General features: G+C 40.8%; 2 protein-coding genes, 1 long non-coding RNA gene and 1 pseudogene across 6 annotated transcripts; 2 read left to right on the top strand and 2 right to left on the bottom strand.

The window, feature by feature from the left end:
• The first annotated feature begins 13,505 nt into the window (after positions 1-13,505).
• LOC140706354 (uncharacterized) lies at positions 13,506-45,787 on the top strand. Of its 2 annotated transcripts, XR_013544650.1 has the most exons (4): positions 13,506-28,133; positions 34,744-34,869; positions 38,301-44,212; positions 45,687-45,787. It is a non-coding gene; the product is annotated as an uncharacterized LOC140706354 (long non-coding RNA). The 2 variants fall into 2 exon arrangements; XR_013544651.1 differs by lacking the exons at positions 13,506-28,133; positions 45,687-45,787 and adding an exon at positions 28,301-33,389 and having other exon boundaries at positions 38,301-38,903.
• Positions 45,788-83,032: 37,245 nt separating this feature from the next.
• On the bottom strand, positions 83,033-158,964 carry LMX1A (LIM homeobox transcription factor 1 alpha). 3 transcript variants are annotated; one of them, XM_078392443.1, is made up of 9 exons: positions 158,152-158,964; positions 157,634-157,755; positions 154,894-155,080; positions 97,549-97,781; positions 90,044-90,213; positions 89,321-89,398; positions 87,054-87,123; positions 86,476-86,649; positions 83,033-85,864 (listed from the first exon to the last, which is right to left on the bottom strand). In XM_078392443.1, exons 2-9 carry the CDS (start codon positions 157,716-157,718, stop codon positions 85,704-85,706), a joined length of 1,158 nt encoding a protein of 385 aa, XP_078248569.1. In that variant the 5' UTR covers positions 157,719-157,755; positions 158,152-158,964; the 3' UTR covers positions 83,033-85,703. The 3 variants fall into 3 exon arrangements, with proteins under 3 accessions (XP_078248569.1, XP_078248570.1, XP_078248568.1); XM_078392444.1 differs by lacking the exons at positions 157,634-157,755; positions 158,152-158,964 and having other exon boundaries at positions 90,089-90,213; positions 154,894-155,323; XM_078392442.1 differs by lacking the exons at positions 157,634-157,755; positions 158,152-158,964 and having other exon boundaries at positions 154,894-155,321.
• A 15,333-nt stretch (positions 158,965-174,297) lies between these two features.
• LOC110090927 (ezrin pseudogene) lies at positions 174,298-174,942 on the top strand (annotated as a pseudogene).
• Positions 174,943-175,650: 708 nt separating this feature from the next.
• Positions 175,651-222,753, bottom strand: RXRG (retinoid X receptor gamma). The gene is made up of 10 exons (XM_020814814.3): positions 222,457-222,753; positions 208,820-209,079; positions 202,010-202,154; positions 197,719-197,898; positions 195,650-195,813; positions 194,159-194,288; positions 186,244-186,376; positions 183,203-183,294; positions 182,450-182,555; positions 175,651-176,260 (listed from the first exon to the last, which is right to left on the bottom strand). Exons 1-10 carry the CDS (start codon positions 222,503-222,505, stop codon positions 176,113-176,115), a joined length of 1,407 nt encoding a protein of 468 aa, XP_020670473.3. The 5' UTR covers positions 222,506-222,753; the 3' UTR covers positions 175,651-176,112.
• Between the last annotated feature and the right edge of the window lie 14,909 nt (positions 222,754-237,662).

Here is a 237,662-nt window from a genome sequence, read left to right as displayed (position 1 = left end):
TGTTAGAGAGAGTGAGAAAGAGCCTGTCAGTGAGGGAAAAGTCTGTGTGAGCTAGTGTCTTATAAACAGTGATTGACTAATTGATTTTATACCTGTGATTCACCCTTTTTTATTTTGTGTAATCAATAAACACTTGATTTGTTTTGAAAGAAACACTTGTCCTTTTGATTTTAAGGATAGGTTGGTGGCAGCAAGTTTTGGTGAAAGGTAGTGAGCACTCTTATAGGCCTGGATTGGAAAAGGCTTGAGAGTGGCCTGCTACAATACCATTATATAATTCTTTTTTTTTTTTGAATAAGATTTTTTTTAAAGTTTTATAATATTCTGGGCCCAATCCATCTGTACCAGGTGTCTTCCCTGCTTTTAATTTGTTTATAATAGCTGCTATAACTTCTTCTGTTATTGTTCTCTCCATTAATTCCCTATCCTCTTCAGTTATTACTTTTTTTAAATTCTCTTTAAATATTTTTCAATTTTATCTAGGGAGGGATTCTTGTTTGTATACAAATCCCTATAGAATTTTTTAAAGCCTCTAATTTTTCTTTCATTTTATTACATCTGTCCCCTTTTTGGTTCCCTTCAGTTCCGTCCTCTCTTGTTTGTAAACCAGTGTTCACAGGTACATCCTATGAAAATCCAAGTTATAATGTATAATAATGTTTTCTTTTTGTATATGTCATCCCCCAGTGTGTTATGCTTATGCTCAAAAGTATTTATAGAAAATATTTTTTCTATAAATATTTACAGAATAATTACAGTATATAACTGCCTTGGGTTCTTTTTACAGAGAAAGGCAGGATAGAAATAAATAAATAAATAAATAAATAAATAAATAAATAAATAAATAAATAAATACATACATACATACATACATACATACATACATACATACATACATACATACATACATAACATTTCAGACAGTGCTGGGGTATGATTTCTGTAAAGGAAGAATAAGGGATAAGTGCAAAGTTCTACACCTAGAAAAACACACACACAGACACAAATGCATAATTACAACATGGGGGCTATGTGGCTCAGTACATATGTGGCTATATGCAGGAAGGATCTTGGAATTATTGCTTAAGAACATCAGAAAAAAGGAAAACAGCAAGAAAATGAAAGCTTTTTAGGAAGCCTCTCACATTTACAGAAGAGGAGTCATACCTTACACAATAGAGATGCCATAGAGCACATGCAGGATACATGCCCAATGTACTTAATGTGCACCTATGCAAAACAAGTAATTAAAAGAAAAAAGAAGACGTGCTAGATATGAATAATCCCTTTCCACAAATAGCTGCCTGTAACAAGGGAAATGTTACAGAAGTGCTGGCCTAGCTAAGTATGGGAGGAGGCATAAATATGATATAATCGTAAGAACTTTGGATGTAATTCTTTCTCCCTCTAGTGGCTTGGGAGCACAATTGACACTGTCCTACTGCATTCTGTCAGAAATCTCAACAAAACTAGAGGTATTCTTTATAAAACTGCAAGTACTTCTAAACAGAGTTATCTGCAGAGTTGACTCACTACTATTCCCAATCGGCCAACCAGATTAACATAAAGGACACAGCAACCATGATGCATTCTAGACAGCTAATAAAGCTATCCTGTATTCAATAAGTGCTGCTGTCCTGAAGTACCTTATGTTGTATTTCTTGTCATTATGAACAGACAGCTATCTGAAAAAGTCATGAGAAAGTGTACAGAGTTTCTATTCCTTTTCTGTTACCTAGGGAAAAAAAAATGCAAGTCTTGACTTTGACCTACTGCAACTGCCATGCCTAAACAGTTCACTGAGACAAGAGCTATATATTAGCCTTCAGCTAAGAAGCTGCAACAGATAATCATGCTGAAAGAAACTATAGGCAAGGCTGAATACTTTCCACAATCTCAAAAAGAAGCTGATTTTTTAAAGGATAAAACCCCCCATAGTCTGGACACTTGAAGATTTATAATAATTATGCACTGTCTAGTCAATTCCAACTTCTCTTAGTGATTTCTAGGTATAAATATATTCAGAAGCAGTTTAGCTGTACCTCCTTCTGGTGATGCTGTGGGACCAGGCAACTTCCATCACAAATTCCTCATTACTAGCCTTAAACTCGTTTTGAATGTTGTGGCTTGCATTAGACTTGTCCTTCTCCATTTCTCCTACTCTGAGATTCCCATTTATTCAAGTTCTATTTACTTTTTTGTGTTGAAAGATCATGTATAAACTCTGTCTTCCAGTTCATACTGATTTAGTCAGATAAGGCTGTATGAATAAATAAGTACAAAGTATGTATTTCATTTCAACCAGAATGTAAAAATTAATTGCAATTTTATGCACAGGTAACCAAGAGTAAGCACTCCAAGTCTTTCCTTTGCTTTGATGGGTTTTAGAGGTTCCCACAGCTACAGCTTAAAAAACAATGTTCACATACACTTCATATCTCCTTCATAAAAATGTAGCCATTTAAGAAGCTGCCAAACCCTTAACTCACATAGCCTGCTATTGCCCACTCTCATGAGCTGCGGTTCTTCAGGACCTTTCTGGAGATTTGGCAACTGGATCTGTAATCTTTTGCATACAAAGCACAAGCTGTACCATGAATATACGGCCACCTTCTGTGTTTTATCTAATTTGGTCTCATCATGAACTGCTGAATAGTTCAGTGGATAAAGGCATCTGGCTGTGGAGTCAGAGCTTGGGAGTGCTTCTTTCATAGGGGCTCAACTCAATGATCCTGCAGTTCTAAGATTATCAGAGAGCTGCTTGATAGCTCAGTGGTTTGGGTTTCTTGCTGTCAAGTCAGAAGTTGGCAGTTCAATTCCCTACTGTGTCTCTTTGACAGGGCTAGACTTGATGATCCATAGAGTCCCCGCCAGCTCTACAGTTATAGGATGATGGTGATTATAGATGATTACTCTGAAATATAATGCAAAAAGGAGTCCATAAACACTCCCTTCAAAAGCCAGCCCAGCTCTTCCAACTATTTTTCTTCATAACAGAGTACTTTGATGTTTTCAGATGCTTAGTTTTTCTACAGAAGCAAAGTGTATCTACTCTTCTCTGTTCTGGATCACGAGAAACTGATTGTGCTGCAGACAGAATCTCAGCTACCCGCTACAGCACTGCATGTTATCACCCTTCATAGATCATTAATTGTGCTTTTGCTCACAATATCCTTGTTGGCTACCTTTCTTATTGCTTCTTCTACAGAACCTTGTCATTATCCAAGATGACTCAGACTTCTGTCCCCTTCACCTCTTCATAAGTGGAATAACATTCACTGGCACTCTCTCAGCCACTCTTCTCACTGAGAGATGTTTTCTTTATGACATGCCACCAGTGTCAGCCCAGTCATTAAGCATAAGGTTCCTGGATATGCTCCTTAACAAGGCTGATTGAAAGTGACCACTGGCATCTTATATGAAGACAAAAGGAAGATTGAATAACAATATTTGGAGGAAGGGTAATAGCTGTGCTGACAATACTCCAAAATATACCATGATTTTTACAAGCTGAAGTCATCTTCTACCTATTGCTTAAGATGAATATGAGAGAAATATTTAATAAAGTGTTAAGAAATCTATATGCAGAAACAAAGGCCTCAATAATGCTGAATGGTATAGGTAAAGGTAAAGGTTCCCCTCAACAATTTGTCCAGTTGTGTTCGACTCTAGGGGGCGGTGCTCATCTCTGTTTCCAACCCACAGAGCTAGCGTTTATCCAAAGACAATCTTCCGTGGTCATGTGGCCAGCGCGACTAGACACGGAACGCCATTACCTTCCCACTGTGGTGGTACCTATTTATTTACTTGCATTTGCATGCTTTCGAACTGCTAGGTTGGCAGGAGCTGGGACAAGCGATGGGAGCTCACTCTGTTGTATGGATTCGATCTTACGACTGCAGGTCTTCCGACCTTGCAGCACAGAGGCTTCTGCAGTTTAACCTGCAGCGCCACCATGTCCCTTGACGTATGTGAATGGTATAGAACACTATAAATTTGAATTACATAGAAAAACAAGACAAGGAGAACCTTTATCCCCATTAATATTCACTTTGGCTATCAAACCATTCATGGCATATATTAGAGAAAATGATAATATTACTGGCATAATATTAAGAAAAATACAACATAAATTTAACTTACATGCAGACAATATGCTTTTATTTTGGAATATCCACTGAAAAGAACAGAGATATTGGAACAAGTATTGGAAAAATTTAATTAGCATACAGGATTATCTGCTGGATGGCTCAGTGGTTTAGGTCTCTGGCAGAGCTTGGGAGTTTGATTCCCCAATGTGCCTCTCTCAGATGGGCTGGACTTGATGATCCATAGGATCCCTTCCAGCTCTGCAGTTCTAAGATCATATTATATTAAACATTAATTATAAAAAATCTAAATTGTTATGTATAAATATTCCTATAGTAGAACAAAAGAAAATTAAGATAATGTCAAATTTAGATCTGTGTTATTCTAGCTTTAAGTATTTAGGCTAACAAAAAAAACCTCAACTAGTATATGGGAATTATTAAAATGTATTTATAGCTGTTAAGGGAAAAAAATAAGAAATTGGGTAAGCTAAATTTATCCTTATTAGGGAGAAATCATTAGGACAAATTTTTATTTTATTTCAAAATATACACAGTTAAATTTAGACAGGAGAATGAGATTCCTGAATGGGTTAAATGGAAGGGTAGGGGGAAGAAAATCTAATTAATCTAATATAGACATCAAAATTGTCAAGAAATAGGACACAGAAACATTTTACCAGAGATTCACTGTGAATATGGCATAGGTATATAAAAACTCTTTTCCCTCCTGTATCTATTCACAAATGTAACTCTTAGGATAAAAATCCACAATGCAAGCACTAGAAGGGAACAGGAATTTATAGATTAATAAATTATAGATTAATGTATACATTAAGAAAAACCAATTTCAATCAGTCAGTTACAAGAAAACAATTACACAAACAGTAACTAATTGGTTCAAACTAATACAGATAAGAAATTTCACAACTCAGTTGCATAGGAGATCAGGCCCTAATACTGGTCAGCTTAATTTTTGAATGTTAGATATAAAATAAGGATAATGAGTCTTGGAAAAAATTGAGGCAGTTAAAGAGATAATGTTAGTATTGTGCATACAGCATAGGAATGTACAATTCTGTATAAACAAGAAGATTGCAGTGATTGTATTATACTTTATATGGTTCTGTTATGTTATTTTTCTTGGATTGTTATAAAACATCCTATTTCTCAGCAGCTTCTCAACCAGGTAATTTAATAATATCTGGCCACAGGAGTCTTCAGAGCCAAGCCATTATGGAAAGACACTTGGACTCAGGTATTACTAAAATAACGAGCCATGAAGTAGTTAGGCTAAATAGGTGGTAACTGGAGCCATGATCTCTGCTATCTGAACTAATAGCTTCACCCACATAATTGCAGGCACTGCCCCATTTGGATGTTTTGGAAGAATTAAAACAGTTGGTAACAGCTACAGCAAAGAAAATTGAGAGATATGATGGATGCTTGAAACAATATAGAGAAAACACGCAATTTCAAAATAACCAGAATTGTTCTGTACATCACTAGGAGAAAATGCTGAGCAAAAGGAATTAGGCCCAGGTAAAGATGATGCTCTAAATTTTTGGAAAGAAATGTGGGAAAGCCCAACTAAACATAACAAAAACATCTCATGGATTAAAGACATTTGTAAAGAAAATCAAGGAAAACAAATGAATGATATTGTAATGACAACTGAAAGGATTAAGAGGCAAGTAAAACCTGTGAAAAATTGGAGTGCAGATGGTTCAGACGAGCTGCACAGATTTTGGTTAAAGCATCTAACAAGTCTCCATCAACGTATAGCAGTGCAAATTAATCACACACTTGAAAATTCTACAACTGAAGATTGAATGACAACAGGCCACAAATTCTTGATAACAAAAGATCATCAAAAGAGCAATGAACCCAGTAATTATCAACCAATTACATGCCTTCCAACAAAGTTCAAGCTCCTCACAGGAGTACTGGCAAGATCAATACTGTATATGATTACTTAACTGAAAACATCCTCTACCCAACTGAACAGAAACTGGACTCAAGAGCTACGAAAGATCAGCTGCTTATTGCTAAAATGATACTGAAGAATGCAAAAAGTTGAAAAACAAACCTTAACATGGACTGGATAGACTATAATAAGGCACTTGACTCACTGCCAGACAGCTGGATTAACACCTGCCTAAAATTTTTTGGGATTAGAAAAAAACATTCAGAGGTTTCTCAAGAAAAACATGGAAAAATGGAAAACTGTCTTAATGGCCCATGGTGAAGAAATTGGGGACGTTAGCATCAAAAGAGATATATTTCAGGGGATTCTTTGTCACCACTGCTATTTAACATCTCACTAATCACTGTGTCAATAATTTTAAATAAAACTGGATTTGGCTACCATCTTTCAGGACAAGCAGGAAAAGCCAAGGATGATTTAAAACTATATGCAAAAAGTTCTGCAGAAAAAGAATCACTGCTAAACACAGTGCAAATATTTAGTAAAGATATCCATGTGATGCCCTAGCCTCCCTAAGGAGCGCTTAGCACTCAGTCAGAGAGTTCGACAGGCCACTTACCTACCACCTTTGTGCTGAGGCAAGTCCCAATACCTCAGCAGTGCGTAGCATAAGCCATTTGAAACAAGTCTGACCATAAAAGAACATTTTACTTTTACCCTGTATTTTGCAAGTACAGACACATGGGCCTTGTGATTCCTTCGAACTCACAAAAGCTCAGTTAGGTAGGACTGTTAAAGATAGCTTGTGGCCCTCTCCAGTTCCTGGATTTAGCCAGACCCTGCTGTTCAAGAGACCAGTCCTTTGTAAGGATTTTTATAATTAATTTTTATTAGAAAATATCTCACTTTCCTTGCAAGCCCTATTAGGGCCACAATAAGCTAGTTCTGACTTGACAGCACAGAACACACAAACATATTGCAGTGTGGGTAGGTAGGGACTGGGCAGAAACGATACGCCCACCGCACAAGCGTGCGGGGCACAGAGATCTGTATCTGCAGCCCAGTTCCGGAAGCCCATGGACCAGCACCGGGCCATGGACCGGGGGTTGACGACCCCCGTATTACAACATGTTTATTGCATGTCTATTACAAACCATACACATCTGTTATAAACACAAGAATCCTGTGATGAAGAACCTTCAGTTTTAGAAGGTGAAATAGAAGCCATTCTTGGAGCAACTGGTATGTAAGCATCACCAGGAGTACAACTGTTTCAATCTACAAAACTCTTTATAAGAATGCCATATGCCAACAAATACAAAAATCAAAACAATGGTCCAGAGACTGGAAATGTTTAATATACATTCCAGTACCTGATGGTGGCATGTCTTGTCCAATGTCTCTGATATTATGTGATTTTATCTAAATAGTGCATTTTTATCCTCCTGGTCAGCCCCTAGATTACATCAAAGTTTTTTATGTGGATTGTACAAAGCTGTAAATTGTTCCAATGCATAAGCTGTACTCTAGACAAAAGATTACTGTCTCTTATCTTTTAGGACAAATTATGGAAACAACAATGTTTTTCCATTGGCACAGTCAAAAGAGTGAAATCTGTATTTTATCTCCCTATCTGTTCAGTCTTCATGTAGGCCATATTGTCTGAAATCCTGTTACTTAGTGCAGAAAGTCAAAACTAGCCCCATTGATTCAAGGAAACCTAAGGATAAATTGAATTTATTAGTTTGCTTGTTTCATTTCTAGGTTGCCTTCCTCTTAGTGAGGGGACCCAAGGAAACTACAGAAGAATTATAATCACAAAGATTAAAATGTTAGAATCATAAATCATAGAATAAAAGAATTAGAGGGGGGGTCTATAAGGCCATCAAGTCCAGTCCCCTGCTCAAGGTGGAAATCCAGATCAAAGCAGATCTGACCAATGGTTGTCCAATTTTCTCTTGAATGCCTCCAGCGCTAGCACACTCACCAGCTCCTGAGATAACTGGTTCAGTTGTTGTGCTGTTCTAATAGTAAGATTTTCCTGATATTTAGCCTAAATCTGGCTTCCTGTAGCTTGAGCCCATTATTACATATTCTGCAACCTTGGGATGACCGAGAACAGTTCCTGTCCCTCCTCAAATGCCTTTCAAGTATTCAAAAATTGCTATCGTATCTCCACTCAGTTTTCTTTTCCCAAGGCTAAACATGCCCAGTTCTTTCAATCTTTCATCATAGGGTTTGGTTTCCAGTCCATTTATCATCTTTGTTGTTCTCTTCTGAACTTGTTACAGTTCGTCTGCATCCCTCTTAAACTGTGGGTGAGATCTAACTGGTGCCAAATAGAGAGGCACTAGTACCTCATGGACTGAGCCACGTGGTATGCCACTTACTACCTGCTCCCAGTTTGAGAAGGAACCATTGATAAGCACTCAAGTTTCCACACAGCTAAAATTTCTAAAAGCTAAAATTAGATACATTTCTCCCAGTAGTATATCACACATTCCTCTACAATTATCCATTCTCTCTAGCCCCCTTTTTCATTCAGTTTGCAAAGTGACAAAATGCTGCATTGACAAGATATGGCCGCTTTTGAATTACTACTTTGTCACTTATCTAACTTAACACTAAATTAATGATTTTGAAAAACAAAATTAAAGAGTTATTAATCTTAGGGGTATGAGCATGAACTATCACTTCTCAATTCGCTCAAGACGTCACCCTCCATGAGAGCTCTGCATACGCACAATGGTGCTAAAGAACCAATATAGGTGATCACACAAGCCAGAGAGTAAGATAAAACAGTGCAAGCAGAAATGCTTACTAATACCCCTGACCCCAAAACTTAGCTCTGCCTGATGAACAAAAAGTATTGAGTAGTCATGGAAAAGGAGAGGGGACACTCATGATTAGATTTATACTGGTGCCTCGCTAGACGATTGCCTCGTGGGACGAAAACACGCGATTGATTTTTACGATCACTATTGTGCCTCACAAGACTTTTTTTCTATGACCGTGTTTCTCAAGACTTTTTTTTAGACCGATGCTTTGCAAGACTTTTTTTAAAGACCAATGCTCCGCAAGATTTTTTTTTAAAGACCAATGCTTCGCAAGACTTTTTTTGAGACCGATGCATAGAGAACTTCGCAAGATAATTTTTTCACAAGACGACGATTTTCACAGAACGAATTAAAATAGTCTTGCGAGGCACCACTGTACATCATTTAGCTGATAGAAAATATGTCAAAATTAACAATTACAACTTCAGCATAAACAGCAAGAAAAACATCTGTACAGTTACTCCATAAGGTATCCATGATGAAGTGTGAAACCTGCTGTTTGTAGAGGAGTCTTTTTCAGTCATAAAGACTTAATTCCTTAGCTTGATTCACTAGTTCACTGTTGCAGTCCATTTATATTTATTAATAATAAAGTTTTAAGCATTTTGATTTGACATTAGATGTTGGAGCTGCTGTTTTATGTGTTGGCCACAAGATGGAGGGTTTTTCATTGAAACCTGTTCCATGGTGGAAGGGAAGAGTGACTTAAGGTGACTGCTGCTAAATGTAGCCAGGCAATAGCTCTAAGACATGAAACTTACCAGCATTTTTGTCCATGCATGTCAAGAGTAACAGCACAGTTTACCAGTAATTTTCTAACAGATTCCAGTTGCCTGTCATATTTTCATAATGTTTGTAGAGAAGAAAAGAGAAGTGGAGATAATTCCTCTAATCCCAGACAGCAATCATGGAAATAACTGACCCTCAAACTCCTTCATTCATTCGCCCTGTGGGTCCTATTTCAAACACACCCAGGGCCCACCTAGGTACAAGAAATCTTAAACAAAGAAGCAGGGAACCTGAAAGTTAGCTGACAGCAGAGGGTCAGTTCACCACCCTTCCTTCAAAATCTGCTGTTTTCTGGGCAATTTAATATGGAAGGCCACCGTATGCACTGTCCTTCAGTTTGGCTTCCTCTAGCAAGTGTCTTTTGCCCCAAATACCTGTCTGTCATTGAACCTGACTTCTGCTTGATATACATGCCACAGATGGGGAAACCCCATTCTTAAATTGCACTTCCTTTTCTTACTTTGAATTTAAATACACCCATGAACATATTAAATACACCCATGAACATCCACTGCGTGACAAGACATGAGGAAGCTGCAAGTGCTGACCAGGATACTGCAGAAGCCTTCAAGGTGGAGTTTGCTGAATTCAGCAAGGAAGAAGACTACCTCCCCCAGCAAGTCTTCAATTGTGACGAGACAGGGCTGTTCTGGAAGAAGATGCCCAGGAGAACCTACATCACCCAGGAGGAAGAGAAACTGCCAGGCCACAAACCAATGAAGGACAGACTGACCCTTTTGTTCTGTGCCAACGCCACCGGCGATCTGAAGATCAAGCCTCTGCTGATCTACCATTCCCAGACTCCTCACCCATTCCACTGAGAAAAAGTCAACAAGGCCACACTGCCTGTCATGTGGAGGGTTAACTCAAGAGCATGGATGACAAGGCAGCTGTTCCTGGAATGCCTCTACAAGGTCTTTGCATCCACTGTGAAGAGGACAACTAGCTCCCTGAGAGGTGCCTTCTTCTGATGGAAAATGCCCCGGCACACACCCCCATCCTTGGTGGAGGAGATCAATGAGGATTTCATCAGGGTCAAGTTTCCCCCCCCCCCAACACAACACCTCTTCTGCAGCCCATGGACCAGCAAGTGATCAGCAACTTCAAGAAGCTGTACACAAGGCACTCTTCATCAGGTGCTTCAATGTCATCGAGGAGATGTCCTTGAGCCTGAGTGAGTTCTGGAAGACTTATTTCAATATCCTCTACAGCATCAGACTCATCGACAAGGCCTGGCAAGATGTCACAACCAGGACCTTGAACTCAGCCTGGAAGAAACTGTGCCCAGAATGTGTCACAGACAGTGGCACTGAGGGGACTGAATCATAGGTGCTGAGGGATATCATCTCCATGGGTGAAGGCATGGCCCTGGAAGTCAATGAGGACAACATAGAGGAGCTGGCTGAAGACCATGGAGAGGAGCTGACCACAGAAGAACTTGCAGAACTGCATGCTGAGCAGCAGAAGGCTTTCACAGAGATTTCCACAGAGGAAGAGGCACCACAGGTCAGCAGCGAGGAGATAAAATCCATCTGCAAGAAATGGACTGAGTACCAGGACTTCTTTGAGAGGCATCACCCAAACAGAACTGTGACAGGAAGAGTTCTGGACATGATGAATGACAACGTGGTCAGCCCCTTCAGGAAGATTGTGCAGCGCAGGATGAAGCAGGAGACCCTGGAGAGATTTTTCACCAGGACAGAGCCTGCAGTGAAGAGACAGCAGCAGGGACCCCCTGGAGAAGATGACCCAGAGGAGGGGCTCTCTACCTTGCAGCGATGAACATTTCAGCATGCTCCTGCCAGATGTTCTCCAGAAGACATCAAACGATAAGTCACCTCTCTTTTGTTTTACATTAAACGTGTTGGTGGGTGAGTTGGTTGGTTGGTTTAAAAGTTTAGCTTGGGTTTTAAAATGTTGTTAAAATGTTTAAAAGTCATCTTAGGTTAAAAGAAAAACAGAAAAATATTGTTAAAATGTTTAAAATGTTTAAAATGTTTAAAAGTCATCTTAGGTTAAAAGAAAAAAAGGTTTAAAATGTTTAAAATGATGTTTAAAAAACATGTTTTAGCCTCAAAACTCTCCCCCCAATGTCTTCTCTCTGTGTGTGTCTTCTACTTTTTGTGCTTTGTCTGAGGGATATGTGTGCCCCAGTGATTACCTTCTTTCTTTCTTTCTTTCTTTCTTTCTTTCTTTCTTTCTTTCTTTCTTTCTTTCTTTCTTTCTTTCTTTCTTTCTTTCTTTCTTTCTTTCTTTCTTTCTTTCTTTCTTTCTTTCTTTCTTTCTTCTTTTCCCCATTGTTCCTCCCTCCTGCCTTTGCTGCCCCTTTTTCCCCCCTGGTCTCCCCTTTGCCCCCCCTTTCTAGAGGGACCCCAGACCTTGTGGTTCCAGCTTTTCCTGGGAGCTGTTCCCGGCAGCTGCTGGCTTCACTGCAATTAAGCTCCACCTCCTCAAAATCCAATGATATTCTGTATGATCAAGATTGTGGATGATTAAGATTTTATATTATATTAGATTTTATATGTCATTCTTTAGAGTCATTCAACACCAATGATAATTTATACTGATTGACCATTCTATCACTAATGTATGTGTGTCTTCAGATTATTAGAACAGTGATAAAATCCTGTTGCTTAGTGTAGTAAATCACAATGGACTAGGACCATTGAATCAATAGGGATTTTTGGAGTTCATTGTTCTGTAAGTTCCATTTATTCAAAAGGTCCTCCTTTAATTGCAACTTAATTTAGCATAGTAAATTGCTGTTAGAGTAGGTCCATTTAAGGACTAGAACTTGTGGAGGAGTTGAATCATGAAATCCCTATTGATTCAATGGGCATATTCTGCTGTGATTTACTATGCTAAGTAACAGGATTTTGGCCTATATGTGCATTTCAGGGGGTTGATTCATGTAACTGTTGTCCCTTTGGATAATTTTGACTTTGTATATCTCAATAGTGTGGGCATGGTAGTTGGAGTGATGAGGGCTACCATCTGCTCACTTGATCCTTGTCCCTCATAGCTAATCAAATCTATCTGTGTCTAGATCAGGGGTCTTAAACTTGTGGCCCGTGGGCTGATTGAGGGCCTCGGGAGATAGTTTGTGGCCCCCGCCTTAATATGAAAGCTTAATGTTAGTGCAGCCCTCGAGTTTGATATGTATGGCACTTTACAGTCATGTGTGCGGAGCTGAACGAACCTACCAATCATGGTGGGGTATATGGCTCTCGGGGGCAAGAAATCAGCCGGGCTTGATGCAAGCAGAGATAAATTTCTCAATGAGTGAAAGTTACAGCAGCGTTGCCATGGAGTGCTTTCTTCCGTGCCTGGCTGGCTGCCTCATTTCTATTGGGCATGCGTGGACATTTGTCCCAGCATGCCGCGTTCACAACACTTCAAAAAAAGGTTTTTTAAGTTGCTGCCCAGCAGGACATGATATGTATATATACATATATAAATGCACACACACACACACACACACACACACACACACACACACACACACACATCAATGCAGGCACACCAATTTAAAGACACACCTCTTTAAAACTCACCTGCTCTGCACCAACAATATTCCCCTTTTCTACACAATCCAAATAAATATGAGGCTTATAGGATGAGAATTTGTTGTTTTTGTTTTGCTACCCTTCTTATATATAGGAACTACTATTTCTTTACTTGTTCCTTTTGGAATTTGGCCTGTTTTATCCCTGTGTGAGAGAAAGAATGCCAGTAGTATCTCCAACAGTAGTTATTTTCCTTAAAAATTCAGCTCATATAGAATCGAGCCCTGTGGGTGTGCCCATTTTCATCACTTTAATAAGGTTCATTACCTCTAATTGGGATACAGGGTTCTCTTTCTTTGTTTATAGCATTAAACATAGAATTAAAATGTCTCCCTACACCAAACCTTGTAGGAGGAATACCTTTATTAGCCCTTTCAGACCTTCTAGGGATTTGTGGCTCTTCTTTAACTACAGGTTGACTTTCTTCCTGACTACATTCTCCATCATCCTCTTCTTCTGAGGTGCTTGTGCTATCTTTAGCCTCTTGTTTTGACTCTATCTGTCTTTCCTGACTCATCTTTCCATAACTTTCTGTTATGGAAATGTAAACTTGGGAGTTTGCATGTACCTTATCCCAATTCTCATGTTCACAAAATTTTACTGATCTTGAGATTACTACATTTCTGTTCCGATCCAGGAAACGATATGCATTGGACCCTCTTTCATAGCCCAAGAATCTCATTGTCTTTGCTTTTGGTTTCCCTTTCCTTCTGGTTTCTTTTGGTACGTGCACCCAGGCACTACATCCAAAAACTGATCTAGCTAGTATGGCTTGTGGATGGTGACTAGATGGTGCATGGGATATCTCCATAATTTCTACTGGTATCAACAAGGAGTTAAGGCCCCAAAAGACACTTTCAACTTTAGATCTAACTTTGATTTTTTTTACTTTTCTTTCTCATGATAAGAAAAATAGAATAAAAACCCAAAGATAATGAGCACACATAAATACATAAAGCCACATTGTCAGCAGTTTTATTGGAGAGTATCATTCACATGAAATAATAAAGGAAGATCCAGAATCTGCTCCAAGTGTAATTTTCAAATTCTTCAGATAAAAAAAAATCTGCAATCCAGTAACATTATTAAGAAGATGTTCCTATGTTATATAAGTTTATTCATGTTGCATGACATGGGATGTATTTATTTTAATTTTGAACAGCAAGGCAAAAAAAAAAAGATAATTTAAGGCTGCAGTCCTACATGTGGCTTGCACTATTTCACAGAGAATGCCCCATTTGATCTTCTAGGCCTTGGTGGCAATATCTTATATCTGTATTTTGGCATAGCCCCATCCTCCTTCCATAGGAACTGTTTCGGGGACAGGGGAGGAGGTACATCTCTGAACAGCTGGTCTATGTGTCACAGCTGATTAAAGTGGCAAGAAGGAGAATGGTAAGAGATGACATTTCTCTTATTGAGCCCTGCTGTCATGGGGCAGATGTGGAGTCCAGCACATGTTCCCAAACCCTACGATGCCTCTAATTAATCACCTCAGCCACAAAGTCATGACAATTTCTCTTCTCAAGTGAGAAGCATCACAAGGCAGAGGAGCAGAAGGCAAGTCAGAGACTTGGACAAAAAAGTAGATTGGAGCTGGCTTTTGTCTCTCCCAACATGGAATATGGTTCTTCCATCTGCCTACATGAGCTGAAGTAGTTTTAGCTTCCTCAGGTCATTTCTCCTCCTCCTCCTCTTATTTGTCTGCCTAACTAACTAATCTGAGGCAGCATTCTGGATCTCCTCTGAAATTGGCTGTCTAGGCCTAAGATGATTCCAAGATAGAACAGCCTGAGATGAGTAGAAAAGCAGAGTTAGTGTCCTCAGAGTTATCAGCATGGTTAAGTCTATATAAGGACTAGGAAATTACTCATTATTCAGACAAATTCTGCAATGAGTTGGAGAAATGTTCCTGCCAGGTTTAATGCTGCTCTACACCACTGATGCAATTCCCTTATTTTTTATGCACTGTTTGCAAGCAACACTGCAAAATAAACAGTGTAGGAGTTACATAGAATTGCAGTATTTACCTAGAAACTAAGGGATAATGGGCCATTCTAAATTAGGTAAAGGTTCCCCTTGACATTTAGTCCAGTTGTGTCTGACTCTAGGTCACGGAGCTCATCCCCATTTCCAAGCCATAGAGCTAGCGTTTGTCCGAATATAGTTTCCGTGGTCATGTGGCCAGCATGACTAGACATGGAATACTGTTACCTTCCCACTGAGGTGGTACCTATGTATCTACTCACATTTTTACATGCTTTTGAAGTGCAAGATTGGCAGGAGCTAGGACAAGCTACTGGAGCTCACTCCCTCACATGGATTCAATCTTACGACTGCTGGTCTTCTGACACTGCAGCACAGAGGCTCCTGCGGTTTAACCCGCAGCACCACCACGTCCCGTCATTCTAAATTACACATCTATAAATATATAATTTCTTTGCTTAAAGATGTAACTCGAACTGCTGATGGCCTTATTCATTGGCTAAACAGACTGAAGACAGTAGCAGGATCATTTTTTACAAAATAATTGGGTCAAACACTAACAGAATGCTTTGCTCCACACCTCAACTTTTGCAAAGGTTAGAGATATTCTGTTGGAATTATTGCACCGTTGTATGTTGCCTTTAAGAGATTTTGACTGGGAGTAACCTTTCTGGACTGGGGTGAATGTTAATCAATCCAGTAACAGTCAATTGTTTCTTCTCTGCTTCATAGTTTGAAGAGAGCCACACTTCTCTACTTGAGAATTCTTTCCCCACTCTTCTTTAGTCAGGCAATTAGTGTTCACTTAGAATCAGTTATGTAGTCAGAGTCATGTATATAGCTAGTGAACTAATTAAGCTCTGTTCTGTAAACAGTTAATATTTTTCTATAGAATGCTGATATTTTAATCTATGATGAACTATGTGTAAAATGGAACCTTTTAATTCTACAGTGGTGCCTCAATTTACAACCTTAATCCATTCCAGAAGATGGACGTAACTCAAAATGGTCATACGTTGAAGCACAATTTCCCATAGAAATGTATGGGAACGGGATTAATCTGTTCCAGCATTTAAAAAAAATACCCCCAAAAAGCACACAGATAGCCCCATTGGAAGGTGCTGAGGCTTTAAAAACAACAACCAAAAATAAACAGTGAAAGCTCTGAAGGCTGCAAAAAAAAAGCACAGAAACATGACCCCCCCAGCCCAAACCCACCCAGAAGTTTTTAAAAAGGAAAAAGCAGCACCTTCTCTTCCCCAGAGGAGTCCCTCTGACCTGCGCCAGGGATGGGCAGAGGGCGTACTGGGTTCCCGCACCCGGTAGCGATCTGGAGCCATCCCCCGCCTCTCCTTCCTCCTCCTGCGCCACCGCACACCTCATCCCCAGAGGAGTCCCTCCAACTCACACCAGGGATGGGCAGAGGGTGCACCAGCTTCCTTCACCTGGCTATGATCCAGAATTTCTCACCTTTTCCCCCTGCCTTTTTCCATTCGTAAGTGGAAGCTCCGCCGCAAGTCGAAGCAAATTTCTGCGTCTGGAGCCGGACGTAACTCGAAATGGTCGTAAGTAGGGGCATACGTAAGTCGAGGCACCACTGTATTCTCTTACCAGTGTTTCTGAGTAAATCATTGAGACAGTAAGTGTCAGTTGAGGGGAACTAACCAATCGGAGTGGTCTACTGAGGAGAGACTTGAAGCTAATTCTGCTTTGTAGCTCCCTGGACATTTTCCACTGCTTTGTTAGAGGTTTTTAGGTCAATACATTTCTACACAATCTGCCAATACATTCTCCTTTTTCTTCTCTGTGATTTGATCTTTCCTGTTTTTGATAATGCCCCTACCTCATCCCCTGTCTCAGGCTGAAAACCAGCTTTTTCCTTCTCAGAGTTCAGTCCATTGATGCAGACCCTATCAATCTGAATAATTTGGAATGGCCTGCACAATGTATAATTGTCAAGATAAAGGTATGATAGAAGTGTAGTGCACTACAAGAACACTATTCTGTATTAAGTACACCATACATGGCCTACATTTTGTGCATCATCTGTCCAAGTGCAGAGTGAGATTTAAGAATGCAGAAATAACTTGACATTTCCTGTGAAGAAGTGACCAGAGTAACTCAGAGCCCAAGGTGTATCAGAAAAAGAAGAGAATGACATGAAAAAAGGTGGGGGTGGTGAAGTAGTCCATGGGCATTAATCAAAGGAGAATATGAATGAAAAATGAATACAAAGTGAAAACTGGGAGATCTGTGCCAGGATAGCATAGGAACTCCTCCTTATTCAAAAAGTTTAACTTTACAGTGGTGCCTCGCATAGCGATGTTAATCTGTGCAGCAAAAATCACTGCTAAGTGATTTCGTCGCTATGCGATTTTAAAAAGCCCATAGAAGCGCATTAAAACCTGTTTAATGCATTCCTATGGGCAAAAAACTGACCTTAAAGCAAAGATCCTCCATACGGTGGCCATTTTTGCTGCCTCTTAAGCGAGGAATCTGTCCATAAACACAACGGGCAGCCATTTTTTACCAGGCGGCCATTTTGGAACCACCGATCAGCTGTTAAAAATCATCACTTTGCGATGATCGGTAAGCGAAACAGGGAACCAATCATCGCAAAGCGAAAAAAACCCATTTAAAACATCGCAATGCGATCGCTTTTGCGATCGCAAAATCTTCATCGCTATGCAGTTTCGTTGCTAAACGGAGTGCCCGTTAAGCAAGGCACCACTGTATTTTGCCTACCTAAACCACATGTTAAACAATGAGTGGCTACAAAGATCACTTTTATAACCATTAGAACAGTGCTTAGCAGAAAATATTGATGAGAATAATGGTGCTTACAAAGAAAAATGACGCTATCTATATGGATAAGAGACAAGAACTCAACCTAATTTATTTAATATTTATTGATTATTTAAAATATTTTACCCCAAATTCTTAAAAGGACAAACTCCCACCCAGAAATACCAGTTCCTGAAATTGCTGGATTGAAATATTGCAGGTACAACAAAGCCAATGATGGAGAATTTAAGGACTATAATGGACAGTTTGATATTTTGCTACTTCAAGAAACATGGCATAAAAAGACACTTTTTATAAAAAGACAGAAGTAAATGGTTTGCAAAATTACTCGAAAGAGGCTATATCCTATCGTAGGAAAGGCAGATCAATGGCTGGATCAGCATGCTTCATAATATGTTGGCAGCCAAAGTCTTATACTTCAGAAGCCAATAGAATTAGCAGTGCTGTTAGAAATGAGGCAGATAATTTTAATAGTAAACATGTGCATGCCGCCAAAGAATATTAAGAAACACTCTATGGGTGACTGGAAAGATGGAGAAGTTTATACCCATCTGTACATGTAGTAGTAGAACACAATTTCAATACTCATACAGATGAGGGTGATTACTGCATTTTTTTTATCTAAATACTGTTCTGTAGATACAAGACAAAGAGAACTACTACAATAACCAGTGCAAAGAAATAGAGGAAGACAACAAAAGGGGAAAAAATCCAAGAAATCAAAGGGAAATTCAGGCCTGGAATAGGAATGCTGAATAACCAACAGGGAAGCACACTATCTGAACAGGAGAAAATCAAGAGAAGGTGCAAATATACTGAAGACCTATACAAAAGGGGCAAAAAGACGACAGGCTCCTTTGAAGGGGAAGCCTATGATGAAGAACCTGCAGTTCTAGAAAGTGAAGTGAAAGCTGCTTTGAAAGCATTGCTGTTGTTATGTGCTGGCAAGTCAGAATCAACTTGTAGGGACCCCAATAGGGTATTCAAGGTAAGTGAGATATTTAAGGAATGGTTTTAGCAGCTCTACTCCCCCAATGAGATTCCATGGCTGAGCGTGGATTCAAACTCTTGTCTCCAGAGTCCCAGTCCATCACTCTATCCACCTCACCACACTACACTGGAGGCATTAGGAAGAAATAAATCACTGGAGGTAAATGGATTACTGATAGAACTGTTTCAAGTCACAGACTGGATTTGTCAAAATCCTAACAATAATGTGCCAACAAATATGGAATAAAAAATAATGACTGGAAACACTCAATATACGTTTCAATCCCTAATAAAGGAGATACCAAGGAATGCAGTAACTATATGACCATTGCTTTAATTTCCCATGCAAGCAAAGTACTGCTCAAGATCTTGCAACAAAGGTTTTTAACATATATAGAGCAAGAAATGCCTGATGTTCAAGCTGGATTCTCAAAAGAAATAAAGATAATAAAACTCAAAGTGCTACAGGACTTAAAAAAAAGAGGAGGAATGGGCTTACCAAACTATACCACAAAGCCTGTGCACTGAACTGGATGAAAGAATGAAGGACCAAAGACTCTTAAAATTGGAAGGGCACGGATTGAGATTAGGATGGCATGCATATACAGTATATTGTATGGCAAGTTCAATGACGAAAAACATTTTTCTTATCACATTGTAATGAGAGCTCTATACCAGGTTTGGCAAAAATTTCAGGCACAAATATACCAAAAAATCCTGATATGGGTAGCACCTGTGGAAGCTTTCACACAACCTTCTTTGATCCTGAAAGAATTGAGATACACATATAAAGAGCTCTTAACCAAAGATCAACAACTAAAAATGTACAGGAGTTGAAGGAAATGGGTCTATCAACAGACTGGTGGGTGATAAAAAGATAAAATAATGGGCTTTTATGAAGGGAAGGTACAGGTGGATGACTTATCGAGTGATAAGTACAAAAATGTATACTTTTTTATTAGAATATGATTTAGAAGATGAAAGTGTGAACACAGTAATGATTAAATGGGCACAAAATTTTGGTTATAATATAGACATAGATGATTGGATTCGAATGTGGAATGATAACTATAAATGGATTAAGACAGTAAATCTGAGAGAAAATGTCTTAAATATGCTTTATAGATGGCATCTCACACCTGTAAAATTGGCAAAAATGATGCTGGGGGGCTGGTAACTCATGTTGGAAATGTGATAAGCAACCTGGGACTCTTTTTCACATGTGGTGGACATGTGAAAAAGTAAAAAGAATTTGGAGACAGATAAAATATATTACACATGAAATTATACAACAAAAATGTCCTTTAAACCAGAAATGTTTTTACAGAATATAATGCCAGAAATTGTTGATAAAATAAATAAATACATGCTGTTACACATATTCACAGCTACAAAGCTGATTTGGGCCCCAAAATGGAAAAATCAGGAGAATCTGAAGGTGGAGGAGCTGATTAAAAATTATTGGATATTGCAGAAATGGATAGCCTTCAGAAGCATTACATGAGAACCCGAGAATATACGTTAAAGAAAGCTGGGAAATGTTCTATGATTGGGCCCAGGAACCAGTATGAGTAGAGAATATAGCATATGTTATGGATTTTAGTGTGGTGACACAGCCATAGAGCCAAGATGATACTGTATTGTTGTAACCACTTCCCCCCCACCTCTCCCTTTGGGTTTTTCTTTTCTTTTCCCCTGTGTCTGTCTTCTTGTGGGTGTTGTTCGTCTGTTGTTCATGGATGTTGTATGATGTTATTATTTTTAAAATGAACAAAAGAGAAGAATATGATTTGGTCCCAGTTGATAAAACCTGCACGTGTTAAAGACAATAGGAGCTTATGGAGAATACAAGAGGAATCAATGACTGCTGCGTATCAGCAACAACATTGGAGAGACATTAGAGTATGTCAAATTTACCAAGAGCCCAAGAGTTTTGAGGAAGTAATGCTACTTCCAGAAATAGAGAAAAAGAAATGTTTAAGTTCGCTTAATTAAGGCATTGATGTGTTTCTATTTATATCAATGAGATCTCTTATATGTGCTTTAACTCTATTCAGATCATGCTGCCTTTCTATGTCTAAGATCCTTTGTTTGATCAGACTTTTGGCTTGGTCATAACTCACAGACATTAGATACTGATGTGAGAATCTGTAATACCCCAATTTCTTCTCCAACAGTTCCATCCACGGGGAGACAGTTGTCCTTTAATATCAAATGGGCAAGTCCAGAGTTAGTGTGGTTTAATTTTAACCAATATGACAGGATAATTATCCAAAGTCTAGCCTCTATAGTTACTAGTTCTGTTTCCAGATGAACCATAACATTTGATGCATTGGTTGGCAGCAATAGTATGGCTTTTAAAAATTTAGTTTGAAGTTTTTCCGTTGTGGATCTGTTTCCTACAATACTAAAAGGAGCACCGTAGGCCAATTGTGCCAAAGATTATGCTATAAATAGTTAGATGGCTGCTGTCACATTTCGCCCCCCTTTGGTCCAAAAGAATTTTTGTATTGCACTAGCACTTTCTTGTGCATTAGATACAACATACTTTATATGCAAGCTTTTCTTCCCATTTGCCTGAACAATAACACCCAAATATATGCATTGTTGTACCTGTTCAATGTGGATTTGATTTAGATAACAGGTATACCTCTTCGGTCTATTAGCAAAGGATATGGCCAATTAGTTTTGTTGGCAATATAAAGGATATCTCCAATTGGTTTTGTTGGCAATATTTAGAAAGTATCTATAGCATTCTCTTAAGTCCTATCAGTGTCTTTGAGAGAAGCACGGCATCATCCGCATACAATAGTATAGCAATATATATGCTTGCCAATTTAGGGGGATGATGTCCCGGAAGATTTAACTGAGTTGGTTAAATCTTATATAAGGGTTGAATAACAGGGGAGGCAATCTGCACCCTTGTTTTACCTCTTTCTCAGTCTTAACAGGAGCTGTAAGATGGCCTTGTGAGTTGGTTTTAACTCGTATGGTAGTATTTATATGTAGAACTCTAATCAAAAATAAGAGGTGTTTGTCAATAGCAGAACCTCTTAATTTAGAATATTCCTTGAGACTGAATCAAAGGCAGCTCTAAAGTCAATAAAAGTTGCTTATAGAGAAACAGGGTTCTTAGAAGAATATTTTGAGATTAAATGCTCCATAATCAAACACTGATCCAGAGTTGAATGGCCCTCTCTAAACCCTGCCTGTTCTTCAGCCAAACAGTTCTCTTAATCAATCCAGTGTTGTAATTTCCACTCCAGGTGTCTAGCATATAATTTATTTAATATATTAAGTAGGCTAATAGATCTTTGTTTCCGTTCTTATCTATAGGAACAATTATTGCCAGCCCCCAATCCTTGGGAATTCTCCCTGTATTATCAATTGCTGTAAATAAAGATGTTATAATTGGTACCCACCAGTCAGAGTTTTTATTAATTAATTCTGAAGTTATTAGATCTGATCCTGGGGCTTTACAAGGTATCAAGGTTTGAATAACATTCCTCACTTCTACCAAATTCACTGGTGGCCATTGAGGGAGATTGTCTAGTTCATCAATTTCATACTCTGCAGATTCAGAACTACTATACAGTCCTCTAAAATGTTATTGCCAAACTTCTGGTAGGATGTAATTGTTCATGGCCATGGGGAGCTAATTGGTGAGGCTGTTGTTTCCATTTGGATTACAGATACTTAACCCTAGTGAGTGCAGCTTATTTTATCCCTATATTTTACTCACATACTCTGCTTTTACTCACAATGCAGGCAGTGTTATTGATTATATTTGTATGTCAAGACATAAAAGCCATCTTTTCTCCAGAAACTCAGCAAATATCAGAGAAGACAGTGATCAGTGATCACCAACCTATATCCACACAATTAACTCTTTTTTAATATATAGGTTAGTGTGGTGATCACCCTGCTTTGGTTCATGTAGGAGGTTATTTGCCTACACCAATGAGAGCTGTTGGGAGGTGGAGCCAGAGAAAGTAGAAGGGAGGGGTGAGGCAGAGAAGGAGAGTTTAAGGAGTTAGTCAATTTCAATCGGATATAAGAGTCTGAAGTGAAAAGTGAGTTAGTCAGTGGGAGTTAGAGAGGGCGGTAAAGTTAGGAGTTAAGGGAGGCAGTTAAAAGAGTGAAACTTATGGAGAGTTAAGAAAGTTAAGAGTGAAACAAGTTATTACTAAACTACTGAATACTTTAAGGTCTTTGAAGAACCTGTTCATGTGAACTGTAACCAATAAATCTGTTTTGTTCAACCTTACACTCAACATGGACCTCAGTCTTTCTAATTAAACATTGCTGATGGAGATGAATTTGTGGCAGTGTAAAGGAGGGAATGTGCCATGGGTCTCAGGCCAGTGAAATAATCTGGGGACACGTAGGAGCATGTCACACTTCGGTGTAGGGACAAGGCACATGGGATTGAACAGAAGTTGTAAATCAACATGAACATTTTACAGTATTCATTCTTATGTATTACATTTCAAAGATACATAAGTTTCTGGTGTAACTAATTTATAATACATATTCTATTTCTAAATTAATCTTAGGCTTTCAAATATCAAATATTAATTTGCATTCTGTTTCTAAGCCAATCATAGAATTTATGCCAACAATCTTCATACTTTATCTTTCTTGTTGAGTCTAGCCATTTTGATAGTTTATCTGTTTCTGCCATATCCAGAATTTTTTATATTAACTCCTCTTGAGACGGATTCTCCGGGTCTTTCCAATGTTTAGCAAAAAGAATTCTTGCAGCTGTCAGAATATTTATAACTAAATATTTTCCCATTGAGTCTATTGAATCCAAAATTATATTTAGAAGAAAAAATTCAGGGGTTACAGTTATTGGAATTACTAAAACCTCTTGTAAAAGCATTTCAACCTTGTCCTAGGAAGTACAGTATGTTCCCCTGAGGAAAACATAAATCATGTCTTGGATGTATACCAGGCTATCTGTTCCAAAGTTAAACCTTCACTATTATCCCAGGTTACAGTAAATAGCTTTCGGAATAAAAAGTACTCCTGGTTTAACACAGAGTGTCATAGATTGAGAAAGTGTATGAAGAAACACATGAGAAACATTCATAATTCCTCTGATGACTGAACTTATACATCTATGTTCATTACTTGAAGGGAATATAAAAAATTAGTTACGGCTTAAGAAAAGCCAGTTACTCTGCTAAAAATTGGGCAGATTTGGAATTGGAGGAGGTAAACAAAAACTTAGCACAGTTTTGGCAGTAAGTAGTCAGAAAGTTGGGTGAATTCCAGCAAATTTTTGAAATACCTACTGTATATCTGCTTCAACTTGGAAAGACTTTTATTCTGATCTATTCAAGGAGCAGACAAAAGATGACAGTACATTGTGTGAGTGAAAAAACTATTGGGAACATAAATGATTTCCCTAAGTGGCCTCCTGTCACCATGCAAGAACTTAAATCTCTTATGCAGTCATTTTTGTTGTTTTTGTTGTTGTTTAGTAGTTAAATCCTATCCAACTCTTTGTGACCCCATGGACCAGAGTACACCAGGCCCTCCTGTCTTCCACTGCCTCCCGGAGTTGGGTCAAATTCATGTTGGTAGTTTCAGTGACACTGTCCATCCATCTCATCCTCTGTCGTCCCCTTCTCCTCTTGCCTTCACACTTTCCTAACATCAAGGTCTTTTCCAGGGAGTCTTCTCTTCTCATGAGATGGCCAAAGTATTGGAGCCTCAGCTTCAGGATCTGTCCTTCCAGTGAGCACTCAGGCTTGATTTCCTTCAAGATGGATAAGTTTGTTCTCTTTGCAGTCCAGGGGACTCCCAAGAGTCTCCTCCAGCACCACAATTCAAAAGCATCAATTCTTTGGTGGTCAGCCTTCTTTATGGCCCAGCTCTCACTTCCATACATCGCTACTAGAAAAACCATAGCTTTGACTATACGGACCTTTGTCGGCAAGGTGATGTCTCTACTTTTTAAAATACTGTCTAGCTTTCTCATCACTTTCCTCCCAAGAAGCAGGAATATTTTAATTTCGTGGCTGCTGTCCCCATCTGCAGTGATCATGGAGCCCAAGAAGGTAAAATCTGTCACTGCCTCCATATCTTCCCCCTCTATGTGTCAGGAGGTGATGGGACCAGTGGCCATGATCTTAGTTTATTTTATATTGATTTTCAGTCCATTTTTTTGCACATTTTTGCAGTCATTAAAGAATAACAAAGGAGAGGATTTCATGTTATCTGAACTTTTTAAGGACAGAATAGACTGGTTTTTTTGCAAGACAACGATTTTTGACAGCTGATCGGCAGCTTCGCAATATGGCTTCCCTATGGGCAATCTTCGTAAAATGGGTGTTTTTGGGATCGATGCTTCGTAAGACAGCAGTTTTTACAGCTGATTGGCGCTTCGCAAAATGGCTTCCCTATGGGCGATTTTCACTGGACAACAACTATTTTTCCCCATTGGAACACATTAAACAGGTTTCAATGCATTCCAATGGGGAAACCCTTTTTGCTAGACTATGTTTTCACAAGACAGCAATTTCAATGGAACGGATTAACATCGTCTAGCGAGGCACCACTGTATATATAAAATCTTGGTTCTTCAATTTTTTAAAGTAAATTTTTTAAGCAAAGAAATTCTGCCCGAATTAGTTAGTTTGCAAAGGCAGGTCTGGGACAACTCCCACCCCCTTCAGAATCAAGCATACAGCCTATAACTTCTGAGTGCTTGCTATGATTTCATAAATCTAACAGATGGTCAGCTATATCCAACTATGCTCTGATGTCTAATACTCTTTGTCTGAAAACATTTCTCATATTACAATTAAATGCATTTACAGCCTCAACACTAAAACCATGATTTGAAAGCTACTTAAAAAATTAGGTAGGTAGGTAGGTAGGTAGGTAGGAAGGAAGGATCTTGGTTCTTCAATTTTTTTAATTGGGCAGAATTTTTTTGCCAGAGATTTAGAAAAAGGAGCTGAACATTTAAGGGATTTTTCCCAGATATAAGAGTGCAATCTGGATTGCCAATTTTAGGGTTAATTTAATAAATCCTCTGCAAATTCAGAAGGTCTGGACTAGTTGCCCTTCACCCAAACATGTTTCATGTGCTGTGCCTTTCTATTCCAGGGGGACTATATGTTTAGACCAGAGAGGGGGTGGAGCTAGGCTTTGATCTATCTTTATTCCAAGATAATATCATTGACTTTGAAAGCTGTAAATATTTCAAAGTTGCATATGGACTCCATGTAACATAAGTTGCTTTTACATCTCTACTGGTGGAATGTAATATCACTCCAGAATGTTGCACCATGTAAAAGCAGGCAATTTATAACAATTTGGGGACTGTATTAGTTTTCACCTCATTTGGACATTGGGGAAAATGTCCAAATAAGGTGAAGCAGGGCTATTTGTATATTACTAGAGCAGATACAGAACACCTCAAGAAGACTTCATCCCCAGGTTGGTTAGGGTGTTCCTGCAAATCAAGGAAGTGTGGTGATAATTATGATATTTGAACGAAAGTACTTACTGTCAGTTTTGTAGCAAAAGAAGGACGGGCCAAAGCAAAGATTGGAAAATGACACCCCAAAGGAATCCCATATCTTTCTTGGAAACCTCAAGTGCTCAGCCCTGTAGAGGGTTCAGATCAACATTACTGGATTCCACTTATATTTACGTTCCATTCACTTGACAAAACAACTGTTTCTTTCAGATAGGGCAAGGAGAAGGTGCCGTATTGCTAATTAGACTATCTGTATTGTATAATTTTCTTGCTTTTTCTTTTACTTAGCTAAATTGTGCCTGCAATATATTTAGGACCAATGAATTTGTGATTATGGGATGGATGATTCCCATTCTTCTGTGGGCTTTATTTAGATAGGTCAAAGTAGCACTAGGGACTATCTTTCTTCCCACAAACACTGACAAACACTGAGTGCTCTCTCTCTCCTTTTTTAAAAAAAAAAACAACTTTCCTTTATTTTTTAATGCCTGCTGCTGGCCTTTGCAGAACCATTTTTGTCACTTCCAAATCAGTACCCAGTGGGTGGTGCCTGATTTGTCCTGCAAATATTGGATTGGGTGGTATTTACACACCCCTAAAAACAATGCTTATTGATAATAATTCTTGCCAAAACCATGAAGAGCTTTAAAGTTCCTTACTTTTTGGAAAAGGTTGCCATCATCCCATCTCTGCATCTGACCTAAGAAAACTGAGCAAGCAGAGGCTGATAGGGGCCATCAAACAGCAGGGCAATAATAACCTCATTATTACCTTAGAGATACCAGGGCTGCCAACACAGCAGCCCTTGTGCTGACCACACACTGCTGCTTGACAGTTTGCAATGTCTGTAATTGCAAGAGAAGCTGCTGCTTCACACCTTGCTTCTCATTAGCTCCCTACTGTTATGCCACATGGGCAGATGAGAAGGAGAGCATGCTGAGCTCTCGCCCATCCCAGCCATGCCTGCTTCTTCCCCTCATAACAAACAAATAAGCAAGTGAACTTCAATGTGAAATGCATCTTCTTCCTGTATTGCAAGAGCAACAGCTTGATCCTACTATAAAAGAAAAACAAACAAACAAAAAACAAAACCAGACATCATCTTAGGTATGAACCAAAAAGCACGGTTGATAATCCATAGGCTGTGGTCACGAGGTGAGCTGAGCAAGACATTCATTTGTACAAGTGTGAAAAAATATCTAATGAACTTCCTTTTAGCACAGCAAATTATGGACAGTCTCATTTTGAGCAAAAGTGCACAATTCCTACTTTAGCTCAGTCTTTTTCCAAAAGGCAGTCTATGACCCTCCCAGGCAAATGTGAAGTACCAAGGGAAGAGATAGGATTGCACCTTGAGATTGAAAATTGAATAGTCAAGGAATACTTTATTACTTTGACTGAGTTCAAATCCCCAAGGCCAGATGAACTGCATCCAGGGATATTGAAGGAACTCACTAAAGAGATCTCAGAACCACTGTCTACTATTTTCTTTAAATTATGGAGAATGAGTGAAGTTTCTGATGACTGGAGGAGGGCTAACATTGTTCCTATCTTCAAAAAGGAAGAAATGGGGAACTACAGACCAGTCAGCCTGACATCAATCCCATGGAAAATTCTGGAGCAGATTACAAAGCGGCCACTGTGCAGGTACCTTGAAAGTAATGCAATAGTAACTAGAAGCCAACATGGATTTATCAAGAACAAAACCTGCCAGACTAATATTATCACATTTTTTGATCATGTAACTTCCCTCATAGATGATGGGAATGCTGTGGATGTGATATATCTTAACTTAAGATTAGGACAAAGTGCCTCATTATATTTTGATTAGCAAGATAACTAATTGTGGGCTAGACAGAACAACTGTCAGGTGAGTACACAATTGGTTACAGAATTATACTCAGACTGTGTTTATCAAAGGCTCCTTCTCAAACTGGGAGGACGTAACAAGTGGGGTACCAAAAGGCTCAGTCCTGGGCCTAGTGCTCTTCAACATTTTTATTAACAAGAAAAGAAGACTGAGTGGAGGTATGATAGAACTTTTAAAATACTTGAAAGCCAATCATATAGAGGAGGTAAAGAATCTGTACTCGATCATTCTAGGACTCAGAACATGTAAATGAGCTCAAGTTACAGAAAACCAGATTTAGGCTGAACATGAGGAAAAACTTATTAACTTTTAGAGTGGCATGACAATAGAACCAATTACCTTGTTAGGTGGTGAGCGCTCCAAAGCTGGAGGCATCCAAGAGAAAATGGGACAACCATGTGCCAGATCTATTTTGATTTGGATTCCTGCTCCAAGCAGGGGTTGGACTCAATGGCCTTATAGGCACCTTTCAACTCAATTATTCTATGATTCTTTCACTGAGCTGGTAGAGTAAAGCAGGAAGGACATTACCAAGGCCACGGTTATAGTATAATAATGGGTAGCCTGTGATTTAGAGTAGACCTGAAATCATTTGAATATTTTTCCTGAAATAACAACATAAATTTTGGGATAATACAAAAACATTCTGTCTTTTATATTTATTATGAACAGGGCTGAAATACCAGTGCACATGCAGTATGAAAGGTGATAAGAAGCCCTTTTTTATTTTAAAAATTATATTAAATTAAACAAAAAAAAAACAGACAAACCCACCCCACCCCCCAAAAACCAACACACTTAAAGAAATACAACCTGAAAAACAACTTAATCCACACAACATTACCATTATAATTACACAATGTGCTCTCCTCCCACATCAGGACATTTGAAGAGCCTCAATTTTCTCTCCATTTACAAAGCCCCATTCCAAAATTACAGTACATTGATCTTTGCAAAGATACACCATTCTTCCTCTTTGTTAATATATGGGACCAGTGAGGGTCTCCTTGCTCATGAGAGTGAGCTCTCCATCTCCCCGATAGTCAGGGTGAGATTCCCAACCCACTGTTCACCTGTGGACTTGGGCATCAGCAAGAGAGATGTGGATGACACCCTTGAAGCCACAGATGTAGCCATGGCAGAACTGGGATTTAAAGAGGGGATGATACAGGAGAAGAGAACTGTTGGGCTGCTGCCATAGAGTGGGAGGCATCTGAGGCCCAGGAGTTACTGCTGTTGCCAGAGATGCTGACAGCCAGATGGGAGATGGTATGCTCCTGTGATCCTGAAACTAGACACTAGGTCAAGTTATTAACGCAGCCAGAGGAAGCTGCCGAGATCCATCAAGACCAGGTCAAGTGATGAGAAGGTCAGAGGCTTGAGAATGCAGACTTAATGTTGCACTTTGCCAGTTCTGTGCCCAAGCCACATGCACGTACCTTTTGGAGCGTTAGTGGAACCAGATGGCTTCTTGCCTCCACTCTGATCCCTGCCATTACCCTTTCCTCAGCATCCCCCAAAGCAAGTCATGAAGGAATGTGACCTTCTATGCGTAGAACATTTCAGGTCAGAATTTACAGGGTTTTCTACCACAGGTACACAGTGCACTAAATTCTGAACAGAGGAGGCAGAACTGAACTGAACTGCTGGCCTCACCAAGCTATGGGGAGTATTGTCTGGTCCTGCTTTCTACACCAACTGGCCACTATTGTACCTTTCACCCACCAATGTCCTAGCCAGCATCATAAGCTGAAGCCAGTACTTTGGCTGCTGACTGTCCCAACATAGGGTGGGATGGATGGTCTCATACAAAAAGCTTCATCAAAGTCAGCTATGTGTCCACAAAAGTCAACATAAGCACGGTGTAAAATACCAATATACGGATCAATGATAAGGCACACCAGGTTGGACCCTATTATTCCTGCATAATGAAAAAGCCAGGAGCCAGATGGCCCAAGAGTGTTTAGGTTTGCAGTGCCTGGACCATTCCTTGTCCTTATCAGCTCCCTTATCCTAGTCCTTATTATCAGATTTTCTATTAAAGAAAGTAAATGCATCTACATAATTTCCTCACAAAATCTCCTATTTGATGGAAGGATGTAGATGATCACTGAGGCAATGTCTGCTCTCACAAATGGAGGAGCCTGGAGAGGGACCAAATTGTACCCTTTAGCTGATACAGATGGATATGGCCATATTGCCAAACCTGGTGTACTACCTGCAGCCTGTCTGGGAACTGACCATTGCAGATAGGGAGCTCTCCATGGTGCCTGTCCTACCCTCTGCAACAGAGGTGCCCCCACATCTCCCCAAGGTCCTTCCAGTGGGTACTGCAATAGTCAAGGGCCAGGACACAGCTTCCCCCTTGGTGTCGAGTACAGGTGCAAGCTCACCTGATGGTGCCAGATCCAATGTCTCCTGAGTTTCTTCCTTGCTGTCGGATGGCTCCATTGACTCTACATTCACTACTTCCTGAGCATCAACCACCAGCTGTTGCCTCTGAGGTTCCATCACCAAATGGAAACATGGAATAATTTGCCACTTGCCATAGTTGGGAAGCCTGGTATACCCTAATTTCTCTCTCAGAATGCCATGGTGGGGCTGGAGGCGCAGACACCATCTTAGGTATAGCAGGATCTCTTTCTAGGACTGTAATCTGAGCAATAAGTGTCATCAAAGTATGGCCATTCTTCTTCCTCAGAGGAAAAGATGACCTAGGCACTTTGTCATTGGCTGGCTATTTGTCTTTTGTTGTGCCCTTCCCCCTTTTTAGGCCCCATTTAACAGAATATAACACAGGCAGAAGGGTGTGCGTGCCACCAGCCTCCTGCTCTTAAATGATGCTGGTAAAGAATAATGTTGTAGCCACCTCACATTGTTGGCTCCTATTCAAGTTGTGATCTACAATGACTCCAAGATCCTTCTCGCTTGTAGTATTATTGAGCCAGTTTTTCCCTCATCTTGTAATTGTGTGTTTGGTTTCTTTTTCCTAGGTGCAGTACTTTGCACTTATCCCTCTTGAATTCCACTCTGGTGTTTTCAGAAGGAGGGGTTGGGTGTGTATACCAAGGCGGGGGAATGCTACATCCCCTACTCCCACTCCTTGTACCTGCAGGTGCTTGTTAAAGCAAGAGCGGTACTCAGACTGTCCTTCCTTCCCTGCCAGAACCTGCTCAGCCCAAAGCTGGTCCCACCGCTTGCCCTGTTGGGCTGTCAATAAAAAAATGATGGGGCTAGGAACATTCCACCATTCATCCTGGAAACAAATTTTGGGCAAGCTTGGCCCAACAAACCAAGCAGCAGTGCTCCCTACATCACCATCACCCAAAACAGCATCCTTGCAGCATGCCCACATGCTCGCTGCTGATCTGGGTGCTTATCAGGTGAATCAAAAGTGGTTGCTGCCTCTCTCCATCATATCTTCCTTGTGAGACTACAGGGTGAGGGTAGGATTGCCTATATATAGGCTACTTGCCCTGTCCTCTGCCCTCAATTAAAGGAAATAAAAGTTTCATTTCCCTTTGCCTTTCACCTTGTTCCAGTGGGGGGTGTGTGCAAAGAGTCACCACAGTAGGAGCATCTACCTCCCCAGTCAAACCATTCCCAATAGGTTGGCTTGATTGATTGATTGACTGACTGACTGACTGATTGCCATTTTCATTTCATTTAATCTAATTTTTGTGCATTTCTGTACCAATTATAATTTTAGATCAGTTTACAGTAAGAATAAATAGGGAAAATAGCTAAAATAATATTATATTAACAAATAAAAAGAATAACATTAATTAAAACTACGTTGAAATAGCAGATGAAAAAAAGAGAACAGATTAAAAAGGGAAAATGTTGCGGCACCTTAAAGGCTAACTGTTATATTTCAATGTGAGTGATTTCCTACAGTATTTTTTTGGATTGTTAATTTGATCAAATATTAATATTATTAATGTAATATAATTATTATACTATCATCATAATAAAAATTGTACTGCAAATATAGCAAATCAATTAGGCGATAAATGAGAAATTAACTCTATAAAATAGTTTTCAAAAAACAAAATTTAACTGATTATGCATCTCTTGGACTGAACATAAAATTAGGCAAATCCTATAATAAGAAAGTCATGCAGTTTTAAGCATCCACTGTCTTCTGTAAAAAAAAAAAGAGAGAGAGAGAGAGAAATGATAGTATGTATGAAATTTGGAAAAGTTGTGCACATATTTCTTCAATGTACACAATGTCCTTTGATCAGTGAGATGTGCATCAATTTGAAGAATTAATACAAAAATTAAAAAAAACTTTTTGCCTTTTTAAAATAAAATCTACACGAAACTGGAATAAAACACAGAGAGAGGTGAGAAAAAGATAATATCCACGGGAACCTATGTGACAGATATGCTCACCTGAAATTATTAGGCCTATTTCTGAGTTCAGCCTAACTTCATAAATAAGCCAACTCTCCAGTGTCCCATGTATTCTGCACTTTTTATCGAAATGAGACGTGGCTGTAATTCACACTATACTTACTTCTAAGGCAACATAGAGTTGTTAGTTGGAGGTAACAGACTGAAATGATACAAATTTGATAATATATCAAGTGACAGTTTATTTTGAGATCTATTCAGAATGCAAGTTTTGACTCTTAAAGTCTTAAATAGCTGAAAGCCAGGATATTTAAACACTTGCCTCCCTCCAATATAAATCTGCATGATCATTGAAACAGCCTACTGATACCTTGATCCATCTTCCTCTACAAGCTCTGGAAGCTATATATAGGGCAGTTGAGGCTCTACTATGTAGTTTCAGGTCTGCAGGTTGTGCAATGTTGATCTACTGCCTAGCATGGAATTTGTCTTTTTTACGGCAGTCACTCGAAGATAACAGTAACTTACTGAAGAACTTGACAGGTGAGATACAAGAAAGACAGAAAGAATAATGATTTCAGGAAGAATCAACCATTTTAAAGTGAAAGCAACTGTCAACACAACTAGAAGAAATAAACTGGGAATAGGTGGGATACAAACAGAGCTACTACAAGGTACGATACAATATGACAAACCTTTATTGGCATTAAATAGTGTGGACAGGGAAATAAACAGGAAAAAAACCTCAGGACAAATAGACACAATCAACATTGATGAGGAAGTATAAAATGATGAGAAGTAATACATATTACCCAGAAAGTGGGGTAAAGGAAAGTTCAATATTATAAGGCAACAGTGAGTTTCAAAATTTCAGTTAAGTAGTTTGTCACCGCCTCAGTGAGGGGAGCACAGTGATCACTCAAGAAGATAGGGAGAAGATCAGGGAAGTGATCTGAAAAGGGAATCAGCCAGTGATCTAAAAAGAGTTTCTGATAGAAGTGGGGGGCTGGGCATCTAAACAGAATATGATCTAAGGTGTCAGATAGCAAATGACAGAAAAGGCAAAGTCTTTAGGGATTTTGGAAAAATGGCCAAATGCATGGCTGACGGGAAGATGTTAAACCGGGCTAGCATAAAAGCTCTCCGTTGTGTAGGATTAGTCAGTAGATTGAAATAATTTAAAGGATATTCTAAAGCAGGGGATAGGCCGAAAAACTTCGGAGAACATGTGGGATTGAGGAGGTCTCTTAGATGTTCAACTCCCACTGATATAACTTGACTTTAATACGAGAGAGAGTGAGAGATAATTCCAAGTCAAAGAGTGATTCTAATGGAATATCAATGGATAACAGTTTAGAATGAATAAGTTGTATCCATTTAGGGGAGTAAGAATCTCGTAACATAGCATAAAGTAACGGAATCCGGGGGGTCTAGTTAAAAACAAGTGAAGCCAATATTTAAAATATTTACAAGGTACAAGATGGAATCTACCAAATGTTAGTAAACAAACAAATACAGTAAGTGAAACAATGATCCACAGGCAAGAAATGTTCAATGTAAATTCCAGTTCTAAAGAGAGGAAGCACCAAACGTTACAGTAATTACGGGACTATTTCATCAAAGTGATTTTGGAACAAAGGATTTTAATGGTGAGAAACAGGTGTCCCATCACACTGTATTGTCTGGATGCCTATGGAAAAACAACATGGTTTCCCATGGGCAAAGGTGTCAAGCAATGGTGTTCAGTCTATAAGCATATTATACAAAAAGCTAGATTAGATTCAGAGAAAGAACTGCAAATTGATGGAAGAAGCATAAGTAATTCAATATATGCAAATGACATCATAGTACTTGCAGAAAGCAGCAACCACGTGGAATTACTACAAAGTTAAACAGGTAAGTACAAAAGGAAAATTACTGTTGAAAGTTAATTAGATAAAATCACAACTACAGAAGAATAAGATAACTTTAATATTGGCAATGAAGAACTGATATAGTTAAATATAGATTTTTTTTTTTTGTTCCTAGATACAATCATCAATCCAAATGATGATTGCAACCAAGAAACCAGAAGATGACCGGCAAAACTGAACAAGATCCTGAACTTGTAAGGATATGTCACTGGAGACCAAGACCAGGATCACCCATAGTATGGTATTCCTAGTAATTATGAATAAACAAAACATGCTAAATCAGATCATGTTCTGTTTAGGGCACTGGAGGTTTTTCATGAAAAACATCTGGAAACAAAAGCCCCATTATTAGTAACTACATTGTGAACTACTATTTTCATGGTCTCATGACTTCAAACCCCAAGATATCTTTCTAGGTTATTCACAGATTAGAATTTTTACTTACTATTCATTTTACACTTCACTTTACGCATATTTATACTGAACCCCATTTACCATTTTTTGAACACTTGCTCTGTTTGAAGGGGCAATTTTGAAGCACTTAATACTCTGGATTTCACCACTGATAAATGTAGTGTGTTCTGCAAACTTGGTCATCTCCTGACAACTCCTTCTGAATTAACAAGCACCTGTTTTGAATCCTTGAATGACTTTGCCTCCGTCCTGCTGCTGAGCAGTTCAGGCATGGTGTGTTTTCAAAGTCTATATTTCAGTTGTTGGCAGCATTCTAGCACCTTGTCTAATAATTCTTTTGTCTGGGAAACAGATGCAAGGACAGGAGGTTCATAGCAGCTCAAACCAAGGATCTTGAGTTGGTAATTAAACTATATATCTTTAGATTGCTTAAATATCATTGGCCTGGGTCTAGTTTGATAAAAGGAGTTACTGTGAAGGGGTAAATTCTGAGACTTGAGCTATTCTCTTACACTTCCTCTGTGCAGTTGTTGTTTGTACTTTAAACTCTGCTTATTAAAAGGGAATTACCAATTATCTAAAAAAAGGGGGCAGGGAATGGAGATGATACAAAATTGGGTGGAATAGCTCATACTCTGGAAGACAGAAACAACATTCATGACTTGAGCACTGGGATGAAATCAACAGAATAAAAATTAACTGGTATAAGTGCAAAGCTCTGCTCCTGGGGGTAAAAAAACAAATGCATATTTACAAGATGGGAAGATATATTACTCAGTAATACTACATGTGAGAAGAATCTTGGAAATGTTGTAGGTCACAAGCTGAATATGAACCAACAGTATGATGCAACTTCAAAACCTCATATTTTAAAACCTGCATTAATAGAAGTATAGCCTCCAAATCTCATAAGGTACTCCTCCTCCTCCTCTATTCAGCACTGTTAAGCCTCATCTTGAGTATTGTGTTGAGTACTGGACTCTACATATTTTTCCAACAATATTGTTCCAACAAACTAGAATAATATCAGAGTAATGAAACCAAGCTCTATGAGAAAAAAACTGAAAGAACTGGGCATGTTTAGCCTTGAAAAAAGAAGACTGAGGGGAGATATGATAACATTCTTCTAATACCTGAAAGTTTGTCACAGAAAGAAGGGATAGAATCTGTTCTCAATCATTCCAGAGTACAGAACCAGCATCGGTAACTGCCCTCAAGTTAAATCTGATATGATGAACCTTTGCAACATTTTCTGGGTATACAGTACTCGGATGTAGTTTACTATTATCTTCTGAGGGTACCTGGGAAATGTGCAGGTTGTCCAAGGCTACCCAAGCTGGCTATTCTCCTGGAAGGCTTAGCAAAGAATCAAACTGACAACCTCTGGCTCTGCAGCCAGATACCCAACAGGGAGCAGGCACCTGGTGAGCAGAGCTTCGGTTGTCCTCCACAACTTCCCTATCCCTTGAATCCAACTGGGCAGCAATGTAACAGCAACATAGATGGGTAGAACACAGTCTGACCCAACAAAACTGGAAAGATACCACAGGGGCAGAATCAACTAGAGCCCAACTGATGCTTCTAAGAGTCTCTGGTTAGGGGCCAGTGGAGGCAGGTGGCACAAAGTTTATCCAGGAAGAAACTAGGCAAAAGTTCTAGAAGCTTGTGGGAAGGGATATAAAGGAGGAACTGGACCTTGCTGAACACTTAGCCAGTATTTCCCCCACTCCACAACACTGTTGGGCTACAAAAAGCAGGGGGTTTTTTTGCATACACATACAAATATTATTTGACATACCATACTTCATTAAACTAACTTTCTGTCATTTAGCCCAGAGGCACACTTTATTACTTTATTACTGGGGGTTTCTGATCTACCCTTTATACAAGTAGTCCATTCTTCCAATTGAATGCCTCTTACTCCTTCTGCTATAGTGGCCTGGTATATCAAGCCTCAGGTAGGCCTGGTTTCTGCTGCGGCAGCGAGGTGCACTTTACCAGTTATCTGTCTTCTGCACAGCCTAAGGCCTACTCTCCTTTCTTTTTTTATTTGTATCAGTATTGCAGAATTTACAGTTATGGACAAATGTGAAATATAAAGTTCAAACAAATTTAAAATGTTAAAATGATTGGACTATTTTTGACCAGAAACAGGCTAATTCAATAGTGTTATCTCAGCCATTTACTACATGTGATGGGGCATAAATTGCATGCACATAAATGATACATTGATTGAATTTCTCCACACTCACAGAAAATTTGTCCTGTACCCAAACAGTCCCATTTTTCTTGATTATTTGTTGATCTTCATACTTCACTTTGAAGTCTTTTAAGTGACCTGCAGATGGTCCAGCCAGAATCATGTCCTGGCGGGAGACACTCTTTGCCATTCATCCATTTAGCACGGTGTGTTGATTTCGCTTGTTCGGCCTGTGCTGATTATTTATACCATACAGCACTAGCATATTCTGCTGTGAAGCAGCACAGGGACAAAGCTGCTGTTCATATTGTTTGCGGGTATGCACGCCCAGCCTGACCCAGCCAGTTTCCTACGTTGATTATTTATGGTGGCATCTTTCTATTTGGTGTTTAGACAATATTTTTCATAGGTCAGGATTTGATTCAGAGCAATACCCAAAGACTTTGGCGTAGGTCAATGTTCCAGAATCTTGCCTCCCCAGCTAACTCACACGTTACTCTCTACCTCTCTGTTCTTTAAGCACAAAACATGGACCTAGGTTTGGTTTAAGCTGATTTTTTTTTTTTTTTTTAAGGAAAGATCTTCTCAATGGACTCAAAGGTTTCCCCCTGGATTGTCAAGGCAAGATCATCAGCACAGATAAAACTCCTGGAGTATGGGAACATTGGTTGATCATTTGTGCACTTGTTAAAATATATTGAAGCTACCTTGTGGAAGACCATTCGTTTGATTTCTCTACTGACTCTACTTTCCTTGAAATTCAAAAAAGAATAATCAGTTTTGAAATAGATGGCAACCATTTCAGTTAATCCATGATAAGGAGATGTTTTTTGAACAGCAGTTGATGGTGGGCAGTACATATGCCACTGTAAAATTGACAAACACTGCTCCAGATTTAAGATTTGAGCCATACAGCTCTTGGCATGTCCGAAGCCTGCCTGTTCTGAAATTAGAAGAGGTTGGATTTTAGGAGCTAGACAATTTAATACCAAATCAGAATGCTGATTTGTTTGTGGAGATATGTATAAGTCATGGAGCATATTTCTGTGTTTTTCCAGATCTTCAAGGAAGGAGACATCGTTGAATTAATTAACTTGATGAATTTAGAAAGGTGTACTGCAAAAAGAGAGAGAAAGAGAGGGACTAAAAACTAGTCATAAATGAAGGTTGTCCATGTGGCAAGAAGGGGACTTCTTTAAAAAAAAAAAGGTAAAATAGCATGCAAATATATGTTCCACTATATGACTGTATGTATGCATGTCCTTTTATGTTTTTTTTTCATGTTTAGCAGTCTACAAATATGAGTTTGTATCTAAGTGTGTAGCTTTAGTAATTAAAATTGTTCATATATTAGTTGTCACATTGTGTTAAAAGAATCCTTAACAAATTCCCTTGAAAGAGCTGGACTGCCTGCCGTCCCATCATCTGTTCAAGTGCCGTGAATATACCCAGCCAGAATGTTTCATTGGCAGGTTCTGTAGAACAGCAACCTCTTTGTTATTGGGGTTGGTGGGGGAGGGGGTAAGGCATCTCCAAAACTTTATTTGGTGAGAGAAAAGAGCTGTAGACAGAGCAATAAGTTCTTGGGCCTAATGGAAACCAGCTATTGGGTATAGATTAGAAATGGCTTAACTGTGTTAGGTTGTGTGAATTTTAAAAACTGAACTGAAGGTAAAAGAAAAAATGATGTTAAAGAGTTAATGTTCTTTCAAATGCAACATAATGGATAATTGGTTTTTCTGACTCTCTGGAAAATGCTACATCTAGTCTACCTAAGTACTGCAAAAGTATACAGGTGTGGTCTAATTCTTCTAACAAACACAGTGTTAACACAGTCCTGGACCTCAGCACTTTACTTGTGCTACAATAGTAGGAAAAAAGCTTAGTCTTTTGCTCTGTCCTCCAAAAGTATATTACTTTTATACCAATTTAAGTTTCCTGAAAAGTATCTAGTAAATTGTAATTTACTCAAGATACTGAAAATTCAAAGCACACTTCTTAAACTAGCTCCCAAAGAAGAAACCACTGCAATTCACTTACATTATATCCATAACACAATCTTATTTTGGAGAATGTTGCATAATACTTCAATGAAAAATAGTTACAATGAAGTTATTGAAATCTGAAGGAAGTCCAGAATTAAGCCACAATGCAGCTTCAGAATAACCATGAGAACACTTTAGCACAGTTCTTCAGCTCTTTGCCCTCCCAACCCCGGAATAAAGACGCGAGACAGTAATATGGGTTAAATACAGGCCACACTTTATTAATATAAATTCAGGTTCAAATTTTGCCATTCTTTGGCCAAAGGAGGGGGCCTGCTGTAGTGCAGAAACAGGTAAATGGCAAGAGTATCCAAATACCCCCTGACCAACAAACGGTGGAGACCCCGGCCCCAAGTTCCAGTGGTCTAAAGACAGCAGGAACCTGGTCAGCTGCTAATAAACACCCCGAGACCTCAAGCCATCTTTAGTTGATGATTGTTGGTCTGGAAGTGGCCCAGCACATCTTCCCACCACAGGCACTGTAATCGCACCATCTGCAGTGTGCTGTTGGCTTACCTGAAATTACAGTGGGACACACCAAAAATACCTGTTTTTTCTGCACTACCCACCCACAGCATAGAGACTAGCCATGCTATGTCCCATGCCCCCACAGAGCCTTTTGACCTCAACAAGCAAGCCCCTTTGATGTCTTCTAAAAGACATCCAAACCTGAATCAGAAAGGTGGCCACCATCATTCCTGAAAAATTCAGGCTTCTCAATTGAATGTGGTGGTGACTTATCACCAATCTGAGGCCACAGCTGCAGACGCCTCTACAGACTTCTCTGTGAACGTCCCACCGGGCCTTGTTAACATCACCAATCCTCTCGGCACCTCACCAGGCTAACCGAGGAATGATCGTGGACCACCTGATGCACATTGCAGGATACCTGGCCTTCAACCATTTGGGTCACGTAGAATGTCGAAGATCAATGCCTTCCCTGACAGTTTAGGCAAATCATTGCCTCCAAAGTGAACTAGCAGCACATTTGGTGGGAACTGACTGCATGCCATCATCCTGCATAGCTGGATCCACTGTATACCGCACAGCCCTTTCCATGTAATATATACCTGGGCTCCAAGTTCCAGATCACTCCCCCATGGGAATGTGGCAGCCTAGCGCTCTGCCCAATAAATGTAGCTATGACCAACTATCACTCTGTACTTTCTTCCTCCTTCACCTGCTTCCTGTCCTCAACATTCTAAATATGCCCTCAAGGCTCTGAATGGGCATACGCGCTCTATGCTGCATTGCCCAAGGACCAACTGCCTCCCTTTACGTGTTTGATCGGCCTTGGATCGTCTAATTAACAGTTCAGTTCTTCCTTCCAGGACTTTAACGTCTTGTCATTGTATAGCTAACTTAGCTTTCTCTGCTTTGCCCCCAGCTAACTCTGAGGGCACCTAAAAAGGCTATAAGGGAAGCTGCATTGAATAAGGCTCTTTCGTACACGTCCCTGAACAGGAGCACCCACTGCTCACATATGCATTCCATAAGAGGTGGGGAAATGGGTGCTCTAGAGTCCATCACTCTCTCCCTCTCTTTGGACCATCCCTCTAACATTTTCTAATTTGCTAATCCCTTGAAAATCCTTATAACCATTTATTTTTGTGTGAAATGCTAGAGCCGACAGCTTTCCCTGGATAGTGCCTGGTGCTAACCCTTTCCTATTAAGATACACCATAAATTGCTGGAGCTGTTCAGTTGGAGCTGGCCAAGCCTGCTCCAGGTCAGCCATCTTCCTAAATTCCTGAAACTCTATGCTCACAGCAAGTAACCCTTTCTTGTCCGTGATGCCAGAGCCAAACCTATTGCTCTGGGTGCCAATCTGCCAGACCTCACGCCAATCTACCAGACCTCCGGAGGAAGAAATTCTGGCAGCTCCCTGGCTTCTGGTGCTAGCTCCCTGAACAGCTCACTCTCTTGGTGTGATAGAGCGACAGCTATCCTGTTGTCCATACCTGGAACAAGGCGGGCATGCACCAATATGCTAAACTGCAATGCCTGCAAAGTGAAGGCCTTGACCAACATTATGATCCGTTCTGGTTGCAATGCGAGGTTGTTTATAATATAAACAACTGCTTGGTTGTCGCACCCAAAGCGGACCACCAAATTCGACCATTCCTTTGCCAAAGCCATAGCGCACCCATAATTGGACAAAATTCCAAAAATGTTAGGTCCTTTGTGATGCCTTTCTAGAGTGATTCCTCTGGCCACACTCCTCGGACATAGATTCTGAATCCAAGTGCTCCCGAAGCATCCGAGTGCACTTGGAAATCTGCCCTCAAGTCTATTTCCCTTCTCCAATTGAATCCCTCCAAAAGAAACTCTGCAGTAGAATATATTTCCTCATACCATGAGTTATTCTGGTTCTGTGCTGTAATTTGTGCAGACCCTTCATGGCAGCACACAGGCGCCGGAGGAATGCTCAGCCCAGAGTCACAACTTGCAGGTCCCTCAGTCTTCTCTTCAGCTAGGGGCAGCTAACTGTGCATAATTCCAGGAGGGAAGCATGTAATTTATCAGGCAGACATGTCATTTATCAGGCGGAACTCGCCTTGGGCCTTCTTGGGAACTATACCCAGAGGGGGAAACTCTCAAGTTCTCCATGGCTGGTGTTGTAAGAGGTCCGAAGACCCTTCCTCCTTCACTTCCCTGTCAATCTTGTTTTTGACAGTGGCTCCCATGCCAGATATTGATCGGACGTTCCACAGTACAAACACTTTACATTCTCCTACTGCCAGGATTCTAAACCTGCCTCTAAAACCATCCAATAAATACCTGGCATCAGCCTTGCGGGGGTACAACCTTAACTAGTCTTCTAAGACTTTAACATTAATTGGATTGGGCCCCCTTTCCAGGGGTACCCCCGCCATCAGTAGGATTTTTGCTACCCCCGTACCTTTGGTCTGTTGTTGGGCACCCACTTTAATGCACAAATAATTCGAGTGTTGCCCACCACATGTAAGGCACTCATGCCTAAATTTACAAGGTTTCCTATGCAAAACCCCTTGGAATTATAGTCAAAGCAAGGCGTGCAAGGTTGAACCACATTCCCCACACCAGGGTGGGGAATATGGGTAGTGTCAATTTTACTATTCAGGTGCCTGGTCCAATCTGTCACCCGTGTTTGGCCTAGCAGGAGTCATGTGTTGTAACCACAGACCTGGTTGGGGGTTGGGGTGAATAGCGCTCCACCTGCAGAATGCCTGATCTCATTGTAGCCATGCCTGGCCTGCAAAATCAGTGTAAGCCCTTTATTTTATAGCAAGATATTGAAAAAGAGCTTGTGCCCTCCAAGACTGGGCCTTAACTATGAGTGCTGCATATATCAGGAACCTGGGAAGCCAGTTGGACCATGTCCTTTCTGACTTCTTCCTTCTACGCTTTTCTTTCTCTTTTTCATCTTCTTTATCTAACTCTTTCCTAACCACATTTCTGTTAACGAGGTCGAATACATCCATGTATTTTTTCTGCCATATTTTTTCTTAGTTGCGGGGGGTTAAATGATCCCCAAGGGGCATGGAATAATCCCCGTATGGCAAGGCCGCTAAAGGGACTGAATTGTAACCCGTCATAGGGACAGAAGGATATGGCCAAGCCCCTATGCTATGTGTGTTATCGGCTTGAGCCTGCATGGGAGGGGCAGCATAAGGCATTCCCCAACCACTAAATTGCATATTGGCATATGGCTATGGCATGTTATTCAACCCTGTATTTGGAGTGTTCTACGGATTGCCTATAGAGTTAATAAATGAAGTGCTGCCAACCCATGGCCAAGCGATAGGTATGTAAGTGCCAGCTGCAATAGCTGACTCACTGCGGGACGTTATAGCCCTGCAGGGGTCATCCGGAGGATGTAATGTAGTTAAACTTGTAATGATATGTGTTTTTTTAGCTATTTCTGTTTTTATTAGAATGGGTTTTGTAGTCATAAGATTGTCTTAATGGCATCCATATTGAATTTAATGTCTGTGTCTGTAATAGGGATTTCACATGCTGGTTTCAACTGCATAGCTCTCAGCCTTATCTCGTTGCTAGGATGGCTAGAGAGCTGAGGTATTTGTAGTCGTAACAAGTCCTTGCACCTGCAAGGTTCTCATGAGAAACTTAGGCGGGACAAGATACTTTTTGCTTGTTCCTAATTGGTCATCCTGTGGAGGACGAGGGAGGGGGGAGAGTTGTAAAATGGAGTTTGACTGAGAAAGACAAAAAAGAGAGAAGAGCGTCTTTCCCAAAATGGATTATAACTTTTGAATGGAGCCTATTCGCCAACATGGACTTTCGGATTACAACTGGACTCTAACCTTTCCTGTTGAACTATGGACTATGGAGTCACTGGATATGTAAGAAAGACGCCTATGCATTATTCTAGCTTAGGATGCATTTCTTGTTTTATTTTTCTTAGCTGGAGTTTGTGAGGTGGTCTATCTGACTTGGTATGGAAATGTTACTAACTGATTTACTTTGCTTTAATCTGAATTCTATTTTGAACTATATTTCCTAATAAAAGCAGTAATGTTTAAGATTGCATGCATTGGTCTCTTGTACAGAATAGCCTAACTAATTGGCCACAAATATTTTGCTACCATAGAGCCCAGATTTTACCTGAGTGTTAACTCATGTTTCTTGCCTTTTCTTGACAAAGGGGATAGACTTGATGAAAGAGAATTAGTGCAGGAACTGGCTGAGGTTTGGGCTCGTCTTAGCCACATAAGGACTGACTGAATCTCTGGAATCTCTCTATCTCCGGCTCCCCTTAATCTCCTTGGAGACGGGGGTAGCTTACAACACTAACTTCTTCAACCTCCTCCTGACTTTCTTGGTAGGCAGAAGACGGCTCTGATGCCCTGAAGTCAAAGACCTTCACTTTTCCTTGCTTTGGGCCCCCGAAATCACCGAGGCCCCATCAGCGTCACACCTAGGTATAACTTCCCGGACCTGGGTGGACTCAAGAGGGAGAAACCTGCCCATTAGGTCCTGAGCCAGTGTTTTTAATTTGGTTTTTTGATGGCTTTTTGTTTCCCCATCCAATCTGCATGGTGCCATGCAGCACTTCTGCTGCCCGACCGTTAGATTGAAAAGGAAAAGGGGTGCATGGTTAATAATACCCAAACGGACTCCCTATACTTCAACGCACAAAACAATAAGAAAAACTAAGACACAAGAAACTAGCACTAGTGAAACAGTAGTCAATCAATAAAAATGGACGTTTTTTTAAAATCAAGTTCAAACATAACAAAAGGAACCTCTGAGAGCACAACCAGAATGGGTGAGCGCTTCAACTATTAATAACTTTCTCATTTGCAGTATTCTACAGACCTTACCATATATTAATTTTCCCCTTGATTATCGTTATCACCACCTTTAAGAATATGAAAAGCCCCGCGCACCATTGTGCGGCAGGCGCAAAGCTGTACCGCCACTTTCCCTGATTCTCGGTGGGGTTAAGCCAAACCTTGCCACTGAAAAAATACTTTCAACCAAATATCAAGTAAATATAATAATGATAAGCAAATTAAAGTAACCCTGTGAGCGAGTGGATGCTACCCTCTAAACTGATGAAGCTCCTATGCAAGGTGATGCAGCCAAAAAAGTGCAGAACTGCAGCAAGGACTCTGACTCTTCCTGATGCCTGGAAAAGAAGAGGGTGGTGTTAGAGTGGAAAGCCCCTTAAGTAGCCTCGCTTTCCACTCCCTACTTACAAGTCTCGAGAGACTAATTTGTCTCACAATATCCCGGGTGGAAGGCAAAGAGCCAGCCTCACTGTTCGAGGTCCATGGACCCTCCAGCGGCTGCAGCATTGTTCATACAAACCACAGATTACTTGAAATCTAGTAGTAAGTCACAACTAGAGTAGGCTCATTGAACTTATGGAGAAGTTGACTTACAAAATTCCACTGATTCAATAGGCCTCCTCTAGTTGCAGCTTACGACTGGATTTCAGCCATTGGCCAAATCCAGTAGTAAGTTGCTTATGCTAAATCACATTATAGTAGGCCCATTGAATCAATGGGAATTTAGTCAGGCAGCTTAGTTCCATTGAGTCAAATAAGCCTTCTCTAACTGTGACTTACTCTCCTAAAATATGGTGCAATATGGAGTAGGCCCAAGGAGTTGTCTCACCAAAATCCTATTGATTCAAGTAGACTACTGTGATTTACTTACAGGATTTTGGCCACTGTTTGCTGGAATGAGTTTGTAGAATAGCAACACTCTTCCCCCCTCAAAAAAGGGGGGATGCATAAGACCATTATTATGGGATGGAAACTATTCCACCCATGCTTCACAAGTAAAAGGGAAACTCATGTATCTATTTGTACCACATTTCTGATAATAAGACTTAAGGCCTGAGTGCCTACCAAGCTCATTAATCCTTGTTTCATAATTTAATCCCAGGAGTTCAACATGAACACCTGCTGCACAGAAGAAGAAGGGAACTTGCACATGAAAGCTCACAGTAAAATATAACAGTCTGTAAGGTGCCACAAGGTTTTTGTCTTTAATTTTTTTATTATTTTCTTATATGCTTGTGCAGACTAACGTGACTACCTCTTTCTAAAACTACTGCACAGCATGAATTAATTGGTACACTGATACCCCATGTGTACTAGAAAGAAGATGAGTCATTGGGGTAGTTTTTAGAGGCAAGTCTGTTGCAGAAAAAAGCAGTAAGGAATTATTTTAATGAGGTTTGTGCAACCAATGCTAGTTATATAATGCTGCTGGTGAATGCTATATGCTACATATAGACAGGGCCACTCTGTATTTTGTGATTCTTGAAGGGCTCTCTCATTGTGCCTCCCTATCCAGATTTATCTTTGAAGCACCCACCTAGATCTCTTCCTTTATGTGCTACAGAAAAATGTGGAGCATGAATTGTTTGAGCTGCCAGTAGGCAGGAGTCCATAGCAAAGCACTTTGATTATGCATGGCATTCCCTGTCCCCTGCCAAGGCTAGGGATTCACCTGTGTGGGTCAGACAGTGCAGAATTGTTCAAAGCAAAATGCTGTGCAATCAGTGGATAACCTGGTGGGCAGGTGAAAGACAGGCTTATTTACGCTATCTATTTGTCATCTCTCTGAGGTCACAAGTTCCATTCAAAGACACACACCTGTGTAAGTGTGTGTTTAAGTTGCAGTATAATAGCAAAGATTTTCAAATGCAGTTTAACTAACCCAGCACAAACAACTTTAGGCAAGAAAGAGACTGTATGGCAGTTTCACAAGGAAGTAATTGGCTTTGTTTCCCATCTTCTCATTGTCCCTCAACCCCAGAATGAAGATGCGAGACAAATACCATAGGCATCCTTCAGTCTCGAGAGACTATGGTAACATGCTCTGAATCGAGGAGTGTCCTCTCCAGAGCATGAAGCCCGGGTAAGGTAATATAGAGGATAGGCTGTTACCCAAGCAGCAGATCCCCCCTCTCCACATTGCTGAAATGGTCCAATGGAAAGGCAAGAGCCAATACAACTGGTTCCAGCAATGTCGCAGGAGTTGGCAGAATGACACATGCTGCCTTTGGGACTCCAGCTCCGGATTTTGCCTCGAGGTTAACTCCTGAAGCCTTTTCCATGAGTGGATATAGCCACAAGGCAGTGGAGGTTTGAAATCGGAGTTTTCCTTCTCCTAGATGGGCTGCCTTCCATGGCTGACGAGCCCCACCTACCCGGCCTGCTCTTTAATAGTGCAAAAGTATGATCTCATCCTTAAAACTTTCCTGACTACCCGGCTTATGCAAATCTCATTGGCTTTCCTATTTACCATATTAAGGTCAGAGATACAATTTGAAGTCCCACCCCTAGGCCCCACCCCCAGGCCATGTGCTCAGGAGACAAAAAGAAAGCCCAGGAAAAAAAAACTCAGCAAGGCATCCATGCAAACAGACCTGGCCTTCACCCTCAGCCCAGCTTCCTAGGGGAAAGGGTCCAGGGTCCTGGGACACGCTCGGGCCACACTTTATTGATAATCAATCAAAGAAAAAAATGGTTGCCAATTAATTGGCAAAGGGGGGCCCGCTGTAGTGCGGAAACAGATAAATCAGTAATCATATGGGCGAGTTCTCATGGTCTTAAGGACAGCAGAGACCCGTCTGGCTGCTAATAAACACCCCCAGACCTCTAGCCACCTTTACTTGATGACTGTTTGTCCGGAGGTGGCCCAGCTCATCTTTCCCACCCAGGTGCTGTAATTGCATGATCCACAGCCCTGGGAGGTCCGATGTGCTGTTAGCTTACCTGATGCTAAAGTGGGACTCACCGAGAGATACCTGTTTTTTCTGCATTACCCGCCACAGCATAGGGATTAGCCATGCTATGTCCCATGCCCACCATCAAGGTGCTCGAGCTCAACACACAGACACCCCCCCCGGATGTCTTCGAGAAAGACATCCAAACCCGAATCAGACAGATGGACTCCATCGTTCTGAAAAAACTCAGGCGTATCCATTCGGATCCTTTGGTGACCAATCACCGATCCAAGGCCACTGCAGATTGCTCTGCAGACCTCACGGTTAACACTCCTCCTGGCTGGGTTAACATTGAGGAAAAACCAGGTGTCTCTCCACACCAAACATGGCACAGTTGTGGACCACATAATTCTCATCACAGGGTACCTGGTCTTCAACAACTTCAGGTCCCGCACAATGTCCAAAACCAATGCCTTACCAGGATGTCGGGCCAAATCGTTACTGCCGAGATGCACGACCAGTATATCTGGTGGCGCCTGCCCAAAGGCCTCCAACCTGCAAAGTTGGATCCATTGCATGCCTCAGATTCCTTTCCATGTGACGTGTGCTGGCCCCGAGGCCCAGATCACTCCCCCAATGGGATTCAGCGGTATAAAGCCATGCCCAGTGGACATAGCTATGTCCAATAATCACAATATGGTGATGTCTCACTGACCTAATGGGACCTGTGGAAACATAAGACCAGGCCCTGCCTATACATTAAGCAATGCTTTCACATAACTATGAAAACTAGCAGATGACCACCATCCTAATCTCTTGATTTCCTCAGAAGTGTACCCCATAGCGGTTGCTGTAGAAGCTGCTCCTATTCTAAAGGAGTGGGTTCTAAATTTCATATCTCTTACTCCTACCCTAGTTAAGGCTAAGTCTGTCAATTTCCAGAACTGATACTTTGTCATAGGCAACCCCTCAGCATGCTGGAAAAAAATATCCTGGGCCTTGCCCTCTCACTTTCATATAAGCCTGTATAGCTCTAACGAGGCAGATGTTGCGAAGGCATTTTAACTCACTCTTCTTTAGAACATTGTTTCAGTTCATTGAGATTTGTGGGTATTTGTTTATGCATAGCTCTCTTAAGATCCCACCACAGCATTTCAATCAGGCTGAAGTATGGACTTTGACTGGGACACTGCAAGACCTTGATTCTTTTCTTTTTTTTCCAGCCATTCTGTTGTAGATTTGCTGGTATGCTTGGAATCACTGTCCTGTTTCATGACCCAATTTCAGCCACACTTTAGCTGTTGGACAGATGGCCTCTCATTTAATGCTAGAATACTTTGGTATACAGAGGAATTCATGGTCGACTCAACACCTGCAAGGTGCCCAGGTCCTGTGGCTGAAAAACAAGCCCAAATCATCACGCCTCCACCACTACAGCTTGACACTAGGTATGAGGTGTTTGTGCTGATATGCTGTGTTTGATTTTCACCAAATGTAGAACAGCACATTATGGCCAAACATCTCCCCTTTGGTCTCATCTGTCCAAAGGACATTGTTCAGAACCTGCTCCTGGTTTTGTTTTGATAGAGAGAATACAACTTCTTCATCTACTACTTCTAAGTGTGTAGTCTATTTGATTTTTATATTAACCATCTGGTTATGTTCATCTGAACAGTTACTTCTGTTTGCCTAAAGAATGTGTTTGCAATAAACAGATAGTTTGCTCCACAGTTCTCCTGCTTTGTTTTTAACTCCTAGACCAAATTATCAATATTGTTCAGTTTTGCTTTGTTTCAAACAAGGAGGCAGAGCAGGGGTTACTATAGAACTGCCTATAAGTGGGCAGCAGATGGAGGAAGTGGAGAAGGGAGGTCCATGCTCCTGTCATGCTGGGTGAAATGAGCAAAGAGGATGAGGATAGGAGCACACGCCAGCTAGTGAATGGGGGAATTCGGCTGGGGTGGTGGTGGATGGGACCATGCAGCACCTGTGGTGCTGGTACAATGATCCAGAATAATCCAACAGTCCAGATTCATGCCCATCTCTAGTCATAAATCATTGACGATATTAAATGCAGCCATATGTGTCTGTCTCTTAGAGCTTGACATGAATGTTTTACCATGTGATCTCTGCCTCCTACCTCATATGTCTGAAAAAATGGACAAAAGTTCAATGAAAGCTTACAGTAAAATATAAGTCTCTAAGGAGCCACATTTTTGTCTTTTGTCTATTTTTATTTTTTTTTTTATTTTGCCTGTTATGCATGCACAGACTAATACAGCTACCTCTTCTAAAACTGCTTTGATGTGTTATCACTTTTCTCTTGGATGCTTTCATAAAATTTCTACGTTTTTTATAGAATTTAATTAAAAATTTCAAACACACCACTATAACGAAAGCAGACAGAAATAAAAGCTTTTGCTTTCTTCTTCTTCAGCATCTGTAGTGGGATGACAGTTATGCTGATAGGTTTTCTATGTAGTCTGACTGATGCTGTTCACTCAGATATTACTTTACATCCCCTAACTGCTCGCGCCACTTCTTATCCCAGGATTAGAGTCACACCATTTCTTCTGAGCTGGCATTCCCAGTGTAAAAAACTTAGTAGTTTTCTGACTGAAAATGTCCTATACCTGTCCACTTTATCTCATTCACATCAAATACTGTAAATTTCAAATGTGCAATTTCTTGTTTTATGGGCCAGATTTTAACTCGGTTCCTACACCTCACATTCTTTTACCAGCTGTATGTGTCATGCAGCATTGGACCTTCCTTTCAACTTTTATGTATATCAACTATCAGACATCCTTTGTTGCCTGCTTCATTGAATTCAGTGAGGTATACTTCTTAGTAAAGACATACAGGGAAGGGCATATCCTGAAGCTGAGGCTCCAATACTTTGGCCATCTCATGAGAAGAGAAGACTCCCTGGAAAAGACGCTGATGTTGGGAAAATGTGAAGGCAAGAGGAGAAGGGGACGACAGAGGACGAGATGGTTGGACAGCGTCATCGAAGCGACCAACATGAATTTGACCAAACTCCAGGAGGCAGTGGAAGACAGGAGGGCCTGGTGTGCTCTGGTCCATGGGGTCACAAAGAGCCGGACACGACTTAACGACTAAACAAACAACAAAAGACATACAGATCTGAGTTCTATGTCAATTTTCTAGATTATGGACTATATAGAAATATGACCTGAGAATAAGGTTGTCAAAAGAGTCCTGGTGAATCAGCGGCTAGCTAGATGCCTGTTGGACAATCCATAGCAAAATACACTGACAATGACCCTTTCCTGCTGTTATTCCCCACTGATTAGTATTCAGAGGCATAAATTTTTCTTTCACATGTTGTCAAGTCACATCTGATGGATGGCAATCCTCCTAAGGATTCTAATGTCAGGTATTCAATGAGTCATTTTACCAGTACTACACCCCCAGTGAGTTTCCATGGCCAAGCAGAGATTCAGACCCAAGTCTTCTGTGTCCTATTCTGTCTACTACACAAGCAAAGCCTGCTGCTTATATAAAACCCATAGTGCTTAAAGCATCTTCTGTGTGTTTTACAATTTAATTATTCAGGCTGAACATTGCCCTGCCCCAAGCAGGGTGGGTACTCTCAGAAGGATGGAGGGCTGAGTGAGCATTGAGCTGACTGCCTGGGATTGAACCTGGGTTGTGAGTAGAGTTCTGGCTACAATATTGCACTTTAGCCACTGCATTACGAGACTCCTCAAAAAATCTTATTTTAAGAGGCATGTATGTTCACGCCTGGGTATGGCGTGGAGCCAAAAGTTGTGATTTTGATTCCTCTCTGTGCCTCCTGGGAGAAAAGCCATATTGTAGTAGCTTTGGACAAGTTGAACAGTCCCAGGATGCCCTAAGAAGAAGGGAACTGTAGACCACCTCTGTGTGCTCTATGCTTAGGAGACCTGGATAAGTCATCATAAGTCAGAGGAACTTGATAACATGTTTTGATGATGATGATTTATTTATTTATTTTCCATATTTATTTAATTGTGCAAAATTTTGTTCCACAGAGAAACATGTTCTGTGTTTCATGCATTTGAAATGCTAGTCTGAGTAGTATAATAGGACATCTGTCTGCCTGCCTGCCTGCCTATTCGCTTGTCATTTTTTTCCCAAGCAGGTGCATGTGAACTGTGAGATGAGCAAATTGGGTGCACCTGTGTTCACTTGAGTTCAGGATGTTCTACATTTTGAAATAGTAGTCCACCAGTGATGAAAGGAGAGACGTGATTTGGCTCTGATGGGGAATTTTTCTCATTATTCTTTTTCTGTGCAACAACTTGAGTTTTATCAGCTAGTACCCACAGACACGTGTCCTGCTTATGTCTCTGTTCTCCAAATGTGAGTGGTATTATCAAGTTGGGTGGACTTTCTATAAAAACAACAACAGTAATGCACACTGGGTTGCATTAAGTATTAACTTCTTCTGCTCATATTAACAGCAGCAGTGGGCTTTGCATCCCCATCAGGAAAAAAAAACACTCAAATTCTAAAGCAGGGACTCATTTCAGAGACACTTGGACCTGTTCCAAAGTGCAGTAACTATTCTCCAAAGTGACCTGAACTCTGAAGTGAAGTGGGCTATTCCTAATCTCCTGGCTGTTTCAGAGATTGGAGGGTGGTTACTCTCAGCTTTGCTGTTTTGAAACTCCTACACGCAAGCTCTTTGTAAAATGAAAATCTCTGGCATGTGTTAGTAACTCTCAGCTCTGAGATCCAGTTATGGAATGAGTTTATCAGGGTCTTCCTGTCATAGTGCTTTGGAGGATGATGAAAGAACATACCAGAAGGATTTCTTTGAGTGGCAGGATAACCAAGTGTGGTAATTTTGCACTATGTTTAAGGAAGGAAGGAAGGAAGGAAGGAAGGAAGGAAGGAAGGAAGGAAGGAAGGAAGGAAGGAAGGAAGGACTTATTTTAACAATGTTAAACATTGTAAACAATGTAACTGACAACTGTACCCTTTTGTATTATTTTATGTCTTCAAAAAAATAAGCATATGTTTATCGTATAGCAGTCACAAGACATTAGATCCATGCAGATGGTTGTTCAGTGCTGGGACACATTATTTATGTAGCATCATCAAATAAACTGCATTATGTAAATATATTTTAAAACAGTTTGACTGCATTGTTTATTTGTATTGTATTATTATTTTTCCTGTTGAACTGGTATTTTAATTATGCTGCTGCGTGTCTTTGTTGTAAACTACCCAGAGTGGCCCTTCGCCAGATGGGTGGTATAAAAAAGAAACAAGCAAGCAAGCAAACAAAACAAGCCTTTATGTTTCACCAGAACTCTCCATCTCTTTTAAACAGGAAATGTTAAATGTCAGCCTTTATCTATGGCATTGCCTGCAAAAGGCAACATTGTCTCTTTGCCTACTTGGTGATAGAGATAATTTGAGCAAAAGGAAGCCCTCTCACTCACTGAACAGCAACCTGAAACTTCAGGCAGGTGTTTGGGGTTGTTTTGCTGGGCCCTGGCTCCTCTTTATTTAACAATTCGATGAGACCACTGGGAGAGATTGTCTGGAGAACTGGGGCTTGGTGTCACACTACGCAGATGATACCCAACTCTATCTCTCCTTGCCATATAAATCTAAGGAAGCTGATTCACCTCTAGATCAGTGTCTAGTGTCAGTAATGAACTGGATGAGGGCAAATAAACTGAAACTTAATCCAGACAAGATGAAGGTGCTCCTGGTCTGCTGAAAAGTAGATCAAGGAACAGGAATGTACTGTAGTCTGTGCCGGATGGGGTTATGCTCTTCCCATCTTCCATAAGTAGGTGAAGATCTTTCTCTTCAGGAAGGCTTTCCCTGAGTGAATGGCTATCAAGTGGGGGTTTTACAATGGATTGTTGTACCTTATTGCATTAAAATATTTTTGGTGTTGCTTATGTCTTTTAGTACTGTATTCATTAATACTTTTAGTATTGTGTACTCACTGTTATTAGCTTAAATACTGTCTTTTAATTGTTGTAAGTTGCCTTGGGTCCTTTTTAAGGAGAAAGGTGGGTTAAAATAGTGAACATAAATAAAATAAATAAATAGTGTGTTTCATCCAAGACCATTTTATGTCACCATATTCTCAAGCACCTTCTTAAAAAAAGAGAGGAACATTTGAAAGAAATTAATTCTCATATATTTTAGGGTCCAGGAAGGTCCTCATCAAAAGATGAGTCACCCACTGACATCAGAGATGTTAGGCAAGGGATGAAAATACACATAACTGGGAAGATGCAAGCATCTTGTCATTATAGCCAGGTGACAACTACTGGAACCAATTTGAAGAAACCTGACTGGATGACACCCTGGATGCCTCCATTGACATTGGTATCACACTGTCCCAAGGAAATAAGAAGGATAGCTTCCTCAAAGTGAATACCGAAATTATCAGAGCAGGGAACCAAGAGTTCCACTCCTAAGTCTTGTGAGCTCAATCTCAGCTATCCCTGCGTGTTTTTGTCCATTCAGAGCAATTCTGCTAGATGGCAGCTCTAAAATAATGGCAGAGGAGAAATGGGATTTCCCCCTCTTCCTTGTTACTGTATAGCAAACACAACACAACACAGTGCTCTCATCGTTTTCAGTAATGCCCACTTCACTAACCTATCTCTCCTGTGCTCCAGTTGTCATCCATCCTGTTTTTCTCTAAGTCACAGCATATTATAAGCCCCGTGGTGATAGAGGTTGGGCACTTGGAAACAATTGTATCAATAGAACATGGGGTCCCTTGTAGAAAATTATTTAACAAGAGAGTAAGGACAAATGAAGCAAGTGCCTTCCACACAGTTACCAGTATTCATATCCCACCTTCTCTCTAGGTTGTTCAGAACAGTGAAGCATATGTGGTCTATCCCCCTCCACTACACTTTTATCTTCACAGCTACTTTGTAAGTTGAGGTAGCCTGACAAATTGTGAATGGCTCACAATAACTCCCTGTACTTGGATGATCCCAAAACTACATGACATATGGTAAAGTATTTAGTGACACTTCTTACAAATAAGAGTGCAATCAGAAAGGCATTTGTCCCACTGTTTCGTTCCAGTTGGGGAGGGTCTGGTTTGCTGTTTGTTCTGGCAATCATACATATCCATGTGAACCAGCCTGTCCCAGTCAATGTTTACCTGCACCTTTTGGGATTCTTGTCAAGGGCTACTGTGGGTAGGATCACTGGTTTTGGTTCAGTGTGTGTGATTGTTGACATAGAATCAAAGTGGGTAGTTGGCTGTCCCTTTGTTTAAGCCATTTAACAACCTTTCAAAATGGGAATCTTCCTGGCTGCTCTCCTAGGGAGAGGAAGGTTTCCATTTCTTTTGGATTGTTGCTAATGAATCAGTGATGCTTTGAAAGGGCTTTTAAAAAAAGCTTAGACATTGCTGATGTGATGTGTTTCTTCCCTTCTGCAGGGGACCAGGAACAGTTAAAAAGGAATAGGAAGTTTAATCTCCCTTCCCCTCGGTGGGGGAGCAGCCAGAAAGATTCCCAGTCCTCCTTACTGTTAACCCTTGGCCCTGTTTAGCAGTGTCCAGATCAATCCAGGCCTGGGTAATTGGGCCGGCTAGTCATACCGAAGTAAGTATGCGTAGCCCTGACCTAGACTAGTATTATAGAAGGACAAGAGTTGAAACTTACCCCAGCTAGGTTTTCCCCTAAATAATGTGCCCACACTGTCCCACATGTGTATAAAGTAAATTTGTATTGCATGAGATTGATGAGAGCTGCAACTGAATACATGTGGATGGCACCATTTGTTACTGGGATAAGAAAATAACAGCTATTTGCACTGTCTCGTCTCAAAATATTTTCTAGATTGAAAAAAAATTAAAGTCTGGCTTATGAATTTGTTTTCACGGGCTCCACATATTCAGTAAATTATTTTGGAAAAATGAAGAGTTTTGCTATGTACTGTCTAAGCTACATTTGACCAGCAAAATAATTAAGGGTCCCAGGGTTTGCCCAGGATTAAGTTTCCTTGGCAGGAGGTCTCTAGAAATTTATAGTGTTTCTGTGAAACAAGGTTTATTTACACATAGAGATTTATGAGATTTATTTACAATTGGACATAAGATTAGGGTTCACACAGCAGTGACACTGCAGTGGACCCTTGCTCCCTATCTATCTAGTACAATAGTTCCCAACCTGGGGCCCCCAGATGATCTTGGATTAAAACTCCCAGAAGCACCACTAGCTGCACTGGCCAGGATTTCTGAGAGTTGAAGTCCAAGAACATCTAGAGGAACCAAAACCACTAGAGGATATTCTACATAGTTAACTCTTTACCTCCTTCCCAGATCCAGATTCAGCAGAGACTATTCCAAAATGATTAGGCTGCTTTTGTTGTTCTCCTGGAGCCTGAATGAAGACATCGCTGATTAAAAAAGAAGCGAGAAGTATATTAACCACCTCATCAGATACACACCAGCTGTTCAGTGTATATTGTCAGGTCCATAAGGAGTGTTGCCTCGGGCAATAATACTGATACAGTATATCTATTTAGGACTTGGCTAGATGGTTCAATTGGAAATAAATAGGGTCATTAAATATGGTTGCTTAAAGTCAGGCAAAACTCTGGTATGCCATTTGATGTACTCCATGGCAACCACATCTCAAAGTATTCTATTTGACCCACTTTTCTTAAGAAAACAATTTTTTTTAAAAAATCCCTAATTTCCTCATTCTCATCCCTTTCCCTGGGAAGAAGCTTTCAATTTTTTTAAAAAATATTATTATTATTCAGTGAGATGTAGTACATCAGCACTGCCCTGGAAGGCTTTTTAAAAAATAAAACTTTGCTTCCCCTGAAGGAGCAGAAGAAGTTTTAAATTTCCCAGTATCATGAAGTGACTAAGCTGTTTCCTTAAGCCACTTAATAATACTGGTGAATTGAAGGTCAAAAGGAAATTGAAAGTGGCAAGCTCTGCTTTGGGTCAATCCTGGCAATCACACATGTTGGAAACAAACCAAAAATTGAGCTATTCTACCTAGGCCTAAAAAACAGTCGCCCTTTGACAGGGATCCAGAAAGGTGAGGGTGGGGATGTTCTGAGGACTGACTGGTCAGCAACAGGAACAAATAAGTAAATCCCCACAGCAGGACAAAAAGTGGGACAAATGACTACATAGTCATCCCCCTTAGTGGAATCTTGGGAGAGTATGTGTGAGGTCATCTTGACTAACTCAGAATAGTACGCTAGAAAATGCCTTTTTGGCCAGTCATATTTTGGTGTGATCTGTGACTTGTTTCTAAACAAAATGTAGTACAAGCAGGAGCCCTTCAACCCCACCCTTCTCACAAACAATCAGAGAAATTTTGTCAAAACATTCTCTTCTTATCTATCTGAGTATTTGTGTCTCAGCCCTTTTCCGGTTAAGCTAAATGGCAGTGCAGTTGGTTGGATTTGTTTTAACTCTTTTGCCACCTGAAGCCAGACATCATCTAGCACATAATACTGTACCATCTTTTCAGAAAATCCAAGAACCTGTTGGGCTTAAACATCAGCAGAGTATGTTTAATGAACAGAGCTAATCACAGAGTGGTGTAGTTTTAGTAAAGGTAAAATGTATCCTTTTTTCCCACTAAGTCTCTTTTGATTTTCATATATTGTTATAACAAGAAATGGGAAAAAATTGTTAAAGGTGACCCCCTTATAATACTGTGCTGAGTTTTGTGTTGTTTTGTTGACTACATTGAATGTTATTCCTCTTTTTAATAAGGTGTACATTTAATTAAAATTAATGAATTTGTTTCTTAAAATACCACTAATGAAAATTATTTTGCTGACAACTTTGATAAATATAAAATTGATCATCTAGTGAAAGGCTAGCATTAAAAGTAATGAAGAAAGATAATCTTATATTGATATCATATCTTTAATAAATAGATGTCCTTAAGTATATTATATTATATTATTTTAATTTAATTTAATTTAATTTGTATATCACCCATCTCACCAAGGGCCACTCTGGGTGGTTCACAACAGAATATAACAATAGAAGATAATTCTAATAAAACAACCTTAAATTGTATCGACATAGATTTCAAAGTAATAAAAATAACATAGACATTCTAATTTAAATGCAGTACAATAAAACATTTAAAACATTAATTAAATATTCAGATGGCAGTAATCAGTTAACATAGCAGCTATTAGATTCCCTGTGTTCTGTAGATGAAGTGGTTTGGAAGGCCTGTCCAAATAACCAGGTTTTAAAAAGTTTTTCAAAGGTTTTCAGTGAAGGGGCCAGAACATCAGGTGGAAGTTGGTTCCAGAGATGGGGTGTGAGTGCTGAGAAGGCCCCGTTCCTTGTCTTCTGGCCTCCCTCAGGGTCAACACTCTTACCTGCCAGGACTGGGATGTATGGGTAGGATGGGCAGATCCCATTGGAAGAAGGCATTCTGCCAGATATCGAGCTCCCAAACTGTTTAGTGTTTTGTATGTTAGCATCATCTCCTTGAAGCTGGCATGGAAATGGACAGGCAGCCAGTGTAAGGTGGCCAGAATGGGGCAGATGTGTTGATATCTATTTACTCCACTCAGTAATCTGGCCACCATGTTCTGGACCTGCTGAAGTTTCTGTAATCAGCCCCACATAGAGAGCATTACAATAATCTGTTCTCAAGACTACCAGTGCATGGACAAATGTGGTGAGGGAGCCAGTGTCAAGGTAGAGATGCAGCCGAGCTATCCATCTGAGGTGGAAATAAGCGGACAGAGTATCCATTGACAGCACTGAGTACATCCAGACTGCACTCCTCATCCTTAGTGGAGAGAGTAGCACCCCCAAAGGAAAGGGAGGCAACCCAATCCACAAACATCATGAGCCCCCACTCGAAGTTTAATAATAATAAAGTAAATCTTAAATAAAGCACTGAAACTAATCCTATGACTTGCTTGAGTCCTACTCCATGGAATACCCAGCCTAATGTTCATTTTTCCACACCTGCCCTGCACCTAATATGCCCAAATATTAAGAGCAGACACTTAAGAAAAATAAATTTTACATAATTCTTAGTGATTACCTTATGCAGTCAGAGTTCTCAAGCCACCCAGGAAGGTGGGCACCAGGAGGATGATTAGATATTGGGTACAAGGATTGGGAATCATCTTTAGGGCTCATGATGAAAGAGATATATAGAATTGCAAGCCCATTTTCTTTTAATGCCGTCTTTATTTGCCCAGTCATTCTTGCAATTTTGCACTCTGCCTTTACTGGTCTTTTCCCAAGAAACAGGATCCTTGTGGTATACAATGCTTCCTCTGTATTTGGGAAGATATTATCAAAGCAAGCTTGGCCTAGAGCACACAGATCTCAGCTAAGCTAGGGTGGCCAATAGTGCCAGACAGAAACAAGACTCCTCCTGATCCCCAGTCTAAACACACACTGGGCTTTGTGAGGCCATTTGGGACCCAAACATATATTTTTTTCATTCTGAGTTGCTGGTATTTAGAATTGCCAACTCTGCTGGATAGGGAAGACAAGTGTGTATTTGTTTTTATGGGCATGTGTTTGTTTGTAAGAGAAAGAAAGAGATTGAGAGAGGGCGTTAGCCACTGTCCAACTAAGTGCCTTTTTGGTAAAACTATTGGTTATATAAAATCAAATTGATCCCACAAATAAATACACCCTGATAAAACAGGGTTCCTACCTGCCCAGAGGTTTGCACTTGCATTTTAAGCAAACACATATAGTAGTATACTTTATTACGGTCAAAGACCAGTAAAACCAAATCAATATAAAATAGATACATATAATTATTGTTTCATAAAGTTGGGCAGGGAATAAAATTCCATTAAAACATGATAAAACAACCTCTATTTTTCATATAGAAACAGTTTTCATATCTTCCCGCACAAACCTCGATGTACTGTATGTGCACACAGTGATGGGCCTTGCAAGTGGATGTTTTAGTACTCCCTCCACAGACACACCACCTGCACTTGTCAGTTTCTCATCTCATCACAAATGAAAGAGTGGGTGATACCTTTTATTGGAGCACTAAAAAATTAAGCAAATGGCAAGCTTTCATGGATAAAATCCACTTCCTCGGGCTAAGCATACCTCCTTCCTCGACAGTGCAGAAAAATAGTAAAGTAAAGGTAAAATTTCCCCTTGACAAATTGTCCAGTTGTGTCCAACTCTAGGGTGCAATACTCATCCCCATCTCCAAGCCATAGAGCCAGCATTTGTCCATAGAAAGTTTCCGTGGTCACATGGCCAGTGCAACTAGACACAGAATACCATTACCTTCCCACTGTGGTGGTACCTATTTATCTACTCACATTTACATGCTTTCAAATTGCTAGGTTGGCAGAAGCTGGGACAAGTGACGGGAACTCACTCTGTCACTTGAATTTGAACTGCTGACCTTTCTACCTTGCAACCCAAAGGCTTTGTGGTTTAACTCACAGTCCACCAGAAAAATGGTAGATGGGTCCAAAAATTGGTGTAACATGTCTGTGAAAGATGATCAGGTCTACAGGCTGGGCCTCTGATGTCTCTTCAGCTTTGTTTGAAACATTTATACCCTGGCTCTTCAAACCCAAAGATTGCTAATTATCCTGTGACTACTCTCCACATATACGCACACTCACATTGCTTGCTTGAAACATAAAGTTTCTTGTTAGCTGTGGAGAAGACTTAGCAGCTTCTAGCACTAGTTTGGAGATATAATTTGCTTCATTCACCAGGTAGAAGCAGCCATTTATGCCAAATTAGAAGTCAGATTGTTTGGGGAAATATTCTATATTTTAGTGTCACTGTTTTCTATGTAGTATAGAGTTGGATGTGATGGTCGTGGTGGTTCAAACCTGTTATATGACCTAAGAGTGTAGGAATACCGAAAGGAGTCAATCTGTGTTTGACCTCTGGATCTGTAAAGACTGGAAGATGAGAAATTAGCACAAACATACCATTTCCTGAGTTTTGCTTTTTGTAAACACTACAGTTCCTGGGTTTTATTGTATGTAAAATAGAACTGTCAAACCCTACTGTTTGTAAGATGTGTTGTTTGTAAGGTGTGTACTGTGGAGATGACTAAAACTGAAGAGATCTATCTGCCATAAATTTCACATTAAAAAGTAATCAATAAGCAAATGGTTGGCTGAGTGGAGGAGGGACTATAAAACTGAATCTTCTTTGTGTATTTTCTTGAGACACATTGTTGTTTCTGAGGGTGTGAGTCTTGTGTGTCTCCTACTCTGCAGAATAAATATTTTTCAAAATATATTATAGGAATCAGTTTGTATGCTCTCTATCTTAGTTGTGAAATTGGCTACATGCACCTAGGAAAATCCGAGCCCAATTTTGGTAAGAATATTAATAATGCTTTTACCTGGTGAGCATAAGAAGATGTTTCTTTGTTTTGTTGTCACATCTGGTTGATGTGAAGCATTCATATGAATGGTGTTGAGAGTCCACAATGCCTTGTAGGTGATGTTGTGTGCAGCCTTAATGTTATCTTCTACAGTCCAAAAAGATCAAGGAAAAGGCTGCATGGTTCCCCAAGACTGCACAGATTTAAGAGTGGGTGGGAGCTTTTATTTTATCTTATCACAGTTAGTTACAAATCAGAAACAAACCAAAGCAGCTTGAGTAAGTGTGATTTGAACAAATCACATATTTCTTATATGTAAACATAATGGGAAAGTTTCATTCTAAATGGAAGTTTCAAACTTCTTATCCATAGTTGTGACTGAGGATAGAAAGGGAAAGTGAAGCACTTATCTTGAGACTGACTGCGGCATGTTCTCTTAAAAGGAAAGTGCCACTTTCAGTACAAATAACACAGAATTTTCTAGAACTAGATTCAGGTGTTCATAACCTGGGCAACCAGCTAGGTTGATGGATGCCAGAAGAGAGTTGTGCTGCAGGTCAACTATCCAACAGCTGAAACAAATAATGTGAATGGGTAGTCTTCCCAGCTAAAATGGATAGTACTTATCTGTATGACTATTTTTTAATTACAAAAATTATTTTAAACATATATGTAACTTTTACATTCAGCCATTCACCCTGCATTAATCAGGCCCTAGAATAAGCATTTGTTTATTTTCTTTTGTGTTACTGGCTTGAGATGATTTGTACTATGGGGTAGCTGGCTTTCAAGAACAGAAACCCAAAGAAATGGATGCAAAACTGCAGAAACAATTAATTAAATGAGAGCTCTGCCTTCTTTAGTAAGCCTGTTTGTACAGTGGTGCCTCGCTTGATGAGGATAATCCATTCCAGCGAAATCGCTGTAGAGCGAAATCCTCATCAAGCAAAATAAAAAAGCCCATTGAAATGCATTGAAAACCAGTTCAATGCATTCCAATGGGCTAATAACTCACAGTCCAGCGAAGATCCTCCATAGGGCAGCCATTTTCCATGCCTGTGCAGCAAAAAATTCCTTCCTGAACACAGCGGGGAGCCATTTTGAGCAGCCAGCAGCCATTTTGAAAACCTGACGATCAGCTGTTTTGATCATCGTAATGCGAGGAATCAGTTCCCGAAGCAAGGAACAGATCCTCATAAAGTGGTTTTTGACCATTAAAACATTGCAAAAGCAATCGCAAAAACTTCATTGTGAAGTGGATTCATCGTCAAGCAGGGTAAGTGTTAAGCGGGGCATCACTGTATTGAGAACCTTTCTGAAATAAATGGTTGGTGGCAAATTCCTAAGCAACTGAAGGCTAGGATGTGGAATTGAAAAGAATAAATCAGCTAAGAAGCTTATTTTGCAGTCTCCCTGAAAAAAATTAAGTGAGATTTTGTGAAATATTGTGCTGTGAATCTCTGGACAGTAAATTTTAACAAAATGAAGATCGCAATATTTTTCATATGATATATCTCTGACAAGGTTATGGTAGAATCCTAGAATAATTAGCTGGAAAGGGTCTATAAGGCCATCGGGTCCAACCCCCTGTTCAATGCAGGAATCCAAATCAAAGTAAATATGACAAATGGTTGTCAAATTTTACTGAGCCAAGTATCCCACATCTTGTAAATGTGCATTTGGTGTTTTACACCCTAGGTATAGAACTTTGCACTTATTCCTATTAAATTTCATTCTGTTGTTCTCAGCCCAGTGCTCAAGTCTATAACTATCTTATTGAATTGTATTCTTTTCTTTCAAGGTATTATCCATTCCACCTGATATTGCATCATCTGCAAATTTGTTAAGTATTCCCTGCATTCCCTTATCCAAGTCATTAATAAAAAATGTTGAAGAGCACAAGGCCAAGGACTGAGCCTTTTGTTACTCCACTTGCTATCTCCTCCAAGTTTGAAAAGGGGGCATTAATAAGCACTCTATGAGTAAAATTCTGTAGCCAACTGTGTATCCACCTCACACTTTTGTTATCCAGCCCTCATCCACTTAACTTGCTAATCAGAATATAATAAGACATTTTGTTGAAGTAACTTTCTTGAATAGACCTTGTCTAGAGGGGCGGGGTAGAAATTGAATAAATAAATAAATAAATAAATAAAATGAATATCATGGAGCTTTGCTGAAGTCAAGACATATTACATCTACAGAATTCCCATCATCTACCAGTGAGCTTACCTGATCAAAAATGAAATAAGATTAGCCTGGCATGTTGCCTTCTAGCTATCATTGTTTTCAAGGTGCTTGCAAGGTGCTTTATAATCTGTGCCAGAATGTTCCCTGGGATTGATATCCATCTGACTGGTCTGTAGTTCCCTGGTTCCTCCCTTTTGCCCTTTTTGATGATAGGGACTTCAATCCAGAACTTCACCCATCCTCCATGATTTCAAGAACATAATTGACAGTGGTTCTGTGATCTCTGCAGCCTATGTCTTCCATATTCTTGGATGCAGTTCCACCAGCACTGGAGATTTGAATTCATTCAAAATAATAAGATATTCCTTGACTAATTTTTGAAATCATTTTCTAGTTGCAATCCTGTCCCCTCCCTCTGTATTTTACATTACTGCTCAGAGTAAAGGAAAGTGGAGACAACTCAAATACTTAGGCACTACCTTTCATTCTTCATTATCATTAGCACCCACATAACTTCTGTAGTACAATCTGTATCAAATTGTGCCAAATCCTGGTGTGCAACTTAGGTTGTGTAAAGTTGGTGATGTCATCAGCTACAATGATTTTCTGGCAATTAATCATTTCTGAGTAACACCCAACAATTCTGGGTTCTTTTTCAGTATGGAGAAGTCATTGGAGACTGTGGAATGGGGTGGAGGAGTTATTAATTTCTGAAAATCAGCAGCAGCGCAATGATTTTGCTGGCAGCTACCCTGGACAGCTCCCATTCAGCTGCAGAAGAAGGACACTTAAGTGGCCATGCCCTAACAGTGCCTGCTCATGGACTGTTTCTGAACAGAGAAAATGGGAACCATCTTGATTGGTTATGTGGGAATGCAGGACAATTTTATGCTAAAGGATTTACTTGTTTGCTTGCATATGATTAAGAAAAAGTTTGGTGTTCAAGCATTCTGGTGTGGACTGAAATTTTACTCTGATGGCATTCATGAGGGCTTTTGATTTCCATCTGCAGATGGAAGGGTTGAAGACGCACAAAAGTGGTTCAATTAATTATATTGATGTGGACATTATATTTTGTTTATGCAGATTAGATTTGCAGCAGCTTTTTTGCTGTTGCATTATATTGTAGACATATATTTAGCTTGTGATATACTAAGGGTCCAGATCCTTTTCATACATGGCACTGCCAAATCACCTGTCACCCTGCCGATATTTATGTATCAGTTTTTTCTTGCCTAAATATTGGAATTGGCATTTTCCTATGCTGGAACTCTCTTTATATCTTTGAACTCCCTTCTTCAATCTGTTAAGATCATTACGAATCCTGATGATATCTTTTGGAGATAGGTATTAGCTATCCCTCCCAATTTGGTGTCATCCACAAATTTGGTGGGCATCATATCTGCTTATTCACACAGATGATTTGTAAAGACATAGAACAACACTGGATCCAGAACAGAATCCTGCAGCACAGTACTTGTCACTTTTCTCTAGGATGATGAGGAACCATTGATGGAACACTCATTCAAGAAGACTTGACAACTACCTACAAATCCACCTACAGGAGAATTCTAAAGCCCATGCATTACCAGACTGTACACAGGGAAACTTTATTGAAAATCTTGTTGAAGTGATGATATGGTAAATTCACAACATTTTCTTCACTGACCAACTTTGTAACTCTATTTTAAAAAGAGATAAGATTAGTCTGACATGGTTCTTGAGAAACCAATTTTAGATCTTACCAACCTCTACATTCTTTTGTAAGTATTCACAGAAAATTTAGTTATATCTTGCCTGAGAAGTTTATGTAATCAGCAGAGATGGACCTTGTAGCGAACACCCTATCTTCCTATATATATATATATATATATAATGGCACTGGCCTGCACCAATGGGAGCTGTTAGGAGGCAGAGCCAGAGAAACCAGGAGGGAGGGGGAGTCAGAGAAAAGGAGTGGAGTCAGAGTCCAGTCTGTTCAGTCAGGAAGAGCTAGACAAGAGAAAAGAGTTTGGGGTTTGAGGCAGAGAGAGTGTTTAAGGAGTGATTAGTCAGAGTTTGATCTATATTAATTAAGATAGAAGAGGTTAAAGTAAAATACAGAAGCTCTGTGCAACTTTAAGAATGTGCTTAAGAATTATTCCTGAATCAACTTGTAATCAATAAGCCTTTTTTCTGTTTAAAAGTTCAGTACTGAATGGACCTCATTCTTTCATAGGAAATATAAGTTGATAAATAGATCAACTGGTGTCAGCATGTTAAAGGGTGTGTTGAGATACCTTTGTGAGCTCTGTGTTTGGTGAAATGAGTAGGGGTCATGGGGTAAGCACCACAATTGGTGTCCAGCAGCAGGATACAAAATAATCCAGTAAAGCCAATGTTTAAAAAGTGAATTTTCTGGAGTCCTGGGTACCTTTTAGACAGATGTCTGTGGTGAAGAAGTGGGTGACCTACTAAAGCTTTTGTGGAAAAGCTTAGTGGCGGGGCTTCTGAACCCAGATCTGGGGGAACTGACTCTACAGGGAAAAAATATTTTTTTTTGTTTACCTCAGGATTTGAGAGACCCAGTGGGCTAGCTTGAAATCCAAGGCTCTGAGAGATAAGGGAGCAGTGTTGGATAAGAAGCCAGGGTCAGAGCAGATTTGAGGTAATAGGAAAATAAAAGGAGAGGCTTGAAAATAAAATTATTTTGGTGTCTGAGAGGACGAGTAGCTCAGACATACACAGTAACTAAAAGGTTGTGAGCTAGAGAACTGCTGAGTGAAGTGTAACAACATAGTTACTGGAATAAACAACAGAAAGACAGGTCCTTTTTTAAAGCAATACAGACATTAATGACTAATTCACTCAGACTTAAACATGCCACCCAAACGTAGGGTTGCCAGATACATGGGTACCAAAAGGAGGACATAGAAAGACAAAAAAGAGGACAGAGGAGGACATATTGGATGTTTCATTTGAATCGTTCTGGATTAAACCCGCAATCAATACAATTTTATTACAATTGCTGCCAATAAACATCTCTTAGTGAACTGACCAAGAAACAGTCATGATGAAAAATAAAAATAAATTCAGTGGAGGCTTTTTTCACAATACAAAAAAATTATTTAAACAGGTAATTGTACAATTATTACTTTATAATCTTTATTAATTACATGACATATTTCTTGGAGGAGCCAACTTTTTGCAGATCTTTATTAGCAACCACATATGCATAAAACTGTTCACAGGTAATATACTTCAATTTATATTATTTATTTATTTATTTGTACTTTGTGAGAACGATGCCTTTTAGAGAGTCAGTTAAGAGTCTGTTCCTTTCCTTTGTCCATTGAGCATTAATCAAGGAGAACACTCTTTCTACATTGCCATTGTGTCCAGGAATACAGAAGTATAATTCACAAATTTTAAGTAGCTCTGAAAAGTAATTTGCATTTGGGCAACTTTGGAAAAATAAACTCCACTGTTTATGCGTCTTTCAAAAAACTGTTCATTCTTGTCTTGCACAAATGATTTAAGATTGCAGTATTGGTCAAACAATCGCATATCATCCACAATAATACCCTTCTCTTTCAGGTACAATATGCATGTCCAAAGGTCATTAAATGTTTTGTCTTTGATTTTACTTAAGTACATCCAACCAATGCACTGAAAGTCCTCAAAAGGTTTCATCCACTTTTCTAGGTAAATAATGCATGCTTCATACACCAACCCAACAGCTGCCATAAAACTATTACACTCTCCTTCTCGACCATTTTCCTTAAGACTTCTCAACATCTCCCTGAATGTTAGTGGTATAAGTGTCTCCTTTAGTCTGTCTTTCAAAACTTCCAAGGTTGAGTGAAGAAGGCTCATAGCCTCTAACACTGATGTTTCTTCCCTTTCAGTGACCGCAATATTGACTTGGAAGACAGACATCAAGGAATACAGAAACCAAAGGTAGACTTCTGAAAAATCATTCTTAAATTTTTTTTCCATTAGCAGCTGGTTGATTTACAGAAAGAAAATATTCTTTCAAAGCAGTAAATAGCCTCAAAAGCCTCTCAACAGCTGGAAACAAACTGGGCTACCTAGTTTTAGAGTGATAAAGTAGTTGCTGATAGCTAATGTCAACATAGTCACAAAAATCTTTTAAAGTGTCTGTTCTTATAGTGTAGATAGAAAAGTAATTGAATATCTTCAAGACAACAGTTTCAATGTCAATCTGTATTAAATCTGTGCCATATTGGATTCAGTTGTGCAGAACGTGAGCAGGACACCCAACACCTACTAATGGCTTGCTCAAGGCCTCCTTCAAATGCGAGAACACATTTTTACCATCTCTTCTGTTAATGCCTCCAAAATATATATTAGCATTGTCACCAGCAAAAGCAACACATTGTGAGGACAAATCATATATTTGGAGTGTTCTGGAGTGTACTGAGATATAGTTTCTGAGATTTCATTTGGTGTGTTATCTAATGCAAGAATCTTAGTTTGGATTCCACCTGCCTTCCAGTCAAAGTATTGAACAACGATCAGAAATATTTTCTGAGAACTGTGATTGTTAGCATCTGTCGAAAAACCAAAACATGAAATGCCACATAACAATTTCACCAGTTGATCAACAGTGTGTGGGCCAATTACCTGGTTTATTATTGCCTCAGTTTTTATTTTTGCACATGCAATATTTTTAGTGATTTCTGAATCTTCAAATAATGTATGCATCAAACCAGCTGTGCAGGTCATCAAGTTGTAAGACTGATGATGACAAACTATATGAAATGCCAAAGTTGCTTTAGCCATACGTGCTCCGTGGCTTTCCTGCTTTAGCTCTCAACCCCGCTTGGGGTTTCTGAACAACCTGGGGGTGTTGAGGAGTTGACAAAGGAGCCCCATCTGAGGTGTCGGTGTGGCTCTCATCTCAGGAGGAGTCTGAGGATTTGGTTTCTGCAGGAATCTCCCCCCCCCCCAATCCAGGAGAACTCTTTTCCAGCATATGAGATGGATTGATTCAATAAACAAAGCCAGTATTTTGTTTGTAAGACCTTTTGTTTGGTGTTGCAGTCAAAGCAGGACCGGGAGCAAAGAGACTGAGATTCAGATTTGGGGAATAGACTATGATACTTTTGCTGCTTTGGGCAAACAGCGAAACATGATTGCTACACACTTCAGAAATCTAGTCCTATGTGTGTCGGTTGTCTTTTAATAGGAGTTTGCTGCTAGTGAGACTCTGCTAAATATTCCAGTTCTGCCCAGTTCAATTTAGAGTCTAAACAGAATCTTGAAATACTTGCTGTACTCAGCAGAAACTGCAGAGCTAAATACAGTGTAGATGAACTTTGGAAGGTTCCTTTTTTCATGGTTTTATTTATATTTAATTATACAGTGGTGCCTCAACGTACGAACTTAATTTGTTCCGGAATTGTGTTCTTAGATCGAAATGCTCGTAAGTTGAAGCACCATTTCCCATCGAAATGCATGGGAATGGGATTAAGCCATTCCAGCCCTTCAAAAAAACAATACCAAAAAAGCACACAGAAAGCCCCATTGGAAGGCACTGGGGCTTTTAAAAAACAACCAAAAATAAACAGAGCAAGCTCCGAAGGCTGCAAAAAACCCACCAAAAACAAACAACAACACGGCACAGAAACATAACCCCCCCTCAGCTGAAAACCACCCTGCAAAACCCACCCAGAAGTTTCTAAAAAGCAAAAAGTAGCACCTTACCAGGCAGACTGAAGCCTCCTCCGATGGCACTCACTCCCCAGTGGATAGCGGTGGGCAACACGTCCTGGCCAGCAGCAAAGGGCAGCCAAGGTGGCGGCAGGGCCCTTACTCATGAATAGACCCACACATTTTGTGGGCCTTACTCATGAATAGACCCACAACAGGAATGGGAAGGGAGCACACTGGCTTCCCGTGCCCGGTGGCGAACCGGAGCAGCCCCGCTTCTCCTTCCTCCTCCTGTGCCACCACCACATGCCCCATGCACACAGGCCCTCTGACCCACGCACCCCAGCCCAGTGCCTTCAGCAGCCCTTACTCATGAGTAGACCCACACCACAGATGGGCAGGGAGCACACCGGCTTCCTGCACCCAGCAGCAATCCAGAGCCCACCCGCTTCTCCTTCCTTCTCCTGCACTGCAGGAGTAAAAATGTTCCCTGAACCCCTGCTCTAACCGTTGGGGCAAAAGAGCTACAAAGAAGCAGCCTCTTCACCACCAATGGTTTGAATTTCTCGCCTTTTCTCCCTGCCTTTTTCTGTTCTTAAGTCGAAGCTCCGCTTGCAAGTTGAAGCAAAATTTTGTGCGTGGAGCTGTTTGTAAGTTGAAATATTCGTAGGTAGGGGTGTTCCTAAGTTGAGGCACCACTTTATTTAATTTATATGCCACCCCACTAGTCCCAAGGCACTATTCTGGTTGGCTTACAGACAATTACAAATCAGGACAAGCAAACTATGGACACTAAAATGTAACAGAAACAGCAATGACAAATCAAAACCATAAAAGCCAATGGCACCAACAAATCTTCACAATAAAGAGGACCAGATGGGAGGTGCTCAGGCAGAGTTGGACTGAAAAGCCTCCCTGAAAAGCCTTTGTTGTATGCTTTTCTTCAAAAAGCTACTTTTGTTTTCACTTCACCAGTTTGTCTGCCAGAGTATCCCGTGACTGGGATCTATCATTGCAGCATTTCTCAATGTTCCCAGTTTGGGGACCTTGGGAATCAAAAACAGAGTCTGAGGACTTTGCTGAAGCCTCAGATGATCCGGATCTAAACAGTTGCTTAACAAAGGTCACCCAAGAAACCTGATAAATGGCATAACTGAATTCAATTAAAGATAGGTGGAGGCATTCTGAATGTTATACTTAACCAATGAATGGATTAAGTACTCATACTGTTACTTTGTCCTTTAAAATCCAGAAAGATTAATGAATAATCATTTATCAAGCCTGTCTTCCTATAAACACCCTGGGAATAAGCACCATTGACTATAAGGGGATTTACGCTTGTATAAACATGGATAGCATTGCATTTTAGAAGTGTTACATCACAGGATTGCAGAGCTCCATCCCATAACATATGGTGAAGCTCTAATGATATATTTCTGATATATTTCTATAGCATTATAATTTTTCAAACCTTGACCTATTGCTCCCAAGTTAAAAGTTTTCCTCCCTGCCTTAAAATTACTTCCACCTTCCACTCCCATTCTGTCAAACAGAAAGCAATTTGTAAGGCTGGCCAGAAAAAAAATCAAGTGTGTACCATAATACAATCTTACCAAAATCGTTCACTGGGTACCTTTGAATGCAATGCAAACCACCAATTGTGAATAGCTTTTGATGCCTTTTTAATTCTGGTTTTATGAGTCAAATCTCTCTGTCTCTCTCTCTCACACACACATACACACACACAAACACTTTCGAAGGTTCCTTTTTTCATGGTTTCATCAAATAGTCAGATTCTCACACATACAACATCCCTCCCTCCCTAAATTTTCAGCAGTCATTTGCATCAGTTCAGTATAGCCCTGTTTCCTCTCATTACATTTAAACAAGCTGATAAATCCACCCGTCCCTCTCTTGCTTTCCACCTTAATTGGAGCTTTCCCTCCTGCTTGCAGTCACCTCTGGTGGAAGTAGTAATTCACAAGGAGGATTGACTGCCCCAGGCTGTTCTACAGCAGTAAACAATAAAGCAGCCTTCTTTCCAATCTCTAAAAAAACTGATTTACAAGTACCGCAACCAAGGAAGGTAGCAGGGATAGGTGGCTTACAATTGTGCAGTTTGAGGTTTGGATGCTGGGGGGGGATAGCGCATGCCCAGGAAGAGGTCTCCGCGTGCCAGCTGTGGCACGCGTACCATAGGTTTGCCATCACTTCTATAGTGTGGGGGGGAGGGGTAAAATTACATTTTAAAGGTTTTTAGCTTTGCCTGCTGGATGGAGGACATTAGGTTAAAAAGGAGGGCATGTCCTCCTTTTGCAGGATGTCTGGCAACACTACCCAAACATAGCCAAAAAGGGAGTAAGGAGGCAGAAAGTTTCAGGAAGTGGAGGGAAATGGAGATTCTATAGCTCCAGTGGAACAGGAGGAGACAGATGAAGGTACCTCAGAAAAACAAGGTGTTCTAAGCTCCCAAGATTTTGAAAAATGGAAGTTGGAACAGGAATTCAGGCTTAAAGAATTGGAGATGAGAGAGAAATCTAAGGAATTAGAAATTAAAGCCAGGGCTGAAGAGAAAGCTCAGGAACTACAGCTCAAAGCTGAGCAAGAGGCCAGACAAATGGAATTTGAGCAAGAAAACAGGCAAAGGGAAATTGAATTTCAAATACAGATAAAAAATGCTTTTAGCTGCTAATAACAACAATAATAACAACAACTCTAGTGAGGGAAATCTCTCAAAATCGATCTAAATAAATTTCCCCAATATAGGAAAGGAGATTGCCCTGAACCTTTCCTGGTTTCATTTGAGAGAGCGTGCTGTGACTTTGAGATTAAGGATGATGAAAGGATGATAGTTTTGATATCACAAATAAGTGGAGATTTAGCTGAGCTTTATTCTCAGATGCCTCTGGAGCAAGCTAGAGATTTTGAGGCATATAGAAAAATTGTCTATTCTAGATTTGGCATAAATGCAGAACACCTTAGAAGAAAATTTTGTTCCTTTACCAAAAAGCTTGAAGAATCTTATGCCCAAGTGGGGGCTAAATTGAGTCAATGTTTGGACAAATGGATGGAATGTGAAAATGTCACTTCTCTAGACCAAATGAAAAATGTGGTTGGTTTAGAACAATTTTATTCCATTTTGCCAGGGGAAATGCGTAATTTGGTCAAAGACAAAAGTCCTAAAAATGTATTACAGGTGTCTGCATATGCTGATTCCATTAGTGAGATAAGGGATCCTAAGTTTTCTGAGGTAAAACTTTACAGGTAAAACTGGGACAAAAGTACAAAAAACTTCAATAAAAATTAAGGATTTATTGCCTTGTCATAGTGAAGGGGCTTGAGTAATTCAGAGAAGCTATGGGCTATACCATGCAGGGACACCCAAGATGGACAGGTCATAGTGGAGAGTTCTGACTAAACGCAATCCACTTGGAGTAGGAATTGGCAATGTCACACCACTATCTTTGCCAAGAATTCCCCCTTGAACAGAAACAAAAGGCTAAAATATATGACGCTGGAAGATGGGACCCTCAGGTCGGAAGGCGTCCAACATGCTACTGAGGAAGAGCAGAGGACAACTACAAGTAGCTCCAGAGCTAATGAAGTGGCTGGGCCAAAGCCAAAAGGATGCTCAGCTGTGGATGCACCTGGAAGTGAAAGGAAAGTCTGATGCTGCAAAGAAAAATACTGCATAGAAACCTGGAATGTCAGATCTATGAACCTTGGAAAGCTGGATGTAGTCAAACAGGAGATGGCAAGAATAAACATTGACATCCTGGGCGTCAGTGAACTAAAATGGACAGGAATGGGCGAATTCAGTTCAGATGATTATCATATCTACTATTGTGGGCAAGAATCCCATAGAAGGAATGGAGTAGTCCTCATAGTCAACAAAAGAGTGGGAAAAGCTGTGATGGGAAATAATCTCAAAAATGATAGAATGATTTCAATACGAATCCAAGGCAGACCTTTCAACATCACAATAATCCAAGTTTATGGACTTCTGGCTTGACGCTGCGACGAGGCAGCAGCAGGAGGACAGAGCTCTGTCCCCTTGGCTGAAATTCTGACCTGCTTGGGACACCATCCGGTGTCGGAACCACCCCGGAGAGGTGGTGAAGTGGGGGGGAAGCCTGTTGATCATGGGGGAGACGGCGGTCACCCCTGTTCGATCCAGGAAACTCCCTAATCAGCCAACGGGCAGAAACAAGCAAACCTTTGCTTGCAAGTCGTCGGCAGCTGACTAATAAGAAACAACAATCAAGTGATACAACATCAACGTTACTACGGGTGAGATAACTAATTGCTTGTGATTACCCCTGGACAATACAATTCCTATATATAGGAAAAAGAACCTTCTATCACTCTCATGAATTATTAGTGGCAGTTAATCTGGAGAGAGGATAGTTGATATGAAAAAATAATATGAAGATTAATTGGATTTAACTACTGTACTCATTCAAATACATTTAAAAATACTTTAAGAAGATTATAATTTGGCGTTATAGACCTTAAAGAATTTTCTCATAAGTTATTACTGGACAAGTTTCGACTCATGTTTTGTCTACTTGAACTCTTTTGGCATAAGGCCTAGAAACACTGACCTTGAACATTCCACAGCTGTTTAAGGCTTGCATTTCTCTTTGACTTTTTTTTATGCCTGGCTGGAGAAATTAACCCTAAAGATGGATTTTTCTTTAAACGGTACCTTGGCCCAAAGTGAACCTTTTGGAACTATCCCCAGAGACTTGGAATTTCAGTTTTGGCCGATGCAGAAATGTGGGAATTAGGCTACCAGGACATGGCTACAAACACAGAATTGAACTGTAAGACTTGATGCTTCTGAATCTTGGTCCCGGCCTATTTAGCCAAACTAGATTTTCTGAAACAGCCCCGGGAGCTGGAAGTACTTGTGTTTGACTAGCTGGCGTAAACCCGTGGAAATTAGGCCATCAGGCCGCGGATACAACCATTGCATCCTACATCGAACTGGACTGTGAGACTTGGGGGCCTTGAACTTTGGCTTAAGCTTGTGGGCATCTGGAACAGAATGGCACAAGGACAATTTTGGGAGGAAACAAAATCTACCCTTCAAACAATACTAGAAATAGTGAGATCCCACTACCAAGAGGCAAAACTATCCAATCAACATCTGGAAAATTATAGTCAACAAGCAACTGCAAACAACAAAGAAGGAAATGAGAGTGTGCCAGATGATGTATGCCAATCAAAAGAGGAGCTGGAGGAAATTAACCTAAAAGAAATCTCAATTTTGGACCAGAGGAGAGTATTAAGGGAAGACAAGGGGACAAAAATAGTAAAATTAACCAAAAAAAGCCTGGAAGATCCATCAAAGATAGACCAAGTGCTTAAAGAGCTAGTGGACATAAACCAGATGCACAAAATAGTTTCAGAGGGCATGAAAGATGGCATAATGCTTAGAGACACAAAAACAAAAAGTGAAAATAGGGAAATGAGAGAGGGAATTACTTTGAAAGATGAAAAAGGGAAAAACGAGAAGGGGCCCCTTAATGTTGGAAAACATGTATATATTTAACATGGAGAATTGTAAAAGGGTATACTGTATTCTTTATATTAAAAAATAGAATTAAATAGAAATAAGGGAGCCCTAATCAGGATAAAGATGTAATATGGTGGTTTTTCATTTTAGGTAAACTAAACTAGATATAAAGCTGCAGTATGGATCTGGAACTACCTTTAATAAGAATGCTATTAGAAGACTTGAGAATATTGTATATTATGAAAGTAGTGTTATGATAATAGCCATATTATATATCAAAATATGTATATGAATGGTTTCAATGTTTGAAAGATGTTTGGAATTTGGGGGATAACTGGGAAGACACTGAGATGTAAAAAACAAATAATTGTAAGCAAAACATGTAACACGATGTTTGACAACACAAACTAATGTAGATAGATTGAAAAACTAATAAAATGTTTATAAAAAATAATAATCCAAGTTTATGCACCAACCACCAGTGCTGAGGAGACTAGAATTGACCAATTCTATGAAGACTTACAGCACCTTCTAGATCTGACACCAAAGAAAGATGTTCTTCTCATAATAGGGGATTGGAATGCCAAAGTAGGGAGTCAAGAGATAAAAGGAACAACAGGTAAGTTTGGCCTTGGAGTTCAAACCGAAGCAGGGCAAAGGCTAATAGAGTTTTGTCAAGAGAACAAGCTGGTCATCACAAACACTCTTTTCCAACAACACAAGAGGCAGTAGATGGGCAATACCATAATCAGATTGACTATATTCTTTGCAGCCAAAGATGGAGGAGCTCTATACAGTCAGCAAAAACAAGACCTGGAGCTGATTGTGGCTCTGATCATCAGCTTTTCATAGCAAAATTCAAGCTTAAACTGAAGAGAGTAGGAAAAACCACTGGACTAGTGAGGTATAACCTAAAGCAAATCCCTTACGAATACACAGTGGAAGTGAAGAATAGATTTAAGGAACTAGATTTGGTGGACAGAGTGCGTGAAGAACTTTGGATAGAGGCTTGTAACATCTTAAAAAGCAGAGACATCACCTTGCCAACAAAAGTCTGCATAGTCAAAGCTATGGTTTTTCCTATTGTGATGTAAGGAAGTGAGAGTTGGACCATAAAGAAGGCTGACCACCAAAGAATTGATGCTTTTGAACTGTGGTGCTGGAGGAGACTCTTGAGAGTCCCCTGAACTGCAAGGATAACAAACCTATCCATTCTAAAGGAAATCAACCCTGAGTGCTCACTGGAAGGACAGATCCTGAAGCTGAGGCTCCAATACTTTGGCCATCTCATGAGAAGAGAAGACTCCCTGGAAAAGACCCTGATGTTGGGAAAATGTGAAGGCAAGAGGAGAAGGGGACAATAGAGGACGAGATGGTTGGACAGTGTCACTGAAACTACCAACATGAATTTGACCCAACTCCGGGAGGCAGTGGAAGACAGGAGGGCCTGGCATGCTCTGGTCCATGGGGTCACAAAGAGCCGGACATGACTAAACAACAACAAAATAGTGGGCAAGCTTTATGCTAGATATCTTAATAATAGATTAATCACATGGATTGAGGAGGAGGATATCTTAGGGAATGAACAGGCTGGTTTTAGGAAGAACTATCCACTTTTGACCACTGTATAGCACTGAATCAACTTTCAGAGAAGTATATGGGCTGTCATGGGAATGGCCTGTTTGCAGCTTTTATTTAAGTCTTTCAACTCAATATCCAGAGGAAATTTATGGGAAAAACTCTACACTTCCTCAATTAATAAAAGGCTATTATATCTTATCAGAAGCTTCTATCAACAGACCACAATTATGGTAAGATGTGGAGTCGATGGGAATCTACCAAACCCCATTCAAGCAGAGAGAGGGGTTCACGAAGGTTGTATTCTGGCACCTATATTATTTAATCTGTACCTAAATGACCTCCCTAAAAGCTGCATATCACCTGAATTTCACCCCCCAAAACTGGCTAAAATCAATGTGCCTCTTCTACTATACGGAGATGATGCAGTTATGTCACTATCGGAAGTTGGTCTTCAATGAATTCTATGTGCATTTGTGAGTTGCTGCAGGAACAAACTATTAACAATTAACTTTGAGAAAGCCAAAAATAATGGTTTTCTCTATGCATAGTAAAGTTTTAAAAGGGGTTATTGAGGGCCAGCATGTAGAGCAAGTTAAAACATTTAAATACTTAGGAATTTTCTTCTCACATACCCTCTCCTGGTCTCATCATAGACAAGCAGCAGTGCAGGTGGCTTATAATACAAGCAAAGTTCTTAGACGATACCACTATGTCCAGGGTGAGCAGTTCATCCCTGCTGCTCTACAGATAGTTAAGTACAGCTCTTGCACAGCTCCTGTATGGTATTGTGATTTGGATAAATGGTTTCATTCCTTCAGTTGAAAGTGTTCTGTCAAACTCACTGTGACTCCTATTTGCTATGCCAAAATGCTTCTCTTCAGCTGCCTTGCATTTGGAGGCTGGCCTTCAATCGGTGGAATATCAAGCTTGGTTGTATCCATTCCGATTCTGGTTGAAGGTAGTATATGCTCCTACAACCAGTGGGTATTTATGCTATTTACAAAAAGGTGTCTTTGCCAGCTCATGGCATAAGGGATTTACTGACAAATTACATATTTTAGGCTTCTCTGTGGACTCCTTTCTGAGTCAGCTTTATGATAATACCAAGTCAATGCTTGTACAACGCATTAAAGACATAGATATCCAGTATTCACTAGCATGTGCAGACAGGACCTGCTCACCAATGCACTTTGGTTTAAATTTTAACTTTCCCAAGTTAGCAAATAATCTATATCAAATCACAGCACCAAGATATCATTTTGTCTTCTCAAGGGCTTGTTAAAAGGGCGCTTTAATAACATTTGTTAAGGAAAAAGGATATGCCCCTGTGGGAAACAAACAGTTAAGTCCTTGGCACACACCATTCTAGAATGTAGCTTATATAGGTCTGAACATATCCATTAAGTCTACCCAATAATGTGTAAATAGAATAGTATATCTCCCACAGACTACCTGAAGTTTCTGCTGTCCGGAGAGAACCAATTAATAACACAGTTGGTGGCTAAGTTTTTATTCTCAGTTTTAAGAATTCATAAAATGTCATATTAAGATAGTTATATGACTCAAGTTTTATACTGCTGATATGTTCTAACAACTTACTTATTCTGTATATCTTATATAATGTTTTTATCTTTGTATGTTCAGGTCTATGACCGTATAATAATAAAACAAGCTTTTGTGTGCCTGGGGGGAATTTTCCCTTCTTGTGGCTATATAACTCTAGTTGCCAACTCTAGTGGCTACATAATTCTCTAGTTGCCTGGTGGCCTGTTATATACTATTTTAAAGTGAAGATGGATGATGAATTGTTTCGTCAAGTTGTCCAAAAATATCAGTAAATTTGTATTTGTCAATTTGTCAACCTTGACAAATTACAAATCATGATGAATTGCCATTTTTTATTCATCCCTATTTCTAGTCTTTACTTTTCAAAAATGTAATACCCTTCAATAACTGCATTCCAGTGATGAGTCGGATCCCACTAGGTTTCAATGATATTAATAACAGTGTGCTGTCCAGCCAATTCTGACTTGTGACAAGTCTTTTCAAGGTTTTCTAAGTATAAAATATTCAGAAGTGACTTGCCATTCCCTTCTTCTGGGGCATCCTGGGACTGTGCAGCTTGCCCAAGGCCATGCAGGCTGGTTTTTTGGGATGCATAGTGGCAGACTGAACTTCCAGCCTCTGGCTCCACAGCCAGTTATCTAACTCACTGGTTCTTAACCTTGGGTTACTCAGGAGTTTTGGACTGCAACTTCCAGAAGCCTTCACCACCAGCTGTCCTGACTGGGGTTTCTGGGAGTTGCAGTTCAAAAGCATCTGAGTAACAAAGGTTAAGAACCACTGATCTAACTCACTGAGCAATTCCATTTCTATTGAATTGTATTTTTTTTATGTTAAGAGTTTATACTTATCTTGCTTGCTTCCCATACACTGTGTATTAGCAGCAATATTTGAAATTGTGGTTTGTGGTGAGTTCTCACCTGTCTATTGTTATTGGCTATTTATTTTTTCAATGAATGTGTAAATTGGAAGAAGAGTGTTGGATGAGTGCTAGGTAAAACTGCTATGCATATTGGAAGGGGGAGGAATATGCCTCTATGTAACTTTTCAATGGCTATTTTTCCCAGTTCCAAGAAGTGGTCGTAGATACGGTGAAAGAGAAGGTGACTGTTTACGAAGGAGTGATAGGTAGGGAAATAGAGTTAGGCTCAAATGGATTTGAGTCTAGATTGAGTCATTAGGATTAGGATAGATAAAAGAACACATGAATCATGGTTAGGATATTTAGGATAAAGATGATAGTAATTGTATGCTAAATGGATAGCTTCAGATGAACATTATATAGTGAAGGAATGAGTTGGTGTGTGATGTAAGAGAATGCAAAAGGCCTTACACATTTCCCCCCTTGTACAGTTTTAATCACCTTTATCCTAGACTTTTTAAATTACCATTGCAGCCCTTTTCAATTTAATATTTTATAAAAGCAAAATTTCATATTAAATATCTATGTTGTTGCATATAAGCTATCACATGAACATCCACACTGGTTGTCTCAGGTCAAAAGAAGAGAAAGCAAAAGGAAACAGGGGGAAAAAGAGCATCTTTAAAAAGGTTTCCAATTTAAGAACTCGTGATGGCAGTGTTACCTAAGATTTTAAGTTTCAACAAAAAGCTTCAATAAAGACCTTCCTCAGAATGAGGTGGAAGTTATCCCACAAAAGCTCAGTAGCTTAACGGCCACTAATATTTTCACAACAGAGTAATACAGCTGATAGGTTATACACTAAGGGAGGCTGACACAAGCGGCTTTTACAAGTAGGTTTTCCAACTGCACAAGTGCCCTATTAAACCCCTAGTTCAAAAATCCAGAAACAAATTTCCAGGCTGAGTAATCAGCCTTCATCTCTTACACTGCAGTGTCTCTTACTTTGCAGTCCACAGGGTCTGCATATATTCAGTACTGATGAAAATAAACAAGAGGAGGATCCAGACAAAAGAAGTTGGTTGTTTTAATATGGTTTGAAGAGTTTGATAAAAGTATGGAACCAAGCACTTCCTAAACCTTATATAGTGTTACATGACACTGCTTGTTATTTAAGTTCCTAATAAAGATATATGCATAGCTTGTCTAATTTCTTTCTGCTTTTCCACCTTTATATCTACCCATTTCCAATTGTACCACTTTTTTCCAACTTCACATTATGTGTCCAAATTCAGACCAAAAAGCTCTGAAGGCTCCATGCAGATAAGAACCCCAAATATTGCTGTTCCCAACTAGATAGTAGACGTATTCAGTCAATTGCTCAATGATGTATTTTATGAAAACCCCACTGATTCAATTAGATTGTAGTTGTGACTAGTCCATTTAGACCAGTCCATATCTTTTACATTTTAGAAATGTAAAAGCTCACAGGAGTCATGTTCTTCTAAAGCAAAATACAGTACAAGAGTAATAAAATACAAGACATCCATTTACAAGCAAGACTGAGGGAAAAGGCTGCTCTTCTGCGCATAGACTTATAAGACCTTCACAGGATAGTGAATGCCTCATAGAACAGTAGTGGAGGAGGGGCACAATTCAGTTGGAAGATTGTTTCAAAGTTGAGGAGTCACCACTGGGCCCATCTGCTTGAAAATATAACCGAGCTGGACTTACGGCTTGATGGTGCAACGAGACAGCAGTGGGGGGACTGGGCTCCATCCCCTGGGCTGCATTCTGACCTGTTTGGGACCTCCCAGGGGGTTAAAACCACCCCAAAGAGGTGGTGAAATAGAGGAGAAGCCTGTTGATCATGGGGGAATGACAGTTACACACGTTTGATCCAGGAAACTCCCCAATTGACCAGCAGGCAGAAACAAGCAGCTGAACTTGCTTGCTTGCAGGTTGTCGCAGCCGAGTAAAAGAAGCAATAAATCAGCCTAATTAACATTGTGCTACAAATGGGTGAGAAACATCTTTAAAAACTGTTTCTATTTACTATCCCTGGATAAGACAATTCCTACGGCAGAAATAGTGTCTTATAGCTCTCCATCATCATTAATTAAGCTGCAGAGAAGCTGGAGAGAGGAGCAGACGGAGGGAGAAATAAAGGAAATAAATTGGACATTAATTAGACACTTAATTATACTTGAAGGAAGGAAGTTCGGTATTAATTTTTATTTATTTATTTATTTATTTCATTTATACCCTGCCTATCTGGTCAATTGTGGCCACTCTAGGCGGCTTAAAACTTAAGAATCCTTTTCCTGAAAACACTACTGACAACTTTGCAAAATGAAACCTGTTTATGTTATGTCAAACAGCTAAGGCACTGGCAAAATGCCTAGAGTCAAAGGCCTTGAATGTTCTATAGACTGTTTGGAATTCCCTTTCTCTTTGAAGACAGAACTGAAATACAAAGCAAAAAAGTAAAGCGTGCTGCTTATATACAGCCCCATAGTGCTACAGACAAGTTAACCCTAGAAAGCCTAATTTAGCCAAAATAGAACTTATAAACTGTACCCTGGATGTTGAACTGGATGGGATCTTGAGCCTTCAGGCCATGAAAACTCTCTATGTTGGAGATTGGATTCAAGCTTAATGGAACTGGATTGATTAAGCATATGGACAACTTTAACTTAGAATACATTTTTTGACAATTGGAACATAATGACACAATAAGGACAATTTTGGGAAGAAACAAAATCTACCCTTCAGGCAATCTTAGAAATATTGAGATTCCACAATGAAGAGACAGGAAATAATGAACAAGGAAATGAGAGGTGGTATATGGTGTATGCCAACCTAAAGAAGGTTGGAGTAAATTAATGGGGGAAAAGTAGTGAAATTGAGGAGAGTTTTAAGAGAAGATAAGGGGAGAAAATCAGCAGAATCAATTAAAAATAGCCTGGAAGATCTATTGGAGATAGACCAAGTGTATAAAGATCTATTGGAGGTAAACCAAATGCATAAAATGGCCTCAGAGGACACGAAACATGGCAGAATGCTTAGAAAGACAGAAACAAAAACTGAAAAAAGATTTAAGAGAAGGAATTACTTAGAAAGATAAAAAAGGGGGGAAAGGTGGCTCTCAATGTTGGAAAGCATGCATATATCTAACTTCTGAAATTGCAAAGGGGCATATCTTATATGTTAAAAATTAAATTGAAATAAGGGAGCACTAATCAGGGTAAAGGCATAATGTGGTGGTGGTGGGGCTTTAAAAAGGTAAATTGAAGCTAGATATAAGATTGGGGTAAACAAATAGTACATAATGAACATGCATTAGATATGATATTGTTATAGACAGGATAGAAAATGTGGAGATAGAAATGGCTAAACAATTATACAAAGAAAATGTGTATAAAATGCTCTAGATAATATCTATTATGTGTTAAGAGCTTACAGTTTTCAATGGTATAAATTACAAAGTTTGTCAGTTAAATCACCTCAAATTATATAAATTTGGAACTGGAATGACTTTTATTAAGTATATTGTTAGAAGATTTTGAAAACATTGTATACTATGAGAGTACTATTATGATAATAGCCAATATTGTATACTAAAATACATACATGAATGGTTTCGAAAAGAGTTATACAAAGGCAGTCCTGCTACCAACAAGTTAAGTCTCTGAATGTTAATAATAGCACATTGATTGCGCTTGAAAATCTGTAAGCATATAACTACTGGTTTTTCATATGGATATGTAGTTTTTCATATGTGTATGCATGTAGCTCCTATGCCCTAAGGGAAGCCAATGTCGACATCTTTACAAAGGGCAACAGCGGCTTCCCTTAGGGCCAGCTCTGATGCCCTAAGGGGAGCTGCAGTCACCCTTTCCAAAGATGGTGGTGGCAGTGGCTTCCCTTCCGGCATCACAGCTGGGCCTACAGGAAGCTGAAGCTGCCATATTTGCAAAGATTGCGGCAGCAGCAATAGTCACAGTGGCAGAGACTGTGGCAGTGGTAAAAGTAAGAAAGCAAAGGGGCAGTGGGAAGGGGATGGGGCGGGGCTGGCTGTGGGGGCAGGGGGCTCAAGACTCAGCTTTTCTCTCTCTTTTTAGACAGCCACAGGCTGACTGATTTTGTGTTTCGTCGGTTCATGGGGGAAACTTGTGGTTCATGGTTTGTGAACCTTGATGAAACATAAACCAAGATGAATCAACATTTTGGTGGTTCAATACCAACTGTATCCTGGGGGGCATTTGTGAGCTGTTTGCATCGATCCCTCTAGTTGGATCAGGGTGAATTTGGCTGGATTGCCCTCCTCAGAAGTCATCATTCCAGGCTGCTTTTTGCAATATCAATTTTGTGTCCAGAACAGGTACTGGCAACTTGTTCCTGGGGGTGTTTGGGGGATGACTGCTTTGGTCCCCTTTAGTTGGATGGGATGGGTGAATTTGATTGGGTTGCCCTACTCAGATGTCACCATACTGGGCTACTTTTCACAATATCAATTTTTTGCCTAGAATGGCTACTGTAATGTTGTTCCTAAGGATGATTTATGACTTGCTGCATCTTTGTCATCTAGTCATACATGTCATGAATTTGGTTTGATTATCTTACTCAAAAGTTGCTCTTCTGGGTCCACTGAGTTTTGAGGCAATAAAGGTTTAATGAAAGAGTAATATTTTTACTGTGGTTTCCAACTTCCTCCTTTTTGCCCTTCACCCATCTTCCACTTCACCCATCTTCCATGAATTCAAGAAAATAACAGACAATGGTTCTTACAAGTTCTTCAGCCAGTTCTTTCAATACTTTTGGATGCAGTTCACATGGCCCTCAGGATTTGAACTTGTTCAAAGTAATATAAAATTCCTTGACTATACATTTATCAATCTCAAGTTGTAATCCTGTCCTTTCCCTTTGTACTTTAAATAGGGTCATAGACTTTCTCTTAAGAAAAGACCAATTTAAAGTAGGAACTGAGCACTTTTGCTTTCTTCCTTGTCATTTTATCATTTTTCCACCCCCATCAGTTTTCTCCCCATATTGTACATAAGTCTTCATCTAACTTTACCTCTGAACTTCCTTCCCCCTTTCAATTCAGTTTGAAGTCCATCTGATAAAGGTCTTCATGATGTGGCCAAACACATTCTTCCCAGTTCTTGTTAGCTGCAACCCATCACTTTCCAGCAGTCCATCTTCCAGGAAGCATGGCCCACTGTCCCAAAACCCAAATCTCTCTCATCAGTATAACCTTTGTAGTCAGTCATTCACCTGAAGTATTTTTCCTTTCCTTTTCTATTCCTCTTTTGGGTACTGGTAGAATGGATGAGAAGACTATCAAGGTCCCAAAGTCCTTGAGTTTTCTTTGAAGAGCTTCAAAGTCTGATTTGACATCTTCAGAGTTCCTCATGGCTGTATCATTTGTTCCCATATGGATGAGAGGCAAGGGATATGCAATTTTATGAGTGACGGCAATCCTTGTCTTACATTCCTAACCCATCCTCCAGGAAGACAGCACACCTATCCCACATCATCTGGACACTTTTATCTGAGGTCGATGCAAACTGTTAACACAAACCATGTAGCTACCTGTCATTAATGTAATATAAACAGAAATGTCATGCTGGCTCACCCAAGATCTAACTATCCCAACCTTTTGTTCATTCTGCTGATCATCTGGGGGAGATGGAACAGATCATAAGACATTCACAGAAGTGGGCTATAACATTAATGGTGATTTCACATAACCCAACATCCGCTGGAATGCTACCTCTGCTAAAAATAGAACAAGCAATATATTTTTTTTTTATTTCCCTTGATAGTAGTTCTGTCTCTCAGAAAATGAAAAAGGAATGAGGGGACCTGATGTTCTGGATTTACTCTTGGTCAACATGGGATATGGGAAAGTGGGCATGTCGTCTTTGAATCTGTGATAGAAAAATCTGTAACAATAATTCTGATCTATTGCTGGATTTGTAAGCATTCTAGTACTGCGTCCATTTTCTAGGTACCACATTTTAAGAAGAATGTTCAACAAAGTGGAGTGCAACTGGGATGACAGTGGAGCTGGAAACCTTTAACTGAATGAACTGGGAGCACCAAGAACAGTCGATCATTATACATGATCTTGTTTTTCAGATAGTTGGAAGCCAGTAACACAGATGACAGAACAGACCTGTTCTTTGTTTAATGCTAAAACCAATGGATAGCAGTTATAGGAAAGGAGATTTCATCTCAACTAGGAAAAAACCCTAGTGGTGAGAGCTGAGAGGAACAGACTGCCTCAAGAGCTGGCAGGTTGGAGATATTTAAGAAGAGGCTGGACAGTAGGATCATACACAGCTCTTCTAATCTGATTTGGGGGCCACTTTGGGCCTTTGGCATATATTCTGTTCCATTCCAAGCAAATTCCTATTGCTTGCATTGGGAAACCAAACCTGGTCGTTGATTTTTTTTTTATTTTAGTACTGATGTAAATAAAATTTGAAGACATGATAAACCATAAAGTGGTTAGTAAACATGCCACATTTCAGACACCTAGCTTCAGTGGTTTATGTACTTGGCACCTGTAAAGCTTGCTTTTAAAATAAGAAAAAAAGCTGAAAGAAATATAGGCCTTATCCAATTTAGTTTGTGCTCCAGAGACAAGCATATTCGTAAATTCACTTTTTTCACCCCAGATATGAATCTGACTATTCCTCTTCGATCTAAACCATATAAAAATCCATCCCAATCAGACCCATTTGGCTATCAATTTGGGATGTGTGCACAGTCTCTTAAAAATGAAGTTCTTTCCATAACTTAACAGCACCAAACTAGTGCTTAAACATGATTCACACAGAAAATAATGTTGGTTTCCCTGCATGGTATTTTTGTTCCATTAGGCATAAATGTGACGCAATGTTGCATATATTTGTGCTTCATTTCTACAAGCACACATTCACTCACCGTCATGCCAGAAAAACATCCTTGCTTTCAGATAGGGATGTCACCTCCGAGCATAGTTAAAGAGCTCCTGGTTTTCTATTTCTGCAGGAACTATGCCATCTGTATGGTTCTAGTCTTCTCTTTTGACAAAACAAAATGATTTAAATAAAACCACAACTCTTGTTTTCTATTATTTTGTTATTGGACACAATGCTCATGTTTTATTTCTTTCCACATGTTCATGGTGATGTCATTTTTGCAACCAAATTGAATTTCATAATACTCCGATGCCATCCTTGTCATTTGATTTATTATATTATAGTAACGATTATCTTATCCCTGACTGAATAAGTATTGCTAATTCAGGAATATGAAAAAAGCAGCAACCAAAAGAAAACAAAACTGTATCAGCAACAGCTGGAAGAAACTACTATGCCAAAAAAAAAAAAAACCGATTGTAAAAAAGATAAATATTTCAAAAGTGCAAATATTTTGGCGGGAGACATTTCTACCTTACCAAACTATGTTTTAATCTGAAAATGAAATTAGAATTAGGGACTCAAATGCCTCATGATGTGAAGTAAGAGTTCTGCATTGAGTACAGGTGGTCAATGGGGTTTCCCCCTCTTGACTGTAGGAACCCAGATTCTCTCGTTGTTATGAAACAGTCACCCACATTGCTGAGAGAGGTGTCTTCACTATCCAGCTCACAGAAAAGAGGCTCAGAACCTGCAGGGCAGATGAAGAAAAAGGTTTCGTTCAGTTGAGGCACAGCTTTTTAGAAGATTCAAATGCAGACACCGGTGAAATGAATGGAAGCCGTTCAAGGGAACAGCAGCACTCTTGAGCCACTTTCATTCTTTTCAGTGAGGTTTGTCCATGAGAACATACCTCTGAGCTGTGCAATCGGAACTCTCCTGGGACCCCAAAATGGACAAACATAAAATCTGTATCAGTGAAATGGATAAAACATTAAAGGCTCCCATTTTTATGCCTAACTACCAAAAACTTGCACAAAAATTATCTTTAAAAGTTCTATAAAAATTCTTTTCAATTCTGAAAATTCTGAACTTCTGGTAACCCATATGCTTGGCCAAAGGGAATTCCAAGATGTTTAGGACATTTTAGGCATCTTCTCTATAGCTATTCATGATCCTAAATTGCTGTTATTCAGATACAGCCTCAAACCCTTTGGGATTTACATTAAAAAAAAGCAGAGGGACACAGAAAAAAAGCAATTGGACATTCAGGGCTATTTGTGATGGAGAAATCCAGATTTGAATTCTGAATCAGTTTTGGATCTCTCAGAACTGTGAGACGCAGAGCTTTTTGATCCTCACCATAAGGGTGCATGTGGTCACCTGGCATCTGTGGTGGAGTAAGCCCTTGCCGGAAGGATTCAGAGCTGCAGACACTTTGATCAATTATCAGTATTTGTTGTGAGGGTGGTTGCAAAGTAGTGTATGAGTTCAAGATTCCTTCAAGGCCATTGTTGTTGCTGTTGTTTGTTTGAGCTAGAAGACAGAGAATCAAAGCCGTGAGCTCATTTAATCTGCCATCATACTTTCCCATCCCAACTACTTCGAGAACTGGTTCTTTAAGGACACACAAAAAAGCTTTGCAAATTGTAGAGCTGTATGACACTGACCACCCGCGGTCAGTGTTGCTTTCTTGGCTCCTGCTCTACCATCCCATATTCTCAGGTGGGCTTCCTACTTCCCATGTTGTGAGCTAATAAAGGATGTATAGAATATAAGTTGAAAGCAAGGCATTCAATCCTCCTGCTTAGAAATTCCTGATGCCTCCATAAGATGGGAATCTACCTCCCACTTTTGGCATCTCAGATGCAGATGGTGGTTTTATAGGAAGAGATAACAGATGGTCCCCATGCCAGATGAGGGTTAGAGGTAGACCATACCAGATGTGAGCCTCTGTGTACTTTGCTGATCTTGCTGCTGTTGCTGCTGTCGTCTTGCTAGTTTCTTCATCTGTTATCAAAAGGGAAAGATAGATTAGAGAAAACCAATTTCTCTATTATATCAGAGAAGATTAGAAATCATAATATACCAAACTTGTCATGGTGTTGTTGTTGCACTCTAAAGTCCTTGACAGTTCTGTTCAGGAAAAAAAAAATACTGGCAGCTCACAGACATGTGAAAATATATCCAGCTGTTCTGTAGATAGTGCTTCAGTCCTGCCTTCTGTGTTGTCCTCAGAAAACATATATGCCCTGTGATTTCTCTTCTAGCCTTATCCCTAACAGCAGTTTAACCCTGTCTTCCTCCACTGTCTTCTTTTGCTTAGTAACATTTTACACAACATTCAGCCTCCCCACTTACTTTGCAATGTTTTTTCCAAGGAACCAATGCAAATATAAGGCTTGTGTGTTCATACAGTCAATCTCACACAGAAACGCTAATATTGCTTGAAGAGTAATGCATTTTTAGCTTGAAGAACACAGGAAACTAACCTGCTTCTGGCAGAAATCTCTTGTGCTGTTGATTTTCATGTGTCAGTTTAAACATCACATTTGACAATATGACTTTTCATACTGATTTTAAACCTTAGAATTTCCTTCAATATTTATTACGTTGGTGATTAAGTTGTGCCCAAATCATCTACGCCTCTTTGTTCTTCATCAAGACTTCATAATGGTATTTTCAAGAATTATTAGAGGTTTTATGAGTAGGCAAACATATTTCAGGAACAATATTTACTTTCCTTTAAATCTGAGTAATCTAACCATACTTTGAAGGTAGGCATATACATATGCTTACGTATACTGTATCCTGACCATTCTTTCAGAATTTTAAAATGAAATATTTAGGCAAACCTTTTAGATCTTCTTGAGTGTCAATATTTTAGCCTGAACTCTGTTCTGAGTGGAAGGGCAATCACATAAGAAACCTACACACTCCAGCAACCTCCCATTGCACAAGCTATCATGCAACTTGACATGTAAATGAGTTTCCAACCAATTCAAGACTGGGCATGCAAAGGAGAACCTGACAGCGAGGATGGAATACTTAGGCAATTGCCTTTCCACTCTGCATTTCCTGAATAGGTTGCTGACTTTTTTCCCTAAAGATGTAGCTATCCATGTGTTGCACATTTAGATTTTCAAGGCTAGACTGGTATTTTACTTCCTTCCATATAGTATAGATTTTGCCTACTCACAACTGCCTTTAATGCTATATTCACAGTTATCCATAATTTTCAGGAACTTGTGAGCATTTCTATTCCAAATATATCTCTTTTCTTTGCTGCTTTTCTTCCAGTAATTTGCAAAAATCAAAATATGCTATTTTTGTATAAGAAGACACCATTCTGCCCAGTGCTTTCCAGTTGTATTACCATCTGGAATAGTATAAGAGATGGTTTCCCTGTGGTTAGATCCTATACTATACCCATAACATTTGTTAAACAGAACCACAGTTGCATCCAGATGAGTGTCTCCTGGAGCTAGTAAACTGGCACTATTTTGGAGTAAGCATGAACAACTGATTTATCAAACTGTTCAGGGGTTACTTCAGACTTCTCATAAAATGTGAATGAACATTACACTGCAATTCTACACCAAATGCCTAATATGGAAGCTGGCATGGTTCCTTCCCTATGAATGATGACAGACACTGCTTTATGCCTATGCATTCTCATTCCCAATTATCTTTTGAGAATGTCTTTATTTAATTGTTCGCTTCTTTGTTATATGTATATCCTAACATACTATACGTGGTTATCCTTCCCAATTTATCATCACAACTCTCTTCTGAATTAGATCAGGTTGGAAGATTGTGACTGGCCCAAGGTCACTTAGTACATTTTATGGCGAAGTGGATGTTGAACCCAAGTCTCCTGAGTTCTAGCTCAACATTCTAATTGCTACACTATATTGGCTTTCAAAGCATTAAACATCGAGACAGCCGGGAGATGGGTGATCCTCAAATCTTGTGTGCTCCTTGGGAAGGTTAAGTGCTCTCCTTGATATGGTGGCTGGACTGAGTTCACAGAAAATAGATCGAAATTTCTACCAGTCTACCTATATGTATGACAATTTAGACATAAACTGTCTTTTTAGATCTTTTAAAGAATAAATTGTCTCTTTAGATCTGTATTCTCCCTATCTAACAATGAGAAAAGTTCCCCATGCCATAATGTAGTGCACTGTATAAGAAAGAAGATTACCTTAGCTCTTTGATTCTGGAACCAGACCTGTACAACTCGGACACTTAATCCTGTCTCTGCTGCCAGTGTTTCTCTCACCTTCACGTAATGTGAGAACAGACATAATATTATTTTAAACAAAGTCAAAGCAATCAACAAGATACCAAATGTACAAGACATTCTATACAGAAATAGATTTCAAGACTGTCATTTTTAAAACTGTCACAAAATTTCGGAATTTGCAACGGATCTCAAAAAGTCACACTAAAATTAATAATCTTAAGAAATCGATTTTATTTCATTTTTGGGGTTCAATAGTCGCATTTTAAAACTCTCAAAATGTATGAGGCAAAAGGCACCTTTTTAACTTAGTTGTTTCCCCCCCCCAAATTAAAAGTACACAATGCCTTTACTTGCCGCTGAGACACCAAACTAAAGCAGATCTGCATAATCAGTCTCTACTCACTAACTTAGTCTAGCAATGACCACAATGTACCACTAGAGGCTCAGTAAATCCCTCTTGTGGTCTATTCAGGACTCACGGCCAAATATCAAGCTATGGCTATTGGGTGCCGTTCTTTATTTTAAAAATGGTGGAGGCCTGAATTTAAAGTATTACCTTCTGCTCACAATGTCCACAAATTATGTAAAAAAGAAGTTCCTATGTGGTCATGGCTTACAACGAGATCTTGGCTGGTAGTCAGCAAAGATGATTCCATTCTCTTCTGACTGTTAAAACTGTACCTTCCTACATGGCTTAGAAGACACTTCAAATGATGCCTTGAATACCCGTCGCTGTTGTGTTGTTAGAATTGTCCGGGGCCTCTTGGGCCTCTTGAGGTCTTTGGTTCCCTCAGGCCCTTTTCTGCTGCTGCCTCCTGTTTTACAGAGGATCTCTTCATCATCACTTTTCCCTGAAACGATAAAAAGAATCCAAAATAGCATGATTCACAAAGCAAATTTTCCTTAAAATGAGTCTGCCACAGTTGGAAGAACTGCCCACAAAAGCTACTCCAATGAAGCTACCATGGATCTTCTTCTTAGATCATACAAATGATTCAGGCTATAGCGAGACAGAAGGGGGGGGGAGCAGCTTACAATTGAGACATCAACATAGACATAAAATAAAATTCAATAACTGGCATAAATTAAAATATCAAACAGAAAAAAAAACTCTTCCAAGGCTAACTATATAAGAAAATCTAGATTAAAACAGAGTGAGTTGTCAAAAATTTACAGAGAACAAGATTAAGCAGGAGTAAGACTGTGAAAAGCCAGAGTAAAAAGTCAAGTCTTTACTTATTTCATAAAGTCAAGGAGGGAAGGGGCCTCTTGCATCTCCACTAGGAGGGACTTCCGCAATGAGGCAGCCACCACTGAGAAGGCCATGGTTCTTTGTTGCAGATTCCCAGTCCTCCCGTGGGGTGGCCACGCATAACATAATGATTTAGGAGTTACAGGTTGGGCAGGAAGTCTTTCTGAGGGACAGGTGTTCTTACAAGCAGCAAGGTCCTAAATCATTTAGGGCTTTGAATGTCAACATCAGGACCTTGAACTTGGATCAGAAGCATACTGACAGCCAGTGCAAACAGGACAGGATAGGAGCAATAGGATCATATTTCAATGTTCCTGATAGCAACTGGGCAGCTGTGTTTTGCACCTGCTGAAGCTTCCAAATCACCTTCAAGGGCAGTTCCATGTAGACAGCATTGCAAAAACCTATCTTCAAGATTTCCAGTACATGAACTAATGTTGTGAACTTCCCATTGAGACAGGGGTGAAGGTATGCAATCTGCCTAATTCGGAAAAAGGCAGACCTGGCTACAGCTGAGGTCTGATTCTCCATGGAGAAGGCCAGGTCCAGAAGCACATCAAGATTACCAACCTGATCCTTCAGGGGGAGTGTGACCTGATTTAGACCAGATTAAAAGCCTCCTAATCAATCAGGGTCTCCTCTCAACAACAGGATCTCCATCTTGTCAGGATTCAATTTTAGCCTATTAGCCCTCAATCAGTCCATAACCATAGCCAGGCAGAGTTCCAGGATGCATTGGGCATAGAGTTCACCAGAGCTTTGCAGGTTACCACTGGATTCCTCTTCCACTCCTCCATGACAACATCAAAGAGCTGGTAGATGTTAGAGGCCTTGCACACCTCCACCTTCCATTTCAGGATGCCCCACAGATGCTCAATAAGGTTCAGGTCTGGAGACATGCTTGGCCAGTCCATCACCTTTACCCTCAGCTTCTTTAGCAAGGCAGTGGTCATTTTGGAGTTGTGCTTGGAGTCGTTATCATGTTGGAATACTGCCCTGCGGCTCAGTCTCTAAAGGGAGGGGATCATGCTCTGCTTCAGTATGTCACAGTACATGTTGGCATTCATGGTTCCCTCAATGAACTGTAGCTCCCCAGTGCCCACAGCACTCATGCAGCCCCAGACCATTACACTCCCACCACCATGCTTGACTGTAGGCATGACACAGTTGTCTTTGTACTGATCAACTGGTTTCCGCCACACACACTTGACACCACCTGAACCAAATAAGTTTATCTTGGTCTCATCGACCAAGCACCTTAACAATCTTTTAAGATTTTAAATAGTTCAACTGAAATGCCATCACCTCCACTGGCCTTGTTGTTAGCAGTGCTTTCTAAGGCCCACTTGACTTCACTCTCCAGGATGTCTGGCTCAAAGTCAGCAACCACATTATTTGGGTTGTCTGGGACATCCAGATCTTTCTGGTATAATTCCTCTGTGTATTCTTGCCACCTCTTCTTGATGTTTTCTGCTTCTGTTAGGCCCCTCACATTTTTGTTCTTTGTCATGTTTATCTTTGCATGAAATGTTCCTTTAATATCTTCACATTTTCTTGAACAGATTTCTGGTTTTTCCCTTTCTAGTATTTTCCTCTATTTCTTTGCATTGTTCATTTAAGAAGGCCCTCTTGTCTCTCCTTGCTATTCTTTGGATGTCAGCATTCAATTTTCTGTCACTTTCCCTATCTCCCTTGCATTTTGTTTCCTTTTCTCTGCTATTTCTAAGGCCTCGTTGGACAGCCACTTTGCTTTCTTGCATTTTCTTTTCTTTGGGATGGTTTTTGTTGCTGCCTCCTGTACAATGTTACGAGCATCTATCCAAAGTTCTTCAGGCACTCTGTCCACCAAATCTAGTTCCTTAAATCTGTTCTTCACTTCCACTGTGTATTCATAAGGGATTTGGTTTAGATTATACCTGACTAGCCCAGTAGTTTTTCCTACTTTCTTCAGTTTAAGCTTGAATTTTGCTATAAGAAGCTGATGATTAGAGCCACAGTCAGCTCCAGGTCTTGTTTTTGCAGACCAAATAGAGTTTCTCCAATTTTGGCTGCAGAGAACATAATCAATCTGATTTTGGTATTGCCCATCTGGTGATATCCATGTGTAGAGTCATCTCTTGTGTTGTTGGAAAAGAGTGTTTGTGATGACCAGCTTGTTCTCTTGACAAAACTCCCCTGCTTCATTTTGAACTTCAAGGCCATACGTACCTGTTGTTCCTTTTATCTCTTGACTCCCTATTTTAGCATTCCAATCCCCTATACTGAGAAGAACATCTTTCTTTGGTGTCAGTTCTAGAAGGTGTTGTAAGTCTTCATAGAATTGGTCAGTTTCAACCTCTTCAGCATCGGTGGTTGGTGCATAAACTTGGATTACTGTGATATTGAAAGGTCTGCCTTGGATTCATATTTAAATAATTCTATCATTTTTGAGATTGTAGCCCAGTACAGCTTTTCCCACACTCTTTTTTAACTATGAGGGCTACTCTGTTTCTTCTATGGGGTTCTTGCTCACAATAGTAGGTATCGTAATTGTCTGAATTGAATATGCCCATTCTCGTCCATTTTAGTTCACTGACACCCAGGATGTCAATGTTTATTCTTGCCATCTCCTGTTTGACCACATCCAGCTTCCCAAGGTTCATAGATCTTACATTCCAGGTTCCAATGCAGTATTTTTCTTTGCACCATCGGACTTTCCTTTCACTTCCAGGCACATCCACAGCTGAGCGTCCTTTCGGCTTTGGCCCAGCCATTTCATTAGCTCTGGAGCTACTTGTCCTTGTCCTCTGCTCTTCCTCAGTAGCATGTTGGATGCCTTCCAACCTGAGGGGCTCATCTTCCAGTGTCATATCTTTTAACCTTTTGTTTCTGTCCATGGGGTTTTCTTGTCAAAGATACTGGAGTGGCTTGCCACTTCCTGCTACCAGTGGATCACGTTTAGTCTGAACTCTCCGCTATGAGCTGTCTGTCTTGGGTGTCCCAGTACGGCATAGCCAATAGCTTATCTGAATTACTCAAGCCCCTTCACCACAACAAGGCAGCAATCTGTGAAGCAACATACTAAACATCCTCTTTGTAAAAGAAGTTATCTGACTTTTTTCTGCTTTAATTTCCTAGCTATTTACCCATCCTTTCACTTTCTTCCCATTGCTATGCATTTCCTTGTAGATCAGTTTGTCCCATGCTTTCATTTTTAAAAAAAGGCAGTAACCTATTGCTAGACTCAGATAGAGAGTAGACACACTGAACTAATTCCTAAATGGTAAGTCAGCACTTAACGTAAATCTTATTAGGTCTGTGATTCTGTACTAGTCAGGATGAGCAGCAGGATAGTGATTTACGTTTAAAGTTTTTTTTTTAATGTGTAAGCTTGTTAATGCAACTGATATAGTTTGGGGGCTTCAGGTAAAAAAACCCAAATGCTTAGAAGTAATAATCACATTCAAATTATGATAGATGTTGTCATTGTTATGTGTCATTACTGCTAGGAGTTCCTGTTCCATTTTCACAGGATGACTATTCAGAGAATAAGATATAAAATATTTCCCACCTCTGATTAGATGGAAGAATGAAATAGGAAAAGCTTTGAAATGGTTAAAGGGGGGGAAGAGAGAAACAATGTAGAGACTGGTGAGGGAATCCTATCCTGTGAAAGAAAAGTGGCACAGTGCCCCCACCACCTCAAACACCTGCTCACCAAATCCCTCCAAACGATGGAAAGTTTATTCTGCTTTAATGTGGCACTGCTTTTAATTAACTGTGCTTTCCAGGCCTCAATGAACAGGGTAGAAATTAATTAATCTTTAAGATTTCCCTTGATGTCACATGGTAAAAAACTACAGGCGGTGTACATTGTCTGTAGTGACCTCTGTGCAACCCCAAGGCTTTACAGGGGGAAATGATGAAGAATTGGTTTAGTGCATGAAGATGAAGAAATTCTTTGGTTTGAGGGAATTAGAGAAAGGAGAAACGTTAGTACACTTTTAATTGGAAAGCAGGTTCTTCTTTCATGAGCCCCTGTTTACTTAGGCTTGACACTGGGGCTCAGGGGAGGGAATAATTAAACTAAGGGTACTGCAGATTATGGATGACATATGGCTTCAAATGCTTTGCTCTTTAGAGTCAATTTCTCATATAGTGCCCCTAACTTTGTATTGCATTCCCTGCTCTATCATATTTCTGATGAGGGCCTGAGAGATAAACACTCTGACTGATATGAAAATTCATTGACTGGTAAAACAGATTAAGTGTAATCGACAAGGTATTTTTTCCCTTCCACATTTTGCTTGAAGAACATATCTTCCATCGTTCAGCCAAGTGGGCTCTCAAAAGAGCTTTTAATAAGTTGGGCCAATGCTATGCAATGACAGGACCTACACTGTAGTCGGGACAAGCAGTGATATTTTTAGTTTGGAATTGTGGGTCACTGGTATGTGAGAGCTTAACAGCCCAGTTTTGTGCAAGTGTATGAATGAGTGAACGCCATCAATGCAGGGAGCTTATTTCTGAGTAAAGATGGCATAGGGCGGGAATGTGTGACTTTAAAATAAATGCAGAAAAATCTAATCCAAAAACAGAGACGTTACACCCTGCAGAATCAAACAAGAGGTCCATCTGGTCCAGTGACCGGAGGCCCTATGGATACAGACAGCCATTCTCTGTTGTTTGTCTCTTACTTCTGCTTAGAATAGTTATGCTTCCTGTGAACATTGTGGTTTCATGTCTAGCTATTAGAGGCCACTAATTCTGAGTATCAGGATAGTTAGATCTTAGTGCATTCTATACAGAACAGGAGATATGGGGAAACTGACCAAACTGTGGGATCTGTCAGAGTCAGACATAAATTAGCAATGCAATGCTGGAGAACTGTGGCAATACCACATGGCAACATCATGCCTCACAAACAGGAAACCACTGCATTGATGTTGGTGTGGCATCATGTTTGAGGCATGGTGTTCAGATTTTAAATAGGGTTTCTTTGGCTGTGATTATGCTATCCAAAAAAGATCAATAGAAGAGCCATGGCAGTAGAAAAGGTCTCCAGAGAGAACTTGGCAAATTAAATCTGTGTCATCTCCGTTTCTGCTTTAATGTGATCACAACTTGGTTTTATTCACCAAGAAAATGATGCTGCCCTGATTTCTGATTTCTGAAAAATCTGGCAAAGTAACTGTGTTACACATTATCAAGCATTGTTCTTTCTCCTTCTAGATTATTTCATTCTATAATCACTCACTGATCTGATTGCCAGTAGATGGCAGCATTTTGCTAATTTTGCTCTATATTTCCTGATATCATACCTCTGTCAAAACTGACATTGTCAAAGATGGCATGCTTCTATAACACAACAGAAAAGTAACAACAAAAATAAAACCAAGAGTAATCTGGGACCTTAAGGCTGACAAACTTACTTCGGTGTGATGAGGTCACATTCTATGTCTTCATATAAACGGAGCACAGTATCTGCTCATGCCAGATATTGTGCTCTTTGTGTCTGAAGAAGTGGGCCATAATTTGTAAAAGCTCACAATGAAATACATTTATTAGTCTTTAAAATGCTATTGTTTTTGTTTTTCCATTTAGCAGACTAGCATGGCTATCTCTCTGAAAGCGGAAGAGAGAGGCTCCAGTTCTTCCTACTTTTTCTATTGCCTTGATACGGCGTCAGCTTTGCTAGATTTCATCTCTAGTGAACTGTAAATATAATTCTTTAATTTGTAGCTGGCGAGAGGGGGGGGGCTGCTCTGTACATTCATGTTTGTTTGTTCTGTCTTCCTTCTCTCATAGAGCACTGTCATGGAGGGGGGCAGCAAAATGAAGAAAAGCAGTCAGGAGTGCTGCTGAATTGCTGGATTCAGCTGGCCCCTAGACTGGACTCTGACAGCCAAATCTCACTCCTGCAAGAGCACCCCTAACTAGAAACCCCAGAGAAACAGCACCCGCAAGCCAGATTCTCCCAAGGGGCTTGTTACCATCAACATAGAAGACATCTGAACATATACCCTACAAGTGCAAAACATGTATCAAGTAGGACTTAAGAGGCTTCAGAAAGGAAGACATTTTGCTATGTATCTCCAGGGAATTAGCATATACTTCAAAGTTGTTGGTTGCGTGTTGGTGTTTTTTGTTTTGTTTTTTTACAGAGGATGTCTAAAGAATCAAGTCAAATAGAGGTGACAGAGGTATAAACTGTAAATTTTGACAAACTGCATCTTCAAACAAAAACATGCAAAATCATGTTTGGAAGGTGGGAAGGGGCTCTCCAAAATTCTATCAATCTTTCCCTTAAATAAGCTTTGTCTGTTCAGGTTACTCCACAGAAATTACACGTTCAGCATAGCCCTGTGCAGAACAGAAGTATATGACCAAGAGCAGAAAAAATATGGCTAACTGTTTAGGTACAAGTTTAGTAATACTCAACTGTGAGTTCTCTAATATAGATAAAAGTCAGTCCATTCAGAACGTCCCCTGCAGGAGTCACCACTTGTACTGTTCATGCTTCATCAAAACATCAGTTATCAACCTGATTCAGGTCAGAGAGATCATGTGATGACTCTGCTTTCAAAGGAACTATGAGAGTGCAGCACAAATGTGCACTTAAAACACCCATTAACTTACCTGTTATTGTCTAGAGAAAAAACGGAAAGAATTAGACGTGGAAGAGAACCAATATCTTTGTCACCCTTTTAAGATGGGACGAAGCAGAGATGTGGAGATAATGGGTGCATCCTTTTTCCATGGCTGCCAAGCTAATAACAAATTGGGGGGGGGAGAGTATATGGGTAGCTCCACTTTTGGAGATTACTTAGACTGCACCACTTTATTGGGGCAGGGCAACATCCAGATTTTTGAACTTTATGATAGTAGCACAAGTTCCCCCCACCCCTGCCTCCTCAATGGCACACAATGACAAAAATCCTTTGTACTATCTTACCCGAATCAGATGCAGCTGGGCTCACTAGGCTAAGTAGTTCACACTCCTTCTCATAGTCACTCTTGCACAGCAGCTGGCCCTCCTTCAGGACAAATTCATCTCCCTTCCGAAGCTGCTTCTCACAGATACAACAGGAGAAGCAGCCCATATGGTACACATTTTTCTGGGCTCGCATGACAAACTCACTGGGAGCAATTGCTTCAAAGCAGTTGCTGCACTTCACAGCAAACAGCCTGTCAGGTGAAAAACCCAAAGCAGAAGTGTTACATTCAGACCTCAGTTATGGTATTCAGTTATGCAAGAGGTTATATCATGCTAATATTTAGTCTTCCAACTGTTTTTGTTGTATTGTGGCATGGTGGATACCTTGTGTTGACAGTGAAAGAAAAGAAAGAACTTATTTTCCATTTCCATGGATCAGGGATTCAGACATTATCTCAACTTTTTGCTATCACAATTCCCACGTCTTGTCTCTTTTTCTTCCTTGTTCTTTGACTTTGTACTTGAAGGAAATAGAAGACCATATAGAAAATAGTCCCACGAAAGCCCAATCTATAATAACAGGGTATTCAATTATTAGAAGCTTTACTTTATTCTGATAATTAGCAGTGAAGAACTCGAAATTTTCCTGCTCTTGATTTCATGGAATCATTTGTCTCCAGCTTTTCAGAAATTTTGGAAATGCCTTAATGAATTACAATGATTAGTGGGGGAGGCTTATCTTTACTAATAGATTATCAAGATTTCCTATGTTTTTTCTTACTTTTTAACATAATGCCCCAGTGTGAATATTACCTTATGACATTTTCATGGGGGGGGGGGGAGGAATTGAAACCATCAACTGCCTCATTACTAACAGTTTGTCACCAGATTCTCCTGAAAAGTATTGGAAATTGGCAAAGTTCTGAAGATCTAGTTTTCTAAAGATGCTAGATGTTGTCTGCTATTTTCACCCCAATCCAGAAAACCATTAAAAAGCCTTGCCTTAACGACTAAACAACAACAACAACAACAAAGTACTTTGGTTCAGTGCACTAATATCTACATTTCCAAATGGACAGCATATCCTTTTCTAAACATGCTAGTTTTTTCCTATTCTTTAATTACTATTATTTGTTCTTCAAATAAGCAAGAAACTAATAAATCATTGATTAAAACTGAATATGAGCCAGCAGTGTGATACGGATGCAAAAAAGGCTAATGCTGTTCAAGGCTGCATTAACAGAAGCATTGTCTCCAAATCCCCTGAAGTACTAGGTAAAGGTCAAGGTTCCCCTTGACATTTAGTCCAGTCATGTCCAACACTAGGGTATGGTGTTCATCCCTGTTTCCAAGCCGTAGAGCCAGCGTTTGTCTGTAGACAATTTCCGTGGTCATGTGGCCAGCACAACTAGATACAGAAGGCTGTTACCTTCCCACCAAGGTGTTACCTATTTATCTACTTGCATTTGCATGCTTTCGAACTGCTAGGTTGGCAGGAGCTGGGACAAGCGACGGGAGCGCACTCCGTCATGTGGATTCGATCTTACAACTGCTGGTCTTCTGACCTTGCAGCACAGAGGCTTCTGCGGTTTAACCCACAATGTCACCATGTCCCTGAAGTACTAGTCTCCCTCTATTTCACACTCGTTAGGTCTCAACTAGTTCAGGACATTACACTTTAAGAAGGATGCCAACAAACTGGAGAAATTTCAGAGGAGGGCAACAAGAATGATCAGGAGACAGGAAACCAAGTCTCACAAGGAAAGACTGAAAGAACTGGATATGTTTAGTATTAAGAAAAGAAGACTGAGAGGAGACATAATAGCATTTTTCAAATATTTCAAAGGTAGTCATACAAAGGAGGGGCAGGATCTGTCCTTGATCATCCCAGAGTACAGGACATGTAATAATGGGCTCAAGTTACAGGAAGCCAGATTAAGCTAAATATTAGGAAAAACATCTTAATTGTTAGAGCAGTACAACAATGGAACCAATTGCTTTGGGAAGTAGGGAGAGCTCCAGCACTGGAGGCATTCAAGAGAAAACTGGACAACCATCTGTCAGATCTACTTGAATTTGGATCCCTGCACTTAACAGAGGATTGGATTTGATGGGCTTATAGCCCACTTCAAACTCAATTATTTTATGATTCTGTGATTCCAACAGCAGGAGCCAAATTGATAAAAAGAAAGATTTTTAACTTTGAGAAGTGGCTCACCTATGATTATTTCAGAAAAGGAACAATGAATAAGCAGACAGCCCCAAGGCTCAGTACCACATCATAGCCAAAAGGTAGGAAAGGAGGAAAAAATACAATTCTGTAGTGTTTGGTAGGGATAACAGGAGGAGGTCAAACTCCGGGTAAGTACTGTACTGAGCAGCCGATTAACAGGAGACATTAGAATGATCTGGACCTCTTGATTGATGGAAGATTCCTTTGCTGACTCTTCTGAATCACTGCTTACATCTGACAAGCCTGTGGTTGCGATAAAATGAGCTAACACCACACTGCATATCTGTTATGCCAGATATTTGGCTCTTACCCTGCTTAGAAAACACAGAAGAAAAAAGTCCACCATATGGTAAAGCTAATTGCAAACACTCGCTGCTGTTACCAAGACCTCAATCCTTCAAAGGTCTGTGGAGAACTAGCAAAAGGCCATTAGAAAATCAAGCCAAACAATATTTTTTTCTGAAATTCCTGAAGAGGAGAAAGTTTGACTGACAGGACTGTTTCTATGACAGTGACATTCATGTGCACAGCATTTGAATAATGACTGTCAGATTTTTCCATGATAAATACTGGGTGGACAAAAACGAAAACGTAATTCCCTCCATTGCTGTAACTTGAGCAGCAACAAGGATGTATAATGCATGTTCTGAATCTAAAGGTGTGGAGGAAACAGAAGGAGAACAAACAAAGGAGGGACCATCAGAATGCTTGAAAAGGAGTTTTGCAGAAAAGGCCTGCAAAGTGTGACAGTCCAGGGACCACTGGAGGGTAATCCTACCTAATACTATTGCAAGAATACCCTCTGCTTGAATATCCTTGGAAGCGCATATTAAGTGTATTAATAAAGAAGGGGAAACAAAAATAATAAATTATATCCACTTCTTAATATTTCTCATTGCTATCCATCCTCAAGATCAATCTTTTTGACAGCTGTTTTTGCTTTTTATGTGATTTTTAAGGATTTACATGCAGCCTAAAAACAGAAAGAAAAACTAAAAATTAAAAAAGAAAGAGGAAGTGCATTGAGCACGATTGTAGCTGCTAGACATCGGGAAGAACAAAAAATGAATCGCAATATTCGTAAGAAATTGCTGATTCGTTGAATAGTCATCGTTTCGTATTCATAAATTCCAAAGATTCCAATGAATAGAAGGGGACAAATATTTACCTGTTTTTTTTTAAAAAAAAAATCATCTCCATAGGCAGAAAGGGAAGTCTAGACTGCTGTAACAGAGGATTCAGTTTCGGTAGCCTACCCTTCTTTCCCTGCCTATGTGCCCACTGAACAGCTGATTGGTGGGTCTACAGACAGAGGGGGAAGGCTAGACTAACATTTCCTCTCTGCCTATGGGCCTGCCAAACAGCTGATTGGCAGGCCTACAGGCAGACAGGGCAGGCTCTGCTGCCCTAAGGGAAGCCACAGCTACCATCTTTACAAAGGGTGGCCAAGTTTCCCTTAGGGCAGTGGAGCCTGCCCTGTCTGTGTATGGCCCCACAGATCAGGTGACTGGTGGGTCATAGGCAGACAGGGCAGGCTCTGCTGCCCTAAGGAAGCCATCGCCACCATCTTTGCAAATATGGTGGTGCGGCAATGGCAGTGACAGGTAGCAGAGGCTGCAATGGAAGCTGCAGCAGTACAGGTGGTGGTGGTGGAGGCAGACAAGGTCGGGAGGTGAAGAGGGCAGTGGGAAGGGGAGCAGGCTGTGGAAGCAGGGGGCTCAGTTTAAAAAAATGGCCACAGACTGTCTAAAAAAGAGAGATCCAACTAACTGGCGAACCGGTTCGTGATATGTCTGAAACCCAATGGAAATCTGTGGCTCATGGTTTGCGGTTCATCAACCTTGACAAATGGCAGTTCATCCCTGTCTCTAGTAGTGACACAAATACATTAATATAATCTGATCTTGTAAAACATGTATTTCAAGTTTATCTCTATAGAACACACATTTGCACCTATCTCAGGTGGTAGGTGATGGAGAGTGAGCATTTGTCTTTCCAGCCTTGGAGTAGTAACCTTTTAAATACAACAAGATCACTGTAGATAGACAAAAAGCAAATTAAAATAATTCATTCTATTACTTCATTGTTCTGTGCTTATGACAACCTCCTAAAGCTCCTATCATTTACAGTCCTGTTCAAGATTTACAAATTAAAGCCCATGGCTTTTCTTTTTTAAGTCAATTGACAGAAATCTGACAGGAAGATTCCACACCAAGTCTCCACCTTTCTCATTGTCTCCAGCTTTTCTTAGTATTATTGGTTTTTTCCAATGAGTCTTGCCTTCTCATGACGTGCCCAGAGTACAGCAGTCTCAGTTCAGTCACAAGAATCCTTGCTTGATTTGCTATGTTTATTCATCTTTCTGATGGTCCATGGTATCTACAAAACTCTCCTCCAAAAGCATATTTCAAATGAGTAAATTTTCAGTTGTCAGTTTTCTTCCTGGTCCAGCTTTTCACATCCATGCATAGTAAATGAGAATACTAGTGTGGGTGAGCTTGGCCTTTGTCTCTGGGATTACATCCTTGCACTCCAGGATGTGCTCTTTCTTAGCTCCCCTTGCAGGTCTCAATATTCTTCTGATTTCTTGGCTGCAGTCTCCATTTGGGCTGATGACTGAACCAAAGTACAGAAAATCTCTAGGAATTTTGATTTATTTACTGCCAGCCTACATTATTCTTTTGTAGTCATGATTTTTGCCTTGTTGGTCTTCTGATTCACATGAGAGCAAACAGATGAAATACATTAAGCCCTTTCAGTTTGCTAACTCCTAACAGAGTTTGTCATTGCTTTCCTCCTTGGGAGGAAGGCAATGCCAAACCTTGACAGCATTGGGAGGAAAGCAATGACAATGACAAGCAATGACAAACCTTGACAGCATGTTAAAAAGCAGAGACATCCCCTTGCTGACAAAAGACCGAATAGTCAAAGCTATGGTTTTTCCTGTAGTGCAGTATGGAAGTGAGAGCTGGACCATAAGGAAGGCTGACCGCCGAAGAATTGATGCTTTTGAATTGTGGTGCTGGAGGAGACTCTTGAGAGTCCCCTGGACTGCAAGGAGAACAAACCTATCCATTCTAAAGGAAATCAATCCTGAGTGCTCACTGGAAGGACAGATCCTGAAGCTGAGGCTCCAGTACTTTGGCCATCTCATGAGAAGACTCCCCAGAGAAGACCCTGATGTTGGGAAAGTGTGAGGGCAAGAGGAGAAGGGGACGACCGAGGATGAGATGGTTGGACAGTGTCATCGAAGCTACCAACATGAATCTGACCAAACTCCGGGAGGCAGTGGAAGACAGGAGGGCCTGGTGTGCTCTAGTCCATGGGGTCACGAAGAGTCGGACACAACTAAACTACTAAACAACAACAACAGAACACAGCAGAGGAAGAAAGCTTAGACTCCAGGGAGCAAGTGACCAAAGAGTGCAAACAGGAGTTTGACAGGTGAGTTTGGCAGGGAGGGTTAGGGAGAAGCCCTAAGATTTTTTGTTTGTTTGTTTCTGGATATAGTCATATATTAGTGGACTTTCCCAGCATCCTTCAAAGCAGATGAGACAAATAAAGGTCACTCATATACAAAGAGAAGAAATTAAAAATTAAAAAGAACTATGGAGAGAAGAGATACTTCTGTCATGATGACCTGCAGAGTGTGTGCAAACTGTGCCTGAGAACAACAGTTCTCAAGAAGTGCAAACTAGTTGCAATATTAGAATAAAAAATTGAGAGAAATGGAGCAATAAGTAGCTATACTTAAGGTTATATGTAAGAGAAGATGAAGGGTACATAGACAGTACTTTTGAGCAGCAGCAGTCAGAGGCGGCACTGGAGGTGGAAGAACAGCAGGACAAAGCAGAATGTTGAGGAGAGAACAAACACAGTGCAGCAAGCACCATAGAAAAGTGTCTCTGTTAGGAACAAAAGAAGAAGACAGTCTTAACCATAAAACTGCAAAACTGTATTCAGAATCTTGAAGAGGAGCCTGGCAGACAGCATGTAGAACCAGACCCCACAGGATTACATGAGAGAGGCTGAAGTTCAGCAAAACGCAGTCAGTGAACCCACACAAAAAGAAGAGGAGAAGAGTAGTTGTAATAGGTGACTCCCTACTGTGTGGGATAGAAACTGAAATATTCTGGGAAGATCCATGGGCTTTCCCAGGTATGCTGGGAATACCCTTAACAACAGATTAGGGATAAAACCCACAGATGCATGTCCCTTTCTTTCATCCACATGTGAAAAAATGACCCAGCCAAAAGGAACTATGAAGAAATCATGTCAGACTTTGAAGCTCTGAAAAGGGAGCCCTGGAAGACAGAAATAAAAAATCAAAATGATGTAGATAGGCTTGAGAAATGAGCTGAAAATGACAGAACTAAATTCAATAGGAATAAGTGCAAAGTTCTGCATCGGGATGGGGAAAAACAAAAGCATAGTTACAAGATGGGATATATTTGATTCAGTAATACTGAGTAATAATCAGTAGGATCTTGGAATTGTCGTAGATCAAAAGCTCAATACAGTCGACCCTCGACTTACAGACGGCTCGACTTACAGACTTTTCGAGTTACAGACTTCTCTGGCTGCAAAATTTAGATTTGACCTGCAGCTGGAGAATCGACCTACAGACCAGAAAAAAACCAAAATGGAACAAAAATAGAATAAAAACTGCCAGTTGTGGGATTAATCAGTTTTCAATGCATTGTAGGTCAATGGAGATTCGACCTACAGACTTTTCGACTTACAGCCACCATTCCAATACGGATTAATTCCTTAAGTAGAGGGTCCACTGTACAAACCAACAGTGTGATGTGGCTGCAAAAGAGGCAATAGACAGTGTTTCTGAGAGCTCTTCAGCCAGTTCCTTTAATATTCTTAAAGAGGCAACTCATCTGGCCCTATACATTTGCATTAACAGAAGTACAGTCTTCAAATCCCATGAGGTAAGAGTCCCCCTCTATTAGACATAGGTTAGGCCTCTTCTAGAGTACTGTGTCCACTTCTGGACACCACATTTCAAGAAAGATGCTGACAGATCGGAACATGTTCAGAGGGGGGCAACAAAGATGATTAGGAAACCAAGCCCTATGAAGAAAGACTGAGAGAAATGGGCATGGTTCTTGTGGGTTTTTCATGCTCTCTGGCCATGTTCTGAAGGTTGTTCTTCCTAACGTTTCACCAGTCTCTGTGGCTGGCATCTTCAGAGGACAGCACTTCAGAGGACAGCACAGAAATGGGCATGTTTAGCCTTGAGAAAAGAAGACTGAGGGGAGATATGATAGCATTTTTCAGATATTTGAAATGTATTTATTTATTTATTTATTGGACTTATATACCGCCCCATAGCGCTACAAGCATTCTCCGGGTGGTTTACAATTTTTAATTATACAGGCTACACATTGCCCCCCCAGCAAGCTGGGTACTCATTTTACCGACAGAGAAAGATCTGTTCGCCATCATCCCAGAGTACAGAACATGTAATAATGAGTTACAAGAAGCCAGGTTTAGGCTGAATATCAGGGAAAACATCTTAACTGTTACAGCAGTATGACAATGGAACCAATTACCTCAGGAGGTGGTAAGCGCTCCAGTGCTGGAGCCATTCAAAAGAACATTGGACAACCATCTGTTAGATCTACTTAGATTTAGATTCCTGCATTGAGCAGAGGGATATGACTTCATGGCCTTGAAGGCCCCTTCCAACTCAATTATTTTATGATTCTATGAAGTGAAAACAATGAACTTTTGGACTTTCACTTCAACGCCTATTGACCCATTGGGGCAAGGGAAGAAACTTGCTAAAAGTGATCCTGTATGATATTGATTTATTTATATAATAATTTATCTGTGACCTAAAAGGATTACGCTCTTATTATGAATTTTTTAACAAATCACCAAATAAGTGGCATACTATAGTCAAATACTAATTATTCTGAAATACAGAAGAGCCTTTTTAAATTTATGATTTAATGCCCTGCCTTCAAGATTGCTCAAGGGTTATTTTTGAATGATTTCATTACAAAATTGTGGATGCCCATGTGCAGACAGTATTAAAACCACTTGTCTTTGTATTGCAATTTTGTTTCTTTTATAGAGATACGAGTATACAGAAAGAATTAATTTGTCCTTTTTCAGTTAATATTCCACGCCCCTCATCTGATGCTTATATATCTTCTCTTTGTGCAGACTGAGAAAAACAGGTGATAGTACAGTCTACAAAATATTTAGCAGCAGCATTTAAAATAAGGTCCATTGTGGTTTCTAAATTGTAATCCTCTGCAGATTTAACTAGACAGTCTTGCAGACTATGTTTATGTATTGAACGTACTAAGTACTCTTCTCTCTTTAAAAAACAATTTTTTAAAAAAATATATTTATTTTCTCTAAAAGAAATGAGGGTGCAGAAGGGGAACAGGGGAAAGAGAGAAATTAAGTTTTGGAAAAAAATTCCAGATATCAATGATAGTAACATACAACAGAAACAACCAGAAATATTTATAAACATATATTTTTCAGGGGTAACAACATATTATACAGTATCATAATCATAAAATTCAAAAGTACTTTCTATACATCTTAATTATTTCCAAGATATGAATACTTTCCAGTTTGATTAAATTACTTCTACTTATATTATTTGAAACAATCAATTTTGAATAAAAACCTATACTATCTGTTATTATGGACTGTAATTATTATAATTATGCCTATGTTTAAAAGAGTAGTCAAAATGTTTCAGGATGTTTTTAAAAAATCTAATAAAAATACAAAATATTACATATCTTATAATCAAATTGTATGTCACATGAATTTTGATCCTTCATTTCTATCTATCTATCTGCACATAACCTTAACCAAATTTATTAATTAAACAGTTATTGAATGAAAAAGTTTGAAATATACTGAATAATCACCCCAACCATTTTCTAATAATACAAATACATTTTAAAAATCTCCACATATTATATGAGAGATCTTAATAATTTCCAAGGTATGAATAGCAGGCTTGTCACTTTTGTGAATACTCTTTAAGAGCTTTTTTTCTTCACATGGCTCATTAGCTTTGCCATTATTGCATACTCAGTTTTTCTTTCTAGTTCTCTATAGCTGGACATTTTTCTCTCTTCCATTTCATTACAAATGTTACTATTGTGGCTGTTAACATATATCTGAATAAGTCTTGTGAAGTTCTTTCTACATTTTCTGGGAAGATTCCTAATAACATAATCTCTGGATACCTCAGAAATTCATTTTTTAAAAAGCATGTCTGCATATATAGTTATCCAATATTTCTGCCCTTGTGCACATCTATCACATATGATAAAAGATGCCGTCTGTCATTTTACACTTCCAACAAACCCCCTTTGTAGTTTTTACCCATCTTTTCAATATCTTTTGAAGTAGTTTACCATAAAAATATATATTGTACCAGTTTTCTCTAAATGCTTGACAAGTTGTAAATTTGATGTCCATTGCCAATAGATTTTTCCCAACTCTGAAGCAATATTTCTTCATTAAAAATTTCCATCCATTTACCTATGCATATTTTACTCATTCTTCCTCAGTATCAAATTGGAGCAATAATTTATAGATTCATCCTAGTAGATGGTTTTTATGTTGTAAAACAGTATTCCCAAATTATTTTCAAAGATAAACCACTTCTGAGTACTCTTTGTGTAGAAAACCATGAAAAAGGTTGCCATAAGTCATAACTGACTTGACAGCACATAAGCATTATTATAGTAGTCAACTGTAATCTTACTTTAGCACTTTCTTCTTTAATTTTCAGCATTCATTACAAGTTTTGCTATTTTCTCCCAATAATATGGTAATATTTGCATACCTTAAATTATTGGTGTTTCTTCCAGAAATTTCCCTGTTTCATTTCCCTGCTTCATCTAAATCTAACCCAGCTTTCCAATATGCTATTCTCTGCATATAAATTGATTAGATAGGGAGATAAAAAGCATCATTTTCTGAAACCTTTGCCAATGGATAACCATTCTCTTTCTCTGCGGTCTGTCTTAAAATAGGCTCTTGTCCATTCTCTGTCAGAGCACACCCACTTCTTTTAGACTGATCCATAGCTTTTCATGATTTTCACAGATTCTGTAATCTATACAGAATAACCTGATTTTCTTCTGTAATTGTTTTGTGCACTGTGGTAGTCAATGAATATTTGCAATATGACCTCTAGTACATCTTATTTTCAGTACAGTTCATACATCTAGCATTTCTGATTCCACACATCATTTTGCTTACATGAGAAATTAATTCAGTGGCCCTCTCATTATTGACCTCTTGCATATCTCCTTTCTTTGAGATTGGAATGTGTACAAACAATTCTTTCTAATGAAATAATTATATGAAACATGTTTTTAAAATGGAAATGTATTAGTGTATTTGTAGAGTGCAGAACACTCAATGAATGACTGCAAACCTGACAGCATATATTATTAAATCAGCCATACAGTGCCTACAAATGCAAAAGGGGTATGTGCATCGAGTCTGTGCAAAAGATCTAGGGGTAATTCAAATGGGAACAGTTTATTACAGCCATCCTGCCTTTGCTACACACATGATCACAGAACAGACACTGAACATTTGAGGAGACTCTTCATCTAAATGCATTTTTGAAAGACAAATGGCAAAGTAGAAATAACCCATTTTAACATCTTCTAACCAGTTCATGGGACATATAATTTGAAGTTTGATCCATTTTCCAACAGAAAATGTTGAGATTTAGATTTCTGAAGCTTACCATGGTCAATCCTTTTAATCTTTGTGAGGTTTTCTTTCTGTAAATAAAATATCACCATTGTCAAGCAAGCAGTTTGAAAATGTCCCTTTGGGTCATTGTTAGCGCAACCATTTCCTCCTTCTACCTCTCCCATTCCTGCCCTGCCCTCCCCACCCCCCACATGGTGGACAAGTGCCTGCTTTACTGCCTGGCAACAGGTCTGGGATAAAGCCTCCTAAAATATGAGTAGTTTTAGCTGGAGTATCAGAGGGCCTGCAGTCCTACTGAGAAAGAAAAATTAAACACCACATGCCATGGCTCCAGAAAGGGTAAGGATTAGGTTTAATACCGTGCAAGCTGGACCATGGCATTCTTTAGCTAATGCTTAACAAACCCGCAAACAAAAGGAGCCAACTTAGCTGCATGTTTGTAAAATGTATTCTCAGCAGAATCAGCTTTACTGGAGAATTCTGTGGCTTTGGGACCCTCCCTAATTTTTTTCCCTGTGCATCCTTCTCTTGACTACATTCCTTCTTATATCTGCCAACGCAGTGTAACGTTTTATACTCTGAAAGGTCAAGCTACTAGTGCATTTTTTTTTTAAAAAAGCTTTCTTAATTACAGCCATAACCCGAATGGCCTATGAAACTGTCATGGACACAGTGCAAAAAAGACAACTGGCAATATCACCATAAAAATTAAGTAAGTCATTCACCCAGACAACTGAGATAATGACCAATATTGGGGCACATTCTACTGAGACCTATTGCACAACAAGACACTCAAGTTTTTTGTAGAGATAGTTCTTTCCAATGTTTGAATGCTTGGAGGTGAAAGTAAGTGGGTGCTATGGATTTGGCAATCCATGCAAGCCCCATCCCCAAACACCTCACAACCAGCAGCACCCTAGGTCTGAACTGAATACAAAAGATGAAAAGAGAGCTTTGTAGCTATATTACTGGGAACCTGACCTTATCAGGGCATGAAGGGATATTAAATTACTCTTTTTCCCTCCCTCCCTCCCTATATCCTTCACATAACAGAAATTTGCATAAATACCCTTAGAGACAATTTCTTCACAAAGACTCTTGTGTTGGCTTTCTTTTCATAGAGTCATAGAATCAAAATAATTGAGTTGGAAGGGGCCTAAAAGGCCATTGGATCCAAATCAATGCAGATCGGACAGATGGTTGTCTAATTTTCTCTTGCATGCCTCCAGCATTGTAACACTCGCCACCTCTCGAAGTAGCTTCCATTGTCGTACTGCTATAACAGTTAAGAAATTTTTCCTGATATTCAGCCTAAATCTGGCTTCCTGTAGCTTGAGCCCATTATTATATGTCCTGCACTCTGGGACGATCGAGAATGGATCCTGCCTCTCTTCTGTCTATCTTTCTTTCAAGAATTTCAAAAGTACTGTCATATCTCTCCTAAGTCTTCTTTTCTCATGGTTAAGCATGCCCAACTCTTTCAATTGTTCCTTATAGGGCTTGGTTTGCAATTTCCTGATGATCCTTGTTGCCCTCCTCTGAACATGCTCCAGTTTGCTGACATCCAGAACTAGACAAAGTACTCAATATGAGGGCAAACCAGTTCCAAATAGAGGGAGATTCGTACCTCACAAGATTTGGAGACTATTCTTCTGTTAATGCATTCTAAAATAGCACTTGAGTTTTTTGCAGCCACATTGCCCTGTTGGATCATATTCAGCTTTTGACCTACAGCAGTTCCAAGGTCCTTCTCACTCATAGTATTACTGAGCCGGGTATCCCCTATTTGCAATTGTACATTCGTTTTTTTCCCTTTACTGTAGGCGTAGAACTTTGCACTTATCCCCATTAAATTTATTTCTGTTGTTGTCAGCCCAGTGCTTGTCTATCAAGATCTTCCTGAATTTTGTTCTTGTCTTCCAAGCTATTCCACCTAATTTTGTGTCACCCAGAAATCTGATCAGTCATTAATAAAAATGTTGAATCGAACCTGGCCCAGCACTGAGCCTTGTGATAACCCATTTGATACCTCCTCCAAGTTTGAGAAGGAGCCATTGATAAGCATTCTATGAGTTTGATTCTGTAACTAACTGTGTATCTACCTGACAGTTCTTCTAACTAGCCCACTCCTAGTTAGCTTGCTCAACAAAATATCATGGGGCACTTTTTCAAAACCTATACAGTATTCCCATTACGGTGATGGTGATTTACAAAATTTAACACTAAACAAAGCAAAGCAAAATAAACTATACATGAAAGGTAATTGTGCCATTTGATATTGCAGCAAATAGTAGCATTGCAAGTCTCATAAGCATATGGCTTCTAAAAATTCTGATATGTTCTACACTTGGTACTCTGTCCTGCCATAGCTCAAATGCTGCCATTGATTGGCAATCTGTTCTGGAGATATGTTGTTGGCATGATTGTATCTCCCCAAAATTTGTTGGGCAACTTTGATTCACAAGCAAGCATCCTGTCAACTCCAAAAGAGATCTCAGCTTTCTTTCAGCAATTCCTTTCCTCTCCTCCCTTAGAAGTTCATGAAAAATATTCTGGAGTAGCATAAAATAACATATTTAGATACCATAAGGCAGTTCAATTATCAGTAATTTGATGCTTCTCTTTGGTAACTAAACAAAATTCACCATTTTTTCCATGTATAAGATGCTACTTTTTCCTAAAATCATTACACTAAAAATTGAGGGGCATCTTATATACAGAAGTAAGCTGAGAACACCGAGAGAACAAAACTGCCAGTACCTTGCCTCTGTAAACAGGCTTCCTTCAATCACAAGGCTTAGCTTCCTACAGTCAGGAGACTTAGCTTCCTCCAATCACAAGCCTTATGAAACCGATGTCAGCTGATGCTAAACAAACCAATTGGAACACACTCATTGGAGGTGGAGCATGTAGGCAGTGATCAGATACAACAGGGACTCGTAATGTCCAAGCTGAATACTCAAAGTTACATTTTCTTAATTTTTGGGTTAGAAAAGGGGGGCGTCTTATAAATGGGGCTGTCTTATAAATCGAAAAATACAGTAATTCTTCAGTACATGCCATTAGACTCTTTCATGCTTTCACAATAACATTTCTCTGTTTTTGCATCTCCTTGTTTTAATATTTTAAAATAGAAATGCATGTAAAATAATTCACAGTAGAAATAGTAACATGGTAGATGACAGTGCTGGAGACCTTGGTTCAAATCCATACCCAGATGTGAATTCCAGTGATTGACTCTGGTCCAGTCATATCTCTCAGCTTAATCAGCTACCTTTCATTCTGAGGAAGACTGAACACAGACAACCTGCAACTTAATCAATGTGGTTGCTTTGTGAAGTTGTTTGAGATAAAATGTAAAGAAATACAGCAGAACCACCACCCTGGTATCTGCCTACTCTTGCATTTCTGTAATGACCACATAGCTCCCTTTTATTTCAATGGAATTATGAAGATACCAAGAGACCAACAAGAAGACACATGAACTTTCAACATCAGCAGAGCAGGATAGCAACCACTAGGTAATATTTTCACTTTAACCTGACTCCAATTGGCTAAACCTAGTGAGCTTACTAAATTATCACCCCAATTCCCAGATGGAAGACTTGGGTTTTCTGAGTCACCCCCCATTCCTAGCCAAGCAGAAATATGTCCATTTCAAAGAAAGGCCAAATGGGAATGTGTGTGTGTGCGTGTGTGCATGCATGGCTTGTGGCTCTTTGTCTGAAGAACCAGAGTGTGATGTCCAATCCACAGCTGCCTCAGCTGTAACTTTAAAACAACAGCTCTAATGCAGCCTACATCTCTCCTGACATACATCTAAGAAAGATGTGCCTGGCAAAATCCATCTTGCCAAAAACCTTTGGACTTTGCATCTAAGAGTACTTTGCCTGGTTAAAATCTATCTTGCCATGAATTTTTGAAGTTTAAGTTCTTTGCGCACACCTGACGAAGTAGACGATCCTGATCCATGAAAGCTTGCAGATTGTATGATGGAGTGCTGGGGGGGGGGGGGTTTGGTGGCCTATGAAGGTGTTGCCTACACTTGCATTTGTATTTTGTAATGACCACACAGCTCCCCCTTTTTTCTTTTTCTTTCTTTCTTTTTTCTTTCTTTCTTTCTTTCTTTCTTTTCTTTTTTTCTTTTTCTTTCTTTTTTTTGGTATATGGGCATGTATTTTAGAGGGTTAAACCGAGATTTCATGATAAAGTGGCTAGAAGGAAATAAGTGTATTGGAGCACATGTCCTTGATCCTCTCAGTCTGCAAAGAGATAAGCTCAAACTTTTCTTTGTCTCCTCAACTGCAATCAAGGTCCAACAGATCTAGGAAAACAGTTATTAGGAAGCATAATTATAACAAGAAGCCAATATCCTGGAACAGAAAAAGAAAAGGTATCCATATGTTTACACAGATGTTTGTAGATGCTCAGTCTTTTCTAGGTGTGCAAATCAATGCACAAGTGTTTAAATTTAAAAGTTTCAAGCTTATACTCTCATCATTGATAATCCAAAGGAGATCAAATATATTGTTTGTAGAACTGGCCATCATAACATTAGTAATTAGTAACTAGACTATAAATAATGCATTAGAATAAGCAATAAGGTCAATGTGCAAACCAGCTGTTTAAAGTAATTATAACAAACACACTAGAACTGCAGGAGTACACCTGGAATTTCCAAATAAAGTTATCGTCAATTTCTATTTTGATTCTTGACTACATGATCTAATATTTTATCTTTTAATTTATCAGTTCATCCCCTTGTGGCAGGTGGGGATTTTTTTTCCCAATCCTTTCAATAAAGGAAAAACCACAATAGCTGAAACGTGCAGTCTACCATGTTTCCATTCCCTTTCATAAAATGAAAAACAGCTGTTATGATATCAGTTACAAACCAAATGAAAATCTTCAGAATCCAAGCTGGACAATGAGTGTCAGTGCCTCAAGACAAACAAAGTGGAGCTTGAGTAGAAATGTGCTGGAAAAATGAAAGGAAAGAAGAACAGCAAAGGAAAGAAACTGACCATAATCCTGATAGCCACACTTGCTGGGAAGCAAGTCCTACTGGACTTCATCCTGATTAAGCATCCTTTTCTAAACCCATGCAGTGTATACTTTGCTACCTGTGTTACTTCTGTATACATATTATTTTAAGCAAACCCCCTGGTTAATTATCTATTCAAGAACCTTTCCTGATATTGATGTAAAATTGACTGGCTGTTAGTTGCTCAGATGCTCTTTCAAGCATCAAAGGATAGGAAGACAAGAATCAAAGGATTGCTGTAGCCAAAAGAACCTCTGCTTACCAAGATATTCTGTAAGTATTCCAAGCAAATATTCTCAAAGAGGGGGTACATTTAGGCAAGAAGAACCAAACAGACAAATATAAGATGACTGACAGCTGGCTTGACAGCAGTACATGTGGAAACAATCTAGAGATCTTGGTTTACCACAAGCCTAAGATGAGTCGAGTGTGATGTGGTGGCAAAAAAAAGCAAACACAATACAGTACTTGGGTACATCAACAAAAGAAGTCTCCAAATCAAGGGAAGTAATGATACCTCTCTGTTCTGCTTTGGCCAAGTGTCATCTTTCAAATACTTGAAAAGTAGTCATACAGAAGAGGACAGGAGCTGTTCTTGATCATCCCAGAGTGCAAAACACATAATAAAGGACTCAGGCTACAGGAAATCAGATTTAGGATGAATATCAGGAAAGGCTGAATATCAGCTGAGAGGCAGGTACATTCCCAGAGGTAGCCAGCCTGTAGGAGCCAGCCGAGTTGCCTCTCAAGCTGACGGGGGGGGGGGGGAGGCAGTGGCAGCAAAAGGTAGGGCAGTAGGAGGAGGGCAGAGAACATTGGGGAGGCAATTTTGGTGTCTCTGGGTGTCTATGAAGCCATTTTCAGATATGCAGATGATACCACTCTGATGGCAGAAAGTGAGGAGGAATTAAAGAACCTCTTCATGAGGGTGAAAGAGGAGAGTGCAAAAAATGGTCCGAAACTCAACATCAAAAAAGACTTAAGATCATGGCCACTGGTCCCATCACCTCCTGGCAAACAGAAGGAAAAGATATAGAGGCATTGACAGATTTTACTTTCTTGGGCTCCGTGATCACTGCAGATGGTGACAGCAGCCAGGAAATTAAAAGACGCCTGCTTCTTGGGAGGAAAGCGATGACAACCTAGATAGCATCTTAAAAAGCAGAGACATCACCTTGCCGACAAAGGTCCACATTGTCAAAGCTATGGTTTTTCCAGTATTGATGTATGGAAGTGAGAGGTGGACCATATAAAAGGCTGACCGCCGAAGAATTGATGCCTTTGAATTGTGGTGCTGGAGGAGGCTCTTGGGAGTCCCCTGGACTGCAAAAAGAACAAACCTATCCATTTTGAAGGAAATCAACCCCGAGTGCTCATTGGAAGGACAGATCCTGAAGCTGAGGCTCCAATACTTTGGTCATCTGATGAGAAGAGAAGACTCCCTGGAAAAGACCCTGATGTTGGGAAAGTGTGAAGGCAAGAGGAGAAGGGGACATCAGAGGCTGAGATGGTTGGACAGTATCATCGAAGTGACCAACATGAATTTGACCAAACTCCGGGAGGCAGTGGAAGACAGGAGAGCCTGGCATGCTCTGGTCCATGGGGCCATTAATGACTAAACAACAAGAAGATCCTTGCAAGCCATTCCTGACCAGAAGGGCTCTTGAAGGTTCATGGGGATGACATTGCCAGCCTTATGCGGGTTACTCCGGGCTTTGTTGCAGATGCATTGGTCAGCTCACAAGGCAATGATGTTTCAAACAGCTTTCACATTAATCTTATTTGCGGGACTAACGGTGAGAGTCATAGTAAGGCTTCAGCTGGAGAATGCTCCAGGAAGGCATTGGAAGTAGGAGATGTCACTCTTGCAGGGAACAGGATTCAAATAGGGCTTAGACAGTCCAAGATGTACCAGAAAGGGATAGGCACATGTATAATCCTTCACCAGAAGGTTTCCTAGGTTCCTACCTGGGCAGTTCACAATTAGTTTATATTTGTCTTTTTAGCTTCAGCTGCCAGACAGGCAGTGTGGATACCTGGGCACAGCATCATGCATGGGCCTGAAAAATATGCTACAGCTATTGGATGGTCAGCTGACTACTGCATGGAAGGCTATTGTCGGGTAACTTAGAGGGGCAGGTGTGGAATGTTTTAGGACACTTTGCTACCTATTGCTGTGGGAAATACCTGGATGCTCACATAAAAGTGTGCAATTTCCTCTTCAGAATCTCTAGTTGGAGCATAGACTTGAATGATGGCTGTGTTGGTGAGTTTTCCAAGAAATCTGATTGGTATTATTCAGTTAGACTTCACATTATGCCCCCCAAATGCTTTTCCCTCAGTATGAGAGCCACTCCATTTCTCTGGAGTTCGTCATTTCCAGAGTGAAACACTTTGTTGTTGTCTGAATGAAAATGTTCCAGTTCAGCCCACTTTTGTTCATTGACACCTAGCCCTGCAATGTTTAAGCATTCCATTTCTTGTTTTATGGCTTTCCAGTTTGTCTTGATTCATACTTCTCGCATTCTATGCTCATATTGTACGTGTTGTGCAGCATCACACTCTCCTTTCACCTCTGAGTACATTGGCCACCAGACATCCTTTCGATTTTCTTCTAGTTGCATCATGAGTGACGGTATTATTTGTACTTGTCTTTCACTTTTCCCCAACAGCTGACTGAGTGCTTTACAACCTTCTGGGACTATCGCTTGTTTCATTTTTGACTGTTTCATCATAGGGTGCTCAAAGTGAAAAAGATTTAGCAGTAATTTACCATTGCTTTCTTCTGTGCAATACTAACAAAAGTTAGCTTGAGTGTCATGGCCATTGCCTATGAAAGACCAACAAGGCTCAACAATGGAAGAAAACTTTTTTCCACAAATTAAGCAGAATTTTATTGTTATATTGTAGCAAATGAGAAACCTGAAGTCATGTCACACCAATAAGCCTAAATAGTTTATATTTTTCATAAAATGAACTCATACTACAAACTAAGAGGGTAAGTATACAGGCATTTAGCCAGCAGGTTGATCCATTGCAGGGACAGGGTGGTTTGCTACTAAAGATAGTGATCTGATGATGTCGGAGCAAACCAGCCCACCCCCAGAGCATTACTATCTTCATCTTTCTGGTCCCTGCCAGGTCCTTCTAAATTTTTTTTGGTGTGGATGGGATTCCTCCACTTTGTTCATTTCCAGAACATGTGATTGTTGGAAATGAATCAAAAGTGAGCCTTCCTCTGTCAATTTGTCATATCGTGCAGCAGGACAGGCCCTCGCCCAAATGTTCATGAGAAAATCAAGGGAAAAAAACCTCATTGCCCTCTTATCCCCTTCGACATCTAGGATAATGTTTTTCATCATCCTATATGTCCTCAGACACTTACAACATTTTTCCACTTCTACAGTCCCTCTATGGAGCCAAGGAAGTGCTTATTTTGCCAGCATCCTGAAGTAGCTGTCTTCTTGAATCACTTCATTAGATCAGCAAGTAGCCTGTGGGCTCCTGTGGACCAAATAGGGTTTCTTGAAGTCCATGTGCTATTTGAATGCAAGAATCACACCAAATAGCAAACTGGACCTCCTAGCAACCCTATTTAGCAACCCTACCTGCCTGCTCCAGCCAAGCTGTGTGGCCAAGCCCTAACAGGGCTAACATGTAGATTGTTTTGTGAAAAGACAGTCTGCACATACTGCAAAGATTTTGATTTTTTTTTAAAAAAAGAATGTTGTGTCTCTCTCATCTAGAGGAAAGAAATCAGAGCAGGAAATTTGATTATTCATCAAGGTGTTTTCACTGATCTCTCTCTCTGTGTGTGTGTGTGTGTGTGTGTGTGTGTGTGTGTGTGTACACACACAGAATGGATGGAAATACACTGTATAGAACTCTGTCTGGTTTAGAAGTTGTAAGTATATGTCAAGTATCTCCTGAAAAAGAAAATCTTTTAAAAGCCCTTCGCAGTCTCCACACATTTATGTAAATATTCACACTTCCTTGTGATCTGATAGACTGTTATCCAGTCCAGTCTCCTTTGCTGCATCTCTTCTACTTTCTACTAGCCTAGAATGTGGAGCAAGCCAATGGCTTTCTGAGAGATCTATGTCCCATTCTCACAGGTAATAAAGTTACATCTCATAAATACCACTTCAAACTCTTTGTGACAACTCATATGACAGTGTTCTTCTCTGCCCATTTCCCCAGAGTGTACAAAGAAAACAGATGTGATCCTGGTCTTATCCTTGACATTATATTTGATTCCATGTATACCCTGTTTTCCATGACATACCAACAAAAAGTCACTGAAAACTCCTTTGTAAACCAAGTAGTCAGAGAATTGCTGATATTCCTTTTTGGAGCATGAAGATCAAGCAAATTGTGGCTAGCCATCTTCAAGCATAGTTGGAGGAGCAGGACTGCTTTCATCCCTTCCAGTCTGGATTATAGGCCACAATGGGGTACTGATACAACACTGGTCACACTGCACAATGACATATTAAGGGAGGTGGACACGGGCATTAATACCCTACTGGTCTTCCTTGATCTCTCAGTTGCTTTTGATACCGTCGACCGAGGTATCCTCCTGGGCAGGCTTTCTGAGATTGGGATCAGGGGCTGGCATTGAGTGGGCTCTGGTCCTTTCTTGAGGGCCATGTCCAGAGAGTTCAGCTTGGGGCCGCCCTTGGACACTCAATGGTGGGGTGCCCCAGGGGCCATCAATAAACCCTATGCTATTTAACATCTATGTTTAGACACTGAGGGAGGTCATCAGGAGATTTGGACACAACTCTTCCTTTTCCACCTCTGCAGTGAATGCTGTCTAGATCAGGCTTGTCCAACCTGTGGCCCGAGGGCCGCATGCGGCCCAGGTCAGCTCGTAATGCGGCCCAGTGCAAGTTTTTATTTTTAAATAAATACCAAAGTTTCAAGTTACACTGCTGGCGCTTGCAGCCGGAATATGGCCAGGTCATGTCACAACAGTAGAGGGGAAGAGAGGGAAAGTAGGAAGGAGTGGGAGAGGAGGGGACAGGGGGGCTGCGTGACTGCATTGCGCCGTCCCTGTCAATAGGTGGACCCTCTCCCGGCCCCATAAAGCCACCAGAGTTCAAGCTGGCAGCCTCTGCTGTCTGAAATCGCAGCTGCTGGTAAGCGTGCTTGGAGCAGGGCTGTGGAGGACGGCTAGGGCTGCCCCCCCATGCGGCCCAAACCAACTGTAGGTACGGCCCAAACCAAATTTTCATCTTCTAATGTGGCCCAAGGAAGGTGAAAGGTTGGACACCCCTGGTCTAGATGCTTCAGCACTGCCTGGCTTCAAGAGTTTTCTCTCCCCAGGAAGCCTATCTAGACTGAAGTTTATTCCTTGTTAGTAATGCTGAGTCCTAGTGCTTTAATAAAGAAAACAAAAACCAAGTTCATGTGCAAACATCTTGGTCAGCAGAAGCACTGGACCAAGAAACAAGGACAGTTTGTTATCAAACCAAACTAGATTTTGAAGACAAACAGTGAAGATTTTGAAAACACTCTCAAGGAAATGTTGAGCATAACAATATATGGACTATTCAAATGAGTCACTTCAGGGAATGAATTTAGAACTTTGTATGAATAAATGTTCAGACTTCCCAGCAGATGATTATTTATTATAAATGAATTGTATATATTCTAAACATATGTGAGATAATCTTTTATGCATCCCTCTCGTTGTATATATGTTTAAATTAGTGCAGTTTAAATTTCAATTAAGGTGGTTTGGATAGCACAAAATTTTTTTTGTATAGATGACTGATATTTTATTTATTCATTTTATTTATTTATTTGATTTATACCCCGCCCATTTGGCCTAAAAGACCACTCTAGGCAGCTTTATAACATGCATGTATGAAAGCATATAAATGCATTCTTAATGGGTGTATGGGTTTAGTAAGATAACATGGGTCGTGTTTATATTATTTGGCTTCAGGAATGGACCAGGGCCCACAGGCTAAAACTGAACCCAGACAAGACAGATTTTGTTCCGGGGGGGGGGGGAGCTCAGACAAATTGGGCAGATTAATCCCTGGACTGGATGGGTCTGTCCTCTGGTTTATGGTTCCAATATATAATCTTAGCATTTTTCTGGACCCAGCTCTTTCTTGTCATTCCCAGATTGCAGCCGTGTCCAGATCACCCGTCAAGTAGCTCACACTTATCTCCCAACTCCACCCTTACCTTGATGAGGGCTCCCTCAGGACACTGGTGCAAGCGCTGGTCATCTCCCAGATTGACTATTGCAATGCTCTTTATGTGGGGTCCCCTTGAACCTGACCAAGAGACTACATTGGGTCCAGAATGCTGCAGCCAAACCAGTGACTAATGTGAACAAATCTGAGCATTATCACGCCAGTTCCGGCTCGTCTGCACTGGTTACCTGTTGTGTCCCGAATCTGGTTCAAAGTTTTGACTCTTGAGTATAAAGCACTCCACAGTTTGGGACCACATTACATGTGGGAGCATCTGACCCCAATGTCTTCTGCCTGGTCCACCAGATCCTCCCACACCAGGCACCTCCAGGTGGCTACCCTGAGGGAGGCCTGGAAGTCCTCTACTAGAGATAGGGCCTTCTCTCTGGTGACCCCATCTTTATGGAATCAGCTTCTAGATGAGTTAGGCCTGCCTCCCTCCCTTTTGACATTGAGAAGAAACTTAAAACTTTTCTTTTTAGAGAGGCCTTGCATATTGACCCGAATTGATTTTTTTAAATTTTTCCCCTTTTAATTTTTTTTTATTTTTTTAGTCTCCCCTCTTTCTATATTGTAAACTGTTCTTGCATCATCAGGTTTTTTACTCTCTGTGTGTTTTTAATTGACTTTGAATTTTTAAATTAAATTTTATTTTTTGGCACATAAGTACATACAAAAACAAAAAAAACCTATAAGACAATCAAAAACATGTAAGACAGACAAAACATATAGGCAGGGAGATATTTCCCATTCAGAATTATCCATTATATAATTCTGACTGCAAACAGATCTTATGCCCTTTTCCCATACTACATCATACTATATCCGTATATATCTACGCATGTTATATTTCATATCCCTATTTCAAATATCTAATTCAGTACAGTATCTAACATCCTAAATTTATAATAATTTCTATAAATTCCTTCACCTGAATTTCCATCTACCCAACTCTCATCATAAACATTCCTGATTTCATCTTTAAGATTACTTATCCACCAATAAAGTCCAAACAAGGCCAATACAATCATCAAAGATCTCCATTTCTAAAGACAAAAAGATATTATATATCTAATCTTATCTACATAGTCACTATTGTAGTTCAGACATATTTAATATCTCTATATATGTGCCTTAGAAACAAAAGCATCCAATATTATATTCATCATAAACATTTCTAAAGTTCATAATTATATGTGCTTGTCTACCATTAACATTCAAGCCTGGCCAGAATTGCTTATATTACCCATATTAATTTATATGTAAATATGTATCTCTCAAACCAATGATTTGTATTATTGTGTTCAGCAAGTAACTTTCCCCCTTTTCATTTGTGCTTATCAGCTCCAGTGTTATAAGTCCAAAATTAGCCTCTTGCCTCCTTTTTGCCAGTTTTAAAAAACCATCTATAAAATCTCCTTAAGGCATTTCCTCTCCGGAGGCATCTCCTCTCTCATGGCGACCTTCACAAGTCAGTTTCGTGTAGGAAGGGAAACTTCCAGAAAGACAGATCTCGGCGTTTCCAAGCTCCACTTGCTGCAAGACCACTCTCCTGTAGAAACTTGCCCCCCTTTCCTTGGGGAGCCCGCTGACTCAGAGTAAACCCAGGGGTTCCCAGAGCCCTGGGAATTCCCCTGTTCTCTCTGCCCGTTGCTCCGCCCCCTCTGAATTTTATTTGTTAAACTGCTGGGAATATAATTGCAGCCAAACCTAATGAATATCAGTGGCTCTGACCTTATAAGCAGTACATTTGCTGAGTTTAAGGGCTTATAAGGCTATGAAGTCCAAGGCCCTGCTAAATGCAGGAATACAAGTCAAAATGTGAGAGATAGTTGTCTAATTTTCTCTTGAATGCCTCCAGTGTTGGAACGCTCACCATCTCTCAAGGTAATTGTATCCACTGTCCTATTGCTCTAACAATTAAGAAGTTTTCTTTCTGATATTCAGCCTAAATCTGGCTTCCTGTAACTTTAGTGCATTGTTGGGTGCCCGGCACTCAGGGACAATTGAGAATAGATCCTGCCCCTCCTCTATATCAGGGGTCCCCAACCCCCAGTCCATGGCCAGGTGGCAGTCCGTGGGCTTGCCGGAACTGGGCCGCGGAGATAGATCTCCACCCCTCCGCCCAATGGGCATGTCACGCTTGCACGGGGGGGTGTCATGCTTTGGCAGTGGCATTGCGCTTGCATAGAGGGCATCACACTCACAGGGGGTGTTGCACTCATGTGTTGCACTTGCGCAGGGGTGTGTTGCACTTGCGCTAATGCCCCACCCCCCATGCTCAGAGCCCAACCCCCTGAACTGGTCCACGGTCCCAAAAAAGTTGGGGACCGCTGCTCTATATGACAACTTTTCAAATATTTGAAAAATGCTATCTCCCCTCAGTCTTCTTTTCTCATGGCTAAACATGCCCAGTTCTTTCAGTCTTTCCTCACAGGGCCTAGTTTCCAATCCCCTAATTATCCTTGTTGCCCTCCTCTGAACTTGCTCCAGTTTGGCTGGAATCTTTCTTAAAATGGACGCGGTACTCTAGTTGAGGCCTAGCCAGTGCTGAATAGAGGAGGACCAATATCTCATGGGATTTGGAGACTATACTGTACTTCTGTTAAGGCAGACTAAAATAGCATTTGCCTTTTTTTGTAGTCACATCATGCTGTTGTCTCATATTCAGCTTCCAAGCTCTGCACATTTGGCACCAAGAGAGAAACGGAGTGGGATCAGAGGTTTTCATCTCTTGAGAAATCAATTTCTTTGCGCTTCAGAGACAACCACGGTGGACAGCTAATTTCTCTAGCTATGGCTAGAATCTTTACGTAATTTACATCTCAAAGACCATTATTCATGTTAATAATGTTATTGTCATCTCAAGATTCCATATTCTATATCTCAGTTTCTCTTTAGTAGTACTCACGCTTCCCAAACATACACTTTTATATGTATCTGTAGCTAAGTATTTCACTCTGTTTATCTGAGGAAATTGACTGTAACTCATGAAATTTCGCACTAAATTTTTTTTTTTTCATTTTAAAGGTGTCATGATATTTTGCTTAATTTTTTTCCTTTGCTTTTGCTATACATCTCTATTTCTGGATATTAATATATTCCTTTTCTAAATTGCTGTTGCATTGAGTTGGTGGGGAGGAGTTCAAAGGAAAGGTCACCACCAGAAGTGTGCAGATAATCGGAGCTCAGTAAGAGTTGTTTGAACAAGACAGTGATAAAGGGAACAGCAAACTGCTGGAGTTGGTAAGCAAACACATGGTGCTTTCTATTGGCAGCAAATCTCCACACGCCAGCATCTGCTCGTTAAATAACTGTTACTGCTAGGTGTTAGAGATTGTAAGATGATAGCTAACATATATTTCAAAGACTTTGTTGTCTCACAGGTGTCAAAAAGTAACATGCAAAAATAGTTATTTCTGAAAGTCATCGAAACTCAGCTCCAGAAAGTATTAGATGTCCAATCCATTAACTTGAAGGATGCTATTTAAGCTACTCTTCCATCTTTACCCTGGCTTACAAGAAAATAACCATAAAAATATCCAAGAATATAATTCCAATCTATAGAAGTGCATTTGTTACTAAAATATGAGATAAATGTAGTTTTTTTTAAATGTTGTGCAACTAAAACATCTTTACAGTACTTCTCAATATGAAAATCATTCCCCTGGGGAATACAGTAACTGGCAAGTAGAGCATTGAATCAAATGGAACATAAGGAGTAGACTTACCAAATCCCCACTGATTCAATGGGCATACCCTACTGTGACTTACTATACTAAGCAGCAGCATTTCAGCCAATAAATGGTGACACTCAAAGCAGCACTGTGAGAGACAGGAGAGGGAACCAGGTCAAAATAGGTCAGGAAGTGGTAAAAGAGCACCTAGCTGCTTTGAATGAGTTCAAGTCTCCTGGACCAGATGTTTTACATCCCAGGGTACTAAAAGCACTAGCAGATGTGATCTCGGAACCACTGGATGAAATCTTTGAGAGGTCCTGGAGCATGGGCAAACTGCCAGAGGACTGGAAAAGAGCTGATGCGGTTCCAGTCTTCAAAAAGGGGGGAAAGGGGGGATCGAGGAAACTACAGACCAATCAGCTTAACATCAATACCTGGGAAAATCTTGGAAAAAATAATCAAGCAGCAGATTTGTGAGCACCTAGAAAACAACAAGGTGGTTACTAGAAGCCAGCATGGGTTTGTTAAGAACAGGTCATGCCAAACAAATCATATTGCGATGGTTGTTGTAGGTTTTTCGGGTTGTTTGCCCGTGTTCTGAAGGTTGTTCTTCCTAACGTTTCGCCAGTCTCTGTGACCGGCATCTTCAGAGGACAGGAGTTAGAACTCTGTCTGTGTTCTGGTGCAGTGTACTGTACTGTAGTTGAGTATTCAACTATATAATACTCAACTGCACTACTGTACATAAAGTGACTAACTTAGTGAACCAAGGAAACACAGTGGATATAGTATACTTAGACTTCAGTAAGGCATTTCATAAGGTAGATCACAACCTACTTCTGCACAAGATAGAACAAAGTGGGATAGCCAGCGCAACTATCAGATGGATTTGCAGCTGGCTGACAAACTGCACTCAACGTGTGGTCCTCAATGAAACCAGATCTACGTGGAGGGAAGTGTGCAGTGGGGTCTCTCAAGGTTCTGTCTTGGGCCCAGTGCTCTTCAACATCTTCATAAATGACCTGGATGAGGGGATTGAAGGAGCACTCATCAAATTTGCCGATGACAGAAAAGCTGGGGGCAATTGCTAATACTTTGGAAGATAGACTCAACATTCAGAAGGATCTAAGCAGACTTGAATATTGGGCCCTATCCAATAAGATGCAGTTAAGTGGAGAGAAAAGTAAGGTCATACACTTAGGCAGGAGAAACCAGATGCACAGGTACAGGATAGGTGGTACCTGGCTAGACGGTAGTACCTGTGAGAGAGATTTAGGTGTCCTGGCAGACCACTGCCTAAGGATAAGTCAGCAGTGTGCTGCAGCTGCCAAGAAAGCCAACACAGTTCTAGGCTGCATCCACAGGGGGATAGCATCAAGATCATGGGAAGTGATAGTACCACTCTATACCGTGCTGGGGAGCCCATGCTTGGAGTGCTGCGTCCAGTTCTGGTCATCACAATATGAAAAAGACACTGAGGCCCTGGAAGGGGTGCAGAGAAGAGCAACAAAGATGATAAGAGGACTGGAGGCTAAATCCTATGCAGAACAACTAAAAGAACTAGGTATGTTTAGCTTAATGAACAGAAGACTGAGGGGAGGCATGATAGCATTCTTCCAATATCTGAAGGGTTGCCACAGGGAAGAGGGCATAAATTTATTCTCCATTGCACCTGAGGGTAGGACAAGAACCAATGGGTGGAAACCAGTCAGAGGGAGATCCAACCTGGAAATAAGGAGCAATTTCCTGACAATGAGAACCATTAAGCAGTAGAACAGCTTGCCTCCCAATGTTGTGGGTGCCCCATCCCTGGAGGTTTTCAAGAAAAGATTGGACAGCCATCTGTCTGGGATGGTATGAGGTCTCCTGCCCTGGGCAGGGGGTAGAAGACCTCCAAGTCTCTTCCAATTCTACAATGATTCTATGGTTCTATGATATGGTCTGGTTACCACATCATTATTTGAAAAGCCCTCCTTGAATCCCACTTCACTAGGCCAGTCTCAAATACTCTTATTTCTGAGTAGGGTTCTGGAGTGTGTAGTGCTTTTTTTTTAGCCCCACAGATTCCTGGGTGAAGCAGATTTTCTTGACAAATACTTCCTAACCCTGGGTAACCCAGGTGTTCTGGGGCTGCATTTCCCAGAAGCCTTCATCATCAGCTGTGCTGGGTTTAATTTCTGGACATTAGAGTCCAAGAACACCCGGGTTACCCAAGATTGGGAACTACTGATCGAGATCTCTTTAAATCTAGTTTCAGGCCCAGCTATGGGATAGAAACAGCTTTGGTCACCTAGGTGGATGACCTACCCCAGGCTGGACAATGAGAGTACAGTGGTGCCTCGCAAGACGATTTTAATTTGTTCCACGAAAATTTTCATCTTGTGAAAAAATTGTCCTGCGAGGTTCCCTATGCATCAGTCTTTAAAAAAAAAAACATTTTGCAAAGCATTGGTCTTAAAAAAAACATCTTGCGAAGCACGGTCATAAAAAAAAGTCTTGCAAGGCACCATAGTGACCGCAAAAACCAATCGTCTTGCGGTTTTTTTGTCCCACGAGGCAATTGTCTAGCAAGACACCACTGTATGTTGTTCATGGTTCTGCTGGGCCATCTCCATGAGATGGAAGTTGGAGGCACTGTTTTATAGGACTCATACTTGTGCCATCCTTCATGGTTCTGCTTTGTCCTCCATGCTAGTTCAAATTGCTGCAGCCAGACTACTGACAGGAAAGTTACAGGGAGAATATAATGCCTCTCCATTGGCTACCAGTCTGCTTCCAGACTCAATTCAAAGTTCTGCTTCTCATCAATAAAGCTGTATACAGTTTGGGTCCAGGTTGTATGAAGGACCATATTTTCCCTTATGAGCCTTCCCAGCCCTTAGGATCTGCAGAGGAGGCCATTTTTTGGTCCCTTTGCCATCACAGGCATGTTTGATGAGGACACAAGAGAGGATCTTCTCTGTGGCTGCTTCCAGATTGTGGAATGCTCTCTTCTTTTTAATCCTTACACTGACAGCTGAAGATTTGATTCTTGTGTTCCGGATCAGGTTACTTACTGGAGGGAATAAAAACTTATCCAATAAAGAGTTGGTCAAAATCCTCATTTGTTGTTGTTCAGTCATTAAGTTGTGTCCGACTCTTCGTGACCCCATGGACCAGAGCACGCCAGGCCCTCCTGTCTTCCACTGCCTCCCAGATTTGGGTCAAATTCATGTTGGTAGCTTCAATGGCACTGTCCAACCATTTCATCCTCTGTTGTCCTCTTCTCCTTTTGCCTTCACACTTTCCCAACATCAGGGTCTTTTCCAGGGAGTCTTCTCTTATCATGAGATGGCCAAAGTATTGAAGCCTCAGCTTCAGGGTCTGTCCTTCCAGTGAACACTCAGGGTTCATTTCCTTCAAAATTGAAAGGTTTGTTCTCTTTGCAGTCCAGGGGACTCTCAAGAGCCTCCTCCAGCACTACAAATCAAAAGCATCAATTCTTCAGCGGTCAGCCTTCCTTATGGTCCAGCTCTCACTTCCATACATAACTACAGGAAAAACCATAGCTTTGACTATGCGGACCGTTGTCGGCAAGGTGATGTCTCTGCTTGTTAAGATGCTGTCAAGGTTTGTCATCACTTTCCTCCCAAGAAGCAGGCGTCTTTGAATTTCGTGGCTGCTGTCACCATCTGCAGTGATCACAGAGCCCAAGAAAGTAAAATCTGTCACTGCCTCCATATCTTCCCCATTGATTTGCCAGGTTGTGATAGGACCAGTGGCCATGATCTTAGTTTTTTTGATGTTGAGCTTCAGACCATTTTTTGTGCACTCCTCTTTCACCCTCATTAAGAGGTTCTTTTATTCCTCCTCACTTTCTGCCATCCGAGTGGTATCATCTGCATATTGGAGGTTGTTGATATTTCTTCCGGCAATCTTAATTCTGGCTTGGGATTCCTCCAGTCCAGCCTTTTGTGTGATGTATTCTGCATATAAGTTAAATAAGCCGGGGGACAATATACAGCCTTGTTGTACTCCTTTCCCAATTTTGAACCAATCAGTTGTTCCATATCCAGTTCTAACTGTTGCTTCCTGTCCCACAAATAGATTTCTCAGGAGATAGATAAGGTGATCAGACACTCCCATTTCTTTAAGAACTTGACATAGTACAGTATGCTGTGGTCCACACAGTCAAAGGCTTTTGCATAGTCAATGAAGCAGAGGTAGATATTTTTCTGGAACTCTCTGGCTTTCTCCATAATCCAGCACATGTTAGCAATTTAGTCTCTAGTTCCTCTGCCCCTTCAAAATCCAGCTTGTACTTCTGGGAGTTCTCGGTCCACATACTGCTAAAGCCTACCTTGTAGGATTTTGAGCATAAATGATAAACTGACATGTGATGTGAAAATAAGTAGAGGCCAAATGAAAAATAATGATTTTAAGAAAATATGGAATGTATTTTTGGAACATGTATTTCGGAGAGGGAGGGGGTTTACACCGAGGGAAGAAACAATGAAATTTTGGAGTGAAAATGGATGGAACAAAGTGTAATTTTAGTCCTGAAGGTGATGGGAGTGTGACAAACCCAGACCTACTGGGATCTGCCACACGTTAACTAAGCTGCCACCAACCATTCCCTATAAGAAGTCACACAGACCAGGGATGGATTTTCAACAAATAAAAGAATAAGGTTTATTTAAAACAACACACAGGCAAAATAAAATAATCAGGTGAATAAGATATAGTAACGTGGCTTAGTCTCATTCATACATGCATACAGTTTGGTTCACACAGAACACTTAACTTGAAGCACAGACCCTGAACCTATCAGTTCTGGCTAACCATACAGACACCTGAACCTATCAGGTTGGTACTCTGACACACAGTAGTACCCTGTCTGACACACAGACTCCCACACCAGCTTCTTCTTCCCAGCTGCTGCTTCGTCACATCCCAGCGTCTGAACTTCTCCACACACGCTTCACATATATATACAGTACAGCCCCCTCCTCCTGATGTCCCGCCTTCCACTCCCCATAGGATGGAACTTTCCCTCCAAACCCATGACAGACAGGTAACATCAGTGCTGTATGTAACACCTCCCCTCTTTATAAGTTGTTTTGTAGGGGGAAAGCTAAGGTGCTTTTTCCCAAAAAACAACCTGGATAAAACACACAAAACAGTTATACATACAATATCATACTTACTTATACTTACATTCTAAGTTAACCATAGCAATTAGGCATTTAAACATTTCCCATATACATTACATCAATTTACCTTTATTCATACAAACCAAGTTCAAGAAAAACCAGGTACATTTAACTTTTTGTCACCAACATATATACATAGTCCATGTTTCTTTCGCCGTCTTCATTCTTCAGGTCTTCTTGACAAGGCGTCAGCAACACAGTTCACTGACCCTCTGACCACCTTCACTTCAAAGTCATAGTCCTGTAGGTTTAAAGCCCACCTCATAAGTTTGCTATTGTGGGTTTTCATTGTCTTTAACCATTGCAATGGTGAATGGTCAGTGCACAGAACAAAATGTCTTCCCCAGATGTAAGGCTTGGCCTTCTGGATCGCGTAGACTATGGCCAAACACTCCTTCTCCATGGTTGCCAAATGTCTCTCACCTTTTTGAAGTTTCCTACTCAGGTAGGACACTGGATGCTGGTCACCATTCTCATCCTCCTGGCACAGAACTGCTCCTACCCCGCTGTTAGACGCATCGGTGTAGATGATGAACTCCCGGTCGAAGTCTGGAGCACACAGCACTGGATACTGGACGAGCGCCTCCTTCAACCTCTGGAACGCCGCCTCACAGTCGCTGGTCCACGGGATGCGGTCATCAGTCTTCTTCCTCGTCAGATCGGTCAGCGGAGCCGCAATCTCGCCAAACCTCGGGATGAACTTTCTGTAGTAGCCCACCAACCCAAGAAATGATTTGACTTTTTTCTTGGTGTTGGGTCTGGGCCAATCACGAACAGCTTCTATTCTGGCCTCCAGGGGTTTTATCACTCCTCCCCCTGCTATGTGACCCAAGCACTTTACTTCTGGGCTACCCAGCTGCAGTTTGTTCCCTCTGCAAGGCCTAGGCCAAAGCACTTCCTCCCCTGGGTTAAAGTGCCTCTCCCCGGCTTTCTGGTCATCCCAAACTTTCTTTCTGACCTTTTGAGCTTGCAGGGTCTCTGCTGCTAGCTCTAGGTTTCTCTTTAGGTCCTTCCTTAAAGAGTCTATATATGTCACAACGTCTTGTGGGTCATCCTGGGTGATCTGCTCCCAATTTTGTTTGATCAAATCAAGGGGCCCTTTCACCCTTCTCCCAAATAAAAGTTCAAATGGACTGAACCCGGTACTGGCTTGTGGCACTGATCGATAAGCAAACAAAAGGGATTGCAGCTTCTGGTCCCAATTGTTTGGATTCTCTGCCAAGTAAGCCCTAATCATGCGCATTAGAGTCCCATTGAACTTCTCAGTTAACCCATTACTTTCAGGATGATAGGCAGTGGTTTCCTTGTGCTTAATTCCACAGATTTGCCATAAGCGTTTCATGAGCTTTGATGGGAACGATGCGCCCAAATCTGTGATTATTTCTGAGGCAAATCCCATCCTGGACATATACCCCACCAAGGCATCTGCCACTGTGTTAGTTTCAATGTTAGTCAAGGGTATGGCTTCAGGGTACCTTGTGGCATGGTCCACAATGGTGAGAATGAACCTGTTCCCCCTCTTTGTGGCCTTAGGCAAAGGTCCCACCATATCCACCCCTATGCATTTGAACGGAGTGTCAATCACAGGCAAAGGGCACAACTTTGCTTTGGTCCTGTCGCGGCTATTCCCCTGCCTTTGACACACATCACATTGTTTACAGAACTCCCTGATCTGCTTCCCTATGTCAGGCCAGTAAAAATTCTGTGTGATTCTCTGCTGTGTTTTGTTCACCCCTAAGTGTGCAGCAAACATGTCAGAGTGCCCCCTTTGTAAGATCATGGGGCGATACTTTCCAGGTACCACCAGCTGACTTCTGATTCCATCTCCCCCTTTTGAGATATTCCTCAGGGTCTCTCTATATAAAATCCCCTTTTTCTCTAGAAATCTCACTGGGGTTTCAGGTGTTAGCTGGGCGTCAGTCACCTGTTCAAAACACTTTTGGAGAGTGGCGTCTGCCTTTTGCTCTTGTCCAAATCTGCTGTCTGTGGTTAAGGTTTCCACCACAGCTTCTGAACTCCCCTCTGCTTCCGTCTCTGGCTCATCATTACCCCCCTGAACTGTCCCCGTGGTGGCTTGTGAACGTGTAATCACTAGCACCCGTTTCACATGTTCAGCCAGGTCATTTCCCACGAGCACGGCTGCTGGCAGAGTCGATGAAATCGCTAGCCGCCAAACTCCCCTCCAGCCTTGAAAGTTGACAGGTACCTCCGCGACTGGCAGTGAGATTACCTGCCCCTCAATCCCTGCCACCTTCATGCTCTCATTTGGGATTACATACTCCCTAGGAATAATATCTGGATGGCACAGGGTCACCTGGGAACAAGTGTCCCGCAGCCCCCGATACTGATGGCCAAGTATTCCTACGTCCACCCCTGCTGTTTCAAACAACTGGGAATCTGTTCTCACCAGTAGGCAGCGCCTGACCTCTACAAGAGGACCATTTTCCTCAGCCTGATCAGCAGATGTAGCTGTTCCAGATTGAGTAGCCATGGCAACAGGCTCCCTCAGTGACAATGAGCCTTGCTCTTTCTGGACACAGAACACAGCTTTTGGCTTGGTCCCACTCGAATTCTGAGGCACAATTCCTTTTAGCTGCTTTAATTTCTCACACTCTGAGATTAGATGGCCCTTTCCCTGACAGAAATAACATTTTCTGGTGTATTTTGAATCTCTCTCATCTTGTTTTGGTTTTCCCTCCAAAATCTGAGGTCTTGGTTTCATGTCTGAGGGCTTCCCTTCACCATGGGCCCCTCCCCCTTGCTGGCTTTTCCCTGGTCCCTGAGAGTACTTGCTGTAGGTTTCTTTGGGTTTATCTACAGATTTCCACTCAGCACCTAAGGGTTTTCTTATTTGATAAATAATATCTGCAATCTCGGCGGCTTCTGCCACAGATTTCGGTTTCCTTTCCCTCACCTGGAATTTCAGTTCCCCATGCAGGACTGAATAGAACTGTTCCAGCGCTATCAAATCTTTAAGCTGCTGAAAGGTCTCTGTCCCCTCCTGAGATAGCCATTTCTCAAGCAGCCTCACCAATTGGGCCCCCACTTGGGTAAAAGTCTGCTCTGGTTTCTTTGTGAGGGACCTGAATCTTTGCCTCAGCTGTTCCGCATTTATCCCATGTCTTGCAAACACCAGTTTTTTAAACTCTGCAAAATCTCTCATCAGTTCCTCAGGCATCTCGGCATAGACTTCAGCCAGGCTACCACTGATTAAAGATCGCATGATGGTCATCTTCTCAGTTTCCCTCACTGAGAAGTCCACAAACGCTCTTTCCACTAAGGAAAAGAACACCTCAGGACAATCTCCCTTGTGGTACACAGGGAATTTCTTCAGGTCAGCTTTAGACAATTGGCCTCCCTCAGAATCCCTATTGTTATTATTGTTCTGGTTCATCATTTCCAATTTTCTTAATTCAAACGCCATCCTTTCTTTTTCCAGAGCAATTTTCTCTCTCTCCCTCTCTAATTCAAATTGTCTTTGCCTCTCCCTTTCCTCCCTTCTTTCTCTCTCTAACCTTTCCTCCATTTCCCTCACCCTCAGTTCATGCTGTTGGGCTAGGAGCAATTTTCTGAGTTCTGGGTTCTGCTCTCCTGTGCTGTCACCCTGCACTGAGCCAAATTCATCCTCAGAACCTTGGTCAACCTGGGGGTCTTTCACTTCACCCATTTCTGCCATTTGGCTTCGAGTCAAGGGCATAATGCCCCCCTCAGAACAGGCTGCTTTAAAAAGTCAAGCCTCAAAATAAAACGACCACTTTTTTTTTTCTTTTGCCTCAGAACCAGCTTTCTATAGATTACTGCTGTTCTTCAGCACTACTTGCAACTGTAGTGAGTTAGAGTCTACCCCCCTCTGCTGGGCCTCTCAGCTGGCAAGCTAGCTCACTTCTATTTCACAGTTTTGCCTCAGCTTTTTTTCCCGCCAAAAACAGGCTGCCTCAGAGCACCCTAATCTAGTCTCCCCAGTTGGCACGTTCTTCCACTAGCGCACCTCCCCCTGAGGTACACCTAGAAGATTACCTACGCGCCTCAGATTGTCCCTGACTAGACCCCCCTTGCTGTGGGCACACTTGCCAAGGCTTTGCTGGACCACTGGACAACTGGACCAGTCGTATCCCACCGCTGCCACCAATCAATGTGACAAACCCAGACCTACTGGGATCTGCCACACGTTAACTAAGCTGCCACCAACCATTCCCTATAAGAAGTCACACAGACCAGGGATGGATTTTCAACAAATAAAAGAATAAGGTTTATTTAAAACAACACACAGGCAAAATAAAATAATCAGGTGAATAAGATATAGTAACGTGGCTTAGTCTCATTCATACATGCATACAGTTTGGTTCACACAGAACACTTAACTTGAAGCACAGACCCTGAACCTATCAGTTCTGGCTAACCATACAGACACCTGAACCTATCAGGTTGGTACTCTGACACACAGTAGTACCCTGTCTGACACACAGACTCCCACACCAGCTTCTTCTTCCCAGCTGCTGCTTCGTCACATCCCAGCGTCTGAACTTCTCCACACACGCTTCACATATATATACAGTACAGCCCCCTCCTCCTGATGTCCCGCCTTCCACTCCCCATAGGATGGAACTTTCCCTCCAAACCCATGACAGACAGGTAACATCAGTGCTGTATGTAACAGGGAGCACATGGGTAATTGTTTTTTTGTTGTATTGTATTGTTTTGTATTTTATATAGGGTTTTTTGTGTAGGAGTAGGTTTTAATTAAAATAAAATAAAAACAATTTTGAAAAAAGGATTTTGAGCATAACCTTGCTAGCGTGTGAAATGAGTGCAAATGTTACAGTAGTTGGAGCATTCTTTGGCGCTGCCCTTCTTTGGGATTGGGATGTAGACTGATCTTTTTCAATCCTCTGGCCACTGCTGAGTTTTCCATACTTGCTGGCATATTGAGTGTAGCACCTTAACAGCATCATCTTTTAAGATTTTGAGTAGTTCAACTGGAATGCCATCACCTCCACTGGCCTTGTTGTTAGCCATGCTTTGTAAGTCCCACTTTGTAAGTGATTTCGCTGGAACGAATTAACGTCATAATGCGAGGCACCAGTGTCGTTTTCAGTCATTCATTTATCTAACTATCTAATTGGATATAATTATACCATGATAATTTATTAGTTTGAAGTTTAACTATCATCTGATCCTTCAATATCATTTTAATCATCCAATCCTTCAATCTGGCAACTTTTTTGTCCTTAAACAAATCAGCTAAACCCTTCAAGTTTGCTGGGAAATTTTCTATTTCAGTCACTACTTTTAATGGTGGAGTAAAGGGACATAGGTTCTTTTTATATCTATTCCAGACATTTAACATGTTTCTTTAAAAAGGGTTATTCACCTGATGTGTTTTATTTCTTTTTACTACATTAAACAAATATTTTTCAACATTCCCATTTATTTCTGTAGATTCTATATCCCACCAAATTAACTTTCCTTTGTTGTATATAATATCTCCAATAAATCTTAACTGATTCGCTGTATAGTAATTTTTTATATTAGGAATCCTAAACCTCCATTTTTTGAGCCTTATATCAATACAGTGATGCCTTGATTTAGGACCATAATCTGTTCTAGAAGATGGACATAACTCGAAATGGTCATAAGTTGAAGCACCATTTCTCATAGGAATGCATTGGGGCATGATTAATCCATTCCAGCCAAAGGAAAAAATCATTTTAAAAAATCACTGTAAGACTCATTGGAAATGTGATTAATCCCTTCCAGCCGAAGGGGGTGGGAAAAAAGAAAAGCAATCGACATGCAAGACCCATTGGAAATGCATAGAACACAAACGGAGCAGATCAGAAATGCACAGAGAACAAAGGGTACAGGTCAGAAACGAAAAGAAAACAAAGGAGAAAAACAAGGGAAGCATGCAGGACCCATCGGAAATGGGCCATAAAACCCCCAAAAGCAACCAAACCCCCCAAGACCCATTGGAAATGGGGGAAAAACCCAAAAAACAAACCCCCAAGACACATCGGAAATGGGAAAAAACACTCCAAAAAGCAACAACCCCCCAGACACATCGGAAATGGGGGGAACCCAAAAAACAAACAAACCCTCCAAGACCCATCACAGCACAGAAACATACTCCCCAGCTCAAAACCACGCTACAAAAACACCCAGAGTTTTTTAAAAGCAGAAAACAGCACATTACCTTACAAGGCAGCCCAAAGCCTCCCTGCAAACACACACACACACACACACACACACACACACTCAGAAGCAGAAGGAGACAGTCCCAAGCCTCCTCTGAGGCACGCTCTCTAACAGCTGGGGCGAAAGAGCTATAAAGAAGCAGCTTCGTCACCACCTACAGTTAGAAATTTGAATTTCCCACTGTGGCATTCATCCTTATTACGCTGAATAGGTTATGCATTATTCATGTTCTATGCTGATGTTGTTGAGAGGTGGGGCCACCAGAGATGTTAAAAAGGTGGATCCTGAGAGGAGAAGGGGGAGTAGAGTTCAGTGATATTTGGGGAGAGAAAGAGAGAGAGAGAGAGTTGGGAGAGCTGAGGTGTGATTAGTCTGAGGAGTGAATAGTAACCTGTGAGATTTAAATAGAAGACTGATGCTTGATGAACCTGAAGTAAATACTTATGAGTTATTAAAGAAACATCTGTAATTAATAAGCCTGTTTTAAGAAAAAGTGAAAACTGAATGGACCGTCATCTTTCCTAAGTAAAGTACCTTGATTTAGTGATCAACTGGTGGCAGCGTTTGAAAAGGTGTTTGGTTTGCCTTTGCTCTGTGTTTGGAAGACAAACAGGGGCCACAGGATACGAAGCAATCCAGTAAAGCCTGAGTTTAAAGTGAATTATAAAACCACATTAATCCTTTTTAATATAATTTGCTATGAATCTGTTTAGTCTATTTGCTAGTATAGCAGTAAAAATCTTGGCATCTTGATTTATTAGAGATATAGGCCTATAAGATCCCGGATCTGTTAGATCCTTGTTGGGTTTTGGGATAAGAATTGTTAATGAATGTTTCCAAAAAGGTGGCATTATCTCTCCTTTCAATATTTTATTATAAAACATTTTTAGCTTAGGTATCAAAATGGAATTAAAATGTTTATAATATTCTGAACCCAATCCATCAGGGCCTGGATTGGGTCCAGAATATTACCATTTCTCAGTTTATTAATAATTTCAGCAATTTCTTCTTCTTTAATCTCTTCTTCTAATATTCTTTTATCACATTCCAATAATTAAATTTTAAAATTCTCATTTATATAATTATCTGTATTCTCTTTCAGTACGTTTTTTTCATTTATATAATTCCTGATAAAATTCTTGAAAAATCTTCCATTTCTCTTTCATTATATTACAGCTCTTACCTGTTCTATCTTTAATTACCCCAATTGTGTTTTTTTATCTTCTATTTTTACACATTCTAGCTAATAATTTTGATTTTTTTGTTGCTAAATTCAAAAAAATGCCTCTTTATATACATCAAATCCCTCTGGACTTTCTCTATTTCTAAGTTTTCTAATCCCTTTCTCTTAGCCTGAATTTTTACCAATAACCTTCTATCTCTTTCTAAAAAAAACTTGCTTTCCAAATTTTTCAAGTCTTCTTTCTCTTTTTTTTCACATTTTTCTCCTTAATTTTTTTCAGTTTACAGGATTCCATTATTGTTATTCCTCTTGAAATGGCTTTCGTCATGTCCCACAACAGGCCAACTTTTGTACCTCCTGCTTCATTTATTGTTCATAATTCTAACCATTCTTTCATTATCTTTTCTATTACCTCTGGGTATTGTAAAATATTATTATGCATTCTCCACCTTTTAGAATCTTTATAATCTTTTTTAATTTCAATCTCGAACATGATCTGTTATTTTTATGTAGTTAATTTCAGTATTAACTATCTTAGAAATTAAATTTTTGAGATTGTATCACAATACAGCTTTTCTTACTCTTTTGTTGACTTTGAGGGCTACTCCATTTCTTCTACAAGATTCTTGCCCACAATAGTAGATATGGTAATCATCTGAACTGAATTCGCCCATTCCCGCCCATTTTACTTCACTGATCCCCAGGATGTCAATGTCTATTCTTGCCATCTCCTGTTTGACCACATCCAGCTCACCAAGGTTCATAGATCTTACATTCCAGGTTCCTATGCAGTACTTTTCTTTGCACCATCAGACTTTCCTTTCACTTACAGGTGCGTCCACAGCTGAGTGTCCTTTCGGCTTTGGCCCAACCACTTCATTTACTCCGAAGCTACTTGTACTTGTCCTTCCTCAGTAGCATGTTGAACGCCTTCCGACCTGAGGGTCCCATCTTCCATACATCTCCTGTCTGATCACATCCAGCTTACCAAGGTTCATAGATCTTATATTCTAGGTTCCTATGTAGTATTTTTCTTTGCAGCATCGGACTTTCACTTCCAGGCACCTTTCGGCTTTGTCCTCTGCTCTTCCTCAGTAGCATGTTGGATGCCTTCTGACCTGAGGGGCTCATCTTCCAGCGTCATATCTTTTAGCCTTTTGTTTCTGTTCATGGAGTTTTCTTGACAAAGATACTGGACTGGCTTGCCATTTCCTGCTCCAGCTGGATAGCATTTAGTCAGAACTCTCCACTATGACCTGTCCATCTTGGGTGTCCCTGCACGGCATAGCCCATAGCTTCTCTGAATTACTCAAGCCCCTTCACTATGACAAGGCAGCAATCCGTAAAGGGGCAAAATACTCATAGCAGCAGTGAAAACTGAAATTGCTTGCACTTGGTTTCAGACCCTGAATCACATAGTGAGAATACTCTGGGAATTAGCTAGACTACTGGTCTCCTGTCCTTTAAACTGGACACAAATTTTATGTAATGGACTATGGGAAAGGTCTGAAATATTGATAAAAGTAAGCTTATTGAAGTGTGTAAGATTAAATGATATGTGATTTGCAAGTGTTAGGCTATAAGTTTTGTATACAAATTATATTGTTTTGTATTGTTATCTTTAAGGATTATCATTTAAAAAATTAAAAAGAAAAAGAAAAGAAAGAAACAAATGGTATTGGAAAATTTGACCTATGAGACAGGAATAAGCCAGGAGAATGTTCTGAGATGCTAAAAACCTATATATGTGAAAAGCATACTTCAAGTGCATAGAAACAGAGAACAAAAGGAGAAAAACAAGAGATCTCTTCCAGAAGATCCAAGAAATTAAAGGGAAATTTAAGCCTGGATTAGGAACACTAAAAGGCCAACAGGGAAGTACACTATATGAAACAGGAGGGGAAAAAAGAGAAAACAGAAACACTGTACTAACGTCCTAGACAGAAAAGATAAAAGGATTTAAATTTTCTTTTTAGAAGAATCCTATGATAAAGCATCTGCAGTTCTAGAAAGTGAAGTAAATGCTGCCCTGAAAGCACTGGAAAGAAATAAATCACAAGGGGGAAATACCAATAGAACTATTTCAAGCCACAAAAACCAAATCTGTTAAAATCCTAACAAGAATATTCCAACAAATATGGAAAACAAAACAATGAGACACAGGATGGAAATATTCAATATATATCCCGATCCCCAAGAAAGGAGATGTCAAGGAGCGCAGTAACTATAGCACCATTGCTCTAATTTCCCATGCAAGCAAAGTCCTGCCTGCCATATATGGAGTGAGAAATGCTTGATGTTCAAGCTGGATTCAGGAAAGGAAAAGACACTCAAGATTATATTGCAAATACCCACCTCAAACTGGAGCATACCAAAGAATTTCAGAACGACATCAGTCTGTGCTTTCTAAATTACAGCAAAGCTGTGGATCATGAGCTATGGATTGTTCTGCAAGAAATGGGTGTGCCTCATCACTTGACTGTCCTCATGCATAATCTGTATTATGGATAAAAAGCTACCATTTGACAGAATACGGAGAGACAGAATGGTTTCTTTTAGGCAAAGGTGTCAGACAACATTGCATTTTATCTCCTACTCTCTTCAATCTGTATGCAGAACATATAAAGCAGGGGTCAGGGAACTTTTTTACCTTTTAACCCCTAAAAATGTATATACGCTGACATTATCCCATTGATTTGAAAGGAAGGATCTTGGCCACATGTGGCCAGTCGAGCGCCGCCGCTGAAGCCTCACTACCTAGGCTGCCGCTGACACCTCCTTTGCTGCTGCCTGGGGGGGCGCACTCGGTCCTTTGCCCCTCGAGGGTGGTTCCCTTTCTCCGCCGGTGGGCAGCTCCTGGGTGGCCATCAAAGAGCAGCAGGTGGCTCGCCCCCAGTCTGGCACCGGCTCCAGCGGCTGCTCGCCGTGGTGGCTGTGTGCCTCGTTGTCGAAGTGCCACGACAGCTGCCGCATGGAGGGCAAGACGCTCCTCCAGGCCTGGCTGGCTAGTGTGCAGGTGCCGCTGAAGGAAGCCAGTGGTTTGATTGCAGCTGGACCGGAGAAGGGGGTGGGAAGGGGGCGAGCGGGCTGCCGGGGACCCCCCTCTGGGCAGACGAGGAGGAGGAGGAGGGAAGGGGGTTAGGGTCACGTCCTCATTACCCCCAGGATTTTCATTTTTACCCCATTTGGGGTAATTTACCCCTGTTCCCTGACCACTGATATAAAGAAAGTTGGAAAAGATTCAGATGAAGGAGGAGAGAAAATTGGTGGAAGATACTTCAATAATTTAAGATATGCAGAGGACACTCTCTTGCTCAAGCATAAAAGCATAACGATGTATCACTGGAGACCAAGACCAAGTCAGGAAGACTAGATTTAAATCATTGTTTTCTACATAAAGATTAATTCTTGTTGGTGTAATCTTAATATTTACAACTTTTCAGATTAGTTTTACAGTTATATCAAAAAAAAAATACTGATTTTGTTATACTATTAGAAACACCTCACAGACAGATAATTATGAATTGTTGTGAGGTGAGCTATCTCCAGTTTAACAGGCTAATCAATATTTGGACATTTGTTTCTGCTATACTTTATCAGAAGGAGAAAAATAATAATTACCTTAACAATAATTTATTTTTTTAAATGTTATTTAACAAAAACACTAACATTATAGCATATATACTCATACTTTTTAAAACATCCATGTTATAGTTGCCACTACAGACGGATGATTTCTGGGTCCCCATGTCGTAGGTAATGAGCTGGAAATGGTGCTTGTAATTTAATTCTCTTAGTGTGTAGTTCTGTTTTTAAGTGCACTCAGTTCCTTCCAAATTTCAACATCATCAGCAATAAAACAGCTATTTTTTCTGTATTTTGTTCAAAGTTTCAGAAATGGGTTTCCAAATGCTCAGTATATATTCAGCCCTTCTCTTTGGTCTTAAGGATTTTGGCTATGATGGTGCCATCTATTTTCTTTCAATTTTGTTCACAAACTGCCATCAGAATAGGGCAGTTCTTGATACACTGCTCAAAACAGTCCATTATTCCATCTAACATCTTGTGGGAGTCTTAGTTTCGTTCCATCATTCTTTTCAGAGCTGCTGTGGGAAAATTACTGCTAAAGAAGTGTTTAGCAGTTGCAACAACATTAGCCTTTATTTCTCAAGTCTCTGGCTAGGAGGTGCAGCAAACCATATCAGTTTTGAATTGCATTCTTACTCTTCTAAATGTCTTCTCCTCTTGGATACATTTGCAGCCTGGGATCAAACTGTGCACTACACATTTGAACCTTTTGCTGCCACTTCTTGTAAGTATTCTGCTTTGTGTGCATTTCCTGATATATCAATTGTTTCTGCAAGGAAGACATCCCTTTCTTCTGTTGTCATACAAATACATACTAGAGGATCGTTGTGGACATTATTCTACCCATCAAGATTTAAATTAACAATTTATTCTCTAGAGCTCTGCACAGTGCCCCATTTCTCTGTCATACACTTTATCCAACAATTTTCCTGCAACCTCTGTTCTGCTGGGTGGACTGTATCAGTGATTGAACCATATTAATAAATTGTGGGTTTGTAAATACATGGAGAGAACAGTTTGTTACATAAACAAACTAGGCAATTTTTTTCATCAGTTAACTCTTTTTCTAGTCTCCTGGTTTTTATTGCAAACTTTTCTAAGGTAGTTCCTAGCTGGTTGGCTTTTTTTCTCTTAGGTGATTTACTGTGGATATATAATGCATGTGGTGCAACTGAGGCTGTGGTCACACCAGCAAAATGTTTCTGAATTTCAACCCTTTGGGGATGGGGGGTTCAGATGATGGAAGGCCATTATCGGTTTTGTTGTTGTTGTTGTTCCTCCATGCTATCTCCACATCACTGAGAGGCTACTAATGTATTTGATCTGCTTTTCATTGTGTAGTACAACCAACGTCCCACTGAGTGTGTACTCTAATACCTATTCACTTTCTATGCATCTGGCATGCAATCACACCTCCCTCACCTGATGTTGTTTGACGCCCTTAATTTTTTTTTATTAATTTTCAAACAGGAATCCATTGGTATATTTCTGTCTAATATGGACCATCAGTCCCCCTACCATCTTTTGACTGCCACTTCAGTGTGCTGTGGGTTCTGCTCTATAGAGGGTAATGAAGCACGGAAATACAAAGAAATGGCCCAGATCAGTACGTGGCCAGCAAGGGTGTTTTGCTGACACAGAGATGCACCCACACAAAGTATTTTCAAAAGAGGAGGAAAGGGGGCAGAGAAAGGCACAAGAAAAGGAAGGAGATATGTCTCGCTCGAGGGGTGTAGATGAATGTACCACATCTAATTCGCACCCAAAAAAAGCAGACCAGTTAAAAACCACATGAACCACTATCACAGGATATATGCCACATGACCACACTGCGCAGCTATACAGGAAGCAGAAGATGCAAGAAAAAAGGGGGGCATTTCTCTTGCGTGGCCACAGCCTGAAGCACTATCCTGGACAGAACTCTAAAACTGTAGAACAGGAGGATGATCTCAAAGGTGAATATTTTCAAGAATCCTTTATGTTGATGATGGATTGCCCTAACCAAATCAATGCTTGTTACTATTTTATTAATTATACTCTTTCTGCTTATTTAGTAGTACTCATTGTATTTACTGCCACTCAATACTGACCAAAAAAATTTTTTTGGCTTTTTTCAATTATTTATTTTTCTTAATAACAACTATATCAAAATGACAGTAACATGCAGTAATAATAACAAATATAATTTTCTTAATTATGTTTGACAGTTCAGTTCCTCAAGACAGTCTTTAAGAAATAGGATGAAATCAAAACATAAACCAGTCTGAAGATCTTGCCTGTTCAAACATGATCCTTTTGTCATCTTCATCATAGCACTTCTTATGATGATCATCAGGCCTTGCATTTCTTTGTTGCACTGTTTGTATTTTGCATGTATGCATGCCTTACTCGTAGGTAGAGGAACTTCATTAAAATATTCCCAAATAGTGTCTCTTTTGTGGTTGATGACATTTCGGTGCCAGGTCAAAACCTTCCTGTTCCAGAAGGCTTTTAATTGAAATAACATCAACTGTGGTTCCTGATGGCAATTTTAATTGTATTCTAATCATTTTATTTTGTTATTGTATTTTAATTGCATTTTAATTGTTGTAAGCCACCCAGAGACCTTTGGGTAGAGTGGGCAGCATATAAGTTAAATAAATAAATAAATAAATAAATAAATAAATAAATAAATATAATATAATATAATATAATATAATATAATATAATATAATATAATATAATATAATATAATATAATATAATATAATAAACCTCAGGAGATACACAAAAAGCTACAAAGACTTGTGTAGTTTTCTGCTCAAAAGGTTTCACTTTCATTTTCACTGCTTGCCCCTCCCTCCTCACACTTAGTTTCTTCTGCAGATCTATTCCACTCCCAACAGCCTTTTCATTGCATTTTTAAAACATAGTACTTAAGAGATAAGGGGTTGATTCTATTAAAATATATTGATTCTGTGTACACAGATTTGTATTAAAGCATTTTTTCTCAACTCTGTTTTTTATATAACTTTTTTGTGAAAAGGAGGTATGTGGTCTCTGCAGACACAAATTTAGTTTTGAGAATTGTAAAACCAAGCATTTGTGGAAAATTGCACCATAATTAGAGATGGGGGCTTCATATTCATATATAAAGTAGCCCAGCTACCACAGCCCCACCTTCCTGGCAAAGGGATGGGAGGATGAGTCTCTCTGCTCAGCTGTGGAGTGGCCAGGTGAGCAGGGAGGTGGGACTGCAACAGCTGGGCTACTGCCATGATTGGATCACAGTAGATGATGCTGGCCAAATACACTGCGCGCCATGTGGTAAGTGGTAAGCCTCATTCTACATAATTATAAAATAATTTTTACTTCACTGTGAATAAAATTTGGACTGTAATGTATATTACATCAAAAATTATCTTAAATTTAAAAATTGATTTAAATAAAAAAAAGACAGCTCAGTAATTTAGGTATCTTGGCTGTGTAGCCAGAGGCTGAGAGTTCCGTTCCCACTGTGCCTCATTGAAAAGGGCTGGACTTGATGATCTGTAGGGTCCCTTCCAGCTCTGCATTTCTAAGATGATGAAAAAATCCAATTTGAATTTTAAAGATCCAATACAGTATATTAATTTTTAAAAAATCATTGATTTTTATCTATCCTGCTTAACACCTTTTATCTGGATACATGAAGCATTAATTGCTTATAATATTTTGGTCAGCAAACTACATTATCATCCTGCTTTGGGTGCAAGTTTCCCAGAATACATTTCTGTTCTATACTAAAACACTGCTAAAACAGGATGTTTATATTTTGGTTCAAGCAAAGCTAATCTAAAGTATGAAAAAAAAATTCATGATTATAGAATTTGTGTAACTCTGACCCTGAGAAATGGTAAATGTCCATGTTAAAAATCCTGCCACAGAAGAGAAAGTGCTCCAAGATTGTTATTGCACTATTCAAGAGTAATTGTAACAGTCATCTAATACAGTCTAATCATCTGGAGGATAAAAGTTTCTTGTGAGCACTGTCTTCCAAAAGCATATTACCACATCACATTTACAGCTTCTGAAAGGTTCTCAGAAAGGATTTTCTCTCATAAGGTTTACTGCAAACTATTATCTAATCCACTTCCATTTGTCATATTACTTAATATTTAAAATGAGTAACTCTTGCCCAAGTGGCTTCTGGTAAATTTGTTTAGAGAGCTCTGCTGAATCTACAAGGTCCAAGGTCAACAATGCATTAACAGCAGCAGCAGAATATTCAGCCACCGACTAACTTGTCCCAAGTTATTTTACTCATGTGTTTTAAAATCAGGAAGCAATTAATAGCTGGCACAAAGAGAACATGTTTCTCTAGAAAGTGAAGGAGAGTGGGGACATGGAAAGAAAGCAACACATTTTGTCTTCATTTTTACTTGTAGTAAAGAGGCATGGATTTATCAACTAAAAGATCAGGGAAATTTTGTAAAGATTCAGGCATTAACAAAGTTCATTCCATTAACAAGACAGCATGGAACCAGGGCTTGGGACTCACCTGTTGTGGGATCAGGGCAGGAGTAAGCAGGTACCCCGGCACTTACCCCAGGTATCTGCACTACAGTGGATCCCTCTTCAGGTGAAGGGAGGTTAATAGTTAATGAGTTAATAAAGTTGTGTCCCTAGTTAAACCCATCACCTGTGTCTTGTCTCTCTATTTTGGGTTGGTCAGGTAAAGCTCCATGCTTTTCACTCTTTCTTGACATATTTATATTTTCCATGAGTTTTATCCAATTATCTCTTTTAGTTTCTGAGATAGATAAAAATTGATCATGCACAGCCAGTCGCATTCTAATGAGATTACCATGACCTCTGCAAATCAATTTCCCAATTTCCTTCACTCATGTGGGTACTACTCATGTGTTCTTATGTACAGTTTCAATAACTTGGGGATTCTGGGGTTTTTTCTGTAGTTTTCCACATGATAGATACATTCCATTAGCTTAATCTACACATTTGCCTGTTATGAAATGTGTGCGATATGTAGGAGGCCAAAGCAACAACTCTAAGGAGATAGCATATCAGAAACATTATTTGCTGTTTTAAAGTTTTAGTTACATATTCCACAATCAATGCAGGGTCTTGCATCAACTAAAAGACTAATCAGTTTTATGTGGCCTAACCTTTCACGGACTATGGAGGCAGCTGGATTGCTCAGTGGGATGGAGTAGCTGCATCAGGAGTCTGATTTTCTACTCTGCTTCCCAGAAGAAAGGTGAGGTTCTGAGCAAGCTGCACAGTCCAGCGCAGCACCTGAACAAGAGGCAGGGGGTTAACCCTCTGGGTACTTTATACCTAGAAAACCCTGAATCAAGCACCATAAGCTGGACTTGGCTTGAAGGCACTTCACCTCTACTGTTGGTGCTGGCAGTGCTGCTGCTGTCATTTGTGGACTGTAGTCTTTGCCATCAAATACATGGCATCTCTCCTGGGCAGACAGATACACATGATTAGTGAAACAGAGATGAAGGGGAATAGAATGACAAAAGGTACCATAAATTGGTAGATGGCAAAATCTACAATCCACAAAATCTTGTATCAAATAAAGCATCTTTTAAAGGGCCACAAGGCAAGATAATCATATTGATATTTCAGTATCAATAGTTAGATACTTTAGATCTCCACTTCAAAACAGTTGCTGGTTTTTCTCTCATATTCTCTACACTAGTGAATTCAAGATATTTGGAGTGTTGTATTTTTGCATAAGTCTAAAATTACATTACACAATCCCAATGGAGGAAGATACCAATGTTGTTGCAACTGGAGAGGATACTATGGTAATCTACCAGATTTGATGATGTTGATTTTTTTAGTGGTCAGCTAGTGGTCGCCTAAACCTTCTTTAGGTCTCCTCCAATTTATAAGTTGGGATATGTGTGTGCACTCATGCAGGCAGGACAGAGGGGGAGAAATAGTAAACCAATTGACTTTGAATGTAAATCAAAGTACAGATGTTTGTTAACATCACATTATTTTTGGTAGGACAGACATTGTAATATACATGTGAATGCATATTCTCATCAAAAATCAGCATGGTTAATCAACATGGGTGTGCTAGTCATTAGATTAAAAACAGAGGTGCTAATATCATATAAAGAAAATGGGACAAAAAGAAACCTAACTCATAATTTCCATGCATATCTGCACAATCACATGCATATGTACACATACACAAAAACAATATAGCATTGTATAATTTGACTCCTTAAAGAAAGCATTCTTCATCATAATATCTCCTGGACTATGGTCACTAACATCTTTCCCATGGCCTCTTCCAGCTATTTATCTTTAGAATACAAAACGTAATGCAGTAAACACTTTTGATATCCTTGTAGAGTTGATGTGTGAGGGAGCAAAAGAATGAGTGAACAAGCGAGTGAGGGTAGGTGTTGGAAAGCGACAGAATGAATGCAGAGAGTAATAGAGATACAGAAAGACTTTCGTTCTGATTCACCCCTGTTGTCCAACCCAGATCTGAAAGAGCTTCAGTCCTAATAACCTGTGCTATAAAACAATTTAAGTATCATTAAATTTTTAAGCTGGTCCTTCGAGAATGTCCTGTCAAGCTCTACATAGAAAAGATGAAAGGGGCAGGGGGAGAAATCATTTATCTTAACATGTCTTAAGTAGATTTACCCTCTAATGGTCTTCATATCAATGCACCCTCTCTACACTGCTGTTAAAAGGATGCATACATTTCTTATGCCATCTCCCCCTCCCCCAAAAAAACAAACCCTCTTTTACTGTCAGCGGAAAGGCAGAAAGATATGAATAATTAAATCTTTTCTCCCTTCCTCCAAGTGATGAGTTTGTTTAAACACTGAGGCTGATTTCCATGTGGAGTTAAAGAAGGTAAGTTAGTTCTTCCTGCCCTAGGTAAATGTTGTTGTCACTTCAACACCACTAACTTGATGCATCATATTTTTCCATGTATAAAACAACACTTTTTCCTTAAATAATTTGAGAAAAAAATTAAGGTTGTTTTATACATGGAAGGCAGTTCTTTGCCACTGCCTTTTGCGAAGGCACAGGGCTTAGCAAAAAGGAAGGGGAGCTGTTTCTCCCTTCCTTTTTGTTAAGCTCCATGCTTTTCAAAAGGCAAGGGCGCGCGGGGCTTTAGCAAAAAGAAAAGGGAGGCGTTGCTCCCTTCCTTTTTGCTAAACTTCATGCCTTCTCAAAAGGTAAGGGAAAGTGGCAGTCACTTTGACAGCTGCTTTCCTTGCCTTTTGCCAAGGCACAGGGCTTAGCAAAAAGGGAGCCCTTTGATCCCTGCTTTTCCAAATTTGGGGTTAGAAGGGGGGGTTGTCTTATACATTGGGTCATCTTATAAACAGAAAAATACAGTATATGCTCAGGAATGTATTTCCTCTATACTAGAGTCCTCTCATCACAGATTCTCAAAAGAAGGGGGAGGAGGAGAAGAAAAAGCAGAAAAAGAGGATGAGGAGGAAGTTTTTGCTTTGCTTTCTTTTTGGGGAGCAGTATGTTCAAATATTGAAGTTCATACACTGATACATTACCAGATTCCTCAAATTTTCATTTGACAATATTCTCCTTAGCTTCTGTGTATGGAAACATTTACAGCTAATTTCTTGCCATTTCTTCATTAATATGAAAAAAATAATAGTCATGCTGCAAATACTATTCAGGTTTTCATATATTATATATTTCTTTGTCAAGGCAAATGAGGAGGTATTTCACTCATATTTCTGCTATTAACTGTATAGCTGATAATCTTGATCACAAGAGTATATTTCAGTCCCCTAGATCCACAGAGCAGAACTTCTGTCCAACCGCCATTTTGAAGGTGACGAAAATTAATGAGTTTCTGCTACTGAGTCTCCAAGCTTCAGATTCATGAATGATCTCACAATTCTCAAGTAGAAATTGTTTGTAATATTGTTCAGTCAAACAGATTTTGGAAACATGATCATTATTTGTTTATCTAGCTGTCCAAATACACACAAACACACCCATGACGAATTAAGCAACAAGTAATGTATTCTAATAGACACTTTAATTGTGTGACCCTACAATATTAGTTCTGTCTCAAAGTATATTTTTATTTAAATCACACATGTACTCTTTCTGTCTCTTTTGCACTAATGTAGCTGTTGTCCTCTGTTCCCTTTGCATAGTTTATGTGGGAGGAAGAGAAGGGCAAATTACTACCACCTCATAGCCACAGCCTTGAAAAGACACTTCCCTGGACCTGCTGCTTCCAGAATCTCTCAGCTACCCTGGGAGATTCTGTAGTAAAGGACCAAAAAGAGAACACTTTCCCAAGCAACTACCATCAAAACTTGGAAATTAATTTATAAGCAGAAATTGATATAGAAATAGCTTTTCTGTGAAGATCTTTTACATGATACACCTGGGGGGGAAACTATTTGAAATCAAAAAGTCATTGGACACACTCCGTTCTCTCCATATTCTGAGTCTCAAACTATAAACAGTGTTGATCATACATAGTTCCCACCCAACTGCAATTTGTTTAATCTAAAGCAGTTGCCCAGACTGCAGTCTTCAAAGGACAACTGATGTAGAAGCAGGCACCTTAATCTCTTTAGTGACCATGCTGGTTAGGGCATTCTGGGAACTATAATTCCCCCCCAAAAAAGTATTTCCCATCTCAGTCCTCTTTACACCTACTGTTTTGATCTCCAGATTCCTCCCCTGGCCCAAGAAACATGGTTTTTGACTATCAAGGACACCCTCTGCAGAGCAGAAAGAACTGTAGGGGGTAGAACCAATTTCAGCATTGAAAACCCCTGCACCACATTCCCCTTGGAGACTACAGACACCAATAAGAAGGAAGGAAGGAAGGAAGGAAGGAAGGAAGGAAGGAAGGAAGGAAGGAAGGAAGGAAGGAAGGAAGGAAGGAAGGAAGGAAGGAAGGAAGGAAATGCATACAATTAACATTAAGCCCCAGCTATCACACAGAGATTAAAAACATAATTAACACTAAAAAAATACTTCCAGGATGCTAAGCAGAGATATCAACAACCAAATGTGCAATCTGAGACTATGCATCTTTATTCACAAGTAAGCCCTATTGAATTGGTAGAATCTTATCTAAAATTACTTGCCTGCTTGTTCAGGCAAATAAAAAATTGCATACCACCAGCTAAGCCATTTCATATTATTGGCAAAGTGGATTTTTGCCTAAGTAACCTCATGCCATAATAGTGCCGTCCTATTTTTAAGATGCCACAAAACCCTTTGTTATTTCTGTTTTAAAAGACTAATACATGTACCTCCCTGTAAATAAAATCAGTGGGGCTCATATACTTCCTGTGTGGGCTCCATATTCTGCCATGTATATATTATTATGTCTAGTAAAGCCACCACAAAATAGTATTAAAAAGTTGAAATCATAACAGAACTTTGAAAGTTTATTCTGCAGCCATACATTGTAATGTTGACAACACCAATGTGAGCAGTCAAGATGGCATACAGGATACACTCTTGTGCTTACTACAATTTCCAAATTGACACGATGCAACAGAAAATCCCAGAAGCTGATTCTTTTTTCCATCAGTTAACCAGTTCCCACCCCAAAACAACACAATTGTCAAGGCTGTGTTTCAACAAGTGTGAACAACAGTGATCAGAAAACGGTATCCGGTCAAACATCTTGACTGTTGCCATTGGTGTTGTCAACATTTAGGCTGCCCTTTGCCATGCTGGCAATGTGGGCATGATATTTTGCAGCAATATTGGGCCATTTCCTGGCTATTTGAATTGTGAGTACAGAAGCACAAGATCCCACATTCATGAACCAGAGGGGTTTTTTTTAAAGAATTGAACATTTAGAATGCTCCTGCTGATAACAAGTTTGTAAGAAAGCTAGAAAGGCAAAGGTTTTTCCCCTTTGAAATGTTTTTTAAAGTCATTATTACAGCCCCTGATGCCTGGATTCCTTTCAATTTAAAAGCAAGAAGTTGGGACTAGCCATTCTCTTTCAAGATAAGCAAGATTGGTCTTTTCAGTGTATTTGATCTGTTATAATCCTCCAAGGAGGAAGTTAAAACAATTTTACTTTTAAAAACATCACAACTCAAAAAATTATTTTGCCCAAACATCGCCACATTTGGCACCATGCAAGAGCAGACTGCCTGCTACATCTCTGCTACATTTGGTGCTGACTCGAGGTTCGGTTTCAACGTTATGGCTGTTTGTTTTGGGTATCCCAATTTTTTTAGTTGCCTTATGGAATGCTGAATGGTGCTGGCACACATTATGTATATTTCTCACTATTCAAAAATATTACACAAATGTTCAAGCCTCAGATTGGTTTTCCCAAAATAAGGAAAAAGGGGAAGAAGTGATCATTTATTCATACAAGCAAAGAAAGATTGTATCACAATCAATGTAACATTTCACCTTGCAGATAATTAAAAATAAACACAACTATTGTAGTATTGTAACAGCTCTATAAATGCTACTCATAGTGCTGTTTTTATTAATAATCGTATTACTGTTGCTGCTAATAACAATCTACTGTTAGTCCAACTATTAAGAACATTACTATTGGGTCTAAATATTTGATTTTTCTGATTATAAAAATCTGACAAGACTTCTCACTCTCTCACACACGTATTCTGCTTTAATGGCCACAGGAACAAACGCACATACTGTATCTGCCATGTGGTATCTGGAGGACACAGTATTGCCTGAGTAAAGAACTGTGCTTCTCTATGACAAAGGCGGCCGTTCAAAAACAGTGAACTCTCCCTGCACTCTTAATCCTCCCCACATCTGCCAGCACCTGCTCAGGGCCTTTTTGCAATCTGGCCCTGCAAATGATCTCGGGCTCAAACCTATAAAATGAGTTAACAGTGTAACTCTTGTGGACACAGGATCTTTTGGTCCAAGACCATTTTCACAGTTCTATGAAACTTCTTAGCAAGCCAAATGTATTTTCAGTATAGCCACTCTGTGGTGCACACAGCAAAGTGACTTAAAAATAGAAATATCCTAAATTAGCCAGGTGGGTAGATATTAGTAGCTGATTCCTAAAACATGTAGTCCTTTCTGTTCCACTTGTAGGAACACAGGGATTTATAGAATCATGCCTAATACACATTAATTTACATTAATCAGCAGGATGTAAACAGTGCCAACTATACGGCAGTTGGGCACATTAGGCACTATCCCTTCCACACATTCCATGCTAGCCAGTACTAAAATTACCCATACAAATCAGTTGCCTGATCTAATTGAAGGAACTCATATTGATTATAGCTGCCAGTCCAGTCCAGTTTGTTTCAAATCTTAAGAGTGAAAGAATGCAAAACAGGCAAGAAAATGTTTACTGGGGTTTTTTTAAAATGAAAATGTTTCAGAACTTTTGAAGTGTACATTAATTATAAATCTATGTTATAAATCTACTTTTACATTAGTTTACGTGGTCAGAACTTCCCCAAAAGAATGTGGAGAATTGTGGTTTGGTGTGGTCATTGAGATCTTTATGTTACAAATACTTATACTTCCCCAGATTCACCTGGGAGATGGCAGAACTGTTAATATTAGTTTTCAGTTTAGAAAGGGATGCGAGTAGATAAATAGGGACCACCTCGGTGGGAAGGTAAACAGCGTTCCATGACTAAATCACACTGGCCATGTGACCACGGAAAGATTGTCTTCGGACAAAACGCTGGCTCTATGGCTTGAAGAGCGGGATGAGTGCCGCCCCCTAGGGTCGGACACGACTGGACAAAAATTGTCAAGGGGAACCTTTACCTTTACTATATTTTATTGACAACTACCCTGTGTAAAGTTTCATTTTTCTAGATTATTATTTTTATGCAGAAATAATTCCTTCACAAAAATCAATTTGCATAGTACATATAAATTCCATGAGTGTTGGGCAATATCTGTTATGTATTGGGATGAGAATGTAAGAAATGGAGAATGCCTTTTTTCCTTTTTATGAATTTATTAATAATAAAGTTTAAGAAAAAAATAAAATGAACTATTTTCCTGACTCAATACTTGTTTTTTCTCCTTTTTCAAAACCAATGTTTTGTGTTCTGTAATGTTTTGTTTTTGCTCTTTGGTATTATGCATACCAGTTACGTGCCATTTTTTATGCTCAACATTACCAATACAGCTCATAATATTTTAAAGGGCAGCATACATCTCTTATTAGAGTCATTATAAACATATTATCCCCCTTATAGATTAGCTCTGTAAATTCATGGGAGTAACTCTAAGGATCAAGAGGTGTATGTGAACCCTATGAAATCTCTCAATTGTGCATCTTGTGCAGGAAGTTTGAGAAAATCTTTAAAAGAAACCAGTCAAGAAATTTTCAACAGGCTTTTCAGCTTCATGATTGCAAAACATGGTGGGAGGTCTGATGTCACTGTAATCCATCACTGTTCCAAAATACCTCTTTTATTTCCATGATAAAATCCATTTTTCTCACAACCGGAGAGGTGGAGGTACTGTGGAGATTGTCTCACCAAACCCCTTACACAAAGCAAGAGACAACAACTCAGTCCTCAAGATATGTTGATCCAGTCTCTGCCTGAATACCCACAGCCCAGCAGAGCACATTGCCTCCAAAACAGACTGATTCACTTCTGAACAGCTCGTACCATTACGAATGCTGCTCCAAATCTTCTTTCCTACCATCTTCACCAATTGGTTCTAGTTTTGTATTTGGGGATGACATCAGCAAGTTTCGGCAAATCTTTGAAACTGGGTTCTTCCATTCCCTTGCAGGGCACACCCAGTATGCGGTTTTAATGTATAGCTAGATGGGAGTTTGGGAAGTTACCTTTTGGGACGGCACCTGCCATAATTCTGTAGCCAGCATGAAGTTGTAGTCCAAAAAAAGTACATTTTTTCCAGCTTTGGGGCAGATACCCTTTCACAACAAAATAACAACACGTACAGCTAGATGGGAAGTGCTGTATATTTCCAAGCACCTTTCACAAGAAGCAATGTAACAACTAGGGAGTAAGGAAAACAACAACTGTTGGGGGAAAAAACTCTCTATGGTGTACTAAACAGAATCTCCAGAAATGTAAAACTCAATACAATGAACGTATCTAACATAAAGATTGTAATAACTCCACCATAAACGAATACAGTACAGTATATAACAAATAAGATAACAAACCTTAAAATATTGTATACAAATCAATACATATATACTCCTACATGCTAAACATAGAGAATCCAAGGTGCACATAGTGTATTCTTGTGTCAAATTTCCATGTTTGTTTCCTGATAACACTTGAAGCAAATGTGAACATTTGACATACAATATATAGGAGTATATATGTATTGATTTGTATACAACACTTTACTGTTTGTTTTATTATTTATTATATGTAACTTTACAGTTACATATTTATGGTTACGCAATTGCTTGTGCAGTTATAAATGATTACTGTGCAGTTACGTTCACTGTATACGTTCACTGTATTGAGTTTTACATTTTTGTTTTCACAAGCAGCATTCAGGAAATGTATAAGGTGTTTAAAAACCAATACTTCTCTCCTTTGCTTTCAAAGCACAATACAGTCCCATTCCACTGTATCCACTATCAAAAGTAAAGAATTAAAGTACCTTTATTCTGCAAATGATTGACTACAGTCAAGACATTATGTTTCTTGGTCATACACTGTGTCTCTGCTATGTGTTTGTTTTCGCATGGTGATGAGATTTGCTGGAGTTGGACATATTTAAATGTGCAATTCTGACAAAATGTTTGACGACCCTGTAGGTTTGAGGGATTTGGGGGGATGTGGTCTGGATTGCCAGGATTAATTTGTGTTTGATCGCCTTAGAAAAATGCTTTTTTTCCCCCTCATCTGTGATATTGCTAAATACAGCTTCTTCAGAACTCCATTCAGGACATACAAAGGCTGTTTTTAAGGACTCTGCATTCAAATTAATCCCATCTGGTCCTGAGATCTAGGTTTCTAAACTCAATGCAACAGCCCTGGGACCACAAATTCCCTATTGCAAGATGTGACAATGGTTGGTGGCTTAGATGGCTTTAAACTGAGTTCATCAAGTTCCCAGGGGAGAGATACAGCAATGTCCTTCAAGTTCAGACACAGTCTATTTCCACCGCTGTGAGAGGACATAGAACAGGTGAGTACTGTTGGTTTCCTTGTGACCTATCTGTGGTTCTCCTGGGCACATCCAACTGTTCCCTTGAGTAAAGCATCAGGCTGGATGGGATGAGGACCGAGCTAAATGTGACATATATATTCTCCACTGCATTAATATGACAATGAAAGCCACCTCTTGTAGTGAGTCAGGTTTTTCATTCACGAGAAGGGTCTGGATTTTGAAAAAGCTGGGTTTTGAAAAAGACAAAGCACTCAAGACCACATTGCAAATATCCATTGGCTACCGGAGCACACCAAAGAGTTTTGGAAGCAGTGTGCTGCTTATAAACTGCCCCATCATGCTTAAAGCGTTCTCTGAGGGGCTTACAATATAATTATGCAGGCTGCACACTGTCCTTGCCCTAGTGAGCTAGATGCACACTTTACCAACCTCAGAAAGATGGAAGGCCAAGTTAACCTTGAGCCCGCACCCTGAGCGCCCAAATGTGAGATGGACTGGCTCCCAAAAGGGACCCACAGACTCAAGAGCTGAGCAGAGCTGTGGAGGACCTGACATACTGGAGATTGTTAATTCATGGGGGTCACCATACATCCTGGAGGGCTACTTGAAGACACATAACAACAAAGCACACGACACGCGTACATGCCATGGGTGAGTTACGGGTCTCACCATGCACATTTTCAAAAGCAATGTCTTGCCGCCCCCCCCCCCAATGGATCCAGACATAAAACACACAGTTGGGGGGGGGAGAAAAGGTCAAAATCCTGGTTGCTACTTCTTAGTCAGAGAAAGCTGTTATCAAAGGATGGGAAGGAGGCTCACCAACTGTGATTGTATTCTTCTCTTATGAAACACCGTTCTGTGGTCAACACAAAACCATTTCTAGTTCCAGGGTTACAGGGAAGCGGGGAGGAATTTCCTTGCATAAGACAGTAGGTTTGAAACCAAGTTAAAGACTGTGACTAAGACTACAATCCTGTGTACAAACGTGGCGAGATCCTAAAGGCAGTTTTCCAAAAAGAATCATGAAGTGCCCTTGCCCCCCAGTCTCACCGCACAGGATCGCGCCTCTTCGCCTCGGACCCCCCCCCTTCTTCGGGCTGTTGCCGAAGGTCGGCTTGGGGCAGGAAAGCGAGGGTCCCGGGCAGGGGGAGGGTGGCCCTCGCTTCCGGCGGTCCCAGGGCGCACTTACCGCTCGTAGTCCAGGCGGCAGTAGAGCTTGGCGTCGCGGTAGAAGCAGGTGCTCTCCAGGGGCTCCCGGCAAGAGGCGCAGCACACGCACCGCTCGTGCCACAAGCCGTCGTTGAGGCGCAGCAGGAAGCGCTCCGCGATGACGCCCCGGCAGCCTTCGCACACCGAGCGCGGCCGGGCCGCTCCGCCTGCAAGAAGCCACACAGCGGCAAGGAGGGGGAGAACTGACGCAAGGAGCGAGATGTCCCGCGCAAAGGTCCATGTTGGGAAGCTCGACTGCATCCGAGGGATGACCCGCATCGGACTTAGGAGACTCCCCTCTCTGCTGCATTCACACTCAGCGGGCCTGTGGTCCAGGTGGTCTCCGAGGGAAATCCGGGGCGTCACCCGCAAAAGCCGGGCCTGCCCCGTACCCCCGAGCGCCTCAGGACCAAGAAGGCAAACCATCTAACTCTACCCTCTCCTCGAGTTGCCTTCCCTTCGCCCACATTAGAGGGGAGGTCTCGAGCGGGGGGGGGGACCGCGTCCCGGGGTGGGGGTGGGGGGGGTCCGTCAATAGCTCTGATCGCCCAGGCGGTTCCTTCCGGACACTATCCAAAAATGCTCAAGCAACTGTTGTTGCTCCTGAAAATCTAGGGAACTCTGCAGAGCGTCTTTGCGGGCACGTTTGTTGACTCGCTCGCTTGTTGAGGTGAAGGGGAAAATTGCCCGGCCGCAAAGCCACTGGCTTAGCCGAGACCATCCTCGGGACCTTTCTGGGGACCCTGCCCTCCGCGCTCCTGCCGCTCTCCAGCGCTGGCTGAGCCCGCGGGGAAGCGGAAGGCAATTGTGCCTCCTTTTCGGCACGATCTTCCGAACTTCTCCTGCTAGTTATTCATTTAGTACAAAACTAAACTCACAACTTCGGAACATGCGCCATGAAATGCTGTCTCAGATTCATATACTTATGTCCGCTACCCGCCCAACGGCATCACACCAACCAGTTCACTTGTCCGTGTGGTTTTAGGGAACTTCGTGGATTTTAAACCGTCACAGACGCGATTCCACGCATCGAGGCGGCGTTGGAGGATAAGAAAAGCCCTTTACGCCTGAGGAGGGAGGGCAGGATTCGGAAGAGGGAGGGGGAGATCTTGTGGCGCGCCCAGAAGAACGGCGACTGGGCACCAAGCGAATGGGGAAGGATCGGGTTGGGAACCCAAACGAACTCTTGTCTCTTTTTCTTATTCAAAGGATTTTTCTGTGCCCTTATTTAAACATTAAAAGAGTGTTTAAAGGTGGGTCAAAGGCATCAATTTTAAATCATGGTTATTTGGTGGCCTTCCATTAAACGGTAGAAGCCTGCCTTTCTACCAAAATGACGGAGAGGGGGGGGCCTCCACCAGTATTTTCCGTATTTAAAGGGAAAAACTTTTAATCATCGTCGTCTGAACGTTTCCTTCGATGCTTAAGAGACCTTCGGTGCCGACATTTTATGGCCCGATTCTTTTGTGCCCGGGGAGGGGGAGAACTTTCTATCATATACGGGTTGCGACTCGTTATTCTGCACCCAGTTGGTGGTCTGGATGCGAGTTCCAACGAACTTCCCAATGCTTGCCAGCGGCCTGTAACCGGGCGCATGGGGCAAGCTAATTTCTGCTTCCGACTCAGGCCTGGATTGGGACCTTCGCTTGCTTTGTAATAATTATAGTTGCAAATCTGCCCAGTCCCTAACCCTTTTTATGCATATTAATTTAGTTTAAACCATATTGATTATCTTCAATGCAATATATTTTTATTTATTTGCCTTGACGTTTACCCTGAGAAGATACTTGCTTTACAAAGTACCAAATAACTAAAGAGTACGAGAGTGTATGAAAAAAGAAATGTTTAAGCATTCTTTTAAAGCCTTGTTTTAAAGACTTTCATCAGTTTAATTTTACAGTTATATCATGTTATTGCACTAAAGTAACTAGAGTAGGACCATTTGAGTCCACAGAATTTACGGAGGAGTTGATCCCCAGTAATTCAATGGCCCTGCCCTACTACACAGGATTTCAGCCACATATATTTATATGTATTATCATATTTTAGCATCTACAAATTATGACGGTGTGTTTTTTTGTGCTTTGATAGGAATGTAAACAATTTCAGGCACGTGTTTCTTGAACTGCGCTTGGTCGTAACGACTGGAAAACGACCGCCGCCACCCATTCCCCCACCCACCCCCGGGCGCCTCGCCTCTTTTTCCTCGCCGGGCTTTTGGGACAACGATTCTCTTCGGCCACGGGAGGAGGGGAAAAGATCCTTCCTTCTCTCTGAGAAAGCGGAGGATTCTAACCCACCAAAGCACATGATGAAATAAAGCTTGTTCGCTTTATAGCCTTTAAAATGCGGCAATACTTTGGCGGTCCCCCAGGTTTCGTTCTCCGCGGTCCCCGCTCTCCGCCGCGTCGCTCGCTCTCTCCCTCCCAAGCGGAGACCTGCTCCGGGCAGGAGCTGCCCCTTGGAACCGTCCGGAATAGGGACGAGGCGGGGGAGGGGGCGGTCGGCCGGGCAGGGGGCCGGTGGGGCTCCGCGCACTCTTCTCTTCCGCGAGGGGGACTCGCCTCCTTCCTCCCTCCCCCCTCCCCCTGCAGAGCGGCGGGCGGGGTCACCGCTCCCGGCAAATCCAGCTGCCGAAGGGGCTCCCCGGCTGCCCGGCAGGCCCCAGGGGTGCGCGCCGAGGCGAGCGGCGGACGGCCCGGGCACAGGCGGACACTTACCGAGCAGGGAGGAGAAGGCGACGGAAGGCGGAGGTGGCTGCAGGACGTTCGGCGGGGTCTCCTCCATCTTCAAGCCGTCCAACATGCCCCGAGGACGGGCAGCGAGCTGCTTCACGACTCCCCTTTTGGAAAAGGGGAAAAAACGGGGGCGGGGGCGGCGTGCCGGAAGCGAGTCAGGCTGGGGGGTCCCGCATGCCTTCCCGCCGCCCCCCCTCCTTTCCCCGACGGCCGGTGACAGCTCCCGAAAAGGGGCGCCTCGGCCCTCCTGCTGCCAGGCCGAGAAAGGTGGCGACCGAAGCTGCCACGGCCAAGGAGGGGTCAGCCGAGAAAGGCAAGCGGTAGAGGGGGCGCCCGGGGGCCTCCTGGTCTGCCTCCCCCCCGACCTCGGCCCGCGGCGTTTTCTGTGAGCCGGGGGGGGGGGGGAAACCCACCCGGCGGCCGAGGGGACCCAGGCGCACTGCAGGTCCCGGTGGGCGAGTCGCCGCGTCCGAGCAAACGCGAAAGTCTTCGGCGCTTACCTGCCGGCTGGAGCGGGTGAAAAGCGGCCGTCTGGCGTCAGGACCGGCTGGCGGCTCAGAAAGCCTGGGGCGGAGGAGGAGAGGCGTCGGGTCTTCTGGCGGGAGCGCCTGAGGCGAGAGGGGCATCAGCGGGGGGCAGCGAGCGGCGCCCAGCCCGAGGAAACCGGGCAGGCCCGAGGGGGGGCGCGGGGCGGCCAAAGCCCCATCTCCGGCTCGCTCACACCGCGCCGGGCGCGGAAACGGATGAGCCCTCGGCCCGGCTCGGTGGCGCTGCTCCGCTCTCTCCCCGCCGGGCGAGCCCCTCCGCCGAAGGACCGAGCTTTCCTCCCGGCGGCGCGAAGATTCTCATCGCTGCCCCCAAACCCGCGACGCGGACACGGACAGGCGCCGCTCGGGCCCGAGGCTTCGCCGCCCGTGTGCAGGAAAGGCGCTCACGCGTCGAGGCGGGGAAGGGGTTGTCCGCTCGCCGCCCCGTCAGAGGGAAAAGGCCATCAACGGCAGCCCCCGCCTAGAGGGGAGGGGGCGGGGGTCAGGCGGGAAGGGTGCTCGGCAGCCCGCTGAGGCGGGAGGGGCCTTTCAGTTCAGCGGATGGGGAGCCCAACTCGCAGAAGTTGGGAAAGACTCGCCGCCCGGCTTCCCTGGACGGGGGTACTTTCTAACGAGGTGATTGTTAGTCCTCCTCCCCCCCCCCCACTCCGAGGCTAGAAGGCTTCCTTTTTCACCAGAGGTTGTCGTCCATTCTTCCCTTTCCGGCCGCCTTCCACACCATCACCATCACAACAGTTGATCGGCAGCAGCTCCAGATGAATGTTCATAAGGGTCGACCCTAGGACGCGTGTCGGCCAGGCCGGGCGGGGCGGGCGTGGGTGCAGCCGCCCCGGTAGCAGGAATCTCACTGAGCGAGGCGCCTCCAGCTCCGCTCTCCACCCCACGCCCGAGGCCTGCCTACCGGCGCTGTTCGACCACAGCACTGCAGACGATGCCAAGTAGCACACTCACAAACGATGTCCTGGCCCCGAGGCGCATACAGCAAAGCCAAGAAGCCTAAGGTGGCTTGAAAATTCAGGGACTTCGGAGTCCCTTAGCTGGACCGTGAGTACGCCTAATCTGAAATCCTAGACACACTTGCTGGAGAGTCATTCCCGGTAGGGTTTTTTTTTTTAATTGCTTCGGAGTGCATACAGTCAAGTGAAGGGCTTTAGAGGGGAGAGTTCCTTCCAGATAAGGTTCTTTTCCCCAACCCGTCGGGTTTTTTGTTCTTAACTGAAGGAAAGGCACTTTCCCGAGCGTACCCGCAACCGTTGCTGCAAAACGACGCGTCGTCTCCTCTGGGCGCTGGTGCAGCTCGAGGCGAAGTCCCGGCCCGGTCCCTGCAGGACGTGGGGAGGACGAGTGGCGGGACAGTCGTGGCAGAGAAGTCGGGACTCTCTCTCTCTCTCTCTCTCTCTCTCTCTGCCCCTGGGCAGAAGAGAAATATTAGGGGTGGACGCTTATAAAAGGAAGGAGGCAGGAAGGTCAAGACCATCAAACTCTGACCCCGGAATGACGGAACTTCTCAATTATCCGTTTTCCCCCGAAACTGCCACTTCCAAATACGATTAGCGTGTTTGATCTGGAAGCGAAAATGACTAAACTGAGATTTCGGTACTTCGGATTTACTGTAAAAAGAGACTTAGAATAAATAAAGCAATGCGGGGGGGGGGGGAGTTGAAGACAGGAGGAGGTCCGAAGAGGGCTCTCAATAGCAGGACCTTTGGAGATCCGTAATTCATGGGAAGTCCGAAGTTACCTGCCGACACGTGACACTATTTATTTGAGGGTCCTCTCGTCATCCCCGGGACAAACCCGGTGCGCTCGCCCTTCGCCGCCGTATTGTAGCTCGAAGCTTTGACTGGGAACGGGAAAGCTCTGAATTTCTCATCTCACGGGGAAGCTTTCAACCCCAGGAAGGCTGTGCCCACTTCTCTGGCGTTGACCTCCTCTCGAACTCCTCCGCCCGGCTCCTGAGCAGATCTGCGGAGGATTGCTGAGCGTGGTGGCTACTTCGCAGAAGGTCCCGCGGAGTTCAGTGCGGGGCTTGGCGCGCCTCCCTCGGGACGTGTCGGATCGCCGCAGCCTTCGCGACGGCCGCCGGAGAGACGGTCTTCCTGGCTTCAGAGAAAAGCGCTGCCTAGAGTCCGATTTCGAGAGAGGCGCTTTATTCACACGGTCAATTGACCTGCAGTTCTTCAACACGCATGTATGTGCGAGCCAGATTCCTGGCTGGCCATTCCTGTATATTGGAACAAATTACGTCTCAAGCACACAGGAAATTATAGTAGCCGCTCACCGACCCACCCTCCCGCCCTTGCACACAGCCTTCGCTGAGGGGTGTGTGGTGTGTGTATATACAGTATATTGGCGTCTTCCTCAGCGGCACAAACGAGGGTTTCGGACTCCTTCGTATCGTTTGGGGAAGAGGGCGAGGCGGAGAACACGGGATGCTTCTGGTCCGAGGCCTCCAACTCCGGGCGACTAAAAAGGGGGGCACTGGGCGTGTGTCCTCTTTTCCTCTTACTGGGTTTTCTGTGATAAGAACTGCCCGTGGGCTTCGGCTTGCAACCCTCCCGTGCTTCCCGCCGCCGCCGCCACCACCGCTTGAGTTGTTCGGGGATTCGCAGAATGTTTCCAGACGGGGATTTTACCCAGCAATGATACCCAGTGCAACCGCACCCCCAAATTATGTGGTGACCCCAGGCCTCTACATGGGACTTTAGGGGCCCATGGGCCTCCTTGATATATGGCAGTTCCCTTCTTGCCCTCTTGGTCCTTTTCCTCCTAATTTTTTTTCACCGGAGAAAAGCCGTTTAGGAAATCAGGCAGAGCAGCTGCAAGGGCCTAATCTCTGGAAAGCAGCTGGAGCAGCTACCCCTCTCCCAGAAGGGAAAAGAACCTTGGCAACTGCCCTGCTTTGCAACCAGTGTGTAGGGGGCATGATGCTCTCCTCCAATCCCCCTGGGGAGCCGGACCTGGTGTGCCCCTCCCTGCACAAAACAAGCAGCTTCAGAGGAAGAAAGTGGTAACTCTTAGAACAGCCCCCCCCCTGCTGCCCAAGTGTCACATGAGACTTTATCCCCCTCAGCTCTTTCCTCCAAACTGCTTATTTGTCGCTATCACCCTCAAGGCATTTTCCCTCAGACCCACACTGTTCTTCCTGCCTCGAGCAGCACCATCTAGGACTGTTTTCCTGTCCCTTTCTAACAAAAAACACAACAGCAACACCATTTCTTCTGGGCTCCAGGGTTTCTTCTGTCAGCCCACTCTTGGTCTTATCCTCCATTTTGGCCATTCCAGGTGCTTTGCTGCCAGCAGAGCTCAAGTACTTGTACCACTCAGCTTTTTCACTTCCCCCCTCTCTATGCTTTACCATGTTGAAAGCTACATGTGTGTGTAAGGAAGATAAAGCAACTGTGTGGATGGGTATAAGAAATGTCTGGGCTGTTTTTTTTTTGTTTTGTTTTGTTTTGCAGAAAAGAGAATAAAAGGTCTGGCATTTTCCCAAAAAGAATATTAAGTGTTTTATATACTAAACATTTCTAGAGGCAACAGGCTTCACCTGTCAGGGCTCCTGCAAGTGGCTTCCAAGGTTCATGGTGAGGTTGCTTCTTGAGGCAAAAGCATTTTTCCTTGTTCAACAAGAGCTGGTTGATCTGACTTTTTGCATTGCTTGCTTTTGCCTCTCTTGCCCCACCCACTCCAGTTAGTCATTGTCGTTGTCGTTGTCTTCTTCTTCTTCTTCTTCTTCTTCTTCTTCTTCTTCTTCTTCTTCTTCTTCTTCTTCTTCTTCTTCTTCTTCTTCTTCTTCACAACTTTAATTAAATTTAATTTTGTTTACATGCAAGAAAAACAAAAGTGTAAACAAAACAAAGCAAAAGTGTCAATTATTAACAGACCTTCAGTGCCGACAGATTTCATTATACCATTCCTGCAGTTGAAAAATCCAGTTCTCCTTTCAGGTTTTTTTGCTATAAGTAATCAACCATATTTACAATCTTCTTTTTTTAGGGGGGGGGTTATTTATATCATAATTATCTATTAACAATAATAATACTATTCTTGGTCATGCTTCTGTTTTGACTTCCAATATTTCTCTAATTTCTTTAAAAACATCCTTCCAAACTCTTCATATTACTTCACATTCCTACCATAAGTGCAGATATGTATCCAATTCTTTTTATTTATTATTTATTTATTTTATTTATTTTATTTATATCCCGCCTATCTGGTCAACTACATCTCCAACACATCTTAGAATATATAGAATCTATTTTATTTTATTTTATCAGTGTTAAATACTATCTCCACATTGGTTTATAATAATTTTCTTTTATTCTGACTGATATGTTTTTAAAACCCTTTTATTCCATACATTTTCCATTCTTCTTTATCTTTTTTTCCTAAATCAGCCTCCCCTCCAACTGATCTGCCTCTTCTGTCAATATTCTATAAATATTATCAATTCTCCCTTTCCCCCATGTTCATCTCATTCTCCATATTTTTATATGTTTAAACTTTGTCTATTGTCTATCCTTTAATTTATTTTTCCTTCTCCTTTCAACCACTGTTCCAGCTATGAAACTACCAAAGATATGTTAGAAGCACTTGAGAGATCCTATGATTTTTCCAGCTCTAAATCAGAGGTAATTTTTATTAGGATACATGTATAGCTCCATCTTAACAGACAAGATTGTGAAAAGCACATATCTGTTATCAGTGTTTGACAATTTAAGTTTAACTGACTTTGAACTGGGTGATAGTAAAAAAATGGGATTTCTCACAGTGTTGCTGGATAAATGATCTGATGCTTTTGTGTCCTTCTTATATAGCAAACAGCTAGGTTTCCGAGCATGTTTGTGTTGTCTGAGGGAGGACTACATACACTAAAAAGGCTCCCACAAGACCTCAACTGAAAATGACTCAAATGTCATGCTGCATAGGAAAGTCAATCACACAGCTGCTGGAAGTGTGGGAAGATCGGTCACATGGCAAAGAATTGCCCATTCCCAAGAGATTTATCAACCAAAAGAAGGTATACTAGTTTAAAATCAAAAGAATGAAGGAAACACAGCATATAAGTAGACCCTGACCCTGAGAGACAAAAAGAAAGGCTGAAAAAGGATTTAAACATAAGTTTTGCATGACCCATAATTGTGAACAGAAATCAAATTACTGGATTATTGACTCAGGTTATACCAGTCATTGTAGACATCAAAATGATTTCTTTATAAATCTAGTTGTAAGATTCAGTGGAAATATTCAAGTTGCTAATGGTGATTCCAGTACAGTATATTAGATCATGTAGTCAATCACTTTTATTCTGAATTGTTGTATGCTTTAAATCAGTATCCCTCAGCTAGTGTTTATACATTCATTCCTGCTTGTTCAATGTGTTTTGAACTTTCAAATTTCCTCTTCTAACCCCCTTAGATGTATTCCTAAACCCTAACACTCCCTCTACATCTTCTGGTCCCTGACTCTTTTTAACTCTCTCTCCTTCCAACTGTCCAAATCTCTCTCCAACTCCCTAACTGTCACTATAGCTCCGCCCCTCCTGCTTGGCTCCTCCCACTTAGCTGCTGTGATGGACAGGCAGGAATGACATCACCTTTTTGCATTCCGCTACAGGAACACTTTTAACTTTGGTATAAGAGTCTTTTTAAAATACTTTATAATATTCTGGGCCTAATCCATCTGTTCTGGGGGTCTTTGCTATCTTTACATTATTTATAACATCCTCTATTTCTTTATCAGTAATTAACTGTTTCATTATATTTTTATCTTCATCTAACAGTTTTTTATTAAAATTGTTTTTGTATATCTTGACCAGATAGGCGGGATATAAATAAAATAAATAAATAAAATAAATATAATCTTCAATTTTCATTATAGAAGGATTTTTACTGGTATATAAAGTTTTATAAAATATTTGAAATGCTTCCTATTTCTCCATTTTATTATACCTTTTCCATTCCAATCTTGAATTACTACTATATTGCCTTTATTCTTTTTATAGAGGATGCTTTAGCTAGTAACTTGGAGTTCCTATTATTAAATTTTTTAAAAAATTCTTTTTAGATAAATTAAATTTCTTTGCACCTTTTCCTGATGAATTGCTTCCAATCCCTTCCTTTTTGCTTATAATACTATTATGGCTTTCTTATCCCTAGTTCTTATAGCTACTGTATTTTTTCGTTTCCAAGACCATACTTTTTTCTTAAATAATTTGAGAAAAAAATGGGGTCATTTTATACACAGAAGGCAGCTCTTACCACTGCCTTTTGTGAAGGCACAGGGCTTTAGCAAAAAGGAAAGGGAGCCGTTGCTCCCTTTTTGCTAACCTACGTGCTTTCTCAAAAGGTGACTGTGTGCTGGATTTAGGAAAAAGGCTCCTTTTTGCTGTCCCCTGCAGGTGCTGCAGACTGAGGAGGAAGCAGAGAGGCAGGAGGAGGGCAGCGCTTGTTCTTGCATCCTCTTCAGCAGCACTCCGGTGTGTCCTTGTCTGGGTAACTGCAGGCTGCCGCCGCCGCACCCCGCATGGGTGGCTTCCCTTGCAGATCGCAGCCCCCTTGACAGTCCCAGTGTCTGGCAGACCAGTGAGCACCTCCTCCCAGTCGCCTTCAGTTAAAGGAACTGCTGCTCTTGCTTCCTTTCCCTCATTTCGCTACCCGTCGACCCTCCAGCCATGGGGGCAGGTGTATCATGTCTACGGGAGGCAATTTCAGGAACCTGCTCAGGAAATTCAAGCTGGTCTTCCCGGGTGTGGTGCCTTCTCCTCCTTCCCCTCCCCTGAAAAGTTGCAGCTACAAAGGGTGTGCGTGCCAGTGCCGCTTGGCTGGTTGCGGCAGGTGCCTGCAAATCGCGGGCCGTTTCTCACCTGCTGTGCCAGGGAGACAGGCTGCCTTGGAGCAACACCCAACCCTTCTGGGACACCTTGCAATGGGCCGGGTCTGCCTGTTTCTCTCCCTTCTCTCTCCCCCCCCCCATCCTTCCTGGCAGGGAAACCGGAGGTGAGATTTATTTTTTAAAATGATTTTTTAAAAATTAATATACTGTAATGGATCTTTAAAATTCAAATTGGATTTTTTTCATCATCTTAGAAATGCAGAGCTGGAAGGGACCCTGCAGATCATCAAGTCCAGCCCTTTTCAAGGAGGCAGAGTGGGAACTGAACTCTCAGCCTCTGGCCACACAGCCAAGATACCTAAATTACTGAGCTGTCTTTTTTTATTTAAATCAATTTTTAAATTTAAGATAGTTTTTGATGTAATAGTCCAAATTTTATTCACAGTGAAGTAAAAATTACTTAATAATTATGTAGAATGAGGCTGTATATTCATCTCTAATTATGGTGCAATTTTCCACAGATGCTTGGTTTTACAATTCTCAAAACTAAATTTGCGTCTGCAGAGACCACATACCTCCTTTTCACAAAAAAGTTATATAAAAAACAGAGTTGAGAAAAAAATACTTGAATACAAATCTATGTACACAAAATCACTATATTTTAATAGAATCAACCCCTTATCTCTTAAGTACTATGTTTAAAAATGCAATGAAAAGGCTGTTGGGAGTGGAATAGATCTGCAGAAGAAACTAAGTGTGAGGAGGGAGGGGCAAGCAGTGAAAATGAAAGTGAAACCTTTTGAGCAGAAAACTACACAAGTCTTTGTAGCTTTTTGTGTATCACCTGAGGTTTATTATATTATATTATATTATATTATATTATATTATATTATATTATATTATATTATATTATATTATATTATATTATATTATATTATATTATTTATTTATTTATTTATTTATTTATTTATTTAACTTATATGCCACCCACTCTACCCAAAGGTCTCTGGGCGGTTTACAACAATTAAAATTCAATTAAAATACAATAAAAGATAAAATGATTAAAATACAATTAAAATTGCCATCAGGACCCACAGTTGATGTTATTCCAATTAAAAGCCTTTTGGAACAGGAAGGTTTTGACCTGGCAAATGACATCAGCGTCGGCGCCAGACGAATCTCAGTCGGGAGGGCATTCCATAGTCTGGGGGCAGCTGCCAAAAAGGCCCTTTGTCTACAAGCCATCCCGTCTTACCTCCTTGAGGGATGGCTCTTTCAAAAGGGCCCCCTGGCTAGATCTTAAATGCTTGGCAGGCTCATATGAAAGGAGGCGGTCCTTCAAGTATCCAGGCCCAAGCCATTTAGGGCTTTATATGTCAAAACAAGCACTTTGAATTGGGCCTGGGCAGCAACTGGTAACCAATGTAACTTAAACAGAATCGGCTTGATGTGTTCTCTAGTGGCCCCACCACTCACCAGCCATGCAGCTTGATTCTGAACCAGTTGCAGTCGCCGGACCATCTTCAAAGGCAGCCCCATGTAGAGTGCATTGCAATAATCTATACAAGATGTTACCAGTGCATGTGTAACTGTTATGAAACTCCGCTTGTCCAGGTAGGGCCATAGCTGGTACAATTTCCACAGCTGAAGGAAGGCGCTGCTGGCCACCGAGTCCACCTGAGCTTCCAGAGTTAGACTGGGGTCCAGGAGCACCCCCAGGCTGTGGACCCTATCCCTTAGGGGGAGTGTAACCCCATTCAGAGCAGGAAAATGGCTCTCCAGCCTGTCCAGCGAAGCACACACTAACAGCACTTCTTTCTTGTCTGGATTGAGTTTCAACCCACTCCAACACTTTGCCCAAATAAGGGAGGTTCACCACTGGTTGGTAGTTAACCACCAGCCTTGGGTCCAGGTTAGGCTTTTTAAGGAGTGGTCGAATTACTACCTCTTTCAAGGTGGTAGAGACCACTCCCTCTCTCAAAGAGGTGTTCACGGCCTCCTGGACCCAAGTGCGAACCCCCCTGGCAGATCTTCCAATTAGCCAAGATGGGCAAGGGTCGAGCGGAGTGGTGGTAGAATGGACAGATCCAAGCACCCTGTCCACATCCTCAGGTCTCAACAATTGAAACTCATCCATTAATATTTAACCTAAGCACAGCACACTGGACACATCTTCCGATTTTGCAGTAACAGTGGAGTCCAGCCCACTGCAAATCTGAGCGATTTCCCCCTCAAAATGAATAGCAAACTCATCACAGCAGGCTGATGAGCAGTCCAGGACCTCCACTGGATTTCCCGGACCACCCTAAACAGCTCTGCTGGACGACATTCTGAGGAAGCAATATGGATGGAGAAATATTGCCGTTTCGCCAGCCGTATTGCCACAAAATAGGCCCAATAATGGGCTCTAAGTCGCGTTCGATCGAACTACCAGCAGGACTTCCTCCACCTGTGCTCCAGCCGTCTCCCATCTCGCTTCATCGCCCGCAGTTCAGAAGTATACCAAGGAGCTGTCTGGGCTCGGCGAGCAGGGAGAGGGCGCTTAGGCACAATCGTGTCAACCGCCCGGGTCATCTCCCTATTCCATAGGGTAACCTGAGCTTCGACAGGAGCGCCGACCATATCAGAGGGATAATCCCCCAGAGCACTGGTTCTTAACCTTGGGTTACTCAGGAGTTTTGGACTGCAACTCCCAGAAGCCTTCACCACCAACTGTGCTGGCTGAAGTTTCTGGGAGTTGCAGTTCAAAAACATCCAAGTAACAAAGGTTAAGAACCACTGCCCCAGAGCATTCAGGAAACCATCCGGATCCATTAGTCTCCGGGGGCGGATCATCTTAATAGATCCCCCACCCTTGTAGAGGGAAGAAGAAGCTAATAGACTAAACTTGACCAGGAAGTGGTCTGACCATGACAATGGGGTTGCGACCAGCCCCTCCACGTCCAAACCATCACCTTCCAGTCCCATTGAGAAAACGAGGTCCAAGGTGTGGCCCTTCTCATGTGTCGGGCCGATGACACATTGAGATAGCCCCATGGTTGTCATAGCGGCCATGAAGTCCTGAGCTGCCCCAGTCAAGGCAGCCTCGTCATGGATGTTGAGGTCCCCCAGCACCAACAGCCTGGGAGTCCTCAACACCAGATCTGAGATTACCTCTGTCAGCTCAGGTAGGGAGACTGTTGGTACGCAGCAGGGTGGGTGGTACACAGAATCCCTAATCTGTCTCACAAGCCCAACACACAGTACAGGCCCTCAAGATCTCTCAAAAGGATAGGAAGCCTGGTCAAGGAGATAGAACTCCTACAGACTATAGCAACTCCCCCTCCCTGGCCCTCCGAGTGACATTGGTGCTGGACCAAGTACCCAGGCGGACACAGCTGGGAGAGGGGAACACCACCCTCCTCTCCCACCCAGGTCTCAGTAATGCACGCCAGGTCAGCATCCTCATCCAGAATTACATCATGGATGAGGGCAGTCTTGTATTGACCTGGCATTCATCAACAACACCATGTGGCTCGAATGTTTGCTGATAAGGTCACTTGATACCATCTGGTTGGGGGTAGGACTAGAAGAGGGGATAGATGTAAGGTATCTTACCTCTCTTCTCCTACGCGGGCATGTTCTACCCCCACCGCCATTCCTTCCCCTACCCAGCACCACCTCAATGGCTGCCCCCTCCAATGCCCTCCCTCCTTCCTGTTCCATCAGGTCCACTGTGGGTCTCTATGCAATCCGATGGCAATTAATAATTGCCTGTTTTGTTGCAGCAGCTTCTGCCTGCAGGAGTTCTGCCATCACCATTTGCACTCCTCCCTCCCTCTCTCTTCCCCCACACCTCTGCCCTCTGATCTGCAATGGTGGGGAACTTTGCTTCAGGTGGGGAGGGATGCCCGGCAAAGCAAGTGGTGAAGGCAAGTCATAGGAATTAGGAGGGGGGCAGAGAGAAGAGGGCAAAGGGTGAGGCATTCAGCCGAAGAATTGCAGGTTAGGACTGCACAAGGAGAAACCGGAAAAGATCAAAGTCTGGGGGAGAGAGACCAGAAGGATCCACCAGCGAACCTGTGATCAGATAGATGGTGGGATTCGTATCAATTTTCCACCTTACAGCCTCCTTATAATCACATTTAACCATCAATTCCATATTCACTCTAACATGATCCAATATTTGAATGATTTCAATAGTTGTGTCCTTTACCCATGGCAATAAGTCTTTAGAGACAAGTATATAATCTATTCTTGAATATGTATTATGCACTTGTGAGTAGAAGAACTTTCTTTCTTCACCCTTTAGTTCTCTCCAAACAGCTTTCAAATCTGTTTTATTAATTAATCTGTTTAATATTATACATTTAATTTTCCCTTCCCCAATTTGCAATTTTGATTTATCCTTCTTCATATCCATTACCATATTAAAATCTCTTGCTACTATCACATAACCTTTCCTTAGTTTATCCAGCCTTCATCCAGAGTTCTGACTCCTATCCTCTGAAGATGCCGGCCACAGAGACTGATGGAACGTTAGGAAGAACAACCTTCGGAACATGACAAAAGAGCCCAGAAAAACCACAATAACCATTTTATTCTCTTGCTTTTCCTCTTCCTTTGCCTTCCTCTGTTGTTTTGGTTTTGCTCCTTGTTCTTCCTTGTCTTGTCACCTTCAATTGAATCTCGCTCCATCTCTTCATCCTCACCCGACTCCTGGTTTTGCCCTATGCCATCCACAATCTTCACTTGCTCCTTCCACTCGTCTTTTGTATAATTCCAGAGTCCTTTAAGAAATCCAAAGCCAATGGAACTGATGTAACTTTATGGAATTTTCCATTACAATTCACTTTTAAAAACACTGGATAGCCCCAACTATATTTGACACTCTTTTTTTGAAGGATGGAAGTAATAGCCCACGTTTGTCTTCTAAATACCATAGTCTCGTGGCAAAAATCATTGAACACTTGAATTGGATTCCCTTCAAATTTCAAATTCTCTGGGTTCTCTCTTGAATTTTTCATCAGTTCCTCTCTTTTTTGAGACTTGAAAATCTAATCAGAATATGACGGGGGCTGTCCTCTATGTCTTGGACCAACTCTATGTATTTTATCAAGATCATACATAGTCCAGTCTATTTTTGGTGCTGTCTTTTTCAACTGGGCTAAGGTTAATTCAGGAAATTCCTTCTCCTTGAAGTCCAAATCTGGAATTCCTTTCAGTCTGATGTTATTGCGATGATTATAATCCTGTGACAAGATAATCTGTTGCTGTAAATCTGTAATAATTATTTCATTGTCCATTAGTCTGGCAGAATTTTGTTTAACTTGCATTTGCAGACCTTCACAATTTTTGTTCATCTTTTTGACATATGCTATGGTAGATGGGACAAAAGAATCAATACATGGAGTGGATGAAGTTCTTGGGAATGGATGCATGATCCATAAGATGGAAAATGAAAGACAATATGATAAGAGGGGCACAAAATATTGGTTAGAATAAGGAGATAGAGCAGTGGAGATAAATGTTATTAAATTTAAGAAGGTATTTTGTGATGAAAGAATATTTATTTATTTATTTTATTTATTTATTCAATTTCTACCCCGCCCCTCTAGACAACGTCTACTCGGGGCGGCTTGTGTTTATAAAATAAACACAAGCGAATGGTTATAAGATTGATTTGGAGCAATAGATATAAACTTGGCAGAATAATATTAGACCTATAAAACTAGCAAGCTTAAAGATAAAAAGAAAGTGAAGGTCCAAGAAAATGGAAGATTAGTAATGATAGATATCTTAGGAAATTGCTACATTTTTTCTCTTTGTATGATTTCCATCTTTAAAACAATTGTATAAGTGGATGTAAGAATACTTTTCATTCTTTGGAATTTTACCCTTTCTACCCTCCCCCCTTTTACCTGCCCCCCCTATTTGTACCATAACCCCTATCCCTGTGAAAAGTAATAAAAAACAATTCAAAAAAGAAGAAAAGAATTGGTTTAATGGAGCGGGTCACAGATCAAATAAACAAAAAAGAACTAATTAGAGTTTAATAAACATAGTATGCATAGATAATATTTAAGACTACAGAGTAAGTTAAATGTTCTATTAATGTCCACCTGTCCTAATTTTAACATATCGATGCAATATTCTAGACAAGAATGTGATTAATTAACATACAAATACAGTTAAAAACTATGAGTGTGCTGTAGAATTATGGATATAAGAATTTATTTATATGATTTTGTCCCCAGAAAGTTGTAATGTTGTGATTTTAATTCTTTTTATATTATATAGCCCCTGAAGAAGGCTGATAGGCCAAAATGCATTAGGCATTTTATACTGGGGAAAAAGAGTAATATATTTTCTACATCCTGGGACTACAATTTCCCCCTTTTTTGGCCTAATATACAATACATGGAAGGGCAGCAATGAAGAAATTAGAGAAGATCATCAAATGGAAGGATGTGTCACTGGAGGCTAAAACCAAGATCATCCACACAATTATATTCCTGATCACTGTGTACAGGTATGAATGCTGGCCAGTGAAATATACTGATGGTTGGGGAGGGGGAATGAAATATGGTGCTGGAGAAGAGTTTTGTGGATGTCCTGGAGTGCTGGAAAGACAAACAAGTGTGTTCTAGAGCAAATTAAGTCTAAACTATCTCTGGAAACAAAAATGACAAAACTGAGGATTTGGGCACATAATGAGAAAGCAAGATATTCTGCAAAAAGCAATAATGCTGAGAATGGTTGAGGACAGCAAGAAAAGAGGAAAACCAAATATGAGATGGATTGATTGCGTAAAAGAAGCATAGGCTTGAGTTTACAAGAGCTGAGCTGATGTAAATGGGCTGTTGAGGACAGGACAATTTGGAGATCATTCATAAGTTGGAGGGCTTGACAACATGTAACAACAATAACAGAACAATTGGGCATTGTCTTCCTTGGATGAATGCCTACACATGGAGAGGTAAAGTTTTCCTCTGTGTACTGAGGGGAGACTCAATGGAAATATTACTTGCATGCTGGGACATCAACCAAGCTGCTTTCTGCCAGCCCCACACAGCACCATGATAGTGGCCTTTTGGCTGGATCAACAAAAGTTTCTGGACATATTTCAAAAACAGCCTCTGTAAACTCACTTATGGAAGAAGAGCCTGGAAGCTACAAAATTGTGAATGATTTTGATCATGTTGGGGTTTTTTTTTCCAGAAAAGGGTAGTGCCGGCTGAATTTTTAAAAAAAACAGAGCTTGGAAAAGTTACTATTACACTGGAATATTCTAGGAGTTGTAGTCAAAAAAACAATTTTTCAAACCTTGATTAAAAATTCCAAGGTCCAAATACCACTTAAATATCCCAAGCAGCCATGAACACAAATAAAATTCTGCATTTTTGAACCTGGTCAATTTTTAAAAGTTATATGTCTTGATTTCTATATACTTGATGAGCTGTCTTGACTTCTGATTCCTTCTTACCCATCTTACTTTCCCTGCTCTGGTATTCTTAAGCCTTTGCTGGAAACCTAAACCACCCAATTTGTCTACTTCCTGGCAACTAAACTGGAGAGAGAACAGATAGGAAATTCCATAACACTCATGTTGCAAGAGATGATCCATTCAAGGTGCAGAAAAACAAGACTGTCTCAAGGAGCATTTAGAAACCACAGAACTAGCACTTGCTGGATTGGAGGTAGAAGAAATGGAAGAAGAAAAAAAGATGGGTCTCTCTCTTGGATGCACACCTTAATGTGATGAGAGAGTTTGAGTGTGTCAGACAAGTCTCCATTACAGGTCTGGATTCCTAATAGGGACACTCAACACAGAATGGACAAAGCTGAAAAACCTCAAGGGGACAGCAGCGATAGGTGATGGTAACGCTGGTTTCACAGACAACAGTGGGATACTCAGACTAACTTTGGTTAGTACTGTGCAGAAAAGCAATGCTAAACCTTTCTTACCTTGAGAACCCAATGGTGAAATAGCCCATAATGACACAAGTGCTGGAAGATGAGTTACCCAGGTGAGAAAGGACATAATCAGCTGCTGAGGAAGATCAAAGAAGGAATATGAACACCACTCTTGCTCCTGAAGTAACTAGATTAAAGTCCAAAGAATGTCTAGTGGCAGGTGTCCACAGAGGTGAAATGAAAGTCTAAGACAACATATACAGCTAGAAAATGGAATGGGAGAAGCATTAATCAAGGTAAACAGGAAACTGTAAAGCAGGAGATAGAGTGTTTTAATAGTGGAGTACTTGGTGTGAGCAAAATAAAGTGGATCGAAATAGGAGATTTTCAGTTGGACAACTACAAAGTATTTTATACTGAAAATTACAAACTGAAAAGAATCCACATAAATAACAGATTTGCGTTAGTAAAGTGTGACCTTGAAGAACTGTGGAATGATACCAAATAAATTATTAGGGAAAATGAAAAAAGAGTATTCCTGTAATTTAAAAAAACGGGGGCAGGTGCGCCTACATGGATGACAGAGAAAACTTTTTAAATTGCAAGAGACTGGCAGGAAGTAAAAGTGACAGTGACAGAAGTAGGCTCAGAATCCTGAATGCAACTATTCAATGACAATCATTAAGAGCAAAGAGAACTACAGTATTACAATGATCAGTGCAAAGATATAAAAGAGAATGACAAAGGAGAAAAAAATGAGAGGACAATTCCAGAACATCCAAGAAATCAAATGGAAATGGAAGTGTAGATTAGGCATGCTGAAAGACCAAGGGGGAACGTAACTACCTGATCAGGATAAAATAAAGAGCAGGTGGAAGCAGTACATTGAAGAACTATACAGAAGAGATAGGATGATGGTAGATTCTGTGAAGAGAAACCCAATGGTAAAGATTCTACAATTTTAGAAAGTTCAGTGAAAGCTGCTATGAAAGCATTTGGAAGAAATAAATCACCATGGCATATGAGCAATGCCCACATGGGACCAGAGCATAGCTGGATCCACAGTTGCCCCATTGAAACCAAAGGAGTTGCCGGTGAGGTCTCTTAGAAGAAAGGAGTAACATCCTTAGGCTGCTGGATGAATATTTGCTTTTGGACTAAGAGGGAAACTTCAGATTTAAAAAAATGCAGATCCAGTCAATGTTTGAGTTATGACTATGGATGTAGGTAGAGCTGAACTTTGCCATCCATCCTGGCAAAAAATTATTTGACCAAGTGGTGAAGAATAGAGGCTTGCATGACGTCTAGTACTTTGGTCTTCACTATGTGGATAATGCAGAATTGCCAGCCTGGCTGAGACTTGACAAAATGTCTCTGCCTTTTTGGAAGACAGCTAAGGACGAACTGGAGAGGCAAGCTGCTGCCCAGATGAAGAGCCAGGAGCATCTGGGTAAAGAGCTTGCAGAATATACAGCCAAGATCGCTCTTCTCGAAGAGGCAAAGAAACTCAAATGAGGTGGAAAAGTGGCAGCACTGGGCTAAGAAAGCCTAAGAAGATCTTGTAAAAACAAAGGAAGAGGAGCTACACTTGGTGAGGGCTGTTTCACTTCCATCTGTTTAGGAGTCAGTGAATTACCATGTTCATGATAACCTTAAAGATGAAGGAATGGAGTCTTCTCAAGTGGAGGCATAATGAATGACCACAATGAAGAGAAGTGCATTACTGAAGCAGAAAAGAATGAGCATTTGCAAAGGCACTTGAACATACTGACAGAGGAACTAGCCCAGGTCGGAGTTGAGGACAAGAAGACACAAAATGACTTCATCCACACAGAGAACATGTGACAAGGATATGACAAGTGCGAAACACTGAGGCAAATCCAGCAAGGCAACGCCAAGCAGAGAATTGATGAGTTTGAGGCCATGCCAAGGCAGACAGCACATAGTTCACCTAATGGCTCTCTCTTGCCGCCCCAGTCTCTTGGCTTAATAACCTTCTCTACATTGTTCTAAAGCAGTGGTCCCCAACCTTGGGCCTCCAGAGGTTCTTGGACTACAACTCCCAGAATCCTTCACCACCACCTCTGCTGGCCAGGATTTCTGAGAGTTGAAGTCCAAGAACCTCTGGAGGCCCAAAGTTGGGGATCACTGTTCTAAAGCACACTTGACCTAATAATCCTTCTTTAAATCCAAATGATTTATTTTTATATTCATTTCGTATATGCAGATGCTGCCCTCCATGTTTATGCTAGTCAACAGATGGTGTCACAGCAGGCTTCCCAGATACACCTATCTAACTTTCATGATAAATGCAACAATATTTCCTTATGCAGTGAATCTGTGTGATGGTTATATTGCAATGCAGTCTAAAACCTAGGGGTATTTGTCCCAGTGTACATGCTACTGTACAAGTAATGAAACGAGGACCAGAATTTTGGGCACTGTATCCTGTTATATTGCACCATTTTGAAAACATGTGGATTTAGCAAACTGATTCCATGAAATCCCATTTAGCACACTACATTTCAAAGGTGTTTCTCTAATAAATACTAATATAAAAGTAGATTATGACGATACCAGCTCATACTTTACTGAACCTTTGGCTGCTGAACAACTTTCACTGAACATCCAATTAACTTTTTCTCCCCATGTCTGAGATGGCAGCAACTACTGGCACAAATTCTGTGTAGAATCAAGTCCTAGGCATGGAGCAGGGCAGTGGGAGAAGGAGGTGAAAGGGAAAGAGAAATTTTGTTTGGTATTGATGAGCTATTTCCCCTCCCTGCTTACCAGAACGTTTGGTAAAAAGAAACCCTTTAAAAAGTGTCAACAATGACTTTCACAGCAATTGTTTATATACTATTTTATTTCTCATGTTATTGAAAATGGAAAAAAATAATTTAAACTTAATTATTTATACAGATGGCACAGTTTGATACAGACAAACTACAGGATGCTCTGCCCCACCTTTCCTGCCAGTTAGGGTAACAGTAACAAGCATACCTATTTAGAAAACTCCCACCTTTTAGAAGCTAGGCACTGAACGAGGTGCCCCCCCACTCCCTATTATGCTCCATAATGAAGGGCAAGAGAGGGAGCAGGCAAAAGTGAGCAGATCCATGGAGCCTTGAACAAAAATCATGAGTACATTGTCTGTACTCCTTCCTTGGCATCTTGTGGAGATCAAGTAATCTGCAGCGGAGTCTCCAGCATCTCCATGAGGAATGTGTCAATTGGAGTATCGCCGATCAGCTTGAAGAAGAAGAGGTGCTCTAGGCATTTCAAACCAATAGATCGCAGGGCAGGCAGCCTTAGGAGAAGTTTTGCAAACCTGAAGGAACCAGAAAGGCAGAAAGTCTGCAATTAATTAATACTGACTCAGGATGAAAAGTGATCGTACTGAGAAACAAGTAAAAAGGTTAGGACTCTTCACTGTATCTCAAGTGCCAAAAACTTGACACAGAAGACCCAAAATATTAATACCTGAGCACCATTGCCTTTGTTAACTTCCCTTTGCCGGTGTGTTATCAAGAGTAATAGTAATTGAGGTTTATGATTAAATATGCAGAAATACCTGTTTCAGCATTTTAACTTCCCTTGTATTCTGCTATAATTACACTCTTTGTTAATCTGAGTAAAAATAGCTAGCATGAACCAAGATGCTATATCAGGTACAGTACATTACAGCTCAGAACAAGGTATCAGCCCTTACAGATCTGGGACTGCATAGCATGTGATCAGCGTATAGGTTATTGGCAAGTGTTACTTTTGACCACAGGAATTTTTAATGTAGTTCCTACTTAGCCCTTGGCCAAGCTGCACAGTCCCAGGGTGCCCCTAGAATGAGGGAAGGGTACTTCACTTCTGAGTATTCTCTATCTGAAAAACCCTGAGAAGCATTGCCATGAGTCAAAACTCATTTAATGGCACATGATTATTCAGCTGGCTGAATAGCTCAGTGGTTTAGGTATTGGGTTGTGGTGGAGCCAGGGGTTGGAAGTTCAATTCCCCACTATGCCTCCTGGGAGAAGAACCAGCTTGTGTGGCCTTGGGCAAGCTGCACTGTTCCAGGAAGTCTCCAGAAGAAGTGAATGGTAAACCACTTCTGAGTACTCTCTACCTGGAAAACCTTGAAAGGGGTTCCCATAAGTCTGAACTGACTTGATGTGCTATTATCATTCAAAAATATCAGGCAGAGTCAATCAAAATTATAAAAACATTGACTGATCTGATATAACAGAAACAGGTTTTACCCAGTTACTTAGGTTTTTGGTTAAAACTTGTATCTGTTGTAAAATACCAGTTAATGTTTTTATAATTTTGATTGGAATAGGCATCCTTCAGTCTTGAGAGACTATGGTAACATGCTCTGAATAGAGGACTTGGAACAGCATCTAGTGTGGCTGGAAGGCCAACTCAAAAGTGACAATCCCTTCCACACTGAAGACAAATACAATCTGTCCCTTGTCCAGCTCCCTGATTTTGCTGATTTCGTGACTGCCTCTTTGCCTCAGCCTGCTGGACAAGTGTCTCTTCAAAATGGGAGAGGCTGTGATGCACCGCCTGCCTCCAGGCTGAATGCTCAGATGTCAAGTTTTCCCATCTGTTGAGGTCTATTCCTAAGGCCTTCAGATCCTGCTTGCAGATATCCTTGTATCGCAGCTGTGGTCTCCCTATGGGGCACTTTGCCTGCACTAATTCTCCATACAGGAGATCTTTTGGAATCTGACCATCAACCATTATCATGACATGCCCAAGCCAACGTGGACGTCGCTGTTTCAGTAATGTATACTGTATTTTTTGCTCCATAAGATGCAGTTTCCCCCCCCCAAAAAAGTGGGGGGGAAGTCTGTGCGTCTCATGGAGCGAAGGTGGCGATTTCGCCCCCACTGGCCCCGTGGGGGGAGCCTCCCAAGGGTCCGAGTGAGCCTTCCCGGACCCTTGCGATGCTCCCCCACCCCCACCCCCACAGGGCCAGTGGGGGCGAAATCGCCACCTTCTAGGACTCTTTTGAGACTTGTGAAACTTCAGAAAACTCCCAAAAGGTGGCGATTTCGCCCTCTCTGACCCCCCAGGGGGGCAGGATGAGTCTCTAATGGGTCCTGGAACACACCGTAGGACCCTTTGGAGGCTCACCGTGCCCCCCCTGCCAGGCCAGAGGGGGCGAAATCGCCACCTTCTAGGACTCTTTTGAGGCTTGGGAAGCCCCTCTGGCCTCCGGGGGGGGGCTGGCTGAGCGTCCAAAGGGTCCTAGTTTGTGTTCCATAAGACGGACCTCTCCATAAGGCTCACCAAATTTTTAGGAGAAGAAAACAGATTATTTTTTTCCTGTTTTCTTCTCCTAAAAATTTGGTGCGTCTTATGGAGAGGTGCATCTTATGGAGTGAAAAATACGGTACATGCTAAAATTCCAGCTCATTTTAGGGCTACTCTATTTGGAATTTTGTCCTGCCAGGTGATACCAAAGATGTATCACCTGGCAGGTGATACATCTTTAGATTTATTGGATGTGTTGAAGACGATGCATATGGAACATGTTCAGCTTCCTCTCCTGCCATGCACAAAGGGTCCCGGACTCATTGCACTACAGAAGTGTGCTCAGGACACAGGCTGTATAGACCTGGATCTTGGTATATGTTGTCAGTTTCTTATTAAGCCATACTCTCTTTGTAAGTCTAGAGAACATGGTAGCTGCTTTGCCAATGCATTTATCCAGCTCGACATCTAGGGAGAGAGTGTCAGAGATTGTTGAGCCAGGGTACACAAAGTCATGAACAACCTCCAATACTTGTGTGGAGTCGGTAATAGAGGGAGGTGAGTGAGTATATGCCCTGGCACATGACTTGTGTTTTCTTCGGGCTGATTGTTAATCCAAAGTCTTGGCAGGCCTTGCTAAAACGACTCATTAGTTGTTGCAGGTCTTCAGCAGAATGGGCAACAACAGCTGCATCATTGGTGAAGAGGAACTCCTGCAAGCATTTCAGCTGGACTTTGGTCTTTGCTCTCAATCTAGAGAGATTAAAGAGCTTTCCATCTGATTTAGTCCAGAGATAAACACCTTCTGTTGCAGTTCCAAAGGCGTGCTTCAGCATGACAGCAAAAAAGATCCCAAACAGGGTTGGCGCAAGGACACAACCCTGTTTCACTCTGCTTCAGATGTCAAAGGGATCTGATGTTGAGCCATCAAAAACTACAGTGCCCTTCATTTCCTCATGAAAGCACCTGATGATGTTAAGGAGTCGAAGTGGACATCCAATCTTGGGAAGTATTTTTAAAAGTCCATCCCTGCTAAACAAATCAAAAGCCTTTGTAAGATCTATGAAGGCCACAAAGAGTGGCTGTTGTTGTTCTCTACATTTCTCCTGCAACTGTCTGAGGGAAAATACCATGTCGATGATGAATTATTAGCTCAAAATCCACACTGTGATTCTGGATAGACTCTGTCTGCAAGCACCTGGAGTCTCTGCCTGGTATTTTTTAATACAGTGTTGCCTTGCTTGACGATGATTATCCATTCCGTTCAAATCACGATTAAACAAAATCATCATCAAGCGAATTTTAAAAACCCATTGAAATGCATTGAAAACCCTTCAATGCATTCCAATGGGTGAAATACCTGCTCGTTTTGCGAAGATCCTCCATAGGACGGCCATTTTCCAGTGCCTGTAAAGCGAGGAATCCGTGCTAAAAACAGCGGGGAGCCATTTTGCACAGCGGACGTCCATTTTTAGAGCCGCCAATCAGCTGTTTTATAATCATTGTCTAGCGAAAAATTGGTTCCTGAAGCAGGGAACCGATCATCGTCAAGCGAATTTTCCCCATAGGAACATCATTTAGCAATTGCAATAGCGACTGCAAAAACTTCATCATAAAGTGGATTTGTTATTTAACGAGGTAATCGTTAAGCGAGGCACCACTGTACCCTCCTCTCTGTGACTATATTTCAAGTATTTGAAAAATGCTATCTTATCTTCCCTCAGTCCTCTTTTCTTAATGCTAAACATGCCCAATTTGTTCAGCCTTTCCTCATAAGACTTGGTTTCCAGCCCCCTGATCATCCTTGTTGCCCTCCTCTGAACTTGATCCAATTTGCCATCATCCTTCTTGAAGTGTGGCATCCAGAACTGGACACAATAAAGATTAGGCCTAACCATTAAAGGGTAACTAATATGTCAAGGAATTTGGAGACTATACTTCTGTTAAGACATCCCAAAATAGCATTAGCCTTATTTGAGAAAGAGAAGGTCTCTCTTGTGTCCCTACCAAATGGACCTGTGAAGAGTCGCCATGAGTCAGAAATGATGGGACAAAACAACAACAACAAGGGTAGAAGACAGTTGGGAATCCAAGAGCACACGGAACACTAAAAGTTGCTCATCCCTGCACTGGACTGTTCCTAAACAATGAACCAGAAGCTTGTGTTGAAATCCACCTCCTGACAGATCCTGAACATTCATGAACATATTTCAACAACTTTATCAACATGTGCTCTGGTTTCCAGCTTTCTGGTCTATTACGAAGTGCCTGGCTTCACTTTAAAGGCCTTTCACAGCCTGGGACCCACATACTTCATCACCTCCAAAATTTCAACTACTAAATCCTATTTCTAGTTACAGTCTGTGTATCAAACTATGTAGCGGCACCATGAAGCAAGGGCATGTGGTGATGAGCCAGCCTTCGACGTCAGGTCCTCTGACATTATGGAATGTCAAAGGACATAAAGAAAGTCCAGAGCTATCCTGCTTTAAATGGAGTTTTAGAGGAGATATAACACTCGTCCTTTCTGTGAGTTTTCTGACAAGCGCCTTATCCTCTCCTGTTGCATACTACCAGATTTTCCTCATTTTATCAGGTCCTAAGTGTTTAAAACATCTTGCGCCATCCTAGACGCAGGTTAGAACATATACTATCATCTTTAAAGTATGGCCAGCCTACTTTTTCCCTTTGCCCAATTCCTGCTCAGTTTGAACCAAGATCACCCAAATGTTGCCATTTTGAAAGGAATAGGGAGTGAAGGGGGGTAGAGGTAAATAAAGAAAATATGTCTAATTTCCATTTGGAAAATTTTGCATACTGGCCACCAGATGGCAGAAATGCACAACCTATGTGTTGGAAAAATGACCTGCAGTCTGCAGAACTGTAAAGAAAGCTGGGCAGGAGGTTTGAGGCAATCTTAGATTTTGGTTTCCCTCTGCAGAAGTCCACATCTTCAGTTCCTTGCAACACTCGGTAGCCCAGCTTCTCCATTTTCTTTTCTAGAAATGTAGCCATGGTGTCCCAGTATTTGCCAGTATGGAACATTGCATTAGGCATCCTTCATTCTCGAGAGACTATGGTAACGTGCTCTGTATGGAGGACTTGGAACAGCATCTAGTGTGGCTGAGGAGGCCAATTCGAGAGTGACAATCCCTTCCACACTGAAGACAAATACAGTCTGTCCTCTTTCCAGCTCCCTGATTTTGCTACTTTTGTGACTTCCTCTTTGCCTCAGCCTGCTGGACAAGGGTATTTTCAAATTGGGAGAGGCCATGATGCACCGCTTGCCTTCAGGCTGCATGCTCAGATGTCAGGGTTTCCCATTTGTTGAGATCCATTCCTGAGGCTTTCCGATCCCGCTTGCAGATGTCCTTGTATTGCAACTGTGGTCTCCCTCTGGGGCGATTTCTCTGCACTAATTCACCATACAGGAGATCTTTTGGAATCTGACCATCAACCATTATCATGACATGCCCAAGCCAATGTGGACGTCGCTGTTTCAGTAATGTATATGTGCTAAAAATTCCAGCTCACAAATACAATAAATAGACAAATATTATAATTTGATATTGAAGATGGATTTCTGAATGTGAAATATAAATACTGTTTGTTCATTACTCCAATAACTACCCCACATATGGCTATGTGTTCTTTTCTTTTTTGGTGATGTGTAAGTGGCCACCCTTACCTCTAGTCAATTTCCCTGTCAGAGCAGAGAAAGTGAAGGCTTTGATCGGTAAATGTATCTAATCAGCTGTCTCTCAATGTTTAGGAACCACGGTTTGGAAGCCAAGTCATTTTATAAAAATACCAATTCTCAATGAACTTCAAATGTGCGGTCAGTCCCAGGAGTGGACACTCTGAAAGCACTGTTCAGAACATTCCTCTGAACAAGACTACAGTGCCTTCTGTTTACCCACTTTCTAGATATATTTTGTTTTCAATAAGCTGGAGAAAGCACAAAGTACAGGGCATTTCAGAGAGCTCTTAAATATTTACAGTATTTGATTTATATCCTATCTTTATCTCAGTGCTGTGTCCAAAGGTGAGTCTGACTGTGATATTTGCATATATTAGTTTATATATTAGTTTACATCAGCATATGCAAATTTGCCACCAAACTTTTTTTCACATTACCTTCAGTCCTTTTTGCTTTGGAGGGACTGCTTATGTATCCATGGCAGTCGCATTATCGTCAAGGATGTTCTAGAATTCCTAACACCAATTAGACATACTAACTGAGGTTGAACCAATTTCTGTTTACCTTCCAGGTTGTTCAGGATACTTCTGTTTGGTATATGCCTCTAGAGCAGCATAAACTTTCTCACGCAGTGATTCTACCTCTGTAGGACTGGACAGGCCCTTGGCATCTGATGTGATGAAAGCAAGGGGTGGGGGGGAAGAACTTAATTTCCCAATCTCGGCTTGTGCTTGCAGAATCTTATGGACAGGATGGTGGTAATATACTTACAGATAACAGTTCTGGAGCTATTTTAGCAGAACACATATTATCAGAGGGATTGAAAGAGTACATTATTTAAATAGTCTGACAAAACAAATGACCATCCAGTCATTACAGACATGTAGCAAGCATGGTCAATACTGGACTGGATCCTAGGGCCATTTCCCTATGTACATCACAAAAGCCAATCCATCCCATTCAGCTTCATTCTTTCCTGCCAGGCCTACTGCTGTCCCATTAGCCCCTCCCAAGCATTGCCCGACTGGTCCTCCCTCTGACCCACATTGTATATGCTTACCTTTCTGCAACTGCCTTTAGTGCTAACCTGGAAATGTGCCGACAAGGGCAGACAGATAAGGGAACAGGGCTGCCAGAAGCTAGCTATCAACAGTCTACTATATAAAGGAGCAGTAAGAAGATGGCTCTTAATGAGGCCTCCTGCTACTCTACTCCAAACAAATGGCTTTATTACTAAATGGCTGTGTGGGCCTTGGACTGAGAAGTGTTAAGGATGGTTAACTGAAGATGCCAGCTTTCCAAGGCATCAATACTTACCTGGATTGAACAGCACAATGGCTCGTAGGCAGCCCAGCTCAGATTTGTCCATCTGCATGTCTTTCATTTTGGATACCAGCTCAGTGAGAACCCTGCAGCAAGGAAGAGGAGAGGAATCAGAAACTCAAGGGCTAGGTGGCAGCACTCAATAGGGTATCTGGGGTGTTTCTACACTATGTAGTTAGGATTAAATAGCTTTCTTCACTCATTTCTTAAGAGGCATTCACATGATGACATTCTCCAACAATGTCCTCATGGTTGATCCATCTTTTCTCAGACTGCAGAAAAGTCTGACTTTTCTCAGAAGAATAGAAGAGTGGTGCAATCTGCACACATACAGATGCCCATGGCGCTACCTGCTTAACTTTTTGAAGAGTGGATTTTCAGTTTGGTGAACGCATCACACCTCAGCACACATTCTCCATTCAAGGGGGAACCACTTTATTACTTAGTTTAGTTTTTCACACAAATCTAAAATGTTTGTCCAGCTGTTCTTGTTCAAATTAAAATATGAATGAAATAGTCTTCTATTGCTATAATGCTAATTGTTAAGGCATTATGGAAGAAAACAGCTAGAACAGTCTTTTGAACAATACAGTATTTATACTATAATCAAGAAAAACATCGTAAGAACATAATAAATATTGATTTAAAAAGACAGGATATTTTTGCAGTACTCACTGCAAAGTGCACTGGGCTTCCAATAGCCATACAGCTGACCTTCTTCTCCACTCAAAAACTCTGTGTCCATACCCACTGATGTGAATGCAACACAGTGCAAGGAATAGTCAGAAAAAGTGCAGTATCCCAAACAGTATTACATTCATAGCCAAAAATATTGGCACCCTTGCAATTCTGTCAGAAAATGCAACCCTTCTCTCAGAAAATTGATGCAGTTGCAAATATTTTGGTACTCACATGTTCATTTCTTTGATTTGCATTGAAACAACACCAAAAAAATAGAGAAGAAAAGTGAAATCTGATACAATCCCACACAGAAACCCCAAAAATGCACTGGCCAAAATTATTGGCACTCTTCACTTAATATTTGGTAGCACTCTCTATGGAAAAAAAATAACTGAAATCAGTCGCTTCCTATAACCATGAATGAGTTTCTTAAACCTCTCTACTGGAATTTTGGACCACTCTTCTTTTGCAAACTGCTCCAGGGCCTTCAGATTCAAAGGATGCCTTCTCCCAACTGCTCTTTTGAGATCTCTGCACAGGTGTTCTATGGCAGCAGTCCCCAAACCTTTTGGGCTGCGGACTGGCTGAAGCAAACTCCATGCTCGGGGGAGGGGGGCGTGTCATGTACTGGGGCCAGAGATCCGTATCCACAGCCCACTTCTGGCAAGCCCACGGACCAACACTGGGCGGCGGACTGAGGGCTGATGACCCCTGTTCTATGGGATTCAGATCTGGACTCATTGCTGGCCATTTCAGAACTCTCCAGCACTTTGTTTGTAACCATTTCTGAGTGCTTTTTGAACTGTGTTTCGGGTCATTGTCCTGCTGGAAGACCCATGACCTCTGGTGAAGACGCAGCTTTCTGACACTGGCCACTATGTTGTGCCCCAAAATTCTTTGCAAATCATCAGATTTCATGATATCGTTCACATAGTCAAGGCATCCAGTGCCAGAAGCAGTAAAGCAACCCCAAAACATCTTTGAACCTCCACCATGTTTGACTGTAAGGACTATGTTCTTTTCTTTGAATGCCTCGTTTCCTTTTCTATGATGACCTTGCCCAAAAAGCTCCACTTTTGTCTCATCTGTCCACAGTACATTCTCCCAGAAGGATTGTGGTTTTGTCACAAAAGTTTTGGTATATTTCAGTCATGCTTTTTTATGCCTTTGTGTCAGCAGTGGTGTCCTCCTGGGCCTCCTTCCATAGTGTCCCTTTTCATTCAGATAGTGATGGATAGTGCAAGCTGACACTGTTGTACTCTGTGACTGCAGATCAGCTTGAATTTGTTTGGAAGTTAATCTGGGTTCGGTATCCACCATTCAAACAACCCTTCGTTGTAATTCTTCAGTAATTTTGCTCTTCTGTCCATGTCCAGGGAGGTTAGCAACAGTCCCATGGGCTGCACAGTGGACACAGGAGCATTAATATCTCTGGAGATGGACTTGTAGCCTTGAGATTTTCAATGTTTTTCCATAATTTTTTCTCTTAAATCCACAGACAACTTTTTACATTTCATTCTTTTCTCCATGCTCAGTGTCACACACAACACAAAGGTTGAATCAACTTTTCTCCATCTTAACTGGTTGCAAGTGTGATTACTGTATTGCCCACATCTCTTACTTGCGACAGGTGTGTCTAAATACAAATTAAAGGAGCATCACATGCTTGAAAAGCAATTATTTCTTACAATTTAGATAGAATGCCAATAATTTTGGCCAGTGTATTTTGGGGTTTCTGTGTGGGATTGTATCAGATTTGACTTTTCTTCTCTATTTTTTGTGTTGTTCCAATGCAAACCAAAGAAATGAACATGTGAGTACCAAAAGCATTTTCTGACAGAATTGCAAGGGTGCCAATATTTTTGGCCATGACTGTAAAAGTCAACTGAAAATTTATCTGGGTCTTTCAAGTGGGAAACTAATGATTGTATAATTTTATGAATATCTTTCTTCAATAGAATAATGTGATAACATAACAAAGTGTAGTGCAGCATAATGTAACACAACGTGTATCATATCCTATCATATCATGTACAGGTTAGGAACCAACTGTTTAGTGCTAGATGTCAATCATTTTGATAAAAAGTTTGAATACATGTAGATGAACACTAATGTGTTTTTCGAAAATGGAAAGCTATCTTGAAAGGACAGATTTATGTTAGAGAAAGTCCACCCATTATTCCTCCAACAGAAACAACCTCCGGGAAAACATCACAATTTCCACAGGTTTCCTAATGTTTCCTAAATTTCCCTGTTCTAGTTGTTCATTGCAAATTCCAATATTATTCTAAAACTCAAATCATATCTGGAAAAGAATGACAATATCTAAAACAAAAATTTTAAAAACCACATGCCTGTCAAAAATGGAGCCCACCCCGGCACTGTGCGCACTGTTCCGATGCACATGTAAGCCAGTGGCCAACAAGATACCATCCTGCACTGAGACAGAGCGGTGGGAAAAAGAAGCAATCAGCAGCTCATTCCAACCTAAAAGAAAAGATGAAAGAAGGACACAGATATTTCTGAATGGAGCACTTTAAAAAAACCTGTCCAACTGTCAAGATTTGATCCCTTGTCTTTTAAAGAGTATTACAACAGTTATGGGGTGTGTAGAAACTTGCCCTAAAAACTTACCTAATAGTATTTCTAAATTTGTTGCATGAAAATATTGTTTACTACATGTGTTTTAAAACAATGAAACAATTCTAGCAGAGCAAAGTTATTGAAAGAATAGCAGTTCTTTGGCAACTGCCTGTTTTGCTTTGATATGAAAACATTAAACACATGACATCTGGAAAGAGTTGTTTTGAAAAGGGTGATGTAAGCATGTTTCCTCTTCATGGATTGCTGCCTTGTCATGATGAAGGGACTTGAGTAATTCAGAGAAGCTATGGGCTATGCCATGCAGGGACACCCAAGACAGACAGGTCATATTGGAGAGCTCTGACTAAACTTGATCCACCGGTAGCAGGAACTGGCAAGCCACTCCAGTATCTTTGCCAAGAAAACTCCATGGACAAAAACAAAAGGCTAAATAATATGACACTGGAAGATGAGCCCCTCAGGTTGGAAGGCATCCAACATACTACTGGGGAAGAGCAGAGGACAAGTAGCTCCTGAGCTAATGAAGTGGTTGGGCCAAAGCTGAAAAGACGTTCAGCTGCAGACGCACCTAAAAGTGAAAGGAAAGTCTGATGCTGCAAAGAAAAATACTGCATAGGAACCTGGAATGTGATATCTATGAACCTTGGTAAGCTGGCTGTAGTGAAACAGGAGATGGCAAGAATAAACATTGACATCCTGGGCATCAGTGAACTAAAATGGACGGGAATGGGTGAATTCAATTCAGACAATTTACCATATCTACTATTGTGGGCAAGAATCCTGTAGAAGAAATGGAGTAGCCCTCACAGTCAACAAAAGAGTCATAAAAGCTAGTGTAGCTGCTGACCTTGAGCCAGACATCCTGGAGAGTGGGCCTTAGTCAAGTGGGCCTTAGAAAGCTTGGCTAACAACAAGGCCAGTGGAGGTGATGGCATTCCGGTTGTACTATTTAAAATCTTAAAAGATGACGCTGTTAAGATGCTACACTCAATATGCCAGCAAGTTTGAAAAACTCAAGAGTGGCCAGAAGATTGGAAAAGATCAGTCTACATCCCAATCCCAAAGAAAGGCAGTGCCAAAGAATGCTCCAAATACTGTACAATTGTACTCATTACACACACTAGCAAGGTTATGCTCAAACTCCTCCAAGGTAGGCTTCAGCAGTATGTTGACAGAGAACTCCCAGAAGTACAAGCTGGATTTCGAAGGGGCAGAGGAACTAGAGACCAAATTGCTAACAGGCGCTGGATTATGGAGAAAGCCAGAAAATTCCAGAAAAACATCTGCTTCTGCTTCATTGACTATGCAAAAGCCTTTGACTATGTGGACCACAGCAAACTATGGCAAGTCCTTAAAGAAATGGGAGTGCCTGACCACCTTCTCTATCTCCTGAGAAACTTATATGTGGGACAGGAAGCAACAGTTAGAACTGGATATGGACCAACTGATTGGTTCAAAATTGGGAAAGGAGTACGACAAGGCTGTATATTCTCTCCCTGCTTATTTAACTTATATGCAGAATACATCATGCGAAAGGCCGGGCTGCAGGAATCCCAAACTGGAATTAAGATTGCCACAAGAAATATCAACAACCTCAGATGTGCAGATAATATCACTCTGATGGCAGAAAATAAGGAAGAATTAAAGAACCTCTTAATGGGGGTGAAAAAGGAGAGCGCAAAAAATGGTCTGAAACCCAACATCAAAAAAACTAAAATCATGGCCACTGGGCGCATCACCTCCTGGCACATAGAAGGGGAACATATGGAGGCAGTGACAGATTTTACCTTCTTGGGCTCGATGATCACTGCAGATGGGGACAGCAGCCACAAAATTAAAAGATTCCTGCTTCTTTGGAGAAAAGTAATGAGAAACCCAGACAGCATCTTAAAAAGCAGAGACATCACCTCGCTGACAAAAATCCACATCGTCAAAGCTGTCGTTTTTCCAGTAGTGACGTATGGGCGTGAGAGCTGGACCATAAAGAAAGCTGACCACCGAAGAATTGATGCTTTTTAATTGTGCTGCTGGAGGAGACTCTTGAGAGTCCCCTGGATTGCAAGGAGAACAAACGTATCCATTTTCAAGGAAATCAACCCTGAGTGCTCACTGGAAGGACAAATCCTGAAGCTGAGGCTCCAATACTTTGGCCATCTCATGAGAAGAGAAGACTCTTGTGAGGGCAAGAGGAGAAGGGGATGGCAGAGGACAAGATGGTTGGACAATGCCATTGAAGCTACCAACATGAATTTGACCCAACTCCGGGAGGCAGTGGAAGACAGGAGGGTCTGGCGTGCTCTGGTCCATTGGGTCATGAAGAGTCGGACACAACTTAACAACTAAACAACAACAACAAAAAAGCATGTTTACATAGATGAATTCCTAGGAAAAGTCAGTATCCCATAACCCAACCCATTCTCACAGCATCCCAATACATGCATGTATATTGCAAATATCTAACCACTGCTGAAAATGTTGATGCTCACAATACCAAGTGTGCCTCCGGGACCCATCTGATGAATGACTAGACATTCCTGAACTAAGGCCAAAAAGTAAGGGTGACACTGGAGATAAACAATTAACAAATGGTTCCAGGGATGAAACAAACACCTGCAAAGAAGGGAGTTTTCAGTGACTCAATAAAGATGCCTTGGATGTGACAATCAAAGAGGCACATGATTCGGAAGTCATTCCTTACAACCTCCTGTTCTGCACAGAACAATACTCATAAACAGGACTCTTAGCTTTACTGCTTTGTAGGTGTGGGTGTCTTTCTTTCTCTCCCTCTCTCAGATATAGATTAGACCAGATCTGCCAGAGGAAAATTAACAACGGAGTATTTTTGAAACACTTTAAATCTGTTTTGGACACTAGTAAGTGACAAAGACAAACAACAGCAAGTTAGATAAAGAAAACATAAACTATAAATAATCAATGATTTCTCACACCCTTAATCAGCAAGTAGCAGCTATGAGAAACATCTTATCCAAGGAGAAAGATAAAGTGGCTCCAGGAAAAAAAACACATTCATTTCACCTATACAGCACTGTAACAGAATGGGTGAGCTCTGTTTAGAAATATTTTTCTCTCTGTGTTAACATGCTTAGACCCAAACAATGCTTTTTGTTTTTATAATTTTATTCTTAAAACCTGATATATTCTAAAGATGTATTCTCTGCCAGTATAAGATAAGCTCCTATATGTTTAAGAATGTAATTTAAATCATTATTTTAGATATTGTATTGTATTATTGATCCTGTATTTCCTGACTTAAGTATTTGCCTAAAGTTTAAGTTCAGTTTTCATATATTTTTATGTGCCTACAGTTTTCTCAAGACATACTGTCTTCAATATATTTTGGTCGTCCTATTTTTGAAACATGAAACCTAGAAGCACTATATATAAATAAATGGCTTATAGAAAATTAACAAGCTTTGTAATTGACTAGAATTATTGAAACAAAGAAAATACTTATACTTAGATACCCAGAGGAATTTTGAAATGCTTGTCAATGATTGTCTGGTTTCATTATGGGATTAACTTTCTATAGTGATAATATACCAGCTATGACAAACTATTGCCTCTGTTCTTTGCCTAAGGGGTCTAAAAATCTCTATAGGACTCCAGAGGAAGTCAAGTGCCCTCTAGGGGTCTGACATTGTGGTGAGCCACAAAGATCAGATAATCAAATAAGATAAACGTAGAAGTGGTCAGGTGGATACACAATTGGCTACCGAATCATACTCAGAGAGTGATGATTAATGGCTCCTCCTCCAACTGGGAGTAGGTAACAATTGGGGTACCCCAAGGCTAAGTCCTGGGCCCAGTGCTCTTCAACATTTTTATTAATGACTTGGATGAGGGAGTGTAGAGAATGCTTGTCGAATTTGCAGATGACACAAAATTGGGTGGAATAGCTAATACCCAAGAAGACAGAAACAAAATTAAAAATGATCTTGATAGGCTGAAGCACTGGGCTGAAAACAACAGAATGAAATTCAGCAGGGATAAGTCTAAACTACTGCATTTTGGAAAAAGAAACTAAATGCATTCATAAGATGGGAGATACCTGGCTCAGCAATACTACAAGTGAGAAGGATCTTGGAATTGTCGTAGATCACAAGCTGAATATGAGTCAGCAATGTGATGTGGCTACAAAAAAGGGCAAATGCTATCTTAGGCTACATTAACAGAAGTATATTTTCCAAATCCCATAAGGTGCCAGTTCCCCTCTATTCAGCACTGGTTAGGCCTCACCTTGGCATACAATTTTCCCACAGTATTATGTCCAGTTCTGGACACCACACTTCAAGAAGGATGCTGACAAACTGGAACATGTTCAGAGGAGGGAAACAAGGATTATTAGGGCTCTCGAAACCAAGCTCTATGAGGAAAAACTGAAAATTGGACATGTTTAGCCTTGAGAAAAGAAGACAGAGGGGTGATATGATAACACTTTTCAAATACTTGAAAGGCTGTCATACAGAGGAGGGGCAGGATCTGTTCTCGATCATCCCAGAGTGCAGGACACGCAACAATGGGCTCAAGTTACAGGAAGCCAGATTTCGATTGAATGTCAGGAAAAAACTTCCTAACTGTTAGAGCAGTAAGACAGTGGAACCAGTTACTTTGACAGGTGGTGAGTGCTCCAACACTGGAGGCATTCAAGAGAAACTTAGCCAACCACCTGGCAGAAATTCTTTAACTTGTATTCCTGCATCGAGCAGGGGTTTGGACTCGATGGCCTGATAGACCCCTTCCAACTTCACTATTCTATGATTCTATGAAATTTCTTTTGCCAGCTCCTTCTATTTTTAATTCTCAGTCATTAGCAAGTAGCACATGTTCACCTTTATGTTATTCTATGTGCATAAAAAACCTTGAATGTTGAGCTTCAAGAACATTTAGCAGTACAGAATAAACTTAGCATATTTAGGAACAGTTCTAAAGTGCCTGATTACCTATCCAAAATAACAATCCCCAAATTTAGGAAAGCTTTTACGCTAGCTAGGTTTAATGTACCTCCATCCAGACTACTGGAAGACAGATATCAAGGGTTGCCAGTTGTTAATCGTGTATGTCCTTGCAATGAGGTGGAGATTGAAAGTGTTGATCATGTCCTCTGAAAGTGCTCTTTTTATCGAGACACTCAGAGGGATCTCCTCCAGCCAACATTCCAACAATTTCAAGGGACGTCCAGAGAACTTTATGCTGTGCTCTTACTCTCAGACAAGTAGTCTGATATAACCATAGCAGTGGCAAATTTCTGTGGAGCAGCAATGAAGTGTTGCTGTTTCCTCCTTGCACCTATCAAGGCAAAGCTAGATGTTTAGTAATGCTTTAGTAATAATGTGTACTGGCCACCCTATATTCTATATGATACACTACTTAAGACAATGAGACTGGAGGTGTTACAGAGTTTACTGAATTTATTTACTGAACTCCTCAGTGCAATGAAACTAAGGAAGATCCATCTAATTAAGTTACATTGTAACAGATTGTGTACATGTGATATCATATAGCTACCTTATGTATGTTTCATTGTATTTTTGTGTTACAGTCACATCTGGATATATCTGCTAGTCAGTGGCCATAATAAAGCTCATTAATTCATTCATTCATTCATTCATTCATTCATTCATTCATTCATTCATTCATTCATTCATTCATTCATAATTCCAAACAAATATTTAAATGCCTCTGAACTGAAATGGAAACTCTGTTATATTCCCTTGCTTCAGTGATAGAAACAAACAATTCTGGGATTTTGGAAATGATCCCAGGAAAGCTGCTTTTTTTTTTCCTGAGTATCACTTGAATTTGTCCTGTATCTACTAAGCGCTCCTGAAGTCCCAAAAATTGAACAAAGTGGGTTTGGAATGATTCTCCCTCTTTATTCTTCATGTTAAGTAGAGATTTGTCTAGTGATAGAATTTGGCCCATCTTTATTTATTTATTTATTTATTTCATTTCATTTCTATCCCGCCTATCTGGTCTTATTCGACCACTCTAGGCAGCTTACAAACCGACAACAGTAAATTCTAAAAGCATTATAAATAAACAAAGATAAAGGTCAAAAGAATATAGAAAGAAAAAGATTGTCAGGGGTTAGCTGTTGGGAAGGCCTGCCTATACAGAAGTGTTTTTAATTGGGCAAATTTTAGTACCTCCTCTTTCTATCTACTTCTCCTCACGGAAAGATATGCATCTTCTTCAGTATAGGTAGAGTTCCATCCAGTTAACTGCAGTCATGATCCACATAAAGATTATCATTGCCTTTAACTGCTCAAACAGGAAGAAATTTAGCAGAAATTTGTCACTTCCATCCCCATTCTAGGGAGAAAAAAATATCACTTTCTAAACTTATACCTAACATATGGCATTCAAAGTACACAGAACCTGTTGTGGGGAGTTAAAACCCTAAGTAATATGGGGATGGGACTTTGTTCATAGTTACCAAACATCAGAAACTGGTCTGGCTCTTGACTTAGCATATTTATTACACAAGTACTGGATAACTGGGTTTTGTTGTTGTTGATTTGTTTTTTGTAGGGCTGAAGGAAGGATTGGGAGATGGCCCAAGATGATCTCCAAAAAATTCACCAAACATTCATCTTTTTGCAACAATTTACTACTGTACTTTGTTTCTTGCAGCAGCCACTTCAGTGCCATTTTGAAGAAATGACAGAGCAAGGCACGGCTGTAAAATTTGCTTGATGCGTTCATTAGCTTGGGAACCTTGCTTGCCATGTGATCATGATAAGATCAGAATATTATGAAATTGTACGACCAAATTCAGTTAGATACATGGTCTCCTCAGGTGATTCATTAAATGCTTCATGGTGTCAGATTTTGCTATTTGATACATCACCATGCCGTGCAATCATGATGAGCCCCATAAGACTGAGGATATACCTGGTTGTGCTTTCTCTAAAGGCACCCAGTGAAACTGCACCATAGATTATCCCTAGCTCTTCCTCCTTCTTCATCTCTGAGCAGGAAAGAGGGCCTGGAATCGGTCTCCAGTCCAAGAACAATCTTTCCTATCCTGCAGAGGACAACAGAACTCTTCCTGATCTCATTGTACATTGTGGACTGGACATGCACTCTGATGGAAGACTCCATCTGCTGGGGGAGAGTCTTGTCACTATAAAATTTTGGTTGGTGTCCTTACATCAGCCAACATTAATCAATCCCTGAACAGAAGATATTTCATGGAAAAGGCAGGAAGCAATGTGCTCACACTAGTCAGGCTCTCTGATGATGCCATGTAGCAAACTGAATCTGGCTGTTAAATGACATTATAAAACCAAGACAAAGTTAAAGCAGTGCTTTTGCCTTTATTCTTAATGAGTATTTCCTTTACATTTTGCAGTCCCATCTACCAACACAAGAAGCTGTGTTTCGTGAGAGGCAAAGGTTTACAGAAACCACAATATCACCATTTGGACTGAGCCCTGTTGTTGCTGCTGCTGTTGTTTTTAAATAAGGGGATAGTTAAATATGCAGTCTTTCACCTGTAGTTTGGAATAGCAAGCTGACAGAACAGCCAGAGTTGAACTCTCTGAGTGCTCTGATCAGTGCTTTAAGCTCTTCATTTAAACTGCCCTTATGCACCTGAATAAATTAGAACAATGGTAAAGTGTGGAGACCAAAATCCATTACCTGCACGGAGGAGAATTACTTGATCTTCCAATGTCAGATCTGAAAAATGAGGAATCCGCTTAGCCCATTCCACCAATGTGAAAAGTTGCTTGTCAGCTGCATGGCATATATTGGTGACGGGATCATTGGTCTAAGAGAGAAACAGGAATACTAGCTAGTAAAAATCAACAGTCATCACCTCATATTAGCCCCTAGAGACCAAGCCACAAATCCACGTTTGGAGATTTTTTACAGTGGTTTTTAAACTGTCTACCTGTATCTGTCAAGTCATTCACCAAGAAACACAGAGACCTGGGTCATATCTTTTTTGGATGAGCATCAGAAAAAGATCTTGAAAGCAATACATGCTTAAAATAATTTTGGGTAGTGACATTAACAAGAGTTTCACTCATTAGTTTATGTAGAGGAAACATTTCCAAAGGGTAACATGTCTACTGCTGCCTTTAAAAACTTTGTTTCTATTAGGTAGACAAAGCACCATAAATACAGTGGAAATATTATGCATATAACTCTGTGCAATATATAACTTTGTATGTGATATAAATTATTATGTAATATTTCTTAAGGCTTCTGAGAATTATAGCTCAAGATCATCACGAGACAGAAACCACTGCTTCATAAAGAGCCAATTGGCCACTCTCAACTGTACTCCTTTGTCATTAAAAAAAAACAGTACCTGAAAATGCAAGCCTCATTTTAAGAAGACCTCAAGACGTAGCCAACCTGTCAGGCCCAGACAGTGACTAAGGTCACATTGCACTCAATGAAAATGAAAAACACTGTGCTGGCTTCAGTCTCCCATGAATAATGTTTGGAAAATAATGTTATACAGATTACAGCCAGAACCCTCCAGCCTCTGTGCCCATCAACCTGCCTGGTCTCTCTGTTAAAGGGCTTCTGTGCTCAGCCCAAGAAAGCCCAGCCTGCTGCTGAAGGCCGAACTGAGCTGCCCATGCCTCAGGACAGAGCCTGCAAACTGGCCTGTTTCATTTCACACAATCAGATTACATGAAAAATGAAAATAGCAAAACATGTGTTGATGTATTTTTTTTTCTGGAAATCTATAGGGTTTGTGTGTGTTTGTGTGTTTGGTCATGTTAGTTAGGGGGTCTGCAAAGAAAAAGACCCCCTTATTGCAGCAACAGAAGGTTGGGCTTATTTTCTTTTTGTGTTCAGTTCAAGGTCTTGTGAAAGCACACGAGCCCTGAGTGAGCCATGGCTGTACTCAGCAGAATCAGGATGCTGCAACCCACATGTTTGGTTAAATGGGGTTTTTCAAAAGTGTGCTTAACCTGGCCAGTTTTTTTGGATGGACAGTTCCTCTGAAGAGAAAGCAGCCACTTTGGTATTAAAATTGGGGACTGCACCAGTTTCCCAGCAAGAATACCCTCAGTTGCTGTTTGCCTCACAAGGGTGTGTGCGGGGGTGGGGGGGAGAGAAATCATTCTCATTTTCCATCACATTCCTTTTCTGTCCCAAGCAGCCACCTACCGAGTGGTCAGTGTCAGTATAAGATTCGGTTTGGGGTTCAACAGCCATTTCAGCTTCTAAAATTCTCTCCACTGGCATGTCTTCACTGGTCCTACTGTGGCTGCTAGTAGACTCTGTTTCATTCTCACTCTGCTCTCTGCTTCTCTGTCTTTCCTCTTGAACAGCTGAGAAGAAGGGAAAGAAGTAAGGCTTTGCCCATGAGCTGATATTTTGGACACTTCTCCCTTATGCCCTAGAATGCATTCCTGCCTTTACATCCCTATCCAACACATCTTCTAAGTCCAGAATACATCCCTGCACTTTCACATCCTTTCTCTCATCTCCTGTGAAATAGGGGCCATGCCATCTTCATTATGCCCTAAACAGTCTTGGTCTCTTCCTTGCAGCTTTTAAGCTGCATTTCTGGAAAGTTCTTCAACTCACAGGACAACTTGGACCATGAACTGGGCACAAAAAGAGGAAGGAAGGAAGGAAGGAAGGAAGGAAGGAAGGAAGGAAGGAAGGAAGGAAGGAAGGAAGGAAGGAAGGAAGGAAGGAAGGAAGGAAGGAAGGAAGGAAGGAAGGAAGGTAGAAAGAAAGAAAGAAAGAAAGAAAGAAAGAAAGAAAGAAAGAAAGAAAGAAAGAAAGAAAGAAAGAAAGAAAGAAAGAAAGAAAGAAGCTCTGCACTATGCAGATTTATGCAACCTGCACAGGTTATAGAAACTGAGCATATCTACAACAGCTGGCTTATTGTGTGTAAATTATTTTCATTTGCTTGTAACACAAAAGGGTCCCACTCTTACTACTGGAAGTCTGTTTAGTACAGGTCATTCCATTATATGTTCACATACACACACATACCATGTCTTTGAGATTTCAGCCCACACATTTTTGAGCCTACTGTCACAGAAAGATTTAGAAACTTTCCTTATCATGTTAAGATGAAAGCCAAACTTCTTAGGAAGATGGATTACTTGTTTATGTCATACCCTGTAAGTGCCCAAGGAACCATGGTATACCCACACAGCTGACTGTATTCCTGAACCCTCTTCATTATCCACTAACTTTTTCTTTAAAAGTCATACATCATACAAATCTACCCACTGCATTTTCTAATGCTTACACCATCTTTTGAGGTGCAGAACAATAGCTATTCTGATTCTCAGATTGCATCCTACCCTAGTAGGAGTTATTGTCATATACTGTCTAAAAATCTCAGTTTAACTATGAACTCACTGTATAGTTCTTCAGCAAACTCTCTCCCTCTTAGCCTTAGGCCCTCTTCACTGTGTAATAAGGAGATAATAATATCACACATTTTTCAAGGACCAAAACAAATGCACGAGAGGTAGTATACAGGAATCCTTTTGAACGCTACAGAAAATTGGCATAAATGCTAAGTAAGTTTATGAGAGCTTGGCAAACTTCAGGTTTCCCCTTACTAGAAAATGGCTACTGGAGGTGGAGTGAAGAAGATGCCTGTCATGGGAAGGAATAGACACACAGAGAAAAGGCCTTCCTTTCCTAGACTGCCCTTCACCTCTTCTGACTTAGCCCAACCTTCCTTCAGCCTAGCCTGACATTCTTAGGGTTGCTGATGTCACTTCCTTCTTTCTCACATTTTCATTCTTGATTCTCCCTGGGAGAATCTCTTTTGTTCTGGAGAGATGACGGGCCAACTCTTTGAATTGAGCATCTCCACCTTAGTGATCTAGAAGTACAAATACTAGAGTAAAGGAGTGTGGATGTTATTTCTTTGCCAAAGGGGAAATGTGCTCTGCTGACCATTCCAATTTTCAGGGGCTGAACCCACAAATTGAATTAGCTGCTGTTTGCTCTGATAACACAGATTACTTCCCCCCCCCCCAAGGCTATTTTTCCTTTTTGGGCTGGTCAATGCTCCTCATTCTGAGGATTTGTGTGCATTGCTGGGAATTTATTCTCAAACAGTGTGAAGTTCATCTAGTGTGGTGTTAAATCAAAAGCAGCAAGGATCCTCTTCTATGATTCTTTATAATAATAATTTTAAATCCACAAAGCTGTTCATACAAGGCCTCTCTTTTTTTGGCCTAGGCTATGCAGAGACATACCTTCTCTCTTCATGCCCATTGCCAGGCATTTCTGATAACGGCAATACTGACAACGGTTTCTCTGACGCTTGTCAATTAGACAGTCTTTGTTATCACGACAGGTGTAGAAAAGGTCCTTTCTTATCGTCCGTTTGAAGAAGCCTTTGCAGCCTTCACAACTGTATACCCCATAGTGTTTCCCTAATAATGGAAAAGCGACATATATTAATGTGTGTGCAATTTGCAGAATAGAGAAGCAGAGGGAAGCAGTACTCTTTCATTCCCCCAACAGAACCAGCAAATAAAGAGGTGAGACACAAGAGATTGGTGCAAATTGAGGCCACAACTTTATTGCCTTCTTAAATCCCTGAACTGAGCTGGGGCTTAAGGTAGTGCATCAAATCTAAGAACAGGAGCAAGTGGAACAGCTTGACTCCTCTTCAGTCCAGGAGACTACCTTATCCCCGGGTGGTGCTGTGCACAGCCAACCAGCTTTAACTGGGGAGACATCCTCAGACCCATCTCCCTCCTGATTCTCATGAACCAAGGTTGGTCATCTCCCGAACCTGTCCAGAAGGCCACCCCTGCTTGTGTACCTGAATCATATGATTCAGGGTATCTATCTAATCACCAAATAGTGCCCTGCAGGGCTTACCACTAACACCCCTTGCCCAGCACTACCTGCCATATTGTGAGCTAATTAAATATGACACTACCCCAGATGCCTCTCATGTCCTGTGAGAATCAAAATGAGATAAGGAACAACAACCTAGGGACCTTTTGTTCAGCAGGATCCAGGGCTCAGAATTCCTATCTGGCCCCAGGAGGGTAACAGCAATCACTCTGGTTCACAGGGTGGCCAGGCTGCTCAACAGTGAGAAAGAGAGTCCTGCTTTGAGGTGGGATTCACTGTAAAAGTCCAGTACCCCATCCCAATGGCTGACACAGCTGCAACACAACAGCCTCACACATTGGTCTGGCTCTCCTCAGTCACTGGAGTGGGGGAATGCACCTCCTTCCTCCCAGTTGCTCTTGATGTGGGGAGGCAGCCTTTTGAAGAACTCTTAATGTAGATACTGGTTTTTGCTGTTTTTTAAAATTGTAATATCACAAAATCATTACACTTTCAAAATGATCAGTCCTGCCAAACTAGACCAAAGCTGGTTTTAAGGAAAGTCAAGAGCAAATGTACCACCATCACCACCCACAAAATAAAACCAAAATGCTAATACAGCTCTTTGTTCCACGCTGTAGCCATGGAAAAGCCTCCAAGGAGCCCACAAACTAAACAGGCCAGGTATAGTCCTATTTCATGGCTGTTCTCTAGTACCTAGCATATAGAGGTACACTGCCTCTGACCATGAAAGTACTATTCCGGTATTACGATGGTCAAGAGCCATTATTCTAACCACCTTCTCCACACTATGCGTACTTTTCAAATCCTCCACAATGATCTCTTTTTTGTTCTTTCTACAGAAAACAGCTACAGAAAAGTATTTGACTGTGTGGACCACAGGAAATTGTGGCAAGTTCTTAAAGAAATGGGAGTGCCTGACCACCTTATCTATCCCCTGAGAAATCTATATGTGGGACAGGAAATAACAGTTAGAACAGGATATGGAACAACTGATTGCTTCAAAACTGGGAAAGGAGTACGACAAGGTTGTATATTTTCTCCCTACATATTTAACTTATATGCAGAATACATCATGCGAAAGACCGGACTGGAGGAATCCCAAGCCGGAATTAAGATTGCCGGAAGAAATATCAACAGCCTCAGATGTGCAGATAATATCACTCTGATGGCAGAAAGTGAGGAGGAATTAAAGAACCTCTTAATGAAGCTGAAGAAGTGGAGTGCAAAAAATGGGCTGAAACTCAATACCAAAAAAACTAAGGTCATGGCCATTGGCCCCATCACCTCCTGGCAAATAGAAGGGGAAGATATGGAGGCAGTGACATATTTTACTTTCTTGGGCTCCATGATCTCTGCAGATGGTGACAGCAGCCACGAAATTAAAAGACACCTGCTTCTTGGGAGGAAAGCGATGACAAATCTAGACAGCATCTTCAAAAGCAGAGACATCTCCTTGCTGACAAAGGTCCACATTGTCAAAGCTGTCATTTTTCCAGTAGTGATGTATGGAAGTGAGAGCTGGACCATAAAGAAGGCTGACCACTGAGGAATTGATGCTTTTGAATTGTGGTGCTGGAGGAGATTGCTGAGAGTCCCCTGGACTGCAAGGAGAACAGACCTATCCATCTTGAAGGAAATCAACCCTGAGTGCTCACTGGAAGTGCAGATCCTGAAACTGAGGCTCCAATACTTTGGCCATCTCATGAGAAGAAAAAACTCCCTGGAAAAGACTTTGATGTTGGGGAAGCGTGAAGGCAAGAGGAGAAGGGGATGACAGAGGTTGAGATGGCTGAACAGTGTCATTGAAGGTACCAACATGAATTTGACCCAACTCCGGGAGGCAGTGGAAGACAGGAGGGCCTGGCGTGCTGTGGTCCATGGGGTCACAAAGAGTTGGACATGACTTAACGACTCAACAATAACAACAGAAAACAACCCTCCTTGTATGGAAAGTGCTTGAAAGAGTTAAAAAGTTATTTGGAAGATGCAAAATTGCTCATGGTGGATAAATACACAGATTCTTCTTCTTTCATGGTTGCTTACCATCTACATGGTTACGTGCACTCTAACAGGTTTTGACATTGTCTCAACATTCTGCTTAACCTATTTGACTAGGGGCAAAGATGGAATACACATAAGCATATAAGCAGTGATCTTTTCTCCCAAATCACTTTAATCTCTCTTTGGGGGGGGGGGAAACCCTTGTCTGGAAAATAAAACAACATTGGGAGTATTGTTACTTTAAATGAAATGAAGTGCGAGAATGTGAAAGGCAACAATTCTGTCTAACACTCAATTCTATATCCATATTTGCTTATAATTTGAATATATGACATTTACCTCCAAATGTTTAGAGTGGTTTATTAACTTTATTAAAATGTGAGGAGAGACTCACACAGAACTACAGTTGCAGTGACTGAAAGCTTCAAATGTGAAACACCAGAAATCTGAGGTCAAAACATATTTGGATGTATTGGTTTAATTCAATACTGTAAAAAAATAATTCAACTTGTAGCATATTGTGTTCCAAGTTTATTTAAACATTGGCATGCTTAACTCCACATGAAGGGAAATGAATTGTCTGTGAACTATACAAAACATAGGTCAAAAACCAAACTATATGTGATGCCGAAACACGTGTTGCCTCTTACACTGAGTGGTTTGTGTATGTGAGAGAGTGAGCAGGAGGGAGGGAGGGAGAAATAGGAAGAATATGAGAATTTTGCTTTACTTACATGCCAATAAAAAATTGAGAAAGGGGGTTAGAAAAACAGGGGCCACTTAATTCTTTTGCCATGAGCCATTGTCCCCATTAAAATCCACCCAAATCTGCTTTCTCATAGTAGGGTGAATTTGTTTCTTTTCATCCTGGGGGGGGGGAAGAGTGTGGGAGGGCATTCTTAGTAAGTAGCAACCAGTTTGTGGACAAAGGGTTAAGCACTTCCTCTTTCCTACTGCTGTTTCAACAAAACCTGGAGCCTTCGACGGCCACGATTTCAAGAACAGACTGTTGGGAAATAACCTCTCAACAAGTCTCCAGTGTAACCTTTAATCTGGCCCGCATTCACAGAGCCTCAATCCAGAGAGCGCAACAGACTGAAGCCATCATGTTCTGTGTTTTCAAAAGGCCACAAAGAGTAGAATCCCATTAAAATGAATGGAACATGTCTGGTCAGTTGCCTCTTGGCTAGTCACCACAGCTAGATATTTCCATGAATTTCTCCACTCAAATTCTGCACTAAAAATCTCTGCTGTCACAAACCAAACAAAGCCAGCAAAGCCTATGGATAGCATGTTCCAGAGTTATTGTTCAAGACTGCAGCATTTGATCTCTGAGGAGGATACCAATAAGAAAGGCTTAAATAAGCAAGAGAAGCAGGAATTACTAATTTTAATCATGTCATGAGAGAAGTGCTTATAAAAGTTGCAGTACTCAAGAGCCTTCTTGACAGAAATCACTTATGTGTCCACAATCACATAGGAAATTCTCAAACCTTCGCATTTATAACTGATTCCAGGAAGAATGGTCATGCTAAGAATTGACTATAGATCAGAAATATGCATGAAATAGGGTTGAGGGTAGTGATATTTTACTGTAAGATATGGTGAATATTGCCTAACCAAGCATCTTTATAGACACGTTATAGTTAAGAACAAAAAAATGGGCTTCAGTACCTGATGACCGGTCCCCACAAATGGCACAGCTATGCTTAGTCATGGATCCTGGATTTGTGGAGCCATAGTTCACAGCTCCTGTCTCTTGCAGGCCTGACAGTGGCTTGATGTCTTCAGAGCTGCTGACACTGTTCATGACATTAAGCTGGAAACATATAAAGAGAAGAACAAATTAGATATGACAGTGAAAATGGGATTCATTAAGGGATAAGAATGTCTGATTGTCACAGCAGAAGCTTTTCATGCCTCCCATAGGCTGCAAATTACCATAGTTAGTCTTTATTTTGCTATTGGTCATTTGTACATAAGCATGGAGCTTGTTTCCAAGTATCACTACACAATCACAAAGGTCTGCCTGAACCATATTTTTGGAAGACTAATGGATTTCTTATTGTAATGGCTATGTGGAATGTGTAATCTTGTCCAGTGAGAGAAAACAAATTGGAGGCATGATGATATTCCTTCAGGCTGAAGTATCACTTATAATTCGAACTTAAAGTTCTGTTGGATAGTGCTCCACCTATGATTTCTGCTTACTTATATTATGGCACTTAAAGACATTTGGGGGGAAAATGAATTCCAAAGTTGATGAATTGGATAAGATGGTTAAAGCAAATGCTGGAAAATTGTACTGACAAGAAAATAAAATGAATGAATTGAAGAAAATGACTGATTTGGAAGACAAAGGAAGGACAAAAATGTGAAGCTCCTGGTTCAGGTTCAAAAAGACATAGAGAGAGTGCACCGTGATTTAAATACCAGGCTGGCATGACCCCAAGAGATGTCATGGTCAGATTTGCTAATTTTACAAGAAAGATTTGGTTTATGAAAGTGGCTGGAGAAGAATCTGGAAAGTTGTCATGTATCATTCAAACTGCATCCTTAAAGGCCTTAAAGCCAATAATGGCCATCATCTTGAAGAAGAATATAACATATAATTTGGGGTATCCAGTATAAGAGTGTTTTTTTTACACTGGAGAATATCATATAGTAACTTTGGTGGATTAAGGCTTGGACTTGCTTCATAAGTGGTGCTTGACTGGTGATAAATAATGGACAAAAGAGGTTGTTGGGAGGAAATAAAAGAAGAAAATCAATGTACCAATTCTGAGGGGGAAGAAAATCAGGAAGGAGCAATTGGTGAATCAGCAGTTGACTGAGCTTAGCCCAGGGGGAGGGGGAGAACAGGGACATGAAGTTATTTTTTTTAAATGGAAAAATTCTCAAGAAGAAATGTAGGGTGTAAATTAAGGGTTATGTTTTAATTATTGGTGGGACAGGCTATATTAAATAAATGTGAATTGTTGATTAACCTGGAAACCCAAGCGAGATTAATTAGAGATATGTATTCGTAAACCCAGAAAGGTAAAAATTAAGGAAATGGCAAATGAAGAAATGTTAACTGGTAAACTAAGGGTCTTTTAAGATATGCTCTGTGTTGAGGAGCCTTTTAGTGTAATGGTTAAACTGTAGTCGAGACTCTGTTCACAACCTGAGTTCGATCCCAACAGACTCAGGTAGCTGTCTTGAGGTTGATTCAACCTCCCATCCTTCTGAGGTTGGTAAACGGAGTACCCAGTTAACTGGGGGGTGGGAACAAAGTATAGGCTACATAATTAAATTGCAAAACTCTCAGAGAGTGTTTACAGCACTATGGGGTGGTATATAAGCAACACACTTTTTGCTTTACTTTGTTTTTAATCTACCACTGGAAAAGAAAAGGTAAAATTTAAGAGCTAAATTATAGTTAAATAGAGTTTGAGTTTTATTATTTGTAATGACAAATGTAAAGGATAAATTATGAGTGGTTAAAAGAGGATGTGGTTTTTTTTAAGTGGTAGATTATCCTAAGAGTGTTGTTAAATAGACAGTAGTTGTATATTTAGATATATTTGAATATGATGATGTTTGTGGGAATTTGAAAATAGGGGAAATGTTGTTAATTAATTATTAGTTTAGCATAAAATATGAATAAGAGGATAATATCTACCCCTCTGAAGAGTTAGATATTATTAAGTACAAAAGGTTAATAGTTGGTATAAGAGAAATAGGGTTATATAGAAATAAGAACTAGAAGATCAGGGAATGGTTAGTGGCTTTCTGCTGGGATGATGAATGGGTCCTCCTCCTGTGGGTTTTGGAACAAGCTATGATTGTGGTGTCAAAACCCTGGTGGAATGAGGAGGATAATGCTGGTATGTGTTAAAGTGGGAGATCAGGAAGATGGTGGGATAAAGGTGATAGGTATGGGGTGCTTGAGTTTTGGTCTTTATTATGGTAATTGTTTACATTAGAGAAACAGAATGGGGATGTGTTTAAAATTTTAAGAATTTCAACTTTAAATGTAAAAGGCCTGGGGGTGGTGGTTAACTGAAGATGAAACAGATATAATTTTCTTACAAGAAAGTCATCAAACAAAAGATGGGGTGAATAAACTCAAATAAGTTAAATCAAGATGGCGCCGTGAACGGCAGCCGCGGCTGTGCTCGGCTTGTGTTTTGTGTTTTGTGGTGTGTTTTATGGTTTTACAGTCTTTTTAGACTTTTACAGCCATGATTAGGGTCGTTCCTGTGGCCATAAATGGCTATTTACTATTTTTAACTGCTACTCCTTCAATGGATTTATGGTTTTATGGCTAATTTTTGCTAACTCCTGCCTTCTGCCTCCTGCCTCCTCAATATATCAAGACACCAGGACGGCGTCGCTGGTAAAGATTTACTACTCAGCTTTATTGTGCTTATGTTTTGGAGCAATTACTGCGTCTACGCCTTGGAGTAATTACGGAAAACTACTCATTGCTTTATGGCGTCCTGTGACCCCTCCCGGATTACATTTACCAGAGAAGAAATTCTGAACATTAGCAAAGCCCTTCCATGTACGTATCCTCCTGTTTTTGCGGACGAAGGAAGTAGCATAATAGCTCTGGTCAAGAGAGGTGCAGTGGCTGCGTATGATACTCGGAGAAGAATTCATCAAAGAGGACGACGTGCTGGTACGTTAAATAGGTTGCGACAGCGTGGAATGAGATCTGCACTTCCATCTATTCACCTTTCCAACCTCCGTTCACTTGTTAACAAAATGGATGAACTGCATCTCATTAATCAGGTTAACCCTGACTTTTCACGCTCAGCTGCTCTTTGTTTTACAGAAACATGGTTAAACGGTTCTGTCCAGGACAGTATAATTGAACTATCCGGGTTTCAGATTTACAGAGCAGACCGCATACTTGAATCATCTGGGAAATCGAAGGGTGGAGGCATCTGTTTTTATATAAACAAAGATTGGTGTAGAGATGGGACTGTGTCAGAGAAAATCTGCTGTGAGGACTTGGAAGCTTTGTTTATTAATTTCCATCCGTTTTATTCCCCAAGAGAGTTCTCTTCAATAATCTTAGGTGAAATTTACATTGCTCCCCAAGCTTGTACCAATCATGCAGTATGTATTCTTGCTGATTTGATAAACAGACTAGAGAGGAAATATCCTGACTCTCTGCTTATAGTCCTAGGGGATTTTAACAAGGCAAATTTATCACATGAATTGCCTAGATATAAACAGCATGTTAGTTGTTCCACCAGAGATAAGAATACGTTGGACCATTGCTACACCACAATTAAGGGTGCTTATCGTTCTGTCCCTCGTGCTGCCCTCGGTCGCTCTGACCACTGCCTGATTTTTCTTATTCCAACTTATAAACAGAAACTGAAAGCTGTTAAGCCAGTGGTTAAGACAGTTAAGCGTTGGACTGAGGATGCAAAGTTAAAGTTGCAGGCTTGTTTTGACTGCACTGATTGGAATATGTTTGAGTCTGCTTCCAACAACCTAGACGAACTTACTGAAACCATAACATCTTATATTAAGTTCTGTGAAGACTTATGTGTGCCTACTAAGACCGTGCGTATCTACAATAATAACAAAGCCTGGTTTACAGCAAGACTTAAGAAATTTCGACACGCCAAAGAGGCAGCCTATAGGAATGGAGACAGAACCCTGTATAATCAGGCTAGAAATATACTGAATAAGGAAATTCGAGCGGCAAAAAGAACGTATAGTGACAAGTTGAAGACACAAATGGAAAATCATGATTCTGCTACCCTCTGGAGGAACTTACAGAACATTACGGGTTATAAGAAAACATCTTCCCCGGTTCTGGAAAACCAGAAATTGGCAGATGACCTAAATGAGTTTTACTGCAGATTTGAAACACCATTATCTACACCTGCTGTAAACCATTTGGGTTTAGAAGTATTAAAAACCGCCTCTCCTACTGTTGTTCCCTTACTTCAGGAACCCACTTCTTTGGTGATTTGTGAAAAAGATGTGCGTGATCTTCTTCAGAGACAAAAGATCAGGAAAGCTCCAGGAGCAGATGGGGTGACTCCCTTTTGTTTGAAAGTGTGCGCTGCACAATTAGCGCCTGTCCTAACACGGATTTTCAACAGCTCGTTGGAGCTGTGTAGTGTCCCTATATGTCTTAAAACTTCCACCATTGTCCCAGTACCTAAGAAAGCTTCTATTAGCGGACTGAACGACTACAGACCCATCGCCTTAACATCTGTAGTGATGAAAGTCTTTGAGAGATTGGTGCTGACCCACTTGAAGGACATCACTGATCCTTTGTTAGACCCTCTTCAGTTTGCATATCGGCCCAACAGATCAGCAGATGATGCTGTCAATATGGCTATGCACTATATCCTACAACATCTGGATTCCTCAGGGTCTTATGCACGGGTTCTTTTTGTCGACTTCAGTTCCGCGTTTAATACAATTGTACCATCTAAATTGTATCTTAAATTCATTCAACTAAAGGTACCCATCTCTGTTTGTAAATGGATACATAGCTTTCTGATAAATAGGAAACAGCAAGTGAGACCGGGGAAAATAACATCCGATATCCACACAATTAGTATAGGAGCCCCCCAAGGGTGTGTACTTTCCCCATTGCTTTTCTCCTTATATACGAACGATTGTATTTCTACGAATCCCTCTGTTAAGATTCTAAAGTTTGCAGATGATACGACGGTCATTGGACTTATTAAGAACGGTGACGAGTCGGCATATAGACAGGAAGCTGAGCATCTTGTCGCATGGTGTAACAGTAATAGCTTAGTGCTCAACCCACAGAAAACGGTGGAGATGGTAGTGGACTTTCGTAAACACCCCCCTTGTATACTCCCACTTTCCATCTTAGGCAGCACGGTCTCTGTAGTAGAGTCGTTCAGGTTCCTGGGCTCTGTACTCTCTCGGGATCTGAAATGGTCAATTAACATCGATGGCATCATTAAAAAAGCTCACCAGCGTCTGTACTTCCTACGACAACTTCGGAAATTCAATCTGCCTCGGGAGCTGCTTGTCCAGTTTTACAGAGGCATTATCGAATCTGTCCTCTGTTCTTCCATAACTGTTTGGTTCGGTTCGGCAACCAAACTGGACAAGAACAGGCTTCAAAGGACTGTCAGAATTGCTGGAAATATAATCAGAGCTGATTTGCCATCAATGGAAGAGTTGTACATTGCACGGGTTAAAAAGAGAGCGGAAAAGATTGCAGCAGATCCACGGCATCCTGGTCACAACTTGTTTAATCTTCTCCCCTCTGGTCGGCGATACAAGACGCTATATACTAAAACATCGAGGCACAAAAATAGCTTTTTTCCCTGTGCCATCAAATTGTTGAATTTGTAACTATCTGACGCAACTGGGAGTTGAGGCAATTGGTTTTTTGTAGAAATTTGCTCTTATTGTCTTGTGTATTCACTGTTTATGGTGTGTGTGTGTGTGTAGTGTTTTTAAGTGTGGCCGTGTGTAGTGTTTTTAAGTGTGGCCGGCAGCCATATTAAATTCTGGGTATGGTTTACATACCTGGCCAGTAAATAAATAAATAAATAAATAAATAAATAAATAAATAAATAAATAAATAAAATAAAAATAAAAATAAAAATAAAAATAAAAATAAAAATAAAAATAATAATAATAATAATAATAATAATAATAATAATAATAATAATAATAATAATAATAATAATAATAATAATAATAATAATAATAATAATAATAATAATAATAATAATAATAATAATAATAATAATAATAATAATAATAATAAAAAACTTGGACTGATATTGAAAAGGCATATGCAATTCAAAGTCAAGAGAGATTGCAAGCATTATCTCTAAGAAATGTGAACTACCACTGAATAAAATGAAAAAAAGTTGATAGGGGAGATATATAATATTTCAAGGTGTAACGGGAGGGGAGGAAAACATGCTAATTAATATGCTCTGAATAAAAAATCAAGGGTTTTTTATGGATTAGAAGAAACTTGGAAGGAGTTTGTAATAACAGGAGATTTAATATAGTAATGGATTAAGAGAAAGATAAATCAAATTCTTCTAAAAAGAAGAATAAAATGAAAAGGAGAATGAATTGAAAGATTTTAGAGAGAACTAAAAGAAGAAATTAAGAATTGATAAGATGGTCCTGTTGTGCATCCCCAAGAAGCAGCCCAGATGTTGGCAGGAAGTCACCCTCTCCAGAAGAATTCTTGGGCAGGATTATAGTAGAGATGAAAGTCCTTTGAACAACCTAGTGCTAATCATTTTAGGGCTTTAGGGGTCATGATGAACTCTCTAAAGTCAACTCAGAAATGAATTGGAAACCAGTACAATTATTTATTGCAATACAGGAATCCTATGTGCTGCATATTTGTGTCCAGGCACCAGTCTGGCAGCACCATTTGAAGCAGTTGCAATATCTGAAAACATAGCCCCATGTAGAGCACAATATACAGTCAACAAATTAACTGCATGTACCTACCTGTGGATTAGGGTGTGCAGCAAAATTCATGCCTGGTTGTGCAGTTAAAGGGACAGAATGTGCTCCAATAGAGGAGGATGTGATTACTCTGTACGGGGAGCTCATTGTATTGCCGGACCCAACTGAACTCAGAGGGGAAGAGAGAGTCCTTGAACCACTGAGGGGAACCTCAAAATAACTGGAGTGACCATCTGTGGAATTCCCCGTAAGAGGGACAGGTTGCAGATTTGCTGGTGCAGAACTGGTGTGTCCTGGAGGATCTTTAAGGAAAGAAGAAAGGAGATAAGGAGAAAAATCAGAAAGCTGAGGGGAAAACAATACTCATTTCTTAATCACATGATTCCCTCTTCCTCGAAGGAGAATAAATTCAAGATTTTTTTACATCTTTCTAATGTCTAGTTACTCATAAATGTATCACTTTGGACACAAGCAGAATTTTCCAGAAAAAAAAAGCACAAATGCGAATCCTGCACCAAATTACCAGAAAGTGTCACCACAGACCCAACTGTAACTCAGAGTTGTCAACATCTAATTCACAAATCTTTCTGGAAAACTGCAAGATCAGTTGTCATTCTGTGCCTCGTTCTGATGTGTGTTAGAGAGAGAGCTCATTCCATTAAGCAACATCTAGTTTTCTTTGAACTGGCTGATTGTTGAACCTTCTTCATACCTTTTATCAAGGCAACCCAGCCCATAACAATAAACAAGGGATTACCTGTGGTCTGTGTAAGTGGAGGGCGGGTGTTTCCCTTCTACCTTCATCTCTTATACATACACCCACACACGTACACTCACATATATGCAGTTACATGCAACTTAGACATATGGAAGTAATTAGCCAACAGTCTGATAATACTATCAGTCTGATGGCATCACTTATATTCTTTTTACAATTCCTGCCTTTCCCGGGCTTTTGTGTTCCTTGTTTCTCAGTCATCTGAGTACTTAGAATGTTTAGAAACATATCATAAAACGTCAAGAAGTATAGATAGATTTGGTCATTATTAAAGAGTGTGTACTACACAGATAAGGAGGGAAGTGAGTTAGCCTTTCCTCCTCCGTTATCCTCTTCCTCGTATGGAAGTGACTTTCTGGAGACTAGAGAAGCTCTGCCTAGGTTCTCCACATAAACCAGTATCCTGGGCACAGGGGATGGGCTTGTGTGCTCCCCTCACCATGTGGGGCAACTGAATAACTGAACAAAATGAAATAAATGTACATTAAATTGAAATTATTTTTTAAAAAATCACACTCTACATTTACCCCTCTTCTGCTAAAAAAAGTGTTTTAATCAAATCATCTGCATTTCAGAATAAACTGATAACACAAATTTTCTCCACAAATCTTTAGCCCAGGATGTTCTGTACACTTCCGTTACTATTTCATTTGAAACTCCTGTTCAGCTTAGGTGTTCAAAAGGAACATCCAAACCTGCCATTGACTTTGCAAATAGACATACGGATATTGATTATGATTTCCCAAGGGTCTGACAGCCTCCCCCACAAGGGGGCAATGGGGCTTCTGTATTTCTCCTTGACCTTTTCCATCTAGACAATCAGTTTCCAAGGAAACTCCCAGTGGACAAGCTGAGCCAAGGCAGCTCTTACAGATTGCCAGAAACAGCCTGTCCCTACTGAAACACAGCAGCAGATGTTTGGTGGGACCTACTGCCACTCCAGCACACACACACAAACACACACACACACACACACACACACACACACACAGAGAGAGAGAGAGAGAGAGAGAGAGAGAGAGAGAGAGAGAGAGAGAGATATCCTCCCCTTGGAGACATTTACATTTTTCTGAGGCACCATTTACATTTTTTTTAAAAAAAAAAACACTATTAAAAATGCATGCACTCTTTCCTCCAAAGACTAAAGCATATAATCTGTTTGTCATGCCATTTTAAATACAAAGATTCTTGCAGCATCCGCCCAGAGTAGATTCATCTAGATGGGCCTGGCTAATCAAGGCAGCCAGGCCTTCAACAACGGAATGGGCCACTGTAATAATTAATGGGTCCTTGAGGGCAGATTTTCTTCTGCCCTCAAGGAGACACTCATTAGGCCCATTAGAAAGAAACCTAGTTTGGCGGCGGATGAAATTGACAATTACAGGCCTGTCGCCATTGTTTCTTTCTTAAGCAAGGTAGTCGAGAGGGTGGTGGCCGATCAGCTTCAGGCACTCCTGGATGAAACAGATGCCCTGGATCCGTTCCAGTCAGGATTCAGGCCGCGCCATGGTACAGAAATGGCATTGGTCGCCCTGTGTGATGACCTATTGAGGGAGGCCGACAGGGGCAAATTGTCTCTGCTGGTCCTCCTCGACATCTCAGCGGCCTTTGATACCATTGACCACAGTATCCTCCTGGGGAGGCTCACTGAGTTGGGAATAGGTGGCCGGGCTTTGGCCTGGCTTTGTTCCTTCTTGGAGGACCGTCCCCAGAGAGTACAGCTTGGGGAGAGCGTCTCGGCCCCGTGGAGTCTCAATTGTGGGGTTCCACAGGGGTCGATCATCTCCCCAATGCTATTTAACATCTATATGAGGCCGCTGGGTGGGGTCATCAGGGGTTGTGGAGCCTTGTGTCATCAGTATGCAGATGGCACTCAGGTCTACATCTCCTTTTCACCAACTGCAGGAGATGCCGTTCTGTCCCTTCAGCGCTGCCTGGAGGCCGTACTGGAATGGAAGCAGGAGAACGGGCTGAGGCTGAACCCGGACAAGACCTAGGTACTAAGGGTGGGCGCCCCTACAGTTGGGGACTTGGGAAACTCCCTCTCTTTCGGGGGGGGGGTGACCCTGCCCGCTAAGGATGGGGTCCGTAGCTTGGGGATCCATCTGGACCCGGCGCTCACTATGGAATCCCAGGTGGCATCTGTGGTCCGCACCGCCTTTTTTCATCTTAGGCGGATAGCCCAGCTGCGGTCCTACCTCAATAGTGGGGCGCTCACCACCTTGGTGCATGCGCTCGTAATCTCAAGATTAGACTACTGTAATGCGCTCTACGTGGGGCTACCTTTGAGGCTGCTGCAGAAACTGCAGGTGGTGCAGAATGCGGCGGCCAGATTACTTAGTGGAGTGAGAAAATACCAACATATTTCACCCACTCTGGCCGCATTGCATTGGCTGCCCATCCAATTCCGCATCGACTTCAAAGTGTTGATGCTCACGTATAAAGCCCTAAACGGTTTAGGACCTCGATACTTGGCGGAATGCCTTCTCCCACCAAGATCTACCCGTGTCACTCGTGCGAGCCAGGAGGTGAGGCTGAGGAGCCTAACGCCAAGGGAGGCCCGGAAGTAGAAGACAAGAAATCAGGCCTTCTCGGCGGTGGCTCCTTGCCTCTGGAACAACCTACCTCCTGAGATTCGCGTGGTTCCCTCGCTGGGTATTTTCAAGAATCAATTAAAAACATGGATGTTTAGGCAGGCCTTCCCATCAGATAATTCCTGACGCCCATTTTCCCCTCTCCTATAGCTTTCCCATTCTGTTTAGTATCTGTGTTATGTAAAATTGTTTTTATACGAATATTTATTGTACTATTTTTTATGTTGTTAGCCGCCTAGAGTGGTCCTGACATGACCAGATAGGCGGGATATAAATAAAATAAAATAAATAAATAAATAAATGAATAAATAAATAAATAAATAAATAAATAAATAAATAAATAAATAAATAAATAAATAAATAAATAATATAAAATCCAAATAAATAAATAAATAAATAAATAAATAAATAAATAAATAAATCTTAGAGATTAAGATGTTTTATTTGGCTGAAGCCTTCATGGGCTGTTGCAGCCCACTTGCATCTGATGATGCAGCTTATACTCTAGAAAAGATCGTGCAAAAAAAACCTTTTTAGTCTTCAAGGCACCACACCCAGTAGACATTTAAGGTTCCCCCCTCCTTACAACAAACTATCCCACTGGGAAATATTTTTTAATGAAAACATTTCCATGTGGCGGTTGTGGCCTTACCAGCTATTTGTGAAAAATAGCTCACTATGAGAATAAGATTAACTTTAGACAAAATATTTTTACAAACTTCAAAATGTTTTACAACTAGGGACATCTTGTGTGGTGTCTCCACAAAACCTTGCCCCACAGTTTTGTGGAGAAGCACCCCTTGGCCTTCTCACAGCACCCCTATTTTCAATACAATACAACATATTTTTACAAATTCACCAGTCATTAGTAAAGAGAAAAAAATAATCTAAAATTTACAAAACATAACAGCAACTGCTTTATTAAAATGCTATCTTGAATATGAAGCTTTTACCAGTTTGTTCTCCATTGTTGGAGAACTGCAGATATTTCTGGGAAGAAGGAGGCTCTACAAATCTGTAGATACAACAATGATGACAGGAACCAAATACACCTTCTGGGGACGGCATCTTGCATGCAATGCCAGATATAGGAGTTAACCCCCTTCTCCCCATGCCATGACCTTACTCTGGAGTCCCTGTTCATGGCAATAGTGCCAAGTACGGTAATACTGTATATTAAAAACTTGGCAGGTGGTTTGACTCTGATAAAACTGTGCTATTGGTAATGATGACACCACTTGGAAAAGAGACAGGCTGGGCTCAAGGCTTTTTACCACTTCCATAATTTAAAAAAATCAAATAAGGATGTGCACCATCTTCAGACAAATGTACAAAAATGGACTAAATATCTCTATTTGTGGAATTCTGCACAGCAAAGATTCTCTGGTTGTGTCTGAGTTGAAGCTATATTCATACAGATCTGTTATTTGCCATCCAGCACTTGTAAGGTTAAATGTTTAAAAAAAAAAAAACCTCACCAAATTGAACTAAAAAGTGGAGGGGGGAATGGAAAGCATACACAGTATTAGTAGGCTGAGCTGCTAGAGCCAAGAACAAGGTGAATGATAGCTGTATCTCACATTAAAATACAAGATTTTCCCTGAATACAACTACTGAGGCACTGTGTGTGTGTGTTTAGTCGTTTAGTCGTGTCCGACTCTTCGTGACCCCAGGGACCAGAGCACGGCAGGCCCTCCTGTCTTCTACTGCCTCCCGGAGTTGTGTCAGGTTCATGTTGGTTGCTTCGCAGACACTGTCCAGCCATCTCATCCTCGGTCGTCCCCTTCTCCTCTTGCCATCACACTTTCCCAACATCAGGGTCTTTTCCAGGGAGTCTTTTCTTCTCATTAGATGGCCAAAGTACTGGAGCCTCAGCTTCAGGATCTGTCCTTCCAGTGAGCACTCAGGGTTGATTTCCTTTAGAACTGATAGGTTTGTTCTCCTTGCAGTCCAGGGGATTCTCAAGAGCCTCCTCCAGCACCACAATTCAAAGGCATCAATTCTTTGGCGGTCTGCTTTCTTTATGGTCCAGCTCTCACTTCCATACATCACGACAGGAAAAACCATAGCTTTGACTATTCGGACTTTTGTTGGCAAGGTGATGTCTCTGCTTTTCAAGATGCTGTCCAGATTTGTCATCGCTTTCCTCCCAAGAAGAAGGCGCCTTTTAATTTCAGGGCTGCTGTCTCCATCTGCAGTGATCATGGAGCCCAGGAAGATAAAATTTGACACTGCCTCCATATCTTCCCCTTCTATTTCCCAGGAGGTGATGGGACCAGTGGCCATGATCTTAGTTTTTTTGATGTTGAGTTTCAGACCGTTTTTTGCACTCTCCTCTTTCACTCTCATTACAAGGTTCTTTAATTCCTCCTCACTTTCTGCCATCAGAGTCGTATCATCTGCATATCGGAGGTTGTTGATATTTCTTCCGGCAATCTTAATTCCGGCTTGGGTTTCTTCCAGTCCAGCCTTCCGCATGATGTATTCTGCATATAAGTTAAATAAGCTGGGGGACAATATACAGCCTTGCCGTACTCCTTTCCCAATTTTGAACCACTCAGTTGTTCCATGACCAGTTCTAACTGTTGCTTCCTGTCCCACATATAGGTTTCTCAGGAGACAGATAAAGTGGTCAGGCACTCCCATTTCTTTAAGAACTTGCCATAGTTTGCTGTGGTCCACACAGTCAAAGGCTTTCGCATAGTCAATGAAGCAGAAGTAGATATTTTTCTGGAACTCTCTGGCTTTCTCCATAATCCAGCGCAAGTTAGCAATTTGGTCTCGAGTTCCTCTGCCTCTTCGGAATCCAGCTTGTACTTCTGGGAGTTCTCGGTCCACATACTGCTGAAGCCTACCTTGTAGGATTTTGAGCATAACCTTGCTAGCGTGCGAAATGAGTGCAATTGTACGGTAGTTGGAGCATTCTTTGGCACTGCCTTTCTTTGGGATTGGGATGTAGACTGATCTTTTCCAATCCTCTGGCCACTGTTGAGTTTTCCAAACTTGCTGGCATATTGAATGTAGCACCTTAACAGCATCATCTTTCAAGATTTTAAATAGTTCAACTGGAATGCCATCACCTCCACTGGCCTTGTTGTTAGCCAGGCTTTCTAAGGCCCACTTGACTTCGCTCTCCAGGATGTCTGGCTCAAGGTCAGCAACTACATTGTCTGGGTTGTCCGGGATATCCACATCTTTCTGATATAATTCCTCTGTGTATTCTTGCCACCTCTTCTTGATGTCTTCTGCTTCTGTTAGGTCCCTCCCATTTTTGTCTTTTATCATGTTCATCTTTGCGCAAAATGTTCCTCTAATATCTCCAATTTTCCTGAACAGATCTCTGGTCTTTCCTTTTCTGTTATCTTCCTCTATTTCTTTGCATTGTTCATTTAAGAAGGCCCTCTTGTCTCTCCTTGCTATTCTTTGGAAGTCTGCATTCAATTTTCTGTAACTTTCCCTATCTCCCTTGCATTTTGCTTCCCTTCTCCTCTCTGCTATTTCTAAGGCCTCGTTGGACAGCCACTTTGCTTTCTTGCATTTCCTTTTCTTTGGGATGGTTTTCGTTGCTGCCTCCTGGCAGCACTAGAGAGGACTTAAACTGAGGTCAATGTGTAGTATGTATAACCTCATTCAGCTGCTTGGCCAGCCTTTTTGCACAGCTCCAGAGCAAACTAAGCGAATTCTTTTGTTATGTAGTATTACAGAATATTCTATCATTTCTTTTTTTTCCCCTTAACTTAATTTCCAAAACTTTACTTATTATATTATTTTTACTGTGGGCATGTGTGCTATTGTGGAAGAAAACTTACTGCGTGGGTTTTGAGTCACAATACATACGTATGATGGTACAGTCTGTCTTCCTGCCCTAGACATTTCCCCCTCTTCCTTTATTTGTTGAGGTGGTGCAAATACTACTGCTACCTGGCCTCTGTACCATATACTGTAGCATGTAGAAGACCAGCCTTCCTTTCTGTAGCAACCTCTTTAATCTATTGAGTTTTCTTCTAGCTTTCATGGCACATCATTTGTGGAAAGGTAGGAATGAAGGAACAGACACCCAGAGGGTAAGATTATATTGACCTTAAAGACTAGAGGTTCACCTGCATAGGATCCAGAGACTGGAGGAAGCCAGCTGGTGAAACTTGTGGGCCATTCTTGCTCTTTTCCTAGTCCAAGCATACTTTGGAGGTGAGTGGAAATATAGCACAGTACACTCAATATTCAAGATCTACTGTATCCCTCTAATTTGACAGACTGCATACCCCCCTCTGGGTTCATATGCATTTATTCCCTCATTGCTGCACTTTTTTTTCTTTAGTGAAGATCCAGAATTGCACAAATACACAGATAATGCCATGGATCTTGGTGAAGGAGTGGATCAGACTATCTCCTAAAGGGTAGAGCTTGAGGTCAGCCCTGATCTGTGTATCCTTTATTTGGGCACAGAGATTGGGGGACCTCTACACATGCCTACTTTAAAATCAGCATTGTGATTTGAGACTAGAGTTAAGGGGCATCCAATTCTGTTTGTATCAGATTTGGGTTCTAGAATCTTGATATCTCTGCATTGCCTCTATACCACAACAGATCTTGGTGGGCACAGGGAAGAGAGCATGTATCTAAAAAGGCATGAGAAAAATAAATGCACACTGACAAAATTGTGCACACTAACAAACTATTTGTCACAAAGCAGCCTTCCTAGGGGACTCATATGTCATCTACCACTACCAATCACATTGTGAAAATAAAGGTGTTTTCTAGGAAGACCATTGTGGTTTGAAACCTGATCCATTGAAAGAACAGTTAAACCTGAAGCAGGCTGCTCACAGGTGCCCCTAGACTCCACTGGCTCTGACAAATGTCTTCAGAAATAACTCAGGGAGGTGACCTTTTATCTTTTATTGTGTGCCTTCTCTTTGAATCTGCTTTGACTTTTACTTCAGGCAAAATAATACAGAAACATTTATAGAAACATTTGATGGGAGTGGAGAAAAAAGAGAGAGAGATAAAGAGTTGGTAGATTTGCAGATACAAAGACCCTGTAGATGTGGGAAGCAAGATCTGTCCTTTCTAGGGCTCATTCTTGCTTCGTGCCTCTACATTGAATTCATTGTTTTATTTAATGTATGTGGACCCTATACTCTAGTCTAGAGCGCCCTTTTCCTTTTAAGTAACTATTAGAGGTGGGGAGGATTGGGCCCATGATAACGTGAGGAGGGATTTGACCCTTTGTCCTGGTGCTGTTGTTTCAGCAAATAACTTCCATTCCAAAAACTGTCATTCACCTCAAGAAAGCAGCTACAAAAACAGTTTCATTCTTCATTAACAGGAAAAAAGATCAGATACCAAAGAGGACAGGAATCCTGCATATTTAATATCTATGTAGAGAGAGTCTTCCAACAGGTATTGCTTGACATGCAAGCTCCTCCGACTGAAACTACCGTTCTGCGGAACGATTAACAGTGAGGGACCCTGTACTCTTTGCCATTCAGCCAACCTCCTTGGGAGTCGGGGGTAATGGGGAAGGAGGAATACTGCCCTATTTAAAATACCAGTGAAAAGTGCACTGGCACACCTATTGCATCAGGAAACCTGTTGTATATGTAATGGTATTTGCACGAAGACCTAATTGAAGGGTTTCCTCAAAAGTAAACATACAGTTTTATTTAGCTGTTTAGTACATCACCTCACTAGGGACATGGTGGCGCTGTGGGCTAAACCGCAGAAGCCTGTGCTGCACGGTCAGAAGACCAAGCAGTCGTAAGATCAAATCCATGCGACGGAGTGAGGTCCCGTCGCTTGTCCCAGCTCCCGCCAACCTAGCGGTTTGAAAGCATGCAAATGCAAGTAGATAAATAGGGACCACTTCGGTGGGAAGGTAACAGCGTTCCGTGTCTAAGTCGCACTGGCCATGTGACCACGGAAGATTGTCTTTGGACAAACACTGGTCTATGGCTTGGAAACGGGGATGAGCACCACCCCCTAGAGTCAAACACGACTGGACAAAAATTATCAAGGGGAACCTTTACCTTTACCTTTACATCACCTCACTAGACCTTTTAGTCAAAGAACCCTCCCAACAAGTGTCAAATGACCATATGAAAGGGAAGCAAAACCTCAACCATCTTTTGCCTCTGATGGTGACACACCCATTGCTGCAGATGCTTGTTAGAAATCCAGCATTATTGTGAATGGGGTTATATGGAGCAAGCTTTTTCATGCTCAGAGCGCTCAGTTACAACAGATGCACATTTATGGAATGCTGCTCTCTCTGAATATGATGCATTGGGAATAAGACACAACTCTTCCCACATTTTTTCTCATTTTGGTGCCAGTCCGCCTCTGGTCTCATGACTTTGCATATTCCACCATATTTTCCTAGTATGGCAACATGGCCATGGTGCATGCCTTTCACAATCAAGACATTATGTTCTCTGCCAGTCTGAACTTTATTGGCATATACGATTGAACTGCTGTTCCTCCTCCTCACCTGACCGAACTAACAATCACCCAAGCCAAAGGGGAGGGAAAACAATTACAAACTAAAAGACAAAGAGCCATAATAATTATGGAGAAAGGTCCAAAAGCAAAACAAAAAAACCGTACAATAAGGAAAAGAAGAGTTTTTTTAAATTAAACAACACATGGCTTAAGACTACAAATCAACTATAAAATACACTAATTTAATTCCAGGGATGAAAACATAGTTTACATAAAGTACAAATTAGCTACAAAAAAGTGTAACAAAACATATAAAAAATCTGGAAGTTGAGTCATGGCAACTGGACTTCTTTCTTAGTAGGCTGAAACGTTTCGCTACATACATTAAAATAGATTCTTCAGTCTGAGGAGAGTTGGTAGGAGACCCCTGATATATCCTCCATATTGGTTTCACTTCCCCCTGGTCCGAATAGGCTCCTTAGATGGACAATGGATGGGGGGGGTGAAAATCCCAATTCTGCAGTCCTTCTCCACCCATTGTCATGGGTTGTTAACAGTCATTAACAGTGCAACATTGCAACACACCGACTACAGCACAAACTAAGGGTCATCAGGACACTAAACCACAGAGCAAGAAACATTCCCTCCTGCACAGAAGTGAAGAAGAAGGAAGACAGACATCTAAAGGCAGCCCTGAAGGTCTGTGGATATCCAGAATTAGCTTTTAACAAGGCAATGTCCATGGCCCAGCATGACAATGGAATAGACCCATCATGCACACAAAAGTTGAAGAATGGACAGAAAGAAAATATACCAAACTACTGTGGAAAATCTTAAAATCAAAGTTAAATGGGGGAAATGCAATCAAAACCATAAACACATGAGGCGTTCCAGTAATTATATACCCAGCCGGAATAATAGATTGGATTCAAAACAAACTAGAAGAATTGGATCAAAAAACACGGAAACTAATGAACATGCTGTTACATACAGCACTGATGTTACCTGTCTGTCATGGGTTTGGAGGGAAAGTTCCAGCCTATGGGGAGTGGAAGGCGGGACATCAGGAGGAGGGGCTGTACTGTATATATATGTGGAGCGTGTGTGGAGAAGCTAGCAGAGCTAGAGGGAGAAGCTGGAGAAGAGCTGAGAGAAGAAGCTTGAGTGGGAGTCTGTGTGTCAGACAGGGTACTACTGTGTGTCAGTCAGTACCAACCTGATAGGTTCAGGTGTCTGTATGGTTAGCCAGAACTGATAGGTTCAGGGTCTGTGCTTCAAGTTAAGTGTTCTGTGTGAACCAAACTGTGTGTATGTATGATTGAGACTAAACCACGTTACTGTATCTTATTCACTTGATCCTTTTATTTTTCCCTGTGTGTTATTTAATAAACCTTGTTCTTTTATTTGTTAAAAATCCATCCCTAGTCTGTGTGACTTCTTATAGGGAATGGTTGGTGGCAGCTTAGTGTAACTGTGGTATATCCCAGTAGGTCTGGGGTTGTCACACATGCATCACACACTACATCCCAAAAAGCGATGGGGACAGAATATGTTTCCCACGAAAAATCAGAGGCTGTGGATTACTGCAAATACAGGAGGGGGTAGAGGAAGAAAAAAGAAACCTAAATGATTATATCAGTGCAAGCAGAGAAACATTAATGAAAGCAGTGAAATGGAGAATATTTTGAAAACAACAGAAACAAATACTCAATATGAGAAAAAACAATTTGAAAAGAAATTAAATAGCTGGAAAAATAAACCACTACATGGACAACACCTGAGAAATATTGATGGAAAGCATGATCATAATTCAACATGGACATGGCTAAAACTGGGGACCCTTAAGAAATAAACCAAAGGCCTGATTTTTGCTGCACAAGAAGAAGCATGCCAAGCCAATGTGATGAAAGCTAAGATCCAAGGAGTTAGTGCTAATACCAAATGTCGAAAAGAAAAAGATGAAACTGTGTCACACCGCATCTGCTAATGTCCAAAGATTGCACAAACAGATTACAAAGTTAGACATGATAGAGTGGCAAAGTTAGTGCACTGGTCAATATGCAAAAAAAAAAAATAATAACTTGCCAGCCTCCAAAACCCATGGGAACATCAGGTAGAGAAGGTGTCAGAAAATGAGGAAATCAATATCTTATGGGATTTCTGGATCCAAATGGACTGACACCTTGAACACAACACACCAGACATATAGTAATAGAACAAAGAAATGTCTGGATCATTGACATTGCAATTCTGGGGGATGCCAGAGTTGAAAATAAAGAATTTGAAAAACTAAGAAAATACAGACATCCGACAATCCAAACATCTTGCTTGTGGATGAAACATACTTCAGTAGTCCCTGCAGTCATTGGGGTTTTGGGAACAATAAGAAGAAATTTCACACAGTACTATAAGCAGTTGCAAATATGGCAATATTTGGAACAGCATACATACTGTGTCAATATTTAATAGATACTTAGGTTTTTGTTTAAAACTGTATCTGTTGTATAATGCCAGTATAATAATAATAATAATAATAATAATAATAATAATAATAATAATAATAATAATAATAATAATAATAATAATAATAATAATAATAATAATAATAATAAACAACTAAGCAGAAGACAAGAACAAATTGAGAATATCAATTCTCTCCCTAGCAAGATTATCCGCATTGTTATGTGTGGCTCCAGAATTAGAGTCAAAGGAATTGAAACATTTTTTTTGCCTTCTAGAGATAATCTGGATGACACCAGTGCTTCTCTTTTTTCACCAGCTGATGACATGCTCCTTCTAGAAACAGATTTTTTTGAACATATGCTTTTGACCCTGAGATGTACATTTGCACAGCCCTTCTAACATTGAAAATGCCTTACAAACGTGATGTCATGTTACGGCCCTCTCAGGCAAGTCATTAAGCATTCCCATTTTACAGATGGTGGGCAGGAGAACAAAGTTGATGAAGTCAGCTTTAATTAGATGTTATGATGACATGGATCTGCCATTGTAATATCAATGTGCGCACACACACACACACACACACACACACACACACACACACACACACACACACACATACACACACACACACACACACACACACACACACACACACATCTCTCTTTCTCAAATTCATATCATATATTCGGCTTAACTATATGCTTCCTGAGTAGGATTACTCAGCAAATCAAAGCTAAATGTATTCAGGACATGCGCTCTTCCTTTTTCTAAACTCTCAAGTTTAGACCCCATCTGAGGTTCATTCTGTGCCTGGACTGTCCCACTTCAGGTTACCATGACTGAAATATCCTTCACAATCAAAATAGAAATGTGGGTTCAGGGACCTCTTTTCCAGTATGATAGCTTCCTTTAGTGAGATAAATGTCTTGATGCCGTGCAGTACAATATGTAGGACTTCTAGACGACTTGTTTAGGCATCAGTGAGCAATGACAGACTAGGGAATCTACAATTGAGCAAAGGAGAGGTTTTCCTAATCTTTGGTTGGGAAGACAGAAACAAAACAATGCTTTTCATCCATCTGTTTTTAACAGGAGACTATTTGGCAGGATTGCCATGGTACGTATGTTAATATTACAGTTAAATACAAGACAGCATACTAATCCTCACATTAGACTTTACAGAAAGGACACGTGCTGCATGAACTCCATTAATTCAGTACCTTGGAAGCTGCTCTACAATTAGAAAAAAGTTTTTGTTTTAAAGTTGCAAACAATGTGTTCTCTTTTACTTGATAAGGTCAGAAATACAATGAGCACCCTCCCGCACTTTTGCATGTATCTGTGCCTAGACCTTTGAAGCCCTATTTCTACTGAAAGCCAGAAACCTTTTTTGAAATACTTACTCCCGAAGCCTGTGGAAAACTTAATGAAGTGTGGATAATTCCCATACATGTTTAATCTTCAATTGCTCTTTTCATGGCACCTGCCACATTGTCTCCAGCTCCAAAGATCCGTAAAATGTTCTCTTCTGGTTAGCAAGATTGAAACAAGAAAATATGTCTCCTCAAATACAGAAGAAATTGTGTAGAAAACGAAAAAAACCATTTACTCGCTAGCTCGCGGCAGCTACAGGCTGGCTGGCTGACTGGCTGGTATCAGGGATCTTTTATCTGCTGTTGCTCCTTAGCACTGCTCTCTCAGTCAGTTCTGGGCAGGGCTTTTCTCTCTGTATCTCTCTGTGCGCTCCCTGCTGTGTGCTATATTGGTAACTTAATCCATCAGCCACAAGACCACTCAATGCATCAAGCAACCAGTACAGGTCATGAATCAAAAGCTGCAGGAATTAAATAAGAAAAAGAAGAGTAGGGTGTTGCTAGGTGCACTCCTTACTTACTTACTTACTTACTTACTTACTTACTTACTTACTTACTTACTTACTTACTTACTTACTTACTTACTTACTTACTTACTTACTTACTTACTTACTAAGTAATGTAGGTAATTAATTAATGTTAAAGGGTTTCAATTTACACATTGATTGTATAAATATTCACCCATATAACATAAAAATCCATTAAAAACTTTAAATGAGGATATTTTTGCATAATTATGTTGTAATTCTAGCATAGTTATGCTGTAAAAGTGCTCAGTTTGGCAGTATATAGGTCAAAACAATAAATAAAGAAATAAATAAAGAACAGGACTATATATGATTATATAGTAGAAGAAATAAATAATGTTGGACGAAAATCATGCTACCTCAGTTTTATTATATCTCTCCCTGATTTTATCTTCTCTGAACACTGCAGGACATAATGAACATAGATATAGAGGTTGTGTGATCGGATTTTTCTCCACATTCACATATTGTTACTTCAGCAGATAAATATGTTTCACTTTCTCTAAACTAGATTCCTTAGATCACCCAACACTATTTTATAATCTGATGAAAGACTTCTACACATCCCATCCACCTTGGCACTAGCTACTGAGCTGGTCTGAGCCATTCTGCTAGATGAGTACTTCCAGCTTTCCATAGACCTAGTCTGGTCTCCTCTTGTGGAACTGTTAGGGTTGGTCCAAAGTAATGCCTAAATATTTGGAAAGTAGCAGTGCTCTCTAGCTGTACACGGACTCTTGGCTACTTGCAATTTCTTTGCAGTTCCTCCATATATTAGGTGAAAAACACAGGCCTGAATTTTTAAAGGATTTGGTTTGCATTGATCATCCTTATAAAACCCTTTAAGAGTTTCTAATAGACATGGGGACAAAAAAATATGAATCATGATATTCGTGACATATCACTGGTTGGTGAGATATTCATCCCCTCATGTTTGTCAGATCTGGACTTCCCCCACCCCCAAAAAAAGGGATTAATATTTACCCATTTTTATTTGTCCCTTCATGCAGGCTGGCTATGTGAAGGAAACCCCCAGTTTCCCTTCCCACAGCCTGCTTGTCAATGTCCCACCAATAAGCTGATTGGTGGGACATTGACACACAGGCAGGCCGGAAGGAAAACTGAGGTTTCCCTTCCTGCTGCCAGCTTGCTTGTCAATGTCCTGCCAATCATCTGTTCAGCAGGCCATTTTGTTTGAACAATGAATCAATGAATATTCATTGATTAATTGCTAAAATTTGTTGAAACAATGAATCAATGAATATTCATTGATTAATTGCTAAAATGTGGTGCTTTGTTAAATAAAGATGTCCTGGATTCCACAGAAGATAAAAGAGGCAGAAAGGATATTGTAGAGGAATTATACCAGAAAAACCTGTATGTCCCAGACAACCCAGATAGTGTGGCTACTGACCTTGAGCCAGACATCCTGGAGAGTGAAGTCAAGTGGGCCTTGGAAAACCTGGCTAACAACAAGGCCAGTGGAGGTGATGGGATTCCAGTTGAACTATTTAAAATCTTAAAAGATGACGCTGTTAAGGTGCTACAGTCAATATGCCAGCAAGTTTGGAAAACTCAGCAGTGGCCAGAGGATTGGAAAAGATCACTCACTCTACATCCCAATCCCAAAGAAGGGCAGTGTCAAAGAATGCTCCAACTACCGTAACAATTGCATTCATTACACACGCTAGCAAGGTTATGCTCAAAATCCTACAAGACAGGCTTCAGCAGTGTGTGGACCGAGAACTCCCAGAAGTACAAGCTGGATTTCGAAGGGGCAGAGGAAATAGAGACCAAATTGCTAGCATGCTCTGGATTATGGAGAAAGCCGGAGAGTTCCAGAAAAATATCTACTTCTGCTTCATTGACTATGCAAAAGCCTTTGATTGTGTGGACCACAACAAACTATGGCAAGTCCTTAAAGAAATGGGCGTGCCTGACCACCTTATCCATCTCCTGAGAAACCTATATGTGGGACAGGAAGCAACAGTTAGAACTGAATATGGAACAACTGATTGGTTCAAAATTGGGAAAGGAGTACAAGGCTATATATTTTCCCCCTGCTTATTTAACTTATATGCAGAATGTATCATGCAAAAGGCAGGACTGGACGAATCCCAAGCCAGAATCAAGATTGCTGGAAGATTGCTGGAAGAAATATCAAATTTCCGATATGCAAATGATGCCACTCTGATGGCAGAAAGTGAGGAGGAATTAACGAACCTCTTAATGAGGGTGAAAAAGGAGAGTGCAAAAATGGTCTGAAGCTCAACATTAAAAAAAACCCCTAAGATCATGGCCACTGGCCCCATCACGTCCTGGCAAATAGAAGGGGAAGATAGGGAGGCAGTGACAGATTTTACTTTCCTGGGATCCATGATCACTGCAGATGGAGACAGCAGATGTGAAAGGACTCCTGCTTCTTGAGAGGAAAGCGATGACAAATCTTGACAGCATCTTAAAAAGCAGAGACATCATCTTGCCAACAAAAGTCCGCATAGTCAAAGGTATGGTTTTCCACTAGTGATGTATGGAAGCGAGAGCTGGACCATAAAGAAAACTGACCACTGAAGAATTGATGCTTTTGAATTGTGGTGCTGGAGGAGGCTCTTGAGAGTCCCCTGGACTGCAAGGAGAACAAATCTATCCATTCTGAAGGAAATCAACCTTGAGTGCTCACTGGAAGGACAGATCCTGAAGCTGAGGCTCCAATCCTTTGGCCATCTCATGAGAAGAGAAGACTCCCTGGAAAAGATCATGATGTTAGGAAAGTGTGAAGGCAGGAGGAGAAGGGGACAACAGAGGATGAGATGGTTGGATAGTGTCATCGAAGCTACGAACATGAATCTGACCAAACTCCGGGAGGCAGTGGAAGACAGGAGGGCCTGGTGTGCTCCGGTCCATGGGGTTACGAAGAGTTGGACATGACTAAATGACTAAACAACAACAACAAACCCCCCTACATTTAGGAACATCATCATCATCTGTAGCTGTCTTATTCATGTGCCAAAGAGGCACAAAGACAGGTCATAAATCGAATATCAGGGACAATCTGGGGTTTATGTCAGTGTTTTCATGGAGTATAACTATAGTGGAGCTTATTTCCTTCTATCTCATGTGTTTAGATCATATGTGTTAAAGAGATACTTGCTGAAACACATTAAGAAATTTAACCTCAGAACTACTAGACAGTAATTTAGTTACCAAGTGTGGGATATTCAACAGTGAAATCCCAGAGAACACCTGTAAATAGAGGGATTTGTTGTAGCCTAACTACACTTTCTTTGTTCCATCCAGTTCAGAGCAAGACTTCCACACAAAAACTATGAATACATCATTAAAATACTGTAAGATGTTACAGAGATATTGGGAAATTCTGTCTTGCAAAGTGCATTAGTGCATCAAGCTATCCCCAGAAGGCAAGAAAATTCAGAGGATATTTAAACCTCAGGATAACTTTGTTACAATGCAAGCTTCCTAATCATTCCCTGGCCACTAATGAGTGGTGTCATTGAGTCGTCTTATGTGTGCCTAAGAACCTCCAGCAGATTTGTTCCATTGTGCCTGCAGCTGCCTATTACTCTCTGGAAATTACATCCATACCAAACACAGGTGGTGATATGAGGATATTTTGAACAAGAATCAGCAGTGCGGGTGGAAAGAGTGTGCCTTGTTTTGCATGAGCAGGTCATGTTGCATATTTGTGCTAGCAGCTATTTTACCTAAGCTTTGGACGTAGTTGCCACACTTAGGAATGCTATTCCTTCTTTCCCTCCTTTTAATTGCATTATAATGTCTTACTGAATTTAAAATTGTACTATAAAATATAAAACATTATTTTTCTTTTTTAAAATATTATATTAATTTAATATTTGGTTTTTAATTGTGTTTCTTTTAATACTGTAAGCCACCCTGGATCCTCTAGGAGAAAGGCAGCATATATAGTCAGGGCCAAAAATATTGGCACCCTTGTAATTCTGTTAGAAATGCAACCCTTTGTGGAGAAGATCCAGGTTGCTCTTAGCTACAATAGCTTCATATCACTTCCATTCAGAGCAAGGTGGAAAGCATAGTTAAATTCTTTTTTTAAAAAACCCTATGGTTTATTAATGTGGGATATTGTGCTTCTGTACCCATGATTCAGAAAGACAGGAAATGGCTTGATATAGCTGCACAATATCCTGTTGCCAGCAGGAAAAAAGATGCCAAGCTTTACATAGCAAAGGGCAGTCTGAATGTTAACAACAACATTCGTGAAGTGACAACATGTAAGGGAAAATCCTAGAAGCTGGCTCCTTTTTTCATCAGTTAACCATTTCTCATGCAGCAAAAAATAAATAAATAAATAAACAGTTCTTTCAGAGCTTAAATAAGTGAACTGCTGAATATTATTGACTATATTTTTAAAATGTCTTTTTCAATATCTTCATAAGAAGAAGTTAAAATTATTTGGCCAGGAAGGAGTTAAATTTTTGCCAATCATTGAATGAGGTTCTGAGTGGCATTTTCAAAAGATCTTACCATTTAGAATGTTAGCAATTTATAAGAGAAAGCCCAGAAACTCATAGTTACCTTGCTTTAAGATCACTACTTTCAATATGTGAATTAGAACCATGAATGCCTGAATTCCTTAGAAATGAAAAAAATTTTCCAGGTCTGCAAAATTGGTCTTATCAATGTATTTAATCTGTTTTGAATTGGCTGAGCTCAAGGCTGCTTAGTTCTGCATGAAGATAGAACAGTGTTCCTTTTAAATAAATTATAACCTGAAAACGCTTTGCCCATACATCCCCAAAACTGGCACAGAGCAAGAGCAAATGTTCTGTTACATCTGTGCCAAAATTTGTGCTGATCCAAGGTCCAGTTTCATAGTTATATTTTTGTTTTGTTTTGTGGCACCACAATTTTTGAATTGGCTTGCAGAATGCCCTCATGTACACCAATAATTATAGCAATTCATGCAGCTCTGATGAACAAGGCCATAGCTATTCTGGTTACCCACAGTTTACATGTGCCTGTATCTCCTTTAATGACCACTGTTTTAGTGCTAATGCTTGGAAAAGCTGACTGGATAGTTCAGTGAGTTAAGTATCTGGATGCAGAGCCACAGGTTGGTAGTACAATTCCCTACTGTACATCCCAGAAGAGCCAGCCTTGTGTGGCTTCAGACAAGCTGCACATCCCAGGATACCCCAGAAGAAGGGAAGTGTAAACCACCTCGGATTACTCTCTCCCTAGAAAACTTTGAAAACGAGTTGCCACTTGAGGACATGGCTTGGGAAGAGCCTTAGCACTAAAATACATACATACATACATACATACATACATACATACATACATACATACATACATACATACATACATACATACATACATACATACATACATACATACATACATACACACACACACACACACACACACACACACACACACAGAGAGAGAGAGAGAGAGAGAGAGAGAGAGAGAGAGAAATGTAAAAAATAATTTTAGGAGGGACAAATTTGTAGGAAATTGTGAAAAACAAAAGGACTACAAAGTGAAATCAGAACTTTGTTTGGATGTCAAGAACATTTTAATAAAATCAGTGTATAAGCTGATTCTTAGGTGGAACAAATGTTGCATCTGGAATATACCAAAGCCCTTTGTGATATGTCTCTTGTTTGATTAATCCACTCACTGTTTCCCTCTCAATTACTGCATGTGGGACACTTGTTCTGAAAATTATCTGAAACTACATGCTCATTCAGCCAGCCCCTGTCTCTTGAGATAAAACAATGGACTTTTTTTGATAGAGTAAAAGAGGGATTTTGGGGGAAGAGGGCTACTATAATGCTGTGCTATATTCTGGAGAAGAAAACACAATCAGGGCCCATGCAGAAAATGTTGACTCAATTAGATGCTTTCTGTGCCACATGGCTGCCAACAATCCCATCTTTTGTGCAAGCAGAAGAATCAGAGCCCATTCGCTTCACTAACTCTTTTTTGCTGGAGCAGAAAGGTCATGAAAAGGCATGTAATGGAAAAGTATGTGGCAAACTTTCCCTAGAAGAAGAAAATAGCCAAACAAAAACTCTGAAAAATGGCCTCCTCTTCTCAACACTCAGAACGGATCATGGGCTGTGAGGGCCTTCTTCAGGAACATACATAAGAAGTAGCCAACAACCCAGAGTCTGGCATGACTCTTTGGTCAAATAAATACCAAGGACAGGGTCTGGAGAATGTTCAAACACAGAACTATCCTGTTTCACGCAGAAATGCATATAGAATGTTTAAAAATTATCTGACTTCCAATTGTTATAAGAAGGTGAAAGGTCTTAAATATTTTCAGGACTCAAAATGATTAGGGCAACCACTAGTTTTGGAACCATATTTTAATGGTTCATAAATATCTCCTTCTCCTCTTAGCTTAAGACAACAGTAGCTGAGGGAGAGGCTGTATACCAGGCTGCCCTGCCCAATATTTATCAACCAAATGGCAACAGGGGAAAAATGTGTGTGAGTATGTGTGTGTGAGAGACAGAAAACGAAGTAGCCCACATATTCAGCATCCGCACCATCACAGGAACCAGCGCTGTGTGTAACAAAAAAATCATTCTAGAAACATCTTAAGTAATCTTTATTCATAATTGTAATCTTCAGTTACAGTCAGAAGTAGAAAAGACAGGAAAAAAGAAAAAATAGTAGTCTCAACCATGTGAGAGGTTGAGTCCACCTTTCCCCCACATGGTTGGAAGTCAGGAGCAGAAAATTACTTGTCTTCTTTTGTCTGAGATCAGAGAACAAGCGACAAGAGCAAACAAACAATGGAAGTGAAACAAACAGGAACCAAAGAGATGAGCTAGAAGTGGGGGAAAAGAACTTTGCTATTTGGTTAGTGGTGGAAGAAAATCACTTTAGTTTATGAAAGGTCCCTCCTCCCATTGAAACCCACTGTTAGGTTGCAGGCAAGATTGGTTTTTAACTCCACTTCTGGCTTTTCTACTTTTTTTTTTAATCAAATGTCTTCACATCATTTCAAGTGGTGTGCTCACTTCAGCCAATGTGGAATGGTTTGTAAATATTGTACTTCAAGCCATTCCAGTAACAGGGAAACTGGCTACCATTTGAATCCTTTCCTCCTCACACATGGTGCCTTTCATCTGCCTTTCCTCTTCCTTTCACCTCAATGCTGGAGATGCAAAAAGGAAAATGGGACCTATATGTATATGTGGTGAATGTGTGAAATCAAAAAGAAAGAATGGGTACTGGCTTTTAAAGAAATTAGAAAAATTATTGGGTGCGATACTCAGATATCGCCAATTATTGCCCTCCTCAACATAATTATGAGTGACCATTTGAAAAAAGATCACAGTTTTTTGTTATAATGGTTACTGTAGCAAGATTGTGTACATTCACCACTGAGTTTGTATTTTAGTTTATTTTTGTTATTAGTAATTTCCCTTTTTATTAATTTTTTTAAAAGGTTAAAATCTAGTGCTGGATCAGTTAGGTGACCATATGGGGGAGTGGAGTGGAGGATGTTTTAAGGCAGCTCCATTCTAACTGTGCCTCTTGCAATTCTGGACAGTTAAAGCAAAACAGACCTGTTTTCAGTTGGAAGCAAAGCTGAAGGGGCAACTTCATTCCCTCTCTCTCCTGATCTTCTCTCCCATCTACATCTTTGATCAGTCAGCTAGCCTAAACACTAGGACAGCAAGAGGAAGGATGGAAGGAAGCAGATCCAAGTGCCAGGTGTGGATAATTGAAGATACAAAAGGTTAACAAGCTGCAAACAAGGCTTATGTCCTCCTCTCTCTCTGCCTGCTCCTGTGTAGTTAGCTGAAGGGAATTAACCCAGGGAAACCTGTTGTTCCGGGTGTTACTTTACATCTGATCCACAGGCATTTTTCCTGCTGTGTAGTTTACCCTCATTCAAGGTTGTTTTTTTTAACCTTTTCAAAGTATACATTGAAGTATTCTTACTGCCAATCATTCAATAGTTTCTTTAGAATAACCAGGCAGATAATCCCCCTCCACTGAAGTCTTCTTGGTGTTTTTTTCTAACAGCTTTGAAACAAAAGGCATAGTTCTGTTGCTTTTGCTAACCTGTGCTTAGTGCTCTTCACTTTTCTTGTTTAAGTGCAAAGCTCCTGAGATACTCTGTCAATCCCATCACATCTGTGTGCTTCCAAATTTGTGTTCATCCTGAGTAAATGCAAGTGGGGAGGGATCAGGCCATTCCAAGGTCAAATGAGGTTGGGGCCATTTCATACTGTAACGGCACAGCCTATTGTTTGAGAAGAGGCTACAAAGTATTTTAATGTAAAGAATGGTGTGTAAAAACTTTTTTTATTCATAGAATGCATGACATTCATGTACCCTTGGCTAAGTAAGGACCCCTGTGAGGGTAAGGCCTGAACCAAATTGCCATGCCCCCTCCAATGGGGCCTGTGAGGGAACTAAAAAATAAGAGAGGGTCAACTGGAATAGGATTTTGGTGCTTTTGGCATTACTTCACCCAGTCACCAGTCCATAATGGCATGGTACTGACATACTGGCTGCCACTGGGAATAGGGTTGTTACTTCATTCTTCTTAGCTGGAAGAATGCTGTCAAACCCAAACTTAGCCAGAATGTGGGGTTTCCCTTTCTCCTATTCCTAATTATATTCTCCTATGTCTTGTTCTTTGTTTCTCTGTTCTGGATTGAACAAAACTTCCATTTTGAGGGGCAACATGTCCTTACCCAGGGAGCAGAATTGGCTCTTCTTTCTAGGATCTACAGTGCTTGGGTCTTCCTTCTCCATAATCCCCTTCCTTGTGACCAAGCCCTTTACCATAATGCTTTGCTCTTCAGATTTGGGCAGTTCCTGTGTCTCAGCTTTTCCATTTACTGACCAGATTATCATTGCCAGTGCCAATTCTATTTCTGTTACATTTCTGTATTTTTGATAGAGTGGCAGAATGTGAAAAAAAGAGAGGAAGCATTGGTGCTTTATTGTTTAGTCAATTTTCCCTCCCACTACAATATAGGACTTTAGCTGAGATACTTGCTTCAGCGATCAGACTTGCATACAGTATCTTCTAAACAGGGCACATGCAAAATACATAGGTGAGGAAAATGTGCAGTCATATGTATGTATGTATGTATGTATGTATGTATGTATGTATGTATGTATGTATGTATGTATGTATGTATGCATTTATTTATTTATTTATTTATTTATTTATTTATTTATTTATTTATTTATTTATTTATTTATTTATTTATTTATTTATTAGATTGTTTTTTAATCCTGGCCTTCTCTAGACAATGGATAGCAAACTGATAGGGTGGTATTTCCCTGGTAAATGTGAATGTCCTTTTTTTTTTAAGATGGGTACTATGATTGCTTTGGCCCATATTGAAGGTATCCTCCCATTTTTTTCCTATTAAGATAAATAGGATGGCTAAAGACCAAGACCACCATTTGGAGCTATGGTTAGTTTAAAACCAGAAGTGGCTATGTTTATTCTCTTCTGGAGTACAAAAAAAAAAGGAAGGAGGAAGGGGGAAGTATATTCTTGCTATATCTCATTCACACAGTGGACAACTATAATTTCCTAACCAGGCCAGCAGTTCCAAATAATTTTTATATTCATCATCTCAAAAGAAAAAAAGCACAGAGACTTTCCCACTGAGTATCCATTCCCTCTATTTTTTCAAGGAACAACAAATTAAGGTCAACTGTTGCAATCAATATGGAAGTGCTTGTGAGTTGGACTGTGACTGAAGGAAGATGCACGGCTAAGGAAGTTCCCAGTGCTAGAAAAGTCTGTGAAGGAGATAATTATTGGCAGAAATGACATTGCCATTATATCATCCTCTGTAACACAACAAAAAGCAGCTGGTATCTTCTGCTCCAAAGGTAGAACTCAGTCACCCTGTCTGGGCACCATATATAACTCGGAATGCTACACAGAGAGGTCACCAAAGAATGACTGAAAACCTTACATGAACTTTAGTGTATCTTCTGGAGTTTGCACTGAAACTGCTGCAAATTCTTCTAACAGATGTAAATGGGCCTATTTTACAAACACTCCAGATTCAAGTAAAGCCCACAAAATTCTGGATGAAGGCTGGTCATCCCCCAAAGCAAAGGAAAAAGGGAAAAAAAAGATTATGGCTACCAGGACCTGCTTTGGAAGTAGCAAAAGACAAATGTTATGCCAACAGAATCGTATTGGTGTTGGCATAACTCAGTGGCTTAGGGCTCTGGCTGTGGAGCCAGAGGTTGAGAGTTTAGTTCCCCACTGTGCCTTATTGTGGGAGGCTGGATTCAATTATCCATAGGGTCCCTTCCAGCTTTGCAGTTCAAAGGTTGTTGTTGTTGTTAAAGTTTGGCATAAGCTGCCATGGTTAATTGGCAAGGTGTTGGGTCGCATCTCAGATGGGTAACCACGTGCATGGCAAGGTGTGACATGGATAAACTTGGCAAACTTCAATTACCTTACCAAGTTACGCAAACCTTATGAGAACACCACTTGAAAGTGGAATATACATCCATGTCAGTACTTGGAATTCATTTGTTTCTTTTAGTTTCTGGCTAGGCAAATTTTACAGGCTCTTGAACACTGGTGGTCTTTGACCCAAACAAGAGAAGGGTATCTCATCCTACTGCTGCAGGATGAAGCATCTACCGTGAAGCAGAACTGCCCCTGACTAGTCAGAAAATACAACAAAGCAAAAACCACATAACAGCTTTCCCAAACCCAGTGCCACAGAGATCTGTTGGGTCACCATACCCAGCCAGTACTGCCATTTGTCCATACTTCCTAAGATTGACAGAAGTTGCCATGGAGGGGTCCAGGTAAAGGAAACTTTCCATATATACGGTAATTTTCAGCTCTGTTGTTAGCTTGTGGCCAGTATGCTCACAGCTTGCTGGCTTTTACAAACAGGTTTTACTGTGGCCTGGTACGGGGTGTGTTGAACTACAGAGCCCAGCTGAACTAACAAAAGTCATAAAAGAATGGAGAACAAATGTAACAGCATGCTACAATTAGTAATAAAGACACAAGTGATGAATGGATTAAACTTGGAGGAAAGTGGCCGAAAAGTACTGAATCAGCTATGCACCAGATTGTTCTTCAGATCCAAAGCTCAGTGATAAGCATAACAAAGACTACATGCAGGAAACTACACAGTTAAGTAGAGCTGGATCAGAAACTGCAGTTTCTGTAAGAATTTGACAATCCCTTCCAAGTCTTTGCATCAACATATTCCTTTTTTTTGTCTCATTGTTTCTTCTCAACCTCATATTTGTTAATCTTTGGTTCTTCTACAAGTGGTGTTATGATTATGTTTCAATCACAGATGGTGGTGATGGGAGAGTGCAGCTTCTTTTTAACAAATCCAAATTCGAGGAATACAGTTAGAGTGTATTTAACAGTTTATTAAAGAAAGGGATTTGGATAATTCTCCTCATCTTAATTAACTTTTGCATAGTGGGAGGCATATTGATTTATCTGAACATTTAAATCTGGATTTAACTGAGATGCAAACTTGACTGTTCAAGGACAGTCCCAGGGTGAAGGCAGATAAAGTGCCCTGAGGATTTCTTTAAATCAAAATATAAGAATTACAGCTATCCAAAAAGCAAGCAAAATTTAAGACACTAATAAATGCATTTGGAGATATGTATCCTTCTCTATATGTTACTTCCCACCATGTGGATTCCCAGTGTGGTGTAGTGAACAGAGTGATGGACTAGGACTCTGGAGAACAGGAATTGAATCCCCACCAAGCCATGGAAACTCACTGGGGGAGTGAAAATGGTAAAACCACTCTTTAAATATCTCACTTACCTCTAAAACCCCATTAGGGTCATTATAAGTTGATTCTGACTTGATACAGTAGTAGAGAACACACACACAACATGTAGTAAGGCATGTTATTGTTTTTTCAACACACATCTGGATCCATACATTATCATTTTAGAAGGTGAATCTGTAAGAATATAGAAATTTTGTAGGCCTGGACATGTATAAGTGTATCATTAACGAGCTGCCATTGTGCACAGATGTGAGAATGCTGAATCACTCTGGAGATGATGCAATGTCTTGAAACCAGAAGAAGACCAGGTGCAAAGGATGAAGTCATCTGTCTTCTGATTGGACAAAATATGCCATGTACATGTATATAAGTGGACTGTGTCTTTGTGTCTTTCTCTTCCTCTTCCACCACTTGCTGCCATGCATGCTGTCCGATTGTATAAAGAGTTCCTGCCATGCTGTTGAGATGCCTGCCTGTAAATAACTGTAAATACTTGTAAATACAACCGTCTTGCAACAAAGAAGAACTTGTGTCTTCAATAACTCTGCGTATTTCTACTGTCGCCAAATTCCTGAAAGAATCCCTTATACCTCAAGATGCAGAGCTGCCCTCTAGCACGACCAAGCTGGGCAGATGTAGCTTCCAGGCAACCTGGATCTAGGCCAAGGAACCTGTAGCCATTACCAGTGAACCTGAGGCCTGTACAGTGGGGTCTCTACTTAAGAACGTCTCTACTTAAGAACAATCCAACTTAAGAACAGCTCCATTTGCTAAATTTTGCTTCTACTTGAAAACAGAAATCCAAGATAAGAACAGGGAAAAAAAAACTTTCCTGCTCTTTTTTTAACCTTAGGTCATCTTAGGTTAAAAAAAATTCTCCCCCTAGTGGTAGAGTGCGTATTAACCAGCTTTGCATTAGTTCCTATGGGAACTAATGCTTCAATGTACGAACACACCTCTACATAACAAAAAAACAGCCAGAACGGATTAATTGGTTTTCAGTCCATTCCTATGGGAAATTTTGCTTCAACTTAAGAATGTTTCAACTTATGAACACCATTCCAAAATGGATTAAGTTCTTAAGTAGAGGTTCCACTGTAGTTTCTATGGACGGAAAAGAGCAGATACAGATTAAATGGTTTTCAATGCATTCCTATGGGAAATGCAGATTCAACATAAGAACTTTTCAACTTGAGGACCACCTTCCAATACGGATTAAGTTCTTAAGTAGAGACCCCACTGTACAGTGGGGTCTTGACTTGAGAACTTAATCCGTATTGGAAGGCAGTTCTCAAGTCAAAAAGTCTGTAAGTCAAGTCTCCATTGACCTACAGTGCATTGAAAACTGATTAATCCCGTAACAGTCCGTTTTTGTTCCATTTTGGTTTTTTTCTGGTCTGTAAGTCAAATCTTAGTCTGCAAGTCAAACCTAAATTTTGCGGCCAGAGAAGTCTGTAACTCAAAAAGTCTGTAAGTCAAGCCGTCTGTAAGTCAAGGGTCCACTGTATATGCATCACTTTAACTTTTAATGTTGTGTTTTAATGATGCAAGCCTTCTTGGATCCTTTTAAAGGAGAAAAGCAGGGTAAAAGTTATTTTAAACAATGAATAAATATTATCATCTCTTTGCACAGATGTGAAAGCTGGTCAGCAAAGAAATCTGACAGGGAAAAGGTGATTTGTTTGAAATATGATTCTGGACTAGGACTTTTCAGATACCCTGGAGTGCCAGAAAGATGAACAAGAGGCTTCCAGAGCAAATCAACCCTGAACCCTAAGTGGAGGTAAAAATGATTAAACTGAGACTGCCCTACTTTGGATATACAGTGGGGTCTCTACTTAAGAACTTAATCCATTTTGGAATGGTGTTCATAAGTTGAAACATTCTTAAGTTGAAGCAAAATTTCCCATAGGAATGGACTGAAAACCAATTAATCCGTTCTGGCTGTTTTTTTGTTATGTAGAGGTGTGTTCGTACATTGAAGCATTAGTTCCCATAGGAACTAATGCAAAGCTGGTTAATACGTACTCTACCACTAGGGGGAGAATTTTTTTAACCTAAGATGACCTAAGGTTAAAAAAAGAGCAGGAAAGGTTTTTTTTCCTGTTCTTATCTTGGATTTCTGTTCTCAAGTAGAAGCAAAATTTAGCAAATGGAGCTGTTCTTAAGTTGGATTGTTCTTAAGCAGAGACGTTCTTAAGTAGAGACCCCACTGTATAATGAGAAGACAGGATACTCTGCAAAAGACAATAATGTTTGAAAAGATTGAAGGCAGCAGGAAAAGAAGACCAAAAGAGAGATGGATCTACTCCCTAAATGGAGTCATAGAATTTAGTTCATAACAGCTGAACAGAGCTGCTGAGGACAAGACATTTGAAGATCACTTATCCATAGGGTTGCCATAAGCTGGATGTGACTTAATAGCATGCAGCAACAACAAATATGAACGGACCAATACAAATTCAATAGCGTATGAAGAACTTTAAAATGTTATCTTGCATCTCCTCCAATGTAGCCTTCTACACTGAGTTATGCAACCCTCCAGAGATCAAGTTGAGTTCAGAATCTCAAGCTTTCCTCATTTCCTGCTGTTTTTCTCATTTACACATAGGAAAGAGAGTGTCGCGTTGTGCTGGGTCATTTTTAAAATTGAAAGAATATTAAAAATTTTAATTTTAATACTCAATTTCAATTTTTTAAAATTGAAAGAAAGTAAAATTGAAGAATACAATATTAAAACAATCCTAGTGCCAAGATACAGAATTTAAAAAACATTTCTGATTAATTTAAAGTCCATGCATTACTAAAATGACCATGAACCAGAGGAGCTGTGGGTTTAAACCAGAGATGTTACTAGGGAAGAATGCAGAAAGGCAATTCCTATAGCAAAAAGAAAGGAAAAACCTAAATGGAT

Source organism: Pogona vitticeps, chromosome 4 (assembly GCF_051106095.1).
Source record: "Pogona vitticeps strain Pit_001003342236 chromosome 4, PviZW2.1, whole genome shotgun sequence".
Lineage (NCBI taxonomy): Eukaryota > Metazoa > Chordata > Lepidosauria > Squamata > Agamidae > Pogona > Pogona vitticeps.
This window is presented reverse-complemented; position numbering and strand designations above follow the sequence as displayed.

Bases quoted from the DNA above. Each gene is read 5' to 3' on its own strand.
- LMX1A (XM_078392442.1), bottom strand. From the start codon at position 155,192: ATGCGGGTCATCCCTCGGATGCAGTCGAGCTTCCCAACATGGACCTTT. The intron at 90,214-97,548 runs GTAAGATAGTAC...TTATCGTTTCAG, and splicing joins CCCAGCTGCATCTGATTCGG to GGAAAAGTGATGATGAAGAG. The intron at 86,650-87,053 runs GTATGGTCTACC...TCTGTCTTCTAG, and splicing joins TACACAGAGGCTCACATCTG to CTCAAACAAACAACAGCAAC.
- RXRG (XM_020814814.3), bottom strand. From the start codon at position 222,505: ATGTATGGGAATTATCCACACTTCATTAAGTTTTCCACAGGCTTCGGG. The intron at 194,289-195,649 runs GTAGGTGGCTGC...TTTCTCTCTTAG, and splicing joins ATACTGACACTGACCACTCG to ACCAATGATCCCGTCACCAA. The intron at 183,295-186,243 runs GCATGTGGTTTT...TCCTTGCTGCAG, and splicing joins GTGGGCTCCATTTTTGACAG to GGTTCTCACTGAGCTGGTAT.